This window comes from Canis aureus, chromosome 8 (assembly GCF_053574225.1).
Source record: "Canis aureus isolate CA01 chromosome 8, VMU_Caureus_v.1.0, whole genome shotgun sequence".
NCBI classification, from domain to species: Eukaryota; Metazoa; Chordata; class Mammalia; order Carnivora; family Canidae; genus Canis; species Canis aureus.
In genome coordinates, this window is record NC_135618.1 from 16,250,325 (window position 1) to 16,538,682 (window position 288,358).

The 288,358-nt window shown below is 39.2% G+C and overlaps 2 protein-coding genes, 3 long non-coding RNA genes and 1 pseudogene across 6 annotated transcripts; 4 read left to right on the forward strand and 2 right to left on the reverse strand.

Moving 5' to 3' along the window:
• Window positions 1–2,473: 2,473 nt before the first annotated feature.
• On the reverse strand, window positions 2,474–4,066 carry LOC144318227 (60 kDa heat shock protein, mitochondrial pseudogene; annotated as a pseudogene).
• Window positions 4,067–4,416: 350 nt separating this feature from the next.
• On the forward strand, window positions 4,417–44,031 carry LOC144318384 (uncharacterized). The gene is made up of 2 exons (XR_013384261.1): window positions 4,417–6,707; window positions 43,859–44,031. It is a non-coding gene; the product is annotated as an uncharacterized LOC144318384 (long non-coding RNA).
• SELENOF (selenoprotein F) lies at window positions 10,646–52,275 on the reverse strand. Its single transcript, XM_077905316.1, has 5 exons — window positions 51,903–52,275; window positions 43,825–43,992; window positions 25,450–25,513; window positions 14,168–14,217; window positions 10,646–11,760 (listed from the first exon to the last, which is right to left on the reverse strand). Exons 1-5 carry the CDS (start codon window positions 51,975–51,977, stop codon window positions 11,629–11,631), a joined length of 489 nt encoding a protein of 162 aa, XP_077761442.1. The 5' UTR covers window positions 51,978–52,275; the 3' UTR covers window positions 10,646–11,628.
• A 330-nt stretch (window positions 52,276–52,605) lies between these two features.
• HS2ST1 (heparan sulfate 2-O-sulfotransferase 1) lies at window positions 52,606–224,832 on the forward strand. 2 transcript variants are annotated; one of them, XM_077905317.1, is made up of 7 exons: window positions 52,606–53,082; window positions 185,815–186,053; window positions 195,258–195,343; window positions 205,725–205,863; window positions 217,923–218,020; window positions 219,291–219,448; window positions 220,818–224,832. In XM_077905317.1, exons 1-7 carry the CDS (start codon window positions 52,959–52,961, stop codon window positions 221,045–221,047), a joined length of 1,074 nt encoding a protein of 357 aa, XP_077761443.1. In that variant the 5' UTR covers window positions 52,606–52,958; the 3' UTR covers window positions 221,048–224,832. The 2 variants fall into 2 exon arrangements, with proteins under 2 accessions (XP_077761443.1, XP_077761444.1); XM_077905318.1 differs by having other exon boundaries at window positions 52,610–53,082; window positions 220,821–224,832.
• Window positions 224,833–245,801: 20,969 nt separating this feature from the next.
• On the forward strand, window positions 245,802–252,594 carry LOC144318387 (uncharacterized). Its single transcript, XR_013384262.1, has 2 exons — window positions 245,802–245,916; window positions 252,250–252,594. It is a non-coding gene; the product is annotated as an uncharacterized LOC144318387 (long non-coding RNA).
• A 16,982-nt stretch (window positions 252,595–269,576) lies between these two features.
• LOC144318388 (uncharacterized) lies at window positions 269,577–272,371 on the forward strand. The gene is made up of 2 exons (XR_013384263.1): window positions 269,577–269,773; window positions 271,538–272,371. It is a non-coding gene; the product is annotated as an uncharacterized LOC144318388 (long non-coding RNA).
• Window positions 272,372–288,358: the final 15,987 nt, after the last annotated feature.

Below are 288,358 nucleotides of genomic sequence, written 5' to 3' on the forward strand. Positions count from 1 at the left end.
TGTGATCTGTTCTGAAGAATGTTCCATGTGCATTCAACGAATGTGTATTTTGCTGCTTTAGGATGAAATGCTCTGAATATATGGGAAGTCCGGCTGGTCCAGTGTGTCAGTCAAAGCCCTTGTTTCTTTGCTGATCTTTTCCTTAGATTATATGTCCATTGCTGTGAGTGGAGTGTTTAAGTCCCCTACTATTATTGAATTATCAATGAGTCTTTAAAATTTTGTTATTGATTTATCTATATGGCTGTTCCCAAGTTTTTTTTTTTTTTTTTTTTGTTCCCAAGTTAAGGGCATAAATACTTAAAATTATTAGATCTTTGTGTTGGATAGACCCCTTTATTATGATAAAGTGCCCTTCTTTATCTCTTGTTACAGTATTTGGTTTAAAATCTAGTTTGTCTTCATGAGAGATACCTAACTCTGGGAAATGAACAAGGGGTAGTGGACGGGGAGGTGGGCGGGGGGGTGGGGTGACTGGGTGATGGGCACTGAGGGGGACACTTGGTGGGATGAGCACTGGGTGTTATGCTATATGTTGGTACATTGAACTCCAATAAAAAATAAAAATAAAAATAAAAATTTTAAAGTTAAAAAAAATCTAGTTTGTCTAATATAAGGATGGCTACTGCAGCTCTCTTTTGATGTCCATCAGCACGATAAATGGTTTTCCACACCCTCACTTTCAATCTGGAGGGGTCTTTGAGTCTAAAATGAGTCTCTTGTAAGCAGCATATTGATGGGTCTTTTATTTTTTTTAAATCCATTCTGATACCCTATGTCTTTTGATTGGAGCATGTAGTCCATTTACCTTCAGAGCAATTATTGAGAGAGATGAATTTAGTGCCATTGTATTATTCATAAAGTTGCTGTTCCATTCTGGTCTTTGTTACTTTTGGTCTCTTTTCCCACAGAAATATTAATATTTCTTGCAGGATTGGTTTAGTGTTCACAAATTCCTTTAGTTTTTGTTTGTCTTGGAATCTCTTTATCTCTCCTTCTATTTTGAATGACAGCCTTGCTGGATAAAGTATTCTTGGCTGCATATTTTTCTCATTTAGCATGTTGAATATATCATGTCCTTTCTGGCCTTCCAGGTCTTAGTGAACAGGTCTACTGCCAGACTTATGTGTCTACCCTTGTAGGTTAAGGACCTTTTGGCCTGAGCTGCTTTCAGTATTTTTTCTTTATCTTTGTGATTGGCAAGTTTCACTATATCAGGGTGTTGACCTATTTTTGTTGATTTTTAGGGGAGTTCTCTGTGTCTTTTGGAGTTCTCTGTGTCTCTGTGTCCCCACCTGTTTTCTTTCTCAGATTAGGGAAGTTCTCAGCTATAATTTGTTCAAATAAACCTGCTGCTTTTTCCCCACTCTTCTTCTGAGACTCCTATAACGTAGATATTATTTCACTTTATGGAATTGCTGATTTGTCTAAGTCTACCTTTATAATCTAATAGTCATCATTTCCTCTTCTTCTTTTCAGCTTCATTATTTTCCATCATTTATCTTCAGTATCACTGATTTGGTAACCTTTGTTCATCCTCATTTTTATGGTCCCCACCTTGGGGCTCCATCTTGGTTATGGCATTTTAAAATTTGGCCTGACTAGATTTTATTTCTTTTATCATTATAGTAAGAGATTTGCTAGTGTTTTCTATGCTTTTTTCAAGTCCAGCTAGTATCTTTATAATTATTGTTTTAAATTCTAGTTCAGATGTCTTATATATATCTGCATTGATTAAATCTCTAGCTGCAAGTATTACCTCTTGTTCTTTTTTTTCTGGGGTGTGAATCTCTCCATCTCATCATTTTGTCCAGTAAAGAAAAGAAAAAAAAGAAAAAAAAAAAAGAATAACAACAAAACAAAACAACCTCCCCCCCCCCCCCCCCCAGATCCTGGGTATGTTTTGGTTTTGGTTCGTTGTTAAAAGAAACTAGATCCCAAAATAGGAAAGAAATATATACATCTTTGTGTGTATATATACATCATTGTGTGTCCACTGGATCTTGCTTGATTTTGCAGAGGGGAAGATTAGACCCCTTGGCCAAATGCACCTTTCCTGTTTAAGTCATTGCAGAAGGTGGTGAGAAAAGCAGTTGGCAGGGCCCCTTCTGTTGAGTTCTCATTAATAACACTAAATCATTTCTTCTATGGGATTTGGTTTGAAAAATTTCAGCCAAAGGAAAACTGAAACAATTGGAAGTAGCAACCCAGCCATGTGAGTGGTGCTTCCTGGGTGGTTTGTTGACCTGGTTGAGCCTTGGACGGCCTTGGGTGTTCCTGTTGTGGACAGCAGGGCATGGTTCCAGGTTCTGGACTTCATTGGGTGGCACTGATTTTGTTCCCTGAAGGTTCTCGGTACTGATGGGCAGGGTGCTATGGTGGCCACCCCCACTTCTAGCTCTAGAGCTGAAAATTTGTGCCCCCTACTCTTTTTTTTTAACTTTAAACAAATTTTTATTACACAAAGGTTGTCACATAATTGGATATTTTTCTACTTTGCATACAATTATTCTTACTCTCCACAGAAAGGCTGCTTAACTTTTAATCTGGTGATGGCAAACACTAAAATCCCGATTTTAAAAGAATGGTAGTAAAAATGCCTCAGTGATTTAAATTGAAAGCAGTACATTGGTACATGGCTCTTGCACTCAGTTATCAGGAATGTACAAATGTCTTTTTATTCAAAATACAAAATAAATTATCTGTAGGCATGGACAATGACAGCAGTTAATCATTTTATGTTGTCAACTGAAACCAGTAACTGATGGTTATAGTGATTTTCTTAAACATCAGCCAGCCTTTTCTTCAGTCATTTCCTTCAACTGACTTCTCTGAAGTTGGTTGGTTGAGGAACACAGTCTTGAGCTTCCTCTCGCAGTTCATTAAGAATGGTAAAGCAAAAAAAAAAAAAAAAAAAAAAAAAGAATGGTAAAGCACTATTCTAGGAATCAGAACGTGCCACCTCCCATACCACCTCCCATTCCACCCATTCCTGGGCCTTTCTCTAGGAATTTCAGTGACTATAATTTCTGCTGTAGTTAACAGAGAGGCCACTCCAGCAGCATCCAATAAAGCAGTTCTTACCACCTTAGTTGGATCAATGATTTCTTTTTCCACCATATTCACATAATCTCCAAGCATAGCATCCTAACCAACTTCTGAGGAACTCTGCATAATTTTCTCAACTATCAATGATCCTTCAACACCTGCATTCTTAGCAATGGCCATTGCAGGAATTTTGAGTGTTTTCTTAATAGTTTCAATACCAACTCTTTGATCTTCATTAGCTGGAGTTATTGAATCCAAGGCTGGAATGCACCAAAGCAGGGCGCAACCCCCTCTCAGAACAATGCCTTCTTCAACAGCAGCTCTTGTGGCATTGAGGGCATCTGCAACTCTGTCTTTTCATTCACTTCAACATCACTTGTCCTGCCAACCTTCAACCCAGCTACTCCATCTGAGAGTTTTGCCAGACGTTCATTCAGCTTTTCCTTTTCATATTCACTAATTGTGATATCTAACTGCTCAATGATTTCTTGAATACATTTTTCAATTTGAGCCTTGTCACCTTTTCCTTTTTAAAAGCACGGCATCATCTTTGGTCACAATGACCTCTCCCACTTTTCCTAAGTTGTGAGGCTGAATGGACATCTTTGAGATTTAGAGTCAATCCTTCTTCCCCAAACACTGCACCACCGGTAGCAATAGCCATATCTTTAAGCTGGTTCTTGCTATTGTCACCAAAACCTGGAGCTTTGACTGCCACAACATGAAGACCACCTTTTAGCCTCTTTAAAACGAGTGTACTCAGAGCTTCTCCATCAACATGTCCAGCAATTGTGAGCAAGGCCTTACGGTGAGCACTGGCAATTGCAAGAGCAGGTAGGACAGACTGGACACTAGAAATGGTCTTTTCACTCAGTGGAACGTTTGTGCCCCCTACTACTCTAAAGTGAGCCCTCCCAGAAGAGCGATCGGTCGCTCTTGTGTCCTGGTTTCTGTCAGAACTGTGTTCACCCCGCCTGTGTCCTGGCGTTTTTATCTCAGGAATGTGACTGGCTTTCAAAACTCCCGGTTTTTTAAATTAATTAATTAATGTATGTATGTATATATGTATTTATTTATTTAAAGATTTTATTTATTCATGGGGGGGGGGGGGCAGAGACACAGGCAGAGGGAGAAGCAGGCCCCGTGCAGGGAGCCCGATGTGGGACTCGATCCCCGGTCTCCAGGGTCACGCCCTGGGCCGAAGGCGGGGCTACACCGCTGAGCCACCCGGGGATCCCCAAACTCCCGGTTGTAGGGATTCCCGAGGTACCAGGCTCCTGCTTGGCGCGGCCTCCTCCCCGACGCGCGCCCGTTCTTCCGGTGACCCCGGTGCCCCGGTGACCTCGGGGTCGCACGCGGCCTGGCTCACCTCCGCGGGCTCCTGCGGGGCTGGGGCGCCCGAGCACCTTCCAGGCACGTCCCCCAGCCTGGCTGACGCGTCCAAGAGTTCCGATTCTGTGCTCGGTGGCTCGCGATACTCTGTGGTGGCCTCCTGGCGGCAACACCTGGACGCCCCCCCCCCCAACCCCGCCCGCACCCGGTCCCCTCAGCTGGATCACACCACACTCAGGTCTCCGCACCTCCTACCGCCCAAACGGTGGTCGCTTCTACTTGTAGACTCGCCGCGTCGGTTTCCTCAGACCTCTGACTGGTTTCTCGGGGGCTCAGAATGACTGGGAACTACCTGGTTGTACTCAAGGAGGAGACAAGGTTTGGGGCCCCTCCTCCACCGTGACTCCTCAGCCTCTAGTCGCCCCCTAGTGCCTTTCTTCCTGCCTCAGGGCCCCTCAGTACCGCCTGTCCCCCCTGCAGGTTGCAGACTCGGGTGTTGAGGGCTCTCTGTCACTGTGTCTCTGTCTCAACTTGGCCTCCTCCATGTGGTCTCTTATCCTGTAGAAGCTGTTCCATCAGGCCTGTTCTTCGGGAGGAATTGCTCTATAAATAGGTGTAGACTGGGTGCCTCCACGAAGGATGTGAGTTCAGGGTCTTACGTTGCCATCTGGGACTGGAACACTCTCCGCGTTGCACTCCTGAGGCAGAATTCCTTCTAGTTCAGGAAACCTCAGGCTTTGTTGCTAAGGCCTCCAAGTGACTGGATGAGGCTCACCCAGATTACAGATTATATTAACCACATTTGAAAAAGTACCTTTATAGCAACATATAGTGTTTGACTAAACAACTGAGAACCATGGCATGGCCTGGCCAACTCGACCCATCACAAGAAGGAATGTTAATTATTTAAACCAAATCATCATACACGTTCATGAATGTGATCTTTATACCATTTATAAATAAGGTGACCAGAGAAACAGAACGATTGACTTGTGCTGTGACGGCAGGCAGGCGTCTGACATTGGTTTTAAGTATGGGACTGTCATGTAGCTTAGAGATGTTCATGTTGCTTTGAAAATTTGCAGTTCAAAACTGACCAAGTTGCTTTGCTCTAATCAGAAGTGTGAAAGTTTTAAGTCGCTGGGAATGTCTAACGTAGACCCAAAGCCACCTGTAGCAACTAAGAATTTCTCAAACAGCACTAAAAGCACATCTGAAGAAAAATGCTCAAGGAAAATAAAGACCCGCAGAGGGTGTTAAAAAACAAAAAAGCCACCTGAATGCATTGGGCTATGCAAGTGTCGTGTTTTTAACAGAACACAATTCCAAAAATCCTTTGACACTCCTCCACTGAGTTCACATTTCCTTCCCCTGAATCTGGGGAAGGAAACTGTGCCTGTGACTGTTTGACCCATAGGATACGGTGGAAGTGACACCATGTTATTTTTGGGCCCAGGCCTTAAGAAATGGGCAGTTTCCACCTCCTGCATCTTAGAAGGAAGTTTTTGAACTCAGCCACCGCGCTGCAAGGAAGCTGAAGCTGCCTGTCAGTTTGCTAGCTGTCAGACAGATCCATCTTGGAAGTGGATCCTCTTGTCCCAGCTGATGCCTGGTGGAGCAGAAATGAGTTATCTTCACTGAGCCCTGCCCAAAGTATGTATTTGAGAGTAAAATAGTTACAGTTTTAAACCATTAAGCTTTGGAGCGGCCTGTTATACAGCAAAAGAAACTTGACTAGGTGTTTGGCTGGGATCTGGGCTGGGCCTGTGGGGTAAGATCTAGCCAGTGCCAAGTGGATAGGCAGGAGGTAGAGATGGACAGAGATTTCATTCTATATGAGAAAGAACTGAGAGTTCTGTATTGTTGGACTGAGATACAGAGATTAAATATGTGGATTTAAAGAAGATGAGTTATGAAACCACAGAAATCACATCAGGAAGTCTGGGCTAGGGGAGCCGGGGTGGCTCAGTCAGTTAAGCAGGACTCTTGGTTTTGGCTCAGGTCATAACCTCAGGGTCATGAGATTGAGCCCCATGCCAGGCTCCACACTGTGTGGCCTGCCTGAGATTCTCTTTCCCTCTGCCCTTCCCCGCAACTCTCTCTAAAACAAATAAATGTCTATAACCCAGACTCTAGGGACTTAGGTCAAAGAGTATAGAAGGAAATTGAACCAGTCCCAAGAACTTTGGTACTAGTTACTATGGAGGTGGTAACAATAGAGATTATCTCAGATGTTGAGTCAAATAGTTCCAAGGCTGGAGCTCCACAATGTTTCAGTGGAGGTAGAATTGAGATTAGCGCTTAAAGATGGCAAGGAAGATGCCTGAGTAAGTATGAAATATTAGTTCCTATAACTAGTTAATATATTTTTTTAAGATTTTATTTATTTATTCATGATAGTCACACACAGAGAGAGAGAGAGAGAGGCAGAGACACAGGCAGAGGGAGAAGCAGGCTCCATGCAGGGAGCCTGACATGGGATTCGATCCCAGGTCTCCAGGATCACACCCTGGGCCAAAGGCAGGCGCCAAACCGCTGCGCCGCCCAGGGATCCCAACTAGTTAATATTTTAAGAATTCATTTAATGTGTTTACAAATGAATATTAGACTCTCATAAAACATAACATTTATGCTTAGGCTTCTCTTTTTTTGTCCTAAAAGCAAGTTGAAAAGTAGTTTTTTTTTTTTTTTTTTATAAATTTTTATTTATTTATGATAGTCACAGATAGAGAGAGGCAGAGACACAGGCAGAGGGAGAAGCAGGCTCCATGCACCGGGAGCCCGACGTGGGATTCGATCCCGGGTCTCCAGGATCGCGCCCTGGGCCAAAGGCAGGTGCCAAACCGCTGCGCCACCCAGGGATCCTGAAAAGTAGTTTTTTAAAATTTTTTTTGGGGGGTGGTGAGGGGCAGAGGGAGAAGGGAGTCTTAAGCAGGCTCCATGGTTAGTGTGGAGTCCAACGTAGGGCTCTATCTCATGATCGTGAGATCATGATCTGAGCCAAAATCCAAGAGTGAGACACTGACTGAGCCACCCAGGTGCTTTAGAGACATTAGTTTTTTTTTTTTTTTTTTTTTTAAATAACTATAGTTGGGGAAGAGAAAAATGAAATTCAGTAGTAAAGTGATAGTAGGCAGAAGAGGCAGGTAAAATTGAGAGCATAAAACATATATATAAAGAACTTAAAAAAGTTAATGAAGGGAAATGTCAAACGGACATCTCAGTAGTCCCTGACAGGGCTGTAAAACAAGCACTTTTAATGAGAGATCAAGAAAGTTAGGACTTAACAGAAATTGGAACCTTGTACACGGCTGCTGGGAATGCAAAATGGTGTAGCCACTTTGGAAAAGTTTGGCTGTGCCTTAATGAGTTAACCATAGATTGTATGACTTAGCAGTTCCCTTCTAAATGAAAATGTTTCTACAAACTTGTACATGAATATATATTGCTGCTTTATTCATCACAGCCCCAAAGTGGAAACAACCCAAATGTCTACCAAATAATGGATAAAATGCGGTATAGTCATACAAAGGAGTATTAGCCATAAAAAGCAATCAAGTACTGATGATACACCCATAATACAGATGAAGCTTGAAGACATACTAAATGAAAGACTCTAGATAAATGGCCAGCTATTATAGGAGTCCATTCATATGAAATATCCAGAATAGGCCAACCTGTTGGGACAGAAAGCAAGATTAGTGGTTGTCAGGCTGGGGTGTAGATGGCTGTGGGAGTCCCACTGCTAATGGGTATAGAGAGGATTTCTTTTTGAGGTGATGAAAGTGTTCTAAATTTAGATAGTGTGATGGTGGCAGGACTCTGAATATACTAAAACAGTGAGATGTACACTCTAAGTGGGTTTTATTTTAAAAGACTTATTTATTCATCTGAGACGGAGAGATAGCATGAACAGGGGAAAGGCAGAGGGAGAGGGAGAAGCAGACTCCCCATTGGGCCAGAAGCCTGACATGGGACTCGATCCCAGGACCTGGAGATTATGACCTGAGCTGAAGGCAGATGCTTAACCATCTGAGCCACCCAGGCAGTTAAGTGGTTTTAAATGAATCTGAATACAAATGTTAAAGTTCTAGTCCATTCTCAGTATTCACAGTTCTATAAAGTTGCTGTAAATACTGAACTTGCAACAGACCACTGATCTCGGGGACATACAGGCAGGTTACGTTCCTGGAAGCCTCTGGTCACCAAATTTTTGTCAACCTATCTATAATCTTGTTTCATGTGTTTCAAATTAAACATTTTAATACATATTGTTGCTTTATCACCATTGAACTCATGGCCCACAGCTCATGTCTCAACAAAGCTTACCCAAAGTGCATTTTTTCCCTAAGGTGCATCCTAGCCTTCTTGCGCTTATTAGAAACACTAGACAGCACTTCAGCGCTGTGCTCGGGGGCCGTTTTAAAATGCCTAATCACCAAAAAACACAAAAATGCAAAAAACTGAATAGACTACAAAAAGGATATTTGTTTACAGCATGAGAGCTGAACATGGCAGTGTGTCACCCTGTTTGGAGCTGGGAACGTGTGCACAGTGGTGCTGGGGGTGGAGGGGGGTGACTCAAATTTTTTTGCTGTTCTGTGCCCATCCGCAAATGACTTCAAAAGTGTCCTGGGTATTATGACTGTGGGGTTACAGATAATATTAACGAGTAGGTAAATTTGAAAATATGGAATTCACAAATGATAAGAATCAACTGTAGTTCTTCTACCAAACTCTTTTTTTAGGGGTAAGCTTCACTATCTTCATAATGCTGGACAGATAAAATGCTTTATTTGTGAAATAGGTTTTAAGAGTGGCTAACGGGAAAAGACTATAGAGGCTTCAGACAATTATTCTTAGTTTTATTTCCTCCATATTTTTATATAATCATGTCTCATGTTACTGACTTCTGGCAAAGGGCCAGGCCAGTATGAAGGTAAAATGTTCAGCAAAAGTCTACTCTGAATTTTTGATCACAAATGCAGGCAGGCCTTCTCCCAGAACAAGTCCTCAGTCACCACAGAATGTAATTAAAGTGTGTACTTTAATTTTCAAGTAAAACAAATACTTACCTAGCTGTGCTATTTGGAATATAGCTCCTTCCCATGTATTTGCTTTCAGAAGTATTTTTTTTTTGCATTTTATTATCTTTAATTTTAGACTAGCTTTTAAGCCTCAAATCCTCTTAAAACAGGAAATGTCAGTTTTAGTTCATAGTTCTTTTTTAAGAAGCTTTTGCCAAATTCAAGAATTTAAAGATAAACTAACTTTTAGGTTATAAATAACATTTTGGCAGGGGAAACACATTTATAAACTGAGTATTATATATTCATATCTGTGAACCTGAATAAGCTACAAAATGGCACTTTTTGGATCAGAATTTGTATCTCTTTCCTGGTAATCATTTTGTCTTTTTTTTTTTTTTTTTAAAGAGCTTTTAGCTGTTCTTAGATTGGAACTGGTGATAAGTAGAATTTGGCTGATTAATTTGAACCTCCCAATTAACATAGTAGAGCTTGATGGATATTCATCAACCCAAGAACTTCAAGCTCTAAGATACTATGGGATTCTTTAGCCTCGTTTGATCTCTCATAATAACTTGAATATAATAACTTGAATAGTTTTTAAACTTCACTTTTTTTTAAACCAATGCCAGACACTCATTTAACTGGCTCTTCCTGCCCAGACAGCAGTCCAATTAGTTTCCTGTGCCAGTCTCAGAAGTTTTGAAGTTTCATCCATTCTATCCTACTGTTCATCTGTGTGTGGTAGCACCTCGTCGTCTATTTTTCCCCACTGTCCATGACTGGCTTCACCTTCGTCTTGCTCAAGTAATAATGGCCCTTGGGGATTAGTGCCACACCATCCAGGATCTTGCACTATCAAAACGATGGCTCTCATTACTCTAAATGATCAAAAATAGATCTTACTCTGTTTGCCAAGGCTACTCATAGTATTTTCTCTTCATGACTTTATAAATATACTTAAAATAGGACATAGTATAAAATGCTAGCAAAAATAACCAATCTCTTAAAAATATTCTATGAACATTTCCTGGGAGAGTTGTCTTTAAAAGACTTTCAAATATCCTTCATTAAGATGGTTTAATTCTGAATTTATTTTTAGTTTCTAGATTTTTAAGACTTTATCTGGAGATTTAGCTGACATAATAAAATTAGTCTAATCTGATAAGTTAGTAAGAAGTTTAAATGACCTAAACTCATTTGGATGAATGTTCTTGAACCAACCACCAGACAGAACGTCAAGCAAGAAAAATAATTTTTAATAGCTCATAAAAATTCTGCATTTTAAAAGCTATCCTTAAAAGAGATATCAATAAAAATGCATTCACAGAAGAAAGCACTTCAAGAAGCTGCTACACAAGTATAAAGAGATTTTACCCACAATAAGTTTGACACAGTGTAGCCATTTTAACATTTGGATAAAATAGGGAGAGCTTCTATGGAAAAATAAAAATGTACTGAGAATAAACATGAGGATAAATCAGAAGAATTTCAAATTCTCATTGATTTTTTTTTTAAAACTTTATTTATATTTTGGTCTTAAACAAATGATTATTTCTGATTTTTCTGTAAGAGTGTGAAACACAAAATTTTGCTAAATATCAGATCCACACAAATCCTCCTGAAGGTTTTCTGTGTAGTCTTCATTAATGCAAATCTCTGTGAATGTTTCACTCTTACTGTATCTTGAATCTGTTTTACAATAATAAAGCCATAAAGTTTTAATGCAATACATTCATTATGAACTATAACATTTCTATTAAAAAGAAAGCTGGGAGAATGAGAACCAGGCAATCTGTTGAGGCTCAGATCTTACTTGCTTTGTAGTTTTTGCTGATGCTTTCAAAGAGCACCCAGCACACGCAAGAGGCACAGTAGGCATCTCCCTTATTAACCTCCCTAATCTAAAAATCTGTTGTTTGTAAAACTGGACCAATTATTACAAACCATCATTTGCATAATTAGCCAAGTCTATTACAAAGCATTTCATTAGTGGTATCAACAAATGTAGAAGGATGGAAATCTATTGAAAACTGGGTTTTGTTAAGCTTGCCAACTCCTTAGATACCAAGGGCTGTGCTGCCACTTCACTGTTAATTAGATGTTTAATGCCTCAGAGACCAGGACTGATCAGAAGGAAGCAAAACTAAAATATTCTCTAAGTACTGAAATATTTCATTTGATGAAGTAACAAAAAGGTAGGACAAAATTTAAGCAAGATTTATATGCGCTCCAACTTTTCACTCAGGAATTCTTCTACACTGTCTGTGTTCCATTTGAGGATGCTTAGTTCTTCAGCAATGTTCCCGTTGTCATCCAAGAGCTTTAATACAGGGTCTGAACCACGAACATACTACAAAAAGAAGGACATTATTATTAGTATCTGCTTAGAAAAGCCTTCTCAGTCTCTACCAAAAACCAATCCAATCCAGCTTAACCCAACCTAATGGTAATAAAAAAGGCTTGTAGATAGATAATAGGTCTTACAGAATTTCAAAAAAATGAGAATTAAAAAATTACAAAAAAGAAAAAGACACCTAAAAAGAAAAACACCTGTTGGTACCAAGATGGTTTGAGATTTAAGATTATTGAATATAACAAATATTTATTACAGCACTCAAACTCTACATGAGCTTCAAACCTAATGGAGGCAGACAAGTTCAAAATTAGAATGACTAAGATTAATGTAGAAATAGGCTGTGCACACCAATTATCAAAATTCTGTACTGAATTTTAAAATTCTTTAAGAAATTCAATTCTTTTTTTGTTGTAATTCATTGTTGTGATGAGAATTAGTTTAGGATTAGGGGGAATTCTGAAACTTCAGACCCACTAGTTGACCCTAATATTCTGACAGAGAATCGAGAAATTCTAATTCTGGCTAAATGTGACCAACATGATCAACAAACACTAAACACTATCCCAACTCATTAAAAATCAATCTTCAATGCTAAATTAATTAGAACATAACCAAAAATATAGTAGTGATGATGAAAGAGGTTCTGAGAGCTGCCTTCAACAATTTATGCTTCAGTTCTCTTCAGTTCAGTTCTCTCTTCAGGTTGTGAAGACCAACTCTGATGTGATTAGCATTTGGTATATTCTCAACCCGTTTGTAATGAATCTACCATTACTAACTTAACCACTTTTGGTTAGATTATCTTAAAATAGTTTGTAAAGAGTTGACTATTCAAAAACTCACTTTAGTACACAAAAGATAAAAATTTACATAGAACATAGCTATAAAAATCTTCCACAAAATATTATCAAACCTAACCATGTATGAAGGAATTACATGCCATGACCAATTTGGATTTATTCCAGGTATACAAGCCTCGTGCAACATTTTGAAAATCAATTCTTGTAATATATTCCCACCAATAGGCTAAATAAGAAAAATATCAGTAGATGCCGAAAAAGCACCCTGTCACATGCTTCAATATTGATGAACCTTGGGGACATTATGCTAAGTAGAATAAGCCAGCCATGAAAAGATGAATACTGCATGGTTCAACTCCTATGAAGTCTCTAAAAATAGTGAAAATCACAGAAACAAAGCAGAAGGGTGGTTAGTCCACGGGCTGGGAGGAGAATAGGGGAATTAGTGTTTAATGAGTATAGAGTTTGTTTTGCAAGATGAAAAAAATTTAGAGATCTATTTCACAACAATGTGAACTGAGCTGTATGTTTAAAAATAGTTAAGATGGTAAATTTAATATTATGAATTTGTCACAATTAAAAATTTAAAAAGTGGGCTAAAGATCTGAACAGATACCTAAAGGAAGATCTACAGATGGCAAATAGAATAATGAAAAGATGTTCAATTAGGGAATTGCAAATTGAAATAACAAGATAAGTACATAGTGTACTTAATAGAATGGCTAAAATGCCAAGCACTAACAATACTTAATGCTGGTGAGGACATGGAACCATAGAAACTCTCATAACTAGTGGGGAATACAACATGATACAGCAATTTAGAAGACAGATTGGGAATTTCTTACAAAGCTAAACAATCTGATTGTATAATCTAGCGACTGCGCTTCTAGGTAATTACGGTTAAACTGAAAACTTACGTCTATACAAAAATGTATACGGTAGCTTTACTCATAATTGCCAAAAATTGGAAGCAACCAAGATGTCCTTCCATAGGTGAATATAAAAACCATGGTACAATAGAATCTTCATACTATTTAGTGTTAACAAGAAAGCTACAGGAAGATATGGGAAGAACCTTAATTGCATATTGCTAAATCCAAGAAGTCAATTTGAAAAGGCTACATACTGTATGATTCCAACCACATGACCTTCCGCAAAAGGTAAAACTACAGAGACAGTAAGATCAGTGGTTGCCAGGGGTTTGGGGTAAGGGGTGGGTCAAGAAGAGGTATGAAGAGGTAAAGCACAGGAGACTTGTAAGGCAATGAAACTATTTTGGAAGATATGAAAATGGCGCATATGTGCTATCATATACATTTGGCAAAACTAGAACTGTAGGATACAAAAAAATCCTAACACAAACCATGGAATTTAGTTAATGTACCAATATTGGTTCATTAATTGTACCACATAAATGCAAGATATTAATAAGGGAAACTGGGTGGGGAGATCGGAGTAGTGAGGGGGTATATATGGAAGTAGCCTACTTTTGGATCAATTTTTCTGTATACCTAAAATTGTTCTAAGGTATTAAAAAAAACTTGAAATATTTTAATTAAAAAACTGGGAAAAAAAAAAGAATCCCATTAAAATCCTCTTACCTTGATTTGTAGTCCTCTGAATAGTTTGGGTTTGTCACTCCTGACAAAAGCTTAAGAAAAAAAGATTCCAGTTATTCACTTCCAAACTCAAGCTAGCCACAAAGATTAATACAAAAGGTACAGATACACTCAATAAAACATGTGATCATATATATATATATATATATATATATATATATATATATATATATATATATGAAGGAAATTCAACCATATAAATGGAAAGGCATTTTATACTATTCAATGAGAATAATATTTTAAGATGTTAATTGTTTGACACTAATAAAATCCCAAATTCTAAAGGGGTCCTGAGGCCTTGGGAAAATGGTAGTAAAGCTCTAGAAGAATAAATGTTTAAGAAGTCTGGGTAGTTTAGAAAAAAGTGAAATATGGGAGAAGAATTTGTTAATAGATAATGTGATACTGATACCAGGATAAAACAGATTAGGAAATCCAAAGAGATTAAAACTATCAAATCAGAGAGGGAAGGAGAGTGTGTGTGTGAGTTATTTAACACACTAGAGAAAGCTTGTCATTCAGATATAAGATTTTCAATTCATTCAACAAATATTTATTGTAGACCTAACTGAATGCCAGACAGCAGAAATAAAGCAATACAAAACATGATTCTTGCTCTTATAGAGTTTACAGTATAGTGAGGGAGAGAGATGCTAAGTCAATAATCACATTAATAATTTCAGCTGTGATAAGTATTACAGACAGGTTAACAAAAACAACTTGAATATGGAATATAAAACTCTTCCTAACCATGACCGTACAGGAAATGCTTTATTGATCTGCCTATACAAAAATGAAAACTTCAGGACAGTTAAACATTACTAGAAACAAAATTAAAAGTAAAAATGATATACTGGGGAGAATAATCTCTAACATAATGTATAGAAGTAAATAAGAAATTCATAAATAAGAAATATGCATTAGGTGGAGAAATGGACTAATGTACAGATACACAAATGGTCAATGAACATTTGAAATAAATGTTCATCCTCACTGAAAATCAAATGTCAAAACAGTGAGGTACCCTCACTCAGGGTGCCAAAAGTTAAAAAGAATTATTTAAGGTTGGGGGGTGGAGAGACGGATTTTCTTGGGGGGTTACTTGTGGGAGAAATAGACACATATTTCCAGAGAGGTATTTATCAAAATGAACCCAAAGTCCTAAAACGTATATATTCTTTAAATCGGAAAGTCTACTGGTAGGCATTTCTGTATTGAGGAAATAACCATACAACATACTGCAAAAGATATATAAACTACTATTAACCACGCCTAGAAATGCGGAAAAAAATCCATATGTATAAGAAGCTACAGGTTAAATAAATGAACATGGACCACACTATAGAATGCTTCCAATAATTAAAAATTAATCTATTTAGTGACATAGAAGCAAACTCATAAAAGGCAAGTCTGGGATCAGTTTTTCTTATGGTTGTTATAAAAATTTTTAATTTATTCATGAATCTTATAACCCTTAAAAAATGTTAACTATTATTTTAATTTTAATAAGGGGTTATATTTGGAACATAGGATTTGGGGAAATTTTAAACAAATGTTTTCCCTTTTTTGGGTTGTTGATCTATATTTTACCAATTTTTTTAGTAATGATGTTGAATTTAGAACATTTTTCTAAAAATAACATATTTCATATTGATACTCGATAGTTCTTAGATTTTATGGTATACAGGCTTCTGAGAACTTATTTTTTAAACTTACAATTAAACTAGCAATAGCTTTACTGACATGTTTTATTACAAAGGTCTTTATATACCTGCATTTAGGACAGTAAAGCAGTAGTAAATAGATTTTTTTTTTTTTTTTTAATTAAAGACTTTATTTATTCATAGAGAGAGAGAGAGAGAGAGAGAGACAGGCAGGGGGAGAAGCAGGCTTCACAGGGAGCCCGACGTGGGACTCCATCCCGGGTCTCCAGGATCACGCCCTGGACTGAAGGTGGCGCTAAACTGCTAAGCCATCCGAGCTGACCAGTAGTAAACAGTTTTTAAGGTTCAGAACTTGTTGAAGAGATTCAGATATCCTATCTATATTTCCCCTGCAGAATTTAGTTCAAAGTAAAACCGATGGTCAGTCTGCTTGTTAGAATTTCTTCTCGATTAACTTCATCCTTTAGGATTTATCCAAATACTCTGCAGACTCCTGAATCCCTGAGCAAAGACAATCTCATGATACCTTGTTGCATTTTATAGCATCCCTTTGGGAACCGCGGTATGTACACCTTTGCAAAACACAGGACACTCCTGCATAAGAAACTTATCTAGGGAAAGAACTGTTCTTACATATTTTGTTTCCATTAATAGAGCCTAGCACATTTAATAACTTTTAATTCAAAAGATTTTTAATAGGCTGAAATGAACAAATTTAAATTTAGTATGAGTCACTAATGACTGTTAGTTTTTTGCTCTGTTCTGCTAAACACAGATCTATAAAGCCTACTAATTTTGAATGAGGGGAGTATCTGTTAAAATACCCTGTAGTAAGTAGCTTAATGACATTTTATAAGCTGCGAATTAATCTTTTAACAGATACTTGGGGGGCTTTTATGTACACAAGGCACTAAGACAGGGTATACAAGAGTATAAAACTTGCAAGAAGACTTCACAGTAACTTATTTTCTACTATTTTAAAATTAGCTCAATAACATCAGTTTGAAGATTCCTAAAGAAATCCAGTCATTGCATTTCCAGAAAATGTTCAAATATACAGAAGATTAGAAAACACAGGGAATGTTTCAACTTTTCACTGGATTCTTATCACCATGTCATTTACACAGCAACGCTGGAGAGGAGCTTATTTTTGCTATACATATTACTCAAACTTGTAGAACTCTTATATTTCAGACTCTTCAGAGTTAACTAAAAACAATACTAAAATCTATCCTCCTAGTTCCAAAAAGAGGATAAAATTGGAGATGGGATAATAGAAAGGATAGGTAGGTCTTGAAGTTAAAGAAAAATGTTTGAATTTATTTCCAGAATAAACAAGTGAAAATACAAATGAAAAAAGACAATATACTTGGCTAAATGTAATAATATACCTTTGATCACATCAGTAGTCATAAAAGGTGCTCTACATTTTAAGATTTGATTATAAGGGCTTATAACAAGTATGGTTAAGACTTGTGAACTATCACATAAAATTATAAGACGACAATTAGATGGTTTCCTGTTGATAAAAATAACCATCTGAATCAAAATATAGTCTAAATAAAAATGTCATATCATACCCAGAAACAACAATACACTAGAACTGAATTCTCAACTATGCTCAAGAAAGCTTCTGGGTACCTAGGAGAGTACACCCAAAATAAAAATTTACTATTGTATACAAACCATTTGGAGTGTAGAATTAGGAGTCATTTGGGTCTTCTCAACAAGACCATTTAAAAGCACTTGGAAACATTCTGAGAAGAATAACTTAAAAACCTGAAAGAATCTAAGGAAACCAGAGGTACGATAATGAAGACAAGACAAACTAAAAACACGACTTAGTGCAGAATGATGAAGTCAGGAAAAAAATGTTTATAAGCTCACCAGGGATATATTAACCAATGTAAACACAGGCTTTTCACTTGATTTCCATTTGTCACAAATGGGGGAATTTGTGAATTCGATAAATTTTGTAAATCTACTCATCCATTCAATAAATATTTGAATTTTCCTCCTTTTTTAAAAAAGATTTTATTTACTCATGAGAGCAAAAGAGAGACAGAGAAAGAGAGGCAGAGAGAGAAGCAGGCTCCATGCAAGGAGCCCGATATGGGACTTGATCTTGGGACTCTAGGATCACGCCCTGGGCCGAAGGCAGATGCCCAACCACTGAGCCATGCAGATGTCCCTTGAATTCCTCTTAATACAAGGAGTGGTGTTTAGGTAGATTCTGGGTATACTGATGGAAATTTTTTTTTTTTTAAATTCTAGGCTTTAAGGAGTTCCTAGTTTGGTAGAGGCAAAAGACCAACAAAGCAAATAAATACATAATAATATTTTGTGGCAAGTGTGGAATATAAAGGTGAAAAATTCTGTCTAAAGGCCACAAACAAGAATGCTTGAACTAAATTTTGAATGAATAGCAGCATGCCACAAGAACTGGAAGGGGCATAAGTCAGGAGGAACATGAAATATGTGCAAAGCCTTAGAGGTCAGAGCTCCAAGAAATGCAGACAGTTGTGCATGTGAACTAGAGATGTGAACAAGAAATGAGAAAGCATGTTGTGATGGGTCTTGTATGGGAAGCTACTGAGTTTGATGTTTATACTGTACATGATGGGGAACTATATATATATATTCTAAAGATTTTATTTATTTATTAATGAGAGACACAGAGAGAGAGAGAATGAGAGAAAACGAGACACAGGCAGAAGGAGAAGCAGTCTCCATGCAGGGAGCCTGACATGGGACTCGATCCCAGGTCTCCAGGATCAGGCCCTGGGCTGAAGGCGGTGCTAAACTGCTGAGCCACCCGGGCTGCCCCGTGATGGGGAACTATAGAGGATTTTAAATAAGGGGCACAGAAACCAATGTGTCTACTGGCAAAAGTCTTTTTTTTTTTTTTTGGCAAGTCTTTTTTGGTAGTTGTATAGAGGATACAACAAAAGAAGGAAAAGGGAATAGAGATACCTCGACCATATAACAAGTAATCCTTCTGGAGAAAGATGCCAAAGGCTAGATTAAATTCACAGAGAAGGCCGAGGAAATAAGATGTGAAAGTTCTTCAGGAAAGGAAGAGATACCATTTGGTGCCTACTTGGGTATGAAGTGTTAAATAAAGGACAGTCATGATTCTTGTACTTTATGCTTTTGCTTGTTGATATTGCCATTTATGGAAACAGGAGAGAAGATGGTACACTTTTATAAGAGGAGTATTAATTCAGTTTTTGGAAAGGCCTCTCTACCAAAAATGTGGGGCACAACCAGGAGGATTATTAGAAATGCAGAATCTCAGGATTCACACCAAATTTACAGAATTTACAGTCTACATTTAAGAAGATCTTCAGATGATTCCTATGTACATAGGCTTAAGGTATCTACAAGATATACAAATGAAAACGTCCACTTGCAGTCAGAAATGTGATTTCTAACAGAAAGGTGTAACCTAAAGCTATAGATAGGAGTTATCAGGAAAATGCTGTAATTGGAACAGAGTGGGACACTGAGGAGAAAAGAAGAAAATATAAAGATAGACCCCAATTACACCTACCATTTGAAAGGTGAGTGGTAGATGAGATGCCAGGAAAGGCAGATGGAAAGCTTGTTAGATTTAGGAAAAACTAGGAGGTAACAAATTCACACAAGTAAAGGACGAGTTTCAAATGCTACAGTCAAGTAAGATTTAACAGTCAAGAGGTAAAATGGTAGAAAGAGATGTCAGAAAGTCACAGCTAGAAGAATGGCTGGCAGCAAATAAAATTTTGCAGAGTAGAAGTCAGGCTGTAGCTATAACTGATACACTAATTTGAATTGTTTTTACTTTTTAAAGATAAAGGAGTATAAAAATGCCTGATGGTTACCAATAGAAATTTATTACCTAAAGAGAGTGTAAGTTAAAAAACAATACCCACGATTTAATATCCTCAGTACTGAAATAGTGCTTGACACATTGTAAGCACTCAATGGCTTACTCTGTATTTGTTGGTGCCACACACATACTAAGTGATTTAGGTGTGTTATTTAATCCTCAAAACAAGCTCATGAGTTTTTACTGATTTAATACCATCTATTACCCATTTTATAAATGAGAAATTGTGGTAAAGCGAATACTAATGAACTACTTCTAGCAAAACTCCAATGTAGCTTCATAACCTTAGGTATCACTGGTATGAGAAATTGGTATGAGTAGTAAAAATCTGCTCAGTCCTACATTATTTTAAAACTTTTTTCTGCCTTCATAGGTATAGGATTCTTTTTTTCTTAAGGTTTGTTTGTTCGTTCGTTCGTTCATTCATTCATTCATTGAGAGAGAGCAGAGACACAGGCAGAAGGAGAAGCAGGCTCTATGCAGGGAGCCTGATGTGGGACTTGATCCCACATCTCGGGATCCCACCCTGAGCTGAAGGCAGCCGCTCAACCGCTGAGCCACCCAGGCGTCCTGGTATATGATTCTAATAAGGAAATGGCAATCTATGGCCTGAGGTCCATAGTCTAGACTGCTGTAGTAAGTACAGTTTTACTAGAACAAAGCCCATGTTCATTTAAAAATAGTCTATGGCTGCTTCTATACTACAAAAGTAGAGTTCAATAGTTGTAGCATCTATCTTTGTTGCCTGTAAAGTTAGAAATTTTTATTATCTAGCCTTTCACAGAAAAGTTTGCTTAGATCTACAAAATTAGGGAAGACCTTTTTTTTTGAAGATGCCCAACCATTGAGCCACCCAGGCATCCCCCCAAAAAGGGACTATCCAGAACTAGAACTCTGCCCAATGGTGGGAAAGCTGCTGGCACTCTCTCCAGGTTGGAGGAGCTGGGTGAGTGCCATGGTTTATGTTTTCCCTCTACCTTTAAAAATTGGATGGGAGGGTCCAGATACCCTAACCAGCCTGTTGCTTCAGTAAGTCCTGGGTCCCTAGCCCACACCAGCCCCAACCACCCCAAAAAAGCAGCTCCAGCACATTGCACATCAGGACACCCCTGGTCAGTGCTCACTATAGATCCAGTAGTTGTGCCAATGTGACACAAACACTGGCTTTCTAAGACGGCCCTGGCACAAAGCACACTGGGGCCTCCTGGCTCTCACCTGGTTCAGCTTTATTTTTTTATTTTTTAAAGATTTCATTTATTTATTCATGAGTGCGCGCGCGCGCGAGAGAGTGAGAGAGAGAAGAGAGAGGCAGAGACACAGGCAGAGGGAGAAGCAGGCTCCATGCAGGGAGCCCGATGTCCCCAGGTCCCCAGGATCACGCCCTGAGCCGAAGGCAGACGCTGAACCTCTGAACCATCCAGGTGTCCCTGGTTCAGCTTTATAAGACATGCTTCTAAACAACCAATGGGTCAACGAAGAAATCGAGGAATTTAAAAAAAAAAAAAAAAAAAAAAACCATGAAGACAAATGAAAATGAAAACTGACCTGTAAACAAAACAAGAAAAGTTTCAATATAACCTTACACTTAAACTAGAAAAATAACAAACAAAACCCAAGGTTAGTAGAAGAATAAATATTAGAGCAAGAGTAAATAGAGACTAAAAATACAGTATAAAAGATCAATGAAACTGAGTTGGATCTTTGAAAAAAATAATCAAAATTCATAAGCCTTTAGCTACACGTATCAAGAAAAAGAGGACTCCAAATCAGAAATAAGAGTAGAAGTAACAACCAAAACCACAGAAAACCGAAGTATTTTAGGAGACTACTATGAAAAACATACGTCAACAAACTGGACAACCTGCAAGAAATGGATAATGTCCTAGAAACACACAAAACTGAATCAGGAAATAAAACAGAAAACCTGAACAGAATAACTCCTAAAGGAATTGATCTAGTAATCAAAAAACTTCAACAAACAAGATTGACAGCAGATGGATTCTACCAAGTATTTCGAGATTTCATAACTATTCTCAAACTATTCCAAAAAAGAGAAGAAAAGCTTACGAATACATTCCACTAGGCCAGTGTTACCCTAATACCACAAAAAGGAAATTATAGGTATCTCTGATTAACATTGATGCAAAAATCCTCAACATATTATTCAATCAACAATAAAGGAATCATTGACCACAGTCAATGGCATTTATTCTAGTGACGCAAAGAAGGTTCAATAGTTGCACATCATTCACTTTGACATACTACATTACTGAGAGAAAGGATAAAAACCAAATGATCAGCTCAACAGATATAGAAAAAACTCTCAACAGGGATTCTTGGGTGGCTCAGCGGTTGGGCGTTTGCCTTTGGCTCAGGACGTAATCCCGGAGTTCCGGGATTGATTTCCACATCGGGCTACTATTGGAGCCTGCTTCTCCTCCCTCTGCCTATGTCTCTGCTTCTCTCTATGTCTGTCATGAATAAATAAATAAAATCTTAAAAAAGAAAATCAAAAATAAAAACCTCTCAACAAAATGGGTTTAGAGGGAACATAATACAAGCCAAAATTAAAAAACCCAAAGCCAACATCATACGCAACAGTAACACACTGAGAGCTTTTCCTCTAAGATCCCAAACAAGACAAGGATGTCCACTGCTGTCTTGACACTTTTATTCTGGAGGTCCTAGCTGCAGCAATCAAACAAGAAATAAAAGGCACAGAAACTGTTAAGAAGTAAAACTGCCAATTTATGCAGATGACATGATATGCTACTATTTGCAGATGACATACTTTATATAGAAAAACCTAAAGACTCCCCCAAAAAACTCTTAGAATTGATAAGTGATTTCAGTAAAATTTCAGGTTATAAAATTAATATACAGAAATTGGTTGTATTTTTAAACATTAACAGTGAAGTAGTAAAAAAGAAAGAAAATCCAAGCAGAAATAGACAATAAATACAGAGAACTGATGGTTGCCAAAAGGGGTGTGTTGGGGGGGGGGGCGGGATGAGTAAAATGGATGAATGGGAGTGGGAGTCATGGGTTTCCAGGAATGGGAAATAAGTGTGGAATACAAAATAGAATATTACTCAGCTATAGAAAAGAATGAGATCTTTCCATTTGTGACAACATGGATGGATCCAGAGCAATTAAGCTAAGTGAAATAGGCCAGATGAAGACAAGTACTATGTGAGTTAGTTTGAACAAATGTGGAATCTGAAAGAAAGTGAAATAACCAAAAAACAGATTCTTAAATACATAGAACTGGTAGTTGGCACAGAGGAAGTAGATGGAAGTGTTGGGTGATTAAGGAGATTAAGAGATACTACTTTAAAGTTATAAAATAAATATTAAATCAGATAAAAAATAATCATATTATAATAACATTGTAGGATGTCAGATGATCACACTTATTGGAGTTAGCATTGTGTAATATAAAGAATTATCAAACCAAGTATGTTGTACACATGAAACACTATGTCAATTATACTTCAATTATTAAAAATGTTAAGGATTAAAAGAAAAGCATTCATGCTGCCCTTTCTACTTACACAACCAAAACATGGAAATTAGAAGAATCTTTGGAGTTGGATCTATTACTGGCTTTGGAATATAATCTGAGACTTTTTATTCCCCCACCAACACTGAGTGGTTTAAGTTCAATAAAATGTCTCAAAATTTGGTTCTCCTTTCTGGAATAACTTAACATTAATTTACTTCTCTCTTTTATGACATAGGTATTTTAAATTAAGTGAATTTTAAAGATTATAATTATTATTTTTTTATTTTTAAAGATCATAATTATTAAGATAAAATATAATGAAAGTTATGATAATCCAGAGCCTACTGGATGTTGATGACAAAGACCATACTGCAATGAGGACATGAAGATTAGCTTGGCATCTGTAATTATTTTTAGTTTTTTTTTTTTTTTTTTTTAAGAATTTTATTCATGAGAGACACAGAGAAAGACAGAGCCACACAGAGAGATGGGCAGAGACAGAGGCAGGGGGAGAAGCAGGGTTTATGTAGGGAGCCCGATGTGGGACTCGATCCCCGGACCATGGGATCACAACTTGAGCCAAAGGCAGATGCCCCACCGCTGAGCCACCCAGGTGTCCTGGTATATGTAATTATTGTAAAAAGTGACAACTGTCCTTCATGCACTATTCCACAGTATCTTTAAGATAATGAGTCTAAAAGTGGGAATATAAAAATGGCTATACTTAAAATACACCAGTTTCTTATGGACTCAGAAAACACTGGCATTATACATAATTATACTGAATATAGTTATGCATTACAGAAATAATTATTTTCACTCAAAAAACCCTATTATTTATATGTAGAATTAAAATCCAATTGTTTTCAAAAAGAAAAAAACAGTATAACTACATGTACCCAAAGTATGATATTTAACTATGCCTATGAAATATATATAATTAAGTTCCACTACAAGGACTGATAAACTCCACTCAAGTTTTCTGAAGACTGAACTTCCAACTGTAGAAATTACCAAAGACATAATAAAATCTGGTATCATGAATAAGGTTAATTGTGGTATCAAAGCTACTCTTAACATCATGAAAATCAAAGTCACAAAAAATTATTAAAATAAGTCAGTAAATATGAACAATATAATTGAAAACAATTTCTAGGAATAAGAGTGATCAAACTATCATTGAGAGACTGGATATAAAAACCAAAAGCAACTATGGTACAATTTAGAGTGTGGTGAAGAAGGAAAAAAAAAATTCAGCACAAGGAACTAGATATATTCTGTACTATATCAGAATGTGTTTATTCTGACAAAGAATGTATTTTGTATTTAATTAGATGTGTATCTGCTTTGGGCTACATATAAAATGTCCCCAAGCCAAGGTATTATTCTAATACATTTGTGCCAAAAAGAACAATATATTATTATAAATAATTCTAGGTCAGCAATAAAGGGCATGTGTGAATAAAGGTAATTTTATAAGATACTAAATCCAAAAAATTCTCTGCCATTAAGTAAACAAGGTGAGAAACCATGAGGAAATCAGTAGTAAAAATAAGGTATATAAATAGAGTACTTACATATTTCAGGGAAAAAAAAAACCCAAACATTACCTTTATACAATTTCAGCTTTACAAAACTGATTTTCAAATGACATGCCAGGACAGAATAGAAAAGTCTTAGTCCAAGTCTTCTGGAGATGCAAAGCTCCATTACTATTTGATATCAACCAAAAGAATATATTTGTACAATTATTCTTTCATATATTTATCCTTAAAATTTCCTGTGACAACTTACATGGATGACTGCTTCTCCTCTGCACTTCAAGTTCTATGGTAATTAATTATCTCTTGACAATTAGTCATTTTGTATATAGGTCTTATCTCACTCCAATTGTTCCTTATGAGGTTTTTATATGAATCAAGATACATTTAAGATAGAATGGTATATTAAAGAGATTACACTTATATCTGGTAAAACAAAGGCTCTCCTAAGGAAATAACCACTTCATCATGTGATGTATCAGGTATTATGCCTGCTGCAAGTAACCTTGTATTCAACAATTACTATAAAACTCTACCTCCATGAAAATAAATGTGGAAAAATACATTGAGAAAGTTATAATCCTAAAAATTCTTATTCTTGGGAATATTTAATGAAATTATTCTTGTAAAATGTTCATTTTAAGTTATTACAGTGAGAGTTTACTGGAGATGATTTTACATACCTTGGACTTGAGGGAACCTCCCCAATTTTCATCCACAAACTTCAAGAATAGCACCTGCATAAAGCTGCAAAAGGAAAAAAACAAGAATCTAAAAAACTGGTATAATCTTTATTTTTAAGATTTCATTTATTTTGGAAACAGAGAGACAGCACAAGCGGGAGTGGGAGGGAAAATGAGAATCTTTCAAGCAGACTCTGCACTGAGCATGGAGCCTGATGTGGGGATCGATCTCGTGACCCTGAGATCATGACCTGAGCTGAAATCAAGAGTTGGAAGCTTAATCAACTGAGCCACCCAGATGCTCCCTGTTATAATTTTTAAAATATAGTTATTTCACAGCATAACTATTAAACATAGAGTCTAATGTTAGGAGTTGGAGAGAACTATGTAGTTCTAGGCCGACTGAAGAGGAGATAGAGGCCCAAGGATATTAAATGATTGAGGAATTTAAGCCCTACTTGGAAAAAGACTGAAGGAGATGTGTTGAATTGACCATGATTTGAACTGGTAGAGTTTTAGAATGCTAGACTGAAGATAGGTTTGTATTCATCTATCCAACATAGATACTTAAGGAGAATTCTTCCTGGTTGCTGTTAAAATTAAGCAGTCACGGTTTTAAAACAAAACCCCAACACCTTTAAAAAGTAATTATAATATACAGTACGTAAAGATACTAGAAAACCAGTAAAATCTCATTAGAAAGAATTTTTGTTAAAGATTTATTTAGAGAGAAAGAGCAAGAATGCATGTGCACCCTCAGAGGGAAGGGAGAGAGGGACCCTAGATGGGGCTCTATTTTATGAACCATGAGATCAATACCTGAGCCAAACCAAGCATGGATGCTTAACTGATTGAGCCACCTAGATGCCCCTCGTTAGAAAGAATTTAAATGCAAATACTTTCCTTTAATGAAATTCACTTGAAATGAATTAAATGATAAATATTGCTTTTCTAGCTATTTAGAACCTACACAATCTCTTTCAGAGTAAAAGCTCATTATAAAAAACTCCATTGCAAATATTTTACTGCAATGAATTCAGCTGAAATGGATTCGATGGTAAACATCACTTGTTTTCAGCTGTAGAGCCTGCCCATTCTTTTTGCAGTAACATGGGGATCCTAAGGCTCTAAGAAATGGCAGGCAATTCTAAGAACATACTGTATCCATTTTATTTCTTGTTAGCTTTTACACTTTTTTTATTGTAGGTCCAAAAGCTAAAGATGGATTTTACTTTTTAAGTTCTAAAATAGCATAAATATCAATGCACTATGTACTATGATTATTTTAAACATTTTGGAAATATAAAAAAGCAGAGTAGAAATTCGAAATTTACTTTATCCAAGAGATAATGAATTTTTAAAAAACATTTTGGAGATCCTGAGCTAGATCAATAGTTGTGAAAATTTTGAGGGTCACAGGTACTTTTGAGAATCTGATGAATTTTTGCTTTGAGACTATTCATGGACTCTCTGAAACCACTGATGGATTTCAGATGAAGAGCTCTGATATCTCCAAAGATTTTCTGCAGCATTAATAATTTGATATTAGGTTAATCTGATTTTATGCAGTAAGTTACTTCTGAAGATTTAGTCAATCTTGTTAGACAAGCTTCCAGAATATCTTTAAAAATATCAGGCCATATTACCAATGAGGTCACAAAAAGATGTTCACCATCACTAATCATTAGGGAAATGCAAATCAAAACCACAATGAACTACCATTCCACACTAGATAGGATGCCTGTTATTAAAAACAACACAAATGCAGCAAAGTGGTGGTGGGGATGTGGAAAGATTAGAACTCTTGGGCACTGCTGTTGATAATGTAAAATGGACAGCCACTAGGGAAAATAAAATGGTGGTTCCTTAAAAAATTAAAAATAGAATTATATGATTCAGCAATTTCCACTTCTAGCCAGAAGTTAGAAGCAACCCAAATGTCTATTGACAGAAGGACAAACATTATATGGTCTCATTCATTTGGGGAATATAAAAAAATAGTGAAAGGGAATAAAGGGGAAAGGAGAAAAAAGGAGTGGGAAATATCAGAAAGGGAGACAGAACATGAAAGACTCTGGGAAACGAACTAGGGGTGGTGGAAGGTGAGGTGGGCGAGGGGTGGGGGGTGACTGGGTGACGGGCCCTGAGGTGGGCACTTGATGGGATGAGCTGGGTGTTATTCTATATGTTGGCAAATTGAACACCAATAAAAAATAAATTTATAAAAAAAATCCTAAAAATGTATTCTTTAATAAATAGGCAGCTCAGATGGGACAATCAAAACTTTTGTTGATTTCCTACCCAGTTCAGGTACTTTCTGCAGAATTTTGTTCCTACAATGTACTATAAGTATTATGTAACTTAACAGTGGAAAGGAAATGTCTTATTTATCATAACTACCCTAGAAGTAGACAAAGCTTCTCAATGTATGTTTGCTGAATGGAGAGAATTATTCATTTAACAGAATTAAATACCTCTTTTTTCATTACATAACTTTAAAACTATTTCAAGTTCCTTTGACATACTTGTAGAGTACATTGTGCTTAATTTCAGTCTAGGGTAAAGAAAAAGAAAATTTATTGCAGAGCTGCCTAAGAGTATTAATATCAAATTCTCAAAGCATTAATTTGAGTTACTAGTTGGCATTTTACTTACGAGTTTGTGGTGTTCATAGAAAAACACTGGTTATTCCTCGTAAATAATTTACAAATTATGATAAATTTTTGGTGACTTATACTGATAAGCATCTTTGGCATCACACAAATTCACATAAGAAAGAAAATATGTGCTATTTTTAATAGGAATTCTCTAGGGTATAAAGTATGAAAGAGTTAAAAAATGTTACACTTGTAATTCCTTGACTCTTTCCCTTAGCATTTGGTCTTTTTAAAGTAACATCACTGCCATAGAAAAAATGCTGACCTTCAACATTTGCAGAAAACTACTCAATGGAAAAGAAATAAAAAAACTATGTAACTTTTATACAGCAAGCTTATTATTATTTTTTAATACCAAATTGGTAGGCCTCTTTTTTGTATGCCTCACAGGAGCTCATTTGTATAGACAATCTAACTCCAGGCACTAGTAGGACCTTATTCCATTATATTATACTAACCCAAATAATTTAAATGGAAACACATAGACATATTTAGAAAAATATACAAATGATATGAAAAATGGCATTCTTTTCCCCCTTAGGAGTCCATACCAATTTCCACATAAGTTATGATTAATAGATTTTCCTAAACTTTCTAAACCATCCTCCTGGTAGAAAGCAAAAATATCTAACTGCTTCAGCTCATAACTGATTTGCCTTATTAGTAAACAATGACTTCTGAATTCCTTAATTTCCACCTCATTTAAAAATAAGCGGTTTTTATAATTGAAGTATAATTAACAGTATTATATTCGTTTCAGGTGTACAACATAGTGGTTCATTGATTCTACACATTCAGTGCTCAAGATAAGTGTACTGTTACTCCCCTTTATCTATTTTAGCCATTCCCTTTATCTATTTCAGCCAACAAACACCAGTTTGTTCTCTGTATTTGAGCCTGTTTGTCTTTTTTCTTTGTTCATTCATTTTCTTTCTTAAATTCTACAGGAGTGAAATAATATGGCATTTATCTTTAACTTATTTCACTTAGCATTATATCCTCCAGATCTATCAATATTGTAGTAAACGGCAAGATTTCTTTTTTTATGGTTGAGTAATATTCCACTTTGGGTGTATGCATATACATATACATCTTTACCCATTCACCTAACAATGGACACTGGGGTTGCTTCCATATCTGGTAATGCTGTAATAAATACAGGAGAGCATATGCCTCTTAGAGTTAGTGTTTTTATTTTCTTTGGGTAAATAGTAGTGATATCACTGGATCATATGGTAATTCTATTTTTAATTTTGGGGGAAACTCCATACTGTTTTCCACAGTGGCTACACCAATCTGCATTCCCATCAACAGAGCATGAGGGTTCTTTTCCTCCATATATCTGCCAACACTTGTTATTTCCAACAAGAAGATATAAAAATTATTAATATCTATGCACCCAACATAGAAGCACCTAAGTCCATAAAGCAATTCTTTTAAAAATATTTATTATTTATTTGAGAGAAAGAGAGAGAGAGACAGACAGACAGCATGACCGGCAGACTTTCCACTGAGCAGGGATTCCAATGTAGGACTCAGTCCCAGGACCCTGGGTATCATGACCTGAGCCAAAGGCAGACACTTAACTGAGTCACCCAGATGTCCCTAAAAAAGCAATTATTAGCAGACATAAAGGAAGAAACTGACAGTAATACAATTATAGTAGGGAACTTTAACACCCCACTTATATCAATGTATACATTAGCCAGGTAGAAACTCAACAAGGGGGCAGCCCGGGTGGGTGGCTCAGCAGTGTAGCGCCACCTTCAGTCCAGGGTGTGATCCTGGAGACCCGGGATGGAGTCCCATGTTGGGTTCCCAGCATGGAACCTGCTTCTCACTCTACCTGTGTCTCTGCCTCGCTCTCTCTCTCTGTGCCTCTCATGAATAAATAAATAAAATCTTAAAAAAAAAAAAAAAAAGTTAACAAGGAAACAGTAGCTATGAATGACACATTAGACCACATGGGCCTAATAGATGTTTTCAGAACATTCCATGCAAACATAGAGGAATATACATTCTATTTTTTTTAATTTAGAAATTTTATTTTTTTTGAGAGAGCATGAAGGGGAGGGGCAGAGGGAGAATAAGAGACAAAATTTCAAGCAGATTCTGTGCCAGGTGCTGAACCCAATGTGGGACTGATTCCCATGACCTTGAGGTCACTACCTGAGCCAAAATCAAAGTCAGATGCTTAACTGACTAAGCCACCCAGGAGCTACACATTCTTTTCAAGTGCGGATGGAACATCCTCCAGAAACGATCACATGTTAAGCCACAAGCAAGTCCAAATAAATTAAAAAAGACTGATATATCATGCATCTTTTCTGACCAAAATGGGATGAAAATCACTCAAGAAAAAATGTGGAAAGAACACAAATACATGGAGGCTAAATAACATGCTACTAAACAAAGAATGGGTCTACTAAGAAATCAAAGACTATATCAAAAGATAAATGGAGGCAAGTGAAAATGAAAACACAATGATCCAAAATTTTGGGGATATGGCAAAAAATGTTATAAGAGGGAAGAACACAACAATATAGGCCTACCTCAAGAAACAAGAAAAATCTCAAACAACTTAACCTTAAACCTAAAGGAGATAGAAAAATAAGAAATAAAGCCCAAAGACAGTAACAGGAAAGAAATAATACAGACTGGATCAGAAATAAATACATGGAGGGCAGCCCCGGTGGCTCAGTGGTTTAGCGCTGCCTTCAGCCTGGGGTGTGATCCTGGAGACCCGGGATCAAGTCCCACGTTGGGTTCCCTGCATGAAGCCTACTTCTCTCTCTCTCTCTTTGCCATGAATAAATAAAATCTTAAAAAAAAAAAAAAAGAAATAAATACATGGAGATTAAAAACCCAATAGAACAGACCACTGAAATCAGGAGCTGGTTCTTTGAAAAGATAAAATTGGTAAATCTTTAGCCAGACTCATAAAAAAAAATAAAAAATAAAAAAAAAAAAGACTCAAAATCAGAAGAGCAGGAGAAATAACAAGAGATTATTATGAAAAATGATAAAATAAATTGGACAATCTAGAGGAATAAATTTCTAGAAATATAGAACTGAATCAGTAAGAGACAGAAAATTTGAACAGACCAATTACTAGCAATGAAACTGAATCCATATTCAAAAAACTTCTAAGAAACAAGGCCAGGACCAGATGGCTTTACAGATGAATTCTACCAAACATTTAAAAAATTAATAACTATTCCTCTAGAAATAATCCAAAAAACCGAAGAGGGAGACCTTCCAAATTCACTCAATGACACTAGCATTACCCTGATACCAAAACCAGATAAAGACACTACTGAAAAAGAAAACTACAGACCAGTATCTCTGATGGCCATACATGCAAAAATCCTCAAGATATTAGCAAACTGAATTCAACAGTACATTAAAAAAAATTATTCACCATGATCAAGAGGGATGTATTCCAGGAATACAAGGGTGATTGGATATTCACAAATAAATCAATGTGACCCACCACATTCACAAAATGATGGATAAAAACCGTATGATCATCTCAATATGCAAAAATAGCATAACAAAAATAGTATAACATCCATTCATGATAAAAACTCTAAGATGTAGATTTAGAGGAAACATACCTTAGGCCATGTATAATAATTTTTTCCCTCTTATACGAACCTGTCCAACCCCTTGTTTTAAAATCTTAGTTTGGGCTTATAATGAAGTTTTCATATACAGCAAACAGCCAAAAGCGGAATTTTATGGTGATAATTTTGCTGTAATTAAAGTAAAACTATGTGGCTATAAAATGGTTCGATTAACAGGTAAGACAAAAAAAAAAAAAGTGCAGTTTCTCACCAGGTAACGGGGATTACAAAAGAAGTTAATTTTTAAACACTGAACTAACACTTTTGAGTTAGCAAATTTTCTGAATTTGAGAGAAGGCATTGCATTTGTTAACTTTTACTGCCATCATATCACCACCACAAATCTATAAACTTGCTTAATGTCAGAGCAATTAAATCAGGATACTTGGGGATAAGATCCAGGTATGAATACTTTAATTACTATTATTACTTTTAAAGTGGGTTAGCTTTAAAAGTGATTGTAATGAACAGCCAAGGATGAGAATCACTGCGTTGGACTACACTCAAGTATTAATAATGCAAAAATTGCAATAAAAACAGTAAGCTTTTGCTCAAAAGACTAACCAATTCATACTGTTTTCTTCCCTTATGAAACATTGCTTATAGGCATACATTCTTATTTTCGAAATCCTCTTTTAAAGGCAAAACTTTAGTATTATTAAAATTCAGTAGCACTATCAGAAGAAACTTTCAATATGAAGTAGCAATATGAAGAAAATGCTCTAATGTTATGCAAACCAAAGGAAAAATTTTAACTGAATAGAATTCAGATATGGGGAGTAACTATTTTATAGGCCTACTGAAGGCTTGCTCTTAAATGTAGGAATTTTAAAATAAGGAAGTATGGCTATAACATAATGAAAGTAGAGATATTACTGAGAGCTCTTAAATAAAAATGATCATGATGTACACAAATATATAAGTGAGCCATTCTTCCAAACATTAATTGCATCCAGTGTAATTTCTTAAAACTGACTTTATTCCTTTTATATAGTAGAAAAATACATGATGCTGAAACAATTTTTAGCAAAATTTCGCTAGTTAATTCTCAGGGAAAATGTTTTCAACCAAGACTATGTTTAGCGATCTGCTGACGTCTTAAATTTTAATTCATTATTCATCATCAAATCATTCCCATGTTTTTTGGTATTTCTAAAAGTGCATAGAGTGCCAGAAGCAACAAGCTACAATTACACATGGACATTAGGGTACTACATTTTCTGAGATCTAGTAGTAAAGCTTTTGTCAAGATTTCACTTCAAGTGAAGCAGCAGACGTATAAAGCAACTGGTTTATATGCTGACACTTCCATACACTTGGACTAATGGCATTCTTGCAAAGGAACAATGAATGACTATGGGGGATTATGGGAATAAGTTCAGTTTTTACAATTTTAGCAAATGAAGTTGGTAAATATAATTCTCTAATATTATATCCCTAAGATTACACTATTTTTAGGTGTTTTCTAATGAACTCTGAAAATACAAAGCAACGACTATGTCTAAGGAAGCTAAGTTTAAAGCTTATTCTACTACACTATGAAAGTACTATTCATTTTTATATATTTGGTACCTGCCTTGAGATTGAGAAAGCTACCAAATAAGCAAGGTAACATCTACTTTAAGTTTTAAGAAAGTAGGAATACACTAGGAGACTCTTAAGATAAAATCACTGCTCCATTAAGACGCTCAACGAAAATTATTAAAAATACAACAAAATGAAACAAAAAAACCAAGAAACAAAATGTTTCTTTGACATCACCACATTCTAAATTAGACCATTCCAACTATGAAATCCGAGGGAAAACAGAAAAAAGGTTTCTTTCATTATTGTGATGAATAACAGAATTTGTGTGTATGTACTTAAAAAGAATTTCATAACCATGAGTTAGGACTGTAATGATTAGACTTTCACCTGAAAAGAAATATACTTAAAGATACAACCCCCTCCTCATTTATATTTTATTTACGGTATGAATAACCCAGGGTCATCATCTGGGAACAATGCATTCAATTCGAGTGATATCTAGACTGTCAGCTTGAATATCTTAGTAGTTTTAAAATAAAACCAACTAGCCCATTGGTAATAAGTATAAGTGTTTTTAGAAAATGGCAAACTATTTAGTATATTAGTACTCAATAAATAAAAATCCAATGTCTTTTTACTCCTAAATGTTTGAAAACTACAACCTATTTTCCTCTTAATTTGAAAAATTGAGATCCAGACAAAATATGGCTCAACACCCAAACATTCAATAGCCTCAAAAATAGAAAAGGGTGCTATTACATGGCAGCAAAAGCTGCCTTTCAATTCAGTTGTGTTAGCGTTATTACCACGCCAAAATTGAAGATCATTATTTGTCCCACAATGGGTAATTATGATCATCTTTAAGAAAGGTTGCAAATGTCTGAAATAAAAAAAAAATCAGCCAGCACAAATTATATTATGGTTGTTCTCTATTGAAACTAAAGAAGGTAATCACCTAATATATACTAAGATACAAAAAGAAAGCTATAATCAAAAGCTTCAATATCTTACACATTAAGGTGGCAAGAGGAAAGCAGAACAAAAGACACTAGAGGCTGTTCCACACATTTTCATTTTTTGCCCACTTTTTGACAAGCACACTGTCAATTTTAGAATTCGTTATGGTACCCAGATAAGCTATGGTGTTTTAAATTAAAACTTTCAACACTTATTTCTTCAAAAGGAAACTGAAAAGGCAGTCTGTACCTGAAGGGTAAGCTTCTATGAAAACTCATTCTCTTTACTGCTGCTCCACCCATCTTCCACCATTGCCTTACTGGGCTACCCTACCTTGTAACTAGCTAGTCTACTGTAGCCTTCTTTCCTTGAGGCTACCAGTTTCTCAAGCTTCTTTACTCATCCCTTCCCCTTTCCAATACAGTAAATCTATAAATCCTGAAGGTTTTATTACCTACATCTGTTTCAGATCTGTCCTTTCTCTGTTTTTACTACGAATATGTTGGCTTAAGCCCTTTTATCTTGCCTCTAGAAAACAGCAATAAGTTATTTTTTCAGCAACAGTAGTCCCCTCTGTTGTATCAACTATCCTTCACACCAACAATAAAATTCATTGAAATACAAATTTGATGCTAGTTCATTGTTTATAATCTATTAATTTTGTCCCCTGCCTATAGGATGGTCCAAAGTTCTTATCAAGGCACACAGGCACTACCATCCTATGTCACATGGCTATCTTTTTCACAACTTTGCCTTTTCATTAACTTTTCCTTCTGCCAGAGATGATTTTCTCCTAATTATTTTCCAAGTTAGCAGCAACAGTAACTTTTACATAAGTGGTGGTATTTACCCCATCTGTCAAAAGGTTGTACGACTCTTTTGTGTGCTTTCAGAGCACTTGAGTGTGTGTGTATATATATATTTAAAATATATATACATTTAAAATATTTTATTTAATCATGAGAGACAGAAGAGGCAGAGATACAGGCAGAGAGAGAGGCAGGCTTCATGCAGGGAGCCCGACGTGGTACTAGATCCTGGGTCTCCAGGACCACACCCTGGGCCTAAGGCAGGCGCTATACCACTGAGCCACTCAGGATGCCCCCTGAGTATATTTTGTTAACAGCACATTTCTCACTGGATTCTTTAAAGAAACCAATTCTATTTGGAAATAATAAAGAAACTGTACAAAAAGGTATAAAATAAGAAGTAAAAAAAGTTCCTTTGCCTCCCACCTGCCACTCAACTTTTTAACTTTTTTTAGTTCTTCCGTTGGTCACTTCCATAATGATTAAATGTGGTTATAGCTATAGTTCTGAATACATCAACTTTAAGAGATTTGTCGATTCTGTCCTCTTTTCAACTTTTATTTTATTTCTAATTCTTTTAGTGGTCATCTCCAAAGCACTGGATATTATGTTTTAGCCTAATAAAATATCTTGCCAACTGGATTCTATTTCCATGTCTATTTCTTCTACTTGACTCCTTGGGGACAATGACCATTTATTTTGACATTCTCAAAGCCTATATCAAGAAGAAATACTTAGTGTATAAATAAAGTCTATTTTGACTCTGAGGTTGGTATGTCTAGGAAATCAGTTGTAAAGCAGCAGGGACATAGACTATGAATTACTTTAAGGGTTTAAATATTATAATCTGCAAATGTGATAAAATGTTTTAACACGCTTAGATAGAATCTTGATTCTATTTTGTAAATACCTAAAAAAACCTTAACATTTTAAACTTAAAGATACAGGAAATGCCATAATTAGAAAATGTTAAAAAACTAAGTATTTTTAGTTCAATAATGACACAATATATTTTAAGATTTTTGCTACATAAATATAATACATATATTTATAACCATTTACTAGCTGAATGACTTTAGGTAAAATCTATATGCCTTAGACTCAAGGCAGTCTATGCCTTAGACTTTATATTAATTTATATAAAGGACTTGGAACGGTGCCTTCATATAATAACAAATGGTAGCGGCTATTATCAAGTAAATATTTGTGTTGCTATGCAGGAGTCTTGATTCTTTCACTGAATTAGAACTGTTGCCAAACATTATTCACGTCTTTAAAAAAAGCTCCTTTGTGAATGTTTTAATATTATAATTAGAGTAATCTGTTAAGACTTACATTTTTGTTTCCTTTGAAGAAATCAGTTCGTGTATTGATGCTAGAGACACTACAAAAGCTATTTTAAGCAACTGTGAAATTTCTTTAGTGACTACAATTTCACGCACAGTTAGCTTAACCTCCAATTCATCCTTCTATGTTTTACAAGCCAGTAGCATCTCTACCAGTAGTAGATAGGCTAAAGCTTAACAGATGCCACTTTCTTGAATAACGCTGCTTCAGCTGACTTCTAAATTACTCTGATTTGGCTACAGATTTTCCATGTAAATTGAATAGAACTAAATGTTTTGATGTTCTTTTACCTGAATTATGAAATACTATGTGGCTTATTTAAAATGTTTGGGCCTTAAATAAGCCAAATTTGTTAATATAACCTCAAAAAAACCACCAAATAATGGGAGTCATTAAGATCTAAGGTAAACTGAAGAATAAAAATTTAATAATTTAAAATAAAAACTAGTGATGGAATTGTGTTAACTATAAATGCAAAAAGTACCTTCAAAAAGTCAGTCTGGTGTTTTATATTTAACTCATTAGTTTTCTTTCAGTACATCTGTTAAGTAGATATTACTATTCACATTTTCAAAATGAGAGCCAAAATAGAATAGAGGTTTAAAAACTTGGGGTTCTGGAGTCCTACAGACTTGAGAGGAAGCCAGGTTGTGGCAACTAATTGCTTGGGTAACTTTGGATAGATAACACCCTAGTTTCCTCTGTTAAATAAGAATAGTAGTATTACATTATAGAGTTTTTGTGAGAATTAAATAATGTAGGTAAGATACTGTAGCATATAACCAAGACACAATAAACACTCAAAGGTGAGTCAATGTAATTACTACAACAAAACTGAAGATTCCAGAGTAATTTGCTAACTCAAAGTCACGAAACTAGTAGCTAAGATAAAAATTCAACTCTTTCAAAAACTTTTATAAACAGAGAGAAGAGGACAAATTTCTAATAAACTATACTTATATTAATACTTCGTCTCTATGGTCTCTGGCTTGCTAGGAATGCATGTAAATGTGAAGGAAGAGTATTATATACATAGAAAATGGCCATGCTACTATATAAAGTGAGTCAATTAGCATTAGTCTAACTCCAATTAGGTAATGGGGTGGGAAATGGAAGAGACCTAAATATATTCTTAAAATTATTTTATGCAATACTTAGGTCCATTTATTTAAATATAGTGTAATACAATCATTCTCAAAGATAAATATTTTTTATTATCAGAGTAGTATATTTTTAAGTGAAAATAAAAGCCTTTTATAAACAACTTGAACTTTGGGCTATTTTCCAGAACCAGTTATGGTATAATTTAGGGACCTGCAGCCTTGGCTTCTACTTGTACTCTGTGAATGAGACCAAGATGTTCCAAAATTCAAACAAAAGAAACCTTTTCTAGATCTGTAGAGTTAAAAAAAAAAAAAAATCACTTTTAAGCTTTTCTCTTCCAAAATTTTCTTAAACCTTCGAAATCTGTTACCATGTATTAGAATAAAATGGTAAGCAGCAGAGGAATGTTAGTAGGAAAACAGATTGTAATTAGTCTGATAACTTGCTTTTTTTCACAAAGTGATCATTTTATATTACAAACAGAGTTTAATTTACTTTCTGTTATAATGTTATTTTGGGTTTCAAAGAAGTTTCGTAGCTTTAACCTGATGTGTCATCTGAAAATGTTTGAAAACTAGTAATATACTTTATTCTAAACTGACTTTAAAAAAAGAGTCTCATTCAATTTCTGGAATAGGATATATATATATATATATATATATATATATATATATAAAATTTTTTTTGAGAGAAAGCACGTGAGCAAGCACACATGCATGCCCACATGTGTGAGTAGAGAGTGGGGTGAGTAGGAAGGAGAGGGTGAGAGAGAATCTTAGGCACGCTCCATGCCCAGCACGAGCCCAAAGCAGGACTCCATCTCACGATCCTGAGATCATAACCTGAGCTGAAATCAAGAGTCAGATGCTTAACCAACTGAAGCACCCAGGTGCCCTTGTTTTGAAATTTTTTAGTAAAATCCTTTCTCTCCAAATGCAATTTTCATATGCATTTGAAAATGATCAGAATGGTACATATTTTTAAAATTCATTTTTGTGATATTTTTCTTATTAAAATATGCCAATCAGTAGGACTCAAAAATCTGAAATCTAGTTACGTCCAGCATAATTTATTTTGTTCCACATAAACATAGAAAAAGTAGTTGTGAATGGTCAAAGTTTTCAAACTACTAATTCATATAGCAACTTCTTGCAAGATACATCAATGAAGGGAAACAAAATCAAAAATGAATTATTGGGACTTAAGATAAAAAGCTTCTGCACAGCAAAAGAAACAGTCAACAAAACTAAAAGACAATCTACATAATGGGAGAAGATATTTGCAAATGACATATCAAATAAAGGGCTAGTATCCAAGATCTATAAAGAACTTATTAAACTCAACAGCAAAGAAACAAACAATCCAATCATGAAACTGTTCTTCTTGATTCAACTGATTCAGGAGCTTGAAAGTGGAGGAACAAAATTTTGTTCCAAATTTTTAACACTGGCAAGTGTATTAGTTCATGCTGTATCTCTTATCTATTTTTTTTATCCTACTTTGCCAACAATTATTATTCTATTCTCAGAGTCCCCTAAATTTTTTATTATTATTTTTTAAATCAACAAATCAGATAACTACCACCAGCCCCAACTATCTACCTAGAATTTATTACATGCCAGGGATTATTCTAAGCAGTATATATATATTAACTTGTTTAAGCGTCATAACTACTCTATGAGAGAGTAACTATCATTATCTCCAATTTATAAATAAGGAAACAGACACAGAGTGATCAAGTAATTTGTCAAGATTGTCAGCTAAATAGCAAAAAAAACTTTCTGAACCTAGTCTGATTCCAGAGCCTGTGCTCTTAATTACTCTCAATTCTCTCCTGATACAATCAAGACTGAATGAAGAGCAAATTAAGTTGAAATCATTTGCTTATTGGTTCAGATTTCTGACTAATTCAGCAAAGTCCATTTTTTTCTCAGAATGTACTCTGGTTTTGTTGCTAGCCAAACCTTCAGAATTGATAGCTCACAGATAAGATAGGTATTAATGTGAAAGAATAAGGAGTACTAAAAATCAGCTAAATAATTCGTAATTATTTAATTAAATAATAACTACAGAAAAATATTTCAAAAGCAAAAGGAAAACAGGGGGACTATAAGAATCTCGAATCTAGATCTTAAAGAGAACATGTACTAGGTTAAGGAAATAAGAACATACAATTAAGGAGAAATAGAAAAGTTCTATAATAACTATGTCCAGAAGAAGCTGAAATCATTAAGATATGAAAGCCTTAAATGAATGAGGAGATAGAAAAAAGCTCCAAGCTGTCTTAAGTTCAAGTTCACAGAACTAACTGGAAAGATGATAAAAAGATGAGAAAAATAGCCCATCTATTGAAACACTACATTTAATCTTATAAATCTTAGATGTTAAAAAAAATAAATCTTAGAAGTTAAAAAAATTCTTAACAAAAAGAAATATTTGATTTATGCTTATCTCCAGGAAAAATCCCAGGAAACTTTTAATCTGACAGTCATATACTGTTTGAAAAAGTATTAAAGTTAGCAGTCAGATTGCAATCACTCAAAATCTGTGTTAAAAAAATTAACATCTTTTTGGATATATTTGGGATGCCTGCAATATCCTTATAAATTACAAATGAGATACACATTTAGATGAATAATTAAAAACATTATTGATAACTGCCAACAAAGAGAAATCTTACTTATATTCAGTATATACAACTGAAATATATGAAAAAGGTCTTTCACAAGTGTCTGCAAAGTTCATGTATTTTTAACATATATACATATATATATTTAAATCACCTTTTTTATGTTTTTCAGTAGTTGATCATAGTTGATCAAGTTACTTCCTGGCCTTACAAACTTCCATGGCTCCCATTCCCTCAAGATAAAACATTCAGACCTCTTAGCATAACTTGTGAGACTCATGATGTCCTGGTTCCAGCTTGCCTGTCTGGATTCATCACTTGCCACCTTGCTCTCTGGGTCCCAGTCTCCTATATCCAGAGATGCCACTTTGATTTCCTTTTCTTCTGCCCACATGGGTACATTTTCTGTCAATTCTCAACTTAGATTTCACTTCCTCCAAGCTTTGTTCCCCTTTCTGCTAGCGTACCACACCTATCGCTCTGGGCTTACCGGCCTGCTTACTGGTCTATATCCCCACTACACTGTAAGCTCTTGAGGGCAGGTACTGCCCTTCAATTTTTTTTTTTTTTTTTTAAAGATTTGAGAGAAAGAGAGAGAGAGAATATCTCAATCTGGCCGTGCTGAGCACAGAGCCTGATGCAGGGCTCTACCTCATGACCCTGAGATCATGACCAAAGCTCAAATCAAGAGGCAGATGCTTAGCCACCCAAGCACTCCATGCCCTTCAATTTTTGAATCAACAATGTCTGGCTTGGTGCCTGGTATTACAGTAAATGTTTAATGGAAAAAAAAACAAAAAAACAAAGAAACACCTTTCCAACTTGTTCTTAGTAAAAACAGCCTCATTCAAGGACAAAAACTTATGAAATACTATATGCTCAAGGCTGGGGATTCAGAAATAAACTGTCCTAGACTTCAAAGAGCATAATTTATGGGAAGAGAAAGAAAAACAAAACAATAGATACAGTAGAATGAAGGTAAGTGCTTATCAAGGTATCCTCAATGCTTTGGGAATACAGAGGTATAGTTAATCTGGGAGTACTAGTGGTGGAGAGCTGAGGGAGTTGAAACTAGAAGCCTTCACAGAAGCATGGATACTTGAACTAAATCTCTGAAGACAGCTCAAGTAGAAGCTGTTTCGTCATGGGGGGCAGGTAACAGTTATCTATGGGATTGCTTATCTAATATCTGCTCTTTAGGGTTTCATCTGTCTGTACTCCAGTGCAATATTCCACATAGCTGCTGTGGTAGCCAATGGGTCTTACAGTATACATAAATTTTTAAAACATTCCTGTATATAAAGTACAATTTTTTCTTCGAAGAATTTACATTCACAATGATTTACACACATACACACATTCAGACATTTTTAATACTGAGTAAAATACATTTACTGAGTAAAAATACTCAGGATCTTTAAAATTTTTAATGTAAGGCACTAGTCTACATATTGCAGATTTTTACTTTTATCAAACTAAGACTAAATTAAACTATGATTTCAAAATTAAGCCTTAAGCTAGGGTGGAGATTAAAAAATGTATATAATGTTATATATGATCATGTACCAATAATGTAGAGAGCAGTACTGCACTGTACACATTAAATCAAGTATTACTTCTATACTTAATTGGCAGCTTGTCCAAAATGCCATACTTTTGTATGTCCAGTAACATTTCTAAATGTTTCTGCCATGTTTTAGTTCCACCATTCACCGGTTCTGTGCAACAGTGTGCTAGCAAATGCTTAATGAGAAGTATGCACATTGTAGAGATGAGGGACAAGGAGTAAAGAATAAACAATGGATACAGCATAAAAGTTTTATTACCATACAGGCTCACTTGTGCCTGCGATAATTGATAATTATTTCAGTTTGTAACCAGTTAGACCTATATTAACTGGTAGACTACTTGTCAATGGTTATTTTAAATGCTGAGAACCATCAAGATACTACACAGAGCTCAAGTGATAATTAAAACTGAATGGGAATATAATTTGAGAAGTGTGTGATTCAAGTCTGGTTTGAGCAAAAGTATAACATAAAAATGGTATGCCATGAAGGATTACTGAGGGTAGTTAAGTAAAAATAGCTTTTATATGCACCTGGTTTACAGTTTAGGAATATCTGATATAGGGACTCCTGGGTGGCTCAGTGGTTGAGTGTCTGCCTTCAGCTGCTCAGGATGTGACCCCAGAGTCCCGGGATCAAGATCTGCATCAGGCTCCCCTTGAGGAACCTGCTTCTCCCTCTGCCTATGTCTCTGCCTCTCTCTGTGTCTCTTATGAATTAAAAAAAAAAAAAAACTAAAAATAAGGAATATCTGATATCACTTAAATGACAGAACCTCTCAATTTACCCTAATTACATGACGTAGTATGTGATAAATACACCTTTATTCAATTCTTTTAAGTTTGGTGTCTCAGGAAATCATTGTTGACTAAGTAGTAGTATGGATCATAGAACAGTATTATGATTAGAAGATGACATACAGATTCCTTTGGCAATTTGTCTCATGTGAATATCTCATTAAAAAAAAACAAGAAAACAACAACAACAAAACCCTTAATCAAGGGAGGGGTCTTACTAAACTAGTTAAGTCCTACATCTTAAATCTATTTAAAATCAAGTTTTTAAACACTCTTTAGATATGACCTTATATGCAACGAAGACTAACTCATATGTATAGAAATCTTCTAAACATGAAAAACGTACCAATGGTATATGTGAATCCAAGAAAATGAAAAACACAGAAGACGTGGAAGCTATTTTTGGGACAGCTGGAATTTCAGGTTCACAATGGAGAAATCAAATATTAAATTATGGTTAAATATTAACATTTTAAAACATTTGCTTATTTTTCTTTTAGAATGATAAAATTATACTTGGTGTTAGAAATAAACCTTTACTACCCAGTAAGATAGAAAAACCTTTACTACCTAGTAAGATAGTTATGAAAAGCCTTATACACTATGACATTTCAAAACAGAATTCAGTATGTACAAGTGAAAGAACATGAAAAGGAAACATAACAGAGTTGCTAACTAACCCCCCCCCCCCCACACACACAATACAGGGAACTCACTAATTCAGTTTTATGTGGCATATATAAATGATCTTTTCAGGTCATGTCTCTATTTTAAAAAGTGTAGGGGCTTTCGTGAAAAGATTTAAAAATCGAACAAGTTTACTATTAATTTGAACAATGAGACAAAACATAGATTTTATTAGACAGAACTACCTATCCTTGGCTATTTTTAGGTGTTAAAGATGAGATTAAGTGTCTGTAAATATTATTAACAGACCATATTCTTTGTTAACCAGGTAAGTTATAGTTCACTGCCTACAATTCTGTGCCAGGTGGTAGGTGCTATACTTTCATCTCAAATTTCATTTTAAGACTGAGTTCTTATTACAAATGAATAGAAGTGTCTTCATGTGGCCAGAAGTTTAGAAATACTGGATAACTTCAGAATCCAAGCATTCTATAGTAATTTTGCAACCCTTTTGCTAAACAACCATGGTGGAATGGGGTCCTGGTATATAAACCTTAACTTTTCCTTCCCAGTTGCTTTAATTGATCTAGTGGGTCAGATAGAAATCAGTTGACTTTCTAAAATTACAACATGTAAAAGCTAGAGACTTAAGTTGATGAGACAAATTAACATTTCACCTTATCTTAACTACACCAACTAATGGAAGAGAGATACTAGAAAACGATACCTTTTTTGTTTCAAATTGTGCTTCTTCCTGACAGCATCTTCTGCAGTCAGGATCCAGCTGAAGCAGGTTAAACTGTCCAAGAAGATCACAAGAGCTGCAGAGCAAGTTGCTGGAGAAGCCTAACTCTCTGCAAGCTTCTGATGAAAACTCTGCCCCGAATGTAGACACCTGAAAATAAAATAATGAGAAATAAAACACTATTTCATATTTACATTGTAAAGCTTCCAAGAAAGGAAAACCTAGGGTTGTCAAAATTGAACACAGTAGAGATGAATTACTGAAATGCCTCATTTGGGGACAAATTCTTAATTATTTTTAAACTTTATAACCTTATGAGTCTTTGGCTCTTCCCAATTCCCTGACAAAATTTTTTCTTATTTTCTTAAAAACTTGCCATCTTTCAGCTTAGCTGAAATCTGAATTAACAAAAACATAATAGTTTATGGTATATATATTGCATATAAAAAACTTTATTAGACATTTAGAATTTTTTTGAAAAGGAATTTCCTTATGAAGAAAAATTCCCATGTCATTTTAAGAACTTAGCACCTGTTGATGTGGGCCTATGGAGTAACATTAACCTCTAGGTCTCTACCACATCCTACATACTTATCTTCACTAACATCTGGCAGGGGGAAGGGCGAGGAAGAGAATGGAGTGAGAAGAGCAGGAACGCGTCAGAAATAAAACTTTGGAGTGTAGGTACCAGCTCCACCGTTTATAAACTGTGTGACCCTGGGCAAGATAACCTCCCTTGGCTTTGATTTCCTCACGGATAAAGCACGGGGCAATAATTCTTACATAAAGTAGATTGCAGTAAAGATGAATGAAATGACTTAAGCAAGCAATCGGAACGACTGGCAAAAGCAGGCTTTCAAAAATATCTGTTCTGTTCCCTTGTCCATTCTTTCATGCATGTCTCTGTAATACAGTATACCTTCATCTAAGGTCAATCTCTCTACCCAAGCTTGGGAATCTATCTTCTGCCATTTCCACAGGGATTTAATTTAATCGGTAACTCAATTCTTCAGTGTATTCAAGCCTCATGGTTCTAATTGCTCTCACCACATTCTGCCATTTCTGAATTGTTACTATAGTCTAGCTTCGGATCCAACCACTCTACTCAACTCGCCAAAAATCACTAGATGGTAAGGGACTCAAAACTATTCTAGCTCCAGCTGTTCCTTCCAAGGGCTGTCCTCCTTAAGTGCTGCTGTTTCTCATTTCTATTTTTGGCTCTCTTTGCTTTACATATTTTCTATAGATGACTGCATCTTTCCCAAGGCTTCAAATACCCACTTATTGAAAACTCCTCAGTCTTTTGAGTGTCAAACTTCTAAAGCCAACAGCCTAACCGACCTCATTTATATATTCTATTAGCATTGCAAATTCAAAATCTCCAACAGTGAAACTTCTCTTTTCTGCTTAAATCTATTCCTCCCAATGTTATCTGATATTTTAGTAAAATGGCACCATTTTCCCTGACCACCTTGTTGCCCAGGTCAGTCATCTTAGGTTTGTACATTCTTTGCCATTCTCATAAGCAATTAGTTAACAAGTTTTGACAATTCTGTTTCTTAAAGAGCTTTCAAATCATTTTTTTACCTCAGTGGCTTACATGGTCACTGCCAGTCCTAACTTTACTTCTCCAATCCCACCCTACTTTCAGCTATAATGAACTCCTAGAAGAATAAAATTCCTACTCATACAGTTGCTCATACTTTTCCTACATTTAAGACTCCGTTTTCATCTTGTTAACTTCAACTTACATCCAAGAACCTGATCAGATAGTAATTCTATTATGCTTCGGTGGCTAAATCAACTACTCAACTCCGTTATGGCAGCCCAAAAGCAGTCACAGACAATAATAAATGACTGTTTGTGTTCCAATAAAACTTTACAGGAACAGGGCTAGCTGATTTTGGCCCACTAGCTAGTTTGCCAACCTTTTTCTAGACAAACCGGGTAAATAAAAATCCTCACATACTTTCTGAAAATGTTGATCAACTAACTCATTGGGCTTGTGCTGGTCAATACCCTAATTTGATTCGTTATACATCTTTGATCTTATCTCAGTAATAATGTGGAATGTATGTATATTCAAAATAGATCCCAGTCTTAAGGGAAGCACCTAAGACAGGGCTACTGTATTAGTACTTTGAGTAATTTCTTGATTAGTGATATTAACCTATTTCACAGGTTAATTTGTATTTTCCGAAGATGGCCACACCAATACATACACATCATCCCATATGCTGTTCTTACGATGTGACTGGCAGTTCTCTACTGAGAAGTAGGAGCCTGTTTTTCCTCCCCTTGAATCTGGGCAGGGGCTAGTGACTGATTCTGATGAACAGAGTATAAAAGAAGGGATACAATGAGGTTTTTGAGGGCAGGTCATAAAAAAGGAAACAGCCTCTGAGTGGCTAGTGCTCCTACATGCTGTGTCTCTGCCTCTCTCAGAACACTCACCTTTGGAACTTGGCCATTGTGCTCTAAGGTAACCTAAATTAGAGGGACAACATGGAAAGTCCCATGTAGAGAGCAACTGAAGCTCCCAGCTGACAACCATCATCAATTAGTAGACATACGAATAAAGAACTTCACATTCAGCCCTTTCAGTTGAGATACCATAGAACACACAGCTTTCTTGTGACCTGTCTGAATTGCTGACCCACAGAATCTAAAAGCAAAATAATTGTTTTATACCAGTAAATTTTACAGGGGTGTATTTTGCAGCTATGGTAACTAAAACAGGCAATAAAAGTGGAATCATTTTGAAACCACGAACTGCTTAACAATATAAGAAATTGTTATTACCAAAGCATATTTTACAAAACAAAAATCTTGAATGATCATGCAATCATATTATTTGATTTTATTCTGGTATCTATTGAGCACCTTCTGACAGGTGGCATAAATATGCAAAACATGTATTTTGGAGTCTGATGACATCTTGATTCAAATGCCAGCACAGAACAACCTTACTTCTGAATTTTTGAATAGGAATAACTACCATTTATCTTACAGAGTTTTGAAGATTAAAGGAGAAAAAGTACAGGAAACATCTAGTTCTACCCAGGACACTGTGGGTACTTGATAAATGTCTGCATTATTCCCAATTTCCAGTACTTTCAACCCTCTTAAGAACTACAAAACACTACTTATGTTTTAATTATTAGACATGAGATAAGAGAATAAGCGTAGTAGAGATACAAGATTAACTTGAGTTTCATGAGTGAACTACTTCTTTCTGGTCTTCTATCATTAGTTAGTTCTGCAGACTCAGGCTTTGTTTTGGGGGTGGGTAGAGAGAGGGAGCAAGACAATCTTAAGCAGTCTCCACATCCAGCATGAGCCCGACGTGGGGCTCCATCTCACAACCCTGAGATCATGGTCTGAGCCGAACTCAAGTTGGATGCTTTACTAAGCCACCCAGATGCCCCTCAAGGCTTTGAATCTAAGGATACTGGGAAATATTTTTAAGTATTTCACTGATAAATATCAAATATCAAATACTATAGGAGTTCAAAATTGTAAATTATTTCCTGCTCATTTTTTATTACCAAAAAGGAACTGAGTAACACTTAAATGTGCACCTTAATTAAGGCTAAACATTAAAATTTAAAATAATCAGTCACGCTTGTTAAGAAAGATACAGAGTCTAATCCTGACTGGGATAATCATTTAAATTTAATTTCTCCAGTTCAAAGTAGGACTGACAAGCTAAGAGACTCCATTTTCCCCCCCATACATTACTAACTGGTTTATTTTTCTAGTATTATTTCTTTGTAGATTTGGACTGTAGACAGGGAAACTGGATTAGCCATATTGTAACATTATCTTTTCAGGCAGAAGTCTGGTATAGATATATATCCTATTATACATACATATTAGTTGTCTCTTAATTGGTCCTTAATCTCAGAAAACTCATAGGATTCTCATGCAATTGTAAACAGATTTCAAAAATGAGACTAAACCAAACAGATGGGTTTACAGAAGAACCCATGAAAACGAATACCAGAAACATAACCATTACAGCTGGTTCTCACAAAGCACCAGATATTTTGCCACACACTTTCCATCACTATTATTTAATTTTAACCGCTCTATGAAATAGGTTTATCCCCATTTTACAGACAGGGAAACACAGGCTTAGGATAGTTAAGGTAATCAAAGACAACACAGTAAACAGTAGATGGTAGCAACAAGATTCTAATCCTGATCAGCCCTCAAAACCCTTATTATTAACTACTGTATCTCCCAGAATCCTGGATACATCATTATGGTATACACCACTATGAATAATAACAAAAATGCTGGCCATTACAATTGTGAGGTCCATCGGAACAAGGAATTTAACTTGTGAAGAAGGATGAGGTGTTACATCTCAAGATCAAAGATACAGAGTATTATCCCATATTGCTTCCAGTATATGAATAAATACTATGTAGGAGCTGAAAGAAGACTTGAATACCACTTAGTTTTAGGGTGCTCCTGAGAATCGCTCCGGTAGGATGTTACTTTTCTAATGCTAAAGCATCTCAGAATGCATTTTCAGAATTACTTTATATCCTCCCAGTTGTCACCTCATTGAAATGCTGATGACGATACACTGCTATTAACTTTAAATTAGGGCTACACATGGCACAATGGTAAAAACTTGTTTAGTCTAAGGACTTTAAATCCTTAGATTTAAATCAACAAAAGTATAAATCAACAAAAGTAGGGGCTAAGTCCTCTCTCCATCTTGGTAGTTCAACCTCAAGGTGCCAAGAGATTCTCTCATTCTCTTTTTATTCATGTCAGGTTCCAAAGATTTTTTTTTAAAACACTGCCAACAACATGTTCCACCTGGTCTTTTCCCCTCCCCCACAGACGCACTGTGAAATGCAGTTTTATAACTCTAGTATTTTTCCAACAATCCCCCACACTTCCCTTTTCATTCTTAAGGTATTGCCTTATGTTAACACTACTACTCATTACTGAAGAAAGAGAAATAAACCTTGGGGAAGTTAAACTAGTTCAACAAAGGTGAACTGTTCAGGACTTGATTTTTGGAGTCATTTTGTATTTGTGGGAGTGAGTGGGGTTCATCACCAATCTACACAAACTATAGACATCCTAAGGATTCTGATAGCAAGGAACACAAGTCAACTACTTAGGAGGCCATTCACACTGCTGAGGGATGTTTTTTTTACTGAATACATATGAGGCACAATATTAAAAAATACCAAAAAAGGTCTCTGCACTCCCTTTAAGCTACATTCTTGGCACAGGAGCAGGGCGAGTGGAGGGATACAAAAACACACGCAGAGGCCTGGTGCTGTTAAGACTGTGGATCTGTATAACAGAGGGTAAGACAGGATGATAGAATATGCAAAGGAAGAGAGTATTTCTGACTGCCTATCGGGAAATGGTATGAAATTAAACTTTACATTTTACCTAAACACTTTACTTTAGGCCTGACAGGGAGAATATGGTATGTCAGATATGCTAAAACAAATGACTCCAATTCTTCACCTCTACCTTTTTGGCTCTTGCAGAAGTTCTGGGGATTAAGCCTGGCTAGACAAGTAAGTAACAGGTGAAACAGGCCTTGTTAAGGAAGGTTCAGAACAGATTTCACCTTAAAAGCAACAGGGAACCACTGAAGACTTTTTTTTTTTTTTTTTTTTTTTTTAAGATTTTATGTATTTGAGAGAGCTAGTGTGAGAGCAAGAGCAGAGGGAGAGGGAGAAGCAGACTCCCTCCTGAGTAGGGAACCAGGAGGGCAGGGTGAGTGGGGTGGTGAGGCTTGATCCCAGGACTCCAGGATCAGGACCTGGGCTGAGGGAGATGCTTAATCAAGGCTGAGCCCCCCGGGCGTCCCACCACTGAAGAATTTTAATAATAATACATTTAAGTTTCAAAAAGACAACTTTCAATGCATTGTAGAGATTGGATTAGAAAGGGAGAAAATGAAATATGGAACCTGGTTTAAGGAAGCTGTTGTGGGCAAGCAAAATTTTAGGTACTGCTGGTGGATCCAGAATTAAGTGAACTGGCTTGGAGATTTTCAAGGGTTTAATGGTTAATTGGGTTCAGAGAGTGAAGATGACTTTTAAAATGACTACTTACTGGCTTGGGCAATTGGGAAGCTGACAAAGCCAACCATTTAGGTTCTGATAATTAGAAGAGTGAACCAGGAGGCAATTAATGCTAAGGAGAGAAATAATGGTGGTTTGAATGGGGGATTAACATTAAGGACAAGGATCTGAGAGATATTTAGGAAGGAAAGATTGACAAGACTTTGTAACTGCCTGATATGAGACATGTAAAAAAAAAAAAAAAAAAAAAAAAGAGTCAAAGATAATACCCAACTCTCTGACTTACATTATGTAGATGGTCACAGTGGTAGATTACCTAATGGTCATAATGCCATTGCAGCTTTTACTCGTTAGGAGTGCTGCTCTGAGACTGCCGTGAAAAGAAGTTGGGTTGGCTTACTGGAGGATGAGAGATCACATGGAAGAGAACCACGTCACCCTTGCTGACAGCAAAGAACGAAGCCAACTTGGACCTTTCAGTTCAGCTGACCTACTAGCTCAACACAGCTCCATAATGAGCCAGAGGAGATCAACAGAGGAACTGTTGACAAATTATGAGAAATTTTATTTTAAGCCACCAAATTTTGGGATGGTTACACATCATTGATAATTAAAGACAGAAAAATCAGGAAAAGTCAATGTAAAATGTTATTCCTTATCTTTGCAAGGTGGTGAACTCAAATTACCTAAGATTGGCAAAAAACAAAAAAAAACAAAAAAAAAAAACAAAAAAAAAACTACAACAACAAAAAAAACCACACGCACAAAAACAAAAAAACTCCAGTACAAAGTTTAGAGAAGGGTCTTCCAGTAATTTCTAAGGCACCAAATGCCTGAATAACAGAATACCGTAATACTAGAGAAGTTAAAAATCCACCTTTTAGGGGTTGCAGAAACAAAAAGGCACGATCTTCAAACTCTCCGAGGAAAGAAAAGCAGAGGCTGTTTGTAGAGGCCTTCGGTACAGGCCCTAACTCCCTTAAACTTCGCACGAGTTAATGAAACCAGGAATCCTAGGAGAAGAACTTTTCAGAAGGGTCAGCAAAGAGAATACTCGAAGAATTGAGCTGATTCATGAAATGTGTAAAAGCTCCTACACAGTGCCTAGACAAGAACAAGTCATTCACGTAGCAAAACATGGATTGCAACCTTCTCAGGAGGAATTAACCAATATTAATTGTGCACGAGTGAATAGAAAAATAAGACAAAAATCAGCCCTTCCTCATTCAAAGATTAAGAGCGTTATCTGTTGTGTCAGTAAAGAACTACATAGAAACGTTGGTTAACAGTGCCCGACTTTAAACGAGATGAAGGCTAGCATTTAAAAAAATTTTTTTTTTCAAAGATAAATGATGCTCTAGTATCGAGTGGCTCCTTTACTGCAACAACACGGTCTAAAACCGCAGACGGCCCTGAAATGCATCCAGCAGCACGTGAATAAGAGAGACCAGAGAGAAAACGCTAGCGGTGAAATTAGAGACCACTGACCATTGAAAGGAAAAAAGGAAACAGGAAGTGTAGCCTGGACCAAAGATTTGGTGGTGGTGGTGGGGGGGGGGGGGTTCTTTTAAAATTTCGTAAGTCTTATCACAAGCAACGGTAGTCCCTTGTCCTCTGCCCGTCGGAAAACCATCTTCATTCCTTTCCGGGATTTATTGCCCCCCCCCCCCCCGCTGTGCGGTTTACACGTTTTTAGGTGGAACGCTGCAAAAGAGAAGCGCTACTCAAAAGAAGGTTAAGTACTACTCAAGATACTCTGAAGTCAAGAGAAAGCCGCTAGAAGTCGGGAAGGGAGGGGAAGGGGAAGGGGAAGGGAAGCATCAACCCGGGAACGAAGCCACGTCGCCTTCTGGGCGCAGCGGGCGCTAAGGAAGCCCAGTCCTCGCACTCTCCCCAAGCGTGGCTACCAACGCAGGACTGAATGTCTCGTCTTCCCCGGCGCAACAGCCTCCCTCGCTCCGGGCCGCCGCGGAGGTGATGGCCACTCACCGCTTGAAGGACCGCAGCCAGCAGCAGCCGCAGCCGCAGCGCCGGCCCGAGCCGCCCGCCGGGTCCAGGCGCCATCGCTACGCTCGGCCGTCGGCCTGCGGCTGCGCGGAGGACCCCTCCGCTAGGGGCGTCCACTCCGGAGCCTGATCCGAAGCTGGCTGCCAAGGGCCCTTGCCATCAAATCCCCTACTCCGCGGAGACGGCCGTTACCTAAGGGCAAATGGAAGCTTAAAAGGCCGTCACACATCTTTATATTTGAGATGAATATGAAGTCGCCGGGTCCTTTCGAAAACCCCTATCAGGCATTCTGCTAAAGCCCCCAAGTCCGAGCCGCTCCGAGCTCCTTCTTTTCATTCACGACGTTTCGTCCTGCCGCCAGGAAACCCCGCCTTCGCCGGTTTCGGCCGGCCTCCTTCTCCAGGGTTACCCAATCGCAGGCCGATTTGGTTGACACCCCTGGCAAAGGAAACCAACCGGAACACGAACCACGAGCGGAGGCTCCCGGGGTTCTTCGGGCCAATAGGCGCCACGGGACGGGAGCAGGGGGCGGGGCCTCTGGTTGCCGAGCAGCGTACGTGGATGCGTGCGCGTGGAGGCGGAGGGGGATGGGCAAGGGGGCGGAGCCGAGGGCGGCGCAGCCGCAGCCGCAGCGCTGGCGGAGGAGCGCGCGGCCGCGAGCGAAGGAGGGAGGGAAGGAAGGAAGAGAAGGAGGCGGGCGGGCAGGCAGGCGGGCGGGCGGGCGCGGGGGTCGGGGGCTGAGGCAGTAGGAGAGGCGAGAGCCCGGCAGCCGCTTCGCGCTGTTTGCTGCGCGGGCTTCTGGAGGGGGCGGCCGCCGAGTCGGTCCGGGAGAAGCGGGCACCGGCGGCGTCGGTGCTGGCGCCTGGGGGCGGGGGACCGGGGAGGCGAGAAGGGGGGTCGCTGCGGTGCTTCTCTGGCTGTCGCGCTCTCCTCGCCGTTCTCTCCCGGCTCGGTGGGCTCCCCCGCGGCGTCCGCCTCGCCTCCGGGGCCCCGCTCCCCGCCCCCCGCGGTATGTCTTGATCCCGAGCAGCGGGTTTCATGGGGCTCCTTAGGATTATGATGCCGCCCAAGTTGCAGCTGCTGGCGGTGGTGGCCTTCGCAGTGGCGATGCTCTTCTTGGAGAACCAAATCCAGAACCTGGAGGAGTCCCGATCGAAGCTGGGTAAGCAGCAGAGCCCCTCCGGGGTGAGTGGTGTGCAAGAGGCCGGGCCACAGGGAGGCATTGCAACCGGAGCAAGTGAGGCTTTTTGCGTCTAAACCTGCGATCTGGCTCGGGGGGGTGGGGGCAAGAGGGTGAAAGGGCTTGCAGAGAGAGCTGGGGCTGGGGGCATCGAAAACACAAGCTCTGGGGACGGTGTGAGTCGAGCTGGAGCGGCGTGCTGGGCTCGCGAGGTCGCCAAGGTGGGCTTTCCCGTGCCGAAGGGGGATCAGAAGTCGGCATTCCCCCGGGGGAGGCGGCAGGAGGACGCCGAACTCGCTGGGAGCGGGAACTGCTGCTGGAGGCAGAAACGCGCAGCCTCGGGTGTTTCCTGGAGTCTGCTGAAAGCCGCCCGGGCAGTGTCAGTCCAGGCGTATTCTGATTTGGGATGTGGGCACCTCTGGATACAGGTCCTTGCGGGGGACGGACAGGTTCACCAAGGGATGGATGCTCGGAAATGGAGGGAGATACTGGGAATGATGGGGAGTGAAAGAAATACACTGTAGTGAGTTGCACTCTTGTGCTGGGGGCAGCAAGGGACCACACAACCGACGGGAGAACTGGGCTGCCAAGGTAGGACAGGAAAGCAAATACAAAGCTTCAGCGTGATCCTGAAAGGAGGCATCCTGGCATTTAACTACTTTAAAAAAAATCTTTTTTTTTTTTTTTTTTTTTTTTGCGGGGCGGGGGGAAGCTAAATTTCATTAATATTCAGGTTTAAGAATAGGAATATGTATGTACGTGCCCCCCAGGAATGATGTAGTGAGCTTATAGGAGGAGGGAACGCTGAAGGGGAATTGCAGTTAAGACTTAGATTTGTAAAAAAAAAAAAAAAAACAAAAAAAAAAACAAAAGACAAATTTGTGAAAGGAAGAGTAAGATTACACAGTTAATACAGCATATGCTTAAGTAACTAAGGAGTTAACAGTGCTTACTTTAATGAGCGGAGGGGTCTGAAGTGTATAACGTTGGGGTATGAAGTTGTGAACGACCAGCAGAACGCACCGGTAATAGGTCCCATCCAATCAGGAGGGGACTTTGGCATTTGGGAGGCGTTTGGGATGGGGAGGAGGTGTTAAAAGAATGTTTGCGATACACTTTGATTTAAAAATGTACGTGGCATTTAAAAGTCGGCTCAAGAGGCGGTAGTTTGAATATGGAGAAGTAATGCGAAGTGATTTTATGTGTATACGTTCACCTCAGCAGCCTTTGAAATACTTTTTGAGAAGCAAGCACTTAAAATACCAGCAGCAAAATCATTTAGACCAAGTGACAGCCAGAAGCTGCTGTGGATGATAATTAACGTGAAGGGAAAAGTATTAGTAAATAGTTGTAACGTTAGAAATACAGCTGCCTATTTGTAGTTTTGGCAGACTTTGGAAAAAGCGTGGAAACGTTTTAAAGAGCCATCTATCAAATCTAATCGAAGTGCAACTAAAATTGAAGGAGGAGCTGAGGATAATTCCAGTCCTCAACGCTAGGGTAAAACTTACCTGTACAATTTTGAAGAGATACTAAGTTTATTTACCGTGATTTTATTAATGTGTCTTGTGTGATGGAAAAATTAATCACCTTCAACATTGACAATTGACCAAAACACGTTTCCTTTTTGTTTGGATCCACTTAGCATTCAGGGCCATATTCTGGCCTCATTAATGATCCAACTTTACAGAAAAAAATGACTCATCTTAGAGAAATTTGAAAGTTATGTTAAAATTAAGATTTGAACACATTGCAGTGGTTAGGATAACTTCAATTTTTTCTTTTTTTTGCCTCAGATTTTTTTCATAACACTTGAAAGTGGTTTCCATAGACACAACCTAATTGATTTTTAAAGAGAGGATTATCTTAACGTGTAGAAAGCCACAGGTAGAAGGTCTGTTTTTTTTTTTTTTCATGATTGTTTACAAGAAACCTTTAAATTTCATCATAAATAGGAAGTACAGATCAAACCAAATACTCAAAAATGAGCCAAGAAGAGCTCAAATACAAAACGCTTGCAGGAAATATCAATGCTCTGGAGCTGCAAAAACATGGCAAGTAAAATGTGTAACTTTGTATCAGCAGTCTTGATTTTTTAAAAAGAAAAGCCTTACAAAAAGCAGTACTAAAAGAGTTATTACCAGTTAATAATCTTCCTTAGGGAAGGAAAGCAGAAGGCATAGTTTGACCATAGCCTCTATACCAGGCACTTCCATATGTGATATTCTTATGTAATCTTCCAAGAACACCATAGAAAGCTGTCTTTACAGATGCAGAAATAGGCTCATAGATTATACATTTGACCACATAGCTAAAAGTGCTAAAGTCAGGATTGGAACCCAGGTACGTGTGATTCCAAATCAAGTGCTTCTTTAATTATACCAGGCTGCTTGGGACTTTATATTGACATTAGACCAAGATTTAGCAGTTTGAATAGAATTTTTAAATAGTAATATCAATGTTTAATTGCATTTATTGCTAAGAATGAATATAATTCTGGGAAAATCTAATTTCTGACACAAAGAAATTGGTTTAGTGTAATGTCTGCTCCTTGTTTATATCTAAATAATGAACATAATAATATTACACAATGAAATGACTGAAATAGTTTATTTCTGTTGTAGCATAAAAGTCTGGAGTTGTTTTCTCTAAGTGTAAGGGTTTTTGCAGGCTTATGCAAAAGTTATAAAGTTTACACAAATCTATCATTTTAGGGAAGTAGATTTCTTTTGTTACTTGGGAAGATTTTTTTCCCAACCAAGATTATGTACATTCTCTATATTTTGTTATAGTATCTTATAATTTTTATTTTTTACATTTAGTTCATTAAAGCATTTATACATTTATAGAGATTATTTCTTAAATGAATAGCAACTTATGGCAAATAATATATTAACGAATCATCTGTTTTCCTCTGTATGTTACAGTTCTTTTTTTCATATATTACAATTCCTTTTTTTCATATATTAAAATTTCCTATGTTTTTGGATTGATTTTGGACTCCATTTTTTCTACTAGTTACAGATTCCTTAAACTCTCAAGACCTATGATAGGCTTCAAGGCATCCATGAATTCTCTGAAATTATATGTATAGGTTTCATCAGATTTGCAAAGGCATATGTGATCCCCTTAATGGTAGGAAACACTGACTTGCAGTAGATGGTTCGTATTTAATGAAGCACATTTTTTATTTCTTTGTTTTTAATATTAGCATGTTATAACATGCAAGTTGTGAGTTACATTCAGGATACAAACACATTAGTTATGTAAAAAGTTCTCTGGGGTGTTATGTTGAAAAACTTTATTAAAATGTATACTTAATTTTTCTAATGAGATATGGGAGATAACATGGAGCCAATGAAAACTGTTACTTAGCTTACTACTTAGCTGTTAGAATGGCATATCCAAATTTGTTGCTTTTACAAAGTTTTTTTCTGAATCTCAAGAGATACCTGTTGCTAATGCTGACTGTTGAAAATAGTGCAATGAATTTGTTATATCAGTGTCAGAATTATATGCTTGATGATTTTCTTTTCTTTTCTTTCTTTGTTTTATTTAATTTATTTATGAGGGAGGTAGAGACATAGGAAGAGGGAGAAGCAGGCTCCCCACAAGGAGCCCCATGTGGGACTCAATCCTGGACCCCAGGATCACACCCTGAGCCAAAGGCAGATGCTCAACCGCTGAGCCACCCAGGCATCCCGATGATTTTATTTTCAATAAGATCTAAACATTTAAAATAATATCTGTTGTTCAAATGCTTTAACACCACTATGTGAGTTTGTGAACCTTAGGACATAATCTTTTAAATGAGGACAATTACTCTGAATGGATTATGTATTCCTCTTTACTGGTGAAAATTGTGTTACTCTTTTTACTCTTAAAATCCTCCTAAACTAGTGAACTAACTCCAGGAAAAAGGTTGAGACTGCTCTTTGGAATTTGGTAGTATTTAAAGTACCTGAAATCATGTAACAATATCTGTGATGTTGCCAAGAATGCTGGATTTTTCTACTTTTGAAATTGTTGGAAATTTTCACAGGATCTACTGCTTAGAAGACCTTGGATTAATTAGAATGCAGTCATTCTAGAATTGCTAATTAGTGCTTCACTTTTGAGTCCTGGATAGGATATCTAGTGCTATGAAGTAGTCACTGGAAACAATTGATCTCAATTAAGGTAATCCCAGGATGTCTGTCTACCACTCTATTAAGACTTCTAATAGCTTTTTGGCACCTGGTGGAATTGAAATAATGAATATTCAAACACTGCTCTCCAGAAGACCACTTCTGAAGGATGTTCTTATAGATATCTGGATTTTACAGCCATTGTTCACTATAGCTTGATTATTTACAATTATCTACCCACCTACTAGTAACTGTGTTTATGCACTCTGCCTCTTAACCATAGATGAACTGCCTGTTGGGCCACTTGTGCACCTGAACGAGTTTTCTAACCTACAAGGCAGGATTCCAGAAGTTTTCCTTCATTCTTCTATAATCATCACTTCTCTTTCTGCTTGAGTATTCTCACTAGCATATGAACATGCTATTATTTCCTCTATCCCAAAACCAAAACAATACATTTTTAAAAAGATTTATTTATTCATGAGAGACAGAGAGAGGCAGAGACATAGGCAAAAGGAGAGGCAGGCTCCCTGTGGGGAGCCCAATGCGGGACTTGATCCCAGGGCCCCGAGATGCTCAACCGCTGAGCCACCCAGGCATCCCCATCAATATTTTCTTGACTACCCTTTTCTCAACCAACCTTTGTACAAATTTTGTATTCCCTTTGCAATAAAACTAAAAACTTGCTTAGTCTCACTGACTCTAATTGTCAGACTCACCGGTAATTTCCCTAAATCCTGTGGTCAATTTTTGGTCTTCGTTTGGTTTGACCTATCCGCAAAATTTAACACAATTGGTCACTTTTTCTTTTTTTCATAGATTTTCTTCTAAGATACTATACTCTTGGTTTTCTTCCCACCTCATTGGTGGTTACTTCTCTGAATCTTGTGTTAGAGTCTCCTTTTCTCCTCAACCTCTTAGCATAAGAATAGCCCAGGGCTCAGTTCTTGGAACTCTTCCCTATTTATTCTCCCTCAGTTGGTGATTTATATGCTGACAACTTCCAAATATATATTTCTTTTTTTTTTTTTTTTTTATGATAGTCACAGAGAGAGAGAGAGAGAGAGAGGCAGAGACATAGGCAGAGGGAGAAGCAGGCCCCATGCACCGGGAGCCTGATGTGGGATTCGATCCTGGGTCTCCAGGATCACGCCCTGGGCCAAAGGCAGGCGCCAAACCACTGCGCCACCCAGGGATCCCCAAATATATATTTCTAATTCAAGTTTATTTCCTAGGAATTTGGCTAACCACTTGAGTTTTGTCTTTGAGTAATTAAGAGACATCTCAAGCTCAAAGTGTCCAAAATGGATTTTCTGATATCTCTGTCCACTGCCTCGTCCAACCTGAATCCCTTTTATCTTTGACGTTCCCTATCTCAGTTGATGGCAGCTCTATCCTTTCAGTTGCCAGGGTTTTTACTTGACTTTTCTTTTTTCACACTCTGCATCTAATCTGTCAGAAAAATCTTGTTAGCTTTACCTTCAAATATTTCTAGAATATGACTACTATTCTGCCTTTGCACTGTTTTCACCGTAATTCAAGATACCATCATCTTTTCCCTGGATTACTGCCATGTCTTAACTAGTCTGTCTGCTTCCATTCTTGACTTTCTACAGACTATTCTTCTTTTTTTTTTTTTAATTTATTCATGAGAGAGACAGAGAGAGAGAAACAGAGACACAGGCAGAGGGAGAAGCAGGCTCTACACAGGGAGCCTGACTTGGGACTCGATCCTGGGACTCCAGGATCACTCCCTGGGCCGAAGGCAGGTGCCAAACCGCAGAGCCACCCAGGGATCCCCTTTACAGACTATTCTTAATATAACAGCTAGAGTGATCCTTTTAAGATGTAAATCAAATCACATCGCGTCCCTCTGTATAAAACTCTTGAGGGCAGCCCGGGTGGCTCAGCGGTTTGGCACTGCCTTCGGCTCAGGGTGTGATCCTGGAGACCCAGGGTCGAGTCCCGCGCGTTGGGCTCCCTGCATGGAGCCTGCTTCTCCCTCTGCCTGTGTCTCTGCCTCTCTCTCTCTCTCTCTCTCTCTCTGTGTGTGTGTCTCTCATGAATAAATGAATAAAATCTTTAAAAAAAACCCAAAAACCTCTTGAGAGGTTATCACTCCTGAATTAGAGTGATACTAGCTGCTTTTAAAACAAAGCCCACAGTTTTATTGGCTGAACATGGTAAATAACTTTTTTTTTTTCCTGTTCACATATTAGGTGATTATTTTGGTGGATAGTTTTCCTCTACATGGGTGATTGATTAGGGTCTTGGGTACTCCTGTCATCTAGTTCTATCATTCAGGCTTTGGAGTTCTCTGCTGTCAGCCCTGAGAAGGGGCAAGAAAAGGGTGAGGAGGTCCCCTTTTCTAAACTTTTCGGTCTCTCTTATCTTCAGTTTATTGGTGAGGACTATTCACTATCTATATGGAAGGAGTGTGGGGTTGGGAAATGGGGTTTTTAGTTGGCAATTTCTTACCAGTTACAACTGTATAGAAGGGGGCAGCATACATTTGAATTTTTTGAAGCCCTTTGCATAAATCCTAAAATTTATTAGATTTGTTTTATGCTTCAGCATATAAACTGTCTCAGTAAGTGTACTGTGTGACTATTTTTCAATGTATATTGTTATAGTGTGGAATATGCAGTACATGTCAATTAGGTCTAATTGGTTGGTAAAGTTGTACTTCTATATCCTTGATCATCTTTCTGCTTTCTTCTTGCATCAATTATAGACAGAGGGGTTTTGAAGTCTCTGATAATAATTGTGGCTTTGTCTGTTTTTGCTTGAAGCTCTGTTATTTTTTGCTCCATGTATTTTGAAGTACTATGATTAGGTGCATAAATGTGTAGGAATGTCACGTCTTCTTGACTAATTAACTCCTTTTTCTTTATGAGATGACCCCTTTTATCCTTGGTAATGTTCTTTGCTTTGAAACCTACTTGATCTGATTAGCCACTTTGGTTTTCTTTTGATTAGTGTCAGCATGATAGATCTTTTTCCATATTTTGATATTACATTGTTTGTATCTTTTTATTTAAAGTGAATTTTGTATAGGCAGCATGTAGTTGGGGCTTGCATCCAATTTCAAAATCCTCCTTATAAATGGTGGTGTTTAGAGCATTTACTGTTAATGTAATTATTGATGTGGTTGGGCTTAAATGTGTGAGTTCTTAATTGTTTTGCATTTGCTCCATCCATTCCTTGTTTCCCCCATTCTCTTTTTTTGGCTTCTTTAGGATTTAATTGAGTACTTTGCTATTCCATTTTATCTCATTTGTTAATTTATAAGCAGTGCACTTCCGTGTGATTTTTTTTTTTTTTTTTTTTTTTTAGTGGTTGCTTTAGGGTTTATGGCATACATTATAGTATGTCATATGTAAGAACCTTAATTATACTTCCATTTCCTGTCTCTTGGCTTTTGCTACTGTTATTATATATTTTAGTTTAACATATAGGTTCCATAATAGTTATTTTAAATAGTTCTCTTTTAAAGAGATTAAAAATTCCTGTTTTTTATTTACTCATCCATTTTCCATTCCCAGTGCTCTTCATTCCTTTGTGTAGATGCATGTTTCATCTGGTACTATTTTCCTTAATCCTGAAGAATTTCCTTTAAAATTAATCATGCTGGGGTGCCTGGGTGGCTCAGTCACTTAAGAACCTGCTTTGGGCTCAGGTTGTGATCCCAGGGTCTTGGGATAGAGCCCTGCTTTGGGCTCCCAGCTTAGTGGGGAGTCTGCTTCTCCCTGTTCCCCTGTGCCTCCCCACTATTTGTTCTCTCTTTGTCTGAAACAAATAAAATTGCAAGGGGACTAAAATTAGTTGGTGATGAATTCTTTTCACTTTTGTATGTCTGAAAAAGTCCCTAGTTGCCTTAGATATTTTTGCTGGGTATATAATTTTAGGTTGATATTTTTTTTTTCTTTCGGTGCTTTACAAATGTTGCTCCATTGTCTTTTGGCTCACATTGTTTCTTATGAGGCTGCATCATTATTATCTTTGTTAAGCTGTACATAATGTCCTTTTTCTTTTGACTGCTTTTAAGATTTTCACTAGGTTTTAAGTAACTAAAATGGGCCTTGCTGTAATTTTCTTCATGTTTTAATATGCATATTATTTTAGTTAATATTTTTGATACAGTGTATGTTATTTTGGTTAATAGTAACTTAAAAATATGAATTAAATTTTAGCTGCACAGTGTAAACATCATAACTGAAGTCCTACTGCAAAAATGAATTTTTATCTCGTCTTCAGTAAAGAGAGTTGTAAACTCAGCCCTTCTTTTTGTTCACCTGAAAGGAGCTTAGTGAGTAGGGCTATCTGTGGTTTTTCCAATTTCTAAGGTGTAATGTAAAAAGACAATGTCTTAAGTAGTCATTGATAAATCTAATATTTCGAATATAGGGAGGAATGTTGGAGCTTTGAGTAAAATGAATTGTTGAATTAAAATTGATAAAATCCTCCTCCAGCCTTGCATTTAATTGTTTTAGCTTTGTTCATATTATACTAAAACTAGTTCAACAGTTGATTTTGACATGAAGATTGTTGGTCAAATACAACTGAGAAGTTTGTGATTATTTTGTGTTTAGATTTTAGGAAGCTGCCTCTAATTACCAGTATTTTTAATTACACCATAGTATTGTTTTTAATAAAATACAGCCATCTCCAATAAAGTGTTGCCATGTTCCGTGTGTTATACACCTGTGGCAGAAAGCCAGCGTAGCTAAATTTTTTCCTTCGTAGAAGAGCTAATTAGAAAAACTGGCTTAACATGGTCTTAAGGTATATTTAAGTGAACAGCTTCTTCATTTTGTTAAATAGGATGGAATAAAAACCATTCACCATTGTCCTCTAGAACATAAATTTCTTTTTTTTAAATTTTTTTTAATTTATTTTTTATTTATTTATTTATGATAGTCACAGAGACAGAGAGAGAGAGAGGCAGAGACACAGGCAGAGGGAGAGGCAGAGACACAGGCAGAGGGAGAAGCAGGCTCCATGCACCGGGAGCCTGATGTGGGATTCGATCCCGGGTCTCCAGGATCGCGCCCTGGGCCAAAGGCAGGCACTAAACCGCTGTGCTACCCAGGGATCCCTAGAACATAAATTTCTTATCTTCCCTTCATGTTTTGAAGATTAAAACAAAAGAAGCAAACATACTTCTAATGAAATTTGTGTTTCATAGTAGATTTCTCCGCAAGGAAAATTAGGGGTATGTGTGACTTTTGCTTTTAAACCTGGGAATTGTTAGTGATAGCCTCTCTCTGATTTGGGATAAACCTGTCCACGGATGTCTGATTGATGAAATGTCATTTTGCACCCTTTTTATTTTGTCCTAGGTTAGAACTCTGACTAATTAAGCCTGTGACTAGCTACAACTAGTCCTCCTCATGACTGCTCTGACTTCCCTTTGCTTTTTTTTTTTTTTTTTTACTTGATTTGAATCTCTTCCTTCTTTACCATTGGGCCCATGTTTTTTCAGTGGTTTTCTGCTTTTCCCACCAATGGCAAGCCATCATGACCCATGAACCTTTATTATAATATAATAATAACTAACAGTTGTTGAATACTTACTGTAACCTAGACATATTTTTAGTGTTTTATATGTATAACTTCATTTAGTATAAATGTTGCTTATTTCTGCCATCCTCAGTGGGAAGATAAAATGATCCTCAAATGGTGTAGTGAATGTGAAAATGTTTGTAAACTATAAAAAAAACTACAACTATAAGTTATTAATAGTGATAATAATATATTTACCTTCTTTTTGTTGCTGTTGTCTTTTTGTAGTTCTTTTTTTTTTTTTTGTAGTTGTCTTTTTGTAGTTCTGAGTTTACTTTCTTTTTTTGCTGCTGTAGGCTTTGTCCAGTGCTTTATCTCGTAGGATTACAACTTGTCTGATAGCGTTTAGATAAATAATGATGTTACATGAGTTAAAGATTTGGCATTCGGGTTAACTATTTCTTTCCTCACTTAGGAAGGAATAAAAATCACTGACAGTATTATTATTATTTGCTCCTAAAGATAGACATCTTTTTACTTTGATGAAAATTACAGAAAAGTCCTGGCTCTTTAAGGTGAATGAAGTTCCTTCACTCTTTCCTACTAATCTTTGCCAACTTGGAAGTTTAGGATAGATTTTTATAAAATGCATGTTAAATTGAATTGTGACAAGGAAATTCCTGTGTGTGTGTGTGTGTGTGTGTAATACTCCTTAGGTTCTAAATAATTTTTTCAAAAGTGTTGATACTCAAATTAGTGGAGGAAAAAGGAGCCCAAGCCTATTTCTCCACTATGGAAAAGTTTTATGTGCTAGTTCCTTTATTGTCAGTTTTCCCCACAGTGATTCATTGTCATATTCTCAAATACAGGGGGAAAAATGTGTTCTGTATCCTTTATTTTAATTGATGAATTTGAACTTTTCTTACTTTTTTATTTGACTATAGAATAAATTGTATTTATAGATTTAATGCTGAGATTATGAGACTCCTAAATAATAGACACAGCATCAGAAATTTTTCAACACTCAACTACAATTAAATAAAACACTTCAGCCTCAGAGGTAAATTTTGGAGTAATAGCATCATTGCTACCTTTTATTTAAGGAGTCAAGGAAACATTCCATATTTGCATTTGGTTACACAATAAGAGTGAAGTGGAAAGGTCTTATTAACTTAGTAATAACAAAAGACAGTTTGGGAAAATCAGGCATTTAATTATAAGGATTGAGGTTATATGATATTGTAGCATAAATGCCTTGTGCCTGTTCTTGCTATGATATTACAGGCTCTGTGATTTACAGTGGTTCTCACTGTAAAACCTGTTAAGGTAGAACCTTATATATTTATTATTAACTGAATTTTGACAGAGAATTTAAGACCACATTGTTGATAATTTAGAAAAAAATAATAGTATGTAAGTAATCTATTTGGTTTTTAATTTAAGAAAATCTGATAGTTTATAACTTCTTCGCATAGCCATGATAGCTAAGAAGAATTGGGCTGGGTTGACATTTCTAAGCTACAGGTTTCAAATATGATTTAAAGTAAGTATTGTTGGATTAACATTAAAGGCTAAAAAGAAATTGCCAAAGCTTAAGTTAAAGATCGTTTTGAGGAGAGCTGTTGCCATTATTTTTAATTTTAATTTTTTTTTTAACCATTTCTCTGGTTGTTCATAGTACATACAGTATCACATAACTGATGTGATATACTGATTCATTTTATAGTCCAAGCAGTAGCAACCTAATTATCTTTCCTGGGGATGGAAATATTCCTGAATAAATAAAGTGATGCACAGAAGTCGTATAATGTTTTGTTTTAGGCCAGGGTCATGATCAAATATGTTAATGTATGACTTATAAAATTAAAATTACTGATTTAATAAATAGTAATACATAATAGCAAGTCTTTTTTCTATATTAGAATAGTATTTATAATAGATAAGGAAGATGGCTACTAAAAGCATATGCACCGTCAGACATAAGAAGTGGGAGCTCTTTTCAAGGAAGGAGGCAGAAGAGAGGAAAAGTGCAACAATCTAGGTTAAGTTAGTATGGTGACCTGGCTTCCTTAAAAGCTTCTGAGCGCAGTTCTGAAGAAACTAATGCATTTACAGTATGCCTTTAAAATAATACGGCACAAAATAAGACTCTTTTTCAAAGTTGTCACCTTGAGAAAATTATACAATAAAAATAAAATACTTGCAAAAAATATTTTGGAATTGTATGGAATTGGTTTTAGAAGTTTTAAAACTACAGAAGGTTGTGGGACCTGGGTGGCTCAGTCGGTTAAGTGTCTGCCTTCAGCTCATGTCATGATCCAGGGTCCTGGGATTGAGCCCACATTGGGCTTCCTGCTCAGTGGGGAGACTGCTTCTCCCTCTCCCTCTGACTCTCTACCTGGGCTTGTGTCCCTCACTCATGCTCCCTCTCAAATCTTTTTTTTTTTTTTTTTAATAAAACTATACAAGGTCATTTTTATTTCTTTATAGGCAAAGCTTAAAATTATGATTTAAATTTTTAAATTATAAAATAATTATAGATTATTTGGAAAAGGGGGAAGGAAAGATAATCCTTATTTCGTGTACTAACAAGCCTATTCTATGCAAGTTTCTTTCATGTAGGTTTCTTACATAAAAGTCATTATAATATTGTTTTAATTTTAAAAAAATATTTATTCATGAGAGATAGAGAGAGAGGCAGAGACATAGGCAGAGGGAGAAGTAGGCTCCCCACTAGGTCTTGATCCCAGGGCCCTGAGATCGCCAACTGAACCAAAGGCAGATGATCCACTGCTGAGCCACCCAGGTGTCCCTTATCTTTTCATTTAACATCAGATCATAAACATATTCCTAGGTTGTCACAATAGCTAACATAACTGTGGAATAATAAGCTCCCTTTTTGAGGAGAGGAAATAGTTTTTTAATAGGATTTCAGCCTTTCATTATGGTAAACTATAAAATAATCATTTGTATTGATTTTGTTTCATTTAGCTGTAATATTCTAAATATAATAACATATAAGTTTCAGATTCTCCTTAGTTGGATTGAAATTTGAAATCCCAATCTAGAATATATTTAATTTTATTCTCCTTTGCCATGTGGTTTCATTCAGAGCTGATCAAGGTTTTGTGAGGTCTCTAACTTTTATAATTTCAGGGGTCCTTTTTTAAAAAAAGTACAAAATATGAATAGAAAATCATGTCTACGACTTTTGGAAGGGGGACCATGCCAAATATGAACTGAAAGTTTTAACTTTATTAGTTTTATAGTAGAAATCCACGGTGATTCCATCCTTCTGATGCCTCATGATACTCAAAGCCCAAGAAGGAGAGTACTCTCTGATATACAAAAGGACTGTTCTTTTTCTCTTTAAAGCAAATTGTACATCTTTCCATCTATATATTTTTGTCTCTTTACTTACTCAGCCCTTTTAATTGTGAATACTTCGTTTGTGAAACATTAGATGAAGCTATAAAAGTTGGTTAATGTTGGAGATAACTGCTTAGGTCTGTGGAACAGATAATTAATCCCTCCCCATCCATTGAAATTCTGTACCAGTTGAGCAAATACATAAGGGAATCAGGTGTAGATCAGAATTTTGGTTGGATAAAGCTGGATTGGAAAGTTTGGCTTAGGGATCCCTGGGTGGCGCAGCGGTTTGGCGCCTGCCTTTGGCCCAGGGCGCGATCCTGGAGACCCGGGATCGAGTCCCACGTCGGGCTCTCGGTGCATGGAGCCTGCTTCTCCCTCTGCCTGTGTCTCTGCCTCTCTCTCTCTGTGACTATCATAAATAAATAAAAATTTAAAAAAAAAAAAAAGAAAGAAAGTTTGGCTTAGATGTGTCACCACTATGGTCTTCCCATTACTCTTCATCTCTGATGATTTTTCCAACCATTTCCTACACTAGACAACTGCAGGTCAGAACATATGTTTTCCTTTAGGTCTACAACATAGAATAGCAAAAACTGTATGTATCTGCAGATAAAGACTGGCTCTAAATGAAAAAGAATTTATGTGACACTGAACAAAGCATGCCCAGTTCCATCTCCCAAATTCATCAGAAAAATCCATCTTTTACTCTTTCCCTCCCCACACTATGAATGTGCCTTTTTTTTATTTTTATTTTTTGGTATTAAGGCTATTAACTTCACAATTTTCCCTATATAGTAGTTGGCTTTTCAGGTTGGCTCATGGTGTTTTTATGTATGCCATAGATTTTGATTTTGACAAAATTATTCATCCTTTAGAGTTTTTGCCTTTGGTTGTATGTGTGTGTGTGTGTGTGTATATATATGTATGAGTGTAACAGATCTATATAATTTTATTTAAGTGAGTATGTGCTCCGTGGTATTCTAGTTTATCTTCATTTATTCTTTAAGAAATTTCATTTTCTTATTTAAACGTATTTTCTAACATCTTTTTTTTTTTTTTTTTAAATCTCTGAAGAACTTTTAACATTTCTTGTAGGTCTATGGTAAGAAATTCCCTTAGTTTTTGTTTCTCTGAAAAAATCTTGGGCAGCCTGGGTGGCTCAGCAGTTTAGTGCTGCCTGATTCTGGATACCTGAGATCGAGTCCCACCTTGGGCTCCCTGCATGAAGCCTGCTTCTCCCTCTGCCTGTATCTCTGCCTCTCTCTCTGTCTCTCATGAATCAATAAATAAAATCTTAAAAAAAGAAAAAAAAGAAAATCTTGATAATGTCCTTCACCTTTTAAAGAATCATTTTGCTGGATGAAGCATTCTAGGTTGGTGTGGTTTTTTTTTTTCTTTCAGCACTTTTACTTCAGTCTCTTCTTGCTTGCATGGTTTCTTTTTTTTTTTTTTTTTTTGAAAATTCACACCTACTGTTTTTTGTTTCTTTTTTAATTTATTCATGAGAGACAGAGAGAGAGAGAGGCAGAGACATAGGCAGAGGGAGAAGCAGGCTCCTCACAGGGAGCCCCATGCGGAACTTGACCCTGGGACCCCAGGATCACACCCTGAGCAGAAGGCAGATGCTCAACTGCTGAGCCACCTAGGAGTCCCATCTTGAATGGTTTCTGAAGAGAACTCGGATATAATTCTTAATGTCATTTGTCGTGGGTAAGGTGTTATTTCCTCTGGCTTCCTTCAAGATCTTCGTTTTTGCTTTTCTGTAGTTTGAATATGATGTACCTAAGCATAATTTTTTTTTTTCAGTATTCTCTTTGGTGATCTCCGAGCTTTATGGATCTGTGATTTGATATGTCATCCATTGGAAAATTTTCAGCCATTATTCATTCAGATTTCTTCTATTTTTTCTTTTGTCTCCTAATGTTTCTGTTATGCATATGTTACACATTTTGTAATCATCCCACAGTTTTAGATATTCTGAGTTTTTTTATGTTTATTTTTTCCTCATAGTCTTTCAGTTTGGGAATTCGTATTGATTTATTGTCAAGCTTACTGATTACTTTCTTGGCTGCGTGCAGTCTGTTAACCCATCAGAGGCATTCCTTTCTATTACAGTGTTAATTAATTTTGTCATTTTCCTTTGATTCGTTCTTAGGGTTTTCATATCTCTGCTTACGTTATCTACGCATTCCTTCATGGTGTCCACTTTTTCCATGGAAGCCCTCAGTATATTAGTCATTGATACTGAATTCTCAGATGTGGTAATTCTGAAAATACGTGTTATATCTGAGTCTGATTCTGATGCTTGCTTTGCCTCTTAACATGCCTTCTAGCATGCCTTGTGATTTTTTTGATAGCCTGGCATGATGTACTGAGTAAAAGGAACTCAGGTAAATAGGCCTCAGTGTGAAGTTTTATGCTATCTGGCTAGCAGGCTTTAACTGTAAGTCCGAGGTTAAAATTTTCTTTAATGTCCTTGTTGTCTTTGGGTTTTTCTAGTAACTCCTGAGGCTTGTATTTCTTACAGCTATTAGATATTACAAGATATGCCTTATTGTTGGCAGGTAGGTATGGGGGTGGGGAAAACCTTCTATTATCCTATAATTAGATTTAAGTCTTTTAGTGAGCCTGTGCAGTGACTTTCTGGAGTGCTTGTTAGCTCTCCTGCCCTCAACAGGTGAGACAAGAAGTCTGGAGAGGATGGAAGTTAGGTATTTCCTTTACCCTGAGTTGGTTATAGGCTTTGGTAAAGTAGTTTTCTTTGAGAGCAGGACTTTGCTATGGAGAACAGAGAGAGCTCTGGGGAATTTCAAATGGCTGCTTTTCCCCATCCCTCTGTTGGAAGTAAGAGGGGATTTTTCTCAGGTCTTCATAGTGTAAACCTGTTGATGCAGCTGGAGGTAAAAAAAACTTAGGAAAGTTCATCTCCCCAAGTCTGCCCATTCCCTAAATTTTTTTTTTTTTTTTTGTTGTTGTTCAAGTTAGTCCACACTGAACTTTCAGTAATTTACCAATTATAGTTAGTGTTCCCAGAGATACTGGCCCCACCTGTGGGCTTCACAGCTCCTGTAAGCTGTGATTGTATTCACCTGTCTCTCTAATTTTCAGGGCGCAGTTTGCTCTGGTCCTCGATTCTCTGATGGATCTAACAAGAGTTGTTGATTTTCAGTTTGTTCAGCTTTTCTCGTATTGTGAACATGGTAGTAATGACTTCCAAGCTCTTTTCACATCTAACCAGAAACACCTTTAGTGATATTTTGTAAGTAATCACACAATTTTATTCTGCTACTTTTAGTTTTTGACTTTTATGTTTTCAGTCCATCTGGAATTTAGATTTGTAGGAATATAGGGAATAGGGTATGTATCTGTTTGCACTACTTTGCTTAACAATTTTTGGGTTAGGGTTTTCTGCTTTAAATTCTTATAGCCTATTTATATTCTTTAGTGTCTGGTAGGGATAACCTTTCCTTCATGATTCTTTGCTTTATTTGTTTATTCCAGTTGAACTTCAGAATCATTTTGTTAAAAAAAAATGATATTAAGATTACTAATTGAAATACTTCAGATAAATAATGGGATTAGAATAGTAGTGTTTTGTTTGGACTTCCCTATCTGGAAATCTTTATCTTTGGCTATTCAGGTCTTTTACAGTTGGAGGTTTATAATTTGTTTTCAGTTATGTAAGTTTTTGTGAGATGTATTTTGTGCATTTTAAAAACCTTTTTATTTTGAAATAATTTTAGACCTACATGGAAGTTGCTCAAATAGAGTACACAGAGTTCCTGTGTACTCACATAGCTCCCCCAATGGTAGCATCTTATAAAACTGTAATATAGTTATCGAAGCCAGGAAATTGACATTGGAATGATACTATTAACTAAGGACTTTATTTGGATTTCATAATTTTTTACATGCATTCTTAAATATATACGTCTATATATCTGCTATTTTTGCAATGGCCTTTTACTACACACTTCCTGCCCTCTCATCCTTCTACCTTACCTCCTCTCCCTCTCTATTGGAGAGTGAGAATGATACTAATTTTCAGGAAGCTGCTTTGCCAACAGATTTGAAATTCTAAAAGCGTTTCAGTTGCTTTCATTGAGGTTTTTAGAAATATAATCTTCTCATTTGCTGATAGTGTTATTTTTGTTTCTTTCTGTATCCTGTCATATTGCACTGGCTAGATTTCTAGTTATTTTGTTCTGATTTTTCTGTAGTTGTCCTTTGGGCCTCACATTTAAGGGGAAAATCAGCTATCAATATGTATTATTAGTTGATCTCTCTAATATTTGCTATTAAAATTAATCATTCATATGTAATGAGTGCTTTGCCATGTTTCTGGAATTCTCACGACATTATACAAATCATCTCATTTAATCTTCACAACTTCCTAAAACAGGTGTCACTATTGTCTCTGTTTACAGATGAGTAGTATATTGGTTTAGGTTAAATAATTTAAAGTTTCATGGCTTAGCTCACACTCAAGTTTTTTATTCATTTTGCATTTAACAATTCTTTATCTCCTATAGCAATACAAAAGATGAATTTTAAGCTATTCGGATAAATTTGATTCTAGGGCATGCATTAATTCTATGGGGTGGTATTCTGGAATTAAATTAATTTTATAAAATTCAGATTAAATACTTTGCAAATTGCTATTCCAGTGTTTAAGTATACGTATCAAAAATGTATATTCTTTAAAGGATAGAAGTACGAAGCCTGCTTCTCCTTCCCTTTCTTTTGCAGGTATAGCTATTGTTGTGTATTTAAATATGTCAAGATTGTTTTAGTAAGATGGATGTGGAATTAATTGTGGGAGTACAAAGAAGTTAATATTGTATACTTAATTATAGAGAACATTAACTTTTTCAGGAACATCAAATGTGATCTCCCTTGCAGTTTAAATTTAGTATGGATTCTTATTTCTGATGACTTTAAGATGATAGAGTAATATAGACTGTTTTATTTCAAATGAGCCTTGAAGGACATTTTACTCAGTTTCCTTTCCATTGTAGGAATACTTCTTCTCTGACATTTTTTAGCATGTTATTTGCGGGAAAAGGGTTAATTTTTTATTCTAGTTGCAGTCTTTAATTAATTTTAAAATCATTGCCTTTCCTCCTGTCTTGTGTGTACATATCTCTTTCAAATTTGAGCCAGTTTTAGTGTACCTATATTGTTTTCTTTAGGCACTTTTGTGTTTTGCATTGGCATTCATTGTTTCCTTTTGTTTCACTTAAACTTATTTCAGTAACTTAATTAGGTAAAAGCTGTAAAACCATGCTTGTGCTTATTTATCTTAACAATGTAATAAGTTAATCCTTTAAATTGTATTTTATTTTGTCATTGACTTTGGTTACATGTGTACTCAACAGTTATTCTCTGATATTTGACTGGATCACTCATTAAATGTTTTTAGCTTGCATTACTTTCACCAAGCTGTTACATAACATTACTTCTCTGAAATCTTCTGGAAGGAGAGATAAAGATTTCTTCTGGTATGTTGATTTCTTCTGGTCAAAGGAAAGTACATTGGTAGAAAGTACATTGGTGTATAAAGTATTTTATGTTTGAAGATGGACTATATCTACGGATGTCTTTTTTTCAGAAGTTCTTTGCTAAGGTAATGAGAAGGTGAGTGAACTTATTAGAGGTAAACGGCTTGAATTTTGAAATTAAAGTGTACATAGACTTTTCTTTTTGGCATTAGGGTATTGTCTAGCTCCATTGCTTAATTCTTTAAATGAGAATATTCTTTCCCAATACAAATATCCATCACTTTAAATTAAGTTGCTGTGAATAATTCAATTCCTCCTTCCCATTTCTCTTTTAAGCTTTTTCATTCTCTTCTCAGTTGAGTTCTTTATACTCAGTCTTTTCTGACAGCATTTTTTTTTTTTTTTGGAAGGCAAGGACTCCCTACCTAGCTTTTGTGATAGCCCAGTTATGAAAAACAGTGGGATAAATGTTCACATTATAACTTTCCTTTTATTGGCTAAGGTGGTGCAGATTAGTAGAAAAGCAAAAACAAAAAATAGTGAATGTTGGCAAGTGTTCAGGTATATCTTCTTTTGTATCATTCACCTTTGGCTCAGATCAGTAACTGTTTATGAGTAATTTTTTTCAGCCTTAGAAATGAGTTGAAAAAAATAGGAGTTGAGAATAATATGTGGATAACTGATTAGTATCCACCTCAGTGAGGTGTTGGATGGATTAATTGATTCTTAGAGAGCCTGAGAAATGTTAAAGCAGTATAAATGCAGACTACTATTATGATACAGTAAAAGCTATGTTGGGAAAAAAAAAAAAAGTAATTGAACTGGTAGAAGAATCTTCCTTTAAGGGAGAGATTGGATTTGAGTTTCTGTATGGTCTTTCATTCTGAATACTAATTAGTCCTTGAGCATATGTAAAACTGAAGTGTTGTTTTTTAAAAAAGTTGTGAAATGTTTATGCAAATTTAAATTTAAATTTCTTGCCACAGAAAGCGTGTAGGAAGGCTTCTTGACGTTTGCTTTCAGACTGGGTGATTTCTCATCGATAGGGCTGAGCCATTTTCATCATTAACTTTTTGGATTTTTATTTTCGTTAAGGATAAGAGTTAAATGTAAATCCTTTGGAAAGATAAATGTTTCCAATCTCCCACTTATTTCAGGGTCTAGACTAATTGCAGCTCTTTATTAATACAATTGTAAAAGGTCTTTTCCATTCCTCCCGAATCTGTGTGTTATCTGTTTTCTGATCCATTTGCTGAGTTTGTTTTTGTGATGGAAAAATTAAGTTGTTTGAGCTGAAGTATGTCAGGATCACTTAGAAAAATGTTACTGTATGTTGTACCACAAAGACTACTTAGCTTTTTTACTCCATATCATATATGTGTTTTCATTTTCTGTTTGTGAAATAATCAAGTTTATACTGTTAGAATCTTAGAGTGGTGGTTTTCAGTGTTAGTCACTTGGAGTCACCTCAGAAGCTTAAAGACAAAACAAACAAACAAACAAGCAAAAAAAAAAAAAAAAAAAAAAAAACCCCGGTGCTGGCTGGGTCTCACCCTCACCCTCCGAAGACTGATTTGATTGCCTGGGCATCAGTTCCCGGTGTGATTCTCTCTTGTGCAGCTAAGGTTGGAAGCCTCTGTTCTAAAGACTCAAACTGAATCCACTCATTTTGAACACAGGCTAATGTTTTTTAGGATTAGCTCCTAAAAATTTTTGTCATAGTTACGAGACCATTATGAATATTTTAAATTATGTTTTTGAATTTACCATGGTTACCTTAAAACAAGCATTGTTGATACTACCTGTGTTTTGCAAGTTTACCAGATTTGGCCAAAAGATAAACTGGCTTTCATAGTGAGCTATTATTTCCTTCAAAATATAAGAAAAAGATAAGTAGAGAAATACTGTTTTTTTTTTTTTTGTTGTTTCATTTCATAACTTATATTCAGGGGCGTGAATAAAAGCTTAGTACATTTCCTGTTAGCAATATGTTTTCACAAGGTGTTTTGTAAATTCATGTAAATTTTAGTCCTTTTTCTTTCATTTTCAAAATTGGAACAGATTTTTGAAGTTTTATATGCAAGTGCTATTAAAATACATTGCTTACTCTAATAATAGTTAATTATTATTTACTAAAGCTGCATGTTTTTTTTAGGAGTTTCTTTAGGTGACTTCGTATAGTTTCCAAATTCTATAGGCTATGGTAGGAAGTCCAATTGGATTTAAACTGACATTTAATGTTCTATTCAGAGCAGCTGATGTCACTTCGGGAAAGGTGACCATTTTATTCTCATATTTGGATATGGGAAAATTAATTAAACCAGCATTCTCATATGACTTTGGAAAATGATGACTTTTAAAATTGCCTATTTTTTGGAGTCTTTCCTACTCTGTCTCTTGTGCTGTGAAGCTATTCTTTTCAGTTACCTTTTATAAAGTGTGTAGATTTGTCTTCCTATGAAATATATAATATTCCCAAATTTCTTCTCTCCTTTTGATCAAAATTTCTGTTACCCATAGGGTTATTACTGGAGGGGGGAGTAAGAATGGTGGGTTGACAGAGAAAGCATTTCTTAAAATTTTCCTTCCAACCATATGCTTACCATATAGCCTGGGTATCCCCAACTTGGTTTTTTAAAATATTAATATATTCCTACACTTACACTAAAACATTACAAGTATATCAGAGCCTCTGGTATTTGTAACTGAACCCATTTCCCTCTTTTCTTCTGCACAGGTAACCACTGTGTGGAGTTTATTTTCTTCAGAAGTATTTTCATAAACCAAATCAATCTGAATGAAATTTGGGAGGGAAAACCTTATGAGCAGACACTTGATACCTCACTTAGAGGTTATTAATAATGATAAAACCAATTTTGCGTCTAGATTTTTTTTCATCCTGAATATGAATGTTCTCTACTGATTGTTTAAAGACTTTCCTGTTAAAAATTTGTAAAAGCTTGTGAACCTAGGCTGTAAGGGGCCACAGAGGATTAATTCTGCTTTGTTAAAATCTAGTAATGTGTGTTGAAATGTGATTATGGCTTGTTGACAAGGAACCATTGGATGAACAGAATTCAGTGTTTATGGGAGTAGGTTGTTGGCAGGCACAATTAACAGTGCTAGCATCACCGAAACCAGCCAACTCTTTTATCTCTGTCAAATAAGAGATCAATTCCTTTACATTTTAGATAATGAATAGAATTCTTTTAGGACTGTAATTTACGATGCATTGCTAAAATAGGTTATTGTTGATTAGGTTATCCTGATTCTTTATGCTGTTCTATTTGGTTCCCATGAAAAGAGCTGAAGTAATTCAGAAGAGGGTAAAACAAAGATTATAGACCTTTTTAGAGTTCAAAAATGTAAGTAAAATTATTTCAGAAATAATGGAAATATTTTTTATTACTTTTAAGAAAATCAACTTTTAGAGGACTTTACCTGGGGCACTAATTTAGCTATTTATTTGTGGGAAACGGAAAAGTATCTGTGTGGTTAGATCCTTTCTGCTTCAAGCTGATGCTGTGAATGGCATCTTCTCAACCCCTTGCCCTCATCCACCTCTCTAGGAAGAAATATACTTTTCTTCATTGATAAGATAAGGTTAGCATCCTACTTCGTTTATTTAAAACAACAACAAAGCAACGTTCCCTGCATTCCACTCTTCCTGCCCCCAAAATTAGTTTCCCTTTTGAGCTCTACTTTGTAGAGATACTACTAAGTATCTCTTAGGCTTGAAAACCAGGAGTGATCCTTGACTCTTTCCCTTTATGTATAGTCAATTACGAAACTTCTGTACTCTATTCTTTCTCTTCTAGGCTTACTATAAGGTTTTCATTTCATAACAGGCATGAGATGTTTGACGTTTCTTCCAGCTTTAAAATACTATGATGACCTTTACAATCTAAAATTAAATGTTAAAATGTCATATTAAAGGCTTGTTGAAGGAATATTAATAATAAATTTTGAACAGAAAGTACTGATTTTAGATCAGATTGACCTAACTAAAAGGATCCTAGAAATTGAGAATGAGACATTTAGAACTTTGTACTGAGTGTGAAATCTTAGTATTAATATTACATATGAATCATTGAATATTAATAAGGCTTAAATGTGTGAAACTGAGCCTTGTATCTAACTTTTCCTGAAGAAAAAATTTAGTTCTTATTGAAGAAAGAAGATTAAATTTACTCTAACCTTGTATTGACCAGCATCTGGGCAAGTGGGAGAACCTGGTCCCCAAAGAAAAAGTCTTAATTCAAAATTTTTATTTCTGAAGTCTTCTTACAAAGGATTTCAAAAGTCTCTTTGAAAGATTTAGTGTATTCATTTTCTTTGGGGATCATACATTGTGAAAAGAGGTTATTGGTTTTATGAAAATACTAAAAAATTATAAAAAGATTTATTTGATAGTAGAAAATGTCTGCAAGGGTGGATAGGAAGCCTAAACAAAATTTTAAGGACAGGTAGCTGCTTTTGAGAATTTACTTTTAAGGTAGAATGGGAAGTCACTTTGAGTATATAAATCAGAAAATGTTAAGTCTCAGAATGACACAACATTTTTTGACCTAGTGATTAAAAAAGTGAAGCATTAGTGAAAATTGATATATCTTTCTCAATAATATCTTGATATCTAGGATTTTTTGTTTTTGTTTTTAAGTGATAGAAAGCATATTTGCTTAAAGGCTATAATGGCTGTGGTGGGCCTTTTTCTTTAACATAGGTATCCTGGTTCCTGAATCTGCATAGAAGTGAGAAAAATATTTTATTTTATTTATTTTAATTTATTCATGAAAGGCACAGAGAGTTAGAGGCAGAGACACAGGCAGAGGGAGAACAGGTTTCATGCAAGAGGCTGGATGCGGGACTCGATCCCGGGTCTACAGGATTACGCCCTGGGCCGAAGGCGGCACTAAACGGCTGGGCCACTGGGGCTGCCTGAAAAATAATATTTTAAATTTCCCAGGCTTTTCCTGTTATGTTCATTATCTCAAATAGTCATGAGGCAACTCTTGTGTATACTGGACATTCTGCTGTCTTTGCCCCACTTTTGCTGTAAGTTTAGCTTCAAAGTGATCTGTTCCTTTGGCTTATTTCTAATGTTCAAGCTGCTAGTTCTGCAAAGCCAGCACCTGTTCTCTCTTAGAGCCTTCTAAATTTTCTTGGGGATTAATAATTTGTTTCCCTTTGAGCACCAGCTGCAAGCACCAGCATTCTGACTGACTCTCTGAAAGGAGTAGGTATTTGAAGTTCCTTTGAAGGAGAATGGAATTTGATCAAGGATTTTAAGAATGGATAAGAATTTGACAGGAAAAATTCAGGCAGAGAGTATAGCATGATCAAAAGTATGGAAATAGGGGGAAAAAAGGTATGAAAATGGAGGCACATGCAGTATATTCAGCATATGAGGTGTAATATGACAGTAAAAATGTATTGTTAGGTTATATAGAAGGAGATAACCATGGAGAAGATAGGTAAAAGATTGTGGAACTCAGTGAATGCCAGGTCATTTAGTAATATTATCTATCGATTATTGACCACTTAGGTGTGTGTGTCTAGGTCTGTGTTAATCTTTTTAGGAAATAATCTCATGTAATTCTTAAAAACACCATTCCTATTCCTCTGAAGAAACTGGGGCTTAGAGAGGTTAAATAGGTTGATAAGACTCAAAGAGCTAGGTTAGATTTGAATCCACACATCTCTCTTAAGCTATGCTGCCATCCTAGGCCTCTGTAGCTAATTAAAGTTAGTTTATAGTGCCCTGTAGATTTTATACAAGAAATTTGCAATGGTCTGGAACTTTATTCTTATAAACTAGGCAATCACTGTTAATATTGGACTGAGTGAAGAGCCATGATTATAAATGTGCCAAACTTCAGAAGAACTTCAAATATGAGTCTGCTAGTACAGGATCATGAACTGATGGCCCCAAAAAGAAGACTGTGTTTATTTTGGATAACAAAATAACTTCTCGATATCCAAGGCTCTTTAAAATAATAGAAAGTCTCTGAGACAAATACTCCAACCTGTATGTTCATGGAAATGCTTATCACTCTATATAGGCCCTAAGTATTTGATAGTTTAGGTCTGGGTCAAAAAGCATCTGGTTTTTACTAATAATGGCTAATTGAATTTAGAAGCTGAATCATATGTGTTTATTTTAATTTTTTTCTAACTCAGAAGTGGCATTCTTTATATTTTAAAGGTATGGGGATCCCTGGGTGGTGCAGCAGTTTAGCACCTGCCTTTGGCCCAGGGCGCGATCCTGGAGACCCGGGATCGAATCCCACATCGGGCTCTTGGTGCATGGAGCCTGCTTCTCCCTCTGCCTATGTCTCTGCCTCTCTCTCTCTCTCTCTCTCTCTCTGTGACTATCATGAATAAATAAAAATTAAAAAAAAAAAAAAAAAAGGTATGCCATGGGCAGCCCCTGTGGTGCAGTGGTTTAGTGCCACCTGCAGCCTGGGGTGTGATCCTGGAGACCCGGGATCGAGTCCCACGTCGGACTCCCTGCATGGAGCCTGCTTCTCCCTCTGTGTCTCTGCCTCTCTCTCTGTGTCTCTATGAATAAATAAATAAATAAAAATCTTAAAAAAAGGAAAACACAACCATTAAAAATAAAATAAAGGAATGCCAAACAGAAGTATTTTTTGTTATTGTTGTAGTAGGTGAATGTCTTCCATTGAACAACAGCAATTTTAGTAACAGCATGAGAACTTTGGGGTTGAAGGGATCTTAGTAATTGTTCACTAAAGTCTTCTTGTACAGGTAAGGCAGATGAAGCAAGAAATTAGATGATGTGGCTGCAGCTACTTCCTTATTTAAGGCTGTTAGAGCTAGAACTCTTTTTTACCAAATGGCACTACCCCGGTGTAGGTACCCACTTAGTATATGTGAACAACTGCCATAACTGACAGAGTCTCTTAGTGGTTATAAGGCAGGACTACCTGTAGCCATGGTCCTAGGTGGATGAGATACTTGTGGCTGTATGTTAGAATCTTCTGGGAATCTTTCACAAAATACATATACTAACCCCTCTTTTAAAACTAGTTGGCAAAAGAGTCCATCATATTAAGAGCATCTTTAATCAGCAAGCATAGGTCCTGTGTCTAGAAAGCATGCAAAATATTCTTGTGTTTTGAAAATAGGTGTCTGAAAACACGTAGCTCAGTAACCTAATAGCCATATTGTCGATGGATACCATAAAGTTATCCTTTACAGTGTTCACAAAAGATATCCATACATGTTCTGAAAAACTGTAAGTAAAAATATAAGATTTGTGAGACCTCTGATTCTTCTATATGATTACTTTTATGGGTATGTAAATTCTGAGATTTTATTTTAAACCAGTAAATTAGACTGCCATAGTTTTATGGATGTTGGTAAAAAGATATGAGTATTAGCCTTTTGTACCAGCTTCCTTAGTTCCTCTTAGCATAGTGCGGACTAAGAAGCCCCATGAAGTGGGCTGGTGAATACACCTAGTGAGGTGCATTCCTGCAGCCCTGAGTTGCACAAATTTTTGTGCTCTAATTTTTGCTCTAGAAGGAGACATTATCCCCATCTTCCAAGACTATCGCTTTACAGCCACCTAAAGCAGTCTGGACCAAAGAGCAATCACTGCCTCTGCTTGCAGAGCATGCAGAAATGTGATAGATAGACCAGTGGAAAAATGTCTCCCAATAGGCATCATATTGTATTAGACAAAGTTGGCCATTGTTTATTCTCAATCTAAATGAAAAATGTTAAAAAATAAATAGTGTTAGGAGTGTGACCACTGCGCACTTTGTCTTTATTTTGAGAAAAAGAACTTCTGTTTACCTATACATCTACAAGTATAGTAATATGAAAATTAACTTGCTTAGTTAGTTGAAAGGTGTTCTGTTTAACTGAATTTTCTCTTAAGATATTAAAATTCTTGTATGCTGAAAGAAAACATGCTATCCCTTTACTTTCCTCTTTTTACCTGAAAACATTTTTTCTCTGTGTTTTATTTCAGATGCTTTGAGTGTGCCTGTCATGGGCAAAGTGTGATGTACATATAGATATGAAAGATTGTCCTTTATTCAAAGTTGTTATATGCCAGGAATTTTTTAATTTAATACCCCCACAGTAATGAAATTTTCAAATAGCTTTATTTAACCAGACCTCTATATTTGCTCATTGACTAGAATCTGGTTTTGTTTTACATTTGAAAACCTTATCACTTGCTCCATGCACAATATGGTCTATATTCTTAAGCTGTCTGTGACATTAGAAATTTAATAAAGTTTCCCTTCTGCCCTTTCTTAAACTCCAGAGTAGTAAAGGTGTTGTTAATGTTTTAAAGTGTCTAGCAATTAGAGTTGATTTTCTCCAACTAATGCTTTTATTTTCATATTAAAAATTTTTAGTGTAGCAAAATACTGATCCAATTAACAATTTAACGGACCCTAGACCCTCTAAATATATTTTATTCAAGAGATCGATGCTCTAATTACATGGGTAATTTCATTATGAAACATTTCTCAAAATGGTATACTTTTTTTTTTTCCAAAATGGCATACTTTTGATTAAAGGGTCATAGTGAGGATTAAATGAGAATACCTGTAAAGCATCTTATGTAAAATGTGGCATTTAGAAAGTTCTCAAATGATAGTTACTACTCCTCTTACCATATTACTATTTTTTAAAGCTGCTTATGTGTGTTACATGTGTTTGCATTAAAGTGGTAAGCTATCCCAGAAAATGATGATCCAGATTTTAAAGTGAAGGCTGTCTTGTGTTGTTTAGTACAGTACCACTAAGCTGCATGTGGTTATTTAAATTTAAATGAAAAATTGTTTTTGGTCCTACCAGGCACATTTTAACCGCTCAATGGCTGCATGTAGCTCGTAGCCACTGTTGATGGTCTAGAACATTTTCATCACTGCATAAAGTTGAATTGGACAGTGCTATTCCAAGCTAGTGGTTTTTAGTATGTTGTAGGACCTTTCCAGATTATCTCTGTATCAATGGAAAATAAAATAGATGAAAAATGAATACAATTTTAGAATCAGGGTAAAATATAAATTAGAATAGTAAGTCAAGACTATAGGAACAGTTAGAACACATAGGCTACCTCAGAGTCCTTAATCATTTCTTAGTTTGATGTGAAAAAAATTTTTTGAGTTATAAGTTACAGAAAATTGTGTAAATCTTGAAGTATATAGCTTGATGAATTTGATCTGAGAATTTGGTTCTGAGAGTTTCCTTCTCCTGTCTAAAGTCAAAAATAAAACACACTGGTTCCTTGGAGGGGGCAAAAACTTTCCTAGTTCTTATTTCTGAGAGAAAATTCTTGAATGGGGCTTTATGTAGGGTGTATTGAATGACGTAGTGCGTTTCACAAAGCTAACAGTGTCCTAAGTGAAAGCTGAGGTGATGATGCTGAGGTATAATTTTTGTTGGAGGTGGAGGGTGGGGGATCTATTTTTTTATCCAAAAATAAAACCCAGAGTATATCAAGAAATGGTTAATCTGTATATCCTTCAGATAAGAGTTTTCATTTTCTCTCCTTTATATTTGTATGTATATATACACACACACACATTTATAAGTTATGTGTGAGTATATGTATACATATCTATGTATTATGAAAGATATAATTTCTTTCAGTCTCCTTATTGATAATAATTGGGCAAAGGAGGGGCTTGAATGACAGTTATTTTGGATTATCAATTAGGTGTATATTTATTGCTTTAAGGAATAAACATGAAAGTAATGGTTTCTGTAAAGGAAACTATTTTCCACCTTCTATGTGGAGGAAAAAACTCAATTCTTCCCTACTAGGTCTTTCTTCCCTCTGAGTCTTCTTTACTACTTACATGGAATTCATACTTCTGGTCACCAAATGTGTGGTGGTTTTTTTCCCCAGCAGGAAATTCTCTGTGACACCAGTGGGATCTTCTACAATTTAACTCAGTTCTGACACTATCTGCCTGAAGATAGCATCAAATGCCACAGGTTAAGGGCAGTCCCACAAGAATGACCCTGCTGCCTTCAAATGACAATCACAAGCTCAGTGACACCATCCAGCAACCCACTCACAGCCACCTCATTAGAACAGAAGACACTTTTATCACCCAGGAAATTATAAGGGTTTTAGGAGCTTTGTGCCAGGAAGTGGGGGGAGACCAGTATATATTTTTTATTATCTCACAATTTCCTTTTCTGAAAATTCAGGATTTAAAAAAATTTCTTTCTGAATCCAAGCTTGTCCCACATTCAGAGGAAAGTAGGCCAATAGAGAACCTGCAGGTAAAGCCAGGGTTTTCTGAAGGAATAATTCTATGTTTGATTTAGTGCTGAAAAGGAATCAGTCAAGTCCTTAAAATTCTTTAAAACGTAGCATGGCCTAGATACTTTTAGCTGGAAGATAGTTTTAGACAATATTCCCAGGTGGCCACCGTGGTTACAGAAAAATATCAATAGTACTCCTGTGAAAATCTGATTTTGAGCAATGTGAACCTGCCCACAAGGAACTGATGGTGGAAGGGACATTTTCTTTCCCCTCTTCAGATTATCTCCTTACGAGGCCTTTACTTCCAGTTTGTGTGATCTGACTTTTTGCTCTGCTGTCTTGACTTGTGATTTTCTTACAGGATAACCTGCGGTTAATGTATAAAGAATTGGCTTCTTTTAGGGTACCACTAAAAAGATTTCCCCACCAGGAAAAATGTCACCTTACTCTATGGTGCTTGATACATCTCCATTATAAATGATCCTCTATTTAGAAAGGTTTGTAGTGCTACATGATTTTCTCTGTTTAGACTTTGGGTATCATTGTCTTACTAGTTTCATAGATCTTTTAGTTAAATTTAAGGAATTAGGGAATATATTTAGAAATTGTAAAATACGGCTCCTTTTCCCTGAATCTTTGGACAATAAAAATGTATTTAACATTGATATGTATCTAAAAAGTCCTCTTCAAACCCATGGTCATAATTTTATTCTATGTCATCTTATAGGAGTTTTATAGTTTTGTGTGTGTGGTTTTAAGTTTTATTTATTTAAATAATTTCTACACCCAAGGTGGGGCTTGAACTCATGAGCCTGAGATCAAGAGTCAGTCAAGTGCCCTGAGTTTCGTAAGTTTGTATTTTGCATTTAGGTCTATGATCAACTTTAAGGTAATTTTTGTAAAAGATTTTTTTTTTTTTTTTGCATGAGAATATCTTTTTTTTCCAGCACCTTTTGTTGAAAAGACTATTATGCTTTTCCCACTGGGGCTCCTTTATCATAGATCAGTTGACTGTGTTTATGTGGGTCTATTTCTGGGCTGTTTTGATTCATTGATCTACTTGTCTGTTTTTCACCAATTCCACACTGTCTTGATTGCTATAGCTTTATCTGGAAGTCCAATAATGTGTATCCTCCAATCCCTTTATAATCTTGAATCTGATTTTTGTCTCTCTAGATTTACCCATACCGAATATGTGAAGAAATCATATAGTATGTGACCTTTTTGACCTTTTTGTCCGACTTTGTTTGCTTAGCATGTTTTTTTTTTTTTTTTAATTTTAAAAGATTTATTCATTTGACAGAGCGAAATGAGAGCATGAGCGGGGGGAGGGGGTGCGAGGGAGAGGAAGAAGTAGATTCCCTGCTGAGCAGGGTGCTCAGTGTGGGGTGGCATAATGTTTTGAGATTTATCCAAGTTATGGGTGTATCAGCACTTCATCCCTCTTTATAGCTGAATAATATTCCATTATATGTACATACCGTGACTTGTTCATTTATTTATCCATTGAGGAATGTCTGGGTTCTAACTTTTGGGCATTATTAATAGTTCCACTAAAATCATTCTGTACATTTAGTTTCATGCAGTATATGTAAGATACATATGTAATAATGAAAAAATAAGGCTAAAGACTTCATTGGGACCATATTTACTGTCATCAATGGCATTGTGTTAAATATTGAGAGATACAGAGATAAATTAAGCATGGTCCTTATTCCCAAGAAATTTAAACATAATTTAGCATGTGGAATTTTACTGTGTCATTATAAAAGCAGAAGATGAACAGTACACATTTTACAGAGCCACCGCATAGAGTTGAGGCCACCTATGAAGTAATTTTAAGGTGCTATAGATTGAGTTAATTATAAAACTATAAAATACGAAATTTGCACACAGATGATTAGTTAGGATATTAAGCTCACCTGGATGCTGTGGTCACCTAAGCATTTGTGATCACAAGTGAGTTACAAGTGAAAAATCTGATAATTGATTTTTCTTCCAAGCTTATGATTCTCCTCTGCTCCTCAGCCCCTGGCAAATGATGGCATGGGAACAAGTGGTTTTGTTGTATTTATTTTTGAATAGGTAATGGCTGAGGTTTTAGCTTAAAACCAAGGGTCCCAAGACATTTTGAATGCCCTTCTCTCTTTTTCTGTCAAAAAATGAAAAAAATTGTCAAAAATTTAAATCTTAAAGCTAAAGTAACTTTCAAAATACTCTTCAGTAATTTTATTTGTATTCCTAAAATAATGAACAGTTGGTTCAGTGCCAGTCTGAGTGTTAAAGGCATAATCCTTTAGTTCAATTTATTCTTTTTATTATGTAGTTAGTAGGCAGGGATATTGGTAGTAATACATATATTGTCTTCATTTATAAAGAATGAGTCTCCCATATGCTTAGAGCTGTTTTTTGTTTGTTTGTTTTTTGTTTTTTAATCACTGAGATAGATTTGTACTGGTAAACTCAACTCACACCTGGACTATTTTTGAGTATCATGTATTTGTAGTATTACTAATAGTGCTTATAAAGTACTAAATGATCCAATAGCAAAGGTTAGATGAGCCTGGATCATATTTTAATCGCTTCCCTTAATCTCAGTCTCATTTCAAAAAGGATTTTATTCACTTTTCATTGATACAATAAGATACAGTAAATAGCTAAGGAGATCAGAGTGACTGGAAAATAAGCAGGAGGAAGATAATAGTTCTAAGAATAATGTTAATACATAAAAATGTATGCCTTAAAATGCAACCTTAGAAGACCGAGAAGGTTCTTAAAAGCTGTGAGTTTCCTAATGACCAGTGAAGAGAAGGATTAGTTTATAAAATAAGAGGTGTTTTTTTTCCTTTGCCAAAAGAGATATAGATATAAATAATTGTAGATAAGTGTCTGAATTGGAACACATACTTGTTTTCTTTTCAAGCATCCTATGAAAGAGGGATATGAAATCTTAATACTCATTGCTAAAGGTTCTGTAGTTTTGATTTTAAAATGGGTATATGAGGGTGCCTGAGTGGCTCAGTTGGTTGGCATATGCCGTCACTCGGGTAATGATCCTGGGATCCTAGAATCCTGAGTCTTGCTTTTTGGATCCTTGCTCAGCAGGGAGTCTACTACCACCACCCCCCATGCTCTCTTTCTCTTTCATACTTTCTCTCTCAAATAAATAAATAAATAAAGTCCTTAAAATAATAAAATGAAGTCCTTAAAATAATAAAATGAATATGTGTTTATTATGGAATACTCTGACATCTCATATTAGTCCTTTATATTATACTGCCCGATATTTTTTAAAGCTATTTTATGCTAAAGCTTTATTTTTATTTTTTTGTGAATTCCAAAACCACCTCTCAAGAATCACACTATTTTTCTAGTTCAGCAGGGGCTGTTATTGTTAAAGATGGAGGCTTCAAGAAACTGTTCTAACCCCTGTCATCTTATTTTGGGGAATTACCTTCTGCTTGCCAGTGACTCTAAACTTATACTTTCCATCCTTTAAATGGTCTTTTTTTGTGTCAGGCACTACTTAGACATTTCCTGGCTGTCTCGTGTTCCTTCAACTCCTTGTGTTTGCTGGCTCATCTCTGCTTGATTCCTTACCATTCATTAGTTCCCAGTTGAGACATGACATTTCTCCCAGAGCACTTAAATCTCCATGGGGTCTTTCCCTGAGGACAGCTTCTTACTTAGTATCTTATTTTTCCATGTGTAACTTTCCATAATAGCTCCTTGCTGCCCTCTTCTGGCTGTGACATTAGGGTGGTATGAGTATATTTTAGTTTTTAATCCTTAGAATTCTAGCAATATCTTGTATAGCCTAGCTGCACATTAAAATCACTTTTGGAAGTTTTAAAGAAACCGCCAATGACTGGGCTTCACTTTTGGAGATTCTGATATAATTAGTTTGGGAGCAGGATTGAGGGGGCTGGGCATTTTTGTTTCATTTTGTCTTTTAACTTCTTAGATGATTAAAATATCTAGCCAGTGATTAAAATCTAACTACTGGGGTAGATGACCCTTGAAATCCTATGGGGCTTGACCTACTTAGAAATAATCCTTAGATTTTTTAGATATCATAATGAATTTTTTTAAAGATTTTATTTATTTATTCATGAGAGAGCGAGAGAGCGAGAGAGCGAGAGAGCGAGAGAGAGAGAGAGAGAGAGAGGCAGAGACACAGGCAGAGGGACAAGCAGGCTCCATGCAGGGAGCTGGACCTGAGACTGGATCCCAGGTCTCCAGGATCACGCCCTGGGCTGAAGGCAGTGCTAAACCGCTGAGCTACCCGGGCTGCCCATCATAATGAATTTTTAAAAATAACATTAAAATGAGGAATATAGGACTATTTTTTACCTATTTTTTATTTATTTATTTTTTACCTATTTTTTAAACCAATTTTTCCTACTATGTGGGAAAAGGCGTAGGTTAGACAAGGATATGATATAAATAAATGATAAAATATAAGGTCTGTGTGATATCTACTAATACCGGGAAAGATTTTTTGGGGTGTGTTTTGTATTATCATTTGCCTTTTAGCTTTTAGATTCATTTCTGAATTTTCACTTCCTTCTGTCTCAGGGCCTTCTGCCTGGATTTAGCCACTGGGACATACTCATACTAATGAGTATGGGGGAAAATTCTTACTAATATTATTTCTCAGTTGGATTAGAAATCTGATGGGAAGTGTATCTTTATAATGAATTTCTTAAGTAAAACATTGTTAAATACATTTGTAATCATCTTTTAAGTAATACTTCTTGTCCTTTAACTATTTTGTTAAGAATACTGTTGGTACTGTTTTGTTTCTTACATTTTAATCCATGGTATAAATCTTGTCTTTAATTTGGATTATTTTAAAAAATAATAGAATGTGTTCCATTTTTTAGGGATTTAAGATCAGCACTGTAGTTAGTATACAAGGGAGTTATTTCAACAAGGACCTTTTTTTCTTTATGAAAAGAAGAGTGTAGTACATTATATTGCCTTGTTAGAGCATATTACTGAGAATTTATTTAATTGATTCTTTTGATTTTTTTTTTTTTTTTGACCGTTAGGGCTCTTGGGAACACAATACAAAAGCAGCTAACACTTAAGATACTTGCTAAGTTTATCAATATAATTATAGATCTTTATGTAGTCTTTGAACAAGTTTTAGGATCTTTAGTTTTTTTTTAAGTGTCCTGTTAACTCTAATTAGTTCATTAATATGTGGCCACTTCACTGTATTTCTTTCTCTGGAGATTTATTTGTTCAGATGTAGGCTTTGCATGATATTCAATGCATATATATGTATTGGGTAGCAATGTTCTTGAAATCCTGGCAAAAACATAATGAATATTTGTATGGTTTTGGCTTAGGTCAGTTTTGGATTACTTAATCTCTTTAATCTTTGAAACGTAGTGGTTCCTCTCTTTGGACTGTTTAAGTATCTTTGGTGTGCTTTAAAAACAAAACTTCATGCTGCTAGATTTTAAGATTTAAGATATTAAAAAAAACATGTTTGGAAATTTAATTTCAACCCTGTTGAAAATAAGTGTTGTAAACTAATTTTATTCTCTTATTATTTATGTCAAGACAGGAATATGAAATCAATACCATTCAGCGAGAGTATAGAAAATTGGATTTTTGCTGAAAGAATGGAATAAAGACACTTTCATCAAATTCTTCATTTACTAATTCCATATAAGTAAGGTTGTTCCAAATACATGATTTCTTGACATATGTGTATCCGTTAGGTAGGGACATGTATTTTCAGTTTTTTTTTTTTTTTTTGAAAAACTATACAACTTCTTTGTTCAACTTTTCCTTCTCATTTACCCCATAACCTCATCGTTTCACTCCCCTTCGTGATTATAGACTTCTGTTCTCCAAGTGCTTTAACTATGTCTTGCTCCAAAAACAGGGAAAACACTTCCTGGGTACTACAAGTGCCTACATAACTACCCCCATTGTTAGGGTTTCTGATGCTATATAAGTGTGTGAGATAAGGAAAAAGAAAAAATACTGTCTTGGTACCCGGCAGCTGAGGAAAAGGTTCCTGACACTGAAACTCTCAAACATTTTCCTTAGACTTAAAAAAAATGACTATATCATTGTCATTGCAACCTATAATTCTCATGTGAAGTGTATTTTTATAGAGTGGACTGGGAATCAGATCTGTTCATCATTTATGACTTCTTTCGTAAGATGTGTTTTAAGATCTAAACGTCAAGTTTCCAGATGAACTTTTAAAATGTTTTCTTTGAAGATGAATTATGTTTGTTTTCAGATTTTTATCAAAAATATTATGGTACTAAGGTTGAAGGTGGAGAATTATGAACCATAGATCCTCATACCATATCTTAGTGTTTTTTTGGGTTTGATTTAATTTGGGATTTTAAATTCTTTGTTCTTTCCTATGTAATTATTTTGAACCAAGATGATGAGACTTAAGATTTCTTTCATTTCTGGATTTACCCTTATTGTCCCCTCCCTTCCTTTCTTTTCCTCTCTTCCTTTTCTGCATTCATATACCCCAGCCTGATTTCTCTTCAATTCCATAGATGCCCCAGTACTATCCATTTTTATTTGGTCTTAACTTTCTACTTTTACTACTTCTAGGGATATTTTTTTTCTTTTGCCTGAAAAAAGAAATCTTTTTTTTTTTTTTTCTTAAATGTGCTTCTTTATTTTGCTTTCCATTTATTGGACTCCTGGGATATGTGGATTGATTTCTTATTACTTTTAGAATATACATAGCCATTATCCATTGATATATTATCTCTGCCACATACTTTTTATTCCTCTGAACTCTTAAATGTGTTTTGGGATATCTCATTGTTTTCTCTGTATCTCTTCTGTACTTTCCATTACTTTCTCTCTCTGCTTCTTTCAGCATAGTTTCTTTTGACCTGTTAGTTCAGTAAAGCTCTTCAGATGTAATTTGCTGTTCAACTTCTCTTTTGACTTCTTTAGTTACTTCTTTAGTTATGTTTTCCATTGTAGGATTTTTGGTTGTTTCTTTTTGAAATCACTCAATTGCCTTTTTGGAGTTTTCTAGTTCCTTGCCAAGTTTTTCGGCTCTTTTTAAAAAAACTCCTCAAACATAAGCATAGTTGGTTCACAGTCAGTGACAGTTCCAATATCTGGAGTCCTGGAAGGCTGTTTTTGGTGCTTATTTTCATCCCCTCTTGGTTCTTATTGGGTGGTCTTATCTCCTTTGAGTGTATGTTGGCCTTTATATTTAAGAAATTACTTATAGAGATAATTTGAAGCCTTGGTCATTGTTATTTTTCTCCAGGGAGGATTTTCCTGTATGTACCTGGGTCAGGTACCTTGGAGTACTAGTAATCAGAATCACCTTCAGTTTGGGGACTTGAGATTCTCTAGGGAATGGGGATGACTTAAAGCCAGGCTGCTGCAGGCTGTACAAGGGCTATTTTATTTCTGATTCACATGATTGCTCCTCAGGTGTAGCCTGTTAGAGTCCTAGCAGACAGAAAGCACTGTCTCCTTTTCTAAGGCTTTCTTTTACATAATTTAAGTTTTTCTTATGTCAGGTTGAAGGTCATTTCCCTTTTACATTCCTATGAGTAATTAGCCAGTATCTCATAAAAGGAACCCTGGCATCTCAGCTTGCTCTTATCCACAGGGCAGAGCTTTAATCATTGACTTTGGAAGTAGTTGCTTCATGGACTTTCCCCCTTTTTGTTCCTTTTAATCTCATGGCCTTGGTTAGTTTTGATTCTTGATTCCAGAATTTTTTTGTTTTGTTTTGTTTTGTTTGGACAGTGTTTCCCTTATCTAGTGTTTGCTAATAGGATTCTTGATTGTTGATAGGAACTGCTGAAAACTCATGTAAAATATCTCCTTTCCTCTAGAACCTTACTATTTAAAGCTGTGGATCTCAATCTCCTCCCTCCCTCCCTCCCTCCCTCCCTCCCTCCCTCCCTCCCTCCTTCCTTCCTTCCTTTCTTTCTTTCTTTCTTTCTTTCTTTCTTTCTTTCTTTCTTTCTTTCTTTCTTTCTTTCTTTCTTTCTTTTTTTCTTCTTTCTCTTTCAAGATTTTATTCATTAAAAAAAAAAAAAAGATTTTATTCATTTATTCATGAGAGACACAGAGAGAGAGAGGCAGAGACACCGGCAGAGGGAGAAGCAGGCTCCATGTTGGGAGCCTGACGTGGGACTCGATCCCAGGTCTCCAGGATGAGGTCCTGGAGGGAAGGGTGTGCTAAACCGCTGAGTGCCACCCCCCCCCCCCCCCCCACATCCCGGGGCTGCCCCATCAATCTTGTTTCCACCTAGAATTACTGAAGAATTAAAAAAAATTATGTCTGAGCCCCATTCTAAGAGACTCTGATTTAATTGGACTATGATAAGGATGACTCTTAAACTAGAACTCTGGGGTTGGGATCTCGGTATTGGTATGTTTTAAAAATGTCCAGATTTTTTTTTTTATATTTAGCCAAGATTAAGAACCATTGATTTAAAGATTGTTTTTATTGGCCATATCAAAAGTTCTGTGAAAAAAATCTGTTTATTTCTTTGCTTTGAGTGAACATTTGGAATAGATGTTGCAAGCAAAAAAAAAAAAAAAAAAAAGAGAGAAAAAAGATGTTGCAAGCAAAGATTAAAAACAAAAACTCTCCACAAGTACAGTTGACCTTAGAGCAACACGGGTTTGAACTGCATGGGTCCGTTTACGGACAGATTTTTTTCTGATAAGTACAGTTGTGTAAATGTATTTTCTTTTCCTTATGATTTTCTTAATAACATTTTCTTTTCTCTTTATTGTAAGAATATGATATATAACACATATACAAAGTATGTGTTGATTAGCTGTTTCTATAGATAAGGTTTCTGATCAACAGTAAGCTCTTTGTAGTTAAGTTTTAGGCTGACTTAACTACTTAATTTAGTTATGTGCAGATGTTTGCACAGCGGGTAGGTCACCACTTCTAACCCCCTGTATTGTTCAGGGGTCATCTATCTGTACTGAAGACATAGCCCAATCTAGTCAAGATAGTGACCTAAGTTTTTACGATGTTTGTTTCAGAGCCTTTGGTTAAGAGCATTGGCACTGGAACTACATGGACTTAAGTCTTGGTTCTTTCTCTAGTCTTGCTTTAAGGTAGGATATTTTATCATTTCATCTCTAAAAATGGAGAAAATACAATGATCTACTTTATAAAGTTGTGGATTAAATTAATTCATGTATATTCTAAGTGCTTAGAACAGTGCCTAGGACTTATGAAAGTATTATGAAAATTGTTAGCCATGGTGGTTATATTCATTTGTGTTAATTAGTATTTTAACCAGTCCTATGACAACCAACCATTTACATAAATTTTTATAAATCTCTTCAATTCCTAGAATTAGTTCATTGATCTTATTTGAAAAAAATAGTGTAGGAGTTAAGTGTTAAAAGGAGCTTCTTAGAACCACCCCTCATGAGAATTATTTTGTTAGTTGATGTGGTTAATACAAGGTTGAGCTTTAAATGAGGACAACTAATTTGTCCTTAGAAAAATACTGCAATGGTTTCTTTATGTAATGTAAAGAATTTCCCTTACTGTATCTAACATTATTTATTTTTAAAGATTTATTTATTTATGATAGACCTAGAGAGAGAGAGGGGCGGAGACACAGGAGGAGGGAGAAGCAGGCTCCATGCAGGGAGCCCGATGTGGGACTCCATCCCGGAACTCCAGGATTGCGCCCTGGGCCAAAGGCAGGCGCTAAACCGCTGAGCCACCCAGGGATCCCCAACAGTTTTTAAAGAATTACTAGCCTGTATTGAGGGCTGTGTGCCAAATACAGTTCCAGGTGTTTTGTGTGTAGTATTACATTGATATTTACAAACCTGTGAGGTGTTTACAAATCAGGAAATTGAAACATAGAGAAGTAATTTACTCTAAGTTATACAGCTAATACAGGTCAACCAGGATTGAAGGTAATTTGATTTCACTTTTTGTGCTCTGAAATCCTAAGTATACTTTTCTTACTTGACTTCTAGCAACTGATCGACCCATAGAGGTTCTTTCTTAAAACCCTGTTCATAAACAAAGTTCCATTAATCTTTTAGGTTTAAAATTGCCTTTCAGGTTTAAAGGTTTATTTCTTAATTCTGTGCTCAGTTGCAAGTATCTAGTTAGATTCTTCAAAACCTGGGTTAGTTTTTCTTTTAAGGATAAATTTGCCTTCTGTGCCTTCCCTTTCTGAAGCAAACATCTTAATATGTCTAATGGAGCCCATTTCTGTAATTCTGACTTGCTGAAGTAGCTTTTAAACAATTGTGCATGTGTAAAAAGATGTTGAGGGTTTGCAGCTGCAAGTAATTCTTTCTCAGCTAATTTCATATAGTTCTTCTTAATTTGAAGGTTGTAATGATTTAATGGTTTTCTTTCCAGAGGCTTGACTTTTATAATACTGTTACATTTTAAAACACGTGTTATAAACAAATAGGCATTTGTATAGGTATTCTGAAATTTAGAATTATTGTATGAACTAGAGAAGCTAATATTAAAAGTTTATAAATACAATTTGATAAATATTTAGTTGGCTTTTACTTTTGAGCTATAACAATTAGATTAAACCTGTTTACTGACAAGATTGAGTTACATAAAAATGTTAAAAATATTTTTAAAAAAATTAAGAGTATTCAGTAAAAGAAATAACTTTAACATTTCATAACAGAATGATTAAACCTTGTTTAGGTTATTCTACCAATGCATATTTTTACAAATAATATATTAATGTGAATAAACATGATTAAGTTAATTTTCTGTGTTAGTGATCTAATACTGAGAAGAATCTGAAAGAAATATAGATCAGTTATGAATCAAAAACTGAATGATTAATCTGCTTCATGAAACCCAATTAAAAGATTTTAAGCCTAATTTTAGCATTTGTGCTTTTTATTTAGTTTGCCAGTAGTGGCATGGGTGATTGTCCATGTTTAAAATTATTTTGATTCACATATTGTTTTTGAGAAAAAAACATAAGAAAATTAAGAGATGATACAAATGTCCAAATCTGGAGGACTTTAAATTTACTTAAAAATGCCTTTCTTTGATGTGGTAGGATAATTTACAGTCAATGTTTTAATATTTGTATGTCTAATAGGTGCCCATTAGCATCATTTACAAGTGTCTTGTCTATGGAAAAGGCCCCAAAATGACATCAATTTATATAGGATCAAGGAATAGATTCCTGATATAAACTGAGCCAATGGCATTTCCTTACCCAGGAATGACTTTAGCAAATTTTATCAATTCATTCAGTCAGCAAATGTTTGTTCATTCAGGGCCTATTATATAATAGACGTTTCAATTGCTAGAGATACACTGGTGGAAAAGACAGATAAAGTTCTTGCCCCCCTGAAACAGATTAAATTGTGGCTTGACATAGAAATGGTGGCATTCAAGAGGAAGGCCCATAAATAAATACTATTAAGGTCTACAGAATTCCCTTGGTTCTGTCATCCTGATGATTTCTTTCTTTAGTTCTGTGAGCTTTCACCCAGTATCTGTCCAGTCTTCCCAATAAAGCTGACTGCTTCCCTCTTATTTATAATTTCTTAAATGTTTTAAACCAAAAGAGTTTACTATATAATTGGACCATAATTTTACTATGGACTCTGCCTAGGTCAGATGTCTACCCCTAGACTGGACAGTGGGATTTGCATACAGATGGTAGCTTCTTAACAATTTGAATCTTAAGAATAGGGAAATGAGCATTTTACAGCAGAAATCTGTTCTGTTTTGTTCACTAGCAACAAAACAATGTCCCTACAGCATATACCTATAATATATATTTTCAAATTTCAAATCATACAATTTTCAAATTGTATTCTATAGTATCTCGTGTTTTCATTAAGAACTTGTAGGAATTTTCTGGAAATTAGGATCTAGTACTTCTATTTAATAGTCTGGCTGATGTTGAATTCTTCATTCTTAAAAGATGAAAAAAGCAAAAATACTCTGGTCTCAGAAGATGTGAAAACGATTACTTTTTAGAATAATCGGTTTTGTGTTTTGAATTAATGCTTTCAAGATTCTGACCTCCAACATTTTATATTTCTCTTTCTTTTTTAATGATCTTATTTATTAGAGAGAGAGAGAGCACAAATCATGGGGTGGGGGGGCGGGGACAGAGAGAGAGAGAGAGAGAGAAGCAAACTCCCTGCTGAGCAAGGAGTCCTACATGGGACTTGATCCCAGGACTTGAGATCATGACCTGAGCCAAAGGCAGATGTGTAACTGAGCCACCCCAGTGCCCTTCTTTTTTCTTTTTAAAAGATTTTTATCTATTTATTCATGAGAGACACAGAGAGAGGCAGAGACACAGGCAGAAGGAGAAGCAGGTTCCCTGCAGGAAGCCTGATGTGGGACTCGATCCCAGGACTCCAGGATCAAGCCCTGAGACAAAAGCAGATGCTCAACCACTGAGCCACCCAGGAATGCCAAAATGAGCACTCTTCTCATAGCTCACTTATTAAATCATAAATGACTTGAAGGCAGTCACCATGTCACCATATTTTATACCATTTTACATAGAGATAATGTTCAATAAATGTTGGCATGTTTTGAATTTAATAGAAATTGACTATATATAACTTTGTCACAGGTTTGGTTTAACCTTCCTTTTCTTAACTTTTTATTTTGAACTAACTTCAGACTTAACAGAAAGGCTGAAAAAATAGGACAGAGTTTCTGTATATCCCTTACCAGCTTCAGCCAATGTTAACACCTTGCATAACCATTGGAGAGTTACCAGAACTAGGAAATTAACAGTTGTATAATACTATGAAGTAAACTATAGACATTATTTGAATTTTACCTGTTTTTCTACTAATGCTCTTTTCCAGGATCCCACATTGGATTTAGTTGTTATTTCATCTTTATTCTTCCGTAGTTTGTAATGGTTCCTCAGACTTTTCTCGTCTTTCATGACTTCAGTTTGGTTTTTCTGTGTTCTCTCATGATTATGTTGCAGGATTGTTGAGCACTACGGTCAAGAAAGAATTCTTGGGGCACCTGGGTGACTCAGTCGATTAAGTGTCCAACTCTTGATTTTGGCTCAGGTAATGATCTCAGGGTCATGAGATTGAGCCCCACATTGGGCTCCGTGCCAAGCACAGAGTCTACTTGTCCCTCTCCTCTGCTGCTCCTTGTACCTGCTCATTCCCCGCCCCCCCCATAAATAAAAATTTTTTTTAAAGATTTTTATTTATTCATGAGACAGAGAGAGAGAGAGGCAAAGGCAGAGACAGAGACAGAGGGAGAAGCAGGCTCTATGCAGGGAGCCTGACATGGGATTCGATCCCGGGTCTCCAGGATCAGGCCCTGCGCTGAAGGTAGCGTAAACCACTGAGCCACCTGGGCTGCCCTTAAAAAAAAATTCTTGAGCTGTTTCATGATGCAACTTAGTAAGTTTATTCACGTTGCACAGGGACAGAATGTGTGGGCAGAAAGAGCTGCACTTTGGCTGTATGAAGCTGGTAGTTATATGCTTAGTGCTCAAGGGGGAGGGGTGTGCAGGGAGTATTAGATCATAAATGTTTTCTTCGAATTTCTGCTTAAAAAACTACTTTCCTAAGATTCCTCTGGTGCTTATCATTCAGCTTAGTACTAACTATTGATGAGAGGTGCAGGCAGTCATGAGACCCTTTAAGAATACAGAAACCAGCATTTATTTGATTCTCATAGAAACTATGCAGGCTATAGGTCAGCCTTCTGGGCTAAAGGTGAGCATTTTTCTGCTTCCGTTCCTCATCAATTAGACTAAAGTTATACAGGTTTGACAAGAGTATCACAGAAATTATATGTATTTGTGAAATCAACATGTTTTATTTACTAGTGATGTTGATTTTGTTCCCTTGGTTAAGGTGGTTTCTGCTGATTTCTTCACTGTAAAGCTACGATCTTTCCCTTTGTAGTTAATAAATTTCTTGGGGGATACTTTGAGACTCTGCAAATAACAAAGACCCTTTATCTTTCTTTTTTCCCTTTCCCAAGGCATACTGATTTATCATTCAAAATGGATCTTTCTTTTCCTTGGGTCCCACCCAGTTCAGGTCAGTTCCTTAAATTCAGTTCTTTGTTTGCAGGGTCAGGTATGCAAAATACTAGGAATGTAAAAATGAACAAGACTCAGATCCTGTAGTATCACTTAAGAGTATGCTTTGGCGTCAGAGGGACCTGATTTCAGGTCCTTATTTTGAGTCTTGGAGTTGTGTGAAATTGTGTAATTTGCTTAACTGAGCCAAACATTAATGTCACAGAATTATTAATGAGGAATAAATATAAATTCTAGAAAAGGGAAAACTATTTGTAATGATAGTGCATCATTAGTTGCCTGGGGCCAAGGTTGGGAAGTTGATTTAAAGGGGGCTGAAGAAGCTTTTTGAGATGAAGGAAATTCTTAAATCTTAATTATTTTTCCAAAACTCATCGTTCTGTATGTTTGAAATTAGCATATTTTATTGTATATAAATTGTGTATCAGTGAAGTTAATTTAAAAACTGAAATTGTTCCTTTGGAACATTGTTTTCCATAAACAATGCAAGATATGATTACTTGGAATCCATTAAAGCCTTTGATTTTAGAAATCATCTTAACTCTCACCTAGTTCAGAGGAGCCTTGTGTCACCTTAGGCATTTGCAGAGCGATCTGAAGTTCATTAAGGTCTGTAGTCTTTATATTTTAGTATGTCTTAGGTCTAAGACTCTTAAGTCATTCTTCCTAAGGTGGTTTCCAAACCCTTAGGATCTTCTTGGTGTGCTTAGAACCTTTATCTTCTTAGAACGTTTTAAATTAATTATCGAGGACGTTTTGGGTTGATTATCCAGGAGGTCAAGTTGACTGAAATCAACTTCTTGAAACACTTTGACTACAGAATTTTGTCTTATCTTTGCAACTCCAGAACTTGCCAGACCCTGATGAGCCCCTGCAAGTTCTTACTTGGTAACCTATAGTTCTTAAGATTAATTTTGTCGGTGTACCCATGTGTGTATATACACATGAGCTTTATGTTTAATTTATTCTTAGAATGCTTAAAGACGTAGAGAAATAATTTTTATATGTGTATTTTAATTTTTAAAAAAGATTTATCTATTTGAGAGAGTGAATGTGTGTGCATGCATGTGTTGGTGGTGGGGGGACAGAAGGAGAGGGAGGAGGAGAGAGAGAATCTAAAGCAGACTCCCCACTGAGTACAGAACCCAATGCAGGGCTCAACCTCAAGCCCCTGAGATCGTGAACTGAGCTGAAATCATGAGTCTTGTGCTTAACTGACTGAGCCACCCAGGCACCCCTTATATGTGTATTTTAAAATCTTGTTCCTTTCCATGTGATTTACAAGTCATATTCTATAGAAAGTAGATCAGTATCTTGTAATTCTGGCTTTTCTTATTTTGATGCTAGGCAAAGGAAGCAGTGCTGTTGGGATTTGTAGTGCTCAAAGTGTTAATTGGCAGCATATTAAAGGCCGTTTAATTTTGTTTTTCTCTGAAGTAAATTCAGTTGACACCTCTCCCCCTGAAAAGATCTAAGGCCGAAAAGATTAAGTACAATGACATCAGTTTTTTAGATAATAATATATTTAAATAGAAATTCTGAATTTACAGAGAAGCTACTAAATGATAGTGTAAAGAAAGGCAAGGGTAGAGCTTTTGACTCCTGGTTGGTGCTTTATATAATTTTGTTAGTGATATCAAGATGACATCAAACTGTGCTGGATAAGTTAACAATTATGTGTTGTATTTAAATCTGAAGTAAAAAATCAGGATTGGATTTTTACCTGTTCATTTTGTTCATTTTAAGATACCATATATTTTATACCTTCTGCCAAATATTGTGTTGTTCTTTTATTTATTTTTTTTAAATTTTTTTTTAATTTTTATTTATTTATGATAGTCTCACACAGAGAGAGAGAGCGAGAGAGGCAGAGACACAGGCAGAGGGAGAAGCAGGCTCCATGCACTGGGAGCCCGATGTGGGATTCGATCCCGGGTCTCCAGGATCGCGCCGTGGGCCAAAGGCAGGCACCAAACTGCTGCGCCACCCAGGGATCCCTGTGTTGTTCTTTTAAATGTAACTGATGGCATTTATTAATCTTTATATATATGTATGTTGTATAGTATACATAATATGTATGAGCATTATTAATAGAGAAGTTTTGTAAGGTTTGTTTTCATGTTATATTCTTGTGAGAACCTATTTTACGGTGGGGTACAAAATCTAATAACTAAGGATACTGTTTTTCTACTAGCTATTTCTATAGGCTATACATTTTGACAAATACTTGGGAGGATTTAAATAGCTTTTGTGGGATCCCTGGGTGGCGCAGCGGTTTAGCGCCTGCCTTTGGCCCAGGGTGCGATCCTGGAGACCCAGGATCGAATCCCACGTCAGGCTCCCGGTGCATGGAGCCTGCTTCTCCCTCTGCCTGTGTCTCTGCCTCTCTCTCTCTCTCTGTGACTATCATAAAAAAATAAAAATTAAAAAAAAAAAATAAATAAATAAATAGCTTTTGTGAAATCCAGCTTTACAACCCAAACTTAAAAAAAAAAAAAATGGCAAATGTATATATGGGATATTTATTTGTCCTCATTCTCTAGAATAAAACAAAGTATACTTTTATTAAATACACGATTAAGATTAGTCTCATGCTGCAATTAGGTATCGATAGCTGAAACATAGTTTGGAATAATACATGTTAAGCTTCTGTATCTGTTCAGTAGCAGATATTATTACACATCCTAAGTTGGAAACTCTCATGGTAATAGATTTTGATTGAGAACTTGTCTGTCACTGTAGCAGCTGCTTTAGATTGCATTTATATTTAAATAGGAGAAAGTGATCTGTTTAGAATTTTTAAAGTTGTTGCCATGGCAAAGTTACTTGCTATCTCATCTTTTATCTTTGCCATTGAAGTGATCTATCTGGCTGCTTATTCCCATGAGTAGGAAGGATGAACTGTTCTGTTAGAAAGCTTTCATTGGGACAAAGCTGAATGCTTCCTAATGGGATGTAAGTTAGAAAGACTAAAGCTTAATAAAACCATTGGCTTCAGTTAGATATAATTAGAATGGATTCTTCTCGATTAAAACCAGTCAAGATAAAGCTAGATATTTTTAAAGAAAAAAATGAGTCAATATAGCATTACTTTTGACCAATTCAATGAAACATCCAAATTGTATGTTATGAAAGGGTTTACTTCTGAGTATTACTTCCAGATTCATGAGACAAGTGCAGATTGATCTTTTCTTTATGAAATTGTATGTCCATGTTTTTAAAAGAAAGTAACATATCCTAGCACCTCCTGCTCCTCATTTTTCCACTTATTCTTTTGAAAACCATGGCATTTTAATTTTGGTTGCTATAAGTGATTTTTGAAGAGTATTTTGTTTTATATTACCTTATTTATAGGAAGAATGATAGTTCAACTCTTCCTAGACTAATAATTAGCTATGTGATGGGTATTAACCTCCAACTAAAAATCTAGTCTTTTTCTTTACACATTTTTTGTTTTCAGACAGTGTAGAAATACTGGAGAGAATCCTCTCACACTATTGTGTGCTCAAAAAGTCATGTTTTTTTATTTGGGAGAGAGATCTTTTTTGGTAAATGACTATTTTCTATTTGCATTGCCCTCAATTTCTGTGATTTTGATCCTTAATATACACACTGAGCTATGTGCAGTATCAGTGTATTGTAAAGCTAACAAACACGCCTTTGATTAATTTGAGGTTATTTTGTATCATTGACTTAGGAGCTTTAAGACACATTACATATTTATAACGTCATTCCCTGGGGATCCCTGGGTGGCTCAGTGGTTTAGTGCCTGCCTTTGGCCCAGGGCCTGACCCTGGAGACCCGGGATCCAGTCCCATGTCCCATGTCAGGCTCCCTGCATGGAGCCTGCTTCTCCCTCTGCCCGTGTCTCTGCCTCTCTCTCTCTCTCTGTCTCTCTCTCTCATGAATAAATAAAATCTTAAAAAAAAAAAATATATATATATATATATATATAATGTCATGCCCTGAGATAATGCAGCTATTGTGGTGACATTTTCTCAGACAGAATTATGATTCTTTGGTCATCTGAGCATATGAAAGACCATCTAATAAAATACTAAAAGTCTTGTATTTAAATGAGTATGCCTCTTAATACTTAACTGACGAATGGAAAGGCTGTTAACCTATGGTACAAAAGAAAGTAAGACAGTGTCTCCAATTTATCTGAGTCTTGTTTCTCTGTTCTTTGGCTATTTGGTAATGTTTTTAAGGCTAAGTACTTGAGGGAATGAATGTATATAGCTGAAGGCAACACCTATTGTTTTTGCCTTTGAGATGTGTGGAAATGTGGAGATGGATGTCACAGAAATTTAAGAGTAAAAAGAGAAGTTCAGGGCATTGTTTTGTGTGTTGTTAATACACATAAAATTTAATAAAAATCTTGGAGAACTAAGTATTTTTAAATTTTTAGGGGAATTTTAAGAATTTATCAAAACTATTATGTACCTTGCATGTTTTAGTCAATAAATAATATTGGGTAGTGTCAAAGGGTGGAGCTAATTCAAATGTATCTGTACTAGACAAGTTTTACTCTAAAAGATGGGAATATGTAATATTAAAAGGCAGATTTCTATCCTGTTTTTAGGGTATACGATATCAATTTTGAATTCATTGAGAAATATTTCTTATAGCTGATATTCATATGGGCAAGGGGTCAGACTTAATATTTAAAAGCATCTAAGTCATCAGATGATATTATAGGTGTATGTTTAATAAATCCTAGTTTATAATTTGGCATGTTGCAGAAGATCTGAACATTGAGAATATGTGATTCATCATAATTACATTCCTAATTGGACAATTATACATGCATAATGATAGAGATGGAGTTATTTGTGATTGAGAGTATATTGATAATAGTAAGATGAGTATTGAACTATATCTTAGTTCCTTTTGGCATTGTTACCTAAAGTTGAAATCTTTTAATTGAAAAACACTGATTCCTAGGTTGATTGGTTTATTTGTTTTACTATGAATCTTTATTGGTTTCTGTATTTCACTTTTTGTTATGATGAAATATATTTATAACATAAAAGTTTACCATTTTAATAATTTTTAAGTATACTTCAGTGACATTAAGTACATTCACATTGTGTGCAACCATCACCACGATCTATTGCCAGAACTTTTTCATCCTCCCAAACTGAAACTCTACACCCATTATACAGTAACTCCCCCATTTTCATCTCCCTCCAATCCTGGGTAACCACTGCTCTAGCTTTTGTTCCTGTGAATATTTGACTATTTTAGGTATTTGATTTAAATGGAATCATGCAGTAGTTGTCTTTTTTATGCTTAAGTTCACTTAACATAGTCTTCAAGGTTCATACTTATGTATCAGAATTTCACTGCTTTCTAAGGCTAAATAATATTCCACTGTATGTGAATACTACATTTTGTTTATCCATTCATCAGTGGACATTCAGATTGCTTCTACCTCTGGGTATTGTGAATAATGCTGCTATGAATGTGGTGTACAAATATATCTGTTGGATTCCCTGCTTTTATTAATTCTTTTGAGTATATACCCATAAGTGGAACTGCTGGATCATACTATAATTCTTTTTTAAAATTAATTAATTAATTTATTTATGATAGTCACACAGAGAGAGAGAGAGAGAGGCAGAGACATAGGCAGAGGAAGAAGCAGGCTCCATGCACTGGGAGCCCGACGTGGGATTCGATCCCCGGCCTCCAGGATCGTGCCCTGGGCCAAAGGCAGGTGCCAAACCGCTGCGCCACCCAGGGATCCCTCATACTATAATTCTTTGTGTAACTTTTGAGAAGTAACCATACCTTTTTCCATAGCGGCTGCACCATTTTACATCCCATTCATAATGCACAAGGATTGCAGTTTTTCTACATCCTGCTAATACCTGCTCTTTTGTGTTTTGTTTTGTTTTGCTTTGTTTGACAGTAGCCATCCTAAGGGGTGTGGAGTGTATCCTTGTTTTTACTTCTGTTTAGGATTATCCTTTTCTTCACTGGATTTATTATATTTTCCTAAGAAAATTTTGTTCAATATGAAAGATACTATACTGCATAAGCTGTTGCTTTAAGGGCAGAGAATTATTTCACAGTTTGAGAATGGCTAAATATTTTCATTTACTCATCCATTTATTCACAAATATGTATCAAACACCTGTTTTATGCCTGGCACTGTACTAAGTAGTGAGGATGCAGTGATGAATAAGAAGATCATAGCCCCTAACCAACCTCAGGTAACTTGTAGTTTAATGGGAAAAACAGACAATAAGCTAATGAACACACACACAAAAAATGTAATAACTGTTGTGGAATTTATTTGTAAAACATTGTGGCTTCAAAGAGGATGTATACAATATTCAGGGAATACAGTATTCAGGGAAAATGGTTAACATATTAAAGCATACATATTACAGCATTTTATGTTGTATGTTTTCTAGTTACAATCATTTAAAAAAATGCTTATGAAAAGACATTGTTAGATAATATAAAAAAATATTAACAGTGGTTCTAAATTTTTCTAAATTTCCTGAAATTTCTACAGTGTGCACCTATTATTACTTTAGAAATTACAGATAATTACATATACATTAATGGAAAGGAATTTATGGATGCTGTTTTAATCTTTTTTCTCTTATGTTGTTCAGTATTAATGAACATTTTGTCTACCTTTTTTTTTTTTTTTTTTTTTAAATTTATGATAGTCACACAGAGAGAAAGAGAGAGAGAGGCAGAGACATAGGCAGAGGGAGAAGCAGGCTCCATGCACCGGGAGCCCGACATGGGATTCGATCCCCGGCCTCCAGGATCGTGCCCTGGGCCAAAGGCAGGTGCCAAACCGCTGCGCCACCCAGGGATCCCCACATTTTGTCTACCTTGAATTCATGCCAAGTAAATCCAGAGTTTATTGTGATCAAAGAAGAATGTTAAATTTTAACTTTAGGAAGGTAGTTTTTAGTTTTAGTCAATTTCTACCCAGCACTATCCAAATATTCCAGTGTAGGGCAGCCCGGGTGGCTCAGAGGTTTAGTGCCGCCTTCAACCCGGGGAGTGATCCTGGAGACCCAGGATCGAGTCCCTCATCGGGCTCCCTGTGTGGAGCCTGCTTCTCCTTCTGCCTGTGTCTCTGGCGCGCTCTCTCTCTCTCTGTATCTCATGAATAAATAAATAAAATCTTTAAAAAAAATATTCCAGTGTAAATAAGGAGTATCACTTAAAAAACACCTTAATTTTTTTAAGAGAACTTGTCGTTTTAATCAAGAAAAGAAATAGTGGAAAATTCGCTATAGTCTGTTCTTTCTGGCTAAAAGAAATATGTCCTGGTAATATGTAAGATCATAAAAGGTTAATGAATTTTGAATAACTATGTTATTCTAAATTGATGTCACATTCTGATTTGAAGAGTACCCCTCAGCATAGCAAGTACAGTGTATTACTGAGTAATAGAATAACACTTCAGAAAGAGACTCTGGGGAGGAAGCTGTGTGTTGCTATGGCAGAGGAGCAGAGATGGAAGCTATGGCAGGAATTGAAGCTTCAGATGCCTTTGAAGGAAGAAAGAAAGGGAGCCAGTCAGTCAGCTTTGACCCTTGCTTCTCACTACTCTTTATCCTAGACTCTGGCTTTCTGACTGTTGAAGACCACCACTGCTTCAGTGAACTCTTCCTCTCACTTTTTCCTGACCAGTACAGAAAATGCCCCTTTCAAAGAAATTTCAGCTGAGTAATAAGCCATTTATTAGATGCCTGATATTTACCAGGCATTACAGAGCATGCAGTGTCTCTAACCCTGTAGAAGTATATATTATAGAATAGGAAGTTGGGGCTTAGCAATGTTAGTCAATTTTTCCGAAGTCACAAGTTAATAATACATGTTTTAGGCTTATAAAAACAGTAACTAATAAACTAGATAAGATGTCCAATAAGGCCTAGAAATGGATATATTTATAGATTTCTTCTGCTTGATTCAATATTTCTAGCTACATATTGTAGCTGCCTAGTTTACATGATATCTAGCTTTGAATTCATTTTGTCATCTCAGCTCTCCAGGAAGAAGTTCTTTCCAAGAGTCATTGTCCCCTGTGGTCATTCCCACCCCCCACCTCACCTTGAAATTAGAGAAAATGGAGGTAAGGTGATTAATTAGGATTTGAAAAGGAAGGAAAAAGAGATATTTAAGATATACTCAGTTTAGTACTGTTTTCTTATGGGATTTTCAAAGCTTCATTTGAGTTAAATGTTTAAAAGAAATAAATTGCGCAATTTCTTACAGATAACAGTTTAATCCAGTTGAATACAATAAACTATTAAGTATCCTGTTAGCATTTGCAAAATATTACAAGATGTATAAATCTCCCTCAATTTCCTAGATGTTGATATCCACTTATTCTGTTTTATTCCTTAATTACATGATATTCATAGTTAAATATATTTTAGCTATGTTTTTTGGTATGGAGATGCTTATTGAATGGTTATTGACAAATAGGGATAGAGACTCTGCTGTCTTTGTTTTGTCCATCAGTAAATACTGTAAATTGGCATTCTGGCTTACAAATCAAGGTGTGAATTAATTCCTCAAAGTTATTTATGAATCTTTATAACACCAGTTCTTGGTTAATTTTAAGCCAGTTTGTTTTGATTCAATGATCTTTAGGTAAAGGTGTTGAAGTTAAAGTTTTTCTATGGTGTGGCTTCTGGAATTTGTGGTCAAATAGTTTTTTAAAGTATAAACCTTTCTAACAGAACAATCCCAATTCCAATTTTGGTACACATGTACAATTGATTTTTTTTAAAGTGTTTGAGATTAAATTTCCCCCAAAAAAGAAAATCTTACATTGTTTACTTGATAATATATGTGACACCTGCAGTCTTGTTAGTTCAGGGAGATTTTATCTATAAAAGGAACATATTTTCAAAGACCAAAGTTTCTAAATCTTTTACAGTATTTTACTATGCGCTTGTCCTCCTTACTTCTAGCTTAATACCACTGATAATTTTTTTTAACATTGTTGACCATCGACACAGTTTTTTCTTTTTTCACAGTGTTTTTTCTTGTGATAACTTTTAATCTGTTTTAGCAACTTTCAAATATAAAATACAGTATTACTAACTGTATTCACATGCTGTACATTATATATCCAGGGCTTATTTATTTTATAATTGGAAGTTTGTACCTTTAGACTACCTTTACCTATTTTGCTCACCCTCTACCTAACAAATTTGATCTACAGCAACCATACGAAGGAGATCAACTGTTTTTATTAACCTAGAAGGTAGGAATTGACACCTGGTTTTTTAGAAAGTAATACAAATTATTTTCCTTTTATGGACTTTGCATGTTTATGGCATATTACGGTGTTCATTATCTGTATACATTAATGAGCTTAGCTTTATTCAGAAATTGAAAAAGCCTCTTTGGTTTTCAGAATAGTCCTATTTTCATGCAATTAAAGATTATTTTCGCTGATGCATTTGGTAAATATTGTTTTACTTCTAAATTTATTAAAAGTGATTAATTGAATATGTGATTTAAGGTTCATATCATGTAGTGAATTTTTAAAATGACTTTTTAAAAAAGATTTTATTTATTTATTTGAGAGAGAAGGCAAGCACAAGCAGTGGGGAGGGGCAAAGCTGAGCAGGGAGCCTGATTCTAGGCTGAATCCCAGGACTCTAAGATCACAACTTGAGCTGGAGGCAGATGCTTAACCAACTGAGCCACCCAGGTGCCCCTAAAATAACTTTATATAAATATTTATATATGTAAATCCACAAAGCAAAAACGCTGGCCCATGTTACAGTTACCTTGGCTACTTTGTCAACTTCAGGGTTGTATTAGTTCCACTAGGTTGGTATCTTACTGCTAAACAATTGTTCCATCCTTAGTGCCCATTACCCAGCCAGTCTTTTGATTCTCTTCCCTACGGTAGGTATGATAATGGGCTCCCAAGGATGTCTGTGTCCTAATAACTGGAATTTGTGAATATAAATTTTTTTACATGCTAAAGAATTAAGGTGGGCAGATGAAATTAAGGTTGGTATCAGCTGACTTTAAATAAAAGATGTCGTGGATTGTCCAGCTGTGCCCAGTGTAAACACAAGGATCCTTAAATGTGGAAGAGGGAAACAGGAGTGTCAATGTCAGAATGATGCCATGTGAGAAAGACTTGACTGACACTGCTGACTCTGAAGATGAAAGGGGCATGAGCCAGGGAATGAGGGTTCTAGAAAGTGGTAAAGGTAAGGAAACAGATTCTGCCCTAGAGACTCTGGAAAGAAATGCAATCCTATTGACCCTTTGAGTTTTGCCTAGTGAGACCCATTTGGGACTTACCTCCAGAATTGTAAGATAATACACTTGTGTTGTTTTGAGCCTCTAAACTTATGGTATTTTGTTATGACATCTATAGAAATAATACACCACCAAACTCCCATGACCTTTGGTTCTTGTTACTCACTCTAAGCCTAGATGATGCCTCCTAATCAGCCTGGGAGGGCTTCTCCCCTTGCTGACTTCAGAGCTACAGTCTATAGGCTCTCCTCCTTATCAAGAGTTGGATTTGACAGGATAGTCACAGATAAAGAATGCACTGTAGCTAAGTTTTAACACGGATTTTTAAAGGGCTTTATAATATGGGGAATTGTTGGGAGGGCAAGATGAATAGGTTGAGCTTCCAGGTTGCAAAAGTAGATAGACTAAGTTGTTCTACTCCCTGTGCTATGCTTTGGAAGCCACTGAATCTGGAGGCTGCTACAACAGCTGCTTGCTCCAGGTCATTTGCCTCTGCCATGACCTACATCTTACTGTTATACACATTGGCATAAACTCTCTGACCCTTCCATTACCTTTCTGACCGAATCTCCTATTCCTTTATGCCCATTCACTTTGGTCTAGGAACATTGTCTTCTTGCTATTTCTAGACTGTATTATGCTTTTGCTGCAGGGCATTTGTGTTTGTTCTTCTTTCTACCTGGCACCCTTGCCTCTGATTCCTGCATGATTTATTTCCTCACCTTTAGCTTTTCCATTAAATAACACTATTGCCCTAAGACCTTCCATGCCTATCCTGTTTAAAATTATAGTTCTAACCCATGTGAATACATCTAATCCTCTTAGCTTTAGTTTTCTCCTATTTATCACCTTTTAATATGCTATGCAATCTACTCAGTTGGTTTTTTAAAAAATTATGTTTCATTCCACTACAGTAATTATTTTTCTTTGTTGATATATCTCTGGTACCTGTAACAGTGCCAAAACTTTATGGATTCTCAATAAATATTTCTTGAAGAAGCAAACACACATTTCTGAAAGTGCTTTTGGCTTTTCAAGAATTGGAAGGGCTACATGACCCATTATATATTCTTTGTCTCGAGATTTTTTTTTGATTCTAAATAAGACTTCTTTCATTGAATGTGGCTTTATTTATCCTTTAATCTGTAGAATAAGTGATTATTGTGAAATATAAGTACCTTACCAGGGTGTTCTGGTAGTTCAGAGGAATTACTTTAATTTTATTTCTACTACTATATTTACTGCCATGTGCATGTGTCATGCACAGCTGAGTCTTTGTTTAACAGATTGGGGTCAGTTCTCAATCTTTCTTCACAGCTTATTTTTTAAAAAAGATTATTTATTTGTTCATTCATTCATTCATTCATTCATTCATGAGAGACACAGAGAGGCAGACTCCCTTTGGGTACCCTGATGTGGTACTTGATCCCAGGACTCAGGGATCATGACCTGAACCAAGGCAGATGCTCAACCACTAAGCCATTGAGGCATCCCTCCTCACAGCTCTTCACTAGTATTGTATAAATTCTAGTGTTCATTTAAGATAGAATAAGAAACTTTTTACTGACTTGATTTATCCACAAATAATATGGTAGAGCATTTGAACATAAATTTGAAAAGGTATTTTTAGTTTTGATTTTGCAGAGCAATCATTATTATTAGATACATGTATTTAAAAAAAAAAGTTTACTTACCCTGGAGGAAAAAATAAACAATACTGGCACCCATTTCAAAGTAGACATATGAAGTGAACTCATTGTTCATTCAAAGAGTGGCTATCCAAATTATAGATCCTTAAAATTTTATTTATTTATTTATTTATTTATTTATTTATTTATTTATTTATTCATTCATTCATTCATTTATTTATTTTAAAAAGATTTTATTTATTTATTCATGATAGAGAGAGAGGCAGAGACACAGAGAGGGAAAAGCAGGCTCCATGCCAGGAGCCCGACGTGGGACTTGATCCCGGGTCTCCAGGATCACGCCCTGGGCTGAAGGCAGGTTCTAAACCGCTGAGCCTCCTGGGCTGCCCTAGATTTCTTTTTTTTTTTTTTTTAATAGAACCTCTCATTTCTATTACCTGTCTTTATATGTTCTTTACATTTCAGAGGTTAGCAATGAATGATAATAAGGTTGAATCAGTCTTATGACTTCTTAGCAACTAAAGAAAAGTTTGTGGTTGCTAAATTAGAAGATAACATCAGAATCAGAGTTTTATACCCCATTATGGATAATTCTGTAGGTTGCAAGAAATCTTTACTATGCTTTTCTTAGGTATTAAAATTCTCTCAATTCTTTGCCCTATATGTGTTCTTTAGAAGGAGGAACTTTGGTAAATGTTGCTTGCCCTCTACGTAAGTGATCTTGATCTGTGTAAACCACAGGAATTAATGATAAGGAGCAGGTTTATTTCACATCTCCCTAAACCATCCGCATGGATCAAATTAAAGTATTCAACATGAAAAACTATCTTCCACACTAATCAGAAGAGCATCATCTATTCTTCCCTTATTTCCATCAGTTTTTAAGGCTAGATAGGATCAACTTCAAGATTATTACTGTCATTAGATGTGGCTGATGGTGGATATATTGTCAAGAAAGCTTGCACCATGATTTAACTGTATCAAGGCCCCTGTGAGAGATTATGGTGGTTCTCAGGCATTATTCATACAATAAATATTCAAAATTGGTAGACCTGCTTCACATTACTTGCAGTACATACTCTGACCTTGCTCTCCTTATTTTCCCAGATATCCTCAAACAGAATTCTGAGAAATTCCATAGAACAGCTGTTATTATTTTTTAAGAAGAGTTGTTGTTTACACTTAACTTCTAAGTGTACCTGTTGGCATCTATATATAGTCTTTCCTCTTTTCTTTTGAGACTATACAGGTCATTCTTATTCCCTGGAATATTTTCAGGCTACTCAGAATACTCTTCTACATAAGTCAGTATTGTCCTCAAGAGTATATGCACATTGCTGCTGCGCAGTAACAACCCATTTGCTCAATGTATAAGAGAAGTTACCCTCAGTCAAGCATACACACCTTCTTCCTTTAAATTTATAGCATCATTCCTCCCCAGTTTGCTAATTCCTGCCATCTCTGTTTTTGACTTTTGAGTCTGTGGCTGCTGGGTTACAGTCCCTCCCAACACACACCCCTGCCATTGCAATTCAAATTTCCAGGATTAAGAGCTTGATTTCTCCTGATGATCCAAATACTAGTTGTTGGTGTCTCTCACTTCAGCTTCATTTGCAGTGGGATTGAAGGTCTGGGTGAAGATCAAAGGCTGTCTTTCTGAGGTCACATGAAAAAGATGGAAAGTAAGATTAAAAAAATAATCTCCTAAATCTTTTGATGATGTGATTAGGAGCAAAAGTGATAAGAATGGTGGCAAGGTTGGTAAGAGAGGTCACTGTGGCTTGTTGTTGAGGACTTTTTCCTGCCTTACCCGCTCCTGTGGGAAGAGGAAACTGCAGGTCACAGTATAATATTGCAGAACACAAATGCCAATGTAACATCTCAATGAGTATTTAGACTCTGCTCTCGCCTCTATATTTTATTTCCTCTTTACTGTCTTTTTCAAAAATATATTTATTTATTTATTCATTCATTCATTCACTCATTCATTCAGAGAGAGAGAGAGAAAGAGGGGGGGGGCAAAGACACAGGCAGGGGGAGAAGCAGGCTCCATGCAGGGAGCCCGACGTGGGACTTGATCCTGGGTCTCCAGGATCACACCCTGAGCTGCAGGCAGTGCTAAACTGCTGCACCACCAGGGCTGCCCCTCTTTACTGTCTATATTGTCTAAACCTCTGGGGTGCTTATTTCCTCAAGTAAGAGCCTCCCTGTCCTGTGTTTGTTTGTTTGTTTGTTAGCACTCCCAATTGCATTTTTTAAGAAATAAAATTCATTTTGCTACCCCTTTGATTTTTTTTTCCATCTTTTTCCTTTTATCTCTGAATTTGTTTTCCCCTCCTATGTCTTCACCCTATACATTATTCTCTATTTTTCATTTTGTTCTTTAAGTCAGCTAATAGATCAATCCCAATTCTTTTGGGGCAAGGATTCAGAAGACATTGTCTTAAAGACACTTGCAGTTTAATTTATATTACAAATATATTTTAACTTTTGTTTACACTAAGAAATGTAGAGAAATAGAGTATAACATAACTTTTCCACATTTTTTCAAGATTTTGACTCTTAGATTATAGTATACCTACCTTTACTATTGAAGCTCTATTTATGCATTTCAGATAAAAAACCCATAATGAAGCTCTCTCTGTGTATATACATGTCAGGTAAAAACCATGTTGATAGATTTTTTTTTTTTTTTTTTTTTTTTTTTAATTGGGCAGCAGCTTATTTTAAAAAGAGCTAGTATGTGGAGTAAAGCATGCTATGGGTAAATCCCAGGCATGCCATTTCCTCCGACAAGAAACAACCTTTCCAAGGCACCTTTTGCTCATCTGTAAAATGGAAATGATAAGGCCTGTCTCATGGAGTTGTTTTAATGGATTAAATGAGAAAATTTATAAAAATATCCAGCATACTTGGCCCCCTTGAGGCCCATATTAATGTGTTGTAGGCTAGGAAAAATAATTTTCCCTCTACCCATCTGAGTTCTCAGTTGAGGCCCCTGTAATAAAAGATTAATAAGTGAAGAACAAACAGAAGTTTATTCACATGTATGCCTCATGTATACATAAGAGAGATATATACCCAGGGAAAAGGAATAACTCCTTGAAGTGGTTTAGAATTTAATTACCATCTTAATAAGGGAAGGGGTATGGAGGTGTTTTAGGGGAGAATAAAGGATTTTTAGGAAAGATAAGTGGGTCCTTATAGAATAGATGTGAGGTATGATAACTTGTGACAAAGTTTGTCAGGGTGTGGTGTTGGCTTCCAGTCTTCTCCCCTGTGATAGGAGTCAGTCTTCTGGTTGATGACTTGGGTAGGAGACTTAAGACAGTGGAATTCCTTTTAGAGGAATTTTCTTTAGGTAGATATGAAAAGTTCACAAAAAGCTTCTCCCTGCATTTCTGTTTCTCAAGTTCTTACAGCTCAAAATAATCAGTAACCAAAATTTGTCCTGAGGTCCTAGTCATATTTTGTGATGGCATATTCTGCTAACCTTCAGTATCAAGAGGATAAAGTACATCCAGTACACTCTAAGAAGTAAGATACATTTTAGTAACTCAAATTATTAAATATTTTTTGAGTCTCAAGGAGATTAGATTTCAACTATCTGGAAAACTTTCCCATTTTGAGTAACTCATACTCTGAAAGTTAGTTGGAGTTTTGTAATACCTTAGTTTTCTGTTCCTTTATATGTATTGGCTTTCATTTCAAAAGCTTTTGAATCCTATGTGATTAAAAAGTCCTGCTAGTAATTTGTGCAACCATACTTAGAAATCTAAAACCTCATAAGGGTATGGGGGTGGGGGGGCTGCTGCTAAACCTACATGTGCTTATCTGGTACTTATATCAAAATTGTTTTCTCTTAAAAAAAATTGTTTTCTCTTGGGATGCCTAGGTGGCTCAGCGGTTGGGCATCTGCCTATGGCTCAGGACAGGATTCTGGGATCTGGGATCAAGTCCCACATCAGCCTCCTCCCAGGGAGCCAGCTTCTCCCTCTACCTATGTCTCTGCCTCTCTCTCTCTGTGTCTCATGAATAAATAAATAACATCTTTAAAAAAAAAAAAAAAAACGTTTTCTCTTTGCAAAAAAAAAAAAAAAAAAGCATTGTTTTTTGTCTCCTGTTTTCACGTCTGCAGGAACATCTGTTTTAAAGTTTTATTGTCTTTATTTCTAGATTATTTAAAAGTTGATTATATACCCTTTCGGGGCAGGGGTTATAAATGCAGTCTTATCACTAAGATAAATATATACACCCACACATACACACATACACACACACACACACACACTCACTCTTATTTGACACATCTAGATACTGTTTAGATCCTGTCCTTAGGTTTCTTTTTTTTTTTTTTAAAGATTTTATTTATTTATTCATGAAGGACACAGGCAGAGACATAGGCAGAGGGAGAAGCAGGCTCCCTGGGAGTAGCCCAATGTGGGACTCGATCCCAGGACCCTGGGATCATGCCCTGAGCCAAAGGTAGACGCTCAACCACTGAGCCACCCAGGCGTCCCATGTCCTTGGGTCTTAATGGTACTTTATTTATTTATCTATTTTTAAATAGTTTATTTATTTATTCATGAGAGACACACACACACACACAGAGAGGCAAAGACACAGGCAGAGGGAGAAGCAGGCTCCATGTAGGGAGCCTGATGTGGGACTTGATCCCGGGACTCCAGGATCACGCCCTGGGCTGAAGACAGACGCTAAACCACTGAGCCACCCAGGGATCCCTTAACGGTACTTTAAACACATATACACACAACTATATTGATACTTAACAGTGTATAAGTGTAGTGTTTTTAAAAGTGTGTTAAATAGTAAGAACCTTAGTCCCATTTCTATATGAATTATGTATAAATTATCATTGCACATTTACATAAATTAACATTTGCCAAATTGCACCAAGAGGGAGAACTTTAATCATTTTATAATCATAATCTATTCAATATGAGTGCATTCTCTTGATGCAATTTGATAAACTGGTGTTTGTATAGATACAAACTAATGTTCTACAGAATATGTAGTTTTATACATTTTCCTTTTCAATGCTCTTCAGTGGGTGTTTTATGTGGTGTGTAGAGAAATTGGATGGGGTACATGTTTTCTCTTAATTATGGACAACAAAATTGTTTTGTTACAGCTTACTAGGTCTCATAGTGAAAACCGCTCCAAGTTGACTGTTGGCTAATTCTAGAATACAAAAGTATTTGTGATAAGAGCTGTGAGATTGAAATTTTCAGCACAAAGATGCCCTCCCTTGCTTTGGGAAGAATCAGTTTGTTTAAAAAAGAAAAGAAAAGACAATAGTGGTGGTTTCAGAAGGAGAGTATGAGAATATCCTGTAATCTTTGTGAGATGTGAGACTGTAGTGAAATTTCAGTGGTTGAACCTAATGCTGGATAAGTAAAGCTAATGCTTTAGGCTCTTTTATTCTAAGATGGAAGCTGTATTGTTTCTTGAAGAATTAATAGACTAAAAATGCATGTTTTATTGCTTAACACTCTAATTGTGTTCAGTTATGAAGTTTTCTGGATTTCTGTTAACCATATAACAGTACTTTAGGAATGTGAGTGTTTCAAATTTCTAATTCTTTTCCGTTGACAAAACTTTTTTGTAGTATTAATTATACTAAGAACAAAGAAGAAAGTTGACTGTTGTTTAAAATATTTTTAATGTAAAAGGTGTTTTATATGTTAAAAAGTCTTGGGGCGCCCGGGTGGCTCAGTTGGTCAGCTCAGGTCATGATGTTAGGTCCTGAGATTGAGCCCTGCTTTGGGGTCTGTGTTCAGCAGGGAGTCTCCTGTTGGATTTTTTCTCTCTCTCCATCTGCCCTACCACCCCTTTCACACACACTTGCCTACTCTCTCTCTCTCTCTCTCAAATAAATAAACCTTAAAAAAAGTTAAGTTTCAATTTAGGAAGTTTTTTCTCCCTTACCTAACTCTCATCTTATTAATTATTATGCTTTAAGATGAAAGAGTCCAAACCTGTATGGTTCTTTAACTGTTGGATTTCTTTTCTTTCTTTTCTTTTCTTTTCTTTTCTTTTCTTTTCTTTTCTTTTCTTTTCTTTTCTTTTCTTTTCTTTTCTTTTCTTTTCTTTTCTTTTCTTTCTTCTTTTCTCTTTCTTTCCTTTCTAGATTTTATTTATTTATTCATGAGAGACAAGAGAGAGGGGCAGAGACCTAGGCAGAGGGAGAAACAGGCTCCCTGCAAGGAGCCCGATGTGGGACTCAATCCTGGACTCCGGGATCATGACCTGAGTCAAAGGCAAATGCTGAGCCACCCAGGTGTCCCAGTTGTTGGATTTCTTGATTCTCAATTGGGAAATTAAAACAAACATTTACATTTGGTTTTATAATTGACCTGTTTGTTTTCAAAAGTATGTATTTAAATGTAAAAATTTCAATCTGTTGTAAGCCATTTACCCTAAGCATTAACATCTCTGTATAAAAATAGCTACTGGTGATGCATGTATGATTACCTTAGCGTTTAAGAGTTCTGATGAGTATTAATCTGTTTACCACGATATGATCCACAGTCATTTTCACAGTCTGATACTTGAAAGCTCTTAAAAACACCAACATTATATTTTTCTTCTTTATTAGCAGTTCCTTGGCAACATAGAGATGTGACAAAGTGTTAGATAGAAGGGATTAGATTTGGCCTTTTGGGACTGAGCTGTTAGAAACTGGAGGTTTCTCTAAAGAGAGAAATGAAATGAAAGGTGTTCTCCACTCCTTCCCCCCGCCCTGTCCCCCTTGGGCTTACTACTTTATTTGGAAATTTCAGATTTGTAACCTTGTTTATTGTTTTAATATATTCCTTTAATATGTATTGGAACAATTATGCCATGTTAGTAACTATGCTCGGTAAATTCTGGGGATATATTGCTATACAGGATGGATAGGCTTCCTGCTTCACTGGAGCTTATGTTGTATTCAGGGATAGCAAAAAATAAGTAAACAAGATAATTTCATAGAGCAATAAGTGTTTCCTATGAAGGTAACAATAGAGGATAGAGTGATAAAGAGTGATTGGGGGAGCTATTTTAGATTCAGTGCTCATGGAAGGTCTCTCAGAAAGGGTGATAATTAAGATGATGAGAGAGTACCAGTGGTGTCTGGTTTCTTAAAATGGTAAGCTAAATTATTCAGCTTTTTCACTGAGAGTAAATATACTGTATAAAAAATATTTTTAAATGCTTTAAAAATACTGAAGCTCTGAAAAAATAGCCACTTTTTACATAACAGCCTGTAACCAGATAGGAATATTTTAACACTGAGCAGAATAAAGAATTAAATGGAAAGGTATTTTTAAAAGAAATAACTGGGAAGTATGGCCACCAACTAACTGCCTTTCATACAATTTGTGTGGCCGATACATGTGGCCCAACTTGGCTGGAAATGGTCTAAACTTCTGTAGACGAATCACATTATCTTACAATGAACCCTTACAAATTCACTTTTGAGCAGGTGGTCAAAGATAACAAGGCAATTAAACTAATAAGAACCAGCAGGAATAAACAGAATCAAAACTGCATACACTTCAGATACTGAAATTATTAGACACAGATTTAAAATAACTGTGCTGGGGTGCCTGGATGGCCCAGTTGGTTGAGCGACAACTTGTGACTTCAGGCTAAGGTTGTGATCTAAAGGGTCATGAGCTCAGCAGGGAGTCAGCTTCAAGAGTCTGTCCATCTGCCTGTCTCTCTGCTCTCTCAAATCTTTTTTTTTTTTCCTTAATAACTGTGCTTACAAATTGTGACACACGTGAAAATATATGTAAGAAAACCATAAAAAGCAACATAGACTTGAAAAGAAACCAGACTTAGAAATGAAAAACACAGTAAGTGGGTGAGCCTTCTGGTTCAGTCTGTGTTGGTTAGCTTATATTAGATGAACCCTCCTACTGAAACCAGTTATAACAGTTGAGCCATGTATGTAAGACAACTAGTTGAAGGGCCTTGGAGAGCAACCAATATCCACTGGACTTGAGGGACTATGCTTCTTCAGAAAAGGAAAGTTCATGAAAGATCTTTAGATTTTTCCTGGTTTTTCCCTCTAGGAAATTTTCCACTTCTTGATGCCCAATAGAGCTCAAGCAGAAAGCAGCATTTTTACTGGGTGAAGGGTCCATAAAATGGAACTGAGGCCAAATCTCTGAGGCAAGAAACCTATAGGGAATTGAATATTCTACATATAATACTGCATGTGAACTATACCTCAAATGTGGTAGTTTAATACTAACAGGCCCAGGGCAGGCAGGACTTTAGAAACCCATCAGACAACGTTGACTATGAGGATAAACAGCTGAGCAGAAATTTCAGCCACCGTGGGGGATACAGATTAGAGTTCAGGTCCATCAAAACTAGTAAGTGACACACTGAAGCAATTATCTAAAAAAAAAAAAAAAAAAAAAAAAAGCACACCTGCAGGGACATATTCATCTGTGTATAGTTACTTTCTTTGTTTTTAAGAGCTATTGATGAAAGAGAATCTGTTTAAAGAAATATAAGAGATTAGACATTGTGATCTTTTGTCTTATAAAATAGAGAAGAGTTAGGATATGTCCCAAACACATATATTGCTTGAGTTTTTAGAGATTAAACTGTGAAAATAATACATCTTTGGGTCATAACTGTATACTGTCTGAAAAAAAAAACAGTATATGATTCTTAACTAACTTCATTTGCTGTATCTTGCAATAGGAGATAAGTACTTAGAGGTCACAGATATCCTTGTGTTGGCCTATATGTAATTCTGTAAGTCATTTTTTTGTTTTTGTTTTTATTTTGCTAAAAGTTTTCATTTCATACAACCGACATTTAAGTGGTTAGGGAAATTTGATGTAAGCACTAAAATATCCTCAGGATTGACCACATTTAATGCATGACCATATGCATTCAGCATCCGCAGAAACATACACTACTTAGGAGCATTTTTGTTTGTTCGTTTGTTTGTTTTTACAGTGAATTTTCTACAGAGCTATTGCTGACAATTATTTTTAAAGTACCTTCTCAAATATGCTTGTCTGGTAAGTCAAGTGCACTAAAAAGTTTTCAAGCAATATGTAAAGCAGAACACTAAAATTGTTGTTCTCTCAGGTGACATAATGGCTCTATTTACTTAATGTTCACAGTAGTTATACTACAAAAGTATAAAAAGTCATTCCTCTTTTCTTCTTAATGGGAATTGTTAGTCTTTTTTTTTTTTTTTAAATTGATTTTGTTAGGTCTTGAGGGGAGTCTTAAGTTTTCCTATAAATAGTGTATGCACATACACACAATACAGCTTTTTAAAAGATTAGTTTTTTTTTTTATCACAATATATGTTTGTTTTTAACATGTTTCAAGCATCTCCAGTTGAACTTTTCAATAAAATCCACAAAGTGTAATATATTGTTACTTCTTTATCAAAATCTAATCTATGGCACAATCTTTAGAAGTTCATCTAAAATCTTGCTACTGAAACTTTGGTCCTTTGAATCACACTCTTTGGCCATCACCTGGGAGCTTACGAGAAACACAGAATCTTAGGTCCTACCCCAGATTTATTGAATCATAATCTGCATTTATTTAATTTATTTATTTAAAGATTTTATTTATTTGACAGGGAGAGAGCATGGGGGTGGGACAGAAGGAGAGGGAGAAACAGGCTATCTGATGAGCAGGGAGCCCAACTGGGGGTTCTATCCCAGGATCCTGAGATCATGACCTGAGCCAAAGGCAGGTGCTTAACCCACTGAGCCACCCAGGTGCCCCAATAAATACATTTTAATATGCTCCAGTGATTTTTATACACATTAAAGTTTGAGGAGCACTGATTGAACAGCCTGTTTCTAGCATTTGTATTAAATCTATCTAACCTTTCAATCAGGACCCAAGCTAAAGGCAGATACTCAACTGACTAAGCCACCCAGGCACCCCAAGATCAGCATTTAAAAAAAATTTTCGAGGAATATGAGAGGCTGATGTGATCTGTGCTGTAAAGATAATAATAATTTTGTTCCTAGTGGTTTTATTGTGTGTGTGTGTTTTTTTTAATTTTTTATCCCCTTTCTTTTTGCTAATCCAGTCACATCTTTAGTTCTCAGCTTTTTGCTGTAGACTTTTAAAATCATTATCAGCCTTAAGTTCTCCATCTTGGTTCTTATCTTATACTTCGGACATTCATTGTGACCCAGATAGAATATATTATCATCCTTTGCACAGTGCTTTCTTTCTTAACTTCCTTTTTATCTGTTTTAGGTTATAGTAAAGCCTCAAATTCTCCACATCTTTTTACAACTTCTTTTGTATACAGAAATTTCTCCATTATTTCTGTAACCACTTTTCATCCGCTCTAGAAGATATACGGTTAGAATTCATGTCTTCAACACTTCTTATTTTCACATTACTTCTATTTCTATACATAGTTTCTGATACAAGATTGTCTTTGAAATAAATGCATCTTTTTAAATTAAAAAATTACTGTAAATCATTATGTTGAAAATAGTGTGGCAGCAGATACATTTGGCTGAATTGGCTGACTGCGAACTTTGATTTTTAAGTTTGTGTTGTATAGTTAATGAGGTTTCCCTGTTATGCAGTAACCACCTCTTACCAAATTTGACTCGTTGAAAACCAAAAACTAAATGAAAACCCCCAACAATAGAATGATTTTTATAAAACAAATACACGAATTCACTCACCCTTAGGTACCTAAAAGGAGAAATTAACATTTACATTTGATAGCTTAGTATAAAATGGACGGGTAGTTATTTCTTAAAGCTGTATTAAATCATACAAAAGGAAACTAATTAATACAAACTTCTATTAAAAAATAATTTTAGAATGGAAGAACATTAAAGATCATACCTCCCTTAATGTTATAGTAAAGGGAACAGCAGTTAAATGTTTCTGTTTCATGTCAAAAAAGTATGCAGGGCACACCTCTCAGCTTTTGATTTTGATTTATTTTTTAAAGATTTTATTATTTATTTATTCATGAGTGACACAGAGAGAGAAGCAGGCTCCCAGTGGGGAGCCCGATGAGGTACTGGATCCCAGGACCTTGGGATCTGGACCTGAGCCGAAGGCAGACGCTCAACCACTGAGCCACCCAGGTGCTCCTAGCTTTTGATTTTTAAAGTCCAGAAGCTTGAAGGTGTAAAATTTCCAAATTATGTGTACTTCTAATTTGTAATAAAAGGTTATATGCACTTAGATTAAACGACAACATTTGGCATCACACTATGCATGTGAGTATTTTAAACACAAAAATCTTCCATGTTCTAAAAAATGATCTAAAGAGTAGGACGTGCTTGGTAGTTTGTGGTTAATGGATTGTTGGAGACATCTACAATTGTGTGTTTAAAAGCCTGTAAGATTTTGCCAAGTTTCACTCTTTGCGTTTTTTTCCAACTTTTTCTTTATAAGGTGTGACAAGCATTTTATAGCTTTTATAGTTTCTGTATGCTTCAGCTGAATAGCACAGTGGGAATGTATTCAGTTTTACACTTTGGAAAATAACTCCCTTGTTTTCTGGGTTATAACTACTGAAACAGTTTTAACAATTTTACTCTCAGTTTTTATTGAAGAGTAACTAAATATTCCTACTATTACTTTAAAGGTATTTAGGATACCAGTCACATCACAATTTATGTCCAGAGTGTTTTGGTTTCCAGGTTTATTTCTTTTTTGTTGTTGTTTTGATGAGGTGGGTTAGTCTTAATTGGTGAGTGGGTTAGTGGGTGCATTGAGGTTTCCCACATGAGCCTGGGACTCTGTGAAGAGTAAGAGAAGCCTCATCCCTCGATGGGGAGGGAGTTTGTGCAGTTGACATGAGTACATATGTGAAAGGGATCTGAGTCACAGTAACTTCTGCTCACCGATGGTTATCCAGACATACACCAGGCCTGGGGAGGACTGGGCAGTGAGGGAAGTGAGCAGTTACCCAGAACTCTAGTCTCAAGTATAAATGAGGGGAAATTTTTGTGTTCATTGAAATGAGCATATCCCTGGTAATCTCACTATATTAGCTTGGAGAATTGGAAAATTAGATGAATAACTAGAGCAAAAATTATTTAAAAAACATTTCCTAAAATGCTAAAATGTTTGATGAGGATGGTCAGGAGGAGAGGCACTGTGGGTTTATTCTACAGGCTATTTCTCATAATCTACTGTGTATCTTTTTGAACCAAGTTCCTGTCTCCAAAATAATTTCTGGATTAAATTTTGTTAGTATCAAGAGATTCAAATCTTTATTGCTGTTTGAAAAGTAAAGTCTATTTTAGTCATTTTACAAAATTTCCTTATGCCATCCTTTTCTTTATGGGCTATCTGCAAGGAAGATATTTGAGGTCTAAATGTAATGTAGCTTCAGATATTTACTTTTAAGTGATTTTTAAAGATTCGAAACAATTATGCTCTGAAATTAAGTGAAAGAGTCTTTTAGAACTTTAGAGTTTAGAATAAAGAACTTTAAAAAAAAAGAATAAAGAACTTTAAAGAATAATATTAAGAAGACCAAGAGAAGTTTTTATTTTAAGTTCCTGTTGTATTTTTTTAGTGACACTTGCTTCTAAATCTTTAGTAGGTGACAACTTTGTATGTCGCTACTATTTAGACTCTAAAATGGTAAGCCTGTGTATCTCCCTTATCTCCGTGTAGTTTTTAGACTATTATAAAATTCTTACTCTTTAACATGCTTTTTCAACAAAATGTCAATTTCTTTTCTTTTTTCCACTGAATACTTTGTATGGTCCACTAATTAATCACCAACAATTCTGAATATCCTTGCTTTACTCCTGATTGGACCTTTTGTGTATCATGGGAGGCCTTTTGGGAATCATTGATCAGTCAGGCCTATATAGTAGAGCAATAGCTCCTCAAACATTTTAGCAGTGGAACTCCTTAATTAAAATCTTTCATAGGGGATCCCTGGGTGGCGCAGCGGTTTGGCGCCTGCCTTTGGCCCAGGGCGCGATCCTGGAGACCTGGGATCGAATCCCATGTCAGGCTCCTGGTGCATGGAGCTTGCTTCTCCCTCTGCCTATGTCTCTGCCTCTCTCTCTCTCTCTCTCTCTGTGACTATCATAAATAAATAAAAATTAAAAAAAAATCTTTAAAATCTTTCATAGAAGCTTAGCATGTATAAATGTAAGACAGTAATATATTATTCTTTTGAGACAGTAGGTGCAGAGATGGGGTTTTAGCCCCATGTACTGTGTAAGCCAAGGGACCCTGGGGGAGCGGGGTCCCAGGATCCCAGTCTAGATTAAGAATAGGCCTTTCATGAGTGATGGATCAGATAAAGAAGGATCTTTCAAAAGGGAAAGCAAAGTGTGTTGTCTCATAAATTTTGAGTAACGGTTGGTTATGGTTGATTTCCTTGAGATAGATCATAGAATTAAATCAACAGCTGTTTAAGATGCTTTACATCTGTTTTGTGTTAGATATGAAGTTAGTTGAGACTAAAGTTGAGAAAAAAGAAAAATGTTTACACAGTCTTGATAGTGGATAGAAACTTACCATTAGTATCCATACTAGATGGAATTGTATATATAGTTAACCAAAGTTAAAAAATAAACTTTGAATGCATAGTGATCACAAGCAAAAAAAAAAGCCATTGTCTTTTTTCTTTTCATGAAATGGCATTACACAGTTACATGTGTACATTACATTGACCCATTTAATCCCATGTACTGGTGCATATTCTGAGTTTGTGTTAGAACAAAAAGAGTTAATTTTTATATAATTTGGTGCTTGTCTTGAATTTTGGCTATCTTTATGGGCACCATCAGATATGTAATTGTGTGGCTTTAATCAGCAGCTTAGTGTATTTTGCAATAAGATTCTTAGTATGTGGCTAAGGAAAATATTTGCTTATGATACCAAACATAATTTCCAAATACTTTTTATTATTTACTTATTGATTAACAAAATATCGAATGCCAGCCATACATCTCAAACATTTAACTTCAGGATTTAAACTGTTACTATAGGGAACTCTGGGTGGCACAGCGGTTTAGCGCCTGCCTTTGGCCCAGGGCGCGATCCTGGAGACCCGGGATCAAATCCCACATCGGGCTCCCGGTGCATGGAGCCTGCTTCTCCCTCTGCCTGTGTCTCTGCCTCTCTCTCTCTCTGTGTGACTATCATAAATAAATAAAAATTAAAAAAAAAATAAACTGTTACTATATGTGATTATTTACTAAGGAGATGCTTCTCTATCCGAGGAGCAAATATTGTTTATAAGCTTTTATAAAAGAAATATTTATTTCTGTAATGAATCACTGTCATCTGAAGAATGACCAAATAAAAATTTATGCTCCAATTTGAATGTGTTCCCTGAACTCATTGATACACAGTTTGATATGAGAATATAAAAAAAAAATCTATCTAGCAAAATTGGCAGAAGACTCAGGGTGAACATTAAGATGCTAAAGAGCTTCACATATTTCAAAGAATGTTAAGCATAGAGTGAGATTTAGAACCTACATAGTCCACTCTCTCAACCAATATAGAAATATCCATATTATTTTTGATAAGCCAGCATAAGTCGTCTACTTAAAAATTTCTACCAACAGTAACAGTAAAGGATGATCAGTTTCATTTTTAAGGAGCTATCATTATTGGAAAATTCCTTGTTAATTAAGCTAAAGGTGCCTTTTATTTTCTGTTCTGTGGTCTGTTTTGCCTTCTGGAGCTAACTTTTTTTTATTTTTTATTTTTTTGAGTTAATAATTTTTAAGCCTAATCTTATCTAGAGTTCCACATGATGGCAGTTGACCTGTTTAAAGATACTTATCATGCTCCTCCAGTAAATTTTCTTTTAAATGCCTAGTATATATCTTTTGCTGTAACATTCAAATTCAGAAGGATCATTTATCATGTATCAATTCCCTTTGCCCACATTTAGGCAGAATCTCTTCTGTGTATGTCTGCTTTGTCATTTTTCTTGAGCTTTTCATGTTTTATGCCTTGATAGTTTGAGAAAGTTTGGTGGGGGGCTGGTTACATGATCTAAATGTTCAGATTAATCCCTAATCTTTTGGCAAAGAAAATATTTTATCAGTTCCATGTATATTTAAAAAATTAGTCTCTTAAAAATCACTGTATTTGGCAAAGAAAATATTTTATCAGTTCCATGTATATTTAAAAAATTAGTCTCTTAAAAATCACTGTATTTAATGACATAGTGAATATATAGTCTTTAAAAATTAACTACAATAAAAGCCAAAATTGAGTGATAATAGAAATTTTATATTTAATTAGATGGTGGTGGTTTATACCAGGTGAAAGAATAGTTAACACTTATGATCTTCTTGGTTTCAGTAATTAAATGAGAATATGTATTTTAGTTAGGAGTACACTAAGAAGAGAAAAAATTTAGGAAGATGCAGAGTAGCTATAAAGAGAAGAATCTTAAGAAAATTTTAGTAACAGGGACGCCTGGGTGGATCAGTGGTTGAGCGTCTGCTTTTGGCTCAGGGCGTGATCCTGGAGTCCCGGGATCCAGTCCCACATCAGGCTCCCTGCATGGAGCCTGCTTCTCCTTCTGTCTATATCTCTGCCTCTCTCTGTGGCTCTCTCATGGATAAATAAATAATATCTTAAGAAAAATATTTTAGTAACAAAATTAATTGAGCAGAGGCATTAATGGCAAAATTCTATACGTTTGCTTTTCATGTTTTTTCAGTCTATGCAATCATGAATTGTACAACAGGAGTGGGATATTTTTAAAGCTCTTCCATGACAAATTACTTTTTGGATAGGAGTATTTAGATTGCTTTTCTGTGTGTTTAAGAGATCTTTTTTATTAAAAGAACTGAGATGCTTCTAAAACGTAATTCGTGAAAGGCATCACATGCCAATCTTTGTTCTCTAATCACATTACCAAAACTTAGTATATTTGGAAGAATTCTTTTCTAGTGAAATAATTTTTTAGTCCAATTTTTTAGAATGGGTATACTTGAAGAAAAGAGTGTATTTCTGTTAGTTTTGCATGCCGTGGAAGATTACATCACTTTTGCTTCTGCTTCTTTCATGTAAAGAAAATATCCTCATTATGTAATTGAGTGAAGAGAAAGATGTATGTATTGCTAAAGCCATATTATTTTTGCAAAGAAGTAGGGATTTTCACAGTATTTTAAATATCAGGTAGAACAGGAAGTATTCTTTTCTAATTTGCTACAAAAACAAAATTTTAGATGAATATTCCCATGAAATTCTTTTTATTTTTATTTTTATTTTTATTTATTTATTTATTTTTTTCCCATGAAATTCTTAAAACATGCTGGCAAGTTTTGTAATAGGCCATTTAGCATCCCAGTGTGATTTGAGGAGTACTTACTGTTTTCCTAGTAATGTTTTCCAGTACCTTAAAATGTACTACTAATGCCTAGGGATGGTAGTGAATTAATGAAAAATTTTAGCATTGACATAACCCACTCAGCTTATTTTTTGCTGTCAAAATATCCAGCAGAAGACAGTTAGTAATGCTGTGAGCCATAGGAGTTGCTGAACTGGTTCACTGTTAACAACACTACCTAAATGGGAAACCTTAAATAAGGGGCATCAAAATAAATAATGCACACAGAGCACTTAGTCAACAGGAGCTGGTTTGCATATATAAGCGATACCTGCCTACTGATTGATGAGGCCTATTACCATGAGATTGTATTTATTAAAGGTAACAGTTCAGTAATTCTGTGGACAAATGATTAATAGCCAAATGATTATAGATTTTAGTTAATTAAAATGGTACAGATGAAAATTCTGATTGGATCATTTTATTATATTGACTCATTCTACTTGAAATTATTGAAGTTTAAAATTGCTACTTAAAGATAACTCATGCTATGAGTATTCTAAGTAAGGTTTGAATGATTTTAGTTAATTTTTTTCTAATGTTAATATATTATGATTAATCTGAACTGAACCTTCAAATATTTGCTAACATAAAATGCTGGCTTAATCCCTCTATAGCCGTAATTTTGGTTCACTAGCAGCTGCTGAGTTAGCATTAAAGACAAGTCATTACTAATATTTTGTTGTATAATTTTTCTAATCCTTTCGTTTATGTGGTTAATAGTATTTTTAATTTTTTTTAAATTTTTTAAAATTATTTATTTATTTATGATAGTCACACACACACAGAGAGAGAGAGAGAGAGAGAGAGAGAGGCAGAGACATAGGCAGAGGGAGAAGCAGGCTCCATGCACCGGGAGCCCGACGTGGGATTCGATCCCGGGTCTCCAGGATCGCGCCCTGGGCCAAAGGCAGGTGCCAAACCGCTGCGCCACCCAGGGATCCTAATTTTTTAAAGTAATCTCTCCATCTAGTGTGGGACTCAACACAACCCCTGACTCACAAGAGCTGTTTGCATGCTCCAAGCCAGTGTGCCCTGATTTTATTTTATTTATTTATTTAATTTTTATTTATTTTTTTTTAAAGTAATCTGTATGCCTGTTTTTGAGCTCTAACTTGCAACCCTAAGATCAAGAGTCCCATGCTCTACCAGCTGAGCCAGCCAAATGCCCCTGTGGTTACTAGTATTTTTTTAACGTAAAACTTTTTTTCCTCTGTTATGTAGATTGGTTGAAATATCAATTTTATGAAAGGGAAAGCATTTTAAAGTAGTGCTTTTCAACTAGGTAGATAAAGATATCCAAAAAAGTTAAATTCTTTTCTAACAATACTATAAAAGTTTGTGGATCCTTGGATGGCTCAGCGGTTTAGCGCCTGTCTTTGGCTCAGGGCATGATCCTGGAGTCCTGGGATCCAGTCCCACATTGGGCTCCCTGCAGGAAGCCTGCTTCTCCCTCTGCCTGTGTCTCTGCCTCTCTTTCTCTCTGTGTCTCGAATGAATGAATGAATGAATGAATGAATGAATGAATAAATATATATTTAAAAAAGGTGAAATATTAATAAAAAAAATTGTTGGTTAATAAATTCTGTATGCATTGTACCTAAATAATCCTCTTTCTTCTTCTTCAGGCCTATGGCCACATCAGAAGCTGATGGAACTCAGCCATTTAGGAACTCAGGTTCATCAGAGTTTATGAGACTATTTCTTACAGCTTAAGAAAAAAAAGAAAAGCTAGATTTTCAAATACACTTTCATACACCCTCACATACATACATAGAAAATCCTAAGAGATATACACTTATGGACATGCATCTTTCTGTCTCCCTTAGATATTGTGATCTTTGGCCTCCTAGTGGGAATGAAAAGATCTACCAAATATTTCATTTGTAGATCCTGCCAAGATACCCACAATGATTGGCACAGGCCTCTGGGTGTCAGAAAACACACAGAAGGATGCAAAGTGAAGTGCTATGAGGCAGTTACTTTGGTACCCATGCACAGCAAGTTTAGTTAAAATGTGGTAGTGAAATCACCTCTTACTGTTTAACTTCTCATCTCTTATTTTCCATCCAGAGGGGTTTATTTTTTTTAACTTCAAAATACATGGGACTCCTCTGACATCTCTGATGTTACACACAGCTAATATATTTTTGTAATTCTGAGCTTACTATACATGTCTTCTCGGTAATTTTTGAGTACTGTGTTTACTGTCTCGTATCACTTAAACACAGCATAGAAATCTTTAAATGCTGTACTTACGATTTTTGTGTACTTCTCTATATCCAGTTTTAAAACTGGCAGTAGGGATGTCTGCGTGGCTCAGCGGTTAAGCGTCTGCCTTCGGCTCAGGGCATGATCTTGGAGTCCTGGGATTGAGTCTCACATCGGGCTCCTTGTATGGAGCCCTTCTCCCTCTGCCTCTCTCTCTCTCTGTCATGAATAAATAAATAAAATCTTAAAAAAAAACTGGCAGTAATCTCCATTATGTTATCTTTATTTTCAGTAAAATAAAATGGTGCAAATCATTTTGTCCTCTCACCTTATTTGTGAAATTAATCTAAAAGTAAAAATTTCTGTGCTGCCCAGGTGGCTCAGTGGTTCAGTGCCGCCTTCAGCCCAGGGGCCTGATCCTGGAGACCCGGGATCGAGTCCCATATCAGGCTCCCTGAAGGGAGCTTGCTTCTCCCTCTGCCTGTGTCTCTGCTGCATGTGCGCGCACGCGCGCTCTCTCTCTCTGTGTCTCTCATTAATAAATAAAAACTTAAAAAAAATAAAAGTAAAACTTTCTTCTTTAAATTGTAGCATATATGGCTAAAGGAGATATTCATATTTCTGAACTGACGAAAACAATACTGTATCAGAAAATTATCTAAATCAGGCATTCTTGGCCACTGCTTAGACCTAGGCTTTCTGACAAGTAGTTTAAATCAAATAACTCCTGTATTAAATCTCAGAGTTAATTTATATAAAATCTTCCCTAAATAGTCATTGTATATGGGGGGGGACTAAAATATTACAAGACAAGTTTGAGTCTTACATGGAAATCTGTCTCATTTTTCTTTTCACAGCTCATGTTCTCGGGGCAAAATAACATATGATATGTTGAGGGACATACATACCATTAGTTAATGGTTCGTTTTTGAAATTTGATAATTAAATTATATCTAGTACTCAAGCAAAAATGAAGACTGATTGCTTGTGCCATGTTTTGACAAAGCATTTATATATTGTGTTATTTTGAAACATAATTGTGGAGCAAAAGTGACATGTGAATGCCTTGTTCAGTACTATTTATTCCACTGTTATCTGAAAGCTTCAACACATTTCTTCCGTGAACTTTCTAAACTCCGCAGTATGTAACCTTTTAGCCTAGCATATGAATTAATGTTTTGACAAGCCTTTTAACATGGCAAGTAGGTGAATTTATTATGAAACAATACAAAATAGAATTAAAAAGACTTTGAATAGATGTAATGACTGTTTATATTTGGATGGTATATCTCAAGAAGGTTAAGTAAGCCAATTATAGTAAAAATCCCTCATGCTAATATTAAATAGCTAATTCTGTAGCTGTCCAAATGCAAAACTGAGGAGTCTGAGATCAGAAAATTCTTGTGTCCATGATGGTTAATGTCTAGCTGGCTACTGCCACCTCTGTGGTGTCCAACATGCATTGTTTTTCCTTTCCCCATCCCTTTGCCTTGTGTGTAATGTAAATGTGGTTATTGACCTAATGTAATCTTTGGAGAGTGATAGAAAAGTTAAGCAGGCTCAAATTAAATGGAATTGCAGACGTCAGAGTGGCATCCAAGAAGATGGAAACAGCTGGCCTTGTTATGGCGGTCTCCTGACATTTAACCAGGCTAGTACTTAGGAATACAGAAATGGGCTTTATATTGAATGGTTGTCATGGATATGTACCATTTGACTTCTTAATGTCCGTGTTTATAATATTGGGTACTCCTTTCACATGCCTTAGATGGGATGTATTAGAGAACTTTCGCTACATTGTGAGTGTGCAACTCTAAAGGTCTGAGGCTTAATTACTCTCCTCTTATGTATACTTTGAGGATCTACCGTGACTCTCTGCTGGATGCCCTCCTCGTTCTGAGACCTGAAGGAGAAGGAAAAGGTGATGGAACTTTAGGATGGGTCTTAAACTGGTGCATCTCACTTTCACATTTCATTGGTAAAAGCAGGTCAAATAGAAGCAGGAAATATAACTCTCCTATAGAAATAGACCCAGTAAAGAGGAGCAGATAATATTAGGACAGTAATAAAATCTGTCATACAGGTCTTAAATTTTCTATCTCCCCACCCTTACCAACCAGCTCCTTACCACTACTGTTTATTATAGAGAAGTATAGACCTTTTTTAAAGCTTTTATATGATTTTTTTCTTTTTTAAAGATTTTATTTATTTGGGAGAGTGAGTGAGCGAGCGAGTGAGTGAGAGAATGAGAGCACAATCAGGGGGGAGAGAAGCAGACTTCTCACTGAGCAGGGATCCTGATTGCGGGGCTTGATCCCAAGACCCTGGAATCATGACTCAAGCCTAGGGCATCCACTTAACTGACTGAGCCACCCAGACACCCCTTGACTTTTTTTTTTTTTTTTTTTTTAAGATTTTACTTATTCATGAGAGAGAGAGAGAGGCAGAGACACAGGTGAGGTAGAATCAGGCTCCAAGCAGGAAGCCCCACGTAGGACTCAATCCTGGGACTCCAGGATCAACGCTGGGCCAAAGGCAGGTGCTAAACTGCTGAGCCACCCAGGGATCCCCGACTTTTTTTCTTAATTACTATCTACATATTATTTAACAAGAATTAAGAAGTAACAGTAAAATGATTAACACTAGTAAGTGTAGAGAGATTAGTTTACAGAGCTTGTCATTCATATCCACACTCTTCTGAGTTATTATAAAAAAAAGAGTTGACAGTAATGTAGAAAAAAATGATCTCTTCCCCCTCTTATATTTTCGGTAGAATACTTTTGGGGGATTAATGAACCAATAGAGAAATTTAGAATGACAAATTACTTTGTAATATACGTTTTTATAACTGATAGTAGAAATTTTCTTAAGTAGGCTAAAAGATATTCTGCTCTTGTGTTCATATGGATATAAATTTGAAGTATTTTGAAGTACCAAAGCTCTTTTTTTTTTTTGAAGTACCAAAGCTCTTAAAGTAAGGTATCCCTATTATTTAAAATTCAATAAAAGCATTTAAAAATCAAAATATACTTCTTTGCTTTCAGTTTGGTTAAAGCAATATACATTTTCTAATATTTACTGTTAGGTATTCATTGTATTGCCTTCCATAAGCCAGCCTGCATTCTGCTTAGTGCTTAGTTATTACTGCAGAAACGTTACTGTGGTGATATGGACTGACTTCTGTGTATTGTGTGCATATCTTAATGAAGTATTCTTCCTGTTTCTGATCAGAAAAGGGGTATATTTACATAATGTCAATCATGCATTTGTTAACATTGGGAAAAGAGCAGAACTGTAATTTTAGTGAGTTAAAAGTATCTGTCACACAAATTTAGCAACCAACTACTTAATGGTACAAATCACTCCTTCCTGGAAATTGTCAAAGTTAATTATAAGTTGTATTGTCCTTTTAAAAAAGCATACTTTTTGGTATATCTTAATATATTTTGGGTCTTCATTTGTAGAATGTGGAGTTGTGATTTTTTTGCTATATCAGAATAGTTTTCTACATTCTTTGTTCCATCATTTGTTGCATCTACTTTGGATTCTCTGAATTTATTTTTCACTAAAAAATTATTTTTAAATTTTGTTTGGTTTGTATTTGGTTTAAAACCAACTAGTACATTTTGGAATGTACATTTAGCAGACTATTGACTGATGATTATAATCTTTTAGGTCTTGAGTTGTTCTGAGAAAGACGGATAATAAATATAAAATATAAGTGCTATAATGGAGATCTGTCTTAGTGGTTTGATTTTATTTTTTTAATTAAAAAATTTTTTAATTAAATTAGATTTTTTTAACTTTAATTGTCCTAGTGGTTTTGTATATTATAAAGTCATGCTCGATTTTAGTTATTAAACTGTCTTGGGGTTTTGATAATATTTTAATGGTCTTCACTTCTGCATAGGCAGGCTCCTTAAGACCCACTCCTAAAAGAAAAAACCAAACACCTACTCCTTAGAGACTGTCTCATTAGGAACTTAACCAACACCAGATCTGAAACAGTATTCTCACTAGTATTCAGGATAGTTCTCTTCCCACTCTAAGTGGAAAAAGTGCTTCTTTTATCCAGTCAGTTTGATGAGATTATTGAGCTAAAGTTATCCCATCCAAACCAGATCCAACAAAACTTGAAAGATACTCCTTCAATATATAGTGACTGGAATGGTATTGATGTGTTTCAGATTTTCCAGGCTCTTTTCCTGCCCATCTTTCATTAAAACCAGATAAAAAAAAGTAGTGCTTTGTTTCTTTTCTTTTCTTTCTTTTAAACCTCTGCAATTATTAGTTTATTGCTTTGTTTCTTAATTAGTCTTTCAGGCAGTTTCCTAGGATTAGAGAAGAAAATTAGTCTTAAGATAGTTAAGTATAGACAAAATAAAGTTGGAGTAGTCAGAATAAACCTTAACAAGCCACATTTTAAATAGATAGCTTTTTTCTTTTTTTCCCTTAGATCCGTAATGCTTTTGTTTAAAAAGTTGTCAACACATTTCAAATGTTATGATTGTAATAATAAATGCTGTGTTTAGTTGCTGGAGTAATTGAAACAGAATTCTTGGTTTATGTGATGCAGTCTTCTCTAAAGTTAAGTCACTCAATTCCACTTCTAATTCTGCATCACTGCAGAATATCATCCATTCAATCCAAAATATTTGTGAAAATAAAAAAAAAATTTTCTGAGCAGTTACATTTGTTGTATTTTTAAGTGCTATTTTAAATATTAATTTGTAAATTTTATGAATACACAGAATTTGAAGCAACTTTGGGGGAAGGGAGAAGCAATGTAGATTAGAAAAAATAGAGTAGGAGGTAAAGATGAAGGGAAAAGACTAAATGTGTATATAAACCTTCAAGTCTATACTGTGTATTATTTTTTTTTATACTGTGTATTATTAATAGTTTTTATTTACCTGTTTATTCATGAGAGACAGAGAGAGAGGCAGAGACATAGGCAGAGGGAGAAGCAGGCTCCCTGTGGGGAGCCCGATGTGGGACTCAGTCCCAGGATCCCAGTATCCCGGATCACGCCCTGAATGGAAAGCAGATGCTCAACCACTGAGCCACCCAGGTACCCCCATGATAGTTTTTAAGAGAATAAAATGGAGCCTAGAAATTTTAAAAATGACTTTTGTGTTAATAAGTTAAGTGTTTATTGTGTTAAAAATGCTGCATTTTCTGCTTAGAGTTAGAAACATATCGTTAAATGAACAATTGCCACTTAATGAATGCAAGGGACTTTGCATGTTAGGATATGGCATTACAAAATGATATGAGATAATGACAATATTTTACTTAGTGCCTGTCTGGTGTCATATGCCTCATGTTAACTTTGAGGAGGATTGGTATAGAAAATTGTCTATATAAGGGAAAATAATAAAATGCTAGATAAAATAAATAAAAATAATATTTTAATAACAATCTTAGTAGCTAGAATATAATATACCAGACACTGGTTAAATTTCACCCCCCCCCCCAAAAAAAAAATTTCACCTTTCCCATTAAGTAAACAGAAAACAACTACAATTAAATTAATATTTTTTGTGTGATATTAAAGCTATTGCAGGGGATCCCTGGGTGGCTCAGCGGTTTAGCGCCTGCCTTTGGCCCAGGGCGCGATCCTGGAGTCCCGGGATTGATTCCCACGTCGGGCTCCCGGCTTGGAGCCTGCTTCTCCCTCCTCCTGTGTCTCTGACTCTCTCTCTCTCTCTCTCTCTCTCTCTCTCTATGTCTATCATAAATAAATAAATAAATAAATAAATCTTTAAAAAAATTTAAAAAAAAGCTATTGCAGATGGCTCAGATTATCTGTCATAAAATAATGTTAGATTACACTAGAAATTAGCAATATATAAATATTGCTATGTGAGCATTACTAAACTATTAATATATCACTATATAAACCTATATAGCTATAAATAACATAGCTGACTTTATAGTTTACAATGCACTTTTATATGCATTGTCTTATTAAGAGAATGTTGGATTTACGGTGGGGTTTGATGGTTTCTGTATGGTCCCAAATTATTTTTTTCTCTTAATGAGAACCCTGCCAGTGCTTAAGAGTTGATACCCTCAAGTTTGATGTGATAGGTTTCACTGTTCTCAATAAGCAAATTTCCATAGTGATTTCTTGGCTTAGATACTGAGGTAATGTTTGTTTCTAAGAGTTCGATAGAGGACTTTGACTCTTCTTACTTAAGTAACATCCAGAATCTGGGATATTTGTTCCCATCTCCTGCCTCCCACCCTCCTTTCGCCCCTGTATATGTGTGTGTGTGTCTGTGTCTGTGTTTAAAGAGGATTTATTTTAAATAGAGAATGGGTGGAGGCACAAGAGGATGAGGGAGTGGAGGAGAGAGAGAGAGAGAGAGAAAGCCCATGTATAGGAGCACAGGAGCAGAAGGAGGAGAGAGATTCCCAAGCAGACTGCACTGAGTGTGGAGCCAGATGCAGGGCTTGATCTCACAACCCTGAGATCATGACGTGAGGAGAAACTAAGAGTCAGACACACAACCAACTCTACCACCCAGACACCCCCTACCTTTTTAAAATTTGTGATTACTATACAGTAAAAATGATCCCCAAGCACCTCTTAGGGGTATAACCCTATCAGAGTAGATTTTTCTTTCCAGTTTCTCTCTGCTGAAATGTTAAGTATGCTTCCTTGTGTTTACATATCCTAGTTTACACTTATTAGTAACTTGACACAGTCTCCATTCTGGTTAGTACTCCCACTTTGGAAGTTGTGTCTACTTAAAATTTTTCTCTTTGTAAAAGTACACATTCCCATCCTGGCAACCTGAATCATCCATTATTGGCTGACCTATATAGCAAGCTCTTTGCCTTTTCCCAAGATAGTCTGTAATACTCCCAAAGACATATCATCAACATTGTAGTGTTTTAGGGTTTTTTTGTTTGTTTGGGTTTTTTGGTGATAAAAAGCACAAACACATAACATGAGAGCTACACTATTAAGAAACTTTAAGTGTTAAGTACAATATAACTATAAAGCACAATGTTGTAGAGCAGATCGTTAGAACTTTCTCATCTTGTGTAACTGAAACTATACCCAATTGCACAGCAACTCCTCACTTCCTCCCAGCAACCCCATCCTCTCAACCACCATTCTAGGTATGTTCTGATTCTGTGAGTTTGACTACTTTAGATACTTCATATAAGTGGAATCATGCAGCATTTGACCTTTTGTGACTAGCTTAGTTAGCATAATGTCCTCCAGGCACATAGATTTTGTTGCATATGACAGGATTTTGTTCTTTCTTTAAATTTTTATTTTAAAGCTTTTTAATTATTTATTTGACAGCATAAGCAGGGGGAGCAGGAGAGGGAGAACCAGGGAGCCCAATATGGATCTCAATCCCAGGACTGTGGGATCGTGACCTGATGAGCTAAAGGCAGACACTACATTAACTGAGCCACCCAGATGCCCCTCCTCCTTTTTTTGAAAGACTAAATAATATTCCGTTGTATGTATATACAACATTTTTTTCATCCATTCATATGTCAATGGACCTTTGTTTCCAACTCTTGGCTATTGTGAATCGTGCTGCAGTGAACATGGAAGTGCACGTATCTCTTCAAGATCCTGATTTAAATTCTTTTGGAAAAAAACCCAGAAGTAGAATTGCTAGATCATATGGTACTTCTATATTTAATTTTCTAAGGAACCTCAATACTGTTTTACACACAGCATTTTACATTCTTACCAACAGTGCACCAGGGTTTCAATTTCTTCATATTTTTGCCAGCATTTTTTTATATTGGCCATCTTAACAAGTATGAGGTAATATCTTGTGGTTTTGATTTGCGTATCCCTGATGATGAGTGATATTAAATGTCTTTTCCAATACACAAATGTGTTCTGTATGCCATTTGTATGTCTTTTTAAGAGAAATGTGTATACAGTCAAGTCCTTTGCCCATTTTTAAATTCAGATGTATTTTTGCATTTGAGTTATAGGAGACCCTTATATATTTTGGATATTAATTCTTTATGAGATATATGGTTTGCAGAATTTTCTTCCGTTCTGTAGGTTGCCTTTTCATTTTGTTAATTGATAAAGTACCAAGAGTTATTAACAGAAGAGTTTATTTTTTTAAGATATTATTTATTTACTTATGGGGGGGGGGGGTGCGCAGGCAGAGACATAGGCATAGGGAGAAGCAGGCTTTCTGCCGGAGCCTGATATGGGATTCAATCCCGGAACCTGGGATCATGCCGTAAGTCAAAGGCAGATGCTCAACCGCTGAGCCACCCAGGCATCCCAACAGAAGATTTTAGTTTGATATAGTCCTGCTTTGTCTATTTTTGCCTTTTGTTGCTGTGCTTTTGGTATCCTGTCCAAGAAATCATTGCCAAGCCCAATATCATGAAGTTTTCTCCTTATGTTTTTTCTAAGAGTTTTATAATTTCAGGTCTCACATTTAAGTCTTTAATCCATTTTCAGTTGATTTTTATGTATGGTGTAAGATAAGCGTCTGGTTTCATTGTTTTGCTTGTGAATATTCGGTTGCCCAACATGATGTGTTAGAAACCATCCTTTCCCCATTGTAGAGTGCTGGCACCCTTGTAGAAGATGATTTGACTGTATGTATATATGAGGATTTATTTCTGGGATGCATTGTTTCATTGGTGTATATGTTCATCTTTAATGTCAATACCATTCTGTTCTGATTACTGTAGTTTTGTAATATGTTTTGAAATCAGGAAGTGTGAGGCCCTCAGCTTTGTTCTTTATTCTCAAGACTGTTTTGGGTCTCTGGGGTCCTTTGTAGTTCCATGTGAATTTTGGGATTCTTTTTTTCTATTTCTGAAACAACAACAACAAAAAACCTCATTGGGATTGTGATAGGGATTATATTGAAATCTATAGATCATTTTCAGTAGTATGGATGTTTTAATGTTATTTAGGTCTTCTAAGTGATGAACATGGGATGTCTTTCCTTTTATTTGTGTTGTCTTTAACTTCTTGCAATAATGGTTTGTAGTTTTCATTGTGCAAGTGTTTTCTTCTTTGGTTAAGTTGGGTGTGACAGAAACTAGTCCCTCAGGTATTCCTCCTAAAAAGCCAGAATGTTTGATGCATAGTCCATTCTTCTCTCCCTCTACCCCCAGTGAGAAGTTCCAAGCCAAGCCTATCTCTTGATGCTGATCTGTCCTGGCTAGGTGGAAGGATTGATGCAGGGATAGTGAGATTTTCTTTTTACCTGTATCAGCGCAGCTCTTTTTGGCTTTGTGCCTGTCTGGGGTACTGCAAGTTTTTAATTGGACTCTAGAAATCTTGTAAAGTATTTTGGTGTTTAAGTTGTTGTTAAATTGATGTTTCCTTGAGGAAGTGAGAGCTGGAACTTCATGTTCTGCAGTTTTGCTAACATCCGATGTGGTACTCTTAATGCTTGAACAGTGAACACTAATCGAGTACTTACATTATCTATGCCAGGCTTTGGATTAGAAGTTTGGGTTATAAATGATGACCTACACCTCTGGTGTGGAAGACAAACATACAAATAGTGAATAACTATAACATGTGTTCTTGCTGAATTATAAATGGAGGCAAATTATTGGAACTTAGTGTCTAGAGGCCTGCCCCTGATGTTTTCAAGGAAGGTGGGTTTCAGCTGGGCCTTTTAAGACTGTGTAGGAAGCTTAGAGGGGTATCTCAGGGAAAAAAATAGTACTTAGAGTGAAGGGAACTATACAAGACTGTGTTAAATAGAGAATAGGGAGAAATCTGTGGAGAGGGAAATGGAAATAAAGTGGAAATGCTTGTTTGGGGCTTGATTACGAGGAGTTTGATTTGCCAACTAAGAAGTTTGGATTAATGGCCTGAAGAATTTTTGTTTAATAGGATAAAATAATAACCTCTCTCCAGTCATAAAATCCTATCTCCTTTGTGGAACATTCCCCTGCATTTAGGGGAATCAGCTGTTAACATTCATTCATGCTAGAGATTTTAAAAAGTAAGTCTTTGACAGTAGCCTTGTAGATTGAAAAGATATGATTTGACAAAGGTTTCTGGGATGAAGCCAAGAAATAATAACCAAATAAAAGTAGGAAGCAAGAGAGATGCTGAAAAGGTATCCTGTAGGGTCATAGGCAGTTACTTGGGACAGGAAAATGGAGGATAAAGTAACAAATGGAGATTTTAACCTATCAGAAACATTAGACAAAACTCAAATTTGACTTTCATGAAGTCTTCAAAATAGAACAAGATGAACAGTGAATTAGTAGATTAAAAGAAATCAAGCAAACTGGATTGAATTATGTTCCTGCTAAATCTAAAAGCGTGTGCTATTCTGTAATGCCACCCCTCCTGGCTCTGCTCTTCCAGGCTCCTCCGGAGGCATATTCCCGTGCTTTACTCTACACAGTATGGTCACATTCGAGCCATTGGATGGGATGAAATACAGAAAGAGGTCCCAAGTTACAGAAATGATTCTGTTCTATATCATTTGTTCCTTATCTGTAATTCAGAATTGGTTTTCCTGTGGAAATTGAATGAACTGATAATACCAACTCACCTAGAAAACTCTCAGGAAAATGGGATAGAAACAGAAACTTCTCTGTTCACTTGAACTTTCTGTCTCAGCTCTGTTCCTTACCAGCTTTGCCAATTTGCACAAGTTCCTAAACCTCTCCATGGTGCAATTTCCTTAGCTAAAGAATAATACTTACCTTGCAGCATAGTTGTTAAGAGTTTTGACATAATTTTTAGGCAGGATAGTGTCCTGGTGATAACTAAGTGAGATTTTAAAAAGAATAAATTACCCTGAATAAAAATATATTAGGATGTGTGGGAATTGTGGCAGTCCTATAACCCACATATTTTTGAGGCTTCTTCAAATCCGTTATAGAGAAATACTTTTGCTAATGTACAGCAAATCATGCCAAACATAAAATAGGGATTCTGAACTTCCTTTCTGTTCATAGAAAACTGGTTTCATTATTTTTTTTTTCTGTAGTGATTACCATTAACTTTTTGCCAAAATTGTATCCCCAATTTTCTTCAGTCAAACCTCCTCCCAACTGAGCTATTTCTGCCGCTCTCCCCGGTATTCTTAATACCATTTGAAAGGTTTAATTCTATAAATGTATTTTCTTTCCTTTTCATTCCTCAGTTCACTCATTAATAATAGAATTAGGGCATTGTGTATTGTTATTTTATAGGGCAGCCATCTGTCTTATCTAGCAAAATTGGCATAATTTAAATCTTAATATCATATTGAGCACCTCTATCAGGGTAGACAAGAATTTTTCTTATTTGGTAGCAGTACAGTGCAAAGCTAAAGGTAGTTTGTCAAAATGACAGATTTAGGTCTCAGGTATGTACTTTGAGGAATTGATGCTGTAACTTTGTTCTTTATACATGATTTTGGAGATGCAAGTAGCTTACCTAGGACATATTAATTTATATATTTTTAGTGACTAGGAAGGGAGTTCTCTCTCAATTCATTTTTTTGTAGCTGAGTACTAACATAATTATCAAAGTTTTCCTTCAGTATATGGGCATTGCATTTATATATAACTAATTAATTCACACCTCTCCATAATACAGTCTCACAGTGCTTTCAGAGAATAGAAACTGCCAATAATGTTTAGAAGTTGCCCACGTATTTTTTCTTCATCTGAGAATTACTTCCCCATCAGTATTTTTACCTTTTTACTGGTACTTGTATCTATATCATAGATTTTTTCTATCACTGTCAGACATTCATTTCACATAATAAAATTTTAGAATAGCTATATTATATGCCTTTACTCATCAGTAACTTTCTTTGGTATCAAACTTCAAGTTAGGTGTTTTCTAGAAGGGCATTTGGAAGGAAATACCTTCAGATGGTCCATCCTCCTCTAAGTTAAACTTCATGGCTTGGAGTGATAGGGTTTATATCTGGATTTACATCACAGAGTTGAAAATTACCACCTATGAAAAATAATTTAGCTCTTTTTCTCAAAAAGAAAGAAGGTTTTCCTAGGTATTATATCTTCATTTAACTCAGATTTTAAAGCCAAATGTCAACTCACTTTGCATAGACCCAGTTAAAAACAGAATGGCATAGCTTCTAGGAATCTTAGTTTATCATCAGTAGTACTAATCTTGAGGTCATTCATTCCCTCTTCACCTCCCATTAGAAACCTGGATGGGAGAAGTCAATTTTAGGAGATAATGTAATACATTTGTTTTTCAAATTAGTAAATGAATTAATTCCTCTCTTTTTCTTCTTTCCTGTCCTTTTCCTTTTTCTTTCTTTGTTCCTCCCATACATCTCTCTTCCCTCTTTTCAGTATAATTCTTTTTCAGATAAAATGTTAGAGAAACATAGTAAGTCTGTCCTGTTACACCGTTCATTTGGTTTATACACAGTTGGTAAATAAGGTAACAATGTCCGTGTAGTTGGAAGTAGGATTGATTTATAGTGGTATTTCTCAGTATCTCCAGATTGTAGCAGTTGAGTGAAAGCATTCTTAAACTGAATCCTGAAACTGCCCATAGCTCATTCACCCCACATTCTACCTTTTGGTTTTGTTTGGCCACATACTGTATCTTAAAAGTATTTCTTCTCTGTGCTCCACAGCCCTTTTTCTCATAAACTCAACTGTTTCTTGCATTCCTTTCTGTCAAGCTCTCTTTAATTTTTAAAATACCCCATATTTACTATTTATAATTCATTAGGGACTTATCACGTGTCTTTTTTTGAGTAGTTATTATGTCTTTTAGTTCTCTGGTTCAAATTGCATAGCATAAATGGCCTGCACTAACCCTATTTTTCCTCCCAAGGCCAATTACTTATAGTGTGTGACTTTGTAGAAGACAAGGTTTTTTCCTAGGACTCATATAACACATTATGGCTTAAATGCCTGTATATAGACATAGGATTAGAGTGGTACTGATTTACTAAGGGGATTAGAATTGTCCTCTCTACTTTGTGCCCTAGATCAGCCTACCCTTTTAGGGATTCTGGGGGAATTAAGATCTAAAGAATAAAATGTAGAAACATTTTGTCCAAAGAACAGGCTGTCCATCCTTTCCTTAGGCACTTTAAATCCTTTCCCTAATCCATTCAGGTTCCTAAGAGAATATATGTTTGGACCAAATCACCCTAATGTTTTGTAAAATTATTGAGCTGTACCTCAGTTTTTTACTTTCCTTATTATTTTTTAAATTTTATTTAATTTTATTTTTTTAAAGATTTTATTTATTCATGGCAGAAGGAGAAGCAGGCTCCATGCAGAGAAGCCTGACATGGGACTGGATCCCAGGTCTCCAGGACCACACCCTGCGCTGAAGACAGCGCTAAACCGCTGAGCCACCCGGGCTGTGCCCACTTTCCTTTTTTAAAAAAAAGTCTTTGGAGAAACCAGCTCTGTGAATTGTCTTTATTTACTGACAGACTATTGTTGAGGACACTGTTCATTATATTACATAATATTACAAATGACAAGTTTCTAAGAAAGTTTATTTTGGGATATATCTTATAGGATATGGTAGGTTTCCTCATTTTTGGTAATGAAGATTTCTGTGAAAGATTGAATTTTCTTTTGTGCCTTGAGTGCTTGGAAACTTCATGGAAGTTTTGCCTTGAGTGCCTTGGAAACAGTCATGGTAGCTATGTATGTTGAACCCTACGGTTGACATAGTTACTTTCTTTTTCTCTTTTCTTTTTATTCCTTTTTATCAGTCATATTACACATATCTTTTTAAAATAAGCTGCTTTCTCTTGGAAGAGAGCAAGTATATAAAACATTTAGTACCTAAAAGTAAAGGAGTTGGAGGCAGAGAGAATCACTAGTAGACTCTAATAACCTGGGCATGAGATGATGAGGGTCGGTTTGAGGGCAGAGAATCAAGTAGCGTTGTATTTCTGTTCTAGTAACAGGCGCTCTGGAGGTATGATCACGAGGACTTCCAGGGATGTAATGTACAGAATGGTGACTACAGTTAACAATACTGTATTGTATATTTGAAAGTTGCTGTGGCTTTAAATCTTAAGTTCTCATCACAAGGAAACAATTTTTTTTTTTTAAACTATGGGAATGATGGATGTGTTAACTTCAATTTATGGTAGTGATTTCACAACATACCCATACATCAATTCATGCTGTATACCTTAAACTAATATAATGTCAAATGTCTGTCAATTGTAGCTCACTAAAACTGAAAAAAGGCTAAAAAGAGTCTATCCTAGGAATGATAGGTGATTTATTAATTGGAAAACTCAGTATAACTTACTACACTAATAAATTAACAGAAAAAAAACCCAAATTACTATTTCAATGCATACCTTGGTTTTTATCTAAAACCAAAGTGAGTAGCTTTGGCTTTAATTGTGTTTTTCTTACTGTGTTGTAGGTAATCAGGTATGCACATGTAAACCTTTATATATTTCTTTGTGAACTTGTCCCTCTTCCTGTCTCTTCTCTCATCCATTTCCTCTTGCACCTTATAAGGTGCGGTTTTATTTTTTGTTTTTGTTTTGTTACACAAGTGTGTTTTTCCCCCTGCCTTCACCTGAATTTCAGAGGGAAACAGGCCCCAAATGTGAATCTTCAGTTACATATTTTATTAATCTGTTCCCCTCGAATGAGTCTTAAATGTGAATGGTGATTCTTTCATTAGTAAATTAGGGAAATTGGGATTCAAGGAATGAATTTTATCTAAGGTTCTTTTGTCCTTGACTCATTCATTTATATCTTTATTTTTAGGTTTCAAGGTAAAATGTTGTAGCAGTTTAGAATTCTAGCTGAGTGTTCCACTCATCAATTTATTACCTCTCAACTCCATATTCACCTTTACTGGCTGCTCTGGAAAAATTGAAGTGAATGTTTTAAATGTTTTTCCTTTTCCACTTGGCACAGTGTCAAATATTGTCAGTTGAGGGTCATGACACAGTCCCATTGAAGGAGAAACGGAGCTCTTTTGTGGTTCTGGAGTACTTGCAGCTTCCCTGGTTCCTGCAGTGCACAGTCATCAGCAACCCCTGAACAACCAGTAGCTTCCTCCTCAGTCCTTTATCACCTGCATCTCCACCCACCACACAGTTTTGTAGCAAAGTACTTCTGTTCCCTGTGGCACCTGCAGCAACGGTGTCCACCTTCTGCACTGTATGACAACCAGCAGTTTCTGTGTGGTTTCATAATGGAGTGCTTCTGGTAAGACACCTCACCATGAATGGTTTTCTCTAACATTCTTGAGGATAGATTTCCAGGAAGTTCTGCTGGTGCAGCACCACAGCAGCTTCTCTGCTATCCAGTGAATAGTAGCTGTGACCTTTCCAACAATATCTGGATCTTAGCCAGGCATGGGATGTGGGATTCTTTCTTGGTCACTCTTAGAGTCCTATGGGTAGTGGGTTGTTCCTTATATCTACTGTTTTTACTCTTCAGAGTTCTCTTCTTGGTAGCCAATCTCTTACTACTCAAATACCCTGTATAGTTAATAATTTTTTATATTAAACTTTCTCTTGGGGCACCTGGGTGGCTCAGTCTGGTTTAGAGTCCGACTCTTGATTTCAGCTCAGATCTTGATCTCAGTCAGGGTCTGATAGTTCAAGCCCCAGGTTCACCTCCACGCTGGGGGTGAAACCTACTTTAAAAGAAAAACAAAACCCAAACCACTTTTTCTATTCAAATTGCTGAGGGAAGGGTGGATTTAATTCCTAATTGGACCTTGACTGAAATACTGTGTTTGTAAAATGCATGAAGTCTAATACATAAAAATTTCCCATTGAGATGTTTCTTTAGATTGCTGTTCTAGGGCATGGGAGTGGAATATATTTCATCATAATGTTAATTTCGATGACCTGATTTTTACAACTAAGTTCAGAACTCAGAATTTTAGATACATGCATCAGCAATATGACCTTATATCCTGTGGTTAATAATAGATTAGACATCCATCTACTGAGTTAAAAAAAAAAAAAAAAACTCCATGCAGTTTATAGTATGCTACATAAATTTATTAGTTTTTTAAGTAATTTTATGAACTAGGTTGCAAGTATCACCACCTCATTTTCTTTAAGAAGAAATTAAGACTCTAAAGTTCAAAGGCTATTCCCTAGTACTCTTGGATATTTTGTAAGCATCAAATGGTAAGCTCATTGGAACATGTATCACTTGATCAGTTAAAACTATCATGCACCATGTCCGGCAAGTCTGTGTAGGTATCTTACATATCACCCCTTCCCCAGCTCTGCCTCCACATATCATGGTCTTGACTAACTTTGTGAGGTATCATTTTAATATTTTCTTTTCCCTGGATGCTACAGTACAATCAATTGAAGGCATTTATATTCCTGTGTCACATTAGCATCACTTTATCTTACTAGATAGTATTTTGTTTTTAGTTGATTGCAAATGTTGATTTCTCCGTTTTCAGTTTGCAAAACTATATGACAGGAAATCTGTAGCTAAATATCACTTTATGATTTCCATCTGTTCGAGTACAATAGTGTTTATGGCATAGCCCAGATTGTAGGGTGATAGAACTGTCCTATTGCAGCAGATAGAATTTAAAATGATCATTGTATATTCTAATGAGAAAACATTTTTAAACAAGTACTTCACTTAATTTCAAAGGAGAGTAACTGAATACTACAATTTGATGACAGCATCTGCTCAATAGTGTGTGTTTGTGCTGTCAATAATAAAAACTTTTTCTGACTTCCATAGAAATTGACAGTTTGCTCATGTGTATACTAATAATGGAAGTCAGGCAGGCAGGGAGATAGTGTAAGTCAATTTCAGTATCCTTAAAAAATATCTTTTTTCTATTACCATGGAGAATATCTTCCATTATTTGGTGTGGTTTAACTTCAGGAGTGGGTGGGGGGTTATTTTGGGTTTTTTATTATGTCACAGTATAATTTTTGCTAAATTTTATTTTGGGACTGTGTTCACATTTACTAAATAAAAAGTTTCCCTTATCATATGGAACTCTAACCATTTCACATCTCTTTGGCTCTACAGTTGAGAATAGAAGAAAGGAGATAAATGTGATGGTCTTTGGGGTATATAAAGTGTTGAGTAATTCCAGCTGATTTTCGTTCCCACAGTGTCTGCTGCCTCTATTCCACTATTGCAGATACACCCTTCATTCTGAGGTCTGACCGGCTGCCATCTGGTCATTTTCTTATCTGTTGTCTCTGCCAGCAGATGCAGTGCTGCAGTGAGTGAGGAAAACCATACTTCTCACCATCCTGTGTTCCCCTGCACTCATAATTACAAAGTAGCACTATGTTTCCTTCCTGAGTTTCAAACACATTTATTTACTGTTCTTAATTTGATTAGTTGTTTTCATTGTCCATTTTCTTTCGGTCTGTATCCATTGTAAATTGTCACAGATTAAGTGGTTTAAATAATAGTAGTTTATTTTCTTAAAGCCCTGTGTGCTAGAAGCCTAACATGAAGGTGTATTAGCAGGGTTGATTATTCGACCCCCACCCCCTCCCCAAGGCTCCTCTTAGTTGATAGATGGCCATCTTCTCTGGCTATTGTCTGTCTTCATAATAGTGCTTGTCTATGTCCTGATCTCTTCTTGATAACAGTCAGATTGGATTATGGCTCACTCATATGACCTCATTTTACCTTAGTTACCTCTTTAAAGACACTTCTCCAAATGGAGTTACTTTCTGAGGTACTTGGAGGTTAGGACTTCAAAATATGAATAGGGCGGGGGCTGTATATAAGGGAGTACTTCTTCCACTTTCTGTACTCTATTCTCCAAGTGGGTGTTGTAAAATTCACTATGACACTAATCACCTAGAGTTACCATCAGGCCCCACATTGTTACTGGCTCAGTCCCACAGTTTACACCACCCTCCCTTCAGATGCCAGGCACAAGTTCAAGTTGTTACCTGTTTTTCTGATCAACCAGCTATAAGTTGGAGGTTCCCACAATGCCCTTTTCAGATTTGATAATTTCCTAGAATGGCTCACAGAATTCAGTAAAAGTCCACTTACTAGATTTTTGGCTTATTATAAAAAGATACAGTTCAGGAACAGTGAGATGGAAGAGATGCATAGGACAAGGTACAGAGGGAAGGGATATCAACCTTCCATGTGCTCTCCAGGTATGCCACTGTCTCATCACCTGCATTGCATTCAGCAATCCATCAATCCCCGCACCCTCTTTTTTTCCCAAACAGGGCTTTATTATATAGACATTGATTAAATCATTGACCATTAATAATTAACTCAAACTCACACTACCCCTCCATCCTGAGATTATCTATCGACTTTCCAAGTCATCTCAAGCATAAACACAGATGTGGTTAAGGGGCTTGTTGGGAAGAACATAAGACAGTCTTTTCACTCATATAGACAAAAGACCAAATATGATAGTAAAAGGTCCTCCTTCATTCTTTCACTTAGGAAATTTCAAGGGATTTAAGGAGCTTTGGCCGAGAGGTGGAGTGAAGCCCACCTGTTTATTTGAGTGAAGCCTGTCTGTTTATTTCTTATTATAGTATCACTAGGTGGATACGGTTCACATATCAAGATCTTTAGCCTTCACCCAAATGAAGCATGACCATTAACAGTTTGAGCATCATTCTGTAAAGATGCATTGAAGAGTCCTCTCCTCCACTTTTAAAATCAAGTTCTTTTGAATTTTCATTTAGGATCACCTTTATCTCTACCCTAGATATTGGCTAGGAAGATAATTAAAGGGTAATTAAAGGGATTTAGTGGAGAGTGTTTACCTAAAGGTTTCCACTGATTTGTCTTTAAGTATCAAGTTTTTTCATAACCTAGAAATAGATCTCCTGTGGGTCCATCCTACTAGCCCTCTGGATCTGCCCTCCTTCCAACTCTTACTTTGAGTTTGCAAGAAGCATGCAATTTAGACGCTGTTCAGAGACCACATGGTATTGATTCATTCTTTCAGCCAATAATAATTGTTTTTGTAATGCCTTACAAAAACTCCATCTTTTAATGAATCCCTTCTTGGAATAATGAAGTACTGTACATTTTAAGTCAGGGTACTCAGCTTGTCATATTTTTCAAACAAAAATAAGACCCATCTCATAGTTGGTAGCTGACAATATTATTTCATACACCTCTTGATAGCGCAGATCCATAAACTCTTTATATTTCAACCAAGAATTTTATTCTCATTTATTTTGTACCACTTAGAAGATGATACCCTGCTTTTTATAATACCTGGTGTTGAAGATCACAGAATACTCTGGAGGCGACAGTTTTATACTTTGAGATAATTTATAAAGTGTGGAGGGAGCAGGTATACTGTTTTGGTACAGGTTTTCTAAAATTTTCGAAAGGAAAAGTAGTAGAATGGCTGAAGTCAGTAGATATATCTTGACAGAGATGATTTTATTTTATTTTTTTAAAATCAATTTTATTTATTTATTTATGAGTATGCAGAGAGAGAGAGGCAGAGACACAGGCAGAGGGGAAGCAGGCTGCATCCAGGGAGCCCGATGCGGGACTCGATCCCGGGATTCCAGGATCACGCCCTGGGCCAAAGGCAGGCATCAAACCACTGAGCCACCCAGGGATCCCTGACAGAGATGATTTTAATTCAACAATTCATTAGACTCAATAAGTGGAAAAAGTGAATATTTTTATTTCTTAATTTTTCTTAGTATTAAAAATACAACTAAAATGCAAGTTAACCCCTAAGGTACTTTTCTAACCTATCATGTTAATAAGATTTAAAATATTTCCATTGCAGTTTTTGAAATAAATATTAGAAAACAGTCATCATAAATTGTTAAAGAGAGTGTAGAGTCAGTTTTGCCATATTTTGACATATGTGTTCCTAAAAAAAAGTCGCTGTGCTAGGCAACATCCTGCAATAAAAAGCCACAGGGCTTGTGAGAGAAATGAGGTTAGGGGCTCACCACTCAAAAATTTCATTGGTCACACATACATAAATCTAATAACTATTTATTCATTCATTCATTCATTCATTCATTCATTTAGAGTGTGCGTGAGCAGGAAGAGAATGAGAAGCAGAATCCACTGAATTTACAAGGATATTCACTGAAGCAGTAGTGTGTAACAGGAGTTTAGAAACATTTTAAATATCAGCGGATCAGTGGTTAAATAATGGTTCTTGCATTCTGAGGATTATTGTGCTGCTGTTAAGGATAACCACTTAACACAAACTGGTGTGTGATACTCCTCAAGATATGTTTAAAAACCAGAATTTAGAACAGTATGTATAATATGCTATCACTTGCATGAAAAGTATTGTGTGTGTGTGTGTTTTTATATGAACAGAATAAAACTGAAGCCCACAGTAATATCTTGATAATAAGACTGAGTTCCTTAAAGACAGGAATTATGTTTTATTTATATTTCTCTCTTCAACAGGGTGCATAGTACCTAGCTCTTACCAAGCACACAAATAAGGACATGTTGAATGAGAAAATGGACATGTCTCTTAACATTCATATCTGTAAGAAAATTTGATATACAGAATATGAAATGTAAAAGCAACTGATGATGATTGAGTTACTAAGGTATTCATTTGTATTCCTGGTTTTTGTTTTTTTTCTTTGTTTTGTTTTCAAGCAGCAAGCTTTTTTCCTATACTTAGAACATTATCCTGTTATTAGGGTTTTGGTTTAAATGTGTCTTTGGGGGTCATGCTAATGCAACATAGTCCGTTGTAGAGAAACTAAATGATGAAGAGCCATTGAAGAAATTGGAGAAGGAGGAAAACAGGATGAAGGACAGACATGTTAAGTTTTTAATATTTGAAGAGCTGTCACCAGGAGGCATTATTTAAGTTAGTTCTGTGTTTTGCAAAGGACAGAAACAGGGTTATAATAGATATAGAAGATACGTGGAGACAAATTTCAGCCTAATGAAAGAGCACGCTAACCGCTATTAACAATTGAAAGAGCTTTATTGTAAAGCCTTTTGGTAGCAATTGTTTGTACAAAGATTCCTGTCAGGATTAATGGTAAAATGGAGAGATTTGTAGTCCTTTTTTTAGAACCAAGCATATCTGGGTTTGAATGCTGTGCCACTTAGGAACTACTGTGACCTTGGGCAAGAAACCTAGCTTTTTAAATTTCCTTAACTGTGGGACAAGTACAATAAAATGTATCTCATAGGATTGCTGTCAGGTTTAAGAAAAGGTAAAGTACCCAATACCATGTCATATTATGCCCTCAATAAATGGTGGCTGTTGCCATTGAAATAGGAATGCTAGGGCAGCCCGGGTGGCTCAGTGGTTTAGTGCCGCCTTCAGCCCAGGGTGTTATCCTGGAGACCCGGGATCGAGTCCCACATCGGGCTCCCTGCATGGAGCCTGCTTCTCCCTCTGCCTGTGTCTCTGCCCCCCGCCCCCACCCTCTCTCTCGCTCTCTCTCATGAATAAATAAAATCTTAAAAAAAAAACAGGAATGCTTTTGGGTACAAAATTATATTGTTTGGTTTCTGGGTCCATTGTAAAGCTGATACTTTTGTAAGTTTTATTTTATGTATTAAGTATACATTTGTATATGTCTGTGATTGAATTATCATAGCAAAAATAAAATTTTGAGCTGGGAGAATTTAGTAAATGCCCCTCTAGAGTGCTAACCATGCTTAATGTATATTTTAATAATAATAAGATATGTTTTTCAGTTAAGGTGATTACCCAAGATTACATAGATACAAATAACACTGTAGAGACTGTATCTGCCAAGGTTTAAAACATAGGTAATTTAATATGGGGAACTGGTTAAATAGGTGTTGGAGAATTGAATGTGTAAGTTTGCATATCCCTAACTCCAGGATCACTCAACAGAGTACAGAAAGGTAAATTTGGAATTAAGAGACAATGTGTGAAGGATGGCTCAGAGACCTCTTTGGAGTATCTCTGTTATCATATTTTTAATACCACATTTATATATTTTTTCATGTTGAAACTTTGCACTTTGAAATCCTTTTTCCTCTAGAGGGGACTTAACCTGTACACACACTTTTCATCAATGATTTGAAATATGTTCATTCCAGAAAAGATGACTGAGTTGACCAAGAATTCCAAGCTCAACTCTTTGTTAAAAATTTGATCTAAAATTCCATGTGTCTCTAGAAAACCTTTTCCTTCTTTATTGTATGTGATTCTTCCAGGAATTAAGATTGCAGAATGTAACATGAAACATTCTAAAATTATAAACTAAAGTATGACTTCATTTTTGCAGTCACAGATATCATTTGAGTAAAATTACTAATGTGGGTTTTTTTTTTTTTTTTTTTTTTTTGGTTCCTGTCAGAGCAGGGTGTACTTCTAGGGATAAAGCTGTCTTTATGATTTAAAAGATATTTTCTTCTTTACCAAAGTAAACCAATAGATCACAATTGTGTTTTTTATTAAGAAGAGTTTGGTATTTTTGAAGAAAGTAATTTTTTCCCCCCAGATACTGGAATCCGTAGCAGATGTGCTGATACAATGAAGACTTGTTTCAACTAGACATGTCCATTACATTTCAGTTCCCAATGAAGCCATGGTTGTCTCTTGGCCCTTGTCACTGAAATGTGTTCCTGTCTTCTAATGGGCAATCTTGTAGTTGCTGTTAAGCATGCTTTAGCATGCACCTTTTGTAAAAATACACTATGACCATACTTTTTTTTTTTTTTTAATTTTTATTTATTTATGATAGTCACACAGAGAGAGAGAGAGAGAGGCAGAGACACAGGCAGAGGGAGAAGCAGGCTCCATGCACCGGGAGCCTGACGTGGGATTTGATCCCGGGTCTCCAGGATCGCGCCCTGGGCCAAAGGCAGGCGCTAAACCGCTGCGCCACCCAGGGATCCCTATGACCATACTTTTGAAACTGCTTTTCTTTTGCCTGAAGGAACACTTCAGGTGAATTGTGTAAGTTGGTCACACGCAGCATTGTAGTGATTTATAGAAGTTACATAAATGTTAGCAAATAGTCTTACTACCCTTAAAATATCTCAATACCTTTATTTGAGGAAGGTAGATTTTACAGTTTTTACATTCTAAGCATTTAACAAAATTATTCAAAATTTGTAGTTTGGTTGCAATTGTTAAGGAATATCTTATTCAATAAAAAACAAAACATATTGGTAAAGTTTCTTAGAAATTCTTTTTGAGGGATCCCTGGGTGGCGCAGCGGTTTGGCGCCTGCCTTTGGCCCAGGGCGCGATCCTGGAGACCCGGGATCGAATCCCACATCGGGCTCCCAGTGCATGGAGCCTGCTTCTCCCTCTGCCTGTGTCTCTGCCTCTCTCTCTCTCTCTCTCTGTGACTATCATAAATAAATAAAAAATTAAAAAAAATATTAAAAAAAAAAAAAGAAATTCTTTTTGATATTTCTTTTTCATGTCATTACTTATGAGCTTTAAATTGTATGCCTAACTTTAATGGCAATTCAATGGCAACATAAAACTGGAGTCTTTTTTTTTTATTTTTTTTTATTTTTTTTAAAATATTTTATTTTTCATGAGAGACAGAGAGAGGCAGAGACACAGGCAGAGGGAGAAGCAGGCTGCATGCAGGGAGCCTGATGTGGGACTCGATCCTGGGACTCCAGGATCACGCCCTGGGCCAAAGGCAGACGCTCAACCACTGAGCCACCCAGGCATCCCAAAACTGGAGTCTTTAACAGCTTAGAAGAAAAAAAAATACGATATTAGGTGCAAAGAATCAGGAAATTCTTGATTAAAATAATCCTGAAATTTATTGGAAACCATTTATTAATATGTTGATTTAAATAGTGAAATTTAAAATCACCTTGGTTTTCTGATTTATATTAATCATAATCAACCCTCCACAGTATTGTCATCTATGTTGGTAATAGTCTAAAATGTGTATCGAAACATTTTTCTTCATGTTTCTCCCAGCAATGAAGATGAAGAAGGTCAATTAGTTAATACTAGTTGAGGGGCGTCTGGATGATGCAGTTGGTTAAGCATCCAACTCTTGGTTTCAGCTCAGCTCTAATCTCAGGGTCATGAAATTGAGCCCTGTGTTGGGCTCTGAGCTCAGCAGAGTCTGCTTGGATTTTTCTCTCCCTCTCCCTCTCCCTCCCCACCCCCCCAAATAAACAAATCTTTAAGAAAAATACTGGTTGAAAGAAGTGTAGATTTTTGGTTATGAAATACCATTGGGATGCCAGTGTCAATTTTCAAGCACTGTACACAGCTCTACATGTTAACCCTTTTTTCTCTAACTGGAATTCTAATAGGTATTTATTCTCGTGAGCTGCTTCCACATCCTTTCTTTAGTGTTCACATTCAAATAAGGACATTTGCTTAATTAAATTATTGTGATTTTATGCCCTGAGTTACTCAGTGTCTTGGAGATTTGTAAAATAAGCACTATAATCAAATCACTTTACTACTGATCACTGGAAGGGAAGCATATAGTGGACAATGTGTTTGAACATTATAGGAAAGAGGCATGATTTTTAAAAACCTGAATGAGAAGTCAGCATATAGTGCTTAAATCATTCTTTCTTAATGAGAATCATATCCTAGAGATAGATCAAAATAGGTGGTGATATTGTTTGGAAAGCACACAACATGTGATACCATAACTTTATGCTGGGAGAATGAAAATTAAGAAGATAGTGTTTTGTAATACTATCCACAGGAGTAAAGTTCAGTTACTGGTAGGGATGAAAAGTTACAAGTCCTCAACTGGGAAAAGTGGGGGGAAAAAAGTCTTGTTATCAGAATGGGACAGAAGTTTTTAAAATATTAAGAAATACTGCCTTTGATTATATCTGGTGGTTTTCTGGCATTAACTGTTACCTCTCTCCTACTTCTGTTAGGTATAATAAGATTCCTTTGAAGGGCCTGAAAGTATAGGATAACACTGGAGAATTACCAAAACTTTCAGAAATGGACTGTTCGGATATGTCTACCAGTCAAGTGGTTTTCACATCAGGAGAAGTCCATTTTGAAACTTCCAGCTGAGATAAATCTGGGCAGTGATTTCTAGATAGCATACTAGGTAACCTCAGGGTCTTAATAAATGTGCCTCACCCCCAGCTCTGAGAACCAGGGTAGAAACCTGTTGGGCTTTGAATCACCCTTCAAATCAAAGCACTTCCACATTTACCTTTTTTTTTTTTTTTTTTAATTTATTTGGTTTCTTTGCAAAAGACTTTACTAGGGGAAGGAGATCTGTTCTAAAAAAAAAGTAACTGGGATAACCATGGAAGAGCCTTCCCACAAATAACACTTGCCCTTCCTTTATGGTTAGCAGACTCAGTTTGGGAAATTTTTTCTAAAGAGATTTTGCTCTCTATTCTTCCACATGAAACTGACAACATTGGTTTGATTACCACCCTATAAATAAATGGTGGAAAGAATAGGGAATTAAAACTTCTCTTTTGGATATTTTTATCAGTGAGAAATATATTATATATTGGACACATATATACTTGTAGAGTCTAGTTTTGGGAAGTTAGCAATATATTTGAAAGGATTTCCTAAAGAGCATATACTCTATTTGGGTGGAACATCATACCGACTGAAATATTGTTGCTCTTTCCCCAGGGCTAAAGATAATATTGGCCCATCATTTTTAGACTTCATGGTCAAAGAGGATTATATGGAAAAAAAATTGTAAAAAGAAAGCTTATATTTCTGAAGTTTACTGCCACCATTATTTTATTATTTTTCTACTGAAAAATAAGTTTCAACTAAAAAATATAGTTGGTACGGTTTTTTGTTTGTTTTAACCTCTACTGAAGTCAGAGGCTGTTTTCTACAAAGGTAACAAAACAAAATTTGCCCTAGTGTTCTATTCCTGGTTGAAATAATTGGATTATCATTCCTTTGGACATGAGAACTTAACCTTCCAAAATTAAGTGTTCCTTACACTTCCTAAGTGTTTTCTTTTAGATTAAATTCATTGTGGTGGTGGAGGGGGGGGGTGGGGGTGGGGGTGGGGGTTGTGGTACAATGGGTACTTGTTTGTTTGGTCTGTTTTGTTTTGATGGTGATAGGATGAGGATGATGATGTTTGAGAGAAGTCTATCAAAGACAAGATTGTGAAACAATAAAGTATCCAGGGATTCCTTACTCAGGTTTTCAACTTTGAGGTTGTTCTGTTACTTCCTTAATATCTGATACAAAATTACAGGTTGCAGTGTGGCTTCTATCTCAATTCATATCTATCCCTAGGCCACCTCAACTCCTGAGTCTCTAGGGTCCCTGTATACTGAATTAACTCTGCACACATGTTGGTTTAAAGTTGTTTGGGGTATTTTTTGTAAGTCTTACTGCAAGCCAAGCTTCAGTTTTGCCATGCTAGTCTTAAAAAATGCTTTTCCATTTGTCACTACTTTGCTCTGTAACATTTGGTGTCTCCTTATTTCTAGCATAGTCAAATCTTAAGCTAGCTAGCTTTCTTTTTTTCTTTTTAATTTATTTTTTTATTCATGAGAGATAGAGAGAGAGAGACAGACAGACACTGGCAGAGACACAGGCAGAGGGAGAAGCAGGCTCCATGCAGGAAGCCTGACGAGGGACTCGATCCTGGATCTCTAGGATCACGCCCTGGGCTGAAGGCAGTGCTAAACCACTGAGCCACCTGGGCTGCCCTTAACTAGCTTTCTAGATCTTCCATAATCTGATCCCATTCTTTATATCTCTTGAATTCTTGGATTTCTTATATTCTAAGATTCAGTGGATCTGAAGAATTAGGTCTCTGCCTATGTCCATTAACATGCTGTGTTCATTATCACCTCAATGCTTTCACTAATATTATTCTTCTCTGATGGGATACTGTGCTCTGGACTGAATTTTCCACCTCCAAATTCATATTTTAAAGCCGTAACCCCCAGAGTGATTATATTTAGTTATGGGCTTTGGGAGATGATTAGTTTCATATGCGGTCATGAGGGTAGGCCCTCATGATAGGATTTAAAGCCCTCTTAAAAAGGGAAAAATACACCAGAGAACTCTTTCCACTGGCAAAAAGATGAGCATCTTCAAGCCAGAAAGAAAGCTCTCAACCAGGAACCAAATCAACAGCAATCTCCCAGTCTCCAGAACCCTGAGAAAGAAATGTATTTGTTAAAGCCACACAGTCTGGTATTTTGTTATAGCAGCCCTAGCCGACCAACACACCCTGCTTCATTGCTTTCCTCCATCTTAAGATTCTACGCACTTTTCAAAGCTCAGGTCAGATCCCATCTCATGTACGAAGCAGTTCTGGTTCTTGTTTGTCCCCCTTTTCTTCTGAAATGCATAACTTTTACTGTCAAAACCACACAGTTGCATACTTGGTTATGTGCTACCTTCTATCCTTCTTTAATGGTTCCATGTAGCCTCATTAAAATGAGATAGCTGTCTATATAGGAGGCTAAAATGAAAAGGAAAGGCAACCAATTCATCTGGGTAAGGAAGATGATGTTCAGAAAAGTGGCTATGAGATATATCGAGATTAGGAAGCTGAAGCTCCAAAAGGGGAAGAAACATTTTCAAAGGACTCATACAGATGGATAAAGACCAGGTTTAACTATATTGATCTTTTAAGTAGAATTGGGTTTTGCTTATGGTATATATACTACTTTTTTGGTTTCATGTCCCAGAAGAAAAGTAGTTCAGTAAAAAGAAAACAAGTCAGTGTGCAGTTTTATTTTCAAATGCAGATGAAACAAAGCATTCCATAAGTTAGAAATGTTTTTTCTGGCTTGCTCCCATCTATGCTTTTGATGGTTTATGGGCCTGATAGAGTGACATAAAGCCCTATGGTCCTTATTTAAAACATCCTCATCAGTGGCCAGGATGAGCTGGTTGACTGTTTTCGCATTAAATCAGGAGAGAAAGAAAACAGACCATATGTCTTTGATATTCATAGGATCTTTTCAAATTTAGAAAAAATATATGTCTTTCCACTTGATATGAAAACAGGTTAATTTGCTAATAGCTTGTTGCTCAAGAATTGATAAGTCAGGGCAGCCCAGGTGGCTTAGGGGTTTAGCGCTGCCTTCAGCCCGGGGCCTGATCTGGAGACCCGGGATCCAGTCCCACGTCAGGCTCCCTGCATGGAGCCTGATTGTCCCTCTGCCTGTGTCTGTCTGTCTGTCTCTCTCTAGGCCTCTCATGAATGAATAAATAAAATTAAAAAAAAAAAAAAAAAGAAGAAGAAGAAGAAGAATTGGTAAGTCAGTATTTTAAAGAAAAGCCCAGAGTATTTAACTTAGTAATACCCCCTTAAGGTTTTTCTCTGGTAACAGAAATTTGTATCATAAGATAGATAACCCAAATTTAACTAAAATTTAGGTAGCCTAAATTTAACCATGTCATGTTTCCCTTACACTTTATCATGCCTTATTTCAATAGTAAAAAACAAAAAAATTCACAAAGGTTGCCATTCTTAAAATATTCTGAATGTAAAATGGTGTTGTAATAATTGTAACTAATCTTATGTTTGGGATATAGTGGGAAGTATGTTGTAATGAATATTCATTCTTTGATTTTTAGGCCTTATAAACTGGGAATTGGTTCTCTTAGCCTCAGTGTTAGCATGTGCAGAAAGGGGGAAGCTTAGATCAGCAAAAATACTTATGCACCAGCCAATACCAATTAAATCAGAATCTCTGCAACAAAGCTTAGATGTTCATATTTTCTAGCACTTTCTGGTTGATTCTTCTGTGGGGCCAAGATCGAGAACCACTGAACTAGATGATCTATGAGACAGTGTGACTCAGTGTGGTTCATGGATTGCCTGCCAGTCTCCAAATATTTATTACCAGTCCGTGAGGACGTGTGGAGCTTGTACCAGAATGTAAAGCACTATTGCATTGTTAAATTAGGCTGAAAAAAAAATTTTTTTTGATAGAGTTTGTTGATTAGAAAATAGTGAATTTAATTTACATTCAGGCTCAGGGTCCTTATCTGCCCTCAAATGAGACCTTTAAGTAGCACTTTCTCGAAGACTATCTTTCCTAGTTCTTAAATTATGGCTGAATATTCACTATATTGTTGTCTAAAATTTGCTAATTAAATCGCTATTGCAGTATTAAAGTCATAATAAACAAGAATGTTAATTAGAAAATGGAAATGGTAAAGTTTGGAAAGTTAAAAATATTGTGTGTCAAATTTTTAAAGGACAAATGATAAAGTTTAGGTGTCAATCCTCTAAAATGGAAAACGTTCCACTCTGCAACCATGATATTATAATTCTAATATTTTATGGCATAATTTACTGCTTCAGTGCACCATTCTTTCTTTATTGTCACAAGAGATAATTGAATTACACATGGTTAATTATTAAAAATGATTGCAGGTCAGTTTTAAAATGTAAAATATTCTGTGATCTATTGAATAAGATTCCAGTAATGATAGCTGAAGAAAACTAAGAATATAGTTGCTTTTAAATATACCAGTTAATCAATAAACATTATATCTGCAAATAACTCATACCAAAAAGGTTATTCATGAGTGGACTGAGAATACAGGCTGATGAGAACTTTTTGACTATTACAGAAAAACTTAAGTTGATTGTATGATGTGAAACTTATAAATTTATAAACATCTTTATATTCACAGAAGATATTAGTACCATAAACAGTATTGGGGAAAATTCATCTTTTTTGGAGTAACTGTGGTATGTCAGTTCTCTTTCCCAACTCTGCATAATTTTATATGTTAAAGGACAAAAATGGAACTGAATATCAAAATGCTAACTTAATTGAAGCTCTAATTTGAATTACTCACTTTTAAGACAGTTTAGGTCATCTCAACTTCTGTTACTGATACACTTGATACTTTGTTATTTTTTTTTTGTTTGTTTTTTATTTATTCAGAGGGGGGTGGGGCAGAGACACACAGGCAGAGAGAAGCAGGCTCCATGCAGGGAGCCTGACAGGGGACTCGATCCCGGGTCTCCAGGATCACACCCCAGGCTGCAGGCGGCGCTAAACCGCTGTGCCACCAGGGCTGCCCGATACTTTGTTATTTTGATGTTTATGGGAAATTATTTGCTTTATCTCAGAGTAAATATAGATTGTTGGAGGTTATTCTAGATTGCCTAGGATAGCTCTTTACTATCAAGGGTTAATTTCCGAAGTGGTCAGTATTCTTTTTATTTATGGTCCTGCTTCCTGTTGATCTATTCTGAGTTCTTAGTTTCAATAAGACTACATTTTTCTTTTCCTTTCTTTTTGTTGCTGTTTTTTTTCCCCAATTATTTTGATTATTGAAGGTAGTCCCCAAAACACGTATTCTTGGCCTAAAAAGCTATGAAATGTATATATATTAGAAGAGCAGTGTAATTAAAAGTTTTGAATAGGCTCCAGATTAACTCCCATAGATTTAATGGATGAACAGCTGGTTCCATTTGACCATCTGTGATGACTACCCTTTATAAAAATAATTTTCTCCCTTTCATCTGACTCATTCCCAGTCTTTAGTTTTCATAATCAATTTAGTATGTTGTAAACCCAGTCTTCTAATTATGATGAGCCTCTAGATTGAAAAATAATAATGATAAATGCCATTGTTTAAATGCCCTAATAAATTATGAAAGCTGAGATTATATATATTTTTGAATCATTTTCAAAATATGTAACTAGAATAGTAAAATGAATCCCTGTATACTTATTATCAAGCTACAGCAATATGAACTCACAATTTTATGTCATTTGTACCCCCTCCTGTAGCATATCTTAGACATTGTATCATTTATAAATATTCCTCAAGGGAGTTATTGACACACATATTTGGCAAACTAGAATGAATGAATTACTAGAAGCCCATCAGGTGTTCAAAAGTAATAATTAATGAAGAATCTTTGCTAGAGGGAAATAGGAATTTTCTGCTGGAGTTAAATGATTCATATGGTAACTACATTACTAAGACTGCAGTATAAGTATGAAGTGTCTTTGTGTATTATTGGTATGTTGTTTATTGTTTTCTGATTGTTTTTGTAGTTTTCCATTTCTTTTTTCTTCTCTTGCTCTCTTCTGTTGTGATTTGGTGACTTTCCTTAGTGTTATGTTTGTATTTTGTTCTCTTTATTTTTTGTGCATCTACTATAGGTGTTTGATTTGTGGTTACCAAGAGGTTCATATATAATATCCTGTGTCTATTTTAAGTTGGTAGACTCAAGTTCAAGTGCATTCTCAAAGCACTACATTTTTACTCCCCTTCCCTTACAATTTATTTTTTGATATCTTCTTTTACATCTTATTTTCTGTATTCCTTGACTAATTACTGTAGATCTTAGATATTTTTACTACTTTTGTCTTACAATCTTCATACTAGCTATATAGGGTATTAATCTACTACCTCTACTATGTTTGCCTTTGTCAGTGAGATATTTTCTTTCATAATTTTCTTATTTTTGTGCCCCACCCCCCCAGAAGTCCCTTTAACATTTCTTGTAATGCTGGTTTCATGTTAAACTCTCTTAGCTTTTGCTTGTCTGGGAAACTCCTTATCTCTCCTTCAGTACTGAGTGATAACCTTGGTGAGTAGAGTAATCTTGGTTCTGTTTTTCTTTCAGCATTTTGAATATATTTTGCTGTTTCCTTCTGGCCTGTAAAGTTTTTGCTGAAAGATCAGCTAACAGTCTTTGGGGGATTTCCTTGTTCATAACTAGTTGTTTTTCCCTTGCTCCTTTTAAGACAGAAGTAGTTCTTTTTTAAAAAACGATTTTATTTATTTATTCATGAGAGACACAGAGAGAGGCAGAGACACAGGCAGAGGGAGAAGCAGGCTCCATGTAGGGGGCCTGATGTGGGACTCCATCCTGTGTCTCCAGGATCACGTCCTGGGCTGAAGGCAGGCACTAAACTGAGCCACCCAGGGATCCCAGAAGTAGTTCTTAATCTTGATTAAATCTAAAAAATGAGTAGACTGCCTACCTTTTATTTTTCTTCAAGGTGTTAAAAATGGGATTTGTGGGGGATTCCTGAGTGGCTCGGTGGTTTAGTGCCTGCCTTTGGCCCAGGGCTTGATCCTGGAGTCCCGGGATCCAGTCCCATGTCAGGCTCCCGGCATGGAGCCTGCTTCTCCCTCCTCCTGTGTCTCTGCCTCTCTCTCTCTCTATGTCTATCATAAATAAATAAATAAATCTTAAAAAAAATAAATGAATAAAAATGGAATTTGTTGTAAGAATGACTTAATAAGATACCAGTGAAGACAATCATAGTAAGTTATTCAATGACAAATGAAAATGTAAATTCTATGAGATTAGAAATATTAGTATTATAGGAAAATAATATATATTATACACTTGGAAAATCATTATTCTAGAGCACTTAGGATTTTATTGTTTTTCTCTTCAATTCCTGTGATATGTGGCTTTCAGGGTAACTATTAGGTATGGTTTTCCTGGATTCCAGAGGGAAGAAAATAAATTAATAATGGGATTGATAATTTTATTCTTCAAGCAATTGTAATTCTTTTCATTATGGGATTTTAAATTATTCACTAAAATTATCCTCAAGTGTAAATGTGCTAATAATAAGTGTGACCACTTAATGAACTACATTTTCAAAAATGCAAATATACTGTATCAGGCTAGTAGAGTGAGGCTTTAAGAAATCAAAATCTTTTGCAAGTATCTGAACTTTCAAAAACCTTTTGAATTCTATCAGTTGAGAAACAATTACAGTTTTACCAAGTATTTGTAGTAAGCTTTTCCTTTTTAAAATATTATTTAAAATTAGATAAAAGAATTAAAGTGTCAGCAATCTTTATAAAATTAAAGAGATAAAAATATTCATTGTGGTAGATTGAATAATAGGCCCCAGAACTTGTAAGTATGTTACTTTACATGACAAAAGAGATTTGCAGGCATGATTAAATTAAGCATTTTGAGATCTACAGATTATTCTGGATTATCTAGGTAATCTCAGTGTAATTCCAAAGATCCTTTGAAGAGGAAGGCAGGAGTGTCATAGAAAAGGTGATGAGAAGATGGAGTCAGGGGTCATAATCAGATATTTGAAGATGTTATGATATGCAAGCTTGGAAGTAGAGGTAGAGGCAGAGCAGAGGCCATGAGCCAAGGAATGAATACAGAGAGCTCTTAGAAACTGGAAGAAGCTTCTTTTATCCTAGAGCTGCCAGAAGGAATGTAGCCTTGCTAACACCTTGATTTTAGGACATCCAAAGTCCAGAATTACAATAAATTTCTGTTCTTCTGAGCTATATATTTGTAGTAATTTGTCACAGCAACAATAAGGATACTTTTCAACAGTAGCATTGACCTATTCACATTATAAGCAGTACTTCTAAACATTTCTTAAAAATATGTTTTTTCTTGAAAAACTTATTCTCCTTTAGGATTCAGACTTTCCATGTACTCAGATAAATGAGTGACCCCCTGTTGCAAATTACTTTTTTCTATTAGACCTATGACATAGTTGAGTTCCATGGCCCAGATTTTCTGATGGTCCTACATACCAGTGAAAGAATGATATTGTCATGATAGTCTGGCAAGTAACATGGTTTTCCACTTGTGGTGTAAGTTATATTTATCAGTTTTTCATGCATTTACTATATGACCATCATTGCTATAGATACCTTATATAGATTACAAGTTTCATAATAACTTTGCAAGTTTGACATTATATATATTTTACAAGTGAGTCCTGAGTGTGACCCAGTGACCATTAGTTTGAAAGAAATTAGTATTTGCTGTGTAAATCTTTTTTCCCAAGAAGGATTTAAAATTCAGGTTCCAAGAACACTTGGGTTAAATGTCTGACTCTTGATTTCAGTTCAGGTCATGATCTCAGGGTTGTGAGATCAAGCCCTGCCTTGGGCTTGTGCTGGGTGTGGATCCTGTTTAAGATGATCTCTCTGCCCCCCACCCCATCTCCCTGTCTCACTTTCCTGATGCCCCTCCCCACCCCCAAAAAATAAAATAAAATAAAATAAAAAATAAATATAGTTCAATTTCCAGTACTATAGTTTAGGAAATAAAACAAGTTGTTGAGAAAAGTGACTATCTTAGATTTTTAGCATGGTTGATTTAATTAGGAAAATAACAAATACCATTCATAGTATGGTTGAAATTTGAGATGGGCTTTGAAGGATGAAACTGACAGCAGTTGGAGGGAGAATATTCCAAGTGGAGTAAACATTGAGCAAAGGCTCAAAAATATGAAAAAATGAACTAGGTAATGGGGACATAAGAGAAGCTTTATTTAGGGAAAGAGTGAGATACTAAGGTGAAGTGAAAAAGTGCTTAAAATTTCTATCTTTGTAGGATTTTTTTTTTTTGGATTTTATTTTTAATTAAATTGATCAACTAATAGTAAAATTACCTTAATCAGATTATTTAATATCAAGATTAGAGCATCTAGATTGGAAGGTCTGTGAAGACAGATCTCATTTGCTAATAAATGAATGAATGGTGACTTGTAGTTTTCAAGGAAAACGTTGGTTATTTTGATATATGTGTTTTAAACCACAGGGAGGTATGTAATTTTTGAGGGATTTTCATCAGAATGGTTAAATTGTAAGATTTTGATTTTAAAAGGATGAGTTCTGGTTATCTGGAAAATTCACTTGTATATGCCACATCATTTCCCAACCATATTTGTTAAATGACACAGTATACATTTTGGTAATTGAAGTGGTTTTCCTCTTCTAATGAATAATATAAATTGATTTATTTCTTTGATTATCACATTCACAGATACTGTCATTTTCTTTATCTGTAAAGAGGTACCTGAATGTTTACTAATTATGTAATATTTTGAATAGTGACTGTCTTGGTGATAGTTTGCTTTTGGTCCAAAAGTGAAAAATGTCTTCCTGTGATGTGAGACAGCCATTGGAGGTTGCTAAGGTGGTTAGTGAGTTCGATAACTGTTGAAAAGTGAAAAGCACAAATTAAAATGTTTTCTAGTCTTTCTATTTATTCTGCATGTTTGTAACTGTAAAATAAAATTCTCCAGCCCAATAAATCTGTACATAAGTTATGCTCAGTATTTTTCTTTTATAAAACAGTTTAAAAATTAAAAGAATACAGAAAAGTGTAAATTAATTCTGTTCTCTCAGAATTTTGAAATATTAACACTTTAGCGTACTTACTTCCAGACTTTTAGCCATAGCTACATTTTAAAAATCAGATAAATTATTTCTTAAACAAAGAAATTTCAAATAAAGCTGAAAAGTTGACCATCTCTAATTCTGATCCCTGTCTCTCTTTTAGAAGTAATTATGTATTGGATGTGTGTTTATCTACCATTTTTTGCTAATATTTTCACTCACATGTATGTAACCATAGAAAAAAATGTTTTTTATGTACAGAGATGTTTATCACACTGTATGTGTCATTCTGTATAAAGCTTGCATTTTCACTCAGTTCTGGTAGCTAGCCATGTTGATATTTCTAAATCTAGTTCTTTTAGCTGTGATGTAGCTCAGATGTACTGTCTTTCATTTATTCTCCTGCTAATGGACTTTTAAGTTGCATCTTTTTTTTTTTTAACCAATTATAAGCAATTTAGCTGTCGGCATTATTCGTGTTTCTCTGTACACATAAGCAAATGCTTTTTTAGTAGGTGCCTAGAAACAAAATTACTTGGCACAGGATGCATATCTTTATATTGCCAAGTTGCCCTCAGAGTGATTTGTACCAGATTGTACTCCCAACATATTGTGTGTGTGTATAATTTTTATTTTTAATAAAATTGAGATTCCACTGTCTATATATATATTTTTGTGGCCTCTTTTCTCATTTAACATTTTATTGGGAGCTTGTTTCTTGGTCAGTGTTTAGTTCATCTGGTAGAATTTGATTATGGATGCTCTTATGGAAGAAGAGTGATAGGCAAAAGCTTTGTAGTATTAGTGATCAATATGCTTTATTTTAACCAATGATATTTTAGTTATAAATAGGCATAAACTTTATTCTTTCTTAATATTACAGCTTTAAAAGTTATCAAATTATGTTTGGTTATGTCATGATCATTCTTTTAATCAGGATGGCTTTGATGTGTTCTGTTACAGTATGCTGGGCTATTAGCCCCCAGCAGTTAGTTATCTCATAATGAATCTTTTATGACTAAGGAAAATAGTGAAATGTATTGAATACACAGATGTGTATATTCATCACTATCACTGAAATAATTATTTTAAGCAAATATTATTAGTAGTTCATGCATTTTATTTTGGGTTTGAGGGGTGCCATCATGGAGACTCAATATACATGTAAGTAAACTACTCTTGTATATTATTCTAACTTTTACTTGTAAAGTTACTGTCATGAAAAATTTCAAAACTGTCAAATGAAAACACAAGTTCAGGAAAATTAATTGAAGTTTATAAAACTAGAGCTAAAAAATATTGTATGTGGCAGATGTTATGAAAAGTCCGGTAAAAATTATAGAGACCATAGAGATCTAATCCAGCCCCAACCCTTCATTTTACAGATGAGAGAAAAAATTATTAAAGGGTTGTGTCAGTCATACCTGTTAAAAAAAGAGTTTTGTACCTCAAGCTTTCAGCACTCATTGTTAAGGATGAAAAATTCCATAACTTGATATATCTGCCAGATAATGCAATATATTTTTATTATGACTAAAGAGCAGAAACCAGCAGTAGGATTGATTGAAGAAAGTATGATACATCTACATAGTGTACATTGTGCTGCTTTAAAAGGGAAAAAAAAGAACAAGGAAGGTCTTTATGCTTTGATATGGAAAAATCCTTAAGATATATTTAAGTTAAAAAGAAATAAAGGCAAGGTAAAATATAATCCTAATATTTGTGTCAAAAAGAGGTATTTGTTTTTGCTCATATTTATATAAAATGATCTCTGAAGGGATAACTAAGAACAGTGGTTACATATTGTGAGGAATGGAAATTGGGCAGTTGGAATAAGATCTCTCAAGATGTTTTGCATATCCTTTTAAAAATACTTCTTAATATTTGAACCACTTGAATAAATGGCTTCCCCCTTCAAAAGAATGTATAATTTTAATAGAGTGCCTATTATATACAATTATAAATTTTTTAAAAAAATATTTATTTATTCATGAGAGACACACAGAAAGAGAGAGAGGCAGAGACACAGGCAGAGGGAGAAGCACGGTCCATGCAGGGAGCCTGCCTGATGATGGGACTTGACCAGGGACTCCAGGATCACACCCAAAGGCACGTGCCAAACTGCTGAGCCACCCAGGGATCCCCAATTATGAATTGTTTTTAAATTTCCAATGGAAAAAGTAAATTGGCAAAAATAATCATGAGCTTTTTTTTAACCCTCATATCAAATTTTTGAGTGTATAGTATATTATTATTAACTATTAGCATGAATATTGTATACTTGATCTCTAGAACTTTTTTTTTTTTAAGATTTTATTTATTTATTCATGAGAGAGAGTGTGCGAGAGATTGAGGCAGAGACACAGGCAGAGGGAGAAGCAGGCTCCATGCAGGGAGCCTGACCTGGGACTCGATCCTGAGCCTCCAGGTTAATGCCCTGAGCTGAAGGCAGCGCTAAACCGCTGAGCCACCCGGGCTGCCCTCTAGAACATTTTTTTGTCTTGCATAACTGAAACTATACTCACTGAACAAGAACGACCCATTTTCCCATTTCTGAGCCTCTGGCAGCTACCATGCTTTCTGTTTTTGTCAGTTTGACTACTTAGATACTTGACATGTGGGAATTGTGCAGTACTTGTCCTTCTGTGACAGGTTCATTTCATTTAGCATCCCCCAGAGTCATCCATATTGTGTATGACAGGATTTTCTTCTTTTATCAAGACTAAATAGTATTCCATTGTATGTATATGCCACATTTTCTTTATTCATTCATCTACTGATGGACATTTTAGGTCGTTTCTACCTCTTGGCTATTATGAGTCATGCTATAGTCATCATGTGAGTACAAATACCTCTTCAAGAGCCTGATTTCTATTCTTTTGGATAAATATCCAAAAATATAACTGTTGGATCATGTGATACTTATCTGTTTAGTTTTCTGAGGTACCTCAGTACTCTTTTCCATAGTAACTATACCATTCTATATTTCCACTAACAGTGTACAAGAATTCCAATTCTCCACATTGTTATTAACACTTATTATTTTTTCTTTTTTTGTTTGTTTTTTATGATCATCCTAACAGGTGTGAGATAATACCTCTTTGTGGTTTGATTTGCCTTTCCCTGATGATGAGTGATGTTGAACATCTTTTCCTATATCTCTTGGTCCTTTTATATGTCTTTGGAGAAGTATTTATTCAAGTCTTTTGTCCATTTTTTAATTGGGTTTTTGTATTTTTGCTACTGAGTTACAGGAGTTCCTTCAGATATATGGTTTGCTAAGTAATTTCTTCCATTCCATAGGTTGCCTTTTTATTCTGTTGATTCCTTTGCTGTGCAGAAGAGTTTTAGTTTGATGTAGTCTGGCTTATCTATTTTTGCTTTTCTTCTTTTTCTTTTTAGAGAGCGCCTGTGGGGGGGGGGGGGCGGTGGTGAGCAATGGAGGGAGGAACAGACAAGGAGAGAGAGAATCTCAAGCAGGCTCCATACCCATCAGTGAGCCCAACATGGGACTCAGTCTCAGAACTCTGAAATCATGTCCTGAGCTGAGATCAAGAGTTAGACACTTACCTGACTGAGCCACTCAGGTGCCCCTCTACTTTTGCTTTTGTTGCCTGTGCTTGATGATGTAGCTAAGAAATCATTGTCAAGACCAATGTCACGAAGCTTTTCCAGGAGTCTTAGAGTTTCAAATCTTAATTTTAAGTCTTTAATCTATTTTAAGTTGCATTTCCGTTTTACAGCAGTTATTATTTTTAAAATAAAAATGAAAAGCCCATTTTCTTTTTATGCATGCCTCCTTTTAACATTTTTGGAGAAATAGGATTTAGCTGTGTAAAATAGAGAAAAAGTGCTCTCTTGCATTGCCCACCAAATACACCTAAACATACAAGCCTTTTCCTTCAAAACAAATTAACTTCCGTTTTTTTTTTTTAAGATTTTCTTCTTCTTCTCCTCCTCCTCCTCCCCCTCCTCCCCCTCCTCCTTCCTCCTTCCCCTCCTCCCCCTCCTCCTCCTCCTATTTTGACAGCGAGCACAAACGGGGAGGGGCAGAGTGAGAGGGAGAAGCAGGCTCTCAGCTGAGCAGGAGCCCCATATGGGGCTCAATCCCAGGACACTGGGATCACGACCTGAAACAAAGGCAGATACTTAACTGACTGAGCCACCCAAGTGCCCCCAAACAAATTACAATCTTGATGAAGAAATCTTGTGTATTAATTCTTCTAGAGCATCAAGATGATAAATAAACCATTTATTGGAGAGTATGTATTTCCATAGTCATCATTGAATAGATTATAATTGGCTATATTTTATAATACTGTATTTTAGAGAATATGTTAAATACTGTGTAAAAAAGTATATGATTCATAGTAATTTCTAGACTTTTTTTTCAGCTTTACACGCATGAAAAAATTAAATGAGTGTATCCTTGCTAATAGCATATCTAAAACCCAGCTCTTTTCATGTGATCATTTAAAATGAAAGTGAAGAGCTATGTTACTGTTTCTTTTCCCCCTTTTTTTTTCACCCTTCAAGAATAGATTTTGCCTATGGAAAGGAACATATTTGTGTAAAGGGATGCATATAACAAGTCTGTATAGAGAACAGTTCTCTTAACTGGGTCTTATAACTCAAAAGATACTACAAGGCAAAGAAGTGATACTAGGGAGGATCTTCATGATAATTTAAACCCTGTTTTGTATGGAGCAGGACTGATGTGAAGGGATAATAACCTAGATCTGTATCCTTAGAATTAACCCTATTTTTGGGTATAATGTAAGAAATTTTGTAAATTCAAGAACTGTTAATCTTTTAAGATTAGCATTCCAAAGACTAGTCCATAGTGTTACTTTGTGGCTCTAAATTAAGCCTTTAGATTGAATCATTTTATAAGACCAAGTAAACCTGTTTAAAGTGACTTTCACTTTAACTGATTTAGTAATCAATCAGTATTTATTTAGAATAAATAAAAAAATTTATTCTAAACTTATTGTAAAGCAAAATTTAATTTTTTCCTTAAAGAAACAGATGGTGGAGATTTATTATTTGTTACATTCTAATTAGGTCAGAAGTGAAAGTAAAGATTTTATTGTTAAAGTCCTGCCTTACATTCTGCATGGTTAGTTCATTCCCTGCTGTGAGTATGGTCATTTGGAACTAAAACATCTTTCTTACTGAGAAAAGTGGATGTTTATATATATATATAACATATATATATATATATGTTATATATATATTTAAGATTTTATTTTTATTTATTCATGAGAGACACAGAGACTCAGAGAGAGAGAGAGAGACAGAGACACAGGCAGAGGGAGAAGCAGGCTCCATGCAGGGAGCCCGACATGGGACTCCATCCCGGGTCCCCAGGATCAGGCCCTGGGCTGAAGGCGGCGCTAAACTGCTGAGGCACCCGGGCTGCCCTGTTTATATTCTTAAGTACATAAAAATGCTTCTAGCATAGGACTTTGCTAAATGCATCATCTCTCATTCTATATATCAGCTTTAATGCTTATCAGCAAAAGTGTAGCTGTTGCCACAAAATGCATGTATAGAAATATATAGTAGTTTGTATCTTAGTTGGGTGACTATATTTGTGCTATAATATATTCTATGAGAATAAATTTTCTTTGGATTCCAAAAGTAATGCTTATTTTAGACAATTTGGAAAATAACTGGGAAATACCCCTGTATTTTAAGTCTCAGAGCAGTTAAACTTTGAAATTTATGTAGAATCATGAAATTTGAGCTTAGAACAAATTGTAATCAACAGGCTAAACCACTTGGTAGGAAAAGGGTTTTGTAGTATTGAATACAAGCATTATTCAGTCATATAATTTTGAAATGTGTTACTGTCGCTATATGGAACTAGAACAGAAGAAAATAAAAGCCATTAAATAAACAGCAATTATGGTCAGTAACCACATTTTTTAACATTTCAGCTATACTTGTTCTTAGCTTCCTAGTTGACATCATTAACCATTCCTGTCATCTTTATCATATTTATTTTATTGATTCTCTGGAGTGCAAACATAGGAAAGTGGAAGTTAGACATTAGGAATGAGATGTCAGAATATATTTCTGTCTTGACGCATAAATGAGGGTGTTTTAGAAACTCCACGTAGGTAATTGTTTTTACTGTTCTCCTTAGAAGTGGGAAGTGCTTTGATAATGCCACAGGTTGCTATTTGAGTTAGCAGCGATTTTCTGGTTGTCTCAGCCTTTCTGAGAAGCTGCTTTTATAGATTTAAATAAACTGAGATAATAACTGAGAATAAAGGGGAGAAATAATAGAGCAGACCTTGTTTTTAAAGTAGCAATTATTTATTGCCTAGCATATCTCTTTAAGGAATCCAGTTTTTAGCTTTTCTTTTCTTAATCCATATTGTCTTTAATTTCTAATTTTCAGTTCAAGAAGAGAAATGAATGGCTCTCTTTGTGCCTCAGTATAGATAGATATTAGTATGTGCGTGTGTGTCTTCTGTAATAATTTTAGAAGCCTGGGGCAGATGCATTTCTTTGAAACAGCAATTTTTTTCGGTGATACGGGAGAACTAAAATGTGTATAAAGTTAAGGGGAAGAGGCAGATACAAAAGTATTTGTATGTTATAGTTACTGGTTTAATAAAAGCATAGGAAAAAAAAAACTGAAGAAATCTTCCTAGATATTTACAATGGTTATGTTTGGATGGCGAGCTTGTTTGTTATTTTCTTCTTCTTTATAGTTTTGTGACTCCATCTTTTTCAGGATTGTATCAGCTTTTGCAGCAGGAGAAAACTACACTCAAAAGACCCTAGAAACTATTCCTATTTAGTGGGGCTAAGCCCCTCTTTGTTGTTTGGTATATGTGGGAATTGTACCGTAAATATTCTAAGTCAGAATATATAAGTACATTCATTCATGCATATATCAAAAATATAAAAGAAAATTTTTTCTTTGACTATGAATCTACTTATGGGAGTTCACATTAGTTTTGTTTTATTAAAAGCACACAATACTTAGTCTGTATGTTCTACTTTGGGCTTCTTTAATATGTAACAGAGAAAAGCAATACCTTTGCAAAGCAGCCTAGATCTCCAAATTTTTTTCTCAAGTTTTTTTTGCAGTTGTCTTATCAATATATGATTCAAGAGCAATTTTTACTTTTACTTGGTCTTCCCAGAGTATCCAGTTTGATTGTCATGGAAGCAACAGCCCTCTTACTTTTTGCACGCATATATTATTGATTTATACAATTACAATATGAAATATAACTAGTTGTAAAGTAGTTTGGGAATGAACAGTTGACCAAAAGGTGAACTTAATGAAACTAGCAACTTTGTTCTTTGTTACTGTATATATTGTATAGTATGTATTCTTTTGGAGGGACATGGGGATCTGGCTTCTTAACTTAATATTTTGAGATTCATTCATGGTGCATATAGCAATAGGTTTTTTTCTTTTAATAGTTTGTTTAGCCATTTATTTGATGAACATATTGATGTTTTCTCTTTCAAACTATTATTAAAAATAAAGGGGAACATTTGGTCATAAGACTTTGGATATATGTTTTCATTTTTCTTGGGTAAATACATAGTTGTAGAATGGCTGAGTTCTACGGTCAGATGTATATTTGACTTTTTAAGAAACTCTCAAACTTTTCCAGAGTCGTCCAGTTTTATATTCCCACTAGTTCATGAGAATTCCAGTTTCTCCATATTCTTCTGAAGACTTAGTATGGTATGGTCATTCATTAATTTTAGCCATCTTACTAAGCAATGTGTGGTATCTCCTTGTGTTTTCAATTTTCTTTTCCTTAACAAGTAAGAATTTTGAAAATCCCTTTACATTCTTATCTGTTATCTCTGTCTCCTTTGGGGAAGTATCCAAGTATTTTGTCCATTCAAAAAAATTTGGTTGGTTTTCTGCATATACTAGGTGCAAATCTTGGCTATATATTTTGCAAATATTACTTCCTCTTCTGTGGCTTTCCTTTTAACTTTCATGTCTTTTGATTTCAGTGAAGTTGAATATGTTGATTTTTGCTTTTGTAGTTCCTGTGATATATTTAAGAAATATTTGCAAACCTGAAATTACTAAGATTGTATTTTTTCTAGAAGTTTTATAATTTTAGTTCCTATGTTTAGGTCTATGATCCATTTTGAGTTTGTTTTTCTAGTAGTGTGAAGTAAGAATTCTATCTTGTGTGAAGTATGTTTTTCAACATATGCCTATCCAGTTGTTTCTATATCATTTCATGAAAGAGTGATCAGTTTTCCTATTGAACTGCCTTGCTAACTTTTTCAAAAATCAATTGATCATATATATATATATATGGTTATATTTTTAGATTAACTGTTCTATTAGATTAACTGTTCTATTACTTTGATCTTGATGTCTGTCTTTACACCAATACCACACTGTCTTGACTACTGTAACTTGACAATATCCTTGAAATAAAGTAGTAGGAGTTCTCTAATACTGCTCTTTTTCAAAATTGTTTTAGCTATTCTAGATCCTTTGCATTTCCATATAAGCTTTAAAATTGTATTATACCAAACATTTATACCAAAAAGCCTGCTAGACTATTGTCCGTTCAAAAAAATTAGGATTTTTTTTTTTTGGCATGGTATCTATAAATAAATTTGGGAGAGAATCAGCATCTTACAATAATCTTTCATCCATGAACATAGTGTATGTCTCTATTTGGGTCTTAATTTTTCTCAGTGATGTTTTGTAGTTTTCACTGTATGTCTTATATATATTTTTGAAAATTTATTCATATTCTATGCTATTTTAAGTGGTAGTTTTTGAAATTTTAATATTTGATTGTTTTTGGTATATAGAAATAATTTGACATGTTACTGATTTTTGTTTCCTGTGACCTTGCTAAACTCATTAATTCTCCTAGGTCTCTTGTAGATTCCTCAGGAATTTATGCAGAGACAACCATGCTTTCTGCAACAAAATGTAGTTTTACTTTTTGCCCTTTAATTTCTGTGCCTTTCTTTTCTTTTCTTTTCTTTTCTTTTCTTTTCTTTTCTTTTCTTTTCTTTTCTTTTCTTTTCTTTTTTTTCTTTCCTTTTCTTTTTTCTTTTCTTTTCTTTTCTTTTTTTCTTTTCTTTCTTTTTTTTTTTTTTTATCTTATTGTACTGACTAGAGCCTCCACGACAGTGTTGCATAAAAGTGATGAAATGTGCTGAATTGCTAATTTTGGGGTAAGACATCCATTTTAATTTTTAATAATGATGTTAGCTATAGAGTTCTCAAAGATATACTTTTATCATTTTGAGGAAATTTTATTTCTACTGTGCTCAGATTTTTATCATGAAAGGATGTTGGATTTTGTCAAATGCTTTCTCTGCATGTATTAAGATGATCATACAGGTTTTCTTTTTTAGCTTGGTATTATGAATTATGTTGATTTTTGAATATTAAACCAACTTTGAATTCCTACATGGGTATGATGATTATCCTTTTATATATTGTACTTAATTACTTAAATAAATTAATCAATTTTTGCCTCTGTATTCCTATGGGATTTGGTCTGTAGTCGTTTTTTTTGGTGGTGGTGGAGAATATGATCTTTATTGAGCTTATCCACTGGAGTGGAAATAATTCCTGTATGGAACCAAACATTTGTTGTTATAACTTCTGCCTCACAATTAAAATCCAAACAATTTTTTAAAAACAGTCAACTCAATCAACATGCACTGCTTCAGCATCAATAGCTTCTTTGAAGCCACAGTAACACTTAAACATGGTTGAGACTCAAATGCAGACATTTGGTTGGTTGGAAAGATAATTAAACTTCTAACTTGCTCAAATAGAATTACAAAGAGGCAATATCGTGTTTTTCACAGAGGTATAGTCCCCTGGAATCATCAACACTGGACAACTGTTAAGAATATTTAGAGTCCTGAGATAATAAGAATCTAGGCATCCTTTCAACAGTTTTCAGTTGTCCTTCCTTCCTAATCAAAGATCTGTGGATATGTGGAATGACATCACCACCAGCAATAATAGCCTCGACCAGAGAGTCCAACTCTCGTCTCCATGAACAGCAGGTTGCAAGCAACTTTGGTATCATATCACAGTAATAAAGGCTATGTAGAATGACTTGGGAAGTGTTCTCTCTTCAGTTTTCCTTAAGTTTGTGTTGAATTGGTATTTTTCTTAAATGTTTGGTAGATTTCCTAGTGAATCAATCAATCTGGGCCTACTGTTTTATCTGTGGGAAGGTCTGTTTGTTTTGTGGGAAGGTTTTCATCTACAAATTTAATTTCTTTAGTAGATAAAAGGTTATTTAGTTTAGTTACCCATACTTGACTGAGCTTTGTTAATTTTTGTTTACCAAAGAATTTGGCCATAGCTGTCAAATATATTGGCATAGACTTGTTTATATAATGTTACTCTATTTTCTATAGTGACTTCTTATTCCTGATGTTGATAATTTTGTCTTTTTTCTCATCAGTCTAGCTACAGACGTAGCAGTGTTTCGTGTTTATTGATTTTCCTGTATTTTCTCTTTTCTATTTTGTTGATTTCTGCTCTTATTTACTCTTTCTAGTTTCATAGGGCAAAGTTTAGTTCATTAATATTAGACCTTGCTGCTTTTTTTATATGGTCATGTAGTACTATTAAATTTGCCTGTAAGCACTGCTTTAGCTACTTTTTAGAAATTTTGATATGTTTCAGTTTTGTTACGTTCGAAAAAATGCTTTTCTAATTTCCTTTCATTGTTTTCTTTGTCCTTGGGATTACTTAAAGTATGTTGTTTAGTTCAGATATTTGTAGACTTTTCAAATATCTTTTCTATTATTGTTCATTTAATTCCATTGTAGTCAGAGAACATACTTTGTATGATTTGAATTCTTTCAGATTTATCAAGCCTTGTTTTTTATGACTCAAAATATGGTCTATCTTGTTAAATGTTCCAGGTGCACTTGAAAAGAAAGTTTATCTGTGATCTGGTTGGAGTGTTCTATAAATGCCAATTGGCCACTTAGTCAATAGTATTATTCAAGTTTTCTGTATCCGTACTGGTTTTCTGTCTACTTGTTCTGTCAATTATTGAAAGCATAATGATGAAATCGCCAATTATATTTGTAGATTTGTCTATTTTTTTGAGGTTGTTTTGTGTATTTTGAGACTTAAATGTGCACAGGTTCTTAAGGTCATTATGTCTGCTTCATAAATTGACCTCTTTATTATAATGGAATAACTTTTTTTTTCTCTAGCAATATTCTTTCTTCTGAAATCCATGTTACTAATGTTACAGGATTTCTTTGTCTTTTAGTGCCCATGGCTCTTGGTCAGGTTACTTTGAAAAATGAAGAGGTAGACCAGATGAAGGGTGGTGGGCAGCAAAGCAAAGTTTATGGAGCCAACAGTACAAAGCTCCCAAAGAGGGAGGGGACCCAAGAAGGTTGCCACTAAAGTTTCTAAGTCTAAGGGCTTTTATGGGCTTGTTGGCAGGCTGTTTTAATCTGATGAGCTCTCCATGTGCCTGTCACCCAGCCAGGTTTTTGTGCCTGTGTCCATCCTATCAGGTAGTTGTTCACGTGGGAAAGGGTGGGGGGTTCCTTCCAGGGTGGTATAAAATCCTTTTAAGGGTGGTTTCCTCTTAGGGTCAAGGTCCATTGTCCCTGCCTGCCTGCCCTTCAGCTGTCCTTCATTATTAATATGGCCACTCCAGCTTTCTTTTGATTTATGTTAACATGTTAAATGTTTCTTTCCATCCTTTTTCTTTTAAATCATTTGTTTCTTTTATTTAAGGTGGGTTGCTTGTAGGCAGGATATAGATGAATCTTACTTTTTTATCCAGTTTGACAGTCTTTGCCTTTTCATTGCAGTTTATATATTATTTGCTCTTAATGTGCAAATATCAACTTTCATAATTATAAGTAAGGATTTAAGAATTTGAATTATTTAGTAGATCCTATCAAGTAACCTTGTTCCTAAATTTTATTTGTCTTTAAGACCACTATTATATTTAGATTTTATTTCCAGTTTATCTTCAGCCACAAAAAAAAAAAAAAAAAAAGGCAAAATTGAGAAATAAACAGGGACTCTATTAGAAACCAAATGGCCTCCAAAGGTCAGATGTTATGCCTCAGAGAATTCTTCCATTATATGTTAGTTTTATGTAAGGATAAAATGGTGAATGATACCTAGGGGGTCATAAACTAGAATTAACAAAAATGTATTAGCCAGGTTCTAGTCTTGTTTAGTAGGCTTTGTAACGACTCCTATTGGCACAACTTTTAGGTCACTCAGAGTCTTCCATCACATTGGGAGACTTTTTTTCTTTTTCATTTTCATACATCTTCCTTTTTTTTTTTCCCCCTTTTAAATTCAGTTTGCCAACATATAGTATAACACCCAGTGCTCATCACATCTACAACTGTCTTCATAGTGATCCAAAAGAAATAGTCTGTAAAACTTGAATTCTCAGTTCCTGGACCATCATATCAACATCACCTGGGAACTTGACAGAAATGTAAATTCCTTGGGCCCTGAATTAATTAACTGAAGATGGTGGGAAGGCAGTAATATCTTTTCTACAAATCCTGCAAGTCATTCTGTTATGTGCTCAAACTGAAAACCACTGCTTTATGGAATGATGTATATCAAGCTCCAGTGAAATAATGGCAAGTTTTCAGCATCACAAATTCTAACTCAAACAGCTGTTGCATTAGGTTTTAGTTAATGATCTCCAAACCCAGCTGGAGTTGAGCCCTAGTTACTCCTTATTCTTTTTACTTACTAGTCAAGGGAACATCAGGTGCAGTTGTTGAAGTGTGAAAATAATTCAGCTTTGTAGACAGTATTGGCGTTTCTTTCTTGATTTTGAAAATGCTTTAATTTTCTTGGTATGGTATTTATTTCCATAATCAAAGCACATCTATTTTAATGGCAGTTTGGACTTACGCTAGAATCTGAGTCCTTGGGAACCGTTTTTGTCTTCCCTGAATAACTTACTTTCTACCTTCACATCTTTCGTGTTATCACATCTTTATTTTACGTTTCAAAAAGAATGCTAGCAGAGTTTTATTTTAGTAAAGAGCATTCTGTAGTAATCAGGCCCAAATATATACTGTCTGAATTAGAAAACACATCAAGCACTCAAAAGGCATTCCAAAGGCCTATCAGTAAGATTGAAGCCAAGGGTATAGGTCTTACAACTGCTTTGCTTGTTGAAGTGCACTAAATACGGATATTTAAAAGTGGTCAGTGTGGTCAGAAACACTTGAAATGTCTATAATTAGTAGGTAAACTCATGATCTTGCAGTAATATTCTTAGATTGGTTTTGGTTGTATTGCACATATAGGTAGTGTTAGTGAATGAAATCTTTAGACTGAAGGCTGGTGGTCTTATATACTGTTTTGAAACTTATATACTCTTTTTAATTCTCTACTTTTCCTTCATGAGCTTATTCACTCCCTTGGTATCAGTTGTTGCCTTTGGTTGTGACTGCTAAAATTCTATCTCTAATTCAGAAATTTCTCCTGAGCTGTATGTTTTTAGCAACCTACACATTATTGGCTGGATATTCCATAGCACCTAAAACCAATTATGTCTAAAATTGATAATCCAGGTTTTCCTCACACTAGCTCTGTGAATGTTTATGGAATCAGAATTGCATAGTAGCTTATTTTTCACTTGGTCTTGACCCCAGATGTATGGGGAGGACCTTATTCTCCATTAAAATGTCATTCTGATACTTCAGAAATTTTCCAGAGGTACCTCAAATGTGTTTGAAAAAAAAAAAAAAAAAAGAATCCTCTCTACTTCCAAGATCTTCCCTATCTCCTTTTTGTCAACTGAGCAACCATCCCCAGTCAAGCGTCATTGTCTTTGCTACTTCCCCAAGAGAAAATGTCAGAAAGTTCTAGAGCCTTCATGGTGCCAGGATTGATACCAAGTTTCATGTAGAAATAGAGAAATTTCTTAATATCCGCCCCCATCCATGGCATACTTTGTCACTTGTAAATATGATTTGTTTGCCCATATAGGAAGTTGGCTAACTATATAACAACTATTCATGCTTTCCCTCTCATAGTGTGTCTTTATTGCTAGGGTGCAACTGCCCACCCAAAGCTAAATTTTTTTACCACCACCTCTGCTGCTAGGTGTAGCCGTATGACTAATGTTTGCCAAGGTAGTTGAGACACTATTGTGTTTTCTCCGCTCTGTCTTGCCATATCTGCTAAGTGGCTGCAAAATACTTTGAGTTCCTGGAGGAATGTCAAAGTTATAAGAAGGAAGGAAGCTGATTCCTTGATTCACTATAGAAGGCCTTCTACCAATCTGGAGCACTCAAATTGGTACTTGAATAAGAAATAAGCTTCTGTTGTGGTAAGTGATTGAAATTCTATGTATTCTAGTACTTTATGTTTCCCTAACTAAAATAGTAACCCTGTGTATTACAGATCTCTTCATTAAAAACAGCTCCTTTATCATTGTCCTGCCTTTCCTTTCCCCAACAGCTCAAACACATGGAGATATATATAGATATCTAGCTGTCCATGAGGCTGGGAGAGAGGAAATGCCATATTACACTCATTCCAGATCTTTCCCGCTATTGTGTTTTCTCTACCCTGTCTTCCAGACCTCTTGAACTTGGTAGTAGTATTCTTATATAAGCTCAAGATAAAAGCCCTTATGAAATAGACTCTTCAACATAGCACTTACATATTTGATTTCTCAGTTTGAACTTCAATGTCAATTCCCAAATGTCTTGAATTCCTTTCTTCTCCTATCCCAATTGCTTTTCTTCCTGTTCCTAATGCTCAAACTCAGTGAATGGCATCATCTTCCTTCTTGGTACAACAGCTTAGAGAAAAGCCTTAATCTCTTCCAGCTTCTCATCTGCTTTTTCTCCTAAGCTTCTACTCTCTTCACCTGTCTCCTACCTGTCTAGCTTCATCCTTATTACAACTGCCATCCTTCAGGTCTTCATCTCCACTATGTCTTCAGAAGATGAATAGTCAACTCCAGGGGTATCCCTCTATAAAATGATGCTTCATGGAACCTTGCATTGTAGAGGTCTTATATGGGCTGTTACTTAAAACTCTTCAAGAATGTGTCTACACTGCTTACAAAAAAGTCATTCTCAAAGGATGGTCCATGGATATCAGGGCTTCTCAAGATCCTTTCAGGGTGTTCAGAGAGTAGTCCACAACTATTTCCATAATAATTCTGAGTTGTTAGTTGCCTCTTCCATTAGTTGCCATTTGTACTCATGGTACAAAAGCAATTGTGATGTCAGACTATACTAGTAATCTTTGTATTCTTTACCACATTGATTCATAGTTACAAAATGAAGCCATTTTCATGTAAGAATATCCTTTATAAAGCAGTCAAAACCATCGACCTTATTAAATCTTGACCATTTAATTTTTTTTTTTTAATATTCTGTGACAAAATGGAAAGTACACCAAGCACTTCTGCATTTCAAAGTACAGTGGTCATCTTGAGGAAAAGTGCTTGTGTTGATTGTTTTAATTGTAAGTTCAACAAGCCGATTTTTCATAGTATACTGTTTTCACTTGAAAGAAAAATAAACAGGTAAACTATGTTTATTCAAACTTGGGTAGACATTTCCTAAGAAACAAAGTGAACTTGTCATTTCAAGGAAAACCAGCTGACTGACAGTATTTATTGCTGTTATAAAATTTGACAAACTTGTGACTGCTACCGCAAACATGACATCTTCCCAATACTTAAGAACTTTTCTCATGAGAATGATGGTGATGTAATGCTTGTAATTTTTTTGCACAGGGGGTGGGATTGTATCATTAAATGTATTAATATTTGGAGGATCTGTATAACACCATGAAGCAGTATTTTTCTTTCTTTTTTTTTTTTTAAGATTTATTTATTTATTTATGATAGACAGAGAGAGAGAGAGAGGCAGAGACACAGGAGGAGGGAGAAGCAGGCTCCATGCCAGGAGCCCAATGCAGGACTCGATCCCGGGACTCCAGGATCGCGCCCTAGGGCAAAGGCAGGCGCTAACCGCTGAGCCACCCAGGGATCCCCTGAAACCAGTATTTTTAAAGTGACAGTATTAGATAGATCAATATAACAATGTATGAAAAGTTTATTAATATGGTTTTATATCCCATTGTAATTAACCTCTAAGAAACCAACACTTCTTGAATTTTAATGTAGCATCAAAAAAGATTATTCCCAATTGTTTGCAAAAGCTGTTAAAATGTTCCTTCTTCAACTGTGCATTTGTAGGAGTCTGATTTTCTTCATAGACTCCAATCCAAAGAATATGTTTTCATTTTGAATAGAGAAACAGGTATGAGAATCTAGTTTTCTATTAACCCAAACATTTAAAAAGATACATAAAAACTCTATACTAAATTTTTTTTCCTTTGGAAAAAGCACAAAAATATGTCATTTATTCTAATATGTTTTATTATTTTTAAATGGATTAATATTTTTAAGTTTTACAGTTTTTATTTCTAGTAGGATCATGATAAATATAATCCACATGAACGAAAACTTTGGAGTCCTCAGTTTTTAGGTATATAAAGAAGTTCCAAGATCAGTAAGTTTGAGAACTGCTGACTTCAAAGTTCATATCCCCACAGTGGTGATTAAGACACTGATCGGGCCTCCGCCCACTGATCCGTCTCATGTTTTCCCTTGCCCTTACCCCTTCTCCCAAATTCTAACCTTATCAAGAATCACTTTTAGGGCCTACATGCATCATTCAGTAGTGTGCCTCCAAGCCCCTTCCCATCATCACCATTTTACATTCCCACTAGCGGTCCACATCCTTATTGTTGGGTTGGTTGGTTTGGATTGGTTTACTTATAGTCATCTTAGTGGGTGTGACTGGTTTTGATTTGTTTTTCCCTAATGACTAGTTTGTTGAACACTTTTTCATATGTTTGTTGGTCATTTATCATCTTTGGAGAAATATCTATTCGGGTACATTGCCCATGTGAGTATTTTCTTCACAATCAGTATGTGTTCATATGTGTAAGTTGGTGTTTCCCCCTCGAATATATATAAGAGAAAGGAAATTTTAAACTGAGGAGAAAAAAGGTAGCACTTAGGTTGAAAGTTAAAATGAGGGCTTAAAATTTACATATAAACATACCTCTTAAGTTTTCACTATCAGCTCATTTTTTGAATATGGATAAATATTTGTTGATGTAGCATCATGATAATGCATAACAAAATATGCAGGAGAGGTAAATCCATAGAGACAGCACAGATTGGTAGTTGCTAGGGGGCAGGTGAGAAGGAAATGGGGAGCACTTGCTTCCTGGGTATTGGATTTCCTTCAGGGTGAAGAAAGTGTTCAGAACTCGATAGAAATGGTGTGAATGTGGTAAATGCCACTCAATTTTTCACTTTAAAGTGATTAATTTTATGTTATAAGAACTTCACTTTTAAAAATTATCAAAAACATTCACAAGATCTTATATGGGTTCATTAATATTTAAACAAAAGCATTTTTAAGACACTCAACAGTGTATAAAGCACTCATTTATATTTATTTTTATTTTATTTTAAGATTTTATTTATTTGTTCATGAAAGACACGGAGGGAGGTAGAGACATAGGCATAGGGAGCATCAGGGTCCCTGCAGGGAGCCCAATGTAGGACTCGATCTCAGGACCCCAGGATTACCACTGAGCCACCCAGACATCCCAGCACTCATTTATTTTTAATTTAACAGGTAATTACTGAGTTTCTCTACTCATGCAGTGACTTCTCCTAAACCTTATAATCATGTTTTACATATATATTATGTATGTACATTAATTGTACATTAATTCTTAACATTAATGAAAATATATTATAAAAATAAAATTTTCTTTCCAAACTTCATCTCACTGATTAACTGCCACTAAAAATATATTGGTTAATGCTCTTGAGTTGATTAGATAAGAATATTAAAGTAGCTGTTAAATATCTCATCAATCCAGTAACCATCAATATAATTCTTTTTGTTGTTAGGTTACTAAGTTAAAAGCATAGGAGTTATATTTTACTTAACATACTTGCTAAGCTTGGTTATAGTTTTTTAGTTATTACACAAATTTTAAAATGTGAAATTCTTAAGTTACAACTTTATTATGAATCTGAGAAAAACACTAATCATCTAGATGAAATAATAGTTACAAAGAAGCTCAAATTATAAATTTCATATTGAATGAATTCTCAGTTTATTTTTCAAGGAAGTTGTCCATTTTATCAGGCTATCAAATTTATGTGTGTTAAGTTGTAGTATTCTAACCTTTTGATCCCTACAGAATTTCTAGTGGTGTCTTGTTTATTCCTAATAGTAATTTGTCTTTGTTTTTATCAGTCTTGCTAAAATTTTATCAATTTAATTGATTTATTTCAAAGAGCCAGTATTTGTTTTATTGATCTCCCCCTTATTGTTATTCTGTTTTCAATTTCATTGATTTTTGTTCTTTATTCCATTCTTTCTTGCTTTGAGTTTATCTTGCTCTTTTTGTGGTTTTTGAGGTAGGAGCTTAGATGATTGGTTAGAGATTTTTTTTTTAAGATTTTATTTATTCATAAGAGACACAGAGAGAGAGAGAAAGAGAGAGGCAGAGACACAGGCAGAGGGAGAAGCAGGCTCCATGCAGGGAGCCCGATGCAGGACTCGATCCCAGGACTACAGGATCATGCGCTGAGCCAAAGGCAGATGCTACCCACCTGTTAGACTTGCTGTCCTTGGACCTTTGAGGGTGGACATGAGACCACAATTTTTTTCTGTAGGGTTTGACTAAAGTAGAGTCATTGTCTACCAGTTTTCAATCTTGCCTTGCTGTCCTCCTCTTGGTCTTTTGGCTAGAGAGAATAGGGTATTGTTTGGGTTCTTTCTGCGTGTGCCCATTCCTGGGCTATCAGCCTCTATTGCTCCAAATCTGGGATGTATGAAGCTAAAAAAAAAGGTAGGGAACTTGTCACTTTGTCATTCCTAAGTCCTAAGAACCCTAACTTGTTGGCTGCCTTCTCTCTCTGTCTTTGAGAGTCTTGTGCTTGTTTGTATATAACGTGCAGGGTTTTTAGTTGTACGTAGTGAAAAGAATAGCAGAACCTTGGTTTACCCCATCTCCCTTAAAGTTAAGGGTGCTGTCAGCTCTGTTTTACAGGAGGATCCACTTAAATTTACAACTTTTAATGATAGCTCAAGCACCCTTATTGACTGCTTGGAAGCCACACAGGAAAGCACTTGCCAGTGTTAAGTGTCCAGTCTTCAGCCTTTCATATAGAAATTTATTTTGTCCCCATGGTGATTGATTTCAAGAAGGCTGATCTAGACTAAAAATATTCTTACGAAAGTGATGTATACAATGAGGCAACCAATTTATTTAAATTATAATGATTGCCAAGTACTACGTACATAAGGATCAGGTGGTGTTTGGTTAGATAGTACATACACAGGGAATGGTGCTGAAGAAAGGACCAGTTCAATAGCTTCATAATAATTTTCTTTTGGTGCCACTTTGTCGCTTCCTACTTTGCATAATGTACACATTTTATGCCTGCTGAATAAATTATACTTTGTTTAGGTTTAGGGATTTACACAATTGAAAGTCTGTCCCTAGAGAATGCTGAAGATCCACCTTAATTAGGGTATTTGATGGCACCAGGCTCTTAGAGCCCAGTTTATCTAGCTGTGCAGTAGGGACACTTGCCATGGGGCCTGGACAGGTCAAGTTCTGTGCCAGGGCATCCTCACCCATAGCTATTTCTCAGATGGACACTGCTGGTTTCCTCAGTTCTTTCCACCTACAATCCTTACTTATTTTTTTTCTATATAATATTATATCCTACTGCCTAAAGGCAGTTTACTGTTAGGCTTGCTGTCCTCGGAGCTTTTTTTTTTCCCGCAATAGTTAATCTGGAGTCATAGAGCCCCCTTCCTGAAATGCACAAGTCAGTCTTTCTGGAGAAAGGGTCCATAGTTTTCATCATACTCTTAAAGGATTCCATGACCCAAAAAGTCATAATGCCACTAATACCTTTGCTCCACCCTGTATCATGCATATATGATTTATATCTCTTTTAAACCTTAACTTATTATCTACTGAAGTATTAATAGTGTCATTTCCAATTTCTACGTTTTTTCTTATAATTAGAAAAAAGTTGGTAATTTTTTCTTAGTATTCTCTTATTTATTACTTATTTACCTGTTACCTAACTACATTTTTTTATTTGAACATGCAGAAGTTTCAGTATTTGAAGACAAGGCAATGTATTGCTCTTTCCTTCTTCTTCTTCTTTTTTTTTTTTTTGTCCCTCAGGTCCTAATCTGTTATCCACAATACAGAAATACTACACATTTTGGACATTTGTGAAGTATTTATTTCCTGCTAAGGCCATTTTAAAATTGAGCTGTGGCAGGGGGAGAGAGTTACATATGCATGGATCCTTTTATTTGTATAAAACACAAAACTTGTTTCTCTATAATTTCTCTATAAAGATATAAGTTAAATTATTTAGTACATTGAACATTTAATAACGTGTTCAAAGAGGAAAGGTGTTTCCCCAAAACAACAATCATAATGTTAAAAAAATTGTCATAAAAAGTTGTGTTGTGGGGCAGTCCCGGTGGCTCAGCGGTTTAGCTCTGCCTTTGGCCCAGGGTGGGATCCTGGGGACCTGGGATCGAGTCCCATGTCAGGCTCCCTGCATGAAGCCTGCTTCTCCCTCTGCCTGTGTCTCTGCCTGCCTCTCTCTCTCTCTCTCTCTCTCTCTCTCTCTCGAATAAATAAAATCTTAAAAAAAAAAAAAAAGTTGTGTTGTGATTTAAAAAAAAAAAAAACTTTTTCTGTTTTATTCCGTTTTTCTGTATGTATCAGATGTCTGATACATACATCTTTGTGACTTAATGCTGTGTAGGATCTGGCTTGGTGTATTTAGTGCAGTGTTTTATATGTAGCTTCATCACTATGTTCTTGGACTAAATAAGACCTTTATTGCCCTTCCAGTTCAGAAGTAGGTAATCACTGCTGTTATGAATGGACTTTTAAAAGACTTAAGTTTGTTGATAATCTGCCACATGGAAAGGTTCATTGGGCTGAAAGATATGCCGCCTTACACAGGAGCCTAGAAAGAACTAGAATTACCATGACATTCAGTATCTTTCTTCAGTGTTGGGAGCATTAGTGCCAGTGGCACCCGGCCTGTCTGTAGTTTCATGATTCTCAGATCGCATCCCATGGTGCTATACATTTTGTGGTAGTTCTGAAATAGCTTGCATGGCAGATTCTTTACAATTCGTTACTCAAACATGAAAAAAATTATTTCAGAAAGCATCGTAAGTATTTTAAATTACTGCCTACATTCTCTAAGTGCACAACAAATGTGCTGTAACTAATAAAGCTTCCCCATTGATTTAAGAGAGTCTCAGAATCAGAAGAAGCTGTACTAACTTTAAATCAGAGATGCTCTGCAGAGATGCAAAGCATCTCTGATTTAAAAAAAAAAAAAGAACTGGAAATGTCAAATACCTAGTAAGTAAAGAATATGGCTATGTTGCAAACACCCTTGCTGGTTTTACATTTGTCCCAGGTGGAGAGAGAGTTTTTTACCATCAGCAGTTGTTACTATTATTCAACTAAAGATTTGATTTTTTTTTAAAGATTATTTATTTTAGAGAGAGAAAGCATGAGCAGGAGGAGGGGCAGAGGCAGAAGGAGAGGGAAAGTGAGAATCTCAAGCAGACTCCTGTTGAGCACAGAGCCCAACATGGGCCCAGCTCTACCTCAGAACCCTGAGATCATGACCTGAGCCGAAATCAAGAATCGAATGCTTAACTGACTAAGCCAGCTGGGCACCCCGAGATTTGATTTTATAAGCAAATATTACTAACAAAAGTTCTCTTGACGTTCCACGCAATTTTATCTTTTTATGTAGTTTTAGGCATAACACTATGTGTTATTAGTGTTAGGCATAACACTAATTATGTTATTAATTATGTTAATTATTCTGTTTGTCAAAGCAAAGATGCTTGAAAAACAGGAAATGCATATGAATATATAATTTGAATCAGGAAAGTAGTGACTCCCATATTTGTACCTTTTCATAGAAGTCTTTTTAAATTGTGTTAACATACAGTGGATATAATTAAATACACATGATGAGCCAAGAATTATGATTAATTTTTATAACATGTGACCACTTTAAGAAATAAAAAAATCCATAAACTAAATGGTCACTTCTTTTTAAAAATATTTTTAATTTAGTAGCTAATTTTCCCAGCAGTTACTGAGCTTGTAAAATTTTATTAAATAGATGGAGTAATTATAAAAACCATTAATAGTGCAGATTTTCTTTAGTCATTAAGTAGTCTGTAGGTAAAATGAGTACTCACTTATGAAATAACACCTAAAATCTTCTTTTCCAAATGCTTGATGTCAGAAAAACTAGTTAAAGTGAATTCAGCCTTGTTGCTTTTAGGTGAATCTTTTAAAGGCAATTTTATGCATGTCTGGGCTGCTAAAGGTGACTTCTTATGTTTCTGTTAGCACCTGAATGACAGCAGCACTGTTTTATTTTCTTTTGTGGAAAGAGGATGGTATGTGTACGTAACAATATCATAAGAGTTTTGGACTATGATGACAGTTCGAGGTTGTTTGGGAGATTAGAGTCCCTAAAAATTATTAAATAAAATGATGTGTGTAGGCTCTCAATAAATGCTTGTTGAATTTAACCTGAGGTAGCTTCCAAATCCTATGTAGATGCTTGTAGCCTCATGTATTACCTTGATTTATAGGTCCATTTGAAAAGTATTCTATCATGTGGCATGTGCTTTTTTAAAAGTCTGTCCTGTTTTTTTCTTTTTCTTCTTAGCCTCCTTCTATAGATTGTCTCTACTTGCTCCTTAAATATTGGCATTTCCTAAGATTCTGTCCCACAGCCTCTTTCCCATGCTACATATTCTAGATTATCTAAGCAGTTTCATTCTTTTCTATGGTTTTCCCAGATGTCTTGCAGTTGAATGTTTATTCTCAACTCTTGACCCATGTGCCCAGTTATCTACATAACATCTGGATATCCCAGGCAATCTAACAGTGTGTTCATCATTAAGCTCATTTCCTTCACTGAACATTCCCATCTAACACTCCCAAGAGGAAAACAAAAAGAAAAGAACACATATATGCATAGACATATAGAATATATGTGCTTCTCCTTCTGTTTTGGAAAGCCCACTGCTAATAAGAGCAGGCCAGGAACTTTTATTTAAGTCTTGTGACTGTGAATCTCAGCTCAGAGTATACTTTCTATAAAGTGGTGACCATATCTTCTGAACCAAAATAGAAGATGCATGATTTGACCATATTTGAAGTCTGCACTTGTTACTGTAATTGTACCTCATTGCTTTTTCATGTCATTTTGTTAAGTGGAGTATTATGGAGTATTATATTAAGTGGAGTATTGGTATTATGGTAGACAGACCATCAGTAACATGATATTTAAAAATTGCAATTATGAGACCTGTGGTATGGGGTATACATGCATGTGTTGTGTGTATGATTTTACCTAGTTAGGGAGATCAGATAATACTTCCCCTTTGGGCTTTCTGTGTGGAGGCTGAGGAATTCACCAGGCAGCATTAGGGTATAGGGGAAATGGAAGAGTGTTCAAAGCAGGTGAGACAGCTTGCACAAAGATCTGGTGGTAGGAGGATGCACAGTATGTGTAGGTAGCTGTCTCTGTGCAAGGTAACTTTTGTAATCTTGTTAGAGGTTTTTATCCTCTAATTTCTCTCTTTCCCTTCTCTTGCTTCCTTATTCTAAAAAACATTCAAAGCTGAAGTTTATATTAAATAGAGAATAATAGTAATAGAATGGAAAATGCTAACTATTTTTCAAACTGCATGGTAGTGATTTGAGTTAGACAAACCATAGAATTTAAGGAGTAAGCATAGCGAGGACTTAGAATGTAATGCAACACCAAAAAGAAAAAGGATTTGTAATGGTATAGTTTCTAAAATCACTCCAGCATTTATAACCACTACCCTGCTACCTTTTAATAAACCAGAGAGTAATTAAATACTAAGTATAAATTTGAGAATCTTTGCTTTAAGTTACAATGACTTTCTAAGTGCATTTTTACTGTGAAGTTTAGTATTCCATGCAACCTGTCTTTGTGTATTTGAGAATTAATTCAGGCTGTAGAAATTCTGTTAGGATGTAGTGTGACTTTTGAACTGCACTGGTCTCTGGTCTGTGGTATTCTAAAGTTGATGACTGATTATTCAGTTGTTCTGTATATGCTTTTGTATTATCCTTTGAAGAATAATTCTAAATGTTCGGTCTTCAGAACATTTCTTCAAGTGCTCTTACACATTTCTTGAATAGGAAAATTATGTTCCAGGAATGGGAAATTATTTTCATTGTCTTTAAAATCTGAGTTCATAACTGTTTTTCTTTGCAGAAAGGGCGATTGCAAGACATGAAGTTCGAGAAATTGAGCAGCGACATACGATGGATGGCCCTCGGCAAGAGGCAGCACTGGATGAGGAAGAGGACATGGTGATCATTTATAACAGAGTCCCCAAAACTGCAAGCACCTCTTTTACCAATATTGCCTATGACCTGTGTGCAAAGAATAAATACCATGTTCTTCACATCAACACTACCAAAAATAATCCAGTGATGTCACTGCAAGACCAGGTAAACTCATAGAGGATGAATAAATGTTTTCTGACACTTCCTCACTCATATTTTTTATCTCAAGAGGAAAAAGCATTTTAAGGAATTTTTGTACTGACCTCAATGAATTATAAGTCTCTTGGGGAAAGTTGTACCAAACAACTTTTCTGTAATTTTACATCTTTCACAGTATTTGGTACATTTCTTTGCATATTATATATATTCAAATATTCATAAAATTAATGAACTTATTAAAAGCTTGAATTTTTGAAGAGAAAATGATGCTCTTTAGTATGGTATCCTTTTAAAAATATGAAATATTTTTAGCAAGATACCTTGCAATAAAATCATTCTGTCATCTCATTTTATGATAGAGAAATCTTTATTTAATGAATACCTATGTTCTGTATCCTCAGTTTTGTGACTAGCCTCCTAAACTTCATCTTATCCTTACTAGTAATTTATATAATATTAGATACAAACTCTGGAGAACAGAGATTGTGGCTTATATTTTTAACATAATCTTGCCTCTTAAGTTGTTAAGAAACTTTAGATAAACAAATATATAGATATGAAATAGCTTTAAGAAAAGTGGAGGAAATTATCTCATGAAATAAAATCACTTATCTCTTTAGCAGTAGTTGCACACATTTTCTCCACACCCGGAGTTCTGATTATAATTATAAATAGAATTCTCTGTAAAGGGCAGCCCCTCTGTAGGGCAGTGGTGCAGAGGGTTAGTGCCGCCTGCAGCCTGGGGCGTGATCCCGGAGACCTGGGATTGAGTCCCACATCAGGCTTCCTGCATGGAGCCTGCTTCTCCCCCTGCCTGTATCTCTGCCTCTGTGTGTGTGTGTGTGTGTGTCTCTATGAATAAATAAATAAAATCTTTAAAAAAAAAAAAAAAGAATTCTCTATAAATATTGAAGGGAATGGAATTGGGCCTTATGAGGAGAAAATATTTGAAAATACTATCTAGGATTAAATACCATGTTAAGGTAGCCTTATTGGAAAGGTTTTGTGATAGACAGTTAAGAATGTATTGATCTCTTTGAGGGCAGCTGAACTTGTTTAATTGTTACAGAATTTATTCTTATCCCACTCTTAAGCATACTTAAAATCCTTACACTGAAGCAAGAGAATAACATTGATTCGTAAAGTTAAGATTTGGTTTCTTAGAGAGCTGTTTATAAAGGCTAATAGTATATGGCATATCATCTGGCCATATAATTCTTGGCTCTCTGCAGCATCCTCAATTACTCTTTTTCATAAAACCAAAAATCTGCATCCATCAGCCAAACTAAACAACTCTTCTGTAAATGAGAAGAAACATGAGCTTATTAAGCTAAGTGGATCATAAAAACTATTCATTATGTAATATTGTATATCTCAAGGGCAAGTATCCTAAATAATCTGTTTTTATATAGTGTGTGGTAGATTTTAAATTTCTTTGCTTGATTGCTTTTCAAAATACATCTTGGTTTAAAAGGAACATCTCTTAATACATAGTAATTTTAGATTTATTTCAGTAATATTTTTTAGGAAAATAAAGTTACCGTGTTTATTTTGTGTTCAGCATTACAAAATTGTATGGCAGCTACAAGATGTCTGATGGTGACATTGACTGACCATTTTTTTCATGAAATAAGAATCTATGGAAGCTCTCCACATATGACATTTACGGGCATCATGTAATGATACATTTTCCCAGTTGCATTTGGATGAGATAAACCTTCTGTTTTTCTTTCAATACCTTGTTAGCTATATATAGAAAAAAAAACCATTAGAGGAGAGGCATAAACACTATCTTCAAAGCAGTTGGATTACATAATGAACAGCACTTAAAACATGTTTGTGTGGGGCAGAGTAGAGAAATAATCTTTAGCTCCAGCTCTTCCCTGGATGTATTTTGTATGTACTGTACTAGGCACTGTGCTAAACTGTTCACATACTTCATTATTTCTCAAATTTTAGAGGCAAAGTCCAAATATTTTGAGTCTGGTATAAGACTGTTGAGTGAGTAATAGCTATCTCTGCACATCCTCTGATCCTTAGAAACAGTTGTCAACTATGCTCTCAAGTTTTCATTTACTGAGTATATAGTATGTACAGAGATTGTGCTACGTTCTTAAATAAAAAAGCAAGGCTACATCTTTCAAGAAGCTTATTTGTAATTAACTTGAAACATAAAACATAGATGTAGGAATCATGAGGACTGTTTAAAGAAAACATCATTTTATGTTATTCTTACCAAATTATTTAAACCAAACTGTTTCTCACCAGAATGTTTAATCTAGACCTAATCTTGAACAAGCAAATAAATCCGTCTTGTTAGAACATTCTCCAGAATAATTGTCCTGAACAATTGTGTCAACATTGTGACAGTCAAACAAGATGTGGTTGGGGGTAAGGCAGGACAGTCCTCTTTAGAGGTAAGAAGGCTAAAGAGATATGAAAACCAAGTGTAATGTGTGATTTGTAATTGGATCTTTGATCAAAAATGTCTGCTACTCGTTTTCAGATGGTTCAGAAAAAATTAAGTTTGTGCATGCATATGGAGAGAACAAAAAGAGAAGCAGATTGACAAAATGTGAAGTTAGTGAATCTTAGTGAATGGGTGTACAGATGTTGACCATATTAGTTTTCAACTTTTCTGTAGTTCAGGGATTTTTTCACAATTAAGAAATTGAAATAAAATAAGAGGGAAAGTGAAAACAAGGAAATGAAAAAATAAACATTTGAGAATATGAGGTGTGGGATGCAACGAGACTTAGATGGACTGAGTTGTGGGAGTTATATCTGTGAGGCAGGCTTTACTCAGTGAATAGGCAGGGATTGTCAGGAGACAGGTAATTAGTTGGCTTTTGTAGTTGGAAAATGAAGTTTACTCTTCTATCATGAAAATCTCTCTGCTTTAGAGAACATCTTGCTTTTAACTGTCAAGTGTTAAGTGGCAGCGTCTTTTAGGATCTTTCTTAATTCTCTTCTACTCTTAACTGTTTAGGTTTGTGATCATATTTAACCCTTTTCTGAGTATTGGAAATATCCAGAATTTTCATTCTCTGTAGGACAACATAGTAACTTTTTTCCCCTTTTAATTCACTATTAAGGCACCTTCTGGTCTTTTGCATTACAATCCATGATTTGGTGTTAGTTTCAGATACTGATTTTTTAGAGCATCACTTTAGATGAGTGCTTCTTAACTTGTAATATGTATATTAATCACCAGTTAAGATGCAGATTCTGATTCAGAAGGACTGGGATGGAACCTGAGGCCAAAACTGGTTCTTCTGGTCCTTTAACCACAGTTTGAGTAGCAAAGACCAAAACACAGTTCTCAGTGGGTTATGAGAAGATGCATATTATAATCTTCCCAGGATAGTGAAGTACTTACCTTTAATTAAATTCAAATTCCAAACATACATACATACATACATACATACATAAAATTAAAAAAAATAATAAATTCAAATTCCAACCTCCCCAACAAAATCCAGAATTCTTATCTTGGCCAACAGGCCCTTTTAAATCTAGTCTTTGTCCATTGCTCCAAATTCTTGTTTACTAGCCACACTATCCTAGTCTTCTGGTTCATTGGCTGTATCAAGCTTTTCTCATTGCAAGCTGTCTGCACTTAACCATTCTGTCTTAGAATGCACATCTCCTGGTTTCTCACCATTGACTTCATATTAGTTATCCTTTTAACATTCTCTAAATGATATCCTCTCAGAAAAACCTTACTGGGCCATCCTATGTATTAAATGCATCTTCCAGGTTACTATGTACCATCCCCCTTCTTTCTGTATCTTTCCTGTTACTTACTGATTTATTTGTTTACTATTGGTCTTTTCTTCTGTATAAGCTCCTGTCTTATTTACCACTGTATTCCTTGTGTTTAGAATGGTGTCTGAGTCATAGTACATATGTTCTATGAATTCTGTTACATGAACACATGAGAGAACAAATGAATGGGCTTAGGTACTGAAAGTAGTTCTTAGTGGAGCACAATGCCAATAATGATGATTACTGGCAGAATGAGCCCCTCTGATTGATAGTAATATGGTCTCCCCTTACCTCAGGTGTTTTGGGACACACCCACCCTGCCTCTGCAGAAAGGATTGAACAATGCAGTTCTGGACTTTGGTGAAAATATTATGTTTTATTGCTGCTGGATCTTTCTTATATTTTATTCAATTATTATTCATTTTCCTTTTTGTGTAGAAAATTTCTTCTCTAGATTTGTCTCATAAAACTACCCACAGCCTTACAGTGGATGTGTATTTTAAGTATACTCATGAGTAGGAGTTTGGTGTATAGTCATTACCCAAGTTAATAGTAGTATTCATTCACTAGGTAGTAATTACAAAGTTGGAATTTGGCCAGGATTGTCAGGATGACATTCCTACTTATGGATAGTGAAAACAAGTTCTTTCAGATAATTAATGTTAAGATGAATCTTATTAAGAATGTAGGTCTGAGTACCCTGTTATAAGATGGTGCTTTCTTAGCTTTTTCCTCTAGCGCTGATTCAGGTCTGAATCCACTAGCAGATGAATCACAGCACCATTCCCTATACCACTTGTGTTTTCCCTAAAGGTCTTCTCTGGTTACTTGCTAGCCTGACTCTGCTTCACTTATAAAATCTGACAGAAATCACAGTTTCGGATCTGCTCCAGGCTAGTTATAAAAACGCCTCTTTTCATGTATTATATCTAACAACTATTTCTGAAACATCCTTCTTGATAGTCTCTTTCAATCAGAGTATGGAAATACTCTTTGAATAAAGTCGGTATGGTGACTTTCTTCTCCCCAAGCTACTGTTTTCAGTGTCTTCTTCAGTCTCTCCTTCACTTCATTTGCTACTGTTAACATTTTGCTCCTTTCACCTACTACTTTCTTTCACTAGTGTCAGGTCTAGTCGGGGAGAGTCCACACAGTAAGTGGTGCGGAAGGTTGCTCATCTAATCTCCATGTCCACTCATTCCTCTGTATTCCAGAGCCTTGTCTCAGGGTCTTGAGCAGAACGCCCCACTGCAGGGGAAAACCAGAAGAAAACTGAAAGGCTAGGTGAATGGTACAGGAGAGGGCAGAAGGCAGAAAATGATAGGGCAGGAACTGCAGTGAGGCTGACTGGTGAAAGGGTGAGAATGGGGATGGAGGGAGGAGAGGCAGGGAAAACTCTGCAGGGGGAACTCTGGGGAGAACCAGTGAACATGGCTAAAAGAAGTGGCTAAATTCAGACTTTGAAAAGGAAGCTTTTCTAAAAGATTTATTTATTTATTTTAAGGGGGGATGGGGGGAGCAGAGGGAGAGGGAGTTGGGGGTGGGGACGGGAAACAGACTGCTTGCTGAACATGGAGCCAGATGCTGGGCTCCATCTCATGACCCTGAGATCATGACCCTGAGATTGTGACCTGAGCTGAAATCAAGAGTCATCTGCTTAACCGACTGAGCCACCCAGGCCCCTCAAAAAAAGGAACTTTAAAAAGGTTGTTCTTCAAAGGGGGTTAAAGGATAGTTCTAGAATTTCAGCAGTATGTAAATGGCACTTTTAAATGCTCCACCTGTTCGCCAGATTAGTCTGAACCGCTGCTCGAACCTTATCGACATCATTTGTTTGCTTAGCACTTTCTTTTCTGTAAAGGGAAGGTCAGTCTCAGCATCTTTTGATTTATTGCAAATTGTAAATCAGCCACAGCTTTATTAATGAGACTTTACCACATTGCCTTAAATATTGATGAGATGAAAGAAAAACATATGCACATATATATTAAATATGTAGCCTTCAATATTCTTGTAGCTGGAGATTAGAGAAAGATTCTGTGTGTTTTAAGAGACTTTAATAGTAATAATATAGAGAATTTAAAAGCAATAATAACCCATGTAAATTTACCTCGGAATGAATTTAGAAAATAAAATTTAAAGTCCTATATAGACTTTTAAATCAGGTCTCTTAGTTTTGACTAGCAGTGTTCAACAACCCCTGAGGTTACCCAAGATAGTAGAAAGGCAAGAATAAATCAGCAGTCGTTGCAAAATCCTTGTCCAATAAAGAGTAGTGAACAAGGTGGATTGAGATCTTGTGGGTTGAGGAGTGTTTTGTTTTGTTTTGTTTTTTGTTAAGATTTTATTTATTTGAGAGAGAGAGAGAGAGCAGGAGCAAGAGCAGGAGGGAGGGGTAGAGGGAAAAGCAGGTTCCCTGCTGAACAGGGAGCCCCACTCAGGACTTGATCCCAGGACCCTGGGATCATGACCTGTGCCAAAGGCAGATGCTAACAGACTGAGCCACCCAGGTGCCTGAGGTGTTTTTGAATGACTGGATCTGAGACATTTCCTTAGCAGTGGGTAAAACATGAAATTCTCAGTGCCCAAGTTTGTTGATCAAAGTCATGATACAATTACTCTCTTTTCACATCCTTCTGGGTTTTTTTCCTCTCAACTTAATTTGAACAATAATAAATTAAAGAAATTATCTTGTGGTTTAGAAGGATTATTAGACCAAAATTTAAGGTGTGTGGTTCTTGAGTTTCAGTTTTTTTTTTTTTTAATCTGTAAAATAAAGAGTACAGGATATCCTAAGTTCCTTCCACCTCTAAAATGCTGATTCTCTAAACTATAGAGTTTGAGGTTGGTGACAACAGTGGAAGATTCATGCTTTTTTCTGGTCTCGCCCATCTCCAAACTCTTCCAGAGTCCAGCTGGAAGTAGAACCCTTTTTCTCACTTCATTAGTTTTTAAACTGTGTTTCTTGGAATGCTTCAGTTCCAGTATGCTTCAGGCATCACTGTGTGCGGGTAGGAGACTGAGCAGGCAGGCAGGGTTCATTCTGCTCCTGTCCTCACTTCTGTTTTGTACATTGTGGTGGCTTACAAGATGATCTTTAAAAATCAGTTATATTTTAGTATACTTTTTTTTTTTCCGTATCATAAAAGTAGTGAACATGAGAGTATATCTCTGCTAAAGAGCTTTTATAGACCTCAGGGCCTCCTTTGCAAAGCAACTACAAAAAGAAGCTTCATGTAAATAAAACCACACAGTAGCTCCTGGGCCTGCCTACCTGTGCTCCTCAGTGTGCTCCGCTGACCTGCCATCATGTGGAGACTTGTAAGAAGTGCAGAACCTTGGGCCCCACTCCAGACCGACTGAATCAAAATCTTCGTTTTATCAGGAGTGAGTCCCAGATGATTCATTTGTTTGAGAAGCCCTGCAGCAGTCCACATATTGTCCAGCTTCCTGGGCTCTTCACCTGACACTGAAGGGCACATATTGGATGAAGTATGTCCTTAGGAGGGTTCAGTTTAATCCTGACCATCCTTAAGAAAGGTGCAAGAAAGAAGTATCCTTGAAGTTTATATTCATACCTAACTCTTATTTCCATCTTATTTCCGTCTTTCACCGCACAATGTACTCTTAACTTTGTACTATTGATCCTCTCTAACATTTGGCTTACATAACACCATTTTCTCAGATTTCAATCCAGCATCTCCTTTCGTTTCTCTCCTACAGCATCACCTCCACATTAAATCTGGGCTTCTGGAAAATAGAGCTCAGTTGCTAAATATGCCTTAAGTACCCTCAAAGCACCACCTCCCATTCCTATTCTCTTTTCCTTCTATTTCTCCCTCACTTTCAGCTGAAATAATGGAACTGATTTTCACAGAACCAAAGGCTTACATGAAATAATCTACTAGTAAGTGGCAGTTTATAAGGACTTTTCATATTCAACATGAAATTTTTTAAGGATTCAGTTTTAGGTTATATAATTTTAATTTTCTGTTTAATTTTCATTTGCCATTTGATATTTTCATTCTCTTGTGCCTTACTCAAAGAACAGATAGGAAGGAACATGAGAACCTCAAATCATACATTTATTTGGCTCTTTTTTCTAGTGGGAAAAATTGTAAATATCTGTTGAAATATAATTGTGTATTTTCTAATGCAACATACTTTTACCATCTACATTCAATTTTCAGATTTAAGTGTGTATGTGTGCATAAGATAATAAGATAAGGTTCATACCACTTTCCTTCTAAGAACTCCATTATTTCCCTTAGTATCTGAGTTATTAATGCTTTCCCTAAAAAATAAATTTCCCCAGAACCTTCTGTTTTTCCCTAGTTCACATTCTCTGACATATGGCTGCTTCTGCACTGTTTTGTACTCTGCCGTACAAATAGGCCTTTTCTAGGAGGCGGCCATCATCATTCATTGCCATTAATTTATTGGCTAATCTGATAGAAGTGGTCCAGAATATCTACCTGTGACATACGCTATTCTAAAATGTAAATGCAAGATTGATAAATTGTCAGAAGTACGCAATTGACAGGCCTGTGTTCCAGAGGCTGAGGTCACAGCTTGCAGATGCCTTAGCGCAGTTTAAGGTGGTGGATCCCCTTCCTTTCAGCCCTTCTCCACCACCCGACAGCCAGTCCCCAGAAGAGAGTCTTAACCACTTACTGCTTATAATGCAGAAATTTGCTCATCAAAAATATATACCACATTTCTTTGAAAAATTGTGTATCACTGCTTTGCAGCTGGTGATACTTAGTCTTATCACGTTCTATATTAATCAGTTCTTGAAATTTTTTTAGCACATTTACACTAAAAGAATTTTTTTTATTAACTAATCTTTTGAGCACCTTTAATTCCAGCAAATTAAAATAGTAATAATTAGATATTCAAATTTTTAAAAATTTTACCTAAAAAATTTCACCTCTCTAATTTTATTAATCTCTTTTATCAACAAGCTTATGATATCTGTTCTTTGTTAAGTCCTCTGATAATTATCAGATTTTCTTTAATCATTTTGGCTTAAGGATTACTTTTTGTTTTAATTTGTTGAACCGTTGATAAGTATGAGTTTATATGAATAACAAGTCTCTGGGAGTGGAAAACAGACTTGGGCATATGTGTTGGTACCCACTCTCCCCTCGCCCATGTGAATTACTCAGAGTGCAGCATTGTAAATGATTGCACTGTGTGGGTTTTTCTTTCAGGATTCTCTCTCACTCTTTTCTGAGTGTGGTGATAATAGCTCTCTCTGTGATGAATTGGTAATTACAGATCACACTGTGCTCTCCTTAGTTGAAACCTGTGTTTCAAGCACTGTAATTGTCAAACTGGTGTGATTTGTTTTAAATGTCTAAATGGAAAGTATTTTGCTATCATCAGATTTCATTTTCCTTTATATTGAACTTCAGTAATGAGTGTGTTCTCCTGTTTTAGGTACGCTTTGTAAAGAATATAACTTCCTGGAAAGAGATGAAACCAGGGTTTTATCATGGACATGTTTCTTATTTGGATTTTGCAAAGTAAGTTATACCTAAAATGACACACTGAAGAATGCTTTGTACTTTAGCAACCTAAAAAGAAACAAGTTTATTAAATTGTTAGAATTTTGATTTAAAAAGTGTACTGGCTTGCCTTTGCCACTTTTAGGTATGTAATTTAAATACACCTTCTAGTGTTTTACTGCCCTCTAGTGTTCATAAATTGATAATTGTCACATTAATTTTAGAAATTCAAAGTAGACTCAATACAGGTAATACTCTAAAGTTATTTAACATTATTCTATTTGTGTGTCTTGTATAAGCACGTGACACTGTTTTAGGAGAGCCCCACGTTTTAACCTAGAGACCAATCAGATTCTGACTTACTACATTACTGACTGAGAGCTGAGAAAGCAAAGAACTCCAATACCCACTTTGCATCTACTTTTCAGCCAGGACACAGTAAAGTGTACACTTTGTTTTGGGCTCCCTAGTTTTAGCTTTACAATTGTGATATATTCAAAATTGACTTTTAAAAAAAATAGTGATTTTCCTTTAGTGATTTGCTTGAAACTGATGATAAATATCTCTGATTTTCCATATTTTGGGGAGTAGAGTGGGTTCAGGGTAATTCTATCATGATTCTCTCAAGAAAAGTTCATAAAACTAGAGGCCTACGCATGGTATCCAAGCACTGTGTTTCCCACACACACCCCCATCCCCCCTAGTCTGTGCCACATTAAGGTACTATTCAGAAAACTGGGTAAAGGAATATTCTAAACATAGATTATTTTGTGAATCCATTTGAATATTTTTTGTAACACATAGAGTAGCATTATGGTTAAAACCTCAAATCCAAATCTTTTCCCCAATAACCTGTACTAACTTCAAAGACATATTTAATTAGTATTTTTAAAATTATTTCATCTAAGATATGTTCCCTCAGTCATTTCATTAGCAGTCATGACTTAATAGTAATATACTCTCAAGTATTTGTCAGCTCTAGAGAACATTCTGTATCAAAGTTGAAAATTAAATTGATATTCCAGTCACTTTAACTTCTTATATTGAAGAGAAAGAGTTGAATTACCACTGATTTAGATACTAGCCCTGAACTTTTTGAAAGGCATGTAATTAAAAGAGAATCTCCCAGATACTACGTACAGTAAACAATATATTTTTATTTCTAGTTCCACAATACTCTAGCTGTCTCGGTAAAATGGTATCTTTAAAGTTAGATGTAAAAAAAATAAAATAAAAAAATAAAGTTAGATGTACATTTTTCTGTAAATAATTCATACTGCAATATTGAAAACATTTTATAGGCAGCTTTAAAATAAACTAATTATTTTTTCCTTGCAGAGGCACTGAACCAATTTCATAAACTCCATTCATATGCATATTTTCCCTCAGGGCTGCATTATCCTTCAATTGAATGTTTGTTACCCTTTCACCTAAATGATTTATTTTTTTCCACACACAGCTTGGTTTCTAATACTTGAAGTTTCCATTATTAAAATAATATATTGAGTGCTTTTGCTTTTGGCAAAAGTCTTGTACTTGTAGCTCTGGTATATGCTAGGGTTCTTGCAGTTGAAAAAGTATAAAGTTTCTTGAAAAGATTAATCTCATTTATTAAATACTAACATGAACGTTTAAGGTTTTGAATATTTTCATAATGGGTCTCATGTTATTGGAAGTGAAAACTATTGTAAGAAATTTCAATAGACTTTTACAAGATTTTAAACAAACACTTTAAAGAAATCACCTAAAAGAAATATATTTTGAAGTATATAGTCAAGAACTACTGTAGATGTAACCAGTATCTTTTAAAATTAATTTTAGTTTGACAGACATACTGACCATGAATGAGTAAGGAAGAGGAAAGAAACATCACCAATTTTTAAAATGCTTTATTCTTCAAAACATATTCTCGACTGCCATAGTACTTTGTGGAATCCATTAAAATACTTGCCTTCAGGAGAAAACAGTTGAATTTGGTGAAAGAAATGTTCAATCACTTAGCTTTTCAATTGCCTTAAAAGAGTCCCTAAAAAGCATACAAATTCAGTATATCCCAGGAAACCCAGGAAGCAAGATAAAGAAAATAAAAAAAGAAAACTGGTTTTTTTGGTTTAGACTGATCACTACGAAATAAACATTTTATTTGCAAGCCTGTATGTGCTCAAGCCATGTTTTGGTTATATTTTTCTGGTTTTATTCAGAACTTCAGCATAATAACATCTCCTTGTTTCAAGGAGATGTCCTGTTCTATGTTGCTCCTTTTTCTCTTGGTCTTATTCTCGATTTTTTGTTTTTGTTTTAGCACATTTCCTAGTTCCTTTTTCCATTTTTCTCTTTAGTGTTCAATTACTTTTTGTTTTCATTTCAATTGGTGGGCAGCACAATTTTTAAATTAAATTGGATAGGATCATTAATGTTATAAATTTAAAATTTAAAAATTTTTTACTAAAAAATGTGTGTAGGTTGGACTTTTTCAAAATGTCTAAGAGTGCAGACAATATAAAGTTGAATAAATAAGTTGTAGTTCTTGTCCTCAGTGAGTTCACTGAAATCTCATTTTTTCTGTAATTATCAGTTCATTATGTTTCATTATAAATAGTGAAAATATTACAGATCATCCTGCCTTTTAAATTCATACTCCTTTACCAGAGGCATCTGTTACCTCCACTTTGATTTTCTTCAGATTTTACAAAATAAAAACATTAGAATATCCCTTTCATTTATTTCAGTGACATTTTCCTTTATAGTGAATAATGTTCGGCTGAAAGAAAACTGTGTGAATGCTGGTTTCAATCAGAGTCTGCTGAGATTTTCTATGATCTAGCTACTTATGGGTGACATGTCAGCATCTCTCTTCGATCTTTGGAAATTATTTTTGATACAGACAGCAGTCATATCCAGGTGCATGTCAGGTGTATGCCTTTGTGGCTGTGCCCAGGAATGAGTGTGTGTCTTAATCACTGTCATTCTGGTTTCTCCATATCACCCATTGTCTTTCTCAGAACAATTGAGGTGAATCAGTAAAGAGCATCTATGTCAGGACAAGAAACACATAATCAAATGCTTCACTAGGTCTGAAGTATCTTGGAGAGTAATAAAGTGACAATATTTTAGGCCTAATATAGTTTGTGAGTCTTTAGATTTATGTGAGGTTGTCCCTTTTACCTTGTGCTTCTCTGCTGAACCAGTTGAAGTTTCACCATTTTCTATCGTTTTCAGCAAATATGTCACAACACTATAGAAACATTTCTTAAGTTATTGTAATCATTATAGGCAATATGTAAGAGTTGCCTTTTTATTGACCTTGTACCACCAGCTCTTTCTACAGCACTGATCCTGTAGACTGCTCTGGAGCAGCCTCTGAAGCCAGCTGGATCTGCAGTAAACACCCCTCCACCCCCACCCCTTCCTTCCCAGCTCTGTGGTTTCAGCCACATCGCTTCAGATCTGCATTTTCCCGATTTGTAAAGTGAAGATAATTAAAGTAACTACTTCCTGGTGGTTGCAAGGATTAAATATGAAAATGTATGTGAAGCAGTAGGTTCTGTGTCTCACACAAAGCAGTGTTATGTTCTTTTATAATTGTCTTCTCTCAGTAACCACGTTGTCTTACTGGTGTTTTCTTCTTCTCCCAGTCTGAATCCATGCTGGCGCTTCTTAGTCCCCTCTTTTTTTTTTTTTTTTTTTTTTTTTAGATTTTATTTATTTATTCATGAGAGACACAGAGAGAGAGAGAGAGAGAGAGTGACACAGGCAGAGGGAGAAGCAGGTTCCATGCTTGGAGCCCGACATAGGACTCTATCCTGGGTCTCCAGGATCACGCCCTGGGCTGAAGGCGGTGCTAAACCGCTGAGCCACCTGGGCTGCCCTTATTCCCAACTCTTAATAAGGCATTGCTCAAGACTCTGTCTTTGCCTCCATTATTCCCTTTTGGGAATTTTACCCATTTTTCTTTATCAAGACCTCGAAGCCAAAAACTCAACCCCTTTCCTTACCACATACATTTCATCAGTCACCAGGTCTTTTGAGTTTGGCTTCTTTCACTTAGCATGAGGCTTTTGACATGCATCTATTGCACGCATCCGTTAGTACTTCTTGGATAAATAGTATGCCATTGTGTGGATACACCGCAGTCTATCCATTCACCATTTTTTGGATACTTGGGTTGTTTCCAGCTTTTAGTGATTATGAGTAAAACTGCTAAAACACTTGCACATAGGTTTTATGTGGACATATGTCTTCATTTCTCTTGCGTAAAACCTAGAAGTGGGATTGCTAGATTGTATAGTAACTCTATAAAACACTGCAAAACTGGTTTTTCATGTGGCTGTGTTATTTTGCAATCTCACCAACAGTGTATGAGAGTTCTGGGTGCTGTGCATCCTTGCCAACATCTGTTATTGTTAGACCTCTTTTGTTTCTTTTTTAAAATTTTGGGCCATTCTAATAGATACAAGTAGATGAATGCCCTTTTTAAGAGGTAAATAATTACTACAAAAACGACATCACCAGTGGGAGTGCCAAATACCCCCAAAATAGTGCCAAATAGTCATTCACTATTTTTGAAACAAGACCATGGGAACCTGTCTCATGGGAAGGATTTGAAAGTTTCTGTGAAGGGCTAAGAAAGTCCAGCACAATATATATATATATATATATAAGATACCAGTGTCCCTAGTGAGACTGCTGCTTTCCTAGAGATGTTAAATCCAAAATGAAGCAGAAATCACATAGCAGGGACGCTGGGTGGCTCAGTGGTTGAGTGTCTGCCATAGGCTCAGGTCGTGATCCAGAGTCATGGGATCAAATCCTGTATCAGGCTGCCTGCAGGGGGCCTGCTTCTCCCTCTGCCTATGTCTCTGTCTCTCTCTCTCTATGTCTCTCATGAATAAATAAATAAAATATTTTTTAAAATATCACAAAGCATTGTGCTTCCCAAAGCTAGTCAGCCCTCTTTCAGCTTCATCATGTTCCATGTCAGCTTTGCCCAGCTAAGGACAAGTTCCTTTCAAATGTTCTGAGTATGCACTTACTCTTTCAACCATTCTTGATGTTTACCCATTTATCCAAACTGTATGGAGCGTAGTTGTAAAGACAGGAGCCTACCTTGTATTCCTTGCTGTGTCGTATCACATATGCTGATGTGGCAAGAATAAGGTTTCTAAAGTGTCTTCTTACCAACCTGCTCCTCAGATTATAGTTTTTGCCTTTTGATCTTTATAGAACATTCCTACCCAATATGCTGTTCTTTTCCTAAGAAGATCATTTTCTAACAGGTCAATAATAGTTTCTATTTTTGGAATGAAGATAGGTTGTCTCTTTCTTCACCTGAGCCCTCCTGAGGAACAGCTCAGATGCCTGGCCAAGGTTAAAGGTAGAGTTTGTGACTACAGAACACATTTTCCCCGTGTACAAAACTACCTGGCTGGCAAAAGAATTAAACCTACAAACCTAAAAGGATGCTTGTTTCCTAACCAGCTGAGCTGAATAGCCCAGATGCTATTTTTATCATGTCTGTTTTCTGTTAGAAATTCTAACTAACACAGGTGCCTGGGGCTCCTGGGTGGCTCAGTTGTTTGGCTTCAGCTTCGGCTATGGTCCCAGGGTCCTGGGATCAGTCCCTATATAGGGCTCTCTGCTCATTGGGGAGTCTGCTTCTCCCTCTCCCATTGCCCCTCCTCTCTGCTTGTGTTCACTGTCTCAATCGCTCTCTCAAATAAATAAATACAATCTTAAAAAAAAAAATCTCTTGTCTCCATGTATATATATAACCATACTAACTTATAAATAATAATCCTCTCCATCTTCAGAATGAGTTCACACGTTATCTCATTAAAATCATACTTCATACACATAAATGTCACCCAAAGCCATGCCCCAGAAAGTCATTTTCCAGACAGCAAGAAGAATTTTGTAAAGCGCCATATCCCCTTTCTAGTGGCACTTGGTAAGAGTTGCTGTCTGTCCCACATGTCAGAGATCGGGGAGAAGGAAAAAAAAGGAAGTAATGGTGGGAGATGATATGGAAAGGAGGTAATTCCCATGAGAATGACTCAGGGTGGTCACTGGCTAATAATGGAGATGGTAAGGGGGTTCCCAGGGAATCCTACAGGTTTAAGATTGGAGTCATTGTCCATCGTCCTGTGCTTTCTTCTCCTTGTAGCTTCCTATTACAAGACTCTCTGCACTCTCAGTTAGGGTAGCAACTGTGTAATTGTTTTCTTTTTTTTAAGATTCTATTCACAAGAGATATAGAGAGGAAGAGACATAGGCAGAGGGAGTCCCAGGACCCTGGATCACGACCTGAACCGAAGGCAGATGCTCAACCACTGAGCCACCCAGGCTCCTTGCCCCCGTTTTTAAGATTTATTATTATTATTATTATTATTTGAGAGACAAAAAGAAGGGGAAAGAGAGAGCATGAGTGGGAAGGGCAGAGAGAGGCAGAGAATCTGAAGTGGATTCCACACTGAGCATGGAACTCTACTCGGATCTTGATCTCCGGACCCCAAGATCCAACCTAAGCTGAAAACCAAGAAACACACAAAACACACATAAAAAAAACCTGCCTATATTTTACTCAGTTTCAAACTTTATTAGTCTATTTTTAATTATAAAGCCATGTTTTCTTTTCCCTCCCCACCCCTTGTTTGTTTTTCATGTCAAATCTGTTTGAGTTGTTTTTTACCAGGAAAGGAAGAGTCAGGGGATGAGGGGGGGCTCCAGGGGCTGGGGAGCCACAGCTCCCCACCCAGCCCGACCAGCCGGCTGCCCCTTCCCCCACTTTTTTTTTTTTTTAATTTTATAATTGGAGCCCTTGGTGAGGTTACGTGTGCCATGAGAACCCACTCTACACCACGACGCTGGTGGCTTAGTGTTGGCCAAACTTTGGAGTCACTAACTGGTTTGACTTTCATACGGTGAATATGCATTTGGTCTGTACTGATCATGGAATAAACACATCTCTCTTTAAAAAAAAAAAAAAAAAAAAAACTGACCCACCTAGGTACCCCACAACTGTGCATTTCTGATGCCTCTTCTCACTACTGAGTTCGCTCTCCTACAGAAAGGCTTCCTAAGTGGTTACTTCCCAGCAGTCTATACAGCCTAATTCTATAATATTCAACAAGTGTGTCTTGGCACTATGTTGAACAACTAGTGATAAAGCCATGAATACGAGGGAAACAGTCCTGCCCTCAAGGAGCTTCTACTGTAATGCCCAACATGGCAGTGCCATATATTTGGCAATGATACTGTTTCCTCTTTTAACAAATGGTGAAAATTTTTTTACTGTGTTATTGGTTTTATGGTTTTATGAGTGAAAAAAATGCATACTAATTCTGTTCAACTCACAGCTTTAGTATTATGATAATGTTTGACAAAGGATTCTTTGTAGTTTGCAGTATTTCCATATGTACACAGAATTTTAGTGACTTTGGGTCACTCACTTAATAGAAAAGAACTAGAAGTCAAGATTGCTGACCCCTTCTTACACACAAAGTGGTTCTTATAGATTACAACCTATTTGTAAATTAGAAACTTCCTGGTTAGTTAATTTTCAATAATTCAGAGGCTGAAAGAATCGAGTTATCCAGGCACCCTGCTTTTTTCTCTTCTATTGTCTCTTTTCTACTCAATTGCTTAAGAACGAAGTAGAAAACATTTATAGAATGCCTGCTGAGTGCAAGACATTGATTGCAGTGGGCAGAAGACAGGGAAATGTGAAATTGTTTAGTTCAGCTATATGCTTTTTTAGTGCCTTTGGAAAAAGATTTTAGTAAGAAGGGAAATTTCAGTTATAATCTATTGGCTAAAATTGAAGGTTTCTGTGAACAGATGAGTGAAAATATCAAGAGTGGTTAAAAAGAAAGGCACTTGAGTGGCTTCATCGGTTAAGCATCTGCCTTTAGCTCAGGTCCTGATTCCAGGGTCCTGGGATCGAGCCCTGGGTCAGGCTCCCTGTTCAGCCAAGAGTCCGCTTCTCCCTCTGCTGTTCCTCCTGTTTGTGCTCATTCACTCACTCTCTCTCTCTCTCTCTCTCTCTCTCTCAAATAAATAATAAAAAAAAAATTTTTTTTTAAGTGGTTAAAAGAATAAGCAGCTTTCACCATCTCTTACCAGAGTCACACAACCTAAGCTGAGTTCTGTTGTTTCTCATTGTGATTCCTATTTTAGGAGAAATTGCTAATTTTTTTTTAATCTTTGAAATTAGTACTAATGAGTGGGCAAGTATTTATGTATATGAGGCCCTGTGAAATATATAAAATAAGGGTACAGTACTGTGCCTGTTCTCAAGTGGCTTTTAATCATACATACTAGGGGAAAAAGAAGAGAAACACTAGCAGGATAAGCAGGGAGTAGAATTGCCAGAGCAGTGACTGCTGGGTGCAGGTGTCAGTGATAGATAGTACCGTGTGCCATCGGCTTCCTAGGCTGTACAAGATTTCATTATTGCCCCACTGCATTTTATTCCCAAACAGCAGCCAGTTGTTTTTTCCTCTCCTGCTTCATTGAGATATATTGACATATACACTGTGTAAGTTTAAGGTGTATAGTGTGATGCTATTTTACCATACATTGTGTATTGTAAAATGTTTACCAGGATAAGGTTAATTAACACATCCTTCACCTCACACAGTTACTGTCTTGTGGTTGCTGTTGTTATGGTGAGAACATTTAGAATCTACTCTCCGTAGGAACTCCCAAGTTTACAATACAGTGTTGGTAACTCTAGTCACCCTGCTGTTGACTACAACCCACATCATGACACTTCAGTGCTGACTCAGGCTTCCCTCCTGGTGCTTATAAAGGTCTACATGATCTGTGCTTCCTCCACTCCCCCTCCTTCTCTCTACTTGCTTTCTGATTCTGCTGCAGCTAGGCTAATCTTGCTGTTCCTTGAAAATGCCTGGCACTTAGCAGCTTGGGGTGAGGGTTTCATACTCCTAGAGTTTCATCTTCCTGGAACATTTTCCTCCAGATAGCTCCATGGCTCCCTTCTCTCATCACATAATACTAGTGAGGCCTGCCTATTTTGAATTGTACTCTCTCCCCACTTCTCTTGGTCCTTGTTCCCTTTCATACTTTTTACTTTTTTTATTTACTTCATACTTTTTTCATACTTTTTCATACTTTTTTCATACTTCATACTTTTTACCATCTCACATATTTACTTATTTGTTTATATTCCGTCTTCCCCAAGTAGAACGTTGGCTCCATTAGGACAAGGAATTTTGTCTTTTTTTTTTTTTTTCTCACTGCTGTAATCGTAGCATTAGAATATTGGTGCATGTATTGGGTACACAAAAAAAGTATTTTTTAAAATGAACTAATGTAATAGAATAGAAAAATGAGAATGGCATTTTAGTTAAGGAGCAGAGGCGTGTAAGGAGAAATATATGGCGTGTAAGGAATAAGTATATGTTGGGTGAGATAGAAGAGGTGGGCCAAACTGTAACAGATGGATGGTTTCTTCTTTGAGGACAGTAAGGTGGTACCTGAGTCATTAGCAACCAGACAAAGGAGTTTGGGTTTGATATCAACATAAACAGTAGAGTTGTTCCAGCTTCCTAAGAAGAATGATCTAAAACCAATGGTGCTTTTGGATTATCAGTTGGGAATTGGTCTGGAAGGTAGGTTGAAAAGGTAAGCCTGAGGCAAGAAAACCAATGAGGTTATTGGAGTAATCCAAACAAGAGGCCTTGGGAGAGGGTGGTGGTGGGAAAGGGAGCAACGAGGACAGGTCAGATCTGTGGGGAAGCCAACAGCAGGAAGAATCAAAAGGACCTGGTAACTGTACTAAATGAAGGATAAAGGAAAATAAAGGTCAAGATAACACGAAGATCTCAAGACTGGGACAGTGCGGATATTAGAACAGGAGCCAGCTGGACGATTCTAGGGGCTGCCCCGGTGGCTACAGTAAAAGCCTTCTCTGTCTCCTCTGTTCTATCACCTCTTTCTCATTCCCTAAGGAAACTGTGCTGGAAACTGAATGTCTTTCACTCTTGTCTTTAAAATCAGCAATGGCAGAAGGTAGACTCCAGTGGTCACACTTACATGGATTTAAGCTGAATCCATTGATAACGTGTGTCTCGTTCAGTGAGCCAGAAATGAGAAATCATTGCTACATAAAATTAAAATGTTTTTTGTAATTCTTACCAGTAAAATGTAAAATTGTTTTTCATACAAACTTCCTGTCTTTATCGTCAGCAGTGATTTTTAAATTATTTCCTGTTCACTGTATTATAGCATAAATAATCATAAACTATTTCCTAATCTCTACATCCTCTGTTTTATTTAAATTCATGTTTTTCTTTCCATATAGAATTTATCATTTTAGGACCCCCCTAAACCAAGTGAAAATACAGATTTTACCTTTTACATTTTTCTTCTGTTTCAGATTTGGTGTGAAGAAGAAGCCAATTTACATTAATGTCATAAGGGATCCTATTGAGAGGCTAGTTTCTTACTATTACTTTCTGAGATTTGGAGATGATTATAGACCAGGATTAAGAAGACGAAAACAAGGAGACAAAAAGGTAATATTTTAGTTTTAAGATGTCTATAAAGATAATTGTTTATCAACTGCAATGAATAGTACGCTTTAAAACTTTTTTCTTGATTATAATGTACTACTTGCTAATGGTGGGAATTTTTGGGAAAAGAAGCCAAAAATATGAAGAAGCAAAAGTAAAACGATAGTTGATATTTTGGAGTACACATCTTTTTTTTTTTTTTTTTTTTTTGTCATTTAAAAAAAGATACTTTACTTCAGTTCCAGGGCTGAATATTCCTCTCACTATAGTCCTAACAATTTTCTGTGAGACCATTATAACTATTCATTCATGTGATGATTTTGTATATGTCCTTTGGTTCTCTTAGTCTCAATCATGGCAATTTATATTGATATCTGTTCATTGGTTTAAGAACACTGTTTTGCTAAAGCAGCTGGGTTTTTTCAGGCAAGATGAAAATAACAGTTCTTACTCATTAGCAGGTTTGGATTTGGGTTGTCTTCTATTCAAAAGGGTTGTCTTCTGTTTAAGTGCATCTTCAGAGTAGCACCACTTTTACTTTTCTGAGAAACCAAACTGATTTGTCACTTCTCTGGTGGAACACCTTTACTGGGACCCCATTGCTCACAAGACTGCTCCAGGCACATGAGACACAATCTGACAACACCTGAGACTGACTTCTCCGGCCTTGTTGTCCTTGGGATGCCCAGTGCTTCAGCCGCATGAAATGTTGCTGTCCTCCAAACTTACTGTCACTCCATACTTGGGTACCTTTGTTCCCCATGTTTAGAATGTCTCCCCTTCCCTCTGGAAAACCGTCCACTTCTAAGGTCCAGCTCGAATGGTAGCTCTTCGATGAAGTCTTTTCTGGTGCGCCATTGGCAGTTAGTTATGTCGCTTCTTTGAAGGGTCCCAGAGCACTCTATTCAGACCCCTTTTTAAAGCATTTATTTGTGGTATTTGAGTTACTGGTTTACATATCTGTCTCCTTCAGAAGGTTGTGAGCTTCCTGAAGTGGAGGCTGTATCTCACTCTCCCACGTTTCCCTAGTGTGCAGCACAGTGAAGGGCTTATTAGCAAATGAGTTGACTGAATGAGTCCTGCATCTTTGAAACCTAAAGTGTTGCATAATCACGATGCTGGATACCTGATCTGACAATTAATTTTTCTTAAGTTGGATGTGCCTTTTGTGTCACATGAGGCAGTGGGGTTTTTTTAATGTACTTTTTTCTGTTAGAAATTGCTATTTCTTTCCTAAATCTTAAAGCTTTAGGCAAAAAGTACTGATTCAAACACAGATAACTGACCAGATCTTTTTTTTAAATGTCCATTGATCTCTTAGCATTATTTAATCTTCTAAAAATATGTATACTTAGTTATTACGGTGATTCTGCAATGTTTTATAAAATCTAATAATGTAACTCTTTTGTGACTTTGTACTTTAGAATTTATTGATAGTTATTTCTAAATTCACTCCAACACTATTTCCTACTTTCCTTCCTTCCTTTTCCCTCTTTCTTTCTTTCTTTCTTTCTTTCTTTCTTTCTTTCTTTCTTTCTTTCTTTTCTTTCTTTCTTTCTTTCTTTCTTTCTTTCATTTTTTTTTATTTTAGCCCTTTCACTTACAGTGTTTTTACTCAGTAAATGTTAGTGTCCATTTCACACATTTGACCAAAGGAATATTAAAGTGGGTAAAGAGAAGATGTACGATCACATCAGGTCTTATATGCAACATCGGTTACTGTAAGCCCTGGATACCATGGTTTAGTGATTGTTGCCCTATGTAGTTGGGGTAATTAGGGTAATCATAATACTTAATATGAGAACAATAATAGTTCACATCTCTTGAATGCTTATTGTGTATCAAGTACTGTTTTATATATGTACAGATGTGTGTATTTTTTCAGGAAGCCTGTACAGCAGTTCCGTAGGGTGGCTGCTGTTCTTGTCTCTATTTTACAGATAAGGAAACTGAGGCACAGAAAGGTTAAGTGCCATGTCCAGTGTTATACTACCAGTGAATGGTAAAGCTGGAATTTAAACCTAAGTACTCTAATTCCAGAGTTCACCGTCTTAAGCCCTCTATTCTCTTTCAAAAGGAGAGAGGGAATACAACATGTTACCTGACATTTATTTGTGAGAGATGTTCCCATGTTACATTTTCAATACCCACAGAAAAATTCAGGCAGATGTTTTAACATCATTTTCCTTTCGTATTTGAAAGTTTTAGGTATATATGCCCTCTCAAGCCTGGAGACTTAACCATTTACTCTGATAATGATGGAGCTTGATTTGGTTTTGTTTTGTCTTTTTTTTTTTTAAGGTTTTATTTATTTATTCATGAGAAACACAGAGAAAGAGAGGCAGAGACTCAGGCAGAGAAAGAAGCAGGCTCCATGCAGGGAGTCTGATGTGGGACTCCGTCCCAGGACTCCAGAATCATGCCCTGGGCTGAAGGCTGGCGCTCAACTGCTGAGCCGCCCAGGCATCCCTGTTTTTGTCTTTTTATGTTATTGCAAAATACATATTAATACACTTCTTTATTTAGTTGTAATATTTTGATGTAATATTAGTAACATCAGCAAAATACTTTTGTGTTATCATCTACAAATGCTTTTTTAAAATAAACAATTACTTTGTTTTGTGTTAGGCAAATGGACCTTTTGGTCTTGAAACATACACATTAAAAATGGCTTATTATGTCTCAAGTGTTGGCAACATTCTGGTACCTAATTAGTTAAATGATGTTATTTTATTGCAAATAACTCCATATCTTAAATTGGAAAGAGCTTTCATTCATTAATAAACTCATATCTATAGAGTTGATAAGACTACATGACATACAACATTTTTTAAATGGCAAGGTATTTGAAGATAAGGGGGATTAATAGGTGGCTATGATGACGTAGGAAATACCTGGCAAAGGTTGGAAATACCTTGCATTGGCTTCATTTCCATTAAATTGTATATTGTTTACACCTCACGTGATACTTGAAAGCATATTAGATAATATTCAGTTCAGCACTCATGGCAACTATTGTGTTTTAAACTGTAATACCTCATAATCTAAACTGTTTCCTCCTTACACTGTCAAACAGTAATTTCAAACACATTTCAGGCATATGTATACCTATGATAGCTTTCAGTTGATCTTGTAAGAAACAAAAGATTTGTTTTATTTGGGAGATTTCAAATACTCTGTTCTTTATATTTGTAACTAGAGGTTTACTTAGTGTAATCTCTGCCCAGAACCTGGAAAATAAGGATATTAAATAATACAAAGGTCAGCGCTAAAGAACTATATAGAGAAATCAGTGATTCTCAAGCTTTATTAAATAATACAAAGGTCAGCGCTAAAGAACTATATAGAGAAATCAGTGATTCTCAAACTTTATGGTCTCAGAACTCCTTTTACTTTTAAGTTCTTGAAGACCCCATAGAGCCTGTGTTTGGGTGATATTTATCAGTATCAATAAATATACCAATTTACTGGGAAATCTTAAAAATAATAATTTAAAAGTAACAATAGGAAACCTATCATATGGTAACATATATTTTAATGCAAATAACCATTTTTCAAAAAAGCATAAAGAGTTGTATTTTACATTTTTGTAAATTATTTTAAATATCTGGCTTAATGTAGGCAGCTGGATTTTCATATCTGCTATTGAATCCATCTGTTTGAATATGTTCTTTTGGTTGAAGTATATAAAGAAAATCCAGGTTTACATAGATATGTAATTGGAAAAGGTAGGATTTTAATAGCCTTTTTAGAAGATTGTGGATGTTTTTTCTTTAATATTACACTAAAACTTGACAAGTAGTAGCTTCTTAAAGTTGTTGGAGTATGGAATCTGAAACCATAGCCATGAACTTTTTATGCTCTGCTACATTAAAATCCTTTGATATATTTTATATTTTCAATGGATTTTTTAACTGAGCATAATTGTATAACATCATGCATTGGTCACTGGAAACATTCATACACTAAATTAGGTGGACCTTCCAAATGTTGACACATTTTCGTATACAATATCAGAAATTCACATTCATTAATGTTGCCACAGATCTCATCAGAGAAGTCTTTAAATATTGGGAAACTATCAAACCTGTGGTGACAGATCAGGTTTTCCAAAATTTTATTTATTTTTTTGCTTGAAAGCTTAACTTTTGTCATCAGCTGCCACAGGATTTCTCGGCCTCTACGCTATTGTTGTTTTGGGCCAAACAACTCCTTGTTGTAAGGGGCTGCCTATACACATAGGAAGTTAACCAGTGATTCTGACCTCAAACTAATAGCATCCTCTCCACGCTCTCTAGTTGTAAGCACCAAAATGTCTCTTGACATTGCCAGGTGTTATCTGCTGGGTCAGAACAGCTTCGTTTGGGAACCACTGGGCTACTAATACTGTCAGTTGTTTTCTGCCAAGTGGCAGGTACACTTCATTCATTTTGAGAAAATAATCTACCAAATATCCAAGTTTGAATCCATAGTTTGTCTCTCAGTCCTTCTTTCAATGTGAGCCTTCGTATAGCTTCTAAGTAATATTAACTGTGCCTGTAATAGTCATCACTCACATTGTCTAAATATTATAAATATTTCAGCTTTGAACTGCCCTATAGATTGATTATTAAACTTTTTTTTTAAAGATTTTATTTATTTATTCATGAGACACATACAGAGAGAGAGAGAGAGAAAGAGAGAGAGAGAGGCAGAGACACAGGCAGAGGGAGAAGCAGGCTCCATGCAGGGAGCCCGACATGGGACTCGATCCCGGGTCTCCAGGATCATGCCCTGGGCCAAAGGCAGATGCTTTAACTACTGAGCCACCCAGGCATCCCAACATTTTTTATTTTTTTAACATTTTTTTAACTATTATTTTGTTAACACCAAGTGGGAGGGAGTCATATTTCTAAGAGTAAATAGTTAAGTGCTCAAAATAACAATCTAAAGGAGAATCAGTTTATGTTTGTTAAGTACTCACTAGTCCCAGGGATCACAGTTTCTACCCCAATTTTTATTCTTTTTTTTCTTACTCTAAATTAACTAGATTTATTGACAGCTATAAGTATTACAGTGAATTTAGAATATTCTACCCAAAAATATATATTAGTTTATAAAAGTAATGAGATTAGAAGAAATCTATACTTAGTGCTAGCCAATTCAGTCATTAACTTACAAAATACTACCTGTACAGTTCTTAACAATTCACAATCCCCTGACCATGCTTTGTTTATGGAACATGACTTTTACAATTCTGTCTCACAAAGGCATTTAAAAAATTGTTTGCATAGCAAGTACTTTATATGTTGAAAGCATCACAGGAAAGCAATATAATTTGTTATAGCTCATATTTATTTGAAAGCTTCAGACATATAGACTAGTATTCTTTGTCTCAGTAAAAGGTGAACAACCTAGAGTCAGCCTTGACTTTTCTTCTTCTCAGGTATCTGATGGGACCATAGGTATTTCCTTTCACCAAAAGAGAAAAAACAGAAGAGTCAGTTATCATGGAGTTGAAGAAAGAGATGATGAGTTCAAATTGAATATTATTTTTAGTCATGTACAAGTCAGTTTAGGTATCCTCCAAAAATTGTATTTGTATCTCAAGCAACTAAATTATAGATTTGGGAGTCATCAGCATTAGGTGGGAAGGGAATTGAAACAAGGGAGTTCATGAAACTGCACTTAGAAGACCTAGAATATGGGGGAAAAAAAAGGTCCAAATAAAAAAGGAAGAAGAAAAAGGGAGCAAATGTGTAGCTCTGGGTCGTGCTAGCATTTAAGGAGTAGGCAGAGAAAGAGGAGCATGGCAAGGAGATTAAGGTCAGGGAATCAGAAGATAGACCCAATGAGTCCAAATGGATAGGAAAATAATTTCAGTTGCAAAGGGTTTAGTGAATTGAGGATTTAAAACTGTACCTTAGATTTGTCAATGAGGAGGTCATTAGAGCTTTTGAGAAAGTAATATAAGTAGAATCCAGGGGCACGCCTGGGTGGCTCAGTCAGTTAGGTGTCTGCCTAACTAAGACTAAGCTCGGGTTATGATCCCGGGGTCCTGGGATGGGCCCTGCATCTTCATCTTCATCTTCGTCTTTGTCTTCAAAGACAAGATGTCCTCAGTAGGGAGCCTGCTTCTTCCTCTCCCTCTGCCTGCCACTCCTGCTTGTTCTCTCTCTATCAAGGAAATAAATAAAATCTTAAAAAAAGAAGAAAAGTAGAATCCAAAGGGTGGAGGAGTAACTGAGAAATGAAGTTAAGACCCAGAGAAAAGACCACTCTTGAGATAGAAGTTTGGCTTTAGAAGGAACAAAAAGCATCAGGAATATTTCTTTAAGATGACAGACACTTGGGCATATTATATATCTAAAGAGAGCAAGGGTGATGGCTGATACAAGAGACTAGAGAAAAATTGATGGAGCAGGGTCTCAGAAGGGGGTGAGGATGGTATTCAAAGATAGGAGAAAGAATTACCTCTTTAAAGATGAGGGCAGCAGGGGGCTAGAGATGCAGATAGGCTTTTGTCTAAGCAGGAAATTGGGGGAGCTTACTCTTAGCCTCAGTTTTTTATATAAAGTGTGAAGTAAGATCATTTGCAGAAAAGGATTTGAGTGTAAATATAATTGCTATCACTATCAAGCATCGAATTTTGATTAATTTTCTTAAACTTCAGCTTTAGGAATTAAATATCTAAACTAATAATCTAAGTAGTCTAAAGAACATTTTGATATTTCATGCTTTTAAAAACATCTGTATCTTGCTCATATTGAATTGTTCTTTCTAAAACTAGATGGTTTTTAAGTGAAAGAACTGATCATAATTTTTTGTTTCTGTGGTGTACTGAACTGGGTTTTGTGGGAGAGAAAGAGAGTCTGGAGTGCTTTCATTTGTTTTTGCTCTGTTATTTTAAGGACTTCAATTTAAAAGAGAAAAATATTTATGTAGAGAAAATCCTATTTCTGAAATATGACCAAAATGTGTAGGAGAAGGCTAATAGAATTTGGAAATAAGCGGGAAAATTCTGATGACCATGCATCTGAGTGACAGTCTTGAGCCTTAGGAGTACAGAAGCCCAGGTGCTGAGTGAGGTCAGTGTTGGGGAGTCCATGCAGCAGCTCATCTTGATTAAAATCTTAGTGGACTGAATCATCAAGGTGTATGTGGTAAAGATGGAATTGAGATGTCTTAATTTGGTTTCACTGGGAAATACTTGGTTTACTTAATTCATCAAATACTTATGTAGAAATGAGAGAACTTCTGTTATGCTAAGATCTGGCACACTTGTGTACATTCACCAAATTTTGATTTTTCATGGTCTTTTGTTTTCTCCACGTCTTCTTGCTACTTGGCCATATTTGGATTGTTTCTTTTAGTTGATGGGAGCAAAATTCCTCTCCCAAATGATAAAAGATGCAAAACCCAATTTATTTTTCTATTTTTATATTGTCTAATAAAGTATTTGATCGGTGAATTAAAGTAGATGCTAGCCTTCTAAAAGAAACACAAGTAATTTAAGATTATTTTCATTTTTTTAAAGATTTTATTTATTTGAGAGAGAGAGAGAGAGCAAGCAAGCATGAGTGAGGGGAAGGGCAGAAGGAGAGAGAGAGAAGTAGACTTCCTGCTGAGCATGGAGCCCTGGGGAGGGGCTGAGATCATGATCATGATCTGAGCTGAAGCCGGATGTTTAACCAACTGAGCCACCCATGTGCCCAAATAAGATTATTTTTTTATCATACTTGAAAGCCTAGAAGTGAGGGGCCTAGGCTCTTAGAGCAACTTTGCTCCATACTGTTATTCAGGGACCTAGTTTCCTACTGTGTTGTTACTCTGCTCTTCTTTAGGAAGTTGTCATTATGTGCTTGGTTGGATTTGCGTCATCACCACATCTGCATTCCAGCCTGTAGGAAGGAAGGAAGTAGAGGGCAAGCAGTTTCCTTTTAACCAAATGACCCAGGGCCTGCTCATATCACTTCTGCTTTCAGTCCACTGACAAGAACTGCAAGAGAGGCTAAAACTATATGACTCCGGAAGGATGAAGAATGAATTTTGTAGACTGCTAGAGTGGGCTAGCAAATTTAAAACTACTGGCCAGAAATAGACTTGAAGATTAACTACACATTGTTTTATTTACAATACTAAAATACTTGAAGAACACAGGAATTAGGAGCTAACTAGAGAATTTAATTCATGCGTATTCATTAGTTTTTATTTACTTTTTTTATTTTTTAAAGATTTATTTATTTATTCATGAGCGACACAGTGAGAGACAGGCAGAAACACAGGTAGAGGAAAAAGCAGGCTCCTCACAGGGAGCCTGATGCGGTACTCGATCCCGGATCCCGGGATCACACCCTGAGCCGAAGGCAGACGCTCAACGGCTGAGCCACCCAGGTGTCCCTATTAATTAGTTTTTATTCCAATAGTGAATCTTTGAATTCCCAAAGTTGTCCATAGAGTAACTCTATGGAAACTTTCAAAACTGCAGCATTTTAAAACCCTAGTTTCTTATATTTAAAGAAAATCTTTTCAGTGTCTTAAACACACAAAATGGTGGTAGAGATTGTGCATTCACCCACAATCACCTTAATAATTCATTTATTTTCTATCAGGAACTCTAATCAGATGGAGGTGTAAAGAAGCAGAGCGCTTCTTCTGAGCTTCAGAGGCACCTCACTATGATCTAGGATCTTTTTTAAATTGGATAGGCATGGAATCAGAAACCTTCCAATATATCATCACTCAGTTCATTGAGCCAAAGATTTCTTGGAAATTGGAACATGGTTGAGATAGATACATACATCAGTTGTTTTATTTTTATGAGCTACAAGTTGGCATAAATGATAATAAAACGACTTTTTAGAAAGTGACTTAGGCCAGCACATCTAAGTCAGACCATGTCATAAAATTCAGAAATAATGTTATGGCCACTGAAATGGGGTTTATTGAGTCTTAAAAGTAAACTCAGTTGTTTTCATTTCGTGTGTGTGTGTGTGTGTGTGTAATTGTGAATGTGTATCTAGCTAGCTACAGAGAGAGCCTAAGAGAATTTGAGAGAACTCTAAGGACTGTCAGAATGCTTCACGAGAAAATGTTCCTGTCCTATCTTCATCTTCACTAGAACTGTGCCTTTAATATTCCGTAAATCGCTGAAGTACAGTCTTTCCAGTCATTTACAACTACCAACTCTGCAGACAATTTGTACAGCAATAGATTGTATGCTGTGGAGGACACAAATGCATACTGCATGATCCCTCAAAGAAGTTTTCATTGTAGTTGGGAGAGAATATAATACACATTAAAAAAAAAGTACATGAATCAAGTTCTTCAGATAAAGGTGTATAGATAGATACACATAACTAGAGCCTATGAGCTGGCTATTAGAAGGTAGTATACAATTAATTTACACAAGTCCAAAGAAAATAAGAGTAACTTTGGGCCAGAATCATTGGAAAGATAGTCTTCATGTAAACTAGATTGATAGAAGGAAGGCGCTTTTAGAGGAAGAAAATGTAGTCAGCAAAGGTATATAGATTTAAGTTACATATCACATACTTGAGAAACAGTAAAACGCTAATCTGGCAAACATGGCAGTTACACATAGAGATAAGGCTAGACTAGCATTTCAAGGTCAGAGTATAAAGCATTTCTTAAAGCCAGGATAAAAAGTTTGGATTTTTTTTTGTTGAGACATTGGAAAGCATTGAAGGTTTCTGAGTAGAGGATATTAGAAGTGACTCCTTAGACTAATCTGGTAACTGTACAGAGCAGGGTGAAGGAATTGAGGGAAGGAGTGAAGGGAGCCCATTAGAGAATGATTGTAAGAATGGAGACACGGCATTGAAGGACCCTGAGAGGAGCAAGATTGAAAAAAGAAGAGATGGATTAGAAAGACATTACCTGGGCAGCCCGGGTGGCTCAGCAGTTTAGTGCCACCTTCAGCCCAGGGCCTGATCCTGGAGACCCGGGATCGAGTCCCATGTCAGGCTTCCTGCATGGAGCCTGCTTCTCCCTCTGCCTGTGCCTCTGCCCTTATCTTCTCTCTCTCTCTCTCTCTCTCTCTCTCTCTCTGTCTCATGAATAAATAAATAAACATTTAAAAAAAAAAAGAAAGACATTACCTCAACGATGTCAGGAGGGTATACAAATCATCAATATCTGAGGTCATTTCTGCTTTGTACAATGAATTTTTGTTTTAATGAGAAAAGGGGAGAAGACTTAAATGTAGTCTGTAGAAGAAAGATTTAGAAATGTCCTCACAGTTGCCAGAAGTATTGAGTATGAAGTAATATTGGAAAGTCAAATGAAAATGCACACTAAGTATTAGAAGATGAGAAGTGATTGATCTGGAGGTACAGATGTAGAAGTCTTGTGCCTAGAAACGATAAATAAAGCCAAGGAAGTAAGAAGAGTGAATAAGTTAAGGAAGGGAGTGGGAAAAGAGATCACTGAGATGAATTTCCATACCCGATGGAAGGACATGCCTTCAAAGAAGATGATGATAGTGCATTCAGAAAGGTACAGAGAACCAACAAAGCCAGAAAGGGGAGTGGCCAAAGACATAGACAAAAAGCCTTTAGGGGCAGAGACCAAGAGATTTTCAGAAACGAGAGATGGTCAAATGCTATCTAGGTCAGGGAGAGCAAGAACCAACAAGACATTGTATTTGACTATGAGGGAGGCAAGGCAGGGAGAGAGACAGGCACAGACAGACACATTCCATTTATCTAATGCTTACAATGAACAGTCACTGTGGTAGATTCTTTTGCATCCATGATTTTATTTCTTCCTTGTTTTTTTTTTTTTTAAGACTTTATTTATTTATTCATGAGACAGAGAAAGAGAGAAGCAGAGACACAGGCAGAGGGAGAAGCAGGCTCCACGCAGGGAGCCAGACGTGGGACTCCATCCTGGGTCTCCAGGATCATGTCCTGGGCTGAAGGCGGCGCTAAACCGCTGAGCCACCCTGGCTGCCCCTTATGTCTTCCTCAAAGTAAGATCGTGTCCTCCTTTTTTTACATAAGGAAACAAATGCAAAACTTACATTTTCTGGGTTCAGGATTCAAACCCAAGTCATTGACCTTTTTGCTATATCATGGAGAAAATCATCTGTAAAACAAATGGGCAGATTATGAACTGTGGTCTGCTGTTGTCTTTTGAATGTTGCCAGGATAAAGAGAATCATTCCAGTCTAGTGCCACCCAACACCAGCTGTAAGGATTTTTTGGCTCTATCCTCAGAGAACTGAGGTTTGGAGTCCTTAAAGACACGTATAAGGTCAAACCTGGTTCCAGAAACTCAAGAGGCCTGACTCAGCTCTCATGCTCTTTCTATTCTTTCATACTTTTTCTTCTCAGAATTAACAGGTGGCATTTGTAAAAGTCTCACAACGACAACTAGAACTCCCAAGTTTGTTCTCTGGGATCTCAGTATCATTTCAAATAGGTAGTGCCTACTGTTAAAATGCCTGTGACAAACAGTAAGTACCTGAGGAAGTGAAGCTGATTAATTTTAGTTTGATAACCTGTGAGTCTCTTTCCCTTTTAAATAATTCAGTCAGATGCCCTGGCCAGGAGGGTATACAAATCATCAATATCTGAGGTCATTTCTGCTTTGTACAATGAATTTTTGTTTGTTTTAATGAGAAAAGGGGAGAAGACTTAAATGTAGTCCTCCTTTATATTCTTTTCAAATGATTTCACATAGAGAATCTTTAGCCTTGTTTTTATTTAATTTCCCTTGTAGGGGAGCTAGAAAATGCAAATACACAAGTTCAGCATGAACTAGTACTTATTCTCAAAGACAAATTATTACCTGGGAGAGGGGAGGATTTAATTCATGCAGTAAACAAAGCAAAACAACCCCCCCAAAACTCCTATATACATTGGCATTAAACAAAGATAGGAGAAAAATCTGCTTAACTTTCCTTAATATCTGAAGTATGTTTTTATAACCCACCTATTTCATTCGCCAGCTCATCCCACCCGCTGCTGCCTGTGTATTTCATAACTTACCCTTTTAAGGTATTTGATAACTAAGACCTCCATTTATGGCTCACCTATGTTGCTTTGTGTCTGTTCTAGACCTTTGATGAGTGTGTAGCTGAAGGCGGCTCAGACTGTGCTCCGGAGAAGCTCTGGCTTCAAATCCCATTCTTCTGTGGCCACAGCTCGGAATGCTGGTAGGGACATAGTTAGCTTAAGTTGATAATCTTCTTTATTATCTCTGTATTCTGTATTTCGCAAGTGTGAACGTACTAGTCAAGGGCTTAGGGCATTTAGTGAAAGACCGGATTAAAAATAGCATGTAATTAAATCTCTAGTTTTATAGTTACCTTTAAGTGCATAGAAAAGATTCTTCATACATCATATCCTTGCAGTCTTTTCACAGATGCTGGTTTTTAATTTATTGTTTTTGGTATTACCATGTTTTGCTATATTCCAGCAGAGCTCTTAATTAGAGGCCAGGGGTCATTTCATAAACCTCATTTTCTCCTAAGCTTATTGTTTTAGCCATTCATTTTAGATCAAGAAAAGGCTTAGTGAGTACATTATTCACCTGGTTTTACTGTTAACTGATTTTTTTACCTTGAGAAAAGCCAAGGTTATGGTTTAGTCTGCTAATAAACGTGAGGTGGAAAATAAATTTTATCTTTAATGAAGAGTTTATTTCCTCTGAATGTGCAGAGTTTTCAGTTTTTAAAAAATAGTACATGTTTATATATATTTATTTGTTCTAATCATTTTAATAGGAAAAGCAGAAAGAGGAACACATTCAAAGTTAGTATTTCTTCCTTAAAACCATGATGAGAAATGCAAGGAATGCCTTCTTTTCTTCATTATATGAAACATGTTATTAGATCATTGTGAACTGTAAGGTCCTACTCAGTAGACTATATCAGATCATAATAACAGCATAAAAAGAATTGGAATCATAGGAAGAACATCTCAATTTTTAATCATTTCCTTAGAACAGGGATTGGCAAATTACAACCTGGAGACCAAATTTGGCCAATCACCTGTTTTTTATAAATAAAGTTTTATTGGAACACAGCCATCTCCATTTATTTACTTCTTGTCTATGACTGTATTCATGCTGCAAGAGCAATGTTAAATATTTGTAACCAAGAACATATGGCCTGCAAAACCTAAGATATTTACTCTCTGGCACTTAACAAGAAAAAGTTTGCCAATCCCCGCCTTAGAGCAATAAAAGGGTACTGCTCTTTTGGACGTTAGTGAGGTGATTTTAATTGAACTTCTTTAGTATGTTTCATAGATTCATAGAACTGGGAAGGACCTTCAACTCCCCTCCCACCAAAGACATTAATAAAAGGGCATTAAGATTTTGGATGGACATGTGCTTATTTTCTCCATAGTATATAGTGTCAGAGGCATCAAAAATACTTAGATTTCACAGCTAGGTTTTTAATTCCTTTTCTTTGGTTTTAGGAATGTGGGAAGCAGGTGGGCTATGGATCAAGCCAAGTATAACCTAATTAATGAATACTTTCTGGTGGGAGTTACTGAAGAACTTGAAGATTTTATCATGTTGCTGGAGGCTGCTTTGCCCCGGTTCTTCAGGGGTGCTACAGAACTCTACCGTACAGGTATATAAAGGATAGGTTTCTTGTTAAAGCTGTCTTTAACTTTGTTTGTTTGGAACCTGAAAAATATGTGGGATTTGATGTTTCTTGAGTAACTCAAAGCACAAGAAATAACTGCATAAAGGAAGGTATATTGCCTGTTTCTTCTTAACCATTTTCAATACAGAACAGTGCCTGGCACACAGCTGGTGTTCATTAAATATTTTTTGAGCAAATAAACATGATAGTTAGAAGGCATTGTAGGGATAGTGGAAAGATATGATCTGCAGAACCAGCCTTAGTTAGAAATGTGTAATATTAGCTAATGCCAGACACCAAACATTATGACCATATTGCACCTGAGTCCTGCCTAATGCTGTTTAGAGTAAGGATGGGATGGTGAGACTGAGTCCCACCCATGATGATCAGCATGTGCTGTGTCTGTCCTGGTGAAATGTGCTTCAGCAGCCTCGACTGTATGACATATCTGGAAGTGACAGGGCTCTGATCCAATCTAATGTGGATTTTTCCCCCGTTCTTTGGTAAGGTACAATATAGTAACTCTTCCTAGAGTATGCATATGCCCTACCTTCTAACAGGTTATGGTAAATTAGTATTAAGTTTGAAAGTAGAGATTCTATCATATTGAAAAATTAAACTAGTCAGAGCACCAAGTATTTGAGATTAGAACAGTATAGCATGAAAGGCGACAGCCTGCACTTTACTGAGTGGTAATCCTTACTTTTAGTATTTGACATCTCATTGTTTTTTTGTTTTTTTTTTTTAAGATTGTATTTATTTATTCATGAGAGACACAGAGAGAGACGCAGAGACATAGGCAGAGAAAGAAGCAGGCTTCTTGCAGGGAGCCCAATGTGGGACTCGATCCCAGGACCCCGGGATCATGACCTGAGCCAAACACAGACACACTCAACCACTGAGCCACCCAGACATCCCTCATTAAGTCTTTAACAGGTTAAGGATTTACACTATAAAAGAATAAATCACAGTTTTAGGGGTGCTTGGGTGGCTCAGTCGGTTGAGTGTTTGACTCTTGGTTTTGGCTCAGGTCATGATCTCATGGGTCCTGGGACTTGAGCCACAAGTTGGGCTCCTCACTCAGCAGGGAGCCTACTTGAAAGATTCTCTCCCACTGCACCCTCCCCCCCATGCTCACTTACTCTCTCTCAAAATAAATAAATCTTTTTTTTTTTTTAAATGATACTTCTAGTATGATTAGGGTACCAGTTTTGCCTGAATGATATTAATGCAAAAACAGTTGTTAATGGCCTTCAGTGTGCCACATCAACTCAATCCATCTCTCCACATAAAGAAGCATCGCTCTTTTGGGTGTTCTCAGAATTATTCACCTTTTCTTTTTTTCCTTTGTAAGTAGGAAAGAAATCTCATCTTAGGAAAACCACAGAGAAGAAACTCCCAACTAAACAAACCATTGCGAAACTACAGCAATCTGACATTTGGAAAATGGAGAATGAGTTCTATGAATTTGCGCTAGAGCAGTTCCAGTTCATCAGAGCCCACGCTGTACGGGAAAAAGACGGAGACCTCTACATCCTCGCACAAAACTTTTTCTATGAAAAGATTTACCCGAAATCGAACTGAGTGCCAGGTGTGACTGTTAGGTTCTTGAACTAAAACCTTGACCCTGTCTTCACCTTAGTACTCAGCTCCACAAGTTGGGTTGGGGATCGGTGTATAAGACCATGTGTATTGAGCCACGTTAGGGGGCAGTAACACGGAGGAAGTGGATACTGGCTGGTAAGTTTCAGTGGCCTAAGAGGTTTAAGTTTCTGCCTTTTTTTTTTTCTTTTTTTCTTTCTTTCATTTTTCCTTTTTCTCCCCCCACCCCCCAGTTAAATTTTGGTGGGAGTTATAATTTCCTGCCTGGAAAAAGCCTGCACATCACCAAAAATAAACACATAGCAGGTCTCATTGGAGGCTAAATACAATTTCAAAAAAAGTTCTGGTATTCTCTTTTTGATAAAGCTTTTTGTTTTTTTCACCTAACCATGAATGAAGATGAATCCATTTGCTCCTTCCACCTTCACCTGGAGGTTTGGGTTATACACCTGTACTGAATAGTGTTACTAACTGTTTGGCAGTGTGTGCTTTGTTTCTGTGAATCATGTCTCATGAAATTTATTGGAATGTTTGATACTGTTTGCTAAGAATGTTTCTGCTATAGTTGGAATTGCCCATATTTATGTAGGTTGTTTGAATATTCTTAAAAAAAAAAACCAAACCTGATCATTAGTGTTAAAAACCAATTTTAAAAGAGAGCAGTATTTCTCATTCCTGTCTCCCCTGTCTCTAAGACTGGGAAGACACTTCAAAGAATGTTGACACTTTCTGGAATTTTAGTTAAGGCTTCCACACATTAATATCAAAAAAGTAAGTTTAGTACGTTCCTCCATGGGTTATTTGTAGAGCGGCAAACTGACATATTGGTGACTCCATATTATGACTCATTAGTGAGCTGTGGTATGGGTAGGATTTCCCTACTTCTGTACTTTTACTTGTAGACTATTTTTACTAAGGTGCTTTATAATGTGTTTTAAAGCATTGCATTTACAAAAAAAAGAAAGGAAAATGCTGTAAATATTGCATATTTTATGTATTTGGACCAAAAGGTTATAAGTAATTAGGTAAAAGTGGTTTTGCACCAGTTTTATTATTTCAAGTAAAATCATCAGACCTACTGTTCTTGTAGTTCTCGTTTAACTTTACTGTTAAGACATCACTGAAATGAACTTCAGTAACCTTTCAATTTTGATACACAGTACATTATTCATAATTGGGGGCAGTAGTCAGAGTGGAAAGAGTACTGGCCAAGGAGTCAGAAAATTTGATTTCTGGTCCCGGCTCTGCCACTTTTCAGCTGTGTGATCTTGGGCAAGTCACTTAACCTCTCTTTGCCTCAATTTCCTCATCTTGAAATGAGGAGACTAATACCTGCTGTACCTACCTCACAGGGGTGTTGTGAGGAATAAACAAGACGGCACGTGAAGGCACTTTGAAAACTGTTAACGCGCTCTAGAAAAGTAAGGGATGATGGAAACATCTTTCATGTATGGTTCCATGACGTTCATTTCTTTTTTTTGGGGGGGGGGGGGACAAAGAAAGGGAAAAGTCCACTTCTAAGCTGGTTGGAAAAGTGGTTAATCTTGATATAAATTTATGTTTGATAAATATCTTCCATGTTGTATCTTCCCTGTTTCAACAACTTTGGAAATATGAAACACCTGTGAACTCTTAAAGATTCATGAACAGCTGCTTGAGTTCAGGAGGTTTGAGTTCTTGAAAAAGACTTCGTTAGCTGACTCAGGGCAGGGGAAAATGTACTCTTCAAATTTGGGAGATTTGTCTGTTTTTATTTTACATTACCATTGAGAAATGGTAGCTATTTTATACCTCTGGGTTGTCAAGGTATATATCGCAGAGTTTAATTTCCCTGTACCGTCTTACCCTTCATAGAGTAACAGAGGTGAAGAATTTCAGAAACATTTCCTAAAAAATTTAATCTTTAAACTAAACTGTGTTTAGTTTAAATAAATACTGTTTCTGAACAAGGCCTCACCAAACTAGTAAACAAGTAAACATTTTAGGCAAGCTGCTGTAAAGGTTATTAATGGTAGGGGGGTGGAGGGAGCACTACTTATCAATCCATAAACAAATATAAAGAAAAGCTAAAAAGGAAGTTTCCAGAATCATTTAGCACCCTTTTCTCCCAGCAATTAGACAACATTAAGAGAACACTGACAAGCATATAGTTTCCTTATCTGGCTTTCTGCTTTTTTTGTGTATTTATTAACTTTTACGGATATTTATGGGAAATTTATACAAATTATTCCCTTGCCCAAAAGGAAAGCACCACGTCACAGGTGGGTGTTTGACATTTAATCTGCTAAGGAACTCCCCAATATGCAGGTTATTCTTGGAGCACATGCTAAAATCTTAAGGTGCATTAACTCTTAGGAAACTAGAGTGGCATGCAGTGCCCTACGTCATGAGTGCAGTAGACTTTTCCTGTAAAGGTCCAGAGGGTAACTGTTCTAGGCTTTGCAGTCTATACAGTCTCTGTCAAAACTACTCAACTCTGTCATTTTAACACAAAAGCAGCTACAGACAACACACAAATGAGTGAGCATGGTTGTGTTCCAGTAATACTTTATTTTAAAGACAGGTGACATGCCAGATAGGGACCACAGGTTGTAGTTTACCAACCCCCGCATTAGATCATTATTTATGGAGAAATCATTTTTTAAATCTGTATTCTAGTGACCGAAAAGAGTTTATATACTTCCAAAAGCTTCTAACTTATATCCAAAGAATAGCTTTCTTATTCAGGCGGTCTCTACCCCAGATTCATAAACTTTTATGACTTAGATTGCTTCCAGGTGGGCATGTTTTCTTTCCCAGTTTAACAGTTCAGAATAGAGGCATTTATTCTATCATCTAGTAGGATTGGTTAAGGAGTATCCTTCCTTGAGACGGAGAAAGGGTTAGGTTTAATTCCGTCTGGTCCAGTACAGTCCTAAGAGTCTGACGAGTGCAGAGTCCTCGTAATACCTAACTTTATAATAATAATAATTTAAAAAAATAGGACCACTGAGACAATAATGTATTTTTTAAAAGTGGCAAATGTGGTTTTCTTTTTTCAGCCTTTGCGCTTTTTCAGTATTTTGACCATAGGGAAATTTTTTTTTTTTTTTTATATAATACAAAAGCAAATTAACCACTCTGAATTTTAAAAGATGATGTTATGTGTGTATGTGTGTGTGTGTGTGTATATAAATATATACATATGTTTATTTCCTAAAAGAGGAAAAAGTACTTTTTTTGTTCAACTTGTATCAACTCCTGTTTTCTAATTGCTGTGAAATGGCAACTGTTGATAAATTATTGTGACTGTTTTAAAATGTGATGGGGAGGATATATTTTGATTTTACGGAGCTTTAATCTGTAAAGTATCACTTAAATATATCTGATAGCAACACTTAAAATATTGCATGGGGATTACTTTTCTATCATCCATACCCATTTGTGCAACTTTGAACATATTGGGTGCTTTTGAATTCTCAATGATTGGGTTTAAATTGAAAATCAGAGAACTTAAACTTACTTTTAAACTTTAAATTTTATTTTCTATTCTTAAAATTCAGTTAATGCCTATAATTTGAAATCTCTTGTTGTTCTTTCTCAATATATGTCCTGTTGGAAATTCCTAAAATTGTTAGTGCCATCAGTGATTTACAAACAGTATTTTGATATTGCAGATGATTTGCTCATTGTATTTGCATAGTTAGAAAGAAAATAGTTTGTAGACAATGATTCTCTTTTTCTAATAAAATGAAATAAAAATTCTTAAAAGCGCTAGAGAATTTAAAGGCTGGTTCCCAAGTGCATAGCTGGTCTTTTAATTTATATTCAAATTCCACATAGAGAACATCTGTGTAAGCCATCTATCTAGGTTTTCCCACTGATCATTCTCAAACACACCTATGGTCCTAGAAGGCTTTATTAGGAGAAGTACCAGGCTGTACGGTACTGTAACCTTTTATGAAGTTTGTCTGTAAGAGGCCCAGGTGCTTCGACTTTATGCTTTGAAAATTTGCCTCTTCCTAAATTAGTGCTGTTTACTTTGAGAGGAAGCAGGGCAATTGCTGTGAGAGTTTTGCATCTTTTTACCCTCTGCGGAATTGCTATACCTCGCCAACTATACTGCTGCTCAGGCAGCCTTTTGAGGGAAAAGCAACCCTGTTTCAAATGCACTGCCAATTCAGCTCCTCTGGAGTGGAGCGAGCTTTCTGATTTCCCGCAGTGGGAATTTTAGAGATTGAAATGGGCGATCGGTTAGTCAGATTTATCCTATAATTTAAGTTCATGCAGCTTTGTGACCTTTGCGGTACTATTTATAGAAGGACCGTGATGGTGATGATCTCTTTAAGACACATGACTGGTGAGCCTGTGATTTAGAGCCACCGGTGCTGTCTGTGTGGTTTTTTTTTTTAGACAGCCTCCCTAGCTTTCCACGAGAGTCGGGTATGGGAGCATCTCTACAGCAGCGTTGAATGTAATTTTGAGAAACATGGATTGTATGTTTTGACTTTTATTTTATGAATACTCCGGAGAGCTAAACAGTGCCTTCCCCACCACAATCCATGTTGGAAGATGCTCGGCCTTCCTGTCTCGGCTCTCCCGCCTCCCCCCCCCCCCCCCCCCCCACGCAGTTGATTCATTTATGCAATACTGTTTCCAACTTGAAACCATTTTGTCACATCTGTTGGAGAGATAATCACTCCTCTTCCTTAACATTCTGCTAGCTTTCTGTTGTTGAAGTGTTTCAGTTGATTACCTGATGCAAAAGCTATAAAATAAACACTCAGTGGGAAGGGGAAAAATGGTTTGGTGTCCTGTTTTAATATTTTCTTCCGTAGCCTTGACACTGATGGACGTTTTCCAAGTGGACTCGGTGTTGGATGTCTCAGCTATCACCGCCTCAAGAAACGTATGCATCATCATTGGTCTGTAATGATTTTCTGGCTTATTTGTGACATGCAGACAGACATGCCCCTGCCGCTTTTTTGCTTGGTACTTCATCATTAGTATTGAAATTTCAGATAGAAAATGTACAAGGTATACTTAATACGTACACTTAATTAGAAGAATAAAGGAAATAAGGGCTATCTTCTTAGAATAAAAAGGAGGTGTGGGGGGTAATCTGATTAACATTTATACGCAGTGCAGACATGCCCATGATGCTTTTACAGAATATACTTTTTTTTTTTAATTTTTATTTATTTATGATAGTCACACAGAGAGAGAGAGGCAGAGACACAGGCAGAGGGAGAAGCAGGCTCCATGCACCGGGAGCCCGATGTGGGATTCGATCCCGGGTCTCCAGGATCGTGCCCTGGGCCAAAGGCAGGCACCAAACCGCTGTGCCACCCAGGGGTCCGAATATACATTTTTAATCATTGTTTTTTCACCCTTAAAGGAGGAACTCTCAGTTGTGTAGATTGCCAATTTCTAGCCACTGGCTCATTGTTCTGAGCAAGTAATTGCTTCTTTTTGTATTATATAGTCTTGTGGTGAATAACATACCAGTTCACTGAAAAGATTGGAAACAGAATTTGGTCTGTACATGGTATGGGAGAGGGGCCTCCATTTACGGTGTGACATTAGGAAATGGGGAGAACAGTACTGTGAACTGAAGGTTGGACATCGTGGATATGAACTGCTGGCCCGGGGCAGACTAATAACTACAAGCTCTTCTATGCTCTCTTAGAATATTGTTAGGAAGCTGGCCTGCCCTTCTGACCCTGCGGAGCGCTAGTTGTGTCACTTTATAGAAGATTTAATAGATTTTTTTTTAAGATTTTATTTATTTATTCATGAGAGACACACAGAGAGAGGCAGAGACACAGGCAGAGGGAGAAGCAGGCTCCATGTAGGGAGCCCGATGTGGGACTCCATCCCGGGTCTCTAGGATCACGCCCTGGGCCAAAGACAGGCACTCAACTGCTGAGCCACCCAGGGATCCCATAAATATTTTCAAATGCCACTGAATTTTATTTTTTACTGACAAGTTATTATTATAATGCCTCCTGTGTGCCCATAACATATTCTTGGTTCTGATACCTGCTCTTGTCTCCAACTACAAATTTCCTATGAGAAAAGTGTGAGGTGGGAGGTGCTAATTGTGCTGAAGGAGGCTGGACTTGCATATTCCAGAAGTGGCTGTGCCCACATACTCTATTTGAACAGTGTGGACTGCCAAGAAGTACTTGTGTAAAGCTGAGGATGCCTGGACTAAAATGGTTTGCCCTCTTTCAACATAAAAACCAACAACAAACAAACCTATACTCTATTTAAGAAAAGAAAACATTTGCCTTAGACTTACGAATCAGGTGATCATGTTAGATGTCCAGGTGTTTAGGACATCTGAAGAACAAATTTAATACCCAGTGATTGTTGCCTAAACCTTCACGTACTCTCATCATCCTTACCTTTTTTAAAAAAATAGAATTAAGCTAGTGAGCTTTCTTTATTTTTTGAGTAATCTTTACACCCAGCATGGGGCTCGAACTCATGACCCCAAGGCCAAGAGTTGCATGCTCTGCCGACTGAGCCAGGCACCCTGTCACTACCTGTTTTTTAAAGCAGCAGTTCAGCTTCTGGAACTTTCCCCCAGTAACACGTACAGAAATGCACATGCCAAGTCACTGTCCCTGGGTTGTCTTTCTCTGAAGGCATCTCCCCACCACTGCCTGACCTTGTCTTCTCCATGCCCTGTCTCACCTTTGTTACCACAGAGCACAGGTGTGTCACCATGCAACCAAATCTTAACAGCACCAAAAACAAAATTCAAAATGCAGGTTTTCCCCCTTTCTACTCCAGGAATGAACAAACAAGGAAAAATTTATAAAGGCTATTCTCTTTGTGATTTGCTATATTTCTTCTAGTAGCGTGAAACTAAATATAAGCTTTAAGAATATTCCAAGGACTTATATAAGGTACAGTGGACTTCTAGATAATAATGAATGTAAAAACCACTCAAGGAGTAACAACAGGAAAAAAGTTGAGTTTGTCGTTGCTGCCACCTTTTATCCGTGTCATTTTATAAGAGAGAATAAAGTCCCTTGAATAGATGACTTTTTTGGTTTGAAAACGATGACTGTGGGAAATCACGAGAAGATAACCGCTAAGAGCTGACTGGTGGTTATTCCTTTCCTTCCAGCTTTTGGCCCTGTGTGTATTCAAAACCCATGACCATCTTGGTGAGATCATCATACCCCTTTCTGCAAAACGATATCACCTTGCTATTCACCTTGAAAACAGCTCTCCGCCTTCACCTGATCTCCCCTCTTCCTGTAGGATTCAGTGCCCCCAGGGCCCTTCACCAGGCACCACGTTGCTTCTGCAGACACTCAGAGCTGGACTGCTCACAGTCACCTTAGAAAGACTCAGTTACAAAATAGAGAGTCCCATGATAGGCTGCGAAAGAGAGGCAGTTTCACGAGAGTTAGGAAATGGGCTCTGGAGCACCACCGCTCACGAGCATCAACCTCTGAGACCCAGTTTCCTCATCTGTAAAATGGACAGTTCAAGGATTGAGATAATGTGCGTGTAAACTTGGTACTTAGTTCCTGCTACATAGTGAGCACTGAAGAAGCGCTAACGTGCTCTTCTGTGGTGGAGATGAAAGAGAAAGATGAGGAATCATTTATTCAGACATCTGTGCTGAGGTGTACGTGTGCTCAGTCATCCGTGAGCGGGCGCCGGGCCTGAGGAATGTGAAAGGTGGGCACGAGGCATTGAGAAGAAAAGCCAAGAAGAAATGCAGGGCATTGAGCAAAAATCTCTTTCTTACCTTCCTGGTAAACCACCTATTTTGTTATTGTTAAAAGAGTCTTGGGGCACCTGGGTGGCTCAGTCGGTTAAGCGTCTGCCTTCAGCTTGGGTTGTGAATCCCAGGGTCCTGGGTTCGAGCCCCAGCCACATGGGGCTCCCTGCTCAGTGAGGAGTCTGCTTCTCCCTCTGCCTCTGTGCTCTCTCTCGCTCTGGCTCTCAAACAAAATCTTTAAAAAATATATATATATTCTTAACCCCCTTTCAGACCTTTGAATTTAATACACCTAACAGCTCATCTCTTAGTTTTGCCCTTGAAATAGCAGCACCAAGGCAATCAAGTTCTAGATGCCGAGGACTCATTAGCTGGCTCAAAAATGTAAACCTCCATATTCATCCATATGATAGGCTTAATTTCCTGACAAATGAGTCTGTCCTCCTACTTCTCTAGACACCTAATTGGGTTCATAGGTTAGAAGGATAAGGTTTCACTGTGAGAGGCGTTGCTAACATTCAGATGTAAGTTTTAACACCTTTCAATTCCAAAGTCAGTAAAACAAGGAGAAACACAAAGCAATATCCCTAGTCCCAATCTTATTGGGTTGTGTTCTCAGAATTCAGTGTAAACTGGTTGTTTGAAACCCATGTGGAACCAGTATACATGTGGACCCAACGCACAGAAGTGGGTGTAATCCGAACATTCAAGGATTTATCCCTCCCTTAGAGGAGAGGAAGCTAAGGGCTGTCCTTCCTGTTTTTCTGCTGTTTCCCCCAAGAAGATGTTTTTACTATTGAATCCTAAAGCTAAGCAGTTTATATTTTAACCAGTGGGTGATGGGGGTTGTAAGTAGAGGCTCGTCATGTTAGAGTTTTTGAAAGCTACTTGCCACAGTCGTAGAGAATGGTCTCCCGGGCTGGAAGGGGGGACACGGAAACCCCTGAGGAGGTTTCTGCAAGTTGTCTGGGGGATCGGTTGTATCTCAGGGTCAGAAAACCCACCGTTTGGTGACAGATGGGAAGTGAGCAGTGAATGGAGAGTGGGAAGCAGTATTGGGGTTTGCCAATACTGGGGTTTGCCAACCCTGCGTCTGTACAAATGTTCAACATCTCTCGCCTTTGCCCCAGTTCTGCGATGATGGCTATTTTCCAAGCGCAAGTTTATAAAACAGGCTAGTGTTCGCCCAAACACTAGGATCAGAAAGACAGAATTCATGGTGTCGCCATCAAATATTCTATTCCCATGTTTTTGCTCATGCAGATGTTGTGCCCCAGGTTGAGGGTGTGGCGAAGAGCCCCCCTGAAACTTCGCTGCTGCCCGGTGGCATCTAGTGCGACACACCAGTCGCCTTTAGGCTTTGCCTCATCTCTGTGATCTTCCTAAAGCCAAAGCCTCAAAACTACAATCATGCTTGGAAATGTTTCACATCATTAGCGCTGAGAACTTAAAGGGAAATAGAAAAAAGCATAGTTGGATCCATGTTCATTTTAGAGTTGCAGTCAAACACCGGGCAAAGCAGATTCCTAGAGCTGTCGCCTGTCAGTGACGCTGGGACAGGCACACGGTGAGCTCCAAGTGCAGCGACTGACCCTGTGTTCCGGTTTTATTGCTAAACACTCCCCACCCTCCCAGCAAACAGGCAACGAGTACTTGGGACTATGCGAATATTAAGAAATCCTTCCTGCTGTGCAGTGGATGGGGGACGGGGACTCCGCAATCCTCTCCGAGGCTGGGAGTCGAGCAGGTCCAAGAGTCCTTATCCCAGAATTCTAGAATCACAGGTCGGCTCTTCCCCTCCCTCTCTTCCTTCTTTCCAATTTAAATCATTCAATCTCTTAGTAGAAACTTGACATCAAAGAAACTCTGACATTTGAACACCTAATTTGATTTAGCGGGGAAAAAAAAGTGCCTTCTTACAGTAGCAAATTAAAGCTTTAGCCTGCATCTGATGGAGTGTTAAAATCCAGCAAAGGGTAGACCTCCAGGCCTCGAGTAATCTGGCTTCTGAACTTTGGTTTTTCTCTCCCAAGTGTGAGCCATTTTGACCTAAATTGGGGTATTTCACCAAGCATCCCTAGAGATTGATTCAAAGTGTCTGTGGCAATAACATTTCATTTACATCCCTTTTACTGATTCTGGGGACCCTGTTAATAACACAGCCAGGTTGAGAGGTGAAAAGCCATGTGGAGACTTCAGAGTTTTGTGTGTTAGAAACTGACTTTTTTTTTTTTTAGCTTCTCTCAAAACTGATTGTCTGAAGTTACACCTTTTCTGCGTAACAGCTCACCAGTAATGCCATTCGAGGTGGGCAGAGTCTCTGAAAACGGCCCGCTGGAAATGTGACATTTTATTCCACCAAGAGTAACCAGAGACTTTCTTTTTCCCCCTTTAAAAGTAATTTAAATTCTCCAGTGGATCTGTAATTAGGTCTCCTGGCACAGCATGGTTATCTGATCAGACTGTCATGCCCATAAACAGTAAAAAATCAGGATGTTGATTCATTCATATGTGTTTTTAAAGGAGGCGATGGGCTTTAAACTCTCTTCTTGCTCTTTCTCACTCGTGCTGTTTCTCTCTGTCTTTGTCTCATATGGGAGCTTTTCAAATAAAACCTTAGACAAGAACAATGTTTAAAAAGTGGGCCAGTTATATTTTGCTTCTCTATTTCTACCATGCTAATGGCTCCCTTCTTGATCATTTAAACACTGATCCAAATCCAGATGGAATTAGATGCCCCTTCCTGCAGTCAGACAGTCTATAATGTTTGATACGGATCTTCTGAGTGGACAAGATGAGATTAGATTGGTCTCTCTGGGAGCCAACACTATTCATTTTGTAAGAAAGTTATCCTGGAGGCCTGAGGACTGCCAAGAGCAAAGTGGAAACAGAGCCCAGCCTTTTCTTCTTATCAAGATCCATAGTTGGTTCCACATTAAGCAGTGGAGTGCTCTATGGTAAAAGGATTTGAATAATGAATTGGATCAGAAGCCAAGAAGGAGGTCCCTGCCACCCACGATTGAAATATGAATTTCATGTGTTGCAACTTTATTACCATTTTTTTTGTTTTAATATATGACAGATACCAAAATCTCTGGCATGGTGTCCGTGGCTATTTTTAGATATTGTGTCTTTTCATTTAATTAATATTTAATGAGCCACACTATGTGCCAGGCACTGCACAACAGACCTTTATATGCACATTAAATTTTAACCCTTAGAGTAATCCTCGTATTGAATCCTTTACAATCGTATAGAATGTTATACTTTACAAGGCACTGTCACTTTTACCTTCTCGTATGTTCTTGCCTGAAAGGTGGCTGGCATTAGCCTCGTTTACGACTGAGGACCCTGCACAGCTAGTAAGAGGACGGTGGGCTCACCAGCCCTCAGGATTCCTGGTCCAGCAAACTGTGACGTTCCTCCCGCCAGGTGCCTGTCTCTCTGTGAACAGAGGCTCTGGTACAGGTGAACTTGCAGTGATTCTCAAAGTGCGGTCCTGTCTCTGCATCAGCAGCCGCAGCAGCAGCTGGGAACTTGCTGAAAGGCAATCTTCTTAGGCCCCAGACCTTCTGAGTCGAGCCAGTAACCTCTGTGTTAAGAAGCCCTCCACCAGGTTCTGACCAGCCAAGTGCAAGAGCCGCGAGGCTGGGGCACCAGCCTGCAGAGGAGGTGACAAAGGCGTCCCATGACAAAGCAGCGGTGAGCTAGGATTTGAACCCAGGTCCGTCTGGCTCCGCTGCCAGGTGTTTTCCGTGTGGCTCCTTACTGTAATCTATCTTCCATTTTCTGTTTTGGTAAATGATGAAATATCCTTGGGGGAGAAGAGAAAAGGTCTATAAGAAGAACCCATCTCTTGGTATAAGGCACAGATTCTGCTCCATCGGATGAGTTTGTTTCCTGGGTGAGAGGAACATGGGGCCCGGGGGGGGGGGGGAGGGGGGGCTCAAAATCACCACTAGAGGCGCCACGGCCAGGAAACCCAGCAGTAGAGCAGAGGGCCCCAAGTGGCTCCCCAGAATAAACACATCTCACCCAGGGCTTCCGGGCCCAATGGTCTTGCTCCCTCCTGCTACTTTACTGTGGTGGATGTGCTGGCGCAAGGGCGCCCTGCCCGTGCCCGGCGGGACCGTGCAGGCGGGTGCCGGTGGGTGCAGGTGGGTGTAGGCGGGTGCAGGCGGGTGCAGGCGGGTGCCGGCGGGTGCAGGCGGGTGCAGGCGGGTGTAGGCGGGTGCAGGTGGGTGCAGGTGGGTGCAGGCGGGTGCAGATGGGTGCAGGCGGGTGCAGGCGGGTGCAGGCGGGTGTAGGCGGGTGCAGGTGGGTGCAGGCGGGTGTAGATGGGTGCAGGCGGGTGCAGGTGGGTGCAGGTGGGTGCAGGCGGGTGCAGGCGGGTGCAGGTGGGTGCAGGCGGGTGCAGGCGGGTGCAGGCGGGTGTAGATGGGTGCAGGCGGGTGCAGGTGGGTGCAGGTGGGTGCAGGCGGGTGCAGGCGGGTGTAGGCCGGTGCAGGTGGGTGCAGGCGGGTGCAGGCGGGCAGGGTGGGGGGGCGCCCTCCTGGCCGTGATTTCCCCTTGGAGCTCCGGCCCGCGGTCACATGGACCCTGTCCGCTGAGGGCGGGAACGGAGGCGCCCCCTGCTTCCCACGAACCCCACATGCACTTCAGGTCTCCTCGAAGCAGGAGCTGAGGCTGCTCCACAGCTCTAGGCGTTTCCAGGGAAACCAGAGCTGCCGCCCCCCAGGCGCCCCCACTTCTCCCACAGGCTCTAGAGGCCAGTGAGGGGGGAGGCTGAGCCTTTCCCTTTGGAAGAGGAAAACGGGGCCGCCCCGCGCCCGAGGAGAGCGCTCTCGGCCCCATTTACAGACGGGGCGGACGGCCCCAGTCCCGCAGCCAGGGGGCGGCCGAGACGGGAGTCAAGGGGTTGCTTTTGTTTGTTTGTTTGTTTCCGCTGCAACGTGTTTATTACGTGCCCCAACCCCTGCACCACAGCGCACTGCACGCGTCTGGCGTCTGGCGGGGAGCGCGGCGGCCTGCAAAGGCTACACGCAGCTTCCCCAACCCGGGCGGGCGGAGCTGGGCTTTGCAACCGCAGCACCGTCACCTGGGGGGGGGGGGGATGACACCGGCTCTTTGGCACACAGCTTCCCAAAGAGGGGCAAGTAGGTTTTGTTTTGTTTTGTTTTGTTTTGTTTTAAAGAAAAAGTCCGGTGTGCACGCCTGCCTGCACATTCATGGTGTGACACGGGCTGCGACAGCTGGGGGGGGGGGGGCCTGTCCTCGGAGTGCGCCCGCCCGAGGCCCGTCTAGGCCACGTGGCCCGCGGAAGGCCCCTCCTGTCCTTCCCAGGGGCATGACCCGCAGCCTGTCGCCGGGACCCGAGAGCGAGCAGCGGGTGCCCCGGGGCTGCCCCTCCTCGTGCCGGGGCGCGGCGGGGGCACAGGGCGCGCTCCCGCCTGCAGACCCCGCCCCGGCCCCGGCCGCCCCGCGAGGGGGACGTGGAGGCGCCAAGCCTCCGCCCACGTGGCCCAGACGCAGCCTGGGGACCCCGCAAAGCCCAGCCGGCCCCGGGGCCCCCTCCCCTGGCCTGGGGCTCTCTTCGCGCTCCCTTTGCAGAGGCCAGTGCCGTCCGGCGGCGAACCTGCGGTGCGCGTACGCCTGACCCCGAGGGAGTAGGATCGCGGCCTGTGGAAGGCCCGGGATCCGGCCAGGAGGGCTGGCACAGTAGCAGGCCGGTCCAAGGGCCCCGCCCCCAGAGACCTCGCTTCGTGGGTGGCACCTGCTCCGAGCTCTCCAGAGCGCCCCGAGTCTGGTTACACCCTCCGTTGCCACCTCGTGTCCCCTTGTCCCCCACCCCGTCTAACTCCCTGCTCCCCGCCCCTCGCCATCCCCTCTGTCTCCACCTCGAGGAGGCTTCCCAGCACAGTCCTGGCTGATGACGGACCCAACTGAGTCAGACTGAGCCTCCCGTTTAGTCACTTAGGCCTCTGGTGTCCGGGTGGCCCTGGCCTCCTGCCAAACCCACCACTGCTAATGGCAATACGATCATAATCACTTTTATACTTAAGTTTCCTTTCTTCCAGGAGCCCCAGTTTCTTTAATGCATGCAAGCATCACGGTGCAGGGCAGAAACCAGAAACGGGTGGGGGGGAGAGAATTTCCACCGTATTCCACTCCTCCTCCTCCTCCTCCTCCTCCTCCTCCTCCTCCTCCTCCTCCACGGCCTTGCACAGTGGCTCTGAGAGGTAGAGGTTAGAGATTCCTCAACCACGACAACGGTGGGCGGTTTGCATCTACAAAGGAGACCTGAGGCCATCCGGGTTGTCCCACACCCCCACAGCTTTCACCCTCTTCTCTTCCCGGGTTTTGCAGCTCAAAGACCGTGGAACTCCACTTGGATGAATCTAACAAACATGCATTTTAGAAGAAGCGAGAAAGTTCAGTGTGATTGTCTGTCTGTAGTCTCCTGTGCTCCTGGTGGCGCTCAGCAGGCCCAGCTTGTTGCGGGCCTTAGGACACATGCCTTGAAGGATAAAGTCAGCTTAAAGGGCAAGAGTCGGGTTTTGGCCACACAGCCCCGTCCTTAGCACCTGAGAGGATGTTTGAGGGTGAAGAGAAGTATAGACCGAGGCCTACAGCGCTGCACCGGGCACCGCAGGGAGCAGAGGGAGGGCAGGTAAGCCGGTGCTGGCTCTGGCCCACCCCTGCCCTGCCCTTTATTCAAAGGTCCAGCCGTTTGGATTGATAAGAGGGGGGCAAAAAAGGCTTAGTCTTGGCAACAGGCAGCACAGCTTCCAGTTCTGACTGCCCCCTTTCTCACCAGGGGTTAGGGCAGATCCACGAGGTTTGGCTTTCTTTCTGTTGGAGGAGAGAATACCACCTAACTTTTATCAAGATTTGATTTTCTAGCTCAAACTCATTCTTCACACTGATGACAAAATTGCTTTCCAGAGAGAATTTACTTCCTCACTCGAAAAGTCTCTGTGGCTTCCCACCACTGTGCGAAGGAGTTTCAGCTCCTTTAATAAAGCACTCAAGACCTTCTATGATATGTCCCTTATTCCCCTTTCAAGCATGTTGACTTCCATAGCTCCCTCTCATAACCTGGGCCCACCAGACCACTCATATATACTTTCATGCCTTTGACCATTTTCTTTTCTCAGTTCTCTGTGGAAGGCCTTCTTACTATTCCAGGCCTGGTTCAAATAGGCCTTTCTGGGGCAGTTTCTTTGATTCTGAAAGTCAGATTCTATTGTTCCTGCCACTACACCCACAAAGCCCATTGTGTGTGTCTGGGCTCAGTAAAAGTGACATGTGAAGTGCATGCTTTTGGAATGAACGGACTTGGGTTTAAGTCCTGGCTCTGTCATGTGACTTCTGGAAAATCACTAATCTCTAAGTTTCCGTGTGCTACAAAAAGGAAAACCAAAGCCTACCTTACCTAACAGTGTTGTGAGGATTGAATGAGTTCCTATCGGTGAAATCCTTGGGAGAAGAAAATTGTGGGCGAGGTCAAGGCACCAGCGTTCCTAATGTTGCACTCTAGGTATTGTCAGCCTGCCTGTGTCCCCGCTAGGTGGCCAGCTCTAGGTCTGGGCCACACTGGCCATCAGGATAGCTGCCCCCCTCCCCCCCAACTCCAACCCCACACATTGTACACAGTGGGCGTTCAGTAAGCATTTAAAACATTTGCAAGCACTTAATTTCTCTGTTCTTCAGTTTCTCTCTCTGGACAGGAGTGACAAATAGTAGCAAAAAAGAACATTCTGGGGTCTAAAGAAAAGCTTCCCAAGCATTCCTCCCAGGACAGAGCCCATCGTTAATTGGAAAATAAATAGCTCTCAGCTGAGCATGCCTTCTCCTTTCATGGGGCCCCCTGCAAGCAGTGGCTGTTGGGGAGACAGTTACACCTCCTTTGAGGATAATAAAGACTGCCCCAAACTCCTTCGGAAGAATGTTGAGAAGATAAATGAGATAATCCACCTGACAGCTCTTTGAGCTCTTATGAAAAAGATACCCTTGAAATATAGGATACAGGTGTGCCTTGTTTGGGTTTGTGAATTTGGGGGATTTTATGAAAATCTGCACCTACAAAACAGACAAATTAAGGGGTGAAAATTAGCATCACAAACAGCCTCTTGGCTTGACAAAAAGATTCACAGCAGGATGCCTTTAAATAGCCAGCTCCCCTAGTGCATTTAAAATATGACTCAATTTATAAAGAATTTGATTTACATACACCCGGTCAGGAACACGTCTACTACAGGAGGGGAGGCGCATATGTTTTTTATAATAAAGATTGATAACTGTGGGGTTTTAAAAATATAAAATATTTGTCTCCTCTCATGATCTTTAATCATGCAGTTAACACTTCCACTGCTAGAAGCAGCTCTGCAGACGTGCAGATGTTGCTGTGGAGGCTGGGCCCGACCCTCCTGAGCACACCTTGGGGAGTGTGCAGGCATGAAAGGGCTCTGCTCAGCTGAAGCCCGATGGAAATAAATAAATAACTGGCTTGAGATCACATCCACATGCAACACGCTGTTCCTAATTGGGTTAAAGCTTTTCTAACTTAATATAAGATTAAAAATCAGCGAGCAGTGAATCTCTGATGTCTGAAAGAGTAAAAAACAGCCTCATTTAGAAGAGGGACCATATATAACACATGCAGAAGCCATGAGATATGAGTTTCTTGGTCAGATTTTTCTCTTTGGGAGTATTTGTGTGTGTGTGTGTGTGTGTGTGTGCAAGGGAGAATTAAGGAGGCAGATGGAATCCAGTTTGCTAGTCAGCTGACCTGCCAATAATCGGGACAGCATCCTGGATTATCCAGGTGGACACCGTGTCATCTCACGGGCCCTTAGAAGTTGGAAGATGGGGAAAAAATCGGTGATGGGGATGCGAAATGAAAAGACTCAACTCAAAGATGGGAGGAGGCTGAGAGCCAAGGAATGTGAGCAGCCTCTAGAAGATCAACAAGGCGAGAACGCAGCTTCCAGAAAGGAACCCAGCTCTGACAACACCTCAATTTTAGCCTCGTGAGACCCGTTCTGGACTTCTGACATCAAGAAGTGTAAGATCCCACATCTGCATCAGGGAGTCGGCAGCGGTGCACCCCCAGCCAGCACCAGGGGCATCGGGGTGGCCCTGGCTGCGCCACTGGTCGCCTGCTGCTGAGGCCCGGCTGAGGTCTCTGGTGCTTTCCCGACTGCAGATGCGGCCTCACAGCCAACTGCTTCCAGCCCCATACGCCCCGCTGCCCCATGGCCAGCAGGAGGCCACAGGCGGGGGGCAAGAGGGACCATCCCCGTGCCACCTAGGCCAGGGGAAGGCCTGGCACCTCGTCCAGGACAGCGAGGCCTCTCTTGCGGCTAGCTGCCCCCCGGAGGCCGGCCCCTCGCAGCCCGAGGCCCGGCCCCTGGACCGCCTGGACCGCCGCCTCCGCCTGGTTCCTGTGTGTCCAGGCCCCGCTGCCCTGGGTGCCCTGCTCCGGTCCGAGCCCCGTTGCTCCCCGTGCTCCTACATCTCCCTCCGTCTCCGCAGCAGGGGGCTGGGGTGGCCCCGACGCCCACCGCGATTTCCTTTTCAGGGCCGCTCTGCCTCTGAGACGTGCCCCGCATGAGCCCTGGGGACCCTGTGTCCTCTTCTCCCCTCTGTGCACGCCCCCCGCGGCAAGGGCGCCTGGCCCTGCCCCCAGATGGGGGGGCCGGGGGGAGGGGGAAGGTCGACTCGGAGGAGAAAGAGCGGGAAGGCCCGTCTGGTTGGAAGTTTGGCGGCATCTCCGACTCCGCTTCCCCAGCAGCAGGGCTCATGTTTCGAGTCCCTCAACTGTCTCGAACCCCACATTAGAGGGGGGTGCCATTGGTTCACCCCGACAGTTATCACGAGTGGAGTGTCCCAATAAAGTCAAAGTTCTGAGCTCCCAAGTCCTCTGCAGTGAGAGAGACCCAAGTGTGGAGCTGGGCTCTTCCCTGGCCACGCCAGGGGCAGTAAGGACGTGTTGCTCAGGCAAGAGCACGTGTTAGAGCAGAGAGCCCTCTGGGCACACGAGCTCGGGCCTCCCATCGCTGCTGGGCCTGGGCCTAGAGCAGAGAGCCCTCTGGGTGCCCGAGGGGCCTTGGCCTAGAGCAGAGAGCCCTCTGGGCACCCGAGCTTGGGCCTCCTATCACCAATGGGCCTGGGCCTAGAGCAGAGAGCCCTCTGGGTGCCCGAGGGGCCTTGGCCTAGAGCAGAGAGCCCTCTGGGCACCCGAGCTTGGGCCTCCTATCACCAATGAACCTGGGCCTAGAGCAAAGAGCCCTCTGGCCCACGAGCTTGGGCCTCCCATCGCTGATGGGCCTGGGCCCTGGGAATTGTTCTGAACCGTCATGTTAAAGCCTAGCACAGGCTGGGGTTGCTGGATGCCCTTCTCAAGAGGGCCAAGGGGGAAGGTGCCAGAAAAAGCAAGAGTTCATAACAAACCGACCCAGAAAACAACAGCCATTTCTATAGCGATGTTCCACGTGCTCCCCCTATTTTCATAAACCGGATTATAGAGGCAACTCAAGAGTTCATCACTGGAGTCCCCGTGGCCCCAGGGTTGCAGAGGGAGAGGAGGTGACAACACAGAAAGGCTTGCCGGGCACGCGCGCCGTCTCCCTACCCCCACCCAGCTGCCGATGAAGCCCCTTCTGGATCAGACTCCGGATGCGGGTGGCATGTCACGGACAGCGGGTAGGACAGGGTCAGCCGTGCAAATCCATTGCAAAGTCAAGTTTTCAAACCTTGTAAGAGATGGGAGATTGTCGTGGTGGTAAGGAGATGAAGTTGGAGAATTGCTCACATCACGGGAACCGTCAGAACTGGGGCCCGGGCGGCGGCGCCCAGGTGGCCTTCCTTCGAGAACAAAACTCGGGGAGAAGGGGACGCCAGAGGCACTTCAAAGAGAGAAGTGCACGTGTTAAACACTCATGAGCGGCCTTGGGGGAAATTCGCAGAGCTCTTGCATACTTTTGTTAAAATGTCTCTTCCTGGGATTGGCTGTAAAAGTGAAACACGAGGCCATGGTTTTAGTGCTGCTGTAAAAATATTTTGAAAGTGTTTTTTTAAGTAAATAATTCCTTTTTGTTGTTCGTTAAGAATTAATGCATACTTATAACTTCATTTGTGATATAAGGTTTTGAAAAGCTTAATTTAATAACCTTGTGCTTTAGTTTTCAAGTGCCAGCTCCAAGCAAACCTTTCCTTCCCCTCCTCTTTACTCTCAGACTGGCTCTCCAAGTAGTTTCCTATTGGGTGGCTGTCCCCAAATAACGAGGACTTTCTGCTCCTAAGGCCCTGGTATGGACTGCATTATTTGCATACGGAGAGCTTCACCAAGGTCAGGACGAGAGAAGGCACTTGATGGACTCCTGCACGAGTCACCAAGGGAACCCCCAGAAGGAAGAAAGCCTCTGCCCCAAGGACAAATTCCAGCTACGAACCTTAGAGACAGTGGAAGTCATTATTCTTGTCAGTGGCCAGTTTGTCCCTCTTGTCAACCACCGACACGAAGAATTATCAGAACCCCACCTCAGAGGTTCCCACTATAGGAGCAGGGAGTTTTTTCTAAGTGAGGGAAAAAACCTTTTTTTCCATCCTTTGTAATTTTTATTGCTATTATTTGGGCTTTCTCTGTGTGGAAACCAGACTCTGTCCAGTCCGGTGAAACACCAGGCACCGCCTTCCCTCCTGGAGGCGACTCCCCGGCCTCCCTGCCTCCCTGGCTCCGCGCCCCAGCCTCGTCTCAGCCTAGGGCCTCAGAAGGCCAGAGAAGATTCCAGCCCAGTGAAGTGATGGTACCAGAGAGGCTCCGCTTCTCAGTGAGGCCTGCTTTACCACTCGGGGAGCTCTCTGGGATCTTCGGGGCCTTCTGTGGGTGCTGGAGGGTGGGAAGAGGTCCTCCGTGGGCCCCACCTCCCTGAGAAGGTCCCTCAGAAGTTTGGGATTCCATGAGAAAGCCATGAAAAGGGGTTGGCCATGTGCTCCAGGTCCCTTCACGGTCCTTTTGTTCCTCCCACTGCCATCTGTCCCCGTCCGACACCCCCCCAGCCCCCTGCCACCTCGGCCCTTCCCCTTGGGACCCAGGCCAACCTCCTTTCTTCCCGGGCTGGAGTGGGACGCACGGAGGCTTGAGGGCTCCTGGAGGGTCGGATTCAAGGGGGCGCACGGCCTCTGACCGACTTGCGACCCCATCCACGGCAGGAGGGGGAGGCAGGGTCTCCAAGCACAGCGCAGGGGGCCCAGAAAGGCCATTCAGGTCATTTCCCTTGCAAGTCCCCCTTCTGCGTGGTGACTGGCAACTCCAGCTGCCACCCATGGCCCTGTCGGCGGGGCTGTGTCCCCTTTCCGCAGGGCCCGTGGCTGTGGCTGCAGCTAGAGAGCGGAGAGGCAGGGGTGGAGAGAGGCGGGCCTGCCCGGGGCCCCCTCGTGTCCCTGTCCCCCCACCCCGCCCCCCGCCACGGCCCCTGGGAGAGGGTCTGCCCGGCTGGGACCGAGGAGGCCCTGGGCCGCACGCGGGGACACTTGGCTCTGCCTCCTGCCCGCTGGCTCTGGGCACCCAGAAGGGCAGAGGTGACCTCTCCTCTCCACTTCTGCGTCTTGGTGGCTCCGGCCTCCCCCACCCACCCTCTCCTCCTCTGTGCTGTGAGGATCCCTCTGCCTAGAAGCTTGTTCTTCAAGCAAACAAGCCACCGGCAAGTGCTCCCACCCCACTGGCCTGGTGACAGGGCCTTCACCTGGAGGAAGGGAACCATGCCCCACATTCTTTCCCATCCCTCTGGATTTGTCACCACTTTGCACTCTTAACACCTGACAATAAAGATTGTCTCACTAAAAAAAAAAAAAAAAAAAAACCTGGAGGGGCAGTGCCGAGCAGGGCTGGGGGGCCCCCAGAGTCTTCTCTGTCTCCAAGTCCCTGTGGGACCTTGACCTGCCCGCAGGGTGAGGCCTGCTGTGCCTTTTGTCTTCACTGTTGAGTCTCAACACATAAACCCTGGGGGGTCGGGGCCCTACTTCCACGGGGGCAGCCTTCCCCGGAGATAGAACCGGTCACGGCCCGCGGCCACCTGTGGGAGGGTCACGGGCACAGCGATTCCCGGGCCTGAGGCCACACCCCGTCCCCACACGGGGACCCACACCACCGGGGGAGCAAAGACAGCGCGGGCCGGGGAAAGCCGAGCCTGGGCTCCGAGCACATGCAGTTACAGGCTCCAAAGCTCAGAATACTTAATTTTGTTGCAAGTTTGTTTGTTTGTTTATTTATTTATTATTTATTTATTTATTTATTTATTTATTTATTTATTTATTTATTTATTTTGTTGTTGTTGCTGCAAGTTTAAACATGTAGGTCTATCTCCTTGGCCCACCTCAGAAGGCGGAGGCTTTCTCCCTTCCGTAAGGGCACACATCTGGCGGGTTCAGCTTTCTCTGAACGTTCGTCTGGAAAAGAATCTCAGCTTGTTGTGAGTAGTTAAGTTTATTCAACACATAAAGCTCTTAAAACCCATGCACTTAAACGCTTGCGGTTGTGTGGGATATTATCAGTGTCAGGGATGGGCAAAGTTGAAGGCATTTTGGGTCACTCTACTTTCTTTAAATCTTCTCCAAACATTTTAGGTTTGGCAAAAACCTGAACTGCATTTTGCCAAACCCCTGTGCCTGTAATTTGTAAACCCCTGTGTATTTTCAGGGAAATGTGGTCCATATGTTTCTGATTGATTTACACTTAACTCATCTAAACGTTGTTTTGCTAGTGTTATTTGATGTCCAGAGGGCCGCAGAGCCTGTTTACGTCTGTCTAAGCTGCTCTTCCCCCCCGCTGAGACTCGGGAAGATCTGGTGGGCCAAGGGCAGACGAAGTTAAACGCTGCGCTGCCCCTCCCGGCCCCCACTTCCCACGTTTGGATCAGACTTGGGTTGAATCGGAACTAAGGAGCCGCCAAGGAAGTGGCACTGGGCTTTAACGTTGACCGAACACTCTAGACCGCCACACTTTTCCAACAGGACTCAGCCCAAAGCCTCCCCACTGGGGACTGTGACCAATGACGCTGGCGAAGAGACCGGCCCCCAGGCCGGGCCAAGTTTCCAGCCTGGACTTGTCCCTAATGGTGCAGGCACTCAGCTGCAACCAGCCAACAACCCTACCTCGACGGTCCCTTCTATTAGGACGTGTTCATCCAAGCTTTATGAGGAGGGATAGCGCGGACTCTGAAAAAAAGCAATCAGCCCTCTTGCTGGGTCTGTGATAATGATCTTGTAGAGCAAGACTGTGGTTTTAGAACAAAACAAACAAAAGAAATCCTCAGCTAGGGCCCCACATCACTGAACCTTAATTTTAGATAGTCTGCATTTGCCTTGCAAATGAGTCCAAAAATTACCAACCCACAAGCATTTAAAGCAATCCTACCCACTGCCAGAAGGAGTATGCCGGGCAGAAGGAATGAGCCCGGCCCCCTTCTGCTCTGCTCAGTGGAAGTGGGATAAGGGTGTCGTTGGAACTTAGATGGTGCCCCGCAATTTTGGAAACATGATAACTAGAAACGGAGATGTACTCACTGCAACTTTATGATTCATCCTTGAGGGAGATGGTGCTTTATTTTGGAGGAACCACTGTAATGGGCACTCGGTCATGTTCAAGTAAAGTCTACTTGGAATGGAGATACTTGAGACAAAGAGGAACGAGATGACTTGCGAAATAAGGTGGTGGGTTGTCTTCTCGGTATGCAGAGTTGTGTTGACTGGGAGACCAGCCTGAGATGTTTCTGTCTCTCATTGGACCCTGCAAGGAACGGACAACCTAGGTTCTAGAAAAGGGACATAGTCAAAGCATTTAATTGAGGGAAAGTAGGCTGGCCCCTGAAATGTGACATGTGGGGCAGGTTAGAAGCTAACAACAAAGGTGGCTTGGACTCCCTACCTCCGGGGTTTAAGCTTTTTATTTCTATGTTTCTGCTATCTCTAAGCTTTCAAAACATCTTGATATTATAGGTTGGCCTTGATTGTGTTCTGGGGGAGTAGGAGTGATGGGGGAGACGGAGGATACAGAGAAAGGGGAGCAATGTGACAAGTGACTAACAGGCCTGACCTCTGGGACATGGACCCATTCCTCGAGGATTCTCAAAAATACCTGGGCTGAGATGGACACACGGAAGCCTGGCTTTCCTGAAGCCTCCTGGCATGAGAGATGAGTTAGGGAAGAGTTTTTAGCCTCGAAGGTTGGAGCTCTTAGGGACGTCAGCCTCATACCAGTGTTGACTCTGGTGGGCGGTCAAGTGGCAATATTCGCCAAGTCCGTGCTGGGAATCAGCGGTGCTGTCACAAGGTCCCCCACACCCAGGCCTGCACAGGTTGCTGTTCCACGGCCACATGAGCAGACATTTCACTTGCCTCCCTGGGCTATCAGTGTGTTCATCTGGACTGCAGGGTACCCCCCACCCCTTGCCCCAACTTAGTTTCACTGAACTGCATTTTAGTGTCATCAAGCTACATTGAGGGCTGAGAGATGCATGTGCCACGAGCATGTTGTGAGGCCATAATTTACAACTTGGCAACTCTCCTGGGGGTGCTCTAAGGAGAGACCCATCCCTGCTGCTCACTGGCCGTGTGGCTTGGGGCCAGTCACTTCACTTCTCTGAGATGCCATCTTCTCCTTTGTAAAACTGGGGATGATGATCCTCTTCTTTCTGGACCGTTTTCAGCTCAAGGGGGTAACATGCACTTACTAGCGTGTTGTTATTACAGCAACTCTCATGGAGAGCAACTCACGATTATACACTACCCCCTAAATGCGCGGCTGGTGCCCAGTTCTGCACCAACTTCCTCTCTGGCCCTAATTTGTTAAATCTCAGACAGTTAGTGCTGATCCCTGAAAGGTCATCTGGATCACCGGTTCTCAAATCTGGTCGCACCGGAGTCACCTGCAGAGCATTGTAAGGCCTTTAAAGTGGATGCTCAAGAATCTGTATTTCTAAGTTGCTTTCCTGGTGGTTTGGCTTGGTCCACAGATGGGGGTTGAGTTACCCCTTGCCTAGATCCTTTCTCTGCCACTAGGCAAGAATTCCTTTCTGCTATTCCAGGCAGGTGGAAACCTGTCCTGCGCTGGACTGGAACAAGCAGGGCTCCATGCTCCCCACCCACCCACCCCGACCCTCACCCCGGGGAGCCCTTCCAGGGTCTGAGATCCTTTCATGGTGCCATTTTTCCTGTTGCATTTGCTGCTTATTTCTCTGGAGATCTTGAATAGCTTGTGGTTACCATGCAGCCATTGTCTTTGTCTCCCAATCTGGTTGCTCTGTCTGTCCTCTCCTTTGGGAGGTAGGTTCAGACATTCATCTCTCCTTCTTATTTTCCGAGGCTAGAGTTTTGCGAGACCCTTAGCTCCAGCTCTTCATTCCTTCCCCGTACCCTCTCCCGTCTGGAGTTTGGGTTTATTTTTCTTCCTGCCTAACTACTTCTAATATACTAAGTCAATAAACAGATTCTCTGTGGTTACATATGGCAAACAGCTGAAATTTACAGTTGAGAGTAAAATTTCCTCATTTGGGAAAAAAAGAAATCATTTCACAGATTTAGAAAGTGGTCATTCTGATCTCCAGGGCAAATAAAAGTGTTTTATAACCTTCCACAAAAGCTTACGCCTTGATTAAATTTTATTATGAATTATTAATTAAACCAAGAAAACACAGAGGCTTAAACCTTTGCTTAAATTTGCTCCAGATTGAGACACAAACCAAAGGCGACAAGAAACCCTTGAAGGGGAGGTTTAATGATGAGCAACACATATAAAACTATCTGCACACTTTCATCTGCCAAAGGTTCCAAACCAGCCATGCAAATGAGCCCCGGTGTCCAGGCCGGGATGGAGGCCGGCAATGAACTTGCAAGAAATGGGACCACTTCAGCTTCCCTCTCCTGGCTCCTGTGATTGGGCTCCATGGGGCATTGTGACTTTGGAGACACATCAGCTATTTACTTCACAAGCAGCTGTGGTTAGGTGGTGGGGGTGGTAGGAAGCAGGGTAGAAAAGCAGCCTGATATCTCGGGAGCTGAACCAGAGGTCAGGAGAAGTGGGCCACCCAGCACAGTGGTGCCGGTTGCCTGGAGGCGGGGGCAAGTGAGTGCAGAGATCCAGCTCATGTACCCCTGGCTAAGCCTTGCTGCTTCTGTAGGGCTGTGTCCACTGGGAGGAAAGAGCGTCTCATCCTGACTTGAACAAGGCAGTCATGTCCTGGTCAAGTCTTGCTTGGAGACCGATCGCGTATGTACGGGGCGGGCAGGAGGAATGGGCCTGCATTCTTCCAAAAGCAGCATCTTTCTCCTAGAATACAGAGGGGTTGTTTGGGCAAGCGGTAGCCTAGAACTCCATTTCATATGCAAATATGAAAAAGACCCTGTCTTCACAGAGCTCGCAGTACCTTGGGGAAGCAGACAAATAAGCAGAGAATTACATCACGGTGGTGACAAATGAGATACAAGCTGTCTGTGCATCTGGGTGCCCACCCAGATGGAATTGGACAGGAGAGAAGCAGGGAAGCTTTCTTGAGGATGATGTCTAAATGAGTCATGAGCAGTGGAAAGGGGCTGCAGATGAGGGTGTGGAGAGTGGGAAGGTTCTGCCGGCCAAGGGAACTGCGTGATCAACTAACGGAGGAGGGAAGATGGTCTACATGACTAGATGAAAGAGGGGTTCTTAGAGAAGACACGGAGACCCTGGGAGGGGGGCTCCCCATCATGTCTAGTTGTGGTTCAAGCCATCGCCAAATATGTGCATTTATTTAAACATAAAAGAAAAGATGATGACCATTCCCTGTCCCCACGTGGCCAAGATCGGAGGACTTGACCCCTCACCAACCTCCCAACACAGTGCTTGGCCCTTGATGTGCTCCAAGGCTAGTTTCTTCTCCTTCCCCTCTTCTCCTGCCCATTTATTTTCAGTATGAAAACAAGGGTAAAAGACCTATATCTGTGCATCTTTTGCAACATCCAAAAAAAGAACTAACAAAAATAGGAAGTGAAGGGTAATGGCTTGGCCCTTTGGCAATGGGCAGCGCCTGGGATTTTGCATCCCCACTTCCGGAGCTGGTTCTCCAGCAGGGAGCTGGCTTCCCTGGAACAACCGCTCGAGAAGAGGAAAGGCGAGCTCTCATCTGCCCAGTAGATGCCCAGCTTCCATGACCTGATTATCTTTAGGGGCTCATCAGCTCTCTCTGTGGATAGCCAGGCTCCCAGTCCTGCTCAGAGAAGATTCTGCATGGAGACAGTGTGGCATTTATTTGGCTCTTATTTATATTGAATACAGTGCTCATGGAAAGTGGCATGTTGACAACACTGCTCCCTAGCAGGACATCACATAAATAAGTTTAAAGATACCGCTTAATAAGAACTCTGTAAAGATAAGAGAGATGGTAGGAAGAACTGAAGGACGCTGTTTCCTCCCTAATACCTGCCATGAATCATGGCTCAGAGGGAAGACAGACGACAGAGGCACCCAGGGATGGCACTCCGGCCTGGCGGCCAGAGAGGGCCTTCCGTGCAGGGCCCATCTTACGTCCCTCCCCTTGCTTAGGTCTGAGGCTGGCGGGGGGAGGCGGCCGGGGGGCCGTCTGATGAGTGGGCTGGGATGGCTAGCCTTTGCTGGCACCTAGTTCTGTAATCTCCTCTACTGGATAAATCCATCAGCACATGGTGTCCGCTCAAGGGGCCAGCACCTCGTAAAGGCTTCCGGTGGGGCCGGCAGAGTGGGGGCCGCTCAGAGAGGGAGACCAGTCTGTCTTCACAAAGGATTTACCTCTACCCTCTGGGCCTTCTCTCTCCAGTAAAAGGCGGTACTCCTTCCCTGTCCTCTTCTACCAGCAAAGGGAAAACGAGGTACAAGAATCTTAGTTAATTTTGAGTTTCTTGAGGGCGAAATTGTTCTTGGAAAGACAGTCCTCTATTCCTTTCTTTAAAGAATTCTTTCCCGGGGTGCCTGGGTGGCTCAGTTGGTTACACAACTGCCTTCGGCTCAGGTCATGATCTCAGGGTCCTGGGATCGAGCCCCGCGTTGGCTCTACACTCAGCGGGGAGCCTGCTTCTCCCTCTCCCTCTGTCCTTCCCCCGACTCGCCCTCTCCTTCTCTCTCTAATGAATGCATAAAATCTTAAAAAAAAAAATTCTTTCCTAGGATATGACTCAATTATGAGCCCCCCAAAGGCCCCTGAACTGTTTTTTTTTTTAAAGGAGATGGTGTCAGGCCAGGGCTTTGGGGCAGTTGACGAAGACTCTTGGTCGCTGCCCTGCTGAGCCCACTGCTTTCCTCGTGGAGCCCCTTCTCCAGGACTGGAGTGTGGAGGAGGAGTGGGGCTCAGGAGAGACTGGCTCAGTTTCTGACCCCAAGTGATCTTGCTCGAAGAAGATGTCCTGTTGTCCTTCAGCAGGATATTCTGGAAGGCGAGGAGTCTGCCCATTGGAAGGTCGAAGAGTGGGAACAGGGAGTGGACAATAGGTGGCCTCACTTCTTTGTAAAGAATGGAAAATGAAATCCGCGTCTGCACCGAAGGCCAAGCGCTCGGGGGCCTTCCAGGAGGGCCGCTCTTACAGCGCTGCTCGGCCACCTGCTAAGCCAGCTGCTAACTGATGGAAGGAGCTCGAGGATGGAGAGAAGTGACCACGCAATGAGAGAAATATGCCACCCCCCCCCCCCCCGGGAATGAGAGGAGTTTAGGTTGGCAAGGGGATGGAGGACGAAAGCAAGTGAGGGAGATGGTACTTCAGTGAAACCCCGAAGGGTACCTGCTGATTGGATTCAGGTCCACAAAGTGGTTCAGTGGGGTCTCTGAGATTACTTAGCACCAAGCCCTGCGTTTAGAGTTGAGGAAACTGAGGTCCAGAGGAGCTTTAACTGGCCTCTGGTCACAAGGTGGTGTGTGGCTCAGCAGGGTCCCAGATCTGAGCGTGTAGTTCCTGGTCTTATCTCTGCTGGTGACAGTTGGGGCTCCTTTAGCTTGTCCCTCTGCGATAGAGGAATAGCCATGAGAAAACCATTGACCTTGGGGTCAGGTGACCTTGGCTTTGGGGCCTAATTGCCTAGTTCCCACTTTGACAACCTACTTCCCCGGGCTTTCCAGACAAGGCAGAGTGCCACCGCCTCTGCTCTCAGGCTGGCGACCTGTAAGGATTAGCAGGGAGACAGGGCTCCAGGCTGCTCTGGAGCCCTCTGGCGCATCTCTCTCTTCCTTCTTTTGGAGGTGGCAGTTACTGGGCAACATGACCCTCGAGGAGGAGATAAACTGCTTCAGATACGAGGGGTTTATCTTTGAGGTTATTGCAAATGTGCCTGACTCCTTAATCTAGTTCTGTCCAGATCTGAACTGGTAGCCAGATAAACTGCTGGCTGCCTGATTTCTTGTATTTATCAAGTCCAAACAATTATCAGAAGGCAATTATCCCCTGGGAGGCCGGTGGCTCAAGAGATAAGCAGCGCCCTGCAGCTCTGGTTTCTGCCCTGGATCCCTAAGTTGTCATTCAATGCCCTGTGTGGAGAGTCTCCTCGTTCCCACGGCCCGGCCCTAGTTTCTAAAGGAGGCTTGATGCTCTAGCACGCCTGTTTTGGCGTCTTCTTGCCCACAGCTGAAAATGAAACCCCATGGTCCTTATAGGTGGATAAATCCTTTTTAAAGGTCCTTTTGGGGATCCCTGGGTGGCGCAGCGGTTTGGCGCCTGCCTTTGGCCCAGGGCGCGATCCTGGAGACCCGGGATCGAATCCCACATCGGGCTCCCGGTGCATGGAGCCTGCTTCTCCCTCTGCCTGTGTCTCTGCGCCTCTCTCTCTCTCTGTGACTATCATAAAAAAAAAAAAAAAAAAAAAAAGGTCCTTTTGTTATCCCTGTGGGGTTTGTGAGCACTAGAAGGGGGTTTTCAGGGACCGGAGCGACCTCAGATGGGAGTTTGCTGCACCTGGAAGGGCCCGAGTGATGACTTGGCTCAGCCCCTCCAGACTGTAGGTGAGGAGGCCAGGCCAGGGCACGGAGGCATCTGACGGGTTGTGAGAGGAGTGTGCTCTTCAGAGTTCAGCAGACGTGGGTCTGAAGCTTGCCTTTGGCACTGGCCAGCTGTCTGACCTTGGGTAACCTCCGCGAGCCCCTCTTTCCTCCTCTGTCATGTGGAAATAATAATCCGAACCTCACAGCATTGTTGTGAGAGGTGAAGGCTGTTTGCCCCTGGTCAAGGTCACACATGTAATTGGAGGCAGAGCCAACGCCGGAGCCCTAGTACCCTGGCTCCCAGGTCTCTATTCTTTCCGTCAGGCCGGGCGATCCCTGGAGGGCTGCAGTTCGCCGCTAAATGAAAAGGAAGGCTTCTTTGTCCCGCCCAGAATTCTAATGCAGTGCCTCTCAGAAGGCTCCTCCAGATGGGCTGAGGCTCAGTTCTGCTGGGGACTCGTGTTTATACGATGACAGCATCTATATTTTTTCTGGATGAATTAATAATCGACTTGCCATTGTATTTAGGAGAAACCAGACATCACCTCATGGACGTCTCATTGAAAGGGAGCGTCACTTATTCCACTTACTCTGGCAGATTTCCTCTTTAGGGTTGGTGGCAGCAGGAGCGGGGCCTGGGAGGCTCTGGGGGCGGCCGGAGGAGGGTGTTTACCGGTCCGCGGGGTTCAGGGCGAGGTCCCCGGGCTCCCGCCGGGGCGCTGTCTGCGCCTCGGACACTAGGTGGCGCCACAGGCACATCCTCGCGGCCCGAGGCGCGGTCGCAGGCGGCAGGACCGGCCGCCGAGCCGGGTTCTGGGGCTTTCCACGCCGCCTTAGCTTCCCCCGCTCGCCGCCCTGCGGCCCAGCGGAAGCACGGCCTCTCTCCGGGGAAGGCCCTGGCGATGTCCCGCCGGCCGAGGGAGTCGTACCCCATTTGGTTTTAGGGTCCACCGGCCCGGCCTTGTAAACCCCAGAGGACCGAGGTGTTAGGGCCTCCTCGGTGGCCGCCCCCGCCCCGCCCCGCCCCGTGTCAGTGAGGATTCACGTGCTTCGAGCCGCATCCTTCCAGGGGCGTGGGGGGCCGAGTGTACCCCCCCGGGTCCTCCCTTGGAAGGCTGCAGACGTGATGCGCTTCTGCTTGCTCGGTGGGCGCCTCGGGGCGGCCCCGAGCGCTGGCCGCGGTGCAGGTGCAGGTGCAGGTCCCCCCTCCGCGCAGGTGCAGCCCCACGCTCCGCAGGTGCAGCCCCGCGGCGCGCGAGCGCCCCCTGGAGGCGGGTCGGGGAGCGCCGCCCCAGCCCGGATCCCGCGGCCTCCCAAGCCGCAGCAAAGGTTTCCTCCTCCAGAGTCCGTTGCTGTTCCCTCCCGTCGGCATCACCGCGGACACCTGGCCGGTTGCCTGGCCCCGTCGGGACACCTGGCTTCTCTGGGCGCCCCCGGGGTGGTCCCCCTCGCTCCGCCAGTGGGCGCGCAGCCCCTTTCTCCGAGGCCTCTTGGCTGGTGTTGGCCCTGGGGCGCTGGCTTAGGCCGGATCCGGGGTACCCCCCCCCCCCTCCGCCCTGCAGCCGCCTCCCCATTCTGCAGAGTCAGCAGTGGAGCTTGGCCCCGGACCTTCCTCTGCGCGGTGGGCACACTTGAGGCCTGGATCCGCCTTCCCGGCCCCCAGGCCTGGGGAAGTGCCTTGGGAGCACAGGCAGTGCCTTTGCTGCCCCCCAAGCCCTCTTTGAACTAGGAAGCCTCATGTCCTAGGGGTGCAGGCCAGGGAAGGTGCTGGAGGCTTCAGCCGCATTAGCCTGAGCTGTGAGGACGAGGACGCCCCAGACAGGGCGGTGAGAGCGCGCGGAAGGAGAAGGCGGGGGCCCGGGGCCCCTACGAGAACCCGGGGGCCGTCTCTGCAGGCCTGGGCTGTCTGAGTCCGGCTCTGACTCTGGGTGCGCGGGCAAGTCGCTTCGCTTCCTGGGCCCCAGTCCCCTGCTCGGTAAGATGCGAACACTACTACCCACCTCGACGGGTTGCGGTGAAGATTAGGGACCCTAGGCTTCTGCGGTGCCCTCTCGGCAGGTAACACAGGCTCGGGGTGCAGGTGCAGACGGCTGTTTGCGGGCTCCCGCCCAAGCCGCGCGCCCCCCTTCCACCAGGCTGGTCCCACAGACCGGAGAAAGTGCCAGCTTTTCTCACTGTGTTTGGGATTAAGAGAAAGAAAGGTGTTTTCCCTAATCCCAAGCTGGTGTTTTCCTTCATTTTTAAATTTTATTTTATTTATTTGAGAGAGAGAGAGAGAGAGCACAAGCGAGTGGCGGGGGGCAGGTGGGGGAGCGCAGAGGGAGGGAGAGCAGCAGGCTCTCTCCCTGCGGAGCTGGGAGCCCAAAGCAGGGCCCTGGACCCTGAGGTCATGACCCGAGCCAAGGTAGATGCTTGACCAACTGAGCCACCAGGCGGCCCTGTTTTTCTTCATTTATGGGCTACAGTGTCCTCTGTCTCCTCAGTAGAAAGGAAGAGAGGGTGAATGGCTTACTGTCTTCTCTGGGACTCCCGAAGAGAGAGGTTCATGATGTAGCCCTGCCACCGGGGCTGAACATGGGGGCACCTCGGCTTCCTCCCCTGTCCCGAGGGGGCTTCACACAGGCCCCTTCCCTTCGAGAAACATCGCTGTACCATCTGGGTGCAATGGATCTCTGCACGGCAGCCTGTCTGTGTCTTTGGTTTTGGTGGAAGTCAGTCGGTTTGTAAAGATTTCTTCCTGGGAGACTGTGGAAACCATCCCTTTAACTAAAAACCAAGCCAGACATCCCATTGCCTCGAAATACATCTTGCTACCAAAAATATAAAGAAAAGTCTTATCTAAATGCCTGGTTTTGTTATGTAGAGATCATCGTGTGCTGTTAAAGAATGACTACCCTCTTTTTTCTTCCAATTTTATTGAGAGACAGTTGACATACAACAGTGTATTAGTTTAAGGTGTGTGCTACCCTCATTTTAAGAGTTTGAAATATTGACGCTGTCGACATCTCACATTTGAATAATGCTGTCTATATTTTTATCTTATTGATATTAGGGGGTTGACAAGCACATATCTTTCATTCCGTCGATGAGGAAACTGGGACACTTTTTTTTTTTTTTTTAAGATTATTTGAGAGAGAAAGAGAGTGAGAAATAGAGAGTATGCATGAGTAGAGGGGAGGAGAAGAGGGAGAGGGAGAAGCAGACTCCCTGCTGAGCAGGGAGCCCGATGCAGGGCTCGATCCGGGGATCCCAGGATCCCAGGATCACGACCTGAGCTGAAGGCAGACACTTAAGGGTCCGAGCCACCGGGCACCCCTGAAACTGGAACACTTCTGATCATCCATTATCTCGTTCCCAGTCCTGGCCCACTGTGCCCACAGTGCTCCAGGGGTCCCTGAAGGTCCCAGCAGCCTCTGTGGTCGGCCTCCTTGTCCTTCCACGGGTAGAGCAAATGGACTTGGCTTCCTGCTGTGACCCTGTGTCAAAGGAGGCACCCCCTTCTTCCAGTTCGGGACCGTGAGTGTCCTGTAGCTCCAAGGACTGTTGGAGACAGTGAACAGGAAAGGCCTAGACTCCTGCCCCTGCCTCGGTGCCCTGCCCCTGTGGTCCCGGGCCCATGGCGGAGAACTGAGCTCGTTCGTTAGTAAACACTCTGAATTGGCTGATACAGCTGGCCATCCTTTAGTACGAATGATTCAGTTTATTAATGCTCTGCAGAAGATGGCTCCTTCACTTGCCAGCAGCCTTAAGCAGTATTTCATTAAAACTGGCTTAATTATTTTTAAAAGACGGCCCAATTAAAAGCTATACATACTTTCTATGTGTGTGTTTATATATAGAGCTGTATATGTAATATATATTCCTAAGTGTGTGTATGTGTTATATATATATATATACTTAGCAATTTAATTATATGGTATAAATTGTTGGAAAAATACCCAGGAGCTGGCCCCCTTTCTGTTGCTAGATTCAGACTAGAGGCCACCCTGTGAGGGGGTGGCGTTGGTGGCTTCTCAGTGACTCCACACCGAAAGCCCCAGCCGTACAGAGCCCTGCCCCCGTGGCAGGGCCCAGCTTCTTTGGGAGAGGCAGGCTCTGAGCTCTGATCTGATCTCCTCTTGGGATGCTCCTTCCCTGTCCCAACAGTGTCAAGGTGCTTGAGCCGGGGCAGGTGGGGGGAAGGTGCCTTTGCCAAAAGACACATGGACTTGGGGCTTTTGTTTCTGGAGCTGGCTGTCAAGCTTTCCTAATGAGCAAATATGTTCTTTTTAAGGAAACAAACAAACAAAGCAAAAACACTAATTCATCTGGATTTTATTCATTTGTTTAAAATACAAACAAACAAAAGGAGAGCGGGAGAAGCGGTTATTTCTGCACCAACTATTTCAAATGCAAGTTACTCCATCGCTCGGGGTGTTTGGATGGTGCTTGTCACCATAGGACCCACAGGGCTAGTTCCAACCGTTATTCGGTAAGGCTTTTTTTTCTTTCCAAAATTCCCAGTGTTCCTTTAAGGCCCATTTAGCTGCGGGTTTTGTTTATTCTCCCGGCAATCAGCATTTAAAATAAGACAAACAAGCATTTTTCCTGGTCTGTGAATCCCCGCTGGCCAGCCTCCACCTGCACACCTGAAGCCAACGTGTCCAATTGAATTTCTTTGTAACCCGGGTCCCCTTCAGAGACCTGCCCCCTCCGCATACCAACCTGGAAATAGAGAACCTAAGCAGGGCAAATGTGATTTTAAGAATTGCTAATGATGCTAGAAATCTGCAATGCAATTAGCATCATTGGATTTGGCGCTCCTCCGCTCCTCCGAAGGCACTGAGCTTGTCGTCCTACCGCAGTGGCAGCGGCGACAAGCGCCTCCACGCGTGTCCGGGTGCCGCGGCTATGCTGGCAGCGCGCTGCACCAAAATGCGAGCATTTGGTTAGGCTTCCTCTCCTTCTCCCTCTCTCAGCAACTGGCTTCTTTGTCTCTTCTTCCTGGTGGCTGCGGGGTGGATTTTTTTCCTTTGGTCCTATAGCCTTCGCATCCCATCCTCCGGTGGAGTCCCTCTGGCTTCCGAGCAAGAGGGACCCCCCCCCCCACTTTGTGACCTCATTTTGCCCTCTTGCATTTCAGTGCTTCCGTTCACCAGTGTTCCCTCTATCCTGGAACCCCAGTAATCCATGGTGCCTCGGCAATTGGGAGAGCCCCCTCCACCACCACCCTTACCCTCCATTAAGATATACCTTCCTTTCTCCCTCCACTTCTTTCTCCTCTACCTTCCACTTCTTTGCCACTCTCCATGGCTCAGAAGTAGTATGAAGAGTTAAAAATAGGGAGATGGAAGGAGCCAGAGGGAGAAAGAGGCAGAGGGAGAGAGAGAGAGAGAGAGAGAGCAAAAAGGAGAAAAGAATTATTGGATTCAAAATAAACCTTTACTTTTTCATGGGAGAATTATTTTTGCTCTCTGAAAAAAAAAATAGCATGGGCCAGGCACAGAAAACCATGGTAGCTGGCTAAGAGGTTGCAAAATCCAGAAGATGATCTTGATGTGTCTGTTCGGCTTAGCAAAGGCTCCCGCTCTTTCAGATACAGAGGCCCAAATCAGAAGCTTGTAGAGGGGAGCTATTCCTCCAAGATTCCAGATGTGTCTGTGAGACAACACGTTATGGGGCAAATTGATTTCACCCTTGGGAAACTGGAGATTTTTCAAAGTTATGTCTGCAAAGCCGGCTAATGCATTTCCCCATTAGTGCATTAAAGTGTGCCCTTATTAATTCAAACATAAAGGCAACAAAATAAGCTGTTAAATTTAAAATATAATACATATATAATGAGGAGAATGTGTGAAAGCCTTATTCAAATGAAAATACAGGAGTGTTTGAACTACTGAGGTATCTTTTGTATTGAATTATGAGCATATGTAATAGATTTAATTATTAATTTCCCCATTGTTCTATGCACACAGACAGGGTTCAAGGCACAGTCATTCTCTGGCTTTCATAGATCTAATTTGTATAATTATTGCCTGAATAAAGAATTGCTCCAATTCCTAGCTCTCTTTCTTTTTTTCCCCCTTCTAAATACTATTTCAATGCTGCATTCCAAAAGGGGAACACCTGCCAGTTCTTCAAAGTCAGCTGATCATTTGGAATGATGGACGGCGCTGCTGGCGATGACGTCCCCTTTCAAGTCTCTTTGTCTAAGTGAATTATCGTGCATCCTTTTAATTTTATTGAACAAATTACATTTGTCAAGGTCTATCTTTGTAAATAAATGATAACTAGAGACACATGGATGCGTATTTCTGCTGTTCAAGGGCTCTTGTTCCATTTCTGGAAGCCAGATGAACATGGAACAAAGGAGAAACTTTCCTCTAAAAGCAATTATCTTTCTGCATTCCCATCAGTATAATTATATTGCAGGGAATTTTAAGAAGCTGTAGAAGTAGAATTGAATGCTTAAAACTGTGTTTGCTGAATTGCTATGCAAAAGTTGAGCAGGCTGTATTGCATCACACTCAATAGTCTAACTCTCTCCTGGCCACATTTCTGCGAGTCTCGAGCAGCGTGCCTGCAGGAGGGAGACAGTGCGGGAGGGGTGGGGCGGAGGAGGGCCACATCGAGGGGTTCCTGTGTTTCTTGAAGGGAATATCTAATGACATATCTGAAGCCCGAGGCTGGTAGCAAGGTGACTAGGGATGTGTACCATAAAACCCCCCATTTCCAGACTGTTTGGAAAGCTTCTGAGTTGCGTATTGCTCTCTGCCTGGAACAGAAACTCACTGGCTTATTAGCCAATCCATGAGTGGTGGTGGAATAAGGAGGGGATCGTTCCTGAAATCATGGTGGCAGCAATTGTGCTGCTCCCCAAGCCGACGGCTGGTTTAGGGAGATAATGAGTGCGGTTTGTGTGGCTACTGTGTCAATATTGCGCGTCAACAAGGATCATTTCTTTATCATCGGCTCTCCTCCACGGTAGTGAAGTATATTGTCCCATCGCCTATGGCTATCCACAGTCTCATCCCTCCTCCTTCCCAATTTTTACAAAACCACCTGAGGGACGTTTGGGGGTGGAGGCAGGGAAGGAAGCACTGGTGAGAAATGACAATAGAAAATGCCAGAATCCTGGTTCATTGAGTCCTGGCTGGTGGGTTTTGACTTAGGGGTTCCATCATGGTCTAGAGATCCCGAGGAAAAGGAGCCCAGAGGCAAGGATGACTTTATATCTTCAAAGAAAGATGGGAAAGAAAGGAGTGCGTGAAAAGTGAGGAAGTATTCCTGGTTCACCAGAGCCCGTATGGAGCAGTGGATGGAGCAAGGGCCGGGGGGGGGGGGGGGGGTCAGAAGCAGGGACAGCCACTTGGCCTCCTTCAACAGTAGAATAAGGACCAGATGATCAAATAGCTTACACTGAGATTCTGAGTCCAAGATCATGATTCCTAGTACGTGGGGCATTAACCTCCATAGGAAAGTGGGAGAGGGAGGATCCAACCGGGTTGAGGGATTGAGTTGCTAGAGCTTCATGAATGTGCTGAAGAGAAAAAAGGATTTATTCTCTTAAGAAAATGAGTCTAGGGCTTTCTATCTCCAATTTCTGTGGTGAGGCTTGGTGATAAGCAAGGACTAAAACCAGCGGGGTCATAGAAGTTTGCCAGGTCAGAAAGGGGTGGGTCTGTAACATCAATTTAAAATGGTACCTTGGGCATCTTTGTTATTGAAAAGGCCCCTCCCTCTGGAGAAGGTGGCTGCTGTGGTTTGTCTGATTCAGATCATTTCACTAAGTAGGGAGTGAAGGCAGTGAGCAGAGCGGGCCAGCATGTCCAGCTAAGTACTAAGTTAGACCCCCCCGCCCCGCCCACCCAAGTGGCAGCACTATGCTTGGGGCTGGGAATAGAAATTCACAGAAGACGTGGTCCCTGTTATCAGGACCGGGTGGTATGAGTCTGATGGAGAGGCCAGGGAGGGACTTCAGGGATTATAGGACACAGAGATGAGGGTCATGGCCCAAGGTTCTCCTGGGAGGGCGGTTGATGTGGGAGCACAGCAAGGAGCACCCGGTTCAGCCTGAGGGTCCGAGGACAGTCAGGGAAGGCCGTGGGGGGAAGTGAGGCTTGAGTGCTCATAGTCAGATACAAGTGGGAGCAGGGGGATGGTAATGAGGAAGCATATGTGAGGACCAATGACAGGCACGTTCAGCTACTGATGTCTCAAATGGCCAAGGAGAAGGGTGAGGGTGGACGAGTGGAAAGGAATGAGAAAGTCACCATGTGCCAGGAGGGGAAGGGTCTGGGAGCCTAGCCAGGGAGCTGGAACGTTACAGCCTACATCCTGGATAAGCAATGAAGGAGTCTCACTGGTGAGAGACATCTTCAGGGGCAAGCTTTAGAAGGGTCATACTGGGAGCCAGGATCAGCTACTGGGGCCCAGTACAAAATAAAAAATGGGGCCCCCTATTCAAAAAGAAGAAAAAATAGCTGTCAATGGTACTAATATAAAGAGCTTTTCCCCTTTTATTCTGTAGTCTCTCACTGGTCATGGTGCTTTTTAAATCTGCTATTTAATGTTACTCCTGGCAGGTGCAGGGATACCCATGGGGCAAGTGCAGACAGTCACAGAATCCCGGGGCCCTACCCCAAGACTTGGGACGTGTGTGGCCCACTAGCTGCCACTTTCCACTCTCAGTATCTGCTGGACTAATGGGCTGTGCTCCAGCTCCAGATGGAGCCAGGCATCTCCCTTTCGCAGAGGCCTGATGCCCCCACCCTGGGCAGGCAGATGCCCCCACAAGGGTATGTCTGTGTCAGGATGCACTAGGTGTCTGGGTCTGGGGTGGTTGCAAGGCTTGCCTGCACAAAGTCACCTGCCAAATGCACCATGGCACTGTCAGCCGAGGGTGGAGACAGCCATCACCAGGCCCAACCCCCCAGACATTGTGAGGGATGCTTGCCCATCCCCAACCCTCCCACACCTGTGCCCAGGCCCCTGCTGCTGGTGGAGTTGGCATTGGTCACTGGAAGGGATTAGGGAGAAGGCAGGCTGGGCAGGGCCTCCGGTGCCAGAACACAGGTAATCGGATGGCTGAGAACCTGTCCCAGGAGGTAGAAGGTGTGGAAGGTATGGCATACGTGGCCCTAAGTCCCCAGCACGTAGTTTGTTGTCTCATGGACTTTACTTCCAAAAACACTAAATTATTCAGAATTTCAAGATGGCAACCACAGTGCATTAAATCTCAAAGAGGGGGTCCTTCTGAGTATGGGCCCCCATGCAGATGCACTGGTCACTTAGCCATGAAGCTTATTGGCAGCAGGGAGCTGTAGAGGAGCCAGGCTCAAGGCAGGGAATCCATTAGGAAGGGACAGGAACTCTCTGGGTGATGAATCATGTAGCTAAGGCAGTTGTGGTGGGTATGGGGAGGAAGTGGAGACTGCAGGTACTTGGAGCAGGGGAGGAGGTGAACCAGTGGTATATAAGGGAGCCTCCAGATTGCTAGTGTGGGCAACTGCGACTTTATGAAATACCTTCACAGGAATTTCATCATTCAATCTGCAAAATAGCCCTGTGGAATATATATTTTTGCTACTTCCATTTTATGGTGAGGAAATGGAAGTAAGATAATTTATTCAAGTTCATCCAGTCAGAAGACTTGGGACTCAACCCAAGGTGTTTGATTTCAATTGCATACTCTATGCACTATGAAATTTGGCCCCTCTGCTGCTCTCGATGCCTCTGACCTGGCTCATTCATTCATTCACTCATTGCTTCATTGAGCAAATACCGCTTACGTGATCACAATGTGCCAGGCGCTCATCTAGGTGCTGGAGATATATCTGTAAGCAAGCCAGACAAGGCCTCTGCTCTCGCGGAGTGCACATTGTAACAGGGCCCAGGTGCCACATTAATCAGAGATTCCCATAGGACTTTAAGGGCCAGTAGAAGCCATTATTTATTTTTCTCTTTTGTTTCTTGTCCTGGTTTGTAATGAATTAGAGTTTGATTAGCTGCAACAGAGCAATCATGACTACGGGGAGAGGAATAAAGTGTCCTTTCGACCACCCCTATCCAAAAGCTGTGTGTAATTAGAAAAATCAAACCCTAGTTCCCATCATCTCTACCTGGGCTGGCAGAGGTCTGTTTATTCTGTAGATAAATATTTATTATTATTTTATTCTTTCATTAAAATGAATATATATATAAATATATATAAAATCTGTTCAAAGAATGTTATGAATCTCAGGCTCGGAGACTGGGTACTTCTGTTGCAGGATAAATTTCAGAGCATTAAGTTGTTGCTGAGCCAACAGCAACGGTTCTGAATACCGTTCAGATGACTCAACAGTGTGGGTCAGGAAGGCACTTCGCTGGCTGATGACTCAGCCCCTCCCAGTGTCTTGTACCGTAGAAGACTGTCAGGAAGGCATGTGTCAAATGGTGTTAGGATGAACCAGTTTTCCCCATTGATGCACAGCTCCTGAACTAGAATGGCTGCCAGATGGCATGGGCGCTAGAACATGAGCATTCAGGGTATGATGCAATCACAGGAAGTTTGGAGACTGAAATCCTTTTAAAGGCAATGAATGCAATGTTTGATAGGAAACAACGTTATAAAAAGACTAATTACCGAGTGAGTAGTCGCGGAGAACTAAAATCATCATTCTTGCAGGAGAACCTTCTGGGCCTGATGATGTCTATGGCCTGGCTTGTGTCAGAGATTCTGGAGGCATGTAACGTGAGAACCTGTGATACCAGCAGGCCCAAACCAGGCTGTACATTTCAGCAAGGTCCTAGCTTCAGAGCAAATGGCCAAGAGGGGATTGGAAGACTCAGATAGGTCCTAGAAGGTCTGGTCCATAGAAGACCTGGACACAGTAGTGACTCAAGAAGCCTGACTCAAACCAAGAGGCATCAAGGGATCTGGAGACCATCCTGGTACCTATCACGCTTCCCTCTAGGGGACATCATCATCCTTCTGGGTCCGATGTGGCCCCCTGTTCTGTCTGGGAGGCCCTCTTGTTATGTGTTTGCTGGGTGAGGCGTGACTCCTCCTGATGGCCTTCCCTTCCCGGCCCTGTGGCGTTGAGTTGCCCTGTTCTCACAGTCCCTCTCCATAGTAACAGACGCTTCCACTGAGTTAACACCTCAACCCATTAAGCTTAAGTGCTTTTCAAAACATTTTATTATTGGCTGAGTGTTTGTGAAGCAGCTTACCTTGGACTCCCAATGGCTTCAAGAGGTTTTGTGCCTGTCTTGTATTCCAGAGGAGCCGTGCCACAAACCCAACACATTCCAGCATGTGTAACTCCACCCTTCCCTTCCCTGTCTCTCCAAAGAGCGTGATGCCACTCGTGGGAAGCCGTGAAGAATTTTGATTTTGTCCTTTATACTACCTCCTGGTCAATTTTTTAAAAAAGATTTTATTTATTTATTTATTCATGAGACACACACACACACACACACACACGCACACACACACACAGAGGCAGAGACACAGGCAGAGGGAGAAGCAGGCTCCATGCAGGGAGCCTCATGTGTGACTTGATCTTGAGACTCCAGGATCACGCCCTGGGCTGAAGGTGGTGCTAAACCGCTGAGCCACCCAGGGATCCCCTCTGCCTGGCCAATTTAAACAGGGACATCATCCCCTTTAAAAAAATGTTTTAAACTGTACGTTACATGGATGAAAATCTGCCTGCCAGAGTCAGGCAGTGAGCACATGACTAGACTAGGGGAGCTTTCCATGCTGCTCTATTGAGTTAGAAACCTAATGGACTGTGTTCTGGGTCCTTTCTGAGACACTTCCTGATATCAAATTCTTCCGTTGGCAGCCAGGCACCTCTGTCTGCCTTCCTGTGGTCACCATGATGCCATAGTTTGGCCGTCCCAAGGAAATAATATTCATTTATTAACATCTTGCTGGGCACCTGAGTGGCTCAGTCAGTTAAGCATCTGCCTTCGGCTGGGATCATGATCCCAAAGTCTTGGGATCAAGCCCGACATAGGGCTCCCTGCTCAGTGGGGAGTCTGCTTCTCTTTCTGCCCCTCTCTGCATTCATGCATATGCACATGCACACTCTCTCACACAAAAATAAATAAATAAAAATCTTCAAAAAACTGTTTTAAAAACGTCTTCCTAAAATTAAATGAGTAAGCACACCAGTGCTTAATAGTAGTATTACGTGAGACCCATGCATCTTGAGCAAAGCTGACCCATTTGTGATGCATCTTCAGAGACCCATTTCCATTGGTGTGTAGGTCTAAGGGCAGGGGTGCCAAACATCAGAAGGTCATGATCAGCAATAGATACAACAAATAAAGTACTGATTGTAGCGGATCCATGGCACGTTCTGTTGCGATTTTCTTTCTGCGCCTAACATAGGATTTGCAATATCATTTGCATGTCATAAATTAGAGAGGTAGATTAAGCGAAGACTTGAGAAGAGTGCTCTTATAAGAAGCCACAGTACATATTCGCAGATAAATTCCAATCATGAGGAGATTTTGATTTCAGGCCCTTATAAGAGGATTGTGAGATAGGGGCAGCATCTGATCTCGAGGCAGGTAGATAGGGGTGAGATGGCTAATCATGACTGATTTTAAAATCAGTCTGTGGCTAAGTGTGGTGAGCTGCAAATCAGCCTCCTGAGTTTGGGCTGCAGGGGGAGCAGAAGCCGTCGTGGTGATGTAGAGTGTCTCTGGAGACACAGCCACAAAGAAGAGGACGGCCACCCTAGGCCTCGGGAGGAGCCTTGAACTGGAGCATGATGAGAACACCCAGGTCAGGAGTTGCTGATGGGGAGGGAAGAGCAGTCCCAGCCACGGGACTCGAGGAGGCGTGCGGGCCGGGCCACAGTGTGCTTCCACCTGGTAGGAGCGTGGGGTTTGTGGTGGGAGCTGGTGGGCCAGGCCCTGCTTGCATTTTACAAATCAGATGCTCTCCCCAAAATGCCCCTCCCGTAGCCTCCCACCCTCACGTGTGGCCTTGGTTGTGTGAACCCAAACTGTTCCAACAGACTATTAATGACGGCTCAATTGTCATGGCACAGCTTTGTGTTGATCTTGAGCGCTGCCTTTCGGCCAGCGCACAGATCCTCTGGAACTGGTGCACCGTGTTTCCCCGCGAGCACAGGGCCACACACCTCTCTTCACGCTCAGGTCTTTGTGTGGTGTCTTTGCTCACAGGCCCTGTTGATGATGATGACGGTAGCAGCTAACATTTACATGATGCTGGGGGCTTTGCGAACATTAACTTGTTTAATCTTCATAACACCCCTCTGGGGTAGGGATTATCATCATTATTATTATTCCCATTTGACAGATGAGGAAAAAGAGGCACAGAAGTTAAGTCACATAGGATCACATTCTGGTAAGTAGTGGAGCTCGGATTCACATCCACTCTCCCTGGCTTTGCGGTCTATGCTCTTAACCGTTTGGCAATTGGCCCATCATCTGCTTCTCGAATGGCGTAGGAGCATGAGTCAACACTCTCATTTAGAGTGTCCAAAGGTCGTGGAAATGTGTGTCAGCCATAAAGTATTCCCATCCTTGCATGGATGGATGCATTCGGACGCTTATTGACACTTACCCCCTGCCAGACCACTGTGCCGGGGATCAGACCAAGACAGACATGAGCCTGATTTTGAAAAGTCAACAAATTAAACATGAATCGCAGTGATAGGTAACGAAGCTTATGCTAGATAAAGCTTAAAATAACAGTAGCTAATATTTACTGAGCATTTGCTCTGTATCGCCAGGCACTGTTCTCAGGGCTTTTTATGGATTCTCTCATTTAATCCTGACTGTGCCCCTATGAGGTAAGTCCTATTTATCCCCATTTTACAGATGGGGAAATGCAGGTGAAGCAAGGCTGTGTGACTGCTGAGCGATACGGCTACTTCATGGTGGAGCCAAGACCGTGGCAGGCCACATTTGAAGGGAAACCAGCGTGAGAATTAGGGAGTCTAGCTCAATCAGCTGGCAAGCAGTACTCATTGAGATAACCAAATACGGGAGGTTCTTCCTTCATTTCGGCGTTCAAAAGCATTTCTCAAGAATCTTGGATCTGCACGACATCGAGGCAGGGGGTGCTGGTCTGTGGTGGGCGGATACAGATTATGGATAAGGTTAGAGCGTTTGCACCTGCAATTAAGAAAATAATGATTCAGTAGCCAATAGTATGTTAAGTATTTAAGGATGTAAAGATAAGAATGGCTCCTTGGTCTCGAGTGGATCGGCCTTTAACACAGCGGGGCAGGCAGGCTCACACTTAGCGTGCCCAGCGGCACGGAATGAAGAGTGTGGACTTAAGGAGGGAGGAAGCTGTACCTGTGGCCCAGATTTTAGTCCTGGAACTCCAACCATGTGACTTTAAGCAAGCTGCCGACTTCCAGAACATTAGAAACAAAGGCCCGGAACCCTCGCTTTACAGACGAGAGTTGTCAGAAGCTAGAGAAACGTTTGAAAACTGACAAATTCTGTTTCAAGTTGTTCCTTCCGGCCCAGAAGATGCTATGAATCTTAATCTGTAGATGATTGTTGAATTTTTCAAAACACAAACAGTGTACATGTCAAGGCTTTGGCAGGCTGCAGTTTGGGAATACGGGGCTTCGAAGACTTCCTGGGGCCACAGAGGAGAACTTGAAAGGAAATTGGAAAGGCACAGAGAACACGAGGGAGAGGCTCCCAGCACGTGCGGGTACTCTAGGTGGGAGCGTGGAGGGGACGGGAGGGAGAAGGCTGGAGTGAAGGAAATAGCCAGAAATAGCATCGGGCCGCTCCGTAGCATTTAGGGGGTCAGGGAAAGGAGAAAAGGAGGAACGGGAGAAATGCTTTCCCGGGTTTGAACTGCTTCCCTCTTCATTCACATCGCGCCTCTGTCCCTGATCTGCAAGAGTGTGCCTTGGGCATCCTGTACTATGGTTGCTTTGGGTAAATGGATGGGGAGAGTCTCATACCAAGCTCCAGGAACTATGGTAGAGGACAAGGCCTCCAAAGCCTCCTACATGGAGCAGAATTTTATAATTTACTTGCACAACCAACCTTTAACATTCATCCGGAGCCTTTACTTCTTCCACAAGAACCCTCCTTTAGCTGGGTCCTGCACACTAGCCAGGGCTGAGGGCAAGAATGCAGACAGGAGTGAGCTTCCTATTTCCTTTAGACAGTGGCTATATCCTGAGCATCCTTAATAGCAGAGATGGAAAAAAAAAAAAAAAAAAGAGGAAGAAATGGGGGAAGGCGGGCAGAGGTGCATGTGGCGGGCACCGCCTGGTAGCTCCATTCCAGGTCTTTGGGCTAGCTGTTTTCCTGGTTGATGCTGCTTTAAGAACCACACTGGGGGATCCCTGGGTGGCTCAGCAGTTTAGCACCTGCCTTCGGCCCAGGGCGTGATCCTGGGGGCCCGGGATTGAGTCCCACATCGGGCTCCCTGCATGGAGCCTGCTTCTCCCTCTACCTGGGTCTCTGTCCCCCCGCCCATGTCTCTCATGAATAAATAAATAAAATCTTTAAAAAAAAAAAAAAAAAAAAGAACCACGCCGGTTCATTTATTACGGTCCTTTTTTTCTGTCATTCAAGCCTTTACATGAATTTCTTTTTCCTTATGTTCTTTTGCCACAAAAGCGACTATGGCCCTGATTCCTAGCACAGTCACCAAGCAGCCACCAAGCAGGGGGGGCAGGGAGTGTCCTGGAGATCATCTGTCTTAAGGATGTCATCTTGGCAAGACTGTCCCGTCTGTACCAGCCAGGGAGGCAAAAAGGCAGATGGCCCAAAATATACACCGAGAGTTAGACACGTTTTGAGGGACGTTAGAAGATGGGCTCTTCTGGAGAACTTTGCCTCAAGCCCTGACCACGTTCTCTCGAGAGCAGAACACGGATATTTCCTCAGACCGCCAGAGCATTTCTGTGTTATCTCAATCGTACATAAAAGCTATTTGCTGTAATAAGAAATCACACCAGGCTTGGAGTCTGAAGACCCACGTCTGAGCTCTGGCTCTTCTACTTCCTCTCTGCGGCCACGTGGCCTTCTTCATAGCACGGCAGAGAAGGGCCCCTGAGAAACGTTATGATAACACGTTGTGAACTGTAAAGTTGTGCAAATATTAGTCAGTTTGTTACTGTTGCCTGGCAATACTCAGGGATTGTCCTTGACCCGGTTCCAGGTAAGTAGCTAGGGTCTGCGTAACCGAGGGCTTGGCAGGTTCCGTGACCGTGGAAGAGTGAAAGGGGATGACAGACGCTCTCCTGCGGGGTTCGTTTTGCAGACCTAGAAGGACGCTGCCCGTGACCCCGTGCCATTCCCCCGACCGGCTGCTTTGGTTGGGGACTACTAATCCCTTCTCACCAGGGACTGGGGGAGAAGGATTGTATTTAATACCAGGGGTTGTACTGACCACCCCACCCTAGCATTTTGTCTTGGGTGTTCCGGAAGGCTTGGCACCCTTAACGGACCCCTCTCTCCCATGGGCTCAACTGTAGCTACTTCTGAAGCATCTCCCCTCCTCAGTGATCTTTCTCACCCCTGTCTTCCAAACCTGGTCTCACTGTCTGCCTGGGCTCAGTGGCCAACCCTTTGCTTCCATTCCAGTTCCTCCTCCCCTCCTCCTTCTCCTCCTCCTCCTCCTCTTCCTCTTCTTCTTCTTCTTTTTTTTTTTTTTTTTTAAGATTTTATTTATTTATTTGACCGAGAGGGAGAGCACAAGCAGGGGAGCAGCAGGGGGAGGGAGAGGGAGAAGCAGGTTCCCCGTGGAGCAGGGAGCTGATGTGGGGGCTCAACCCAGGACCTTGGATCGTGACCTGAGCCAAAGGCAGACACTCTACCTATTGGGCCATCTGGGCGCCCCTCCCTTCCAGTTCTTGCTCTCGGTCTCCTCCTTGGGCATGATGCTTCAGAGTCCCCCTTGCTTTCCGGGGTCCTGTCCTCTCACATTTTCGTCACCTGAGAGGGGAGGTAGGAGACTCGGGTTCCATGTACCCATCTGGGAGCGGGCTGCTTTCTGCCAGAGGATGTATTTCTAAGTGTTCAGACCAAAGAGTCTTCTTATGCTCCGTAGCCTCTGCCAGAGTAGAGTGTCCTTCCTGGTGTACAGATGCTCACGGTGCTCCCTTCGGTGGCTGCTTTTCTGCTCCCCCGACTCTTGAGTTTGCTGGGCAGTCCCTCGGAAGCTCCGATGACTGCATACTGCATTATGCTGCGAGCAGGGAGCCGTTTCCTTCGTCTGGGAGGACGCCTCTGAGTCTCCGTTAGCCCTGGGAGCTTTTCCTGTGTTGCACTCACTGCCAGGCCCCACTAACCTCTCCTACTTTCTTCCTGGTGGAATTTTTGCCGGGCAGCTTTTCCTATGTCCACCTGTGCCTAAGTGTCCAGATCTTCCCAGCAACTCATCTTGACCTCAAGGGTAACTTTCTTACAGGCCGGCTACATCGACTTTCTGGTCTTGCCTTCGTTCTGATACCTTTGGTCTCCGCTGAGGCTTGGGGCGAATGGCCCCCATCTCAGGGCTCACCTCCCCAGTCCCGAGGATCCCTTCCCTCCCAGTGCCCGGACTGGTCTGCTTATCCTGTCTCCAGTCCCCATCATTGGAGCTGTGGAGAGAGAGCTTCTGGGCAAGATGCCACTAGCAAGCCTGTCTCCCTAAGAACAGACCCCTTTTCTCTTCCAGTAGAAACCTACCCTTCTCTCACAGCTGTGTGAAAAGAAGCCAAATGCCCATTCTTAATGTGTCACAACTGAGGCTCACATGCAAACTGCTGTTATCTCAGCAGGAGAGCAATTTGCAACCATTTAAAATCCTTTCACTCTTCCCTTCTTCTCAGTGTATGGTTATACACACACCAGTCCATATTTATTAGTGCAGATGGTGAGAAACTCGTCGTTGAAAGGGCTTAGAGCACAGAAGGAAATGGATTTTTGGCCTCATTCTGGCCTTATAAACAAGAAGGCTTGAATGATTTTAGGTTCCTGATTCTTGCCTCAGAAGAGCACAGTTTGCTTCTCTCCAAACACAAGAGGTTGTAAATTGGTAATTCATCTCAACCAAAGGCCACATGATGAGCAATTGTAGAAGTATTTTTCTCCTTGTTGTGCAAAGGAGGAACCCGACATCTGAGTGTGGGTTCCAGCTGGTATTCGCCTTTTCACCATTTGCAGCCCAAAGGCACGGTCTTGGCCAGCCCTGGGCTCACAGTATACACCTCCCGCCTTTTACCTGCATCACTGCCAGGGCCATCTCTCACCATCTCGAGGGGAGAAGTCAGCTCAGCATTTCCATGTGGCTTCTTCTTCGTCGTCGCCGTCGTCGTCGTCTTCTTCTTTTCCAGCTAAAAAATAAATCAGTTCTAATAAAAACATTTATACTATATTCTTTATTGTCAGCTAATCCTGCCCGAACTCATTAAATGGCAGTGTGTGGGTTATTTGCTGTCAGTGAAATTATCAAAGGCATTTTTCAGCTGGGGCACCAGGAAAACATATGCTTCAATGCCAACTAAAACAATAATGAGGAAATGTTATGATCAGTCTTGACCAGATGACCCTGCCCATTTTAGATTAGTTCTTAATTTCAGCACAAGGGTCATCCTGTGAATTCTTACAATAAGTCACTGCTCACCACTCACATGAAAAAGATGTGACTTATTAGAAAACTCACTGTACTCATTGCAGTTAATGAGATGTGGAAAGCTTTGTAATTTGATTTGCTGGGCCATATGCTGTAAAGGGATACTGCTGATTTCATTCCTCCGTATTTAATTTAAGCAGTATGCAATACCTTCTTCATATGGCTACTTATATAATAAAAATTAACTTAGGGTATAAAAAATACACCATTGTGGGGTTTATTACTTGGTGTGGTTCAGTTTCAAGTGTTTTTCATGGAAACATCTGTAAGTAATGTGTGTGGGTCTAATTTTAAATCCCGCCAAATATTTTCCATTTAACATTTGGTTTAACTGACAAGCTTGCAGAGGTGGTTTTCAGAGTTGTTGGTAACAGATATGTACAGTATTCCCAAGGCAATAGCCTTTTCTTTCTTTTCTTTTCTTTTTTTTTTTTTTAATGGCAGACAGATAACAGTAACGCAAAACTTGGTTTTTGACCTTTTTAACATTTCAGTGGGTATGAATAGCAGTTCAGAATGTAGGCACTTCTATCCCTTAAAGGCCCAGCTGTGGTTTAATCTGGTACCCCCTAAAAATAGTTACCTTGGTTGTGACTTTTGTTTCAACATCTGTGGGCGAGGACCCGGGTTGCAGAAGGCTGACTGTGGGAAAGAGACCCTTCGGGACAGGGGCCTGCCTCCCCTCTGGAGACACTCACAGTCTGAGAAATGGGCCAACACCCAGGGAGGTCTGAGGCTCAGGGGAGGCTCACGGAACCACAGTCTATTTTCCTACTGTTGAACGAGTATATTTATGTGTAAGAATAATATAAATGTAAGTGTCTAGATTATTGCCTAACCCTTAGGGGGCACCCAGCCCCCCTGGACTATCCAAGGGTCCAGTGTGCAGCTGGTCTGTAAAACCACAAAACGAGGTTGCCGGATAAATAGAGAACCCCGAGATGTGTTTGAACTTCAGGTTAACAACAAATATTTTTCGGTGCAACTACGCCCCGCAGGCGTGCCGCACTGTTGCTTGCTTGCTCAGTCGGGCACCCCTACCCCCTGCCGGCGCGGCGGGCGGCGGCGGGAGCCACAGCGCCCCCCTCCGGGCCGGGCGGGCGCCGCGCTCCTCTCCGCCCCTCGCCGCGCGCCGACGCAGCCCCGGGCGGGGGGAGGCGGGGGGAGGCGGGGGGAGGCGGGGGGAGGCGGGAGGCGGGGACCCCCAGAACTCCCGAGACCGTGTCCGCGGCTGCCTGTGAGGTGAACGGGTGCGCGCGCGTGCGGGGACAGAAACTCCGGGGGAAGTTCGGCAGCAACGCCGGGGTGCGGCGGGAAGCCTCGGGGGAAGCCTTCGGTGTGGCTTCAGGGATTGAGTCGTGCAACGCGCGTTGCGAAACGCCGAGGCCGAGGCCGGAGACCCGAAGGTCGTTTTAATTGTCGATTAGGGCGCAGGGGCCCCGGGGGCCGGGGATCCGCGGGCCTGGGAGGCGGCGCGGGTCGGACGGCGGGGGCGGCGGGGGCGGGAGGTGCGGGCGGGCGTCCCCGCGGCGGGGCTGGGCCCTCCCGGCGCCTGCACCCGCTGCCCCCCCCGAAACCCGCGCCCCGAGCAGGGGCGGGGGGCGACTTCCATGTGCACCCGCGGGACACGCCCCTTCCGTGTGCACCTGTGGGGCAGGCACCTTCCGTGTGCACCCGTGGGGCACGCCCCTTCCGTGTGCACCCGTGGGGGAGGCGCCTTCCGTGTGCACCCGTGGGGCAGGCACCTTCCGTGTGCACCCGTGGGGGAGGCGCCTTCCGTGTGCACCCGTGGGACACGCCCCTTCCGTGTGCACCTGTGGGGCAGGCACCTTCCGTGTGCACCCGCGGGGGAGGCGCCTTCCGTGTGCACCCGGTGGGGCAGGCACCTTCTGTGTGCACCCGCGGGACACGCCCCTTCCGTGTGCACCCGTGGGGGAGGCGCCTTCCGTGTGCACCCGTGGGGCACGCCCCTTCCGTGTGCACCCGTGGGACACGCCCCTTCCGTGTGCACCTGTGGGGCAGGCACTTTCCGTGTGCACCCGCGGGGGAGGCGCCTTCCGTGTGCACCCGGTGGGGCAGGCACCTTCCGTGTGCACCCGCGGGACACGCCCCTTCCGTGTGCACCCGTGGGGGAGGCGCCTTCCGTGTGCACCCGTGGGGCACGCCCCTTCCGTGTGCACCCGTGGGGGAGGCGCCTTCCGTGTGCACCCGTGGGACACGCCCCTTCCGTGTGCACCTGTGGGGCAGGCACCTTCCGTGTGCACCCGCGGGGGAGGCGCCTTCCGTGTGCACCCGGTGGGGCAGGCACCTTCTGTGTGCACCCGCGGGACACGCCCCTTCCGTGTGCACCCGTGGGACACGCCCCTTCCGTGTGCACCCGGTGGGGCAGGCACCTTCCGTGTGCACCCGTGGGGGAGGCGCCTTCCGTGTGCACCCGTGGGACACGCCCCTTCCGTGTGCACCTGTGGGGAAGGCGCCTTCCATGTGCATTCGTGGGATGCGCGCCTCCCGTGCGCACCTGTAGTAGAGGCGCCTTCCGTGTGCACCGTGGGACACATGCCTTCTGTGTGCACCTGTGGGGGAGGCGCCTTTCGTGTGCACCTGTGGGAGACGCACCTTCCGTGCGCACCCGTGGGAGACACGCCTTCGTGTGCACCCATGGTAGAGTGCCTTCTGTGTGAACCCGGTGGAACTCTCACCTTCTGTGTGCACCCGTGGGACACGCCCCTTCCGTGTGCACCCGTGGGACACGCCCATTCTGTGTGCACCCGTGGTAGAGGCGCCTTCCGTGTGCACCGGAGCTGGCCGGTCCTCCCCGGAGCCCCCTGCCCAGCGGCCGCGGTGATGTGCGAGGCAAATCCAGGCCCGCACCGGTCAGGGGCTGAACTGCCTTCCGAGGGCCACGCAGGCTCCCCGATGACAACACTCTGATAACAAAAGAAGCGTGGCCTTGTCGAAGATTTTATGTCAAAGGAAATGGTTCATTTGAATTCAGAAGGAATATTAAAACAGGGCAGGGAGATCCAAGCCTTGGATTTTCTGCCCGATGACTGGCTTCTTAGAACTCAGTTAAGAAAAAAAGACGAGGGGACAAAAAAATTGGAAAGGAAACACTACCCCAAAGATCCGAGCACAGTTTAATTTTTGTTTGCTGCTGCTGTTCTCTTTAGGGCAAGGCTGCTTCCGAGCTCACCCTGGACTGCGGCGGCAGAAAATTAGATTCCCCGCACCAGGGATTAAGCAGATGAGGAGTCGGGGGACATAGAAGCCTTGAGAGACGGAATCAGCGAGTTCGAAATATTCGAAGGAAAAAAAAAAACTTCAGTGGTTTAAGAGCTTCACTAACACACTTTAAAAAAAGGAATCAAAATTATTCTTATTTAAGAGTGTTGGAGATCCGAATACAAGTCCCCTCCAGGCGAGAAGGCCTCTGGCTCGGTCTACGCGTCTTTAATGCTTAATAGAGATGCTGGGATTCCTGTTCCCTCACCAAACAGGAGTCTTACGCCAGCTCTGCGATTTTTAAAATTATTTATTTATTTATTTATTTATTTATTTATTTATTTATTTATTTATTTACGCAAAGGCTACTTTTGTGTTAAAGCCTCACAATTCTGTCCCTTTGCATCATGGTGCACGGAAGAAAGAACAGGTGCCTTTCTCAGGACCTGAGTGAGGGCGACAAATGCCTCACGCCCTTGGCCTGGGCCCACGTGGTTTTCAGGGGCAGAGCTGCTTGGTCTGGGGGAGGTTGGGGACTCTCTGGGTGCTCTAACCTCACCGAGGCTAGGTGCGAGGGCTGCCCTGTCTACCAGCCCAGGGTCACGCTCTCATCTTCAGGGGCGCGGGGTCTGGTGGGGAAGCCGGCCACGCAAAGAGAGACAGAGCCTGCCCTCCTGTGTTGGAAAAGGCACCCGTCTTGGCCTCCTTGGCGGCCAAAAGATGAGAAAAACCCAGGCTGGTCCGAACGGTTTAATAAACAATTGGTGTATCAGCGATGAGAATTTTTTTTTTCATATTAAGCTTGTAGTTTTATTCAGGTTTGATTTTAACAAACGTGTCGGGGAGAGAGCGCACAGGAAAGGGTAAAGCCCACGGGGGCAGGGCCCTCCCGGATGCCTGAGGAGGGGGCAGGTCCCCTCCCCTCTCCCCTCTCCTCCTCTTCCCTCCCCAAATAAAGGAGAGACTTAGGCAGGGGAGGGGGCTGGTCCCCAGTCTGTGGGGTGGTGCTTGGGGTACAGGGCCATGGGGAACAAGGGACCAGAGCAAGGACGAGGGGGAGGGCACAAGGACCAATCGCCAGAATCCACAGCTTTCTGATTCCAGATTGAATTAAAAAAAAAAAAAAAAAAAAAAAAACCACTAAACCACAAGCAGCACCCGCCCCTTCTCCCGGACCAGGGCTGTAGTGCGAGGGGAGGAGGGCAGCTTCACCAAGGCCATGGATCACTCACTCCTGGCCAAGGAGCAGGATGAAGGGCAGGGGCTCCCGGACAGATTGAGGGGGTGTTGGGGGTTTTAACCAGTTTAAACCGGTTAAAATCCGGATTATTTTGATGGTGGCAGGTCCCCATCCTTGCAGGCCAACTCCTTCCTTTTTGTCGGGGTCCACCTCCTTCCTCATCCAGTGACCCCAAGTGCCCTGTGAAGCCACGCCCCCTGCCTGCAAACTAGTAGAAGATGGGGATGGGGGCAGGGGGCCAGGAGATCCCTTGCACCGTGTGACTCTAGAACCAGCTGTTGCATGGCTTGACATGGCACAACTGTGAGAATGGGGAAACCGTTCGTTCTCCTTCTGGAAGGAGGAGAAGCCAGAAGTTTATTTAATCTTTTCTAGGCAACTTATTTTATTGCATTTTTAATTTCCTCTCTTGCATTAACATGACCCTTTTCACTGGCTTCCCACGCCTGGTGCTTAATTACTTATCATTAGCAATGTACACGGGGGCCTTGCTGCATATTTATAAATGTGATCATTAGTACATGGAAAGACAAAGGCTTCTTTAAGACTGTCATTAGTTATTCTGTTTTCATGGAAATGTTCATTAGGAGAAACTACCCACCTGGTTAAATAATTATAATTAAGAACTGGTAATCTCCTTTGCATTTTTAACTTGATCTTCCGTCTGTTTGCATAAAACTAAACAAGCCTTACTCGGCCAGTCTCCTATCTTCCGTTTTCACAAGAATCGTCAACACATACAGACTCTTTGTCTTTAACCTAGAGGTGGGGACTGATGTGCCTGCGCTCCAGATCGACTTTCTGTGACACAGCCGTCCTCTCCAGACCCATTAGGCAGCCACGGAATGGCGAGTCGGAGCGGGGTTAAGGACCTCTGGCTGATTTCTGTTCGCGGCGCACGTTGAAGTCCGGGCTTCTAACCAAACTTTGCCAAGGGTCTCCTTCAGCTCAACCACAGAGACACCGGGCTGGGTGGCCCCTGGCCACACCGGTCCATTGGCTGTGCCAGGCAAGACAAGCGGCAGTCGGATGGGTGCGTGTCTGTGTGTCAGCAGCCGGCTCTTTGTGGGGGTAACCACGGCAGTGTTAGGGCCCTGGCCCTGCCAACGCCCAGGAGAAGGGAATCGCTAGCGAGTGGCCCTGAGGCCCATACGTGGTTACGTGTCAGCTGAGCCGAAACAAACGAGGTGACAGGAACACAGGGAGAGACAGCGTGGTTGTGCTGCTGCCCACTCCCCGCTGCCCAGACCGACCTCGGCCAGCCGCCCCCTGGCCCCGGGAGGCCACGCCCGTGATAAACCACGACTGTGGGAAAAACACTGGGTGGGGGCGTAAATATCATCTGTAAACAATTAGGCAGCCACTGTTCATTCAGTGCCGTTTTGAGAAGCTAAGGAAGTCTGCAATCAGTTATATCTCCAATTACCATAAAAATATATTAGCCATTCATTCATTTATTAATGATTCATCAGTTAACCACACATAATGAGCAAATAATTAGCAGTGCTGTACGGTTGCCAAAATTGAAGAAGTGTTGGCATTTTAAAGATGAAAGGTTGCATTTATGCAAAAGTCTGGTGATGATAAAGTTAATATGGAAGATAATTATAAAAGTGGCTGTCCTCTATTACAGACCGAGGTACCACAAAACTTGCCTAATTGAACTGAAATTAATATTCTTCCAAAGTCTGCGCGTTGCCACACACAAACTGCTGAATTTCTCCTGAAGATCTCCCTTCAGTAAGGTGCACTGCACAATACAAGTTAATAAAATGCCAGACAGCTAGACTGCGTTCTTTGTTTGCTTGGTTCAGGGCCTCGTGGAAAACAATAAATTGCATTCATGTCAGCTGAGGCCCATCCCTTTGCTAATTACCGTTTGGTGCTGAAATGACTTCTGTGAAATTGGGAGCATGAGGAAACATACAGCCATACAAGGGAGGCTTTTCAGAGTTTTGCAGTAAATGTGAGATAGGCCTCAGGCACACAGATGTTAAAACAGTGAATTCCCCCACAGATTACACTAATGGAAACCCTGTCAGGGTAAGTCAAATCCGGGTCTGTGGTCAAAATCTAATTAAGGTTTCTGTACTTAAAAAGAATATGAATGCCTGGGGGTGGCGATGAATGTATAAGAAAGTCACTTGTTTGTAAAACTGTTAGCGTGAATAGTAAGTACCGTGGGGCTGTTACCTGCGATGGAGCACCTGTTTTCCGAGAGGCTGTGAGCACTGCTGCCTGGAAGCAGGGCGGGTTATTTCGGGGGTCAGCGAACCCGGCTCGGGCCACCGTGGTCTCCCCGCCTTTGGGGCCTGCTGCGGGCCACGGGTTGAGGTCACGGATGAAAACGATCCTTAGACGTCTCTCTGGAATCCCAGAGGATGCTTTGCTTTGCCACATGAAAACCACCCCAGATGATTCTGCCCAAGTGCCTGGCGCCACTGAGGAAATAGTTCTTGCTGGGGGTGTGGGGCCGGCCCCATCTCCCCTCGTGGGGAGACGCAGGGTCGTCTGCGGGGCGCCGCCCCGAACAGCTGCAGCGTCCAGGCCCGGCCCTGCTTCCCAGAGAGGAAATGAATGTATCATGCTGCAGTCTCTTCATTTTCACCACGCACAAATTTCCCCTTAAATACTTAAAAAACAACACCCAGAGCTGGATAGACCTTAAATTTCGAATAAATGAAATCTTAATCCAGTCTGTTGCTAAGAGTTGTTATTAAAGAAATAAATTTGAAACAGCAAGTGGTTTGAGAATTTTTGAATTTAATTATTTAAATCTACTTAGGGTAACTCTCACGCGCTATTTCAAGTTTCCCATTGAGAACATGAATTCTGGGAAAGGTATCCCACGCAGGGCCCTGGAAATATTAACTTGCCTGCACGACTGTGGGCTCAGCCGCAGACAGACTGTGCCACCCTCCTCCCCCCCGACGAGCAGGGGAGAGAGACTCGGAGATGCTTTTTTTTTTCCCCTCTATGTAAATTGCAGCCAAGCGGTGCAGGACAGATTTTTTTTTTCTTTTTTTCTTTTTTTTTTTTTTTTTTTTGCAAAGAAGGAGGGAAGCAGGTCCTCTTCTTGCCAGGACGACACATGGTCAGATGCGCTCTGTTTACGCAGAATCATCTGGCGGCCTTTAGAGAGCAGCAGTGGGTTCATACAGTCATTCACTGAGCCAAGTCAGGAGGCGAAAGGTGAAGAGAAACGACCACCTGTGTCATTGAAACCACCAGCGACTTATTCAGGGCGCAATTTGGCCTAAGGGGTGTCTGGGGCCTGATTTTTGACATCTGCAAAAATGGATCTTCTGCTCCGACCATCCCCAGGGCAGTGGCTCCAGGCTTGGGGTGGGGACACCTGCACCTTTAGGTGCCACTTAGCCCCTCAGGCTGGGAGAGACTCTGCTTCCCAGTTAGGCCCTGTGGCGTGGCGCTGTTACCTGGGTCCTGAGAGCAGAGGCCACCTTCCTGAAGTAGCTGTCTAGCTTTTTTAAAATTTTATTTTATTTTTTAAAAGATTTTATTTATTTATTCATGAGAGACACGGAGGGAGGGGCAGAGACACAGGCAGAGGGAGAAGCAGGCTCCACGCAGGGAGCCCGACGTGGGACTCGATCCTGGGTCTCCAGGATCAGGCCCTGCCTGGGCCGAAGGTGGCACTAAACCGCTGAGCCACCTGGGCTGCCCTTATTTTATTTTTTAAAGATTTTATTTATCCATCTGAGACACAGGGATACAGAGAGAGAGGGAGAGAGGGCGCGCATGAGCAGGGGGAGGCGAGGAGGGCGGAGGAGCCGACTCCCCAGTGAGCCAGCGGCCTGAGGGGGGCTCCGTCCCAGGACCCCGAGACCGCGGCCTGAGCCAAAGGCACACGCTCAGCCCTCGAAGCCACCCAGGTGCCCCGCGGTCCAGCTCTTTGAGAGCATCCACGCTGGGGTGCGGGAGGGGGGAAATGCACGATTCGGGCACAGACTTGTGACTTTGCCTTTCTCTCCACTTCACCCGGGGTTGGGAATGGCACACGGTAGATTTGTCTTGGGCCTGGTGAGCAGCGGCGAAGTTACCAGACACCCCTCGTGAAGAATCTTGCCGGGGGTTCAGGCCCGAGTCTAGGAGAAGCCCAGTGTCCTGAGGAGTCCTGTTTCCTGCCGGCCACTCGATGACAGCAGTCGGGACCTCGTTATTGATCAGAACTGCCAACTGCAACTTGCCCACCCCCAGCCCGAACTAACAGGAGGATGTGGACTGGGAGCGATTTCTCCATCCAGAATTCTATTTTTTCCGCGCAGTATAAAAATCTTCAGAGAAGCCAAAATCTTCCAGAAAAAAAGCCACTCTTAGCGTGGGGCCCAGCCTTAGCCTCAACCTCGTCCCCAGGAAATGCAAAGGGCTAGAGAAATTGCACGTTTCACAACGTTCAGAGGAGGAGTGAGTGTTTTTACCATGTGGAAGAGCAGAGGAGCACTAGATGAGGGGTTTCTACGGGAAGTAAGGTCCAGTGGCTAGCGATGGCTCAGAGGCCAAACGTTTCTGGGTTTATGTTTTTAATAACAGTGGCATAGAATTATAGCTAATTTCGGGTATTTAATTTATCAGAAATCTACACACATTCATGAAATGACTCTCCTTTTCCAGGTGCAGCGCTGGGCCCTGGGACGGGCAGGGAGGAAACGTCATGGTTCCTGCTCTTGGGAGGCTCTCATTTCTGTTCCGGGAGCAGGGACTCAAACTTCACGGAGCCAAATTTCTGCATCATTACAATGCCTCGCATGTAGGAGCCCAATAAATGTTTGTTGAATGAACGGATCTGTTAAAAGGGGAGTGTCATGTTTCCTGTCTTTCTAAGGAGTTATTGTGTGTTAGAGTTAACATTTATAACTCATTTTATGCCCCTACATGCTATATAAGTACAAATTATTAAATATCATCATAATCAACTAGGGCCCCAAACAGCCAGTTACATTTTCTTATGAAGTTAGTGACATTTAGATGCTTTGTTGGGCAGATGGTGTCATATTGCACCTGTTGGAAAAGTAGGCATTTTGGGAAGGGACATTAATTTAGAACTACTTATAATATAGCAAAACACTGGGCTCCTTAATAAGTGTTATTTGTATTGTTTCCCGAGGAAGTAACACAGCTGACCTAGCTTTAAGTTATTATTGTTATTTTTTTCCCCCCTGCAACACTAATTCTTTGTATCGGAGCTTCTGAAATTAAAAGACCATCATTTCTTAAGGCTCTAGTCCATATTTCTTCATTCCTGGTTTTCTCTTTGCCTCCCCGGGTCGGCTTTTAATCCCAATTTGTTCTCGGCCTTCTCTCTCCTTGGCGTGTGTCTCCGCTTTGTGTCTGTCTGTCCTCTCCTTCTCTGTCTCCATCCTCTCTCCTTTCCCGCTGCTGCCCAAGGCGTGTTCTTCCTCAGGGATGGATGCCTCTCACATCGCTTCTGAGCCCACCTGTACTATGGTCTGTTGGGGTCTCCAGAGCAGCTGTTCCCACCTGGATTTCTAAGCTTCCAGAACCCACCCTCCTCTCAGCTGGCTTCTGGGCAGGAAGCGCTGCAGCAGCCAGGATGACTGCCCCACTGCCCTGCAAATGCCATCTTTGCCCCTTGGGCCTTTGTTCATGTTCTATGTTACCGGGAAGCCGTCCTCTTCTGGTGCATCCTGCTAAATGCCGTGTATCGTTGGCTGCTTCCTCTCTAAAACTGTTCTTGGCTTCCCTGAGCTTCACCTCTTCTTCTTTTCTTTATTTTATTTTTTTAGATTTTAGTTATTTATTCATGAGAGACACACAGAGAGAGGCAGAGACATAGGCAGAGGGAGAAGCAGGCTCCCCCCTGGGAAGCCAGATGCAGGACTCAATCCTGGGACCCCAGGATCACAACCTGAGCCAAAGGCAGACGCTCAGCCACTGAGCCACCCAGGCACCCCTGAACTTCACCTCTTCTAAGCTCCCACTGACCACAGTGTAGCAACTCTTTCTGTTGTAGCCTCTAGTTTAGTCCTGCTTTCCCATATACACCCTAAGGTTTTCACAGCTACAAAAAGACACAGTGGTGATTATGTATCAGGCTGTGTGGGAAGGTGCGTCACGTTATTATTTCATCTTCATGACAACCCTATGAGGTAGGCATTATTGTTATTTCTACTTTTCAGATCAGGAGACGAAGGCCCAGAGGGCAGAGTTGACTTACCCAAGGTCATGCAGTTAAGAAGAGAGAGAACTGCTGTACCCCCAGGTCTCCCTCAGGGGTGAAGGGCTTACTCCCCCAGCTGCTGCACGTGCTGCCTGATAGCCCTCAGCTGTCAGCTCTCTCTGCTAATTGCCTCTGCCCACGTGAGCCCCTTCACCCAAGTCATGCCTCTTCGCTGGGGCAGCCCGTATCTGAAGATTGGCTTTCAGGGGTGCCAAGGTCTGCGTGCCTCACTCCTACTTCGGACAACTTCTACGTGCAAATGGGCTTCAGAGCTCTCTGTGAGGTTGGCTGAGGCCTTACTTGTGACTGCATCATAGCCCAACTTCTCCCTGGGCCCACCCCTCTTTTCTTTCCTTTGCTTTCCCTTCTACAAAGGGTGATTTCCTAGTGTGTATACTAATAATTTTCCTGTATGTAAATCTCAGATCCAAAGTCTAATTCTCGGAGTACCCAGCCTAAATAGTTTGTACCAGTAGTGGTCTGAGAAAGGGACACTGAGATGGGATTCTAGAACTTGATCACCTGATCGCCACCGATAATGAGGTCTCCCATCTCTAGGGGTAGGTGGAGCAGTGCTAGATCCTGGCACAAGGTAGCAGTGGTGAACTCACATGGTGGCAGGGAATGTGCTAGTGGGCAAAGGTATCAGGCATTTGAGAAATATGGGGAACTGGTAATTATAAGAACAGTGGTATCAGATGGCAATATTGCTGAGGGCAATTAATACTTTGGAAAAAGAGAGTAATTGGTTAGTAATTAAAGGCTCAATGTGAAAACCACAAGGCTTCACTGATTGGGTAAAAACTGAGCCTCATCTCCTATCATCAGAGGGCAGAGAAAGTTGAAGATCAGGGCTAGAACTCCATCATAACGTCAGTGGAGTTTCAGGGAAGGTTCAATGTTCAACCTAGAGATGTGTGCTATCCCAGGCCAGGGTTCTGATTGGGTGGAACAGGACCTTAAGATAAGAGTTGCTGTATTTGAACATCTGGAGTCTCCAGATTCCCCTAAACCCTCTGGGCCTAAGTCTTGTAAAATAAATGTGCCCCCTTCCCTTCAAGATCTGTCCCTACCTCCCCTCCCTTGGCAGTCAGACCAATGGATAGGATTAAATCACACCATCGCCCAGCTGGGGAATTGCTGGTTCTGCTAGAGGAAGAAAGGCATTGTGCCTTGAAGGAACTGCAAGATCTAGCCAACAGATACTGGCAGGATGTGGGGCATTATTTGAGGGACTAAGTTCTGGGACTACTGGATCTAGGTGAGTGGAATGTAAAATTATATAAGGGGGAATTTATTGAAATGGGAGCATTATCCTAGGACGCAGGATGTCAGGTAAGGATCCTAGCATGCTGCTAATATTCTGCTAGGATGGCTCTCAGAAACTTGGAGAAAGAAGTAATCCACATCAAGTGAAGTCGAAATGAATTCCCATGACAATTGGTGGGAGAAAGGATGAAAGGGCCCAAATAAATGGGCACAACAGAGTGGAAATACCACATAAGGTCAGAAATACCACCAAATGACCAAGTTTGGTGGGAGGGCCCAGAGAACAGATGTACATGTTATGAAATGCAGCTCGTGGTCTGCTTTGGGATTCTTCCGATTAGTCATCAAATGGTTATAGGGTCAGGATTGCCCATCATAAACTGTTTTTGTCAGACTCAACAGGTTATAATGGTAAGTGGGTAGACCCAGAAGCAAACCATTGCAAGATGGAAGGGGTGCACTTGAGATTGGACATAAGTAGGGCCAGAGGGCACAAGTAGATTGTGTGATCAGACCCTGTGTCATCATCTCCCATCATGGCACCGCCTGTCTCTTGTTGCACACCGGTGACTCCATGGGGGTCCCTTATGACCAGCTGATGGAGGATATAAAGGGGCTGGTTTGGTCTGTGAATGGGTTGCCTTGGTATGTGGCTGCAAATCAAAAGAGGATTGCCACTCAAGAAAGCCTACTCAAGGGTGATCTTGAAATCACTGATTAGTGGAAATGCTCCCTATGAGCATAGCTTCAAATGGTGTACTCGCCTGCATTGTGGGGAAAGGGAATATATATAAACTCATGGACACTGGCAAATGGCTTGACTGAATGGAGCCAGAAGGAAGAAGATTGGAAAACAAGGAGGTTTGGGGAAGACACATTCTCGTGGGAATGGGCATGAAGTGTGAAGATCTTGGTATCACAGGTTAACATCCACCAGGGAGCATCGAAAACCAGAAAAGGCATTAGACAAACAAGAACATGGATCAACTAGGCCAGTTGACATCAACTGGCCACTTTTATCGATCACCGTAGTGCTGGCATAGATGCAGTAGGCATGGTGGTGGTTGGGGCTAGACATGTGTCCCACTCACCAAACTAATATGTGCAATCTGTTAGCAACAGATCGTATCCCAAATACGATATTGTCCTTTGAGATCACCAACTATCCACTTGGTTGCAAGTTAGCTACATTGTTAGAAGGGCAAAATTTCATTCTAACTTGAAAAATTATATTCCAGGGTTTGCCTTTCTGCCTACAGAGCCTCAGCTTGCACCACCATTTGCATCTGAGGGCTTTTTTGATCTATTCTGTATCACATGTCACTCAAGGGACCTATCTTATGGCAAGGGAGGTATGCCAGAAGGGACATGGCAGTGGGATATACTCATCCGATCTCCTATGGCACTACCTAGATGGAGCCGGTCTGCCAGAGTGATGGCATGACCTATTGAAGTGACACTGAGGTGCAGCCTTGGGGATGGTATCTCTGCTTATCATCACCCCCGGGAACCCACAGCTCTGGGCTCTGCAGGCTTAGAGGTCTTGATTTCCAAAAGCAGAGAGCTTCTATCAGGGGACATAGCAAAAGTCTCACTGAGTTCTCATTTATGGCTATTGGCAGGACACTTGGGGCTCCGTGTGCTAAGGCACCACCACCTTAGCAGTAGGGTTTGGCCCTGATAAAGAAGAGATAGAGCTGCTCTTCCACAAAAGGAGCAGGGGAGGCATATGTTTACCACCCAGTGAACCATTGGGACATCTTTAAGTATTCTCTTACCCAGTTTTGATGGTAAATAGAAAATTCATCAACCTTGGTCTTAGAAGAGGCTCAGGGATGGGATCAGATTCCTCAAGGATGAGAATCTGGAACATTCCACGAGGTAAGCCACCCAGAAGAGGAGCTAGCTGAGAATGAAGGGACTCTAAAATGGTCATTAGCAGAGGGAGATAGGGTATCAGCTGCAACCGAAACCAACTGTAGCTATAGTTGGCCCCAGATACGCAGCTGGGGCTGTGTCTGCGGGGCTGGGCCAGTGGGGATCCATACTGCCGCTCTGACAGGCCCAGCTTCTTTGTCTTTCAGGCTGCCTGGCCATTTGGTTCAAAGATAGTGCTTCCATTTCTGATACACCAGGTGAGGCTTCTGGATGGCATCTATCGTCTCTTCATAGCCTTTTCATATTATTTGGAGCCTATTATTCATCCATTGAACATTTATTACCCTTCTACGAGGTCTTGGGCTTTGTTCTTGATACAGGGAATAAAATAAATGAATAAGACAAATAAGACATGGCTCCTGCCTTTGAGAAAATCACAGTCAGATGGAGGAGAGAGATACTTAACTAGAAACGCTATGGTCAATGCAGTGGTAGAGATGAGTGTAGAGGAAGGATGCCTTCTCCCGTCTGGTGGTCAGAAAGGAAAGACGGTGATGCAGTTTCCAGGAGGACTTGACGCCTGAGGACTTGACATCTTATCAAACAAGAAAAAGAAGAGCAGGGTGCAGTGGGAAAATATTCCAGGCAGATCAAAGGTACAGGACAAGGCCAGGGAAAGCAGGAATCAAAAAATGAAGACTCTAATATTCTCCGTTGAGTATCAAGTCTATGCTGTGGATGCTGTGGAGCCCATTGGCGGGTTTTGTGGGGGAGGGAATGGAGTTCTAATGCATCTTTCTGGTCTTCTTTCTTCAGTCTCCTGCCTGCAGCTGCCTCTCAGCTCACGGAAATGCAGCTGCTTGAGTGTCTTTTGGTCACCGTACATGACACCTTACAAAAGCATTTTACGCCAGCAGAAGGTCTCAGCTCTGGCAGCTACTAGTGAAGCCGGCTGCTAAAAAGACATTTTTGAGGTCACTACCCATGGGTAGGGTCTGTAGCATTGAGGTTGCTGGTGCCTTTTCAGCTGTTCTATATTGCAGAAAATTGCCTCATTCCCCTCAGCCTCCAGCTATTTAAAATAGCAATATCCAAAGGCATGGCAGGGAAAGTCAGTGACTGGTAATGGGCCAGTCCCGGGAGAACATTGGTTCTTTGAGATAGCCGTCCAGAGGCTTCTGCACATTTTTGGTGCTTGGAGAGTCCACACTGGTGTGGGCTACTCACTGATGATCATTCTGAAGACATAGAATCTACATGAGACTATCCTCCAATTCTAGTCCCCAAACCCAAGATTTTAGCATCCCAAGGGAGCTTCCTGAAGGCAACGAACTTTAATGATCAGACAAGATTGTATCCAGTGATGAACTGACAGGCGAAGAAGGAAAAATGTCAAGACAGATCATCATGTATTAGGAAACAAGGAGACATGTGAACTACTTTGCCACAAAGCTCCTGACCAAGTAAGTTAAAAGTCAACACTAACTTCTACCTGGAATGTACATAAATTCATCATGTACATGAACTCAGTATGAGGTAGAGATCAACTTTGGCTTTTTGGTTATTCTAGTCACTAATTACCATACAGAATGCCCAATGATGGAGTAAACAACAATGAGATTAAGAGCGAAGGCCAGTCTACCCAGCGGGAAAACCCTGCTTGTTTGCAGGTGTGTGCTATTATTGAAAAATTATGTCACCATGATGTCCCACTTGGGCCAGCTGTTCCAAATTAGGGATCCATAGAAACTTCTAAGAACTGAACAGTTTGTATCCTGTGTCAGCCCTTGGTCTTTCCTCATTTCCCATTTTGTCTATATGCCAAATGCCAAATGAGAAATGCCAAATTTATCCCAACATAGCCCAGGGTATCACTGACACACTACACACAGACAGTCAGGGCTGGGTGGCTGTGATGGTCTGCTAGTGAAAACAGGCTTGAAATCATAATTTAGGCATCATAATTGACAGGTACAGGGTACCCTTTAGAAATTAGACAAACAATACAGCTAAGACTGTATATAAGACAACAACAAGCGAGTGCTACAATCAACACTGTGGGACCATCCTTTTGTCAGTAGCTTTTTGCAAGCAAAATGTTTGGTAGAAATTGCATGTAGGAGAAGCTCTAAAAAATGGTCTCTTTTTAACCTATTAAAACCACTATTAGGGATGCCTGGGTGGCTCAGTGGTTGAGCGTCTGCCTTCGGCTCAAGTTGCGATCCAGGGTCCTGGGATTGAGTCCTGCACTGGGCTCCCCTGCCTCTCTCTGTGTCTCTCATGAATAATTAAATAAAAATATTTTTAAAATTTATTTACTCTTGAGATAGAGAGAAAGAAGCAGAGACACAGGCAGAGGGAGAAGCAGGCTCCATGCAGGGAGCCTGACGTGGGACCCGATCCCAGGTCTCCAGGAGCACGCCCTGGGCTGAAAGTAGTGCTAAACTGCTGAGCCACCCGGGCTGCCCAAATAAATAAAAATCTTAAAAGAAAACTACTATTAAATTTACTTCATATGTAGATCTGCATAAAAATGGCCAGATTTCCAAATGGCTGGAGGAACCCCGAGTCGAAAGTCCTCTTGATCCCTGACCTCATCTCTGTCCCCTCCTTCGTCAACTGCTGCTCTCTTCCCTGTAGAAGCCCCTTTCAGGCCCTAGTAAATTGGACCCTGTAAGCCCAGAATAGTTTCCATCCTGTTTCCATTAGAGGCTGGGTGGCTCCCACAGTGATTCACTGGTTGCCCTGCCCAGAAGGGCCTCAAGAACAGACATCAGCCACCATTGACTGTTGAGCTGGGCTCAAGATGGACCTAAAAAGGGAAGTGAGGGCTGCCTGGTTCCTGGAAGATTCTAGAATGAAAGAAGCCTGCTTGCCTTCTTGGGGGGGAAAGGATGGCATTTTAAACCAAGTGATCACATTGGACACACATGAACTTCTGGGCTCCAGATCGGATGGATCTCTTTTATCTCTTTTAAGTTTTAGAAAAAGAGGAGAGATGTGGCGTTTCCAGATCCAGCCCTGCTACCAACTTTAGGAGCTGAGTTTCCTTACCTCAAATGTGGTCGGATGAGGTAAGGATCTCTGAGTTTCCTTTTACCTTGAAAATTCCATGAAAAAGAATCACATCTGGCCACCCTGGGTGGCAATATTGCTACTGTATGTTTTCTTTACACTGAGTCTCAAATCCATTCAATATGAAGTAGATTAGTAATGGGAACCAGAAACTCTGAAGAGGCCACCCTCATATACAGGGAATTTACTGTCTTGCCCTGAGTATTTGTGTTTATTTCTGCTGACTTCTAGGTGGGGGTTGATTCTAGGGAAGTAACATTTATATGAGTCCAAGTGGAGGGAGAGGTTTTCTCTCTCACCTCCCCTTCCCAAACAATCCAGCTTAGTTCATCGTCTTGTGTTGACATTACTTATGAGTGCTAATGAGCTCATAAATGCTAATTAATAACTCCATGTGCTTCTATTTACTGGCAAATATAGGGATCCAGGTGTGGTGTAGACCTGGCCCCGAACACAGTACATCTCTCCATCTCTGAGCCGAGCACATGGGTGGGATGTCTCCTGTAGTATTGCCAAAGTCGGGGGCCTTACACTCCTTTTAATATACACAGGAGCTATAATTAAACTCTTACAAAGCATCCTCTCCTGATTTCCCACTGAGAACAGAAACCAGGGTCAAATCTGGCAAGCAGCAAGGTAGGGTTGAATGGCTTGCAGTCTTCGGGGAGGCGGGGGAAGCGCAGGGGTGGGGAGGGAAGCCTCCCCAGCCTGGCCTGGAGACGCTGTCGCCTTGGCACAGAGAGGGGCATGCACCTCAAAGACGCAGCGTGGACAACTCTGCAGGCCTGCGTGGGAAGGTCCACGGGGCTTCGAGGAGCCTGGCCCCCCAGCGCTTCTATTCCTGGTCAGGTGTAGCTGCCTCTGCCTCCTCCACCTGGTGGTGAGCGCCAGTGAGCCAGGAGCTCAGCCCGCCAGAAGCCAGGCCTCTGGAGAAGTGTGCTGCGTAGACGCTGTTGACCGTGCTGGTGCTTGTCTTTGGGAGAACCTGAACTCGCCTCAGCCAACGGGATGAGGCCTGGCCTTGGTTCTAGCTAACGCAGCTTGCAACTTATCAAACACTTGCTTTGCAGCAGGCTTTCACACTGAATTCCTCACAGCAACGCTGCCGAGTGGTTACTATTTATTACTGCCCCATCTGAGTATTTGGTAAACTGAGGCTGAAGGGTTCTAGAACTTGGCCATGGTCAGTTGTTCAGCTAGTAGTATAGCTGGGATTTGCATGTGGCTGTCACCCCGAGTGATGCCCCTCTCTAGGCTGCCCCCTTGGGTGCAGCTGGGGAGGGGGGGGCTTGGATCCGATTCCGCTTCTGAGCTGCAATGACTTCTGAGCCACCCCCCCCCAAGTCCTTCCTGCCTTGGAAATCCACCTCCACCGCCCCCCCCCATCAGTGCTTTCCACTCTCCTCCCCTTCTCTGGGGGCCCCACTCCCTCCATCCCTTAGAAGCACTCCTGGGCCTGTTTTTAAAGTCACTGGTCAAGCAACTTAGGATTGCTCCCCTCAGCAAGGGAGCTGTGCTTCCAGGGAGCGGAGACGAAGGTGAGCACTCACATCCTGTGTTAGACCCGGGCCGGGGGCAGCGCAAGCTTTTGCTTTTGGATGAGCTTCCCAGGAGTGGAGGAACTTTTCTTTGTAGAGAAAGAGGAGCTTTATTAACGCTGTGCTCTTTTCAAAGAGGCTTTCTGGGTGGCACCGGGCTGAGGATAAAGCTGCAGAGGCAGCAAAGGAGTCGCTAACTGTATGCAGGTGCAACATGCTTCCCCAGGGTGGGGTGTGGGAGGCGGGAGGGGAGATCCCCCCAGTCCCCATCTCCTTGGGTGCCAGGAACACAGGGGCCTTTGACACCCCATCTGCTGCCCCCACCCAGCCCGCTCCTCGTCCCGCGTGGTGCTGGAGGGAGCCGGGGCCCCGGGGTTGTGTCTGGCAGCCCCACGCCCGCAGCCGCACAATCCTGGGATAATTGCTTATATCTGTTTCTTCTCTTTTCCAGGCCTTGGAGAGTGTTCCGGGCATGGACTTTGCACGGTGCGATAACCTGCAAAGGCGGGCCTTCCATTTACATTTCAAACTCCAAGTCAGCTGTGTCAGAGTTTGAACCGGGGCTGCGGAGGATAATGGGTCAAATGCAATTAGCAGCCCAGAGAGCTGCACGTTGCAGTCTGATTTATTTTTTTGCCCATCAGATTCCAAGAATCCTAGTGCTTAAAAGCAACTAAACAATCGCTCTATTGTACTGAAATAAAGCTCAGTTAATTCAAAAATCAATTGCACCACCAGGTGGGGCACACTCTGGCCCCAAACAGATGGGGATGAAAACTCCCCCAAAATGCAGTCTTGTTAAATTAAAAACTCGATCCAGGAGTGGAACAAACAGGGAGCCATGAATGGAATGGAGTCAGGTCCACTCAGATTCTTTCTTCTCCCACTCCTTTTCCTTCCTTTAAAAAGGAAAAATCCACCACGCCACTTGCATCAGTGTTAGCATCGATGCAGAGAGGAGAGGCGGCCACGCACCCTTTACGGTGCAGAGTGTGACTTGAATTAGTTTGAAAAATAAAGGGCAACTCTGGGCGAATGTGAAAGATTTCGAAAATACATGTGCATCCCATGCAATCCTCTCATTTAATTAATAGTCTTATAAACTATATGGCTCACTTTAAGGCGGTCTCGAGGTATAACGAGTCCATTTAAATATCCACTTAATACTTAACAGGATGTGAGGGACACACTATAGCATACGGTCCCTTCTCAAGTTTCACTGTCTGAAATTTTTCAAAGCTGACCCAAGTCAACCCGAAAAATGTTTAACACCCTGGGCTTGAACACAAGAAACTCTGTGATGAACAGACATTCAATTACATTTTTTAAAAGTGAGAAGCATTTTTGTAAAATAGCGACTCTGGAAACTAATTGGCAGCCGCGAAACTTGTGAGCGAAGGCCAAATCTTGTGGGGAACTTTTACTACAGTAACACGACTCAAAGAGAATGTGAATAAAAGGCATCTTTGTTTCCCAGTCAAATTAGCTGATTAAGAAATAAAACATCTTAACGTGTTTTTAAATGTAGAATTAATTATTTATATGAAAAAAAAAATTAAAGCCAGGCTGT

What these genes read in the sequence shown, in the direction of transcription:
- HS2ST1 (XM_077905317.1), top strand. Translation starts at nt 52,959, where the DNA reads ATGGGGCTCCTTAGGATTATGATGCCGCCCAAGTTGCAGCTGCTGGCG. An exon ending in GGAGTCCCGATCGAAGCTGG is followed by an intron (nt 53,083 to 185,814) that starts GTAAGCAGCAGA and finishes TTTTCTTTGCAG; the next exon opens with AAAGGGCGATTGCAAGACAT. An exon ending in TCTTATTTGGATTTTGCAAA is followed by an intron (nt 195,344 to 205,724) that starts GTAAGTTATACC and finishes CTTCTGTTTCAG; the next exon opens with ATTTGGTGTGAAGAAGAAGC.